This window comes from Ambystoma mexicanum, chromosome 8 (assembly GCF_040938575.1).
Source record: "Ambystoma mexicanum isolate Mex_15411 chromosome 8, UKY_AmexF1_1, whole genome shotgun sequence".
Taxonomy (NCBI): domain Eukaryota; kingdom Metazoa; phylum Chordata; class Amphibia; order Caudata; family Ambystomatidae; genus Ambystoma; species Ambystoma mexicanum.
In genome coordinates this window covers 1,152,366,178-1,152,654,535 of record NC_090929.1, presented here as the reverse complement: position 1 = coordinate 1,152,654,535, position 288,358 = coordinate 1,152,366,178, and positions in this window count along the sequence as shown.

Sequence of the window (288,358 nt, the reverse complement as noted above, 5' to 3'; positions counted from 1 at the left end):
GCCAACGGTACAGCCCCTGGAAGTACCACTTGAACTGGTGGTGATGGTGGCAAAGGGGTTGCCGCGATTCCAGGTAGCAGAACTTGCCCTGCATGAGTTTGAAGCACCTGTCTTGCCAGTTTGTCGGTTCATTCTCGGGCAACAATGAGATCCCTTCTTAAGGAATTTGTCTCTTGTCTGGAGGCATGCACTTCAGCCCGTAGTTCCCCCAGCAATTGGGCCAACTGGTCAGTCTCTGAGGTATTCATAACGCCCAGGCAGAGATTTGAAGAGGCTTCGCGTTCTGTTACGCTCACCTGGTCACCGTGGGGACGCTGGGGCACCGTTGGCGACCTCCCAGGAGTAGACTCCCTTGAATCGCTTCTCTCCCCCAACTGCAGCGGTATCGAGGGCCCGGGGTGCTGGTACTGTTCCTGAGACAAGATGAGAAGCGGTGAGAATAACGTGGTGGTGCCGTGATTCCCCTCAACCCTTTTGTGCCAAAAGGTAGTGCGCAAGAGTTTGCCCATGCAAGCTCACCTGTATTGATGTAAGGATGGGCTCCCTGTCCTGCTTTCCTTCAGCAGGGGCACTGTGGGTGGACCTAGTTGCGTCACTGGTCCTGAGTGTGGAGGTGCAGACTGGCTGCGACCATTCCGTCTTGAAGGAATGTTTATTGCTATGATTATTGTCCGTATCCTTTGTGATAATTTCCCCAATGATTATTGTCCGTAACCATATATTGTCCTTTCTCTCCCTAGTGATGAAGATGGCCCATGAGCACGTGAGGATGAAAAAGTCTGTCTCGGAGAACCTACTGGTATTAAGTAGACTGTTCCAGAAACTGAGCCAAGTTTGTGAGTTGCGCTGCTTAACGTGTTATAGTCTATATGATTGCTCACCCAGTGTTTTCTTGTTCCCTTTGCAGATGCAGCTGGTCGGTGTTAGCTGATGAACGGTTTCCAGACTCCTGCAGGCTGCCGGAGATGAAGATCCGTGAGGATGCTGCGCCGGAAGATGGCCCCGTGTTGATGGGAGTTCGGGACAGGTAAGGATGCTAGGCGGCTCCCGCAGACAACTCGAGAAGACTGGTAAATTGGGTGCGGCTGCTGCAGAGTCGGAAGCGGTAGCATTGCTTCTTCAAGCGATGGTGAGGCTGACTCAGGTAAGATGCGCGCAGAGACTCAAGAGTCAGAAGCAGGTAACAGGAGTTCCAGCGATGGCGTGGTCGTCTCAAGGTAAGCTGCGCGTGGCGGCTGCGGAGGGAAGCGGATGGCAGTGCTTCTATCGATGGCGTGGCTTCAAGGTAAGATGCACGCAGCGGCTGCAGATGGGAAGCAGATGGCAGTGCTTCTAGCGATGGTGTGGCTGATTCCAGGTAAGATGCTGGAGGGTCCGGAAACTGAAGATGCACGTGCTGAACCAGGTAAGAGTCTTCTGGACGACGGTAAGCATTACATTGCTCTAGCATACTAACGCGAAGCGCCAGCATGCAGGTGGGGCCGGCTTATATAGCCTGGCCCCAGCCACTTCCCTTAGGCCCCGCCTTGTGGCCCCACCTTGCCACTCCTCCTGCATTCTGTACGTCCCTTCCATGAATTGGTAGGGCCCTGCCCGGCCTAGATGCACATGCTCTCTGTATTCTGTGTGCAGAGCACACTTTGTAATGAGTTTGGTGCCATAGGCGCCAGGACTGTGATCTGGCCCAGGTGCCCAGTTGCCCCACATGCACTGCCGTATTTGTGTTGCTTAACTGCTAACTGCTAATTGCATTTTCGTCCAGTTTCCTCACTGGCATTGCCCTATTCCGGCTGTTCAACTGTGGTCTGGCCCAGTTGCTTCACTTGTATTACCCTATTTTGCTTACTACTGTTGCTCAATTGTGATCTACCCAGGGTGCCTAGTTGCCTCACAGTTACTACCGTATTTGTGCTGCTTACTTGCTACCCTGCCTAAGTGCCTCTACGTGCACCACCATACTCCTGCTGCTCAATTGGGTAAGATGTTAAGCCTAACAAATCTGCCCTGCACAATGGCTGCCACCATACACGCTGGTACTAGAAGCCAAGTATGCCTCACTAAGCTCCCTCTAGCTCCTATCCTAGATCCTAGCCCACCTAAACTGACAAATACAGCTACGAATAATGACCTCCAACTTACACACAACAGTGCCTCAGGGATAGTAACCCATGCTTCTATACCATGTGACACGTCTTACAGAAACCTTAGACTCTGTGCCAGATTAACAAAATTACATGAACCACTGAGAAGATCCTACCTCCGACTAACCTGAAATCAAACTATCTGCATATTATGAAACCTAGTCATACCAATTTGTCACCCCCACCTTCTATTTCTAATATAAATGCCTTCCAAACTAATAATTTTAAGCATAAGCCAACTGATAATAATACAGCCAAACCTGTCCAGGTCAAAGCTACAATTGATGCCCCCTTAAAGGAGCACTTCTCAATGCGAGATCGCTCTTCGCCCACGCCCTCGACATTGCTGATCTAATCACAGAAGGCAATCTGGATTTCCTTGCAATTACTGAGACATGGCTTCATAAAGCGGCAGGACCGTCACTTATGTTAGCCGTTCCAGATGGCTACACAATAGCCAGACAAGACTGAGATGGCGCTCGAGGAGGCGGTATTGCCATCATCTCTAAAATGTGCCTCTCCCTCAGACTAGCCCCTACCCAACTGTCACAATCTTGTGAAATTCTATATGCGAAATTCCAGAATAACAATTCACAATCACTCACCATTCATTTAATATACAGACCGCATGGTCCGCTTGGTACCTTCGAGGAGGATCTGCACAACATACTCACCAATAACCTTATACCCTCCTCTCAACAACTCCTATTAGGGGACTTTAACATAAGCTTTAATGACCTAACGGATAAAAACGCCACAGATATAGCTAACACAATCAATGCACTAGGTTTGTCTCAAAAAGTTAATAAACCCACCCACTTAAAGGGGAGAACATTGGAGTGGATAGTGGATTATAATTGCACAGCTACTATCTCATTCATCATGCCTCTATCCTGGACAGACCATTCACTAGTGTCCTTTCACTTATCCACCACCACACCTACTCCCACGGCCCCTCTACTAGCGCAACCATGTCTGACCAGAAACAAAAAAAGCATCACAGTAGATAAAGTAATCCCTGCGATCCTTCCCACTCTAAATCTTTTTTTTTGTTCAGCTGAGCGTGGGAGAGTGGTCACCGGTAGCCCTTGAGGGAACTGCAGGCCTTGGTTGCCCTGCCTGGCCCATCAGGCCTCAGTGAGTTGATTGTGCTTTTTTTAAACTGAATATTGCATCCGCGCTCTGAGCGCGTTGTTTGTGCCTGCTCTCCCCTCCCACTTCCTGGTCCTCCTCTCGCTCCCGCCTCCCTGCCCGCCCACCCCCCCCTCTGATTGGCTGTGTGGCTTCCTCCCTCCTGGGCTAATCGACGCCCGCTCCCCCTGCTCGATTCTTTGTTTAGCTGAGCGTGGGAGAGCGGTCGCCGGTAGCCCTTGAGGGAACTGCAGGCCTTGGTTGCCCTGCCTGGCCCATCAGGCCTCAGTGAGTTGATTGTGCTTTTTTTAACTGAATATTGCATCCGCGCTCTGAGCGCGTTGTTTGTGCCTGCTCTCCCCTCCCACTTCCTGGTCCTCCTCTCGCTCCCGCCTCCCTGCCCGCCCGCCCCCCCCTCTGATTGGCTGTGTGGCTTCCTCCCTCCTGGGCTACTCGACGCCCGCTTCCCCTGCTCGCTTCTTTGTTCAGCTGAGCGTGGGAGAGTGGTCGTCGGTAGCCCTTGAGGGAACTGCAGGCCTTGGTTGCCCTGCCTGGCCCATCGGGCCTCAGTGAGTTGATTGTGCTTTTTTTTTAACTGAATATTGCATCCGCGCTCTGAGCGCGTTGTTTGTGCCTGCTCTCCCCTCCCACTTCCTGGTCCTCCTCTCGCTCCCACCTCCCTGCCCGCCCACACCCCCTCCTCCCCTTCCTCTCCTCCCTCTTCCTATAACCACCCCCCTCCTGGGCAGCCCTCTGCCCGGCAGCCCCCTGTGGCTAAGGGCCCCAAGGCCAAGGGCGACTCCTACAGTTGCGGCTCCCTGTGTGTCTGCAGGTGTCCGCAGGGGACGCTTGGCGCCAGTACTTGCTTTCTCCATCCTCGCCCGGCCACCCCACCTACACCTGGCCACTGCATTCGCATGTTGTCCTCACCTCATTGTGTCACAGTTGTGGTAAACTAGGGTTTTTTCTCCCCTCGCAGGACTCTCAAACTTAGGTGGCCTCACCACTGTGTACCTAATTCGCATACTGTTGTCTGTTCTGAAATGTGGTAAACTAGGGTTTTTCTCCCCTCGCAGGACTCTCAAACTTAGGTGGCCTCACCACTGTGTACCTAATTCGCATACTGTTGTCTGTTCTGAAATGTGGTAAACTAGGGTTTTTCTCCCCTCGCAGAACTCTCAAACTTAGGTGGCCTCACCACTATGTACCTAATTCGCATACTGTTGTCTGTTCTGAAATGTGGTAAACTAGGGTTTTTCTCCCCTCGCAGGTCTCTCAAACTTAGGTGGCCTCACCACTGTGTACCTAATTCGCATACTGTTGTCTGTTCTGAAATGTAGTAAACTAGGGTTTTTCTCCCCTCGCAGGACTCTCAAACTTAGGTTGGCCTCACCACTGTGTACCTAATTCGCATACCGTTGTTTGTTCTGAAATGTGGTAACCTGTGCTTGCCGCTCTCTTCCTGTCTGCGTGCTCTTGCATCATCTGTCTTCCCCCCCACCCCCTCCTACTCCATGGTGCTCTCTATCTCGCCTATCTTCTCTAACTGCTTCTCTATTGACTATCCTGCTCTCCTTACTAAATCTGGTAGGAAAAAGTTTAAAAAGGACATCCTGGTCTCCAACCCAGGCCTCCCCATCGCTGACACCTACACTAGTGCCTGCTCTAAGGAAACTCTCACTGACATCCTCTTTTTCGTGCCTTCGCCTGACCTATGGACCCTTCATATGGTCTTCGTGCTCTCTCCTTTTTCCTCTTCTCCCATTAATGGTGGCACTCATTGGGATGTCCTCTTGGCCTCCTTCCACTCCTCTAAGGCCATCATTAATGTCTACGCTAATGGGACCGTCTTGGTCCAAGGCCCTCAGGCCAAACTTCAACACTTTGACCGACGCGTCCCACGCCTCATCAACTTCCTTTCCTCTCCTGCTGTCCCCCCTCCTCTGTCCTCGTCTACCTTGCCTCTACCCTCCCTCCCTGCCCCCTCTCGTGCTCCTTCTTCACCTCCTTCTTCTACACCTCCGCAGGGCGTACCTCTTATCTGTACCCCTCCCTGGAAGTCCTTCAAGGATGGCAACCGTCTCCACATTGCCACTCTTAACTCTCGCTCTGCCATCAAGCATTCCTCTGATATCTGTCGCCTTCTTGAGGAACTGGACCTTGACGTCCTCGGTCTCACTGAGACATGGTTCACAGCCAGCTCTGTCACTAGCTTTGACACACTCCTACCTGACGGTTACATGATCCTCTCCGTGCCCAGGCCTAACCGTGCAGAGGGGGGTGTTGCCTTATCTTCCCTGAGTGGATTCCTACCACTTTCACTCCTACGCAGACCTACTCCTCTTTTGAATGTCTTGTCTGCCGACACTCTCTCTCTCCTAGCCATTCCCTTACCGTGGCTACTATCTATCGGCCACCTGGTCAAATTTCCTCCTTCCTCTCTGAGTGGGCTAACCTCTCCTCCTCACTCCTGTCCGCTACCACTCAACTCCTCTTTCTTGGTGACTTCAACATCCACCTGGATGCCTCCTGTTCCCCCACTGGACTCTTTCGTGACCTCTGCGACTCTCTCTCACTCTCTATTCTCCCGTCTGGACCTACTCATTCTGCAGGGCACACTCTTGATGCTCTGATCTCTTCTGACCTTCCCCTCTCCGTCCCTCTCTCCACTCCTCTCTCCTGGAGTGATCACTTTCTCCTATCCTCCCATCTCACCCTCCCTACCCCTCAGGCTAAGCCACCCTCATCATCGCCACCCACCTTCTCGACCATCCGACCCATGAAGCGCGTGTCAGTTGAGGCTTTCGCTGCCACCTTCTCGCCCCCTCCCCCCCCTTCGGCTGACTCCCACCCTGACACAGCCCTCTCCATGCTCCACTCGGCTATATCTGATACTCTTGATATCCTTGCCCCTGTCATGAGAATCCGCCTGAAGCCCAAAGCCAAATGTAACTCCTGGTATGACTCGGATCTCGTCACCCTAAAACGCAGGTGCAGGGTGGCAGAGAGAAAATGGCATGCTTCATGTTCATCCTCTGACAAACTGGCCTGCCGCCTGCTCCAAAGGCAATACCGTCTCTCCGTTCTCACCAAGAAGAGAGCCCTTATTCAAGCCCGCATCTCTGCGGCATCTAACAACTCGGCTGAACTCTTGAAAATCTGCAAGAAGCTTGCCAACCCTGCTGCAGTCTCTACCTCTCCTGTCCCCTCCCAGGCCCTCTGCACGGCATTGGCCTCTCACTTCATCTCTAAAACTCAGGACATCCTGTCCTCACTCTCCTCTTATCACCTCCCTCCCTCTTTTCCCGGCTCTTCCGCTGGCCCTTCTGCAGCCACCCCTCCTCCCTCCTTCTCTGCCTTTCCCCTTTTTTCTGCTGACGAGGTTTCAAGACAAGTCCGATCTATGAAAGTCTTGTCTAAACAGGTTCACCCATGTTCCTCCAAAACCATCAAGGACCACATCGACTCCCTGGCTCCTGCCCTGGCTGACTTTTGCAACCACTCCTTCGCCTCTGAAGTCTTCCCATCCCCCCTCAAGCACTCCCTTGTGCACCCCCTTCTTAAGAAACCCTCTTCCGACCCCTCCTGCCCGGCTAACTATCGCCCAATCTCCATCACTCCCTTCCTGGGCAAGCTCCTGGAGAAACTGGCCATCTCCCAGCTTAACCTCCATGCTGAATCTGTTGGTAGTCTTCATGACCATCAATCTGGCTTCAGAGCGGCCAGAAGCACGGAAACTGCTCTCCTGAACATCTGTGAGGACCTGCTCTTGAACCTCGACTCCAACACCCCTTGTGTTCTCATTCTGCTCGATCTCTCGGCTGACTTTGACACTGTCAACCATGCCATCTTGCTCAACCGTCTCCGTGAGAACCTGGGTATCACTGGTCAGGCTCTGGCGTGGCTGACTTCTTTCCTTTCCAATCGACCCTCCCAGGTCCAACTTGGGTCCTTCCTCTCTGACGTCTTCTTCTCCACCTGGGGTGTTCCCCAGGGATCTAATCTCTCTCCCTGGCTTTTCAACCAGTATCTGGCACTCCTTGCCCACTGCATCGCCGCCCTCTGCCCCAACTTTCAGTGCTATGCGGACGATACCCAGCTCATTTTCAGGCTACCCTCAGCCTCCTCCTCTCCTTCCCTCATCTCTGACTGTCTGTCTGCTATCCAGGAATGGTGTGCCGCCAATGACCTCTGCCTTAATGCCAGTAAGACTGAGATTCTACTCATCGGCACACCCACTCCCTCCTTCCCTGCAGCGCTCTGGCCGGCCTCTCTTGGCCCTCTTCCTGCTCCTACCTGCAAGGCAAAAAACCTCGGGGTCATCTTCGACTCCACACTCTCCTTCTCTCCTCACATATCTGACGTCTCTAAGAAGTCACACTACCAGCTGCACCTCCTCAGAGGTATTCTTCCCTTCCTCTCCTTCCCCCAGAAGCTCACTGTCTTCCGAGCCTTGGTTCTCTCGAAGCTGGACTACTGTAACAGCCTCTATCTTAATCTGCCTGCCTCCACTCTCCGCCCTCTGCAACTCATCCAGAACAGAACTGCGAGACTTGTCCTTGGCCTCAAGCCCAGGGACTGTATCTCTCCAGGACTGAAATCTCTACATTGGCTCCCAGTGGCTGCGAGGATTAAGTTCAAAACCCTCTTTATTGTCCACAAGGCCTTCTGGGGCCTAAATACCTTCAACTCTCTCTTCCTAAATATCTTCCTTCCCGAGCCCTTCGCTCATCCGTCTCCAACTCCCTCAGGGTCAGCCGCTTCTCAAAGCAACGAGCTGGGGGTAGATCTCTCTCCGCGGCAGGGGCCTCCCTCTGGAACAGCCTTCCTGCCTCCCTGAAATTTGAGGAGAACCATCTCCGGTTCCGGAAGCACCTCAAAACCTTCCTCTTTGCTTTTGCTTTCTCTGTCCCTCTCCCCTGCTAAATTCTTCATTGAAATTGCACTGAATCTGCAACTGGCCCACTCTCACCGACCTCGGTCCTGGGCCCAGCCACTCTCCACTTGCACTGCCTCCCTGGCAACCCCTGCACTGCGGGACTGTCTCTGTATCCCTACAGCCCCCCCTTCCCAGCACTTGTCTGCACTTACCTTGCACTTGCCACCAGCTGGCCCTATTTATTTATTTAATATTTTTTTATTCTACTTACTTGTACTGCACTTCCCCCCTCCCCTTCCCCTTGTACTTTTCCCTTCACCTACCCCTGCACTTACACGGTCTGAATGATACCTGGCCTAGTAGGATCGTTGTCTGTCTTCCCCTTGTTCCCCCCTCCCGGCCTCGTCGCACCTTGAAACACCTGTGTGTAGGCGCGTTACAAATGCCATATCATATCATTACAAATACAAATGCCATATCATAAATGCATTGCCAGAAAATCTTGATCCCAGTATCCTAGTCCATGAATTCAACAATATCATACTCGCTACTCTGGATAAAATTGCCCCTCTTAAACTGAGACCCAGCAAACCCAAAGCCCACTTAGATAAATGGTTCACACCACAACTCAGAGTCTTACGCCTCTTGAAAAGAAAAAGTGAAACCAATTGGAGACTTTGCCCTTCCAATGATAACAAAGCTAAATTAACCTCGCTTTCCTCGCATTATAAGAATGAAGTCTGCCGGGCAAAACGTAACTCTTATGATGAGCGCATTGCCAAATGCAAATCTAGCATGAAGGAACTCTTCTACATATTAAAAGAACTAGAGTCACCGACAACTATACCCGATATCTGTACTAAGGATAAGTCTTGGTGCGCAGACATCCAACATGCACTAGCTAACAAAATTAACATGCTCCAAAATAAAATTCTGAAAAAAAAGAAACGTTGAATCTACAGCATTCGCCCAAAAACCCTCTGCCTAGTGATCCACCGACGGCACACAACAATATTTTCCACTTCACCAAAATGTCTACCCTGAAAGTAGAAAAAATCATCCTTTCACTGAAGCCTTCCAATTGCAAAGGCGTCTTCTGCCCAGCACAACTAATAAAGTATGCTGCCAGAGAACTATCTCTGTTCATCGCCAAACTGATTAATGCCTCCTTTGCTTCAGGCACCATCCCTGCCAACTTAAAACAGTCTTGGGTGCTCCCTCTCCTCAAGAAACAGACCTTAGATCCTCTCATTTTCACTAACTACTGGCCCATCACCACGGTACCATTTTTACTTAAATTATTGGACAAAGCTGCTTACAACCAAATTCAAAAACACCTAGAATTGCGTAAACCCCTAGGAGACAGACAACCTGGTTTCCGCCCACTACACGGAACAGAAACAGCCTTAATTGATTTAAAATCCCAAATTGACGAGCTGAGAGACAAAGGGAAAACAGTACTTCTGCTCCTACTTGGTCTCTCAGCTGCATTTTATCTAGTGGACCACAAGGTCCTCTGTAGACACCTTGATTCTGCCGCTCACTTCTCCTCTGAGGCTATCAGATGGATTCAATCTTTCCTGAGCGAGAGAACCATGAGAGTATTCTCTCCATCGGCAGCCGCAGACCCTACCCCCATCCTGTGCGGTGTTCTGCAAGGTTCTTGTGTCTCTCCAACTCTATACAACATCTTCACCAAGCCCCTGTTTGATGATCTGGACCATCTGGGTATCATCTGCACCAACTACACAGATGATACACAGATTCTCCTCCCACTTTCTGGGGATCATAGCAAGGACACAGAGTTGGTGAATAGGGTATATCTTATCATCCAGGCATGGCTGGCCACTCATGGCCTATGTTTGAACGATGATAAGACTGAGTTGATAATCATGGGCACACATGCCAAAATCAAAAAACTAGGCCAGGAATTTTCTTCATTCAATATCAACGGGAATACCATCAATATCTCCAAGGAAGTAAAAACCCTTGGTTTCTACCTGGATTCCACACTATCCTTTGATAAACAGGTAAAGTCCCTGACCTCCACCATGGCTTACACTTGCAAGCTGATAAGAGCGGGCAAGCCTTTTCCTCTAATGACAGTTGCTTGATCCTGGCCAGAGCCTTAGTACTCTCTAGAATTAACTATTGTAATGCCCTATACAGTGGTGCTAATAAACCATCCGGAGGCTTCAAACATTACAAAACAACACCTTGAGAGCAGCACTTGGAATAAACAAAAGAACTCATATCTCCTCCATTAGACGCCAACATACATGGCTGTCTACTGGCAACAAAATACAGCTAAAGACACTATCACTGACCCACAAAGCTCCAAATAATGCTGCCCCTAGCTTCCTTATAGATAAACTTCATAGAGGAATCTCTCTCAGACCAACTAGAGCAGGCAATGTTAACTGCTTGGCTATACCCAGATACAGGCTACCCACAATTGGTGGTAATAGCTTCCCAGTGAAGGCTGCTAAATTATGGAACCTACTGCCACAAGACCTGAGAGCTGACCAACCTTACCTACATTTTAGAAAAAATGCTATCAAACATCTTATCTCTTCTACCCTTTAGGCTGCTTCCATAGCGGTATCAACCCATTCCTACTTGCCCAATACTCTCATCAACTCTGTGTCATTACTGTTGAGCTCACGTGTAAGCTAATCTATTCCGGAGAGTCAGTGTTATACTTAGTGTAACACTCTGTAACCTGTATATTTGTACATTGTATATTGTTGTTACCACATAAGCCTTAATATAGTATATTTTATAGTTTATTTATATTTTGTATATTGTGTAACCATGTAAGCCTTCATTTTCTTATTGCTGTGCCCTGTTACCTATGGGTCTGGTGCATATAAAAAGTGAATAAACAAACAAACAAACATTGGGACCCTGCAGGTGGTGAAGTAATTGGCCCTTGACCAGTGGCCATGACAGAAAGCATTACGAGGGGTCTCTTTGGACCCAGATGTATTTTTGTATGGAGTGATTGTTTTATTATCATGGTTACCCAGATTGATATGTACACTATTAAGGATACCTGATGAGTTTTTGTTCAGACCAGAAATCCCTATGGACGATGAAGAAGGGCAGATTGGAGTTAAAAGCAGCAGTGGTCAGAGAGGAAAGGATGGTTCTTCATGGGACAGATGATGAGGGAAGAGGATGGAGAACAGTGTTAGCCCTCAGTGAAGGATATAGGCTGATTGATTTGACAGATGAGGAGTAGTTTAAGGATGAATTAGTATTATTCATAAGTCTCAATTATTGGATACAAGTAGAAAATAGAGAAATATCAGAGAGAATGGGATTGGTAAAAAAGAAACCATTATTTTTCCAGGAAGATTTAGAGAAGGTGCCAAAGATTTTATGAACCACAAGTCCATATGACGTGGGTCTATTAAAAGGAGTAGGAACAGTTCAAATCAAGCTTAAACTAGGAGCACCTTTGCCACGTGCAAAGCAATACCCCATGTCCAGAGAGGCGGATGAAGGTATATTCAAGACTATTTCCACTTTAATGAAGCAAGGAATATTGGTACCATCAGATTCTCCATGTAACACGACTGTGTACCCAGTGAGAAAATCGATGGGGAATCGTAGCGATTTATACAGCACCTTCGCTCTGTAAACAATATAGTCGAAGCTGAGTTTCCTGTAGTTCCAAATCCGACAGCAATATTATGCAACACCCCAAGGCCAAATAGTTAACGGTTATAGATTTACAGAATGCATTATTTTCAATTCCCCTCCATGAAAACTCACAGGATTTGACTTCTTTTTCGTACAGAAATATTTCCACCTGCAACATAGTAATTTGCCCCGGGGTACAGTGATTCCCCTTCAATCTTCTATAGGGTCCTTTCAGATGGACCTAGACAATGTTCATCTCAAAAGTGCAATAGTTCAATATGTGGGTGACATATTGGTGTACAGTGAGACAGAAGAAAGATGTAGAGAAGATTCAATTAGGCTTATGGCTATCCTCTCAGAGAAAGGATATAAAGTGGACAAAGAGACGCTACAATACTGTCAGGAAGAGGTCTTGTATATAGGACAGTTGATTTCTCGAGGAAAGTGACACCTGAAAAAGCTGAAGCAGTTATGAAGACCTCAGATCCTAAAACAGTGAGACAAATGCAATTATTTTTATTTTCACATACATAATTTATTTATTATTTTATTTAATGTGTTAGAGTTTACAAATAAACTTTTTTCACATTATATAAATACAAAATAAACACAATCATAGTTTCATCAAAAATAATATCAGAATTAAAAAGGTAAGATATAAAATAACACAAATTGCATAGATATACAATATTTAAACAATTAACCAATTAAACAGTCCCGCAGCTAGTCAATAGCAGTTATAGAAATATATAGCGGTCTCATCCTAGCCACTCCACAATATATTTATACATCGCTCTAATTAATTCATCATCGCAGGGAGACATTTATTCACAATTCCCCTAGGGCTCTCAAACTCCCTGCTATTCTATAATAAAAAAAAAAGGAATACTATTCTGATTCTATATGGTTATTCCCACAATCCTCTCTATCTTCTGCCAAACATTATACATTGAAATATGCAATTTCATGTTCCTTGTATTAACACACTGTAACCAGAATACCATGTCTCTTATCGAGTCTGGATTATGTACGCACCTACCAAACGATCTAAGATATATCTCGGTCAAATTAGGGCATTAGCAGTTTCTATGGCCTCTCTGTTGTTACATATCCAACACCAATGATCAGCCCATGGTATGTGGCTTACAGTCCCAGTAACTGGCAATACAGGCAAATGATCCAATCTCAAATCATGAAGAATTTTACTAATTTTCCCATTCAAATGCAGAAGTCATGACAGCAGTCCTTACACAGAAAACTATATTAGGACATGGACACAAACCATTAGCCTATTATAGTGGGATTTTAGATCCAGTTATGAAAGGGCATTATCTTTGTGAGCAGTCTTTAGCTGCTGCTGCATTCACAATTGAAAATGTTTCAATTATAACAATGGGGTGTTCAGTAACATTATTTGTAGAGCATGCATTATTTGCGACTTCAGAGAAACCCAAAAGTATATTGACCACGCAAAGAGCATCAGGATATGAGGTAATAATCTTGAATCCTGTGATTCATATTGTTAAATGTAAGACAGTGAATCCAGAAAAGTTCATAGCTGAACCAGTAGGGGAGGATGATTATGTACATGATTGTACAACGTATACTGAAAACTATAAGGACATTCCCCAAGCTAGACAGAATGCCCTTGGGAGGGGAATGTTGTTTTTTATGGTTCTTCAAAAATGTATGAACCCACCAGCAAAAGGCATACTGGATCAGCGGTAGTAAAGCTAAACTGAGAGGGTGAAATTGAAGTAGTGACAAGCACGAAATTGCCTTTGCATTGCTCAGCACGGGCTGCATAATTAATGGCACTTATTGCAGCGCTGCACAGATTCAAAGATGAGGAAGTGATGGTATACTCTGACTGCGCCTATGTGACATCAACTTTACATGCAGGTCTGTCGCACTGGAAAAGGAGGGGCTTCCTCCGCACAGACGGCACTCCAATGCAACATGCAGCTCTATTGGGTAAACGTATTGAAGTACTAGCACTCCCATTGACTCTAGCACTCGCAAAAGTGCAGCGCATTCTAAAAGGACCGTTTAATTCCTCGCTGAAACAAAGCCACAGATTTGGAAGTCAAAAAGGCAGCCTATTTGCCAAACATTTCTAATTTTGAAATATAAAGTGTTAAACAAATGACAGAATGATGCATGGTGTTAAAGGAGGGCTTTAACATGCTGTCTATTGTCCAGTTAATTGAGATACAAGGGCGAGCACCACAAGAAGAGAAGGATTGATGGAAGAAACAGGGGTGTTCTTTATACCCCACTGAGGCAATTTGGAGGCAATATAGCACTGGAAAGCCAGTTATGCCTCTAGCATACTTTAGGGTAGCACTGGAGCAACTCCACTACCCCACGCATGTGACTCAAGAGAGTCTAGCTGCTACAATAGCAGAAGAGTGGTTTTTGCCAAATCGGTTAGAGCATGTGGCACAGTTTATTATAAACTGCATTGTGTGCTGAAAATTTACTGCGGGGCACACTTTGCGGACGGTGAGAGGAGCAATTCCTAGACCTAGTGGTCCATTTCAGCATCTACATATAGATTAAGTAGATATGCTGCAGACATGCAGCAGTTAAAGATTGAATGCTGGTCGTGGGACATCCTTTTTCTAGATGGATCAAGGCAGGTCCATGCACACACCCTGATGCCACGTGCACTCCCAATTTCCTTGTGTGTGATGTGTTCCCAAGATGGGGTGTGTGTGAGGTTTTGCGGTCAAACAATGGACCACATTTTGTAAATGAGCTGTTTGAACAAATAGTTCTTCTATTAAGCATTACGCATAGGTTTTCTTCTGCGTATCACCCACAGGCGAATGGTGTCTGTGAGAGATTAAATGGATTATTGGAGGAAAGGATTGCAAAAATAAAAATAACTTTGAAGAAGGGATGGCTACATTGCCTACCCCTTGCCTTATATTCCCTAAGAAACCAGCCCGGCTAAGATCACCATCAAACTCCTCATGGGTTGGTGACTGGACGCCACATGAGAACCCCTCTTACTCCTTCAACTAGGTTAAAAACTGATGGCCATAGTGTAGCGAAGACATTAGGTGACGAGATACATGATTACCTAACAACAATGACAGCAAGTTTGTCTTTCATGTCTCAACAGGTCAAGAATCGCAGGGATGGGGTCAAAGAGAAGTGACAAAGATGATCAATACATTGAAACAGAGGATTTGTTAAAACAATCAATTCTATACCCAGGAGACCAGGTGCTGGTAAAAGGTTTGTACGCACTTGGAGTACTCCCCGCTTTGAAGGTCCACACGAGGTGGAAGAAATCACCCCCACAGCAGCCAAGTTAAAAGGACAAGGAGCCTGGCTTCATTTGCAGGACATCAAGCCATATAAAGGTGAAACCCCGATCCCTCTTGTAACTATTGACTATGAAGCAAGAGAAGAAGTTCTGCGTATGCAGGTTCATTCTATGGCCAAGAGAAAAGACAAAGAAAGTGAAGAACACAGCAGCACCTTAAGCTAAAGGCCAATATCTTTTAACATTTGACAAGGAGTACAGACTTGCATATATTCTGGAACTTATTTAGAGAGGCTAAAGGAACAATGCAGTGAATTACCAGAGCAGAAAGAAGAAGAGACCACTTGATAATGATATGGTAAGTCATTTATAATGTGCCTGTGCACAAGTGTTTCTAGGTGCGAGAAGACAATGAAGGGGAAGACAAAGAGAACAAAACAAACAATTTTACTAGGCCTTGTGTCATTCAGATTGTGCAAGTGCAAGGGGAAGGAAGGGGAGAAGTGCCGGGGGAATGACTGGAGAGTGCAATAAGCAAACTCAAGTAAGTGCTGGAGGGTGGCCGGCCCTAAGCAAGTGTGAGGAAGCAGGGACTGTGGGGTTGCAGATACAGTGCCAAGTGCACAGTAAACCTGGGGGCAGTACATGGGGCTACTGGTCGTGAAGGAGCCTGATCCCTATAAGGTTCAGAGGGTGGCCAGTTAGCGCAGTACAACAAGAACATCAGCAGTAGAGAGAGAGAAAAAGTAGAGGTGAAAAGGAAGGTCTTGAGTTGCTTCCGGAACCTGAGGTGGTCCTGCTCGGATTTGAGAGAGGCAGGGAGACTGTTCCAGAGGGAGGCACCAGCTGAGCAGAAATCTACCCCTAACTCTCTGGCTGGAGAAGCAGCTGACCCTCAGCGAGTTGGAAGTGGATGAGCTGAGGCCTCGAGAAGGTAAGTGCTTAGGAAGAGAGAGTTGATTGTATTGTGATCCCACCCTAGGAAAGCCTTGTGGACAATGCAGAGGGTCTTGAACTTGATCCTTGCAGCCACCGGGAGCCAGTGAAGAGATGTCAGGGCTGGAGAGATACGATTCCTGGGCTTGAGGTTAAGGACAAGTCTTGCAGTCCTGTTCTGGATTTGTTGCAGGGGCCAAGAGCAGAGGCAGGAAGATTTAGAAAGAGGCTGTTGCTGTAGTCCAGCTTAGAGTGAACCAGGGCTCTGGAGACAGTGAGCTTCTGGGGGAGAGTATGAAAAGGAATAATACCTCTGAGGAGGTGCAGCTGCTAGTGGAACTTCTTAGAGACGTCTGTGATGTGAGGGGAGAAGGAGAGGGCGGAGTCGAAGATGACACCAAGGTTTTTTCCTCGCAGGAAGGTGCAGGTAGAGGGCCCAAGGATGGCAGCCAGAGTGAAAGGGGGAAAGCGGGAGCAGGGGTAGCAATGAGAAGGCTCTCAGTCTTACTGGCATTAAGGCAGAGATCGTTGGAGGCACACCATTCCTGAATCGCATATAGACAGTCAGGAAGATAAGCGAGAAAGCAGAGGAGGCAGAGGGGAGCCTGAAGCAGAGCTGAGTGTCATCTGCATAATACTGAAAGTTATGAGAGAATGTAGAGATGAGGTGGGCCAGTGGTACCAAGTAAAGGTAGAAGGGTGAGAGGTTAGAGCCTTGGGTAACACCACAAGAGGAGAGAGACGATGAACAAAATGGCCGCTGTGTGCTGCGAGTGAGTGGAGGGCGCCGCACGCCAACGGCGGACCCATCCCGCGTGAGAACAACGTGTCGGCATGAGGAGGAGCGTTGCTGTGAGCCTGGGTGCGGACGGAGGAGTGTGGGAACCCCCGCTGTAGCCGCATCCTCTCCGCAAGCAGGTGAAACCCAGCGGGTGCCTCCCTGATTCCCACCTTCAAGAGATCCCCAAGGCGGGCGATCTCACTCCCCCCCTGAGAGCCAGAGACCGGGAGCAAGGTGTCCCTGGTGGCAGCCATGGTGCACCCGCCGCCGCCGGGGCACAGACACTCCAGCGGACATTGTCGCCGAGGCGCCGCGAGGGATCGCGAACCATCAAGGCTTGCCCCAGGGACGAAGACACAGCAACATCAAGACGCCCGGAGCCGCAGTAGAGCTGCGGGTGCGCCGCTCTGCGTAGAGCACCTGCCGGGCTCACTGAGAGGCACCGACATGGCGGTAAGGAGGAGGGGGACAGGGAATCGAGGCCGGAGCCATTGTGTGATACTCCTACACGGCCCCCCCCATGCAACACTACTACTCCTGGGCCCCCCATTGCACAAACTCAAGACGCCTCGAGCCATATGGACAATAATCCAGCGGCGTGGGCTACTGGAGAGGCCTAACTGAGATTGGGCCTCCCCCAATTCCCCCTGCAGATGACGCTGCTCCGGGGCTGGTGGCCGCACTCACATGCATTGGCGCCACTACCAAGCAACCCTCATGAACTGCCTAACATAACTGCAGTGGGCCACCGGCAAGGCTACAAGCACTGGGGCAACTCCTCGCTCCAAAAGGGAGCCACTGGTGCAGAAAGCGGAGACAAGCCACAGCAAAATAGTTCACCAGCAGCAATGTGCTCGACCACGCAGCAAAATCGGCTCATGCATGACAATGGCCCTCATTAAAACCCAGGCGTTAAGGGGTTAACAGCGCCGTAAAAGGTGGCGGCGCCGTTAAACCCTTAACGCCTGATTACGAGGTCCCTTTGCGGGTGGCACTTTAACGCCTGCTTTTAGCAGGCGTTAAAAAACCAACACGCAAAATGACCTTGGTGCTAATTACGGTGCCGCAATTATGTACATATCCAAGCAATGCTCTGGAGCCAAACCCTGGCACTTATGGCAATGTACTCCCCGCCAACTCTCCTTAACAATCTCCTAACGGAGATTACCCCCATCCTAGCAGCGAACCCCGCAGACACATGGGTAATAGGAGGGGAATTCAATTAAGTTATGGACAATATCCTTGATTGCACGCACCTGAGGGCCAGAAATCCTGCCACCACCACCCAACTGGCCTCTTTTGTGTCTGAAATGGGCCTGAGGGACAAGTGGCAAGAACTACATGGTGAGGTTCATCAATATTTGTTCCATTCTGGAGCTCACGCTTCAATGTCCAGAATAGATTACTTCTTCTTACCACATCAAAATATTCACAAAGTGTGCAACGCATCCTTCCTCCCACGAGGAATCTCTGACCACTCCCCATTGCTTCTTGAACTTGAAACAGAGAGACCACGACCACCCCCCAAGTGGCGGCTGAACTCTTACTACCTGGGGTTCCCAGACCTTCAAGAGAGAATAGAGGCAGCCACCTCCAACTACTTCGAATTAAATGAAGGCTCGGTTGACCATCGCAACACACTCTGGGAGGCATACAAGCAAGTCCTGCGTGGTGAAATTATCTCCTGGACATCTGCAAAAAAGAAGGCTCAACGCGAAGGGATCATCAAAGCTGAAAATGAAGTTGTGTCCAGGGAATCAGATCACATTGCCAGCGACACCCCTGAGATGAACAGAGCCCTCATACTGGCCCAGAAGAAGCTGTACAATCTATCTCTGGACTGTGCCAAAAAGACACACAACGCCATAAAGGCTCGTTTGTACGAGATGGGGGAAAAAGCAGACCCCAGGTCCCAGTGGGTTCCCACTTGACATTTGGAAAAGACTAAACCACCTAGATATACCCACTCATTTGCTCAACATGTTTGAATATTCCCTACACAAGGGCAAGCTCCCATCAGATCTCTGCAAGGCCACCATCATAGTGATTCCCAAAAAGGGCAAACCCCCAGATGAATACACCTCCGATCGGCCCATATCCCTAATCAACAGTGAAGCCAAAATACCAGCTAAAATACTAGCTTCATGCTTCAAAGCTCCACGCGAATGAACATTCGCAGGCTACATCTGGCGCTGGAGAGAGCTCCTCCCCTGCAACAATCACTGGCACTATTAGCCACAGATTTCGAAAAAGCCTTCGACTCAGTGTATTGGGAGGCGTTATGGGCAATAATGCGTAAGATGAAATTCGGGGAACCATTCATAAAATGGGTGCAACTCCTCTATAATAAGCCATTAGCGGAGGTAAGAGTGAACGGGTGGCCCTCACGCAACATCCAACTGGGAAAAGGCACCAGACAAGGTTGCCCACTCTTGGCAATGCTGTTTGCACTGATAATAGAACCATTAGCGGTACTCCTGCGGGGCCCGTCCACGTGGACTGGCTTCAGATGGAGCTCGGACTGGGAAGATAAGCTATCCCTCTACGCAGATGACCTACTGGTGTATCTGGGCGATCCAACAACCTCCTGCCCTGTAGTCACTCAAATTTTGATTAACTACGGAGCCTTCAGTGGCCTGAAAGTGAACTGGGCCAAATCCGTACTGTTCTCGGTGAAAGGCATTGACTGCATACCGGCATCTGGTTCCCCATATCAAGTTGTGACTACACAGTTCCGGTACCTGGGCATTCTAATTACAAATGGGCTGGATAGCTATGTAACACAAAACCTACGTCCACTAACCAAAAGATACGCGCAAGATGCAGCCCACTGGCAAGCATTGCCACTGACATTGTTAGGCAGGGCGGCGCTCTTCAAGATGCTGGCCCTTCCCCGGTTCTTGTACATCCTTCAAAATGCCCCTCTCCATGTTCCCATTGAAGAATTCCATAAAATAGACGGAATAACACGTAAGCTCCTGTGGGGTGGGAAACACCCGAGGATAGCTCTCAAAACCCTTCAATGCTCAGTCTGGGAGGGGGGAATAGGGCTCCTGAACATCCTAATCTATTACTGGGCGACCCAGATGGCGACAGTCAATGACATTCTGCATGGGGACCCGACCATACCCCATATAAAAGCCGAATTAGCTGCACGACACGTCATGGCCCCGATTGAAAGTCTCTACTGTAAACAATCTCGTCCTCCTTAATGCACCATAGTAGCGCACACAGCCCTGGTGTGGAAGGAAGTACATAAACACTTAGGATGGGACAATAAAATTACCCCAGTCCAGTCCATCTGGAATAATGCCCACCTCACGGGCCTCAGTAATCTCCCGAAATGGCCGAACTGGGTAACAGCTGGCATACAAACCATTCAGCAAGTATTTGTGAACGACCAGATGATACAATTCGCTGAGCTCGTGTCATCACATGATCTCCCAGTCACCGAGCACTATCACTATGGCCAATTACAACATGCACTCACAGTGCATAGGGATCAGTTGGCAGATATGCCGAAATGTACGCCCTTGGAAAGAAATATAGTTATGGACAGTGTGAGGAACAAGGTCACGCCAACCATGTACAACGCCATCTCCTCATTTGCCACAAAATAGCTGCTGAATCTGAAAATGAAATGGGAAAGAGACGTGGGCCCAATACTACCCAAAGAATGGATATCGACTCTGATGTATCCTAGAGACTCTGCAATATCGGCGAGGATTAGGCTCGTCCAACTGAAGATACTGCATAGGGTATATTATCCCCGAGTAGCTTTGTATAATTGGGGTAAATCGACCGAACCCAAATGCCTACGCTGCAAACAAGAGGAAGGAACCTTCTATCACATCCTATGGCAGTGTGCACGTATACAACACTTCTAGCATAAATGTAGCGAGCGACTTTCAAAAGTCATGTGTCGCCCGATCCCAACAGACCCCAAGCTCCTTCTTTTGGGTATTGATGTTGACGTGGATATGTCCGGCTTCGAAAAGTTACTTCTATCGACAGCCACAGGGGTTGCCAAAAGAAATATTGCACAACTATGGGGTTCTGAAAGCACCCTGAAATATGATCAATGGATATCAGATGTAGACGCTATCATTTTCATGGAACGCCAAGTCTACCAAGCAAGAGGCTGTCGGCAAAGCAGACAAAATCTGGGGGAAATGGGAACAGGCATTACAGCTCACAAAACGGCCTGAACAAACTACCTAACCAATTCCAATCATTCACCATTGACAACAACACCATCCATGTGACCAAATCAGTCAAAACTCGTGGGGTATACCTAGATTCCAATCTTAGCCTCACTAAACAAATCAATGCCACAGCCTCCTCAGTTGACAACACAGCCAAACTTATAACCGCTTGCAGACCATTCCTGACACCTGACAGCTGCGTTATCCTAGCCAGAGCACTTATCTTATCGAAACTCGACTATTGCAACATATTATACAACCTTACTAGTCTGCGCAACCTCAACAAACTCCAAGTTCTCCAAAACAACGCTCTTAGAACCCCCAACCACATCACAGTCGCAAGATAGAATTTAAAATGGCTCCCTGTGAAGAACAGAATCATCTAAAAAACACTATCCCTCACCCACAAGTGCCTAGCCAACTTTGCTCCAAAATACCTAAATTGAAAATTCACTAAATACCACTTAGACAGACCCACCAGGTCAGCGCAAATCAACCAACTCATCATACCATGATATAAACTTGAAAAACAGAGGGGGGGGGTGAGCTTTCCGGTCCTAGCCGTCAAGATTTGGAATGCTCTGCCTTCTGACCTTAGAACTGTGACAACCTACTGGGCTTTTTGAAATAAACTAAAGACCTGGCTAGTCTCCCAAGAATAATCCATCACCTCATAGACAGCTCCTGGCCCTAGCCTCGTGATCACCTCCCGAGGACTACTTGCTCTTTACAGATTTCTGACCTAGACAAACCACCAACCTTTGTTATCATCCATGTTTACTATAATTGTTTACCAACTGAAGTACCATACCCAATTCAGTGTATTTCACATGTACTGCTATATGATTATTCCATGTACATACCCAAGTGCAACTTGAAAACTTGCGCCCAGATATCTCATCCATTTTTACTATAATTGTATCCTAATTGATGTACCATATCCTATGTAATGTATTTCACCTGTATTTCTATATGTTTATTCTATGTACATACCCAAGTGTAACTTGTAAACTTGTGCCCAGATACCTTTTGGTGGGGAGCACTATATAAATAAAACAAACAAACAAAGAGTCCAGGTCACCTGAGGGGAGTGACAAACATATGGGTCCCAAAGAAACGACAGTATGAAGAGATGATAAGGAGAATGGAGAGAAGAATGTGGTTGAGGACTCGACCAGAGGGGAGAATCTAGAGGAGCAGTTGGACGCATTTTCCCTAACTCCTGCCCCCTCACTGCTGTCATATTGGAACAGTAGGAGAAGAGCTTTTGTGGAGGGATTGGATCATGTTGCGGACCAGCTTTGTTCCCAAAATGTGCTTGATGCTTCAGGTTCTCTATACTTCCCTTGATCCGATTCTATATCTGTAAAGTGATACCAAAAATCTTGTATGGCCTTAAGATAGACCTGCGCGCATAGTTTGTAGATTGGGTGAGGATAGAGGGGCACATTTGGAAGAGAGTTTTGTGTCTGCCACCGTCCCTCCCGATGGCGAGTCTGCGTTATGAGTTGGTTTTAACATCCTTAGCAGCACATTTGGATAGCAGACTCATTGTTTATTATAGACTAATATTAGTACGGGAAAGGAACTCTATGTAAGAAGATCTAGCTTTACATCTACAGTTGGGGGCACTCACTGTACTGACCCAGTTGCGAGACATTGTAAATAAGATATTATTTGATAACAATAGGCCCTTGGAGAATGTTAAAGTAAACCTGGTGGCCGTTAAGAAAGCAATAGTGGACCGCGACTGGGCGAGAACTGTGGACATAATGCGTTCTTCAATTATTGGGCCATCCCACTCGTTTAAGGATAAGCCCAGAGGTTCTTTACCGGCTTACCTCTCATGAATTCCTAACTCTAGGTGGAGGATAACATTCCTAAGATTTAGGATGAGTGTTATAACTACCGGAGAGTTAAGGGGCCTCATTACACGGACGGCGGTAACCATGGCGCTAATAGCGCCATGGTTACCGCCGCCGGTATTTTACCGAGTCCGCCATGTTGAATGGCGGAATTACCGCCCTATTCCAAGGTGTGTGGGGGCGATAATTCCCCATTCACCATGGCACTTCCCCAGTCCCATTTTTGCCCCCATAGGGCTCAATGGGAATGGGGAAGGTGGTAATTACGGTACTGCAAATTGCGGTACCGTAATTACCTCCAAGGTCCCTTTGCGGGTCCCATCCTTAATGGCTGGTAAAACCAGCCGTTAAGGTAGGGTCCCACAAAGGGACCTCTTAGTAAGGCGGTAAGGGTTTACCGGCACTGGTACCCTTACCGGTACCGGTAAACCCTTACCGCCATCCGTGTAATGAGGCCCAAGGAGTATTACAGCAAGATCTAGAGGGGAGAGGTCATCCGATGGGTGTAATCTTTGTAGCTCTCAGCAGATGCAAACTTTGAGACACATTCTAAAAGAATGTAGTGCAATCCACAACCTGCATGTAAAACATTTTTTCTCGCTTTGTGCTTTCTGCAGAGATGCTCACATCCCTCCCATTCTGGGATAGAATGGCTTTGGGTCACGAATTAAGGGTGGTATTGGAGGTACTCTGATTTTTTTTAAATGTTTTAGGTTTTATCAAATTGTAAAGTCAGATGTACTTATTTGTGATGAATGTAGCTATTTTCATTGTATGGTTTTGAATATTGTGTTTTCTCAATGCTTATGTTGTTTAATTCTTTTTATGTAGTTGTGAAAAGACTATTTGACTACAACACAATAAAAACATTTTTTTTTCAAAAGAGCTCTGTATGGGGCCTCATGTGTTGTTCCTATTCCACATCAAGTGTAGGAGAGATGATATGCACTCAGACAGCTGTATCAAATGTACCCTTGCACCGAAAGTATGGGAGGATGCCATGTGGAAGGATGTCAGCACGCACCATTGAACATCATGGAGCACTGAGTGAAACCTGATGAGGGCAGAGTGATGTCATGAAGCAAATATACAAAGTCATACTGAAACGATATGAAAATACTTAAGAGAGACAATGTAACTGAAGTGACAAGAGAAACATGTATGAAATGATAAAGTAATCATGAATGCAAAAAAGTAACTTGCTGACCAATACCTGTAAATATGCAGTAACGCAAGGTAGAAAAGACATATAGAAGCTTGCTATAGAGAAATATATAACGTGGCTAAGATGGCCATAATTGGAAAATGGATGCCGGCCTGTGTTAAGATTTGTTTTAGCTACCTTAGAAACAGATCAGGGTTGAAGAGTCAGGAGACACTGGAAGAACAGCTTTGTGTGCAAAACAAAGAGGAGTCTATGTTGGCTTGGGATCAAGGTTGCTATTTTTAAAGAATAACTGCAAAGCACGAAGGGTGATCAGCTTTTTGTGGAAAATGAGAGTCCTTGTTTGAGCTGAATAATTAGGTGGATACTGGGAATTGTGTTGCAATCCTTCTGCTACTAGGTAAATATGATCAATCTCTTAAGGAACAAATTGGGACTTTAACATCCAAATCCAAACAAAAAACTGGGCACAGACAGGCTTTGTCTGTGACCTTCATGTCAAAGTTCTCTCTTGTCTATGTGATTGAAGCCATTTTCAAATGTATTTAAAAAAAAAAAGAAATCAGTCAAGAAATGCAGGAAAGTGTCCTATTTCCAAACCAGACAGTCTCACCTCAAGATGGCATGGTTACTGATTAGTGCTCCATAATCATCACATATGTTACAGACACTATATGTGAACATCTGCCAGTAGTAAGGAAATGCACTGAATAGGGTTTATTTTAGTTGGCCCAAGGGGTTGTTATGAAAATGTCCTTGACAGTTCATCTAAGAGGCCAGAGGCAAGAGGCCAGACCAGTGCAATGGGTTCACATCTTTACTCAGCAAAGAATCCGCAAGTCAAATGCATGTTTGGTGCTATTCACATGTTTTCAATCTTATGCTTGTTGAAGTGATACAAGCCTTCACAGTGGTCCAAGTTGTCTGGAGAAGGCCTCACGGTCCACATAATAGGAGAAATAAGGTGGTGGGCAAAATATTTAGCTCTCATAAACGTTTTTGATTCTTTAATAACCCAGAAAAAAGCAATGCTTATTTATCTGTTCATAGCACTCAATAATCAAGCACAGTTAAATGTATGTCAAACATATGTTACCAAGCTGTAATCTGTGCAGAGACCTTATGTGAATTATACCATTCCCCACAGTCCCCACAGTGCAGTTATACCTTCAGGTATTCAATTACATGAATAAACGATTATCTACAATATCCTGAATGCCCAAGGAGTGGTCTAAGACAATATTAAACCCCTTGCTACAGATTAAAAACATTTAGATTCAGTTTACTCTGCAGTATAGAAATTGGCAGAGTGGACCAGCATAGGGTTAGGGAAAAGAAGCTGTGATAAATGAGAGGAAACAGTACTTCCCAAAGGGAGGGCATCCAACCAAAATAGGATGCCTGGGATGAGTGCAAGGGATTAACCTACAATCTTGGCAGAAAACTGGGTTACAGTTAGTACACATAATGCTGTCATGGCTGTTTCAAAACTCATTCATCTCTTGCCACGGTTATATCATGCCTGGAACCAGAAAAAGGTTAAGAAATTCTACTCAACATTGAATGCCCTTTAAAATATTTGCTTGTTTCTCAAAATAATTGATGACACCATAACAGTGAAGGTATTAAAGGAAAATCATTTGGGGCCAAGTGGTCAAAACTAAAAAAAAGTCACTACTACATGAAGAGTTTGAATTTGAAGACTTAACTAGTGAAGATCCACTACTGTGAGAAGTAGCAGAGCAAAAAATATAGAAAAGAAATGGATTGCACCATAACTGTGCCGTGTGCTGCTACTCAATTGTAAAACAGTATACATCTTTCAGTAGTGCTTACCAGCTCTTGTAAATGGCACACAACTTCATCTGGACCATTTACATAAGTAGCAATGTGAAAGAGGTCTTTTTTTCAAAATGGAAGAATGATACAACTCATCTTAGAAACCACCTCCACCAGGACTACCATGTCTGTGGAACAGAATTTGGTAGTCCAATTGGAAAATCCAGACATCATCAACCTGGTTTCAGAAAAACACTTTTAAGATATATTCAATGTGTCTAGGTGGACTTTTGTGCCAACCTGTCTATCTATACGAAGATGTTAATACATTCTACTGACAAACCCCAATACTTGAGTGTATACAGTCTAATGTATCCTTTTGAAGTAAAATAGCAAACCTGAGTTTGGGTGCAAGACACCAACTAACTTCTTAAAGAGTGATAGAAAATTTCTGTAACACTTACCTTGGGACTCTGCGGGAGCTTAATGCCTTTTCGGCTATAGGACCTGTTATCTGGGCTCTTATTCTGTGGAAACAACAATTATAACAATAGAACTACTGTAATTCCCATTCGCAAACAAAAACTGTGGGGCAGTGTACCTTAGAATAAACCCTCCCTTCTCACCTGTGATATGTTTTGTGGAGCACTCCATCCTGTATTCTACAGGCGCGTGTTGGGTTGATATCTTTTGATCTGAGGGGCTGTGATGTCGCCAGATTCTTTACTGAAAGATGTCCTGTCCTCTTCTAGAGGTATCTTGGGTAAGTCTTATGGTGAAAATATAATTATGTACAGTTCATCAGATTCTGAGTTGTCCCTACGTTGGAGAGATCTCTCTTACTAAAATTCTACTTTATTTTTGCAGGTTCTTGGTTCCCAGAAAAAGGGCAGATGCTGCGGTATGGCTGCAACTATACTCGGTTTGAGGAATCGTTAAATAACGTAGGTTTGTCTAAACGGAGTAATAGCTGCCTTCAGTGACAAGCGCAGTAATAATTAAGCAAAGAAAATCATTGCTGAGACTTCAGGTAAGCACATATGTAACTTCTTCTTTCTTTTCACAAGTTCATTCATTCACTAAATATCTTTGTTTTGCAGGTCTTTGGAAAAAACTGTTGATGAAAATACCTTCGGACGATGCAGAGGCTGCTGAGGAAAACTTTTGAATGAAGGCACTGTGACCGCGAACAAAGGCTGCTGAGAGAAGAAATGCTGTGGCTGCAACGGAACTTCTGACAGAAGATGCAGAGACTACGAACATAACAGCGGACTGAGGAAAAGCTTTGGAAAAACTTCAGTTCCGTAAGTCTTTACAATTATACTGGTATTCTGTTGATTTGCTGTGGAAATTAATATCTTTTAACTCGTTTTTCTATTGACAGGTTCTGTCAGGGGATTGCTGGTAGCGTTACCCGCTGTCAGCAGAGAAGACGCGAAGCGAGCTGTCCAGCGGAAGCGGGGCTTAAGTAGCTCCCTCTGCAACAGGTGTAGCATGCACTGCGAGTTAACTATGGATTTAGCGACAGCCATGTTGAGTGTAGGGAAAACCAATGTAAGTGCAATGAGCCTATGGCTGCAATGCTAAGAGTGAGGCAAATTCCTTTTGCGCCAGGCTTGAAGCCACTGTTGACCAATGATTGATATGAAGTTCCTTGCTTCCCTAGTGTTTCTGATTGGGATCTATATTCCTTTGATGGGATCATGACAGGTTCCACATTACTTCAACATTCACATGGACCTATCATAAACACTATGACTTCTGCCAAGTTCATCTCACAGACTGAATGTGGATAGAGGTGTCCAATCAAAGACTCTGAGAAAGGCAATCCAGAATCAGGAAGATTCTGTTTCTGAGGAGATGGTGCCTTCGTCAATAAGCTTGACATGTCTACACTGTCGTCACAACACCACCAGAGACACATCAACCAGACAGCTTTAGCAGAATTTGAGTACAGCTACAACACTGTCCCATAAAGACTTTCTACGCTGCAAAAGTATTCTGGTTCATGAGCTCTGCTGTAATTTGTTAAATTAAATACAACAGTAAAGTAACTTTTTAAATATCATCATTTGGCTATTTTGTTTGTGAAATGCAAATCTGTAGTGATTGCCAAGACTAGTATACGTGTGTTATGTCTAGTTCTGGAGAATAAGAACATAGTTGGGTGAGTGTTATTGTCTTTGTTAAAAGGGGCATATGCAATGCCATCTTACCCTCCTTGGCTATCTCAAATGTTTGCCCAAAACATTACGTGAATGTCCCGAAAACAAGTCGAGAATTGTTGTGATTCCAAAATGTGTGCCAATTATTTTTGGTTGAACGTGTCTACTTCATGTCTCTGTTCGAACCTGACTGAACCTATGAGTCAAAACCCTGAGCCTAAAACACTGGAGGCACATTATTGAAACTTTCGAAATAATTAAGCCAACGATCCCTCTTGTGTCTGTACCTGCCCACAACAGGGGGGCAGGCACAGCGATGTATGTTGTATCCACATTGTACACATCACAAAGAGTTTCATCAAATGTTTTTTTCATACCCCAAGAACAATTTATAAGTATATGTGAAAACATGTTGTCATTCAAAACGTTTGTTTATTTTATGAAATATTTCCATTTAAAGTATCTAGGTCTCATATGACTTATTATTTTTAAAACAAACTTCTTGGTGTCAAAAGTAGGAAAACCACCTCCTTTTCAGAAAGAAAATCATAAAACCTTCTTGTTTAAGAGTGCATTTTACCTTGTATCTTGGTCTTTATGTAGACTAGTATATTTTTCGACACAAACATTATTTTTAAGAGGCCTGACTTTGATTAGTCTATTCAAACTTCTGGCTGGTCCCTTTGAGCTATCTTAAACCTTATGCACTTGTCTAATGACAGACATTTTACTTATAATCTAGCACTTAGTGCCTCCTATTGGTTGTGTGCGTATCCCGCACCCCTTTCCCTTGTGCTTATTGATTCTGTGCTTTGGCTATTCCCTCTCACTTTATTGATATGAATAGCTTCAAAGTCTGTGATAGTCTCCCATCCCTAACCGATTTGCTTTGGAGATGCTACAGAGTTACTTTGCATGTAGTTTGCACCTTAAAAACCCCAGTAAAGTAAATTTAAATTAATAACCTGTCCATTATTATAAAACTAGCTCATATCACCAGGAATCGGAAAGAAATCTCCTGTTACCATAATAGTAAAGTGATCAACTGCTGTGTGACCACCAAGATATTGGGCCTCATTACACGGATGGCGGAGAACCATGGCGCTATTAGCGCCATGGTTCATGCCGGTAAAATACCGGCACCGCCTTGGCGGAAAGGGGAATTACCGCCCCATTCCAAGGTTGGCGGGGCGGTAATTCCCCCTTCCACCATGGCCCTTCCCCATTCCCATTTTTGCCCCACAGGGCTCAATGGGAATGGGGAAGGTGCTAATTACGGTACCGCAAATTACGGTACCGTAATTAGCTCCCTGGGTCCCTTTGCGTGGTTTGGTTTTTAACGCCTGCAAAAAGCAGGCGTTAAATCCCCCAACCCGCAAAGGGACCTCGTAGTAAGGCGGTAAGGATTTACCGGTACCGGTATTTTACCGGTACCGGTAAATCTTTACCACCATCCGTGTAATGAGGCCCATTGTTTTGCCACTTGAGAGCCCAGCTTTCGGTTGGGCCTTCATGTGTCATATATAAGTTTCGTCAAATCCAACTTGCCATTACTTTGAAAATGCTGTAACATTTGACATTTGTGGGGATAGTTTATAGTCACATCGGGGGCTCATATTTTGTTGTTATGCTGGAAGTCTGATCTCTGCTGCTGTGCTTCAAAAATCATACCTTGCCTTTTTTATTGGAAATAAGAAACAGCAGGGACATTGAAGTAATGACAGTTCCCTGAACTGAAACCTTTTAGATTTCTGTCCAGGCAAGCATGGCAATCCTGATTCACGCCTCTCAAAGTAAGTCTGTAAAACTGTAGAATCTTCGATTTTGTAGCATCAACTGGAAGGCAGTTTAACTTTTGTTAGTTTGAAAAAGATGTTTTGTGATGAACAGTATTGATTTGCCTGAGGTTTCCTGATAACTGTTGCTGTTAAAAGCGGTCATGGTTGTTCCATTAAATGAATGCATGTACCTGATATTGAATGTTTTATGAAAAACGAATTATAAGGGGTTCTGTAGCATCATGAGAAACAAGTCAAGAGCATTGTTCTTTGCTATATCACATACCCCTTCCAGAAATACATGCACACAGAAAAATACACACACAAACACACACGCACACAACACCAAATGTTTTGGGGGGCCTAGGGAAGTAAGTAGAAGGGATTTGCCATCTGTGTTTTCTTGGACACTGCTTAAACATGCCCACCTTCACCATGCATTGAGTACATTCCAGAAATGCCCCTTGGCGCAGCTCAAACCTCTTCTCCAGCTACTTCTCCTTTTGCCGCTGCACCCCAAAGAATATAGTTGTGTCCGATGATAAGTTCGGACCAGTTGTGCACATAACTCCTCCACCTTTTCTTTCTCATGCCTTCTTGGGCATCTTATCTATCCCTTGCCTCATCCCAACTATCTAACCAACTTTGCTCCTCCCTACCACTACTGAACATTCTAGCATACTCTTCCTTTGCCTCTCTGATAGGCAAACGTGCTTCGACGCCAGAAACTATGGCAGGAGGCACTACACAAATTCAAGATAACATACACACACATGGGCATGACTTTGTCACAATGGAGTTCGACCCCCTCTCAAAGTGTGGTAGGTGGCCTACCAGGACCTTAGCAAACGCCTGTCCTATCCCAGAAATGGTATGAGGGAGTTGAGAGGGTCCCCAGTCCCTGACACCACGATGTGTTACACTGCAACCAAATATATTGGTACCACTGCTCAGAACGCAAAACCTTCTGGCCAGGTCGCTTGTTCCAGAAGTGTCCCAGCAGGAGAGATGAAGACCCAAAGCAAAGCCACTAAGACTGGAGAACCACCACAGAATGCCTGATACCGAATATTCTAGCAGTGAGATTCCTAAGTTCCAACCGAGTGGCAAGCAGCGGGGCACCAGCAACAGGAAACGGGACATGTTTAAAGAGTGCTTGAAGCCAGCAAGAGGAAAATGAGCGGTTTCCCAAACATGTGCCGGAACAAACACCACAGACAATGGGGGGGGGGGGATTTTGCTTAATGGACTATTTGAAAACTATGACATGAAATTCCAGTCCTCTGAGCAAAGCAGCACCAGAGATTGGCCCAATAGCACAGGTGAGCGGGGGACCAATGGGAGCCTGGAAACTGAAGAGAGCAGGATAGGCAGGGGCGTAAAAGCCCAGTGAGGCCATAGCTGAATGAAAGTTTTTTCGGGTGAGGTCGGGGGGGCGGGGGGGATTGGTGACCAAGAGACCAGGTGGTGGAGAATGGGCGGCAGAGAGGAGTGTTGAGAGCATTGAGGAGACTGTGGCAGTGTTGAGTGAGAGTGAAGGTAATGTATTGTGTGTGCGTATGTGAAAGTGGTACACAATTGGATAGTATGGTGTGTAGTGGGTGTGACAGAGTATATGGGAGAGAGAGAAGAGAGTGAGTGAAAGGGGGAAAGAGGGAGAGAGTTAGACAGTATAAAGGTGTTTGAGTGGAAGCTGAGTAGATGGCAGAGCGAGCGAGAGAGAGAGAGAGAGAGAGAGAGAGAGGGAGGCTGGTGAGATACTGTAGATAAAAGTGGTTAGCTAGGAGGTTGGAGAGTAGGGGGAGGGAGGTGGCAGGTGGAGAGGGGAGCATAGAGTGAGCGAGAGGAGAGGGTGTGAGAAAATTCAGACACAGAGGGAGAGAGGTAAGGAATAGTAGAGGGGAAGAGAGCGATAGAGAGAGAGATAGAGTGAGATGAGGGGAGCGGTGTAGAAGTAGGTGAATGGGGAGATGGGGGCTTGTCAGATCAAGGGGGGTAGATAAATAGTGAACAAGGTGTATTAAGAAGAAGACAGAGGGAAGGGAGGATAGGAGAAAGGTAGGAGAGCACAAGGGAAGAGATTGGATACTGCTCTCAGAGGATTGAGAAGTTTGATAATCCTTAGGATGGCCCAGATTGAGTTAAATAGGAAAGACTTCAGTTAGAACCAGACCATAGGTGTTCCCTGGAATTAGTTAACTTCGGACATATTGGTAGGATTACAGATGCCTGGGCTAGGGGGGAGTTCTAAGGAGGCTGAGGAATCTATAGTGATGACCTTAGCCGGGCCGATCCAGTTCAAAGATCTTTAATGGGGCGTGGCTAAGCGACCATGAAGTGGGGACGCTTCTATGTTAGCTCCCGTTTATCCAAAACTATCATGGCCTGTAGACATGATCCGAGCGGGTGTTGCTCCCTGGTAGTGCTCTCACATACGTGGGAAGGTTGCTGGAGCAACTGTATGCAAGCACAACGTTGGAGGAGAGAGCATTGGTGAGATTGGACTTGCAAAATATTTGACCCGGTCGACTGCTGTGAGGAGGGTAAAAAAAACATGGCGGACGCGAGATAATAGCCTGAGTATGCAGAGGAGCACAACGGTGCAGCAAGACGTCAGGATGACAAGCAAGATCCCAGTAGCCGGCGGGATCCTGCCCTTGGTCCGTGGCATGTACCAGAGCGAGTGGCTGCGCCATGCTGTGGGAGGCAGAGGAGACTGAGAGCCTGGAGCAGACCGAACAGAGCACCGGTGACGGCTGGTAGCCTACTAGCGGGGGAATGGTAGCAGAAAGTGAATGATCACAAGAGAAAAGGACAAAATAAAGAGGAAAAGGAAGAGGGGGAAGAGCCTGCCAGGCTCTGGGCCAGACAAGAAGTGAGTTGGCCACGGGATAACACCCAGCCCCTCCTGCAATACACTGTATGCTGGGCTAAGCAAACGTGAAGGTAGCCGACCACGGGGTGCTGCCATGGGCAGAAGAAAGCAGAAGCCGGTCCCCTGCCTTAAGACGCTGCAAACAGTAATGGACACATGGAAAAGAGGCCGACTGGAAGGTATTACCGCTGGCAGGCGGGAGCAGAAGCTGACCCCAGTGTATGGCAGACAAATAAATAAGCACACACTGTGGAAACAACCCAATGAAGTGTATTGCACATGGTAGTGCAAGCCAACATCCGTACAGACAAGCGCAGGAGCAGGGCCTCAGCATAAGATGTACGTCTAGACAAGTAAACATACTCCAACAAGGAATAAATAAAGGCAAATTGGAGCAGATCAGGTGACAGCACAATACGGGACATGAGGCTCCAAGTAGCAATAGAGAGCTGCATATGTGAGCCGCCCACACCTACAAAAGAAAAGGCCCAGCTAGTAGCATAAGCCTGAAGCAATGTGTGAGGGCACACAGATATACAACTGAGACACGTGATGACGTGGTAACATAAGCAGGTGACACCTAAACACAGCAATACCAAAGGGGCTCATGGTACAGTAGCTAGCCTGAAACAGGCACGAGAGGACTCTGAAGGGGGAGACTGGAACTGAAATATGCCCCAGAAAGCACGTATACACGTGAGTCCACTGGCAAGTGCCAACCGGCCGGGTGCAGGCCACGTCCTGCAGCAATAGGAGTACAACACAAGTGTGTGCAAGTGAATAACCTCTGCATAACACACAGCGCTGCCATCACAGCAAATATCGATAGCTTCACCTATAGGTGGAGTACCTTGGAGCCATCTGATGTACAGTGTGGTTGCCCGGTATAAGAAACAGCCTCCATCTGACATAAGCCGGAGACCAGCGGAACAACCTAGAAGAAAGTGCAGAATGAAAGGCGGTCAGAAGAACCGGCACCTAGTGAACCATCCATGGTGTCCAAGTCTCAAAAGAACAAATCTAAGCAGCCCATAGACTAAACGCACAAATGTTGCAGGTAACAACACGCCAGTAACCCCGTCCCCACAAGGAGAGCAGATGCAAGCGAAGGGAAACCAGCAGGTCTTGAATGCCATTGCGGCTTTGAAGATTGCGCTAGAATCCAAAATGGATGCTATCAGTTTAGACATGAACCTCCTAAGGCAAGATGTTCGGTCACTCGTAGAACGCACAGGCACTCTGGAAAAGGAAGTCTCACTGAATACAGCTAGCCTAAAGGACACCTCAAAAGAAGTTTGAATATTACAGCAGCAATTGAGGAATCTTAAAGACAGAGTTGAAGATGCGAAAGGGCGGGCCAGACACAATAATGTAAAAATCATCGGACTCCCAGAAGGGGAAGAAGGGGTGAACCCCATTAACTTTATAGAAAATATGTTGCAACAAGAAATCTGGTACAAGGTGCAAAGACAGGGGATGCACTTCACGCTGGCCAAAAGAAGGTTGCAGGCCTCAAACCTTAAGTATATGTTGCTATATCCAGCGAGGCTGAAAGTCATAAGTAAAGGTAGAGCCATCTTCTTTGACACCACTCAGGATGACCATAGTTGGATGAACACAGAAAACTTGCCAACCGTAGTGGTCAATCAGACGACAGAAGAGGGAGATATGCATTGAAGAGCCCATGACGGATCTGCAAGATGGGGCTGGATGTGTCCGGCTGATTACAAGGGGGTGAAACCTTTTTCCGAATGATCCAGGCACTAACATCTCTGTGAATTGCAGGAGTCAGCAGTGATGTCTCCATTTGGAAGGCACTGCTGGGAAGCGTCCTTCACCTTAGAGTGAATTTGTTTACGGATACTAGCAGTTAAGTATCTGCCTGCTGCACCCCAAGCACCAGGACAAGCAACTGGGGAGGGGCGAGAAGCAGGGATGCCTGAGCACAAGGTACTGAGCTGGGCAATTATTGGGCGAGGGAGTTGGGTAGTCGGGTAGTTAGGGCGGAGTTAGCCTATGAATCCACACTAGTAATATCAACATGTGCTTCGGACTGTTGAGATATATGAGAATGCTTTTTTGGGATGGGGCACTTAGAATAGCCTCATGGAACGTCAGAGGGCTAAACAGTTATATTAAATGAAATTGGATAATGACATTTCTACGATGCCAAGAAATTGACATAGCACTTTTGCAGGAAATGCACCTCACAGGGGAGAGACAGGCTGGTCTAGCTGGAGAATGTAATGGTACGACCAGGGGCTCGCCATACTTAGCATTTGCAAGAGGGGTCTTGATATGGGTGGCACCGTCTGTGCCATTCAAAGTCCTTAAGATTTTTAAAGACGTGGAGGGCAGGATGATTATAGTACAGGGACTGGTGGAACAATGAGAGTTTTGTATCATCAATAAATATACACCGACACACAATACTGTGGCTTACTTCTGTTTGTTATACCACCATATCGGCACATACAGGGATGGTACATTAGTATGGGAAGGAGACTTTAATTGCACACTGAATCCGGAACTTGACAGATCAGATGATAAATCAGTACATACCGGCCCCTTAGCCAAAGCCTTGAATGCATTTCTGCGAGTATTCAAATTGACTGACATATGGAGAGCCCTACACCCACATGACCGGGGATGCTCCCACTAGACCGCCCACTACAACGCCCCCAAAGATCTATATACCAGACTGGCCTACGTCTTCACTGGAGTAGAGACACTAGGTGCATTTAAAATGGAAGATTAAAGAACACAAGTGCTATCAGACCATGCTCCCTTAGTGGTCACATGGCAGAACTCCTCTCCTAGAGCTTGCATCCCAACCTGGAAGCTCAGAAGTGAATCCCTCAGAGATGCAGCGTTCAGGGGATATTTAAGGGAGGGGTGAGCGACTACTTCAAAAACAACACAGTGAGTGTAAACTCAGCGAGTACACTGTGGGAAGCCTTCAAAGTAGTGATTAGAGGGACAGTGAAGGGAATGCAAGCCACAATATAAAGGGATTTAAGTAGGGCTGAAACTAAGTTAGAGGCGATAGATTGCTCAGGTGATACGACCGGAGAGTGGGCCCGAGAAGCTGCCCATTTGCAGCAGGAATGTTTAGAACACTGGGGAAGATTAGGCAAGCTGAGCTATATGAAATACGTAGAAAGGCAACACGTGGAGGGGGGTAAGCTGGGACGATTACTGGCCTGGCTGTACAAAAGTGAGTCTAAGTGGTATATGATACAGGCAATTACGGGGAGAAACTGGGAGGTTTGTGGGACACAAGAAGGCATAAATAAATGCTTTTACGAGTAGTACAAGGAGTTATACGTGGAGAAATCCGCAGCACAATTGTCAGAAATAGACGAGGCCCTGGCACATATAGATCTTCCCAAGCTAGACGCAGAGGCAGTGCATATGTTGGAGGCTCCCATAACTATTGAGGAGCTAGAATCCACTATAAGAGGGCTGCCGACCGGTAAGGCCCCGGGGGGCAGATGCATTGCCTAGTGGATTTGGCAAGGAATTCATAGCAGATGTGGCGCCCTTGTTGCTAGCAATGCTGAACGGAGTGCTGGATACGGGCATACTACCAAAGTCATTGAGGGAGTCCATTATCATTCCATTATTGAAGCCCAACAAGCCTGACACCGACTGTAGTTCTTACAGACCCCTGTCATTGCTTATTCAAGATGGGAAAATACTTACAGCCCTGATGACCAATAGGCTTAAGCCGGCAATATCCAAACCTATACACCCGGACCAGTCGGGATATGTTCCAAACAGTAATATCACGTGTAACCTGAGGAGGTTACATCATGTCATCGATCATACGCAAGTCAATACACACCAATACGCTGTGTCCTCGCTTGATGCAGTCAAGGCATTTCACTCTTAGATGGCCATGGCTGCTAGCAGTGCTGAAGAGTTTTTGCATGGGGCCTACATCATACAATGGGTACGGTTGCTATATAGCAGCCCAATAGCCAGAGTCAAGACAGGCGCATGCATATCAGACCAATGGCAGTTAGAGAAAAGCACCAGACAGGGTTGCCCAGGGTCTCCTATGCTATTTATACTGGCTCTAGAGCCCTTAGCGGTGTATCTCAGGAAGGAATTTCAAGATTCGGGCATAATTATACAGGGTAGTGGTAACTTAAGTAGTGGTAACTTAATTTCCCTATGTGCCGATGATATGCTTCTATACTTGCAGCACCCAGAAACCAAATTGCAGTATATTTTAGATGTATTTGAGCACTATGCAGATCTATCTGGCATTACGATCAATATACAGAAATCATGCTTGTTTCCTTTAGCAGGGTACAGGGGAAAAACCTTTGAACGTGCTGCCTCTGTTATCGATTAAATGGGAGGTCACCACATTCAGATTCCTGGGTGTGTATTTCTTTCATGACCCCAAGATTTACAGAACACACTAAAGCAGTAGATACAATTGCGAAGTCTGGGCCAGATTGCTGCTCTCACTGATGCGGAGGGCTGTGCTGTTAAAGATGGTGGTGCTCCTGAGGCTCCTTCACTTTTTCACCAATGTCCCATACAACATACCTAAAGTTTTTAGTAGACTGGTCACTATATGTCATAGCTTTCTATGGCACAAGTCAAGATGCTGGATGGCACTGACGAAGTTGCAGAGGCTGCATGACCAAGGAGGGATAAAAGTGCCTAACTTTGAAGCATATTTTGAGGCGTGCCAACTGCAACTCGTTACAAACTGGCTGTCCGATGAGCTGACCCAGTACACTTGCTGCTGCAGCCATTATGCACTCCATTCTTTTTGAAGGAGGTGATATGGACTGCGGGTCCCGAAACCTTTGTTGCTGCTGACGCTGGGCAGGACGATATGGCAGAGGGCTTGTCACTTTCTGGAGAAAGAATCACCCTACTCCCCCAGATCCCACTGGTGATACTAAAAGGGGAGGATCCACAACTGAGACTAAATGTAAGGAAGTATTGGGAACCCATGAGGGTAGTGACAGTGGGTGACCTATTACGAGAGGGCAGACCACTGGACGTTAGTGCACTCAGCTCAGAAACCGTGATGCATGAGGGACAACACATTGTACACACTGCACTACTCAATATACTGAAGCAGAAATGGCTGGGTACAGATAGGCCACTACAGGAAGATGATATAATAGAGACACTTAATGATATTCTAGAGGGGGACACGTAGTGTCGAGAATATACAAGCTATTAATATCACAGCAGGACAATATGCTTGAGCAGACCAGGCATAGCTGGGAAACAGACCTGCAAGAGCTGTTGACAGATGCAGCATGGGGTAGAGCGTTACCTTATCATACTAAAGTGTCCAGAAATGCTAAGCTCCAGTTGATTCAGTTGTATGTAACCAATAGGGTGTATCTGACCCCGGAAAAGATTGCTAAATTTAGCAAGGCAGCGGAACAGACTTGCCCAAAACGCGGATTGTTTAACATGGACCTAAGACACATTTTCTGGGCTTATGCGAAGATCAGACAGTACTGGGAAGAGATAGCCCAACCCCTAGACAAAGCAGGCATAACGTTAGACACAGGTTCTCCCAAGGCCTGCATGCTTGGTATTTTTGTGTGTCCAAAGCAGGCAAGACATGTAAGTAAGTTGGAAGATCTAGCATACATCCTGGTGAAACGCAGACTAGCAATGAGGTGGAAAGCCCACAAGGGTCCTGAAGTGCGCCTCTGGTTGAGTGACCTCCAAAAATGGTCGATGGCAGAGACCTCAGTGTGGCAAGAGGCGGCCTGCCGTAGCCAAGGGGAACAAAACGTAGACTTACGTCCTGGAAACATATTGTGCAGAAATTGTTGGCCTCGGCGCACATAGATATTCGGAAAGTAATAAATGCCCCATCACAAGTGATGGACTGAAGTCAATGTATAAACTTAGAACAGTTGGATGTAATGTTGCTGAACAATGTATGTGGAATAGGCTGGGGAGAGCGCGGGGGCGTTGGGGGTGTTTGGAGTATACAGACATAACCGACTACACATTGACATGCAAGTACACAATGTCTGTAAGTTACACTGTTGTTAAAAATGTTTTACATTTAAAAAAACAGATCTTTAATGTTTTTGTCATGATTGGTATGAGTAAAGCAGGTGTGTTCTAGGGGAATCAAACTAGGAATAATAAGGATTTCATTGAAAAAGGGGTTAGAAGAGTCAACTAAGGTGCCTCAAAGGTGCCTCAGCTAAGGTGCCTGATCACAGTGGCAGAGTAAAGACATTCCTTATTATAATGAGGCCTGGTTGTGGGCAGTTGGTGTTTGTACATCCAAAGTGAGGACAACTATTTATTTATTCATTGTTCACTTGTTAGGCGCGTATACAGTAAGTCAATTCTGTTTCAAAGCGCCCACAGGGCAACCGGGAGGGAGCATGGGATTGAAACATTAAATACAGTAGAGGGGAAAAAGAAAGGACAAACCTACTATGCCTTGTGAGTATTCAGAACGTGCAAATGCAGCAAGGAGGGTGGAGTGGTGTAGGTGCTGGGGTGTCCATCCTTGTGGGTGAGGAACAGATAAAGTGTATGGTGTGGTAAGTGCTACACGGCCTGGAGCCGCATTGGGTGGAATGTGTGAGCCTCCACGGCGGAGGCAGAGGGTGTGCCGAGGCAAGTGCTGAAGATAGACAGAAGCTGGGCATTTGGGTTTGGGAGGTTGAGGGCCCGAGGATGCATACGGGCCCTGGACACCAATCACAGCAACTGTGAGGTAAGCAGAGGAGGGAAGAAGGGAAGGAGGAGGTGAAGAGGAAAGTCTTGAGGAGCTTCTGGAATTTGGGAAAGTCCTGCTCAGGATGCAGAGGAAGGGGGGCTGTTCATTAGGAGGGAGCCAGCTGAGGAAAGCGATCAACCTCCTGCCCTCTGTTTGGAAAAACGCTTTACACACAAAGAGTTGGTGCCAGAGGAACGTAGAGATCTGGAGGGAGAGTATTTAATAAGTGAGAGTTGAAGATAGTGTGGTCCCCATCCCCAGACAGAGGGATTTGAATTTAATCTGTGCATCAACCTGGAGCCAGTGAAGATTTATTAGGGCAAGAGAGATGCAGTCCCTGGGCTTACAGCCAGACTAGCATGTATCCCATTGGGAACTGTACAAGTACCTTCAAGATGCAAATGTATCATCAGGCATTAAATTCCCAAGGCATAGGCAGAATGGCAGTACATATCTGGAAAATGTAAAAAACAGCACCAATGTTCAGTACGTAGATATCCTATAACTACAGTATGAGATAGAAAGAAAGCGTTCTACATGTTAAACACTATATAAGCGTAGCATTGCTGGGCATTCCATTTCCAACTAGTACAATATGTGAAAAGATTAGACAAAACAGTAAATGAACCGTAGCTTGCACCTACATGACGCCAAGTATCTGAGTACATACCTGAACAGAAAGAGAACAGTAGAGACTGGACAGCACTGTCCATGTCAGAAGATTAAGTGAGGGACCAGAATATGGCACACTTTTATTTTTACAGTGAATCAATAATAGGCAAAATGTTTATTGACTACAAACATGATTGAAAAAAAAGGCGCATAAAGTGTACTGTACTTGAATAACTTTATAATAACACAACAAATAAAGTGCAAAAATACCAATGAATCCCAGAGCTAAATTAGATCATGTTTAAAATATAATAGGCAATATAGCGCTATGGAAATGTGCAATCATATCTATTGAAACAAGCTTAGAGAGAATATTTGTGGTTTGTCTTCTGTTTCTGTCCCATTTTTCGTGGCAGACTGAGTTAAAACAATACATTTCAGATTTTTTGTATAGAAGAGATATGACTGCGCATTTTTATAGCGCTATATGAGATCCCTGTCTGCAAACCAACATGCTAAGAAAGGAGAAAAAGCACCAGTGGTTTTTATATCCTTGGTAGCTTTTCTTTGAGCTCAATTGTGCATACTTCCCAGGTTCCCCTAAAGTTCCCTGGTGTCCCCCTGACCTAATCTGCTTTATGCTGCTCCTTGTGGCACACTATACAAGGTCACAAACATTTGTTTCCTCAGTTCATAGTCAATTAGAATTAACCTCCCTACCGATTGGCAGTCTCACAGGTATTCCAACTCCAATGCTCAGGTTTATATAGCCAACAATATACAACACACACACTTTGCACTTGCGATTGACAAAGCCAACCACATTACAAGTGCCACCAAACTTGCAATTTTTTCCAGCACCCACAAATGGGCAATTACCGGGTCATTACAGCCCTGCCGGACCTGGTAATTGGCCATTTGTGGGCGCTGGAAAAAAATGCTCCCCATTCCCATTCGTCAGATGCACCGGCACCGTTTGTAGCGGTGCCGGTGCATCCGGCATGCTGTGCTCGCGGGTGCCACTCTGCCCGCCAGGTCCGACATAGCAGGCAGAAAGGCACCCGTGAGCACAACTCATAGTTTGCCGGTCCAGGAACTACAGTACCGGCATGCTTACTGGTACTGTAGTTCCCGGACCGGCAAACTTATAATGAGGCCCTATGTCACTTTGTTTCTACAACAAATTAGCATCACAGACTACCCGACAATTCCTCTCACCTCCTTCCTCCTAGCAACAATTTGTTCTGACCCCACAGACACTGACTACAACACCTCTTTGAGCAGCTAGTGGTCCTCACAGGTACGAAAGCCGCGTTTCTGCCAACACTAGACAGGAACTCACACAGACACACATTACTTCAACAAAGCTGGACTGTTTGGTGATAAAGACAGCCGTTCAGGCTATGACACCGTGCCAAGATGAACCTCTCATAAACACATGCTATAAAGTATTTGGGAGGGCTCTAGATTTCCAGTCAGGTCAGGTCCGTCCCCTCACCAACCATCAGATATACATACAGCCAAAGCTCAGGAATTCGGTGACACACAAGAAGATGAACATGTAATGTACAGAGGTGCACTATATGAATACAATGTAACAGCACTGAAATTGGATTCAACAACTGTGGCAACACTGTCACAGTGAGATGGCCCATGATCCATTTAGGACCATCACTTAATTTACTGGACACAATCAGACATAGGCCCCTCTCCACCCAAAGCCCCTCCAACCATGCGTCTACTCTGAGCATTTTAGAGCATTAACAGTACCTTGAGGTATTACAGGAATTTAATGGCACCGCAAGCCATGCTAATCTAATGTAAACCTTCTACCATTCCTCCTTTTTTCTCTGACCTACAGTTTTCACTCTCCTCCTTCACACCTGATGCCTTTTTCCACTAACAATGCCTTCTCCAGGTACCAATCCCTATTATGACTCATTCTCTTCGCTCTTTCCACTGCTAACTTTCAACCCTAAGTCTTGGCATCCACAACCATGTGTCACCCAATTGATATGGTATGTCTGCACAGCGTCTGCTGCTGTGCAAAGGGTGGAGTACCCACTCGCAAAAGGACCTGCAACTCTACCTCTCTACCCTGAACTCTCTCAAGTCCTCTCTTCATAGAACAAAATGGGAATTCTACCCCATCCTCATTGACCCTCACTCCAACCATCCACACGGCTACAGGGCACCCTAAACTCACTCCTCCTAAACCTATGACTATCAAATCTGGTTTCAGAGTTAAGCACCTAGATGAATACCATGCTGCAAATATTAAAAAAAATAGAGCCTCTCTCCTGACCTTCCACACACTCCCTCCTCCTGTATTCTACAATCTGCCTACTCTACCACTATTCTCTGTCTTTATCTCCCACTTTAGTCACACTAATACTGAAGAAGTCCTATCTCTGATGTTGAAGACTAACCCCTCTTGTGCCCCATCAGACCCTCTTGCTCCACAGCTAGTCAAGCCTATTGCCTCTTTAGTGGCCCCTCATCTTGATGGACTCTTCAACCTGTCCTTTAACCCTGCTTGCTTTCCCTCTATTTTTAAAACGGCCACGGTCACCCCTCTCCTAAAAAAGCAAGGGACTGACCAAACCTACCGGCTAATTTTCACCCTGTGTCTCTACTTCCACACTACTCTAAAGTGCTTGAAATGGTTATGTTCAACTGTCTTACCAACTTATTAGACATGCACAATCTTTGATACCCCCGAAAGCAGGTTTCCGCTCCTGGTACTCCATGGAAACTGCTCTCATCACTGTCTTCTGCTTCATTGTCTCTGCTAAGCACCCATACCTATCCTCTATCCTAATTCTTCTTGACCTGTCTGCTGCTCTCAACTCACTCCTGTAATTGTTGGTGTTCCACAAGGCTCTGTCTTGGATCCTCCCATTTTTACACTCTACACATCTGCTCTTGGGGCACTCGTTTTCTCCCTTGGGTTCTCGTACCAACTCTTTGTGGGCAGCATCCACATATTCTTCTCTTTTCAATAACTCTCTGATCTCTCTATTAAAATGTCCAACTGTCTCTCTGCCATCAAATATTGGATGGCTTTGCACTCTCTGATGTTAAACTCTACCAAGACAGAGGTGCTCTTCTTCCCTGCCAAATACCCTTTCTCATCTCTTCCCCTGCCTTTCCAGTTCCCACATGGCACTCTTCCCTATTCTTCTTCAGCTAGAAATCTCAGTGTCATCTATGACCCTTCTCACACCTTCTCTGCTTTCATCTCCAAAACTGCAGTGGTGGCTCTCCTCAAGCTCCTAATATTAGTAAATTCAGGCACCTCCTTCCTTTTAACACTGCCAAGCATCTCTTAACCACTCTTGACTTCTCTAAACTGGACTCCTGTGCCAGCATCCTATTTGGTTTCCCCAAATATGCTCTCTGGCCTCTTGACAAGATCATAAACTTCGCTACCAGGACTCTCTTTGACAACCTCACTCCACGTCTACTTCCTTGTACCATCACCAGGCTTGATGGTTGACAATGCAAAACAGGACCAGGTTTAAATTTCTTCTCCTGGTTCACAAATCTATTGGTAAGGCACCAATGTATCCTCTATCCAACTCTACAAGCCTTCTTGTAATTTCTGCTCTGCCTCCTCGAGTACCCTTCGGCACCTCACCTCACAAGCACCTCCATGTGCTTCCTCTCGCTTCTGCTCTTTCTCTCTTCTTGCTCCACTTGCATGGAATTCTATTCCCCCAGACATCCGAGAAAAAGTCGATATGGTTATGTTCAAAACCCGCTTAACCGACATCTCATCTGCCTTCTAGTTAACATGTTCCCCTAACCTCTAACCTGCCTCAGTCCCTCACTTTCTCTGCCTCCATTCTAGCACTTCAGCTATCATGGTCACATTGCTAACACAGTTGGCCATACACCCAACCTACACTTAACAATGTATAATCTTGGTTGTCCTTAATCTATTTATGTCCACCCATATATTGTCCACAACCTGGTCGGAATGTCATACGAACTTACCCCATTGTAAGTAGCTCACTGCTTCCCATCAAATCTGATTTCTTATCTATTGTACATTCTTTTGTGATCAAAGAACATTGGTCCTCCCTGTACATAAATACATGAATAAATAAATAAATAAATAAATAAATAAATATATCAGTATGCAAATCAAAAATCGAGTATCATAATGTTCCATATGTTCACTATCCACCTGTGAATAACTCTACGTATAATCAGATCAAACCTTAAACACTGAGAGTTGGGAGCCAAAAAAATGTATATTCTCTATTCTGCTGACACATACCCTAAAACACAAACCATTTTATCATGTATCCAAGGGTCTTTCTTTAGTAATGGCATGTTCTTCTTTGTTTTGAATTGTATTGATAAGGTAAGCTATTTAGTGCAGTGCAATGATTTACCACACATGAATGAAGGCTCACTTCCCATTCAGCAAATTCAAGTGATAAGAAGGAGAACAAAATTGGGTTGAATATTGTGCAAACAGTAAACAGCATAGCCCCTTGTTAAATATGGACTATTGCCCCCATTCACTTGGCCTACAATTTATTAATCTGCCACTAAATCTACCATTTCCCTGAGTGTCCTTCTATGATGTACATAGTGAGTTATTATACCCGCCTGCTGCAATAAAAATGTTTAAGGCCTTATTAAGAGCTTGACAGTAATGGTAAAATCTTTTAAAAAGTGGATGTTTTACCAGTGTAAGGAAATATAAATAGGCCTATTTCGCTCTGTGATTTTCATTGGGTAAAGCCTGGGAAATAAGCTCACTATTATACCCTTTTATATGGGATGTTTGGCTAAGGCAATGCCAGACCAAGTGCTATTCCAAGGACACTACTTTTTCACATCAGTTATATTGGATTGCCAAATTAATAAGCAGATCCGACTCGACACTATGGGGGTCATTATGAGGTTGGAGGTAAAAAACAGTTCTTACCGGCATGGAGCAAATACCCTGTCCGCTTAGGAAAGAGCCCGCTAACAGAGGGCTATTATGAGTTTGTGTGCACGAGCGTAGCGGCATGCCGGTATCGACAGTACCGGCATGCCGCTAAAGTCCCAAAAATGCTTCTTAGCGGCATCATGGAAAGCGCAGACAGCACTACCTCCGCTGTCCTCCCCTAAATAACGTGACCGGCATCAATGGATACGGCATTAGCGGGCACCGTTAATATCATTGCCCGCTAATACGCAGGACCGGAAGTAGTGTCATTGCGCCAGAACGGGAACGAGCACGGCGGCCATCTTGAAAAACACAATCCATTGCCATCCTCACTACACAGGACCTGGAGCCTATTTCCAACTGCAGAAAAATAACCATCACCAACAGCATCATGCCTAAGGCTGTCAAAAAAAGCGCATCCCGGCAGCGCAAAGAACGCTTCACAGAGGACGAGCTGACAATGTTCACAGAGACACTGGCAGATAATGCTGAGGTTGTGTTTGCCAGCAACCTCAAGAGAGAGGCACAGGCCCTGGGCTATAGAAGTGCATAGTGTCCATGTGCTCCCACACCCAATGCTCTCTGTCCCACTTTCATGTCACCCTCTACACCCATGTGTCTTAGAAATATTGTCCAATCACAGACTGGAGCACAGCACATCCTTCCTGTGCATCGGCACCGTGATGATGTGTGCCCACATCTTCTTCATCCCCTTCATCATCACCTGGTGGTTGCAGTTCAAAGTCAAGGGGCAGGGGCACGTTCCGTCGGATACACATGTTGTGCAGCATGCCACATGCCATGATGATCTTGGCCACCTTCTCATGCCTGTAGAGGAGTGCCCCACCCGACTGGCTAAGGCAATGAAAACGTGCCTTCAACAGGCCAAAGGTCTGCTCGATGACCACATGGGTACGGGTATGGAAACGATTGTAGTCCTCCTCGTGCCTGTTCTGCGGGTTTCGGACAGGCGCGAGGAGCTCCGGCTTCAAGGGATAGCCACTATCACCTGCATTGGAGCAAAATAAAGTGTTAGTCGATTCATGATGGACAGCTGTACTTATCACACATGCCTGCAGATATCTGTTGGTCACATGCACATGTCCCTGGTTGTATGCACACATTTTTCCTTCCCTCAATGGGTGCTGTGCCATGGTCTTATGGTGTGGATTGCGTCTTCAAGATGATACACAGTGTACACTGCCTTGATGTTGTTCATGCATTGTGGATGCATACCGCTGTGCTTGTGATATATATATATATATATATATATATATATATATATATATATATATATATATATATGATGTGTAGTGTTCTGTATGATTTTCTAACTGGCAGTGTTGGCAGGAGTCTCTGCATTATTTGGCATTCAGCGCTGATCATTCCCATGGTGACATGCTGCACCACTGTGGTGCTGGCCCTGTGACAGGACGTGGATTCCCTTGGTGGTTTTGTTTTGTGCACTCTCATGGATGCTTGTCCTGTGTAGTGATTTGCTGCAGACATTTACATTGTGAATACTCACAGCATGTTGCAGGATTGTGTTACGGAGGGTGAGGTCCAATGATGGGTGGTGCACGTGTTGTGGGATGTGGGATGATTTAAAATTTGGCATGTTGTGATAGGTGTGCAGCTTACTTCATTGCTATGGGAATTGGTTGTCATGTTCAGTTTGGCATGCTTTGGGGCACAGTGTTTTGGGATGTGGACATAGTGCTGTCACCACAACAATGACACCATGGTGGTGTGTGCATCTCTCCCCCCATTTCACTGCCATGTGCCTGTCATGCAAATTACCAAGCAGCCAGGCACGTCGTCCTGCATGTCGCTCCATGAAGCGTGGTAGCGTGGAGTTGCGCAGGACCATTGAGTCATCAGTTCATCCGGTAAATCGGGCACAACAATGTGTGATGATCTTGCTGGAGTCACATACCATCTGTACATTGATTGAGTGATATAGCTTACGATTGCGGTACACCACCTCTGTTGCATGCAGGACCACCAATTCCACATGGGTGCAGTTAAGTGCACCAATACAATTTGGCATGCCTGCCAGTGCATGGAAGCCAACTTTAGTGTCAAAAATCTCCTGGGAAGTCTGTGGTAGGGATATTTAGACCCTTGTTTGCTTCAGGAGGGCATCCAGCACTTGGTTCAGTATGCAGGAAAATAAGGGTTGTGATATGCCATGCATGTGCCCCACTGTGTGCTGGTAGGTGCCTGTGGCCAGGAAGTGGAGCACAGACACTACCTTCAGTAGAGGTGGGATGGTGGTGCGTATTTCAATGAGGCTGACAATGTCGTTGTGTATCATGTCCACAATGGTGGTGATGGTGTCCTGGTCCAGATGGTACAGGGTGTGGATCTGCTCAGGAGTTAGGTTGAATGGACTGGCTCTGATGCAAGAGATTGGGGGCTGCCTGCGTGGTACCACTGACTGCACTGGTGGAGCTTGCTGGGCCTGTCTCACCCTCCTTCTCCTCCTGCGTCTCCTCTGTGGTGCCTGTTGTTGTTGCTGGTGTAGCAATGCAAGCATGTCCTCCAGACCAGCATTGCTACTACAAGTGGAATCATTTTGGTGTGGTGAGGGGTGTGGTGTGTGGGTGTGCTCCTTTTGTGCTGGCCCAGACTCCATTGCCGCCACCTGTGCTGATTGTGTGCACCTGTGGCAGTTGGGAACACTGGAGATTGCTGTTTGTGGGTGGTTCGCAATGCCGGTATTGCTGGCATCCCTGTACGCCTCATTACCGCCTTCATGATACTGGTATTTTCATGTCCGTCTGAGTTGTTATGTCCTCCTGTTAGCGCCATCCCGCTATTGCCGGGCCCAAGGGCAGCGTGCCCAAGCGCATGCCGGTACAGGGCAGCACGCTATCAGCAATGGCGCTAATTATGGCTTGGTGAGTCGGAATAGCCCGTAGCGGTATGCGGTGCCAGTAATCCCTTACCGGCATCGTTTTTCCATTACCTCCAACCTCGTAATGACCCCCAATATATGAAAGATTTACTAGGCCACACTAAAAATAGACCAGCAGACAGGCTTTCATAAACATGTACCTTTATGCTCGTTTGAAAATTCCATCACACAATGAGACATCTACATACACAAGATATGAGAAAACATTAGTAAAACATCATTCTTGATGTGCCTTTTTTAATAATAAGAGCACACACAGTTTCTACAGCTATGCCCTGAAGCATATTATAATCTTTGAACAGACTGGAGCAAAAACACACAGAGTGCTCATTGGATACATGTAAAACACAGGGAAGAAAACATAATAAAGTACAGTTTTCACCATCTGTCAGTGCAATGCTTTTATATTTGCAGTTATAGGCAATAGCCCGCGTAGCAACCCCCACCCCGGGAACTAATTCCTCTTTTTATCATGAACTACAGAACACGTCCCTTTTGGACTTCCTGGTCCTAGTCACAACGGGGCGTGTACTCCATAATACTCCCAACATGGTCGTCCAGCGTGAAACCCCTTTCTCGCTCCACGCGCTGGACGTAACGTATTCTATTAATAGACCACGCCTTCCGCGGCTCCGCGCGTCTCAATGCTATTGCAAAGTAGCGATCTGACGTGTGTCCCGTAGCTCGCGGTATTGTTTCCTTGTACCTGTCTATCTACCCGTTCCTTGCCCCTTCCTTTCCTCCTATTTCCTGGACTCGGGTGCTAGTTGCACCTTTCCTAGTTCCCCGGATTCCTGGATCCGCGTCCCGGAAACTGAACGCACTCTGGAGTCGGAAGAGACTCGGGCAGCCTTGTTCAAAACCAGGTCCGTCCGCAAGAAAGCAGCGACCAAGGACTCCAGCAAAGAACGGCCCAAGGTGAGAAGGGGGGAACTCCTTGACAGTTTGAGACGCCACCCGACCGAACTCGATAGCGACATGGAAGCCGCCGTTCAGGACCTGATGCGTCGCATGCAAGAACTATCAACCGAGGTCCAAAATCTAAAGGCGGAAAACGCCGCACTCAAACAATTGGTCCTATCCCGAGATTCGGCCACAAAAGAAAGGGTCTTGTTGGGCGGCATTGTTGACAAATATGATGGGTCGGCAAAAACCCTTCGTGGATTCCTGGATTCATGTTTGGCCCACTTTACATTTAAGCCTTATTACTTTTCGACTCACAGGGCTAAGGTGGGTTTCATAATTTCCCACCTTTCCGGGAATGCCTTAACCTGGGCTACACCCCTCGTTAACTCCGGCGATGCCCTCCTAGATGACTATAATGGGTTCATACAGGCCCTTAAAAACATGTTTGATCGCCCTGAGCAGGTCTATAGTGCCCAGGAACGTCTGTTAGACTTTCAGCAGGGTTCCCAGGATATGCTCACTTATGTGACCCGATTCAAACAATTGGCCAAGGAAGCTGATTGGTCCTCTGAGGCGAGTTTCACCCTGTTCAGGAGAGGACTGAATGATGAGATTAAGGATGAGTTGGCCAGAGTGGCTCGACCAAACTCATTCCAGGCACTAATGGACCTTGCCATGCAAATAGACTTCCGTATCCAGGAAGGAAAGGCTGAAAAGAAGAAATCCAGGGGAAATCCTTCCAAGGTGTCCTTTGAGAGCACCGTCAGAACGGACACAAACCCAGACTCAGTCACAGAACCAGAAACCATGTAGATAGGAGCCTTCCATGGACCCATATCCCCGCAAGAAAGGATGAGAAGGATTCACACGGGGTTGTGTATGTATTGTGCTTCGGACAAACATTTGGTTAGGGAATGTCCTCTAGCCCCCCCTCGGCGTTCGGGAAATGCCAGCTCCCGATCCTAGATGGAGCAGAGCTTCGGGAGAGAGATGTTTGCTCCACATCAATTCCATCCTTGAACTCTCCTGGACAAAACAAATTGGTCATACTACAGGCATTTCTATCACCCTCCAAGAGCAAGACCTATCCAATTTTGGCCTTGGTAGACTGCGGAGCTATGGGGATCTTCATTGATCATGATTGGGTTGCTAGTCACCAGATTCCGTATGAGACACGAAGTACCTTGCAGCCTGTGGAAGCCATCGACGGAAGACCCCTCACTTCAGGGCCCATAAGCCTGCAGATCAAGGAAATCCAGCTCTCAATAAATCACCATCAAGAGCTGATTAGGTTCGACATCATTAAGTCAGCCCACTACCCCATGGTATTGGGTATGCCCTGGTTACAAAAACACAATCCGTATATCAACTGGACAGCAGATTCACTATTTCTAGGCTCAGAGTTTTGTATGTCTCACTGTCTATGCCTGGAACCTTCATTAACACCCCCTAAGGAACTGCATAAAGACCAAGAAACACCACTTATGGTTTCCAATATCATACAAGTCCCTGAGGCCTACCAAGGTTACGCTGATGTGTTTTCGACTGCCATAGTCCAGGCCTTACCCCCACACAGGCCTGAAGACTGCGCAATAGAAACGGAACCCTCAGCAGTGATTCCCTTCGGCAGGATGTTCATCCTTTCTGAACCCGAGAAAAAGGCCCTCAAAGAATACCTGGATACCAACCTTGAAAATGGCACCATAAGACCTTCAAAATCTCCAGCAGGTGCTTCGTTATTCTTTGTTCCCAAAAAGGATACCCAGGAACTCAGACCCTGCCTCGATTATCGTGGCCTAAATCAATGCACCCTCAAAGACCGATACCCACTACCCTTGTTTTCGGATATCCTGGAAGCCGTAAGAGGCGTGGTAATATTCACCAAGTTCAATCCCCGGGGTGCCTATCATTTGATCCGTATCCGGGAAGGAGACGAGTGGAAAACCGCCTTTAGAACACCCTTTGGCCATTACGAACACCTGGTCATGCCCTTTGGACTAGCTAATGCCCCGGCAGTCTTCCAACGTTTTATGGATAGGGTGTTCTCTGACATGTTGTTCCTCTTCGTCATTGTATATCTGGATGACATATTGATCTTTTCCAAGGACCCTCAAAAGCATGAAGAACACGTAAAGGCAGTACTACAAAGACTCCGTGAACGCCAACTCTTAGCCATGTAAGAGATATTCAATTCAACACTACAGCTAAATCAATGCCTAGTCTGGGATACTGAATGGAAACCCTTATTGATATATCTTTATGTCCAGTTCATGCGTTCTGGATGACTACCCCTATATAACACCCCTCTCTTGGAATCCCCCTGACCCCACTGAGCCAAGAAGTAGTTCTGTTTTGCAAGTTTAAAAGGTTTATTGGAGAATTTAAACAATATATATATATATATATATATATATATATATATATATATATATATATATATATATATATCACACTTTATGATAAATTAATACTTGGATATCACACTTAATCTGAGCAGTAATCAATAATGGATAGTCCGGCACTAGCACACTTCTTTATAATCAATGATGAGTGGTTATAGGATGGATAAGATAGCAACAATACTTTTATGGTTTCAAATGGATGCAAGGTGGAATGAAATTGCAGTACAGAAATACTCAATATGATTTCAACAAAACAATGTAATCACTTTTCTCTGGCAATCCACTCCCCCCTTTATGCAATGCAAGGAAATGGAAGGAAAGCACACAGTTCTCAGAAATGCAATCAAATGTAATTCAGTTCACCCCAGCAAGCTTAGACTACAGAAGTTTGAAACACAGGCCCAAAATGCTTTTATATGTGCTGGCAATGAAGTGAAAAATATGCTAAAATGCTTTTATATGTGCTGGCAATGAAGTGAAAAATATGCTAAAATGCTTTTAATTCCCTCTAGAGGTTCAGGGTGAGTGGTATCTAGTTAAGATTAGTCCAGGCTCACTCTAGCAATGATTCAGGGATGGTTCTTAAGAGGCAAACGAATTTTTAGCAAGGAAAGCAAGGAAGCTGCTGTTTTCACACGTGGAGAAATTTGCAAATCGCGGCAAATTCGCGAGTGCTTTTTTAGCGATTGCGGCAAAAGTATAGGGAATAGGAATGCGGTTCTAGGTTCGTTGAAAAGCCAAGATTCCCAGCTTTCAGAGGAAAGTTACTGCAAGTCTCTAAGACAAACGGTCACGGAGATATGAGCGATATGGTAAAGGTCGTTTTTCAGATTTGAAATTTTAAAAGTTCAAAGTGACAAGTTACAGCTAGCAACTAGAAATGACAGGTGACAGCTTTGCAAATGACAGGCGACAGTTAGGAGACAGTTCTGGTTAGATTAAAATAGATTGAATTATATTATTTTAACTAAGAGATTGGTTCTGCACAGTTCTGCTAGGTACTCACAATATATTTAGAAATAGAATGGGCCTCGCCACGGATCTGGTCAGGTTTTCTTCACTCGCCACGGACGGTCTCTGCGCACAGCGTCTGGGTCAGCTCTCTGGTTCTGCGAACAGCGGTCTGGGTCAGCTCTGCTCTGCCTCTGGTTCTGGATACTGCTCTGCTTTCTCTGGGTACAGCACTGCTTCTGGATCTTTCTGCACAGCTTTCTCTGGACCCAGTGCTGATCTGCACGGCTCCTGGATGCGGCTCCTAGGTTTGCTGGATGCTGAGGCCCACTGAGAAGAGTTCTCAGTTTGTGGGTTTAGGCCCTTGCTTTGAGTTCTGAATCAAGTTCTTTGGAGTTTTAAAGTCTAAGTGTTGAATCTGGTATCTTCTGGATGTTGTGTGGTCCGGCAGAGCGCGTTGCAGCAAATGGAATTGAATGTCCCTATCTGTCCTGACTGTCTGCTTTTATGTGTTTTGAAAGTGGGTGTGTGTGCAGCATCACTAGCCAGCCCCTCTCTCAACTGCCCATTGGCCCAATTCTCCCCTCTCCCATGATTGGGGAAGGAACTGTGAGTCAGAGTGATGCTGTAGGTTTTATGGGTCAGAGGATCCTGCCCTGGTCAGTTTGCCCACAAAATCTATATTTGATCAAAATGCACACTTCCTAGATACACAGTGGTTTGAAATTACATGCACCCATCATGCATTTACTGATGGTAGCCCCTGTTTAAACTCTGCTCTTCCTGGGGGCTTGCATTCAGAAATGGCAATATTTTGTCCTTTTTAGTGGTTTTGCACCATCGGATTTTTCTCCAGATTTGTACACATGTACACGGCCTGTCCATACATACTCCAGTAAATTAACATGTCTCTAGCTTAAACACAGAGTCTGTAGTATACATAAATAGCAGGGTTTTGCCCCAGAACATCACACAAATTGGAGTTTGGGCTTGAATTGAAGGTACATTTTTTTAAATTAAGGCTCTCAAAGTTATACATTTCTGTCATTTGATTACAAAGAGTTATCAGTGTTTCTGTAAAATATATATTTTGCTTTCAATTCAGTTCTCAGAGTGTTGGAGTCCGCCTCCAAGACTTGGGTGGGTCAGTCACATGTGTCTTCTGGCAGGCAGGCCTTTGTTGACAGGAAACAGTCAAAATCAACATATCCTATTCAATTGCAAGAGCCTATTGTGTGGTCTCCAGGAGGCTCCCAGCCAGTCTGCCTTCTATCAATCAAGAGGTCATGTGAGATTCTAACTCCTGGTGTGAATCTCTGGAGGTGAGAGGGTTTCCCAGGCTTCAGGCCTCTGGGAACAGCAGGTGGCTAATTTTTAATTAAAATGCAGCCTTTGAAGTCAGCTGAGTCAAATCCCTTTGTCAGCAACTGCACTCAGTTCTCCTGTCAGAGTTTAGACTGCTAGCGCCGCCTTGAGGATTTTGTTGGTACTGCGTGCAATTTTGGGATCTTTCTTGGATTAATGCATTCCAAACAGGAATGGTTCTTACATGGTAGTAAATAATCCTTGCTTAACATTGTTTTGATGGGGCTCCTTACAGTAAGATGGTTATGTGGAACCCCACAAAAGGGTTGAATCTTTAAAGTGGTCCAATGAGTCACGATTTCAGCAACTTTTTGACATCAGTAACAGTGGATTTTGTTAACAAAGATCTTTCTTTACACTGGTGGGTGGCAAGTTAGGTAACCATTTTGGTGTGCGCACAAACTGTGTGGTTCTCCTGGATTCTGGCGCACTTGTGGGCTTTTTGGCCATCTTGGATTTTCTAAGCCCACAGCACCAAATGTTGCAGCATGATAGCTCAAACGTGGGTCAGGGCACCCAACAGGTCCCCCCACGTGACTGCCCTTTGAATTTGAGTCGATGGGGAGTCGGGTGCACAAGGGTTTTGACCCACGCACTGGTCTGTCCGCATAATCTTCTTCCAATTCTGCAAATGGCACAGTTCAGCATCTTTTCCTCCATCCAGTACTGATCGATCGGTTCTCCTCGCCGGTCCTGATGGGAATATTGGGCGGTACCCTGGGCCCCCCGCGTCTCCGCTCCCGGTCTCCGGATCGTCCTCCTTGGCCAGTCTCGAGGTTTTCTTTCTCCTAGGACGACAAAGGAAGAGCGGCAATACCTATTCATAGACATTTTTCCCCCACCATTGATATAGTGGGGTGGCATATTAATTTATAGTCAAAACATATGGACATGCACATTTCTTTTTGCATTCAAAAACGAAAACACCCACATTGAGAAACTCAGAATTTGATAGGCGATATGTAGGATATTTTAAGTTAGAACTGAATTAATCTGAGACAGTACCCTCTAGGATTCCAGAGGATTCCTCCAGTTGTTGCAGAGTGTGCCTGGGATGGCAACACTTCAACTGGTTTATGTGGACCCACTTGTCTTCCCCCTCTGCCAAACCGCCTTTGGGGATGCGGATCTTGTAGGCCACAGGGGAGATTTTGTCTATAATCTCAAAGGGTCCCTTCCATGTAGGCAAAAATTTTCGCTGTTTGGCCTGGTTCCTTTGGAAATTGTATAGATAGACCCGGTCCCCCACCTGATATTCCTTCCTGGAAGTTTTCAGGTCATAGTGGGTCTTCATGCTATCAGCTGATCTTTCTAGATTCCGCTGAGCATAAGCAAAAGCATGTTGAAGGTGTTTCCTTAAATTCTCCACATACTCATGAGTTGTGGAGGCATTTATCCGTGTCTGCTCTTGGGTCCTGTAGAGCAAATGCTGAGGAAGCACCATCTTGCGCCCAGTCATCAACTCAAATGGTGACATTTTGGTTGCAGATGAAGGGGTAGATCTGATGGCCATTAGGACCAGAGGTAATCGGATATCCCAACTTGGCCCAGAATCTGCCACAAACTTCTTTAATATGCTCACAATGGTTCGGTTATATCTCTCTACTGCCCCAGAAGAAGCTGGCCGGTAAGCAATATGCAACTTCCTTTTGACCCCCAGTATCTCCCACATCTTTGTCATTACTTCACTGGTGAAGTGGCTACCCCTGTCTGACTCAATCCTTTGAGGTAGACCGAAACGGGAAAAGATGTGGTTAATCATCAGGGCAGCTGCAGTTTCTGCCTTGCAGTTTGGGGCTGGGAGACATTCCACCCACTTGGTAAACAAGCATGTCACAGTCAACATGTACTTATTCCCCCTAGCAGAGCAAATCACGGGGCCTACAAAGTCGAATTGCAAATCTGACCATGGCAGTGTCATCCCCCTCTTTTGGAGAGGCGCCCGGTGTGTGAGGGATGTTGGCTGAAATTGTACACACACAAGACAACCCTTCAAATATTGGTTGAAGTGCTGGCCCATGTGTGGCCAGTAGGCAACCTCTCTTAAGATCTCCAGTGTTGTGTGAAACCCCCTATGACCGGCGGTGGCCGCATCATGGGCGTGACTTAACATCAGGCTTCGGAATGAGGTAGGAACCACCCACTGATCGTGGCCAGCTTTGGATTTCCTTACCAGCAAACCGTCTTGGATCCGGAACATTTTTGGACATTTCATCAACACCCTTAGGTCCTCTTTCCCAATGTAATCGGTATCCGTCAGGGGAAAGTTCTCAGGGTCCTCAAGGTGCTGGTAAAATTTACCAATTATTGGATCCCCCTTCTGAGCTGTAATCAAATCAGCATCAGGGGTCTCCTTGCTCCATTGGGCAGTTGAAAGATCATTGTGAGCATTTGTCTGGGACCTAGTGATAGCAGTGACCTGGATTTCCCCCAACAGGGACTCAATCTCAATTAGATCCCCATGGATGGCCCCGGTTTTGGCCAGCTGATCAGCTAAGTCATTTCCAGTTTTGTCTGGTCCCTCTACTTTGGAATGACCCTTGATCTTTTTCTAATAGATGGTCATCTCATTCGAGGTGACCAGATCATCAATGTTTTGGATCAACTTCCCATGTTTCAAGGGTTTGTTGTTAGCACATAACATGCCTCTGGCTTTCCAATTAACCAGGTGCTCCACGAACCCGTTCCGTACATAATCCGAATCTGTGATTATGACCAGTTCGTGGAGTTGATGCTGGACAGCACTGAGGATGGCCTGATGCACAGCCATCAATTCTGCCACCTGACTACTTCGGGGACCAATTTTGTATCCAGCGGAGGGTTCTGGGGACTCATTCACCCATGCATTCCCTACGCCGGCCACCAGTTCTTTCTCCCCGTCGTTGTCAACATGGTAAGAGCATCCATCCACATACACAGTGGGCATTCCCTCACACTTGTCTTCTACAAAGACTTTGTGGGGGGAATTAAGGTATGCCTCCATGTTGTCCTTTATTTTTAGACTTTCGTCCTCGAGACAGTTTTCTCTGGCACAATCATGCAAGTCAGCCAGACCTTGCGCGAGGGGACTCTTCTTGTTTTGGCCATATCTGACCTCCACAGGAAAGCCTTGCATTGACAGAATCCAGGAAGTAATTCGGGAATTACTCACATTCCGGCCCGGATTCTATCACTTTGGAGATATTACAGAGGCTGGTGTGGAGTCTCCACTATGATGTGTTCCCCCTGGATAAACGGGCGGTAATTCTTCAATGCCCACACCGTTGCCAGGAGTGCCTTCACACAATCGTTGAATTTTTCCTCCACAGAGGATAAAGTTTCGCTCGCATAGGAGATTACTTTATTGACCTTGTCATGCTTTTGGTATAATACTGCAGTCAAGCACGTATTAGAGAAACCCGTCTCCAGGAAGAACTCCTTGTTTCTGACAGGGTAAGCTAGGCAAGGCGCTTTTGAGAGGCTTCTTTTGAGTTGTTTTACTGCCTCGGCTTGTTCTGGACCCCATTCCCACTTGACCCCCCCTTCAGGAGATGAATCAGGGGTCTGGTGATCTCTGCGTAGCCCTCAATGAACTTTCTGCTGTAATTAGTCAGTCCAAGGAGGCTCCTTAGTTCCCGCAGAGTTGTGGGGTCTTTCAGTTTCTGAAGTGCTTCCACTTTCTTTTCCTGGGGACAGAGACCCTGAGGAGTAATCTCATGCCCCAAGAAATTAACACGGGTTCTGCACCACTGTGCTTTTTGAAAGGAAAGTTTTGCTCCGGCGGCCCTCAACTGTGTCAGAACATAACGGATCTCCGCTATGTGTTCCTCCACAGATGAACTTTTGATGAGGACATCATCTACATAAGCCAGGTTACCCCTCACACCCAGGTCGGGCATGGCCTTATGTAGGAAAATATTGAACTCATTACCGGAGTTAAGGTATCCGAAGGGAGTCCGGGTCCATGTATACTGCTGGCCCCCAAAGGTAAAAGCCAGCTTGTATTGGTCCTCCCTACTGACCGGCACGGTCCAGTATCCATTGGTCAGGTCTATTGCCGTGAATACCTGTGACCCCTGGATCTGGGCCAGCCCTTGGTCAATGTAGGGCTGAGGCCATCGGGAAGTATGGACCCGTTTGTTGAGCTCCCTGAGGTCGGCGCAGAGTCTCCACTGGCCGTTTGGCTTCAATATTCCCAGCACCGGATTATTGAAGGTGCTGTGGACTGGACGGATTATTCCCCGGGACTTAGGTTCTTAATTATTTCAGTAAGGGACTCCATTGATGCGAGAGGCAAGCGATATTGCTTCACAAACACAGGAGTCATGCCAGGGTCCGTGGGGATTGTTGTTGTGTGGATGTCAGTGCGACCACAGTCATATGAGTCTACCGCAAAGAAATCTTGGAAATCCAAGAAAACTTGTTTCAACTTTTCCTTTTGTTCCAGAGTCACACAGGCATCAGCTAGGTTGACTCTCTCTTCCACCATCTGCCTGAAGCCTGGAAAGACTTCTGGTTTGGCTATCTCCGCGGCCTCCTCCAGCTGGGTGGAGAAGTCCCTGGTCAGAGTGCTGATTTGGACTTGAGGCTTCAGGTGGGAAAGGCAGCCCTCATGGACCTGGAAAATCACCTCATCTCTCCTGAAGTCACAAGTCACATCTTCCTTACCATAGGGGCAGGAAGTGTACACCAGGAAGTTCCCCCCATGCCGGGTACAAATCCTGTCTGGTGTTGTATGGTCATCACTGTCACTGTCAACGCAGTCCTTGGGGATTGGCCCTAACAGTTCATTACCTAAATCAATGGAAAAATGTCGGTCATCAACCGCCATTCCAATAATGGTGCCTGCGGCTCGAGTTATACTCTTTAAGTCACTGTTATCCACCTCTATTAGAATGGTGTCATGTTCTATGTTGACTACTGGTGTTGGGTTTACCCCTAACCCTTGCTGTTGGAGAGAAGCATTTAGATGTATATAAGCATCAGGGTTTTTCAAATGTTGTCCTCTTTTAGCTTTCACTTCCAGGGAGAATTGTCGGGTCCTTTCTGGGATGGTGACTTCCTCTTTGATCTGAATTTCAACTGCATAAGGTAGCAATTGAGCTGACCTAAATGCTTTTTCTGGATCATCAAAGCCCATGGGATTATCCGCTAATCGGGACCAAGCTTTGAAGTTTATTAGGTCCAAACTAATGGCAAAGCGATTGAGAATGTCACTGCCTAAGTAAAAGGCGGCAGGGACGTCTCGCACGACCCAACAATTGTGGACTATGCTCTTGTTGCCAATGGAGATTTTGAGCATACACCTGCTTGGCAGGAGATGTTTGGAATTAGGTGCTTCCAGGTCCATTTCCCATTTGTCTATCAGTTTGAAGGTGGGAATGGCTGGATCTTTTGGGAGTTGGCGAAACATGGCTTCGCTGATGAAGCTCTTACCGTTGTTCACACACACTCGAGCGAGAACAGAGTCCTTCCCATCATTTAACTGAACAGGGATGAACAACTGCTCTCCAATTTGCTGAATCTCAGCCAGGCTCTGAGCTGATTTCACATCTTTCTGGACTATAGGAGTGGGAGTTTCTGATTGTGGATTATTAAAGAATTTCAGGGTGTTTCCTTCCAGTGTGGAATACCACCTTAAACTGGAAGGAAGGTTGATTTTCAGAAATAGAGAGGACCCCCCATCACCAGTCTGTTGTCCTACTGCTATTACTGTCACGTCTGGAATTTGGTTGTTCTGGAAGTGAAATTCTACTTGGTCAGATTTTTGTTCAACCATGTGGCAGGTGCCGTTTAAACTAACATGGTTGACACTCTGTTTTAATTTTATTGGTCGGCTAGTCTGGGTCCAGAGGACCTTGTTTACGCAATCTATTAAGGATGACAACCTCCTCAGGAGGTCATTCCCCAGTAAACAAGGGGTGCCCTCTGGAGTCACAACTATGACCGGGTGTTTCAACTTGTGTCGCCCAATTTTAATGTCCAAATCTGCCGTCCCCTCGACGGGAATTTCCTTCCCGTCAAAGTTCTGGAGTTGTCCAGGAAGTGAGGTGAGAGGAATTTGGTAATTCCCTCCCCTTCCTGCATTCAGTTCATCAAAGGCCCTTCTGGACAGAAGGGTAGCTTGAGATCCCGTGTCCACCAGCGCTGAAATCATACCCTGCCCCTGTACTTGTACCGGGGCATAATATCTTCCCTCCTTCTCCTCAAGGGGGCACAGATAATGCACATTTCTGGACAACTGGTGGGCTAACTTTCTGGTTTTGGACATTGCTAGCGAAGAGATTTGGGCAGAATTCTGTGGAGAGCCTTGGGAATCTGAAAGAAAAAGTTGGCAACTGGAGATCAGAGCCATTGTGGGTTCCCCTGGCTCCGGTTCCGGGCCGCCCCCCCCTTTTTGGAGGCAGTCACCAGGATGGTTTTGAACCAGGGGATTTTCTTGCTGTTGGTTCTGGGATGAGATGGTGGGCGGCGGTAGCTCAGTCTCCACATCTCCCCAGTCTGGATTTGCATCCCTAGGGACCCCTTTTTCTTTGGGAGGAGTTCCCCCCTCTCTGAAGGAGAAGATCCTTTTCCCAGGATCCTCTGAGGATCCCTCTCCCTCAAATTGGAAGATCTGTACCTCCTCCTCAAACTGAGTCTGTTTGGGTCTTTTGTTTCTCCTACCCCCCCTCTGCTCCTTAGGAGGCAGACTTTCAGGGGCAAGAGATTTTGTTTCCGGTTCCTGGGTTTCCAGGGGCTGTTTACAAGTGAGGAAGGAAGCTTCCTTCCAGGCTTTACACCCCCCTTCCCTTTGTGCCTCCTCCCTGGGAACCGGTGAGTTATCGGGGTGCTGCCCCCGTCATTGTTCTGGAGCACCAGGTCCAGAGTTGGGTGCGTTCTGCGCTGGCATGCCGATCTGAGGGTTCTGCTGAGCCCTCAGTATGTGACCCAGATCCCGCGCCATGTTTTGAACCTGGCGCTCTAACTGGGAAACCCGCTCAGGCTGATACGGGGCCCTGTTTTCTCCCCTGGGCTGATCCCGGGAAGGGTAGCTATCCCTTCTTTGGTAGTACCCCTGGTTGGGAAGATTTGGATACCCCTCCACCCTTGGCCTCCCCTCTCCCGGATTCGGTTGTCTGGGCTCTGGGAATTGGGGAAAGAAGGGTGGAGGATTTTGGGGCTGGAAGTTGGGTGGATACCTGGGGAAGAAGTTCTGCCCAGGGTTTGGTGAGTTTCTGCCCTCCTGTGAGGAGTTGGGAGGGAAGTTCTCTGGGTTAGGTGCTTGGCTGGATCCCCCCCTTGGGCTGGAGGAGTCCACACATAACCCAGGATGGGTCTGTTTCCCTTGTAACAGGGGCTTACATAATCAGGAGAGCGAGGGACCCCATTTGTGGGGCTGCCTCCCTGGCTCCCTGTCTGTGACTGGCCCGAGGGCCTTCTGGGCCTAGCATTATTAGGTGCAGGTAGGTTTTTAGGCCCCCCCATCTCCAAATCTAAAACGGGGGTGACCTTTACCTCTGCCACCTTGGCAGCAGCAGGGGTGTTGTTGGCTTTGGGGTTTTTGGGCGCATTATTTTTATTTTCTATTGGCTTCTGCACCTCAAAGATCCGGGTCGCCTGTTCAATGACCCAGTCTAAAGATCTTTTCTCGTGAAAATCCCTCACGAGCTGGGTCATTATGTATTTGAGCAAGGCATGGAAAAACGTATTAATAAATTCTCTGCTATCCGTGCGCACCCTTCTTGTGGTCTGCGCAAAAGCACGCTTTAACTCCTGCACAAACTCTTGTGGGGCCTGATCCTCCCCACATTGTAAATTGTAGGCTGCCTTGTGAGACTCTTGAGGATTTCTATGAGTAGAAAAATGTTTCAAGATGGCCGCCTTATAGGTGGACCATCTTAAATGATTTTGGTCCTCCAGCCCCGCAAAGAAACTGGAGTATTCCGGGGAGAAGGTCCACTTTACATATTGAATACAGCTTTGGCTGTCCTTCAAATGGAAAGTCTCCATCATTTGCTCAAACAACTCTAAGTGCTCCCAAACAGAATACTTGGCGTTCTTATGATAAGGCGTGATGACGCTCCTGATTGCCTTAATCTGCTTTAAGGGGTCCTTAAGCAAGGCCCTTTTTGTCTTATTGGCCCTTTTGTTCCGGGTAACCCTGGTCCATTCATCTTCTGACTCAGAGGCACTGCTCCCAGAGGTTCCCGTCTGTTCTTCCAGGTTTTCCCGGATTCTGCGAGCCTGGGAATGGCTGGCAGAATGTGGCGACCTGGTCTCCTGTGTCCTGTACCGCTCAGAGGAGTCTTCAGATCCCTCCTTGCTGCCAGGATTTGATGGGTACCCCCCCCCACTGACCTAACTGGGCAGAGGTTTTCAGGATGCCCTTAATGGGCCTACTCACCTGGGGTTCCCCATTAAATTGCACTGTGCTTGGGTGCCCATACCCGGATGCCCGCCACTCCATTCCTGGGCGGTACTGGCCTATGAGCCCCATGCTTCTGGCTGGATAGTAATCTGCCATCCCTGTGGCCCTGTGCTCATGTGCGCCAGGGGACATGGGGGTGGCAGAGTCCAGGGACTGAGAGAGATAAAGGCCTCTGGTACGAGGGCTCCTGGGGTTATGCTCAGGAGTTTCTCTTTCCCAGCGAACCTCATCTCTATCCGCCCCTGCTCCCTGTTGCAATGCAAGAGCCTGCGCCTTCAGTTCCTCAGTTAAGGCCTTACTAGACTCTATCAGTCTCTCCTGCATCGCTACCTGTTGTTGGAGTCTATCATTGTGCTGGCAGAGAGCCTCATTCTCTCTCTGTGCCTCCTAATTGGTCCTGGAGCACTGGGCCAGTTTTTGCTGCAGGAGGGTTACCTCCTGAGCTGTGTCCCTATTGGCCTGCTCCTTTCTTGCCAGAGCATCCTCTACCTTCCTGGTGTGCTCTAACAAGTTCTGGTGTTCTTTTTGGAGGTCACCCAGTCCCTGGAGGGCCAGGTGATTTTCTTCCATTTTCCTTTTTAAGTGGCAGACTTCCTGGCCTAAGGTATCCCTTTCCTGACTAAGAGCCTGCATCTGTGCCACCAGGTCGTCCCTTTGCCTTTGGAAGGCACCAGTTTTCTGGCGCTCCTGGTCAAACTCTGCCTGGGTATCCAGGTCTTTCAAAATCAGTTTATTGCTCTCTGCCTTCTCCCTATCTAGGTGGCCTTGCAGGGTGACTACCTGCTCAGCACATGCCCTATTGAAGTCTAACTGTTGCTCCAGCTTTTTCTGGCTCTGCAGTAGGGAGTCCAAACCTTCTTGGTACTCCTTCTGCAAGGCCAGAAATCTGGTATCCTGGTCCGCCTTTTCCTGTTGCAGCACATCCATATCCTCCTTTATTTTAGTGATGTACCGTCTGCTGTCATTTTCTGACTCCTGGCTCCTGAGCAGCCTCTGCTCAGAAGAGTCCAGATCAGATTGGGCCTTCTGTAATGCCAGCAGTTGCCTACTCGCCAGATCTTGGCCTTCAGCACATTTGTCCCGCATGGCTCCCATATGTAAATATAAATATGCCGCTACCCTGGCAATCTTGTGGTGCTCATCCTTGGCCTTCGGGGCCAAATATAGTTCACTCAGGGCCACATGTAGGGGACCCTGATCTCCCCATATATCTGACCCTGTTTCAGTGACCTGTTTGGCGATTGCCTGCAACCAAACCGTTTGGTCCTGATGAGTCCACTCACCTCTCACAAATAACTTATGTAAGAAGTGCTCTCTGGCTATTTTCATATCTACCAAGGTCGTCATTCTAGAGATTGGTCTCTGTCCTGACTTACAGAAGTTTGTATTTTCTTTTTGCAAAACAGACCTTTTCCTTAGAGCGTTCCTTTGAGGAGTGCTTTACAGCGTTACACAGCGTGATGATCCGACCGGATATGTGTATCTGGTCAGCTGGCACACTGTATTAATCTGCACAAGTGATAGATCTAATCCGGAATCCCCGGCTACGAGCCCCCAATTTGTAAGAGATATTCAATTCAACACTACAGCTAAGTCAATGCCTAGTCTGGGATACTGAATGGAAACCCTTATTGATATATCTTTATGTCCAGTTCATGCGTTCTGGATGACTACCCCTATATAACACCCCTCTCTTGGAATCCCCCTGACCCCACTGAGCCAAGAAGTAGTTCTGTTTTGCAAGTTTAAAAGGTTTATTGGAGAATTTAAACTATATATATATATATATATATATATATATATATATATATATATATATATATATATATATATATATATATATATATATATATATCACACTTTATGATAAATTAATACTTGGATATCACACTTAATCTGAGCAGTAATCAATAATGGATAGTCCGGCACTAGCACACTTCTTTATAATCAATGATGAGTGGTTATAGGATGGATAAGATAGCAACAATACTTTTATGGTTTCAAATGGATGCAAGGTGGAATGAAATTGCAGTACAGAAATACTCAATATGATTTCAACAAAACAATGTAATCACTTTTCTCTGGCAATCCACTCCCCCCTTTATGCAATGCAAGGAAATGGAAGGAAAGCACACAGTTCTCAGAAATGCAATCAAATGTAATTCAGTTCACCCCAGCAAGCTTAGACTACAGAAGTTTGAAACACAGGCCCAAAATGCTTTTATATGTGCTGGCAATGAAGTGAAAAATATGCTAAAATGCTTTTATATGTGCTGGCAATGAAGTGAAAAATATGCTAAAATGCTTTTAATTCCCTCTAGAGGTTCAGGGTGAGTGGTATCTAGTTAAGATTAGTCCAGGCTCACTCTAGCAATGATTCAGGGATGGTTCTTAAGAGGCAAACGAATTTTTAGCAAGGAAAGCAAGGAAGCTGCTGTTTTCACACGTGGAGAAATTTGCAAATCGCGGCAAATTCGCGAGTGCGTTTTTCGCGATTGCGGCAAAAGTATAGGGAATGGGAATGCGGTTCTAGGTTCGTTGAAAAGCCAAGATTCCCAGCTTTCAGAGGAAAGTTACTGCAAGTCTCTAAGACAAACGGTCACGGAGATATGAGCGATATGGTAAAGGTCGTTTTTCAGATTTGAAATTTTAAAAGTTCAAAGTGACAAGTTACAGCTAGCAACTAGAAATGACAGGTGACAGCTTTGCAAATGACAGGCGACAGTTAGGAGACAGTTCTGGTTAGATTAAAATAGATTGAATTATATTATTTTAACTAAGAGATTGGTTCTGCACAGTTCTGCTAGGTACTCACAATATATTTAGAAATAGAATGGGCCTCGCCACGGATCTGGTCAGGTTTTCTTCACTCGCCACGGACGGTCTCTGCGCACAGCGTCTGGGTCAGCTCTCTGGTTCTGCGAACAGCGGTCTGGGTCAGCTCTGCTCTGCCTCTGGTTCTGGATACTGCTCTGCTTTCTCTGGGTACAGCACTGCTTCTGGATCTTTCTGCACAGCTTTCTCTGGACCCAGCGCTGATCTGCACGGCTCCTGGATGCGGCTCCTAGGTTTGCTGGATGCTGAGGCCCACTGAGAAGAGTTCTCAGTTTGTGGGTTTAGGCCCTTGCTTTGAGTTCTGAATCAAGTTCTTTGGAGTTTTAAAGTCTAAGTGTTGAATCTGGTATCTTCTGGATGTTGTGTGGTCCGGCAGAGCGCGTTGCAGCAAATGGAATTGAATGTCCCTATCTGTCCTGACTGTCTGCTTTTATGTGTTTTGAAAGTGGGTGTGTGTGCAGCATCACTAGCCAGCCCCTCTCTCAACTGCCCATTGGCCCAATTCTCCCCTCTCCCATGATTGGGGAAGGAACTGTGAGTCAGAGTGATGCTGTTGGTTTTATGGGTCAGAGGATCCTCCCCTGATCAGTTTGCCCACAAAATCTATATTTGATCAAAATGCACACTTCCTAGATACACAGTGGTTTGAAATTACATGCACCCATCATGCATTTACTGATGGTAGCCCCTGTTCAAACTCTGCTCTTCCTGGGGGCTTGCATTCAGAAATGGCAATATTTTGTCCTTTTTAGTGGTTTTGCACCATCGGATTTTTCTCCAGATGTGTACACATGTACACGGCCTGTCCATACATACTCCAGTAAATTAACATGTCTCTAGCTTAAACACAGAGTCTGTAGTATACATAAATAGCAGGGTTTTGCCCCAGAACATCACACAAATTGGAGTTTGGGCTTGAATTGAAGGTACATTTTTTAAATTAAGGCTCTCAAAGTTATACATTTCTGTCATTTGATTACAAAGAGTTATCAGTGTCTCTGTAAAATATATATTTTGCTTTCAATTCAGTTCTCAGAGTGTTGGAGTCCGCCTCCAAGACTTGGGTGGGTCAGTCACATGTGTCTTCTGGCAGGCAGGCCTTTGTTGACAGGAAACAGTCAAAATCAACATATCCTATTCAATTGCAAGAGCCTATTGTGTGGTCTCCAGGAGGCTCCCAGCCAGTCTGCCTTCTATCAATCAAGAGGTCATGTGAGATTCTAACTCCTGGTGTGAATCTCTGGAGGTGAGAGGGTTTCCCAGGCTTCAGGCCTCTGGGAACAGCAGGTGGCTAATTTTTAATTAAAATGCAGCCTTTGAAGTCAGCTGAGTCAAATCCCTTTGTCAGCAACTGCACTCAGCTCTCCTGTCAGAGTTTAGACCGCTAGCGCCGCCTTGAGGATTTTGTTGGTACTGCGTGCAATTTTGGGATCTTTCTTGGATTAATGCATTCCAAACAGGAATGGTTCTTACATGGTAGTAAATAATCCTTGCTTAACATTGTTTTGATGGGGCTCCTTACAGTAAGATGGTTATGTGGAACCCCACAAAAGGGTTGAATCTTTAAAGTGGTCCAATGAGTCACGATTTCAGCAACTTTTTGACATCAGTAACAGTGGATTTTGTTAACAAAGATCTTTCTTTACACTGGTGGGTGGCAAGTTAGGTAACCATTTTGGTGTGCGCACAAACTGCGTGGTTCTCCTGGATTCTGGCGCACTTGTGGGCTTTTTGGCCATCTTGGATTTTCTAAGCCCACAGCACCAAATGTTGCAGCATGATAGCTCAAACGTGGGTCAGGGCACCCAACAGGTCCCCCCACGTGACTGCCCTTTGAATTTGAGTCGATGGGGAGTCGGGTGCACAAGGGTTTTGACCCACGCACTGGTCTGTCCGCATAATCTTCTTCCAATTCTGCAAATGGCACAGTTCAGCATCTTTTCCTCCATCCAGTACTGATCGATCGGTTCTCCTCGCCGGTCCTGATGGGAATATTGGGCGGTACCCTGGGCCCCCCGCGTCTCCGCTCCCGGTCTCCGGATCGTCCTCCTTGGCCAGTCTCGAGGTTTTCTTTCTCCTAGGACGACAAAGGAAGAGCGGCAATACCTATTCATAGACATTTTTCCCCCACCATTGATATAGTGGGGTGGCATATTAATTTATAGTCAAAACATATGGACATGCACATTTCTTTTTGCATTCAAAAACGAAAACACCCACATTGAGAAACTCAGAATTTGATAGGCGATATGTAGGATATTTTAAGTTAGAACTGAATTAATCTGAGACAGTACCCTCTAGGATTCCAGAGGATTCCTCCAGTTGTTGCAGAGTGTGCCTGGGATGGCAACACTTCAACTGGTTTATGTGGACCCACTTGTCTTCCCCCTCTGCCAAACCGCCTTTGGGGATGCGGATCTTGTAGGCCACAGGGGAGATTTTGTCTATAATCTCAAAGGGTCCCTTCCATGTAGGCAAAAATTTTCGCTGTTTGGCCTGGTTCCTTTGGAAATTGTATAGATAGACCCGAACCCCCACCTGATATTCCTTCCTGGAAGTTTTCAGGTCATAGTGGGTCTTCATGCTATCAGCTGATCTTTCTAGATTCCGTTGAGCATAAGCAAAAGCATGTTGAAGGTGTTTCCTTAAATTCTCCACATACTCATGAGTTGTGGAGGCATTTATCAGTGTCTGCTCTTGGGTCCTGTAGAGCAAATGCTGAGAAAGCACCATCTTGCGCCCAGTCATCAACTCAAATGGTGACATTTTGGTTGCAGATGAAGGGGTAGATCTGATGGCCATTAGGACCAGAGGTAATCGGATATCCCAACTTGGCCCAGAATCTGCCACAAACTTCTTTAATATGCTCACAATGGTTCGGTTATATCTCTCTACTGCCCCAGAAGAAGCTGGCCGGTAAGCAATATGCAACTTCCTTTTGACCCCCAGTATCTCCCACATCTTTGTCATTACTTCACTGGTGAAGTGGCTACCCCTGTCTGACTCAATCCTTTGAGGTAGACCGAAACGGGAAAAGATGTGGTTAATCATCAGGGCAGCTGCAGTTTCTGCCTTGCAGTTTGGGGCTGGGAGACATTCCACCCACTTGGTAAACAAGCATGTCACAGTCAACATGTACTTATTCCCCCTAGCAGAGCGAATCACGGGGCCTACAAAGTCGATTTGCAAATCTGACCATGGCAGTGTCATCCCCCTCTTTTGGAGAGGCGCCCGGTGTGTGAGGGATGTTGGCTGAAATTGTACACACACAAGACAACCCTTCAAATATTGGTTGAGGTGCTGGCCCATGTGTGGCCAGTAGGCAACCTCTCTTAAGATCTCCAGTGTTGTGTGAAACCCCCTATGACCGGCGGTGGCCGCATCATGGGCGTGACTTAACATCAGGTTTCGGAATGAGGTAGGAACCACCCACTGATCGTGGCCAGCTTTGGATTTCCTTACCAGCAAACCGTCTTGGATCCGGAACATTTTTGGACATTTCATCAACACCCTTAGGTCCTCTTTCCCAATGTAATCGGTATCCGTCAGGGGAAAGTTCTCAGGGCCCTCAAGGTGCTGGTAAAATTTACCAATTATTGGATCCCCCTTCTGAGCTGTAATCAAATCAGCATCAGGGGTCTCCTTGCTCCATTGGGCAGTTGAAAGATCATTGTGAGCATTTGTCTGGGACCTAGTGATAGCAGTGACCTGGATTTCCCCCAACAGGGACTCAATCTCAATTAGATCCCCATGGATGGCCCCGGTTTTGGCCAGCTGATCAGCTAAGTCATTTCCAGTTTTGTCTGGTCCCTCTACTTTGGAATGACCCTTGATCTTTTTCTAATAGATGGTCATCTCATTCGAGGTGACCAGATCATCAATGTTTTGGATCAACTTCCCGTGTTTCAAGGGTTTGTTGTTAGCACATAACATGCCTCTGGCTTTCCAATTAACCAGGTGCTCCACGAACCCGTTCCGTACATAATCCGAATCTGTGATTATGACCAGTTCGTGGAGTTGATGCTGGACAGCACTGAGGATGGCCTGATGCACAGCCATCAATTCTGCCACCTGACTACTTCGGGGACCAATTTTGTATCCAGCGGAGGGTTCTGGGGACTCATTCACCCATGCATTCCCTACGCCGGCCACCAGTTCTTTCTCCCCGTCATTGTCAACATGGTAAGAGCATCCATCCACATACACAGTGGGCATTCCCTCACACTTGTCTTCTTCAAAGACTTTGTGGGGGGAATTAAGGTATGCCTCCATGTTGTCCTTTATTTTTAGACTTTCGTCCTCGAGACAGTTTTCTCTGGCACAATCATGCAAGTCAGCCAGACCTTGCGCGAGGGGACTCTTCTTGTCTTGGCCATATCTGACCTCCACAGGAAAGCCTTGCATTGACAGAATCCAGGAAGTAATTCGGGAATTACTCACATTTCCGGCCCGGATTCTATCACTTTGGAGATATTGCAGAGGCTGGTGTGGGGTCTCCACTATGATGTGTTCCCCCTGGATAAACGGGCGGTAATTCTTCAATGCCCACACCGTTGCCAGGAGTGCCTTCACACAATCGTTGAATTTTTCCTCCACAGAGGATAAAGTTTTGCTCGCATAGGAGATTACTTTATTGACCTTGTCATGCTTTTGGTATAATACTGCTGTCAAGCACGTATTAGAGAAACCCGTCTCCAGGAAGAACTCCTTGTTTCTGACAGGGTAAGCTAGGCAAGGCGCTTTCGAGAGGCTTCTTTTGAGTTGTTTTACTGCCTCGGCTTGTTCTGGACCCCATTCCCACTTGACCCCCCCTTCAGGAGATGAATCAGGGGTCTGGTGATCTCTGCGTAGCCCTCAATGAACTTTCTGCTGTAATTAGTCAGTCCAAGGAGGCTCCTTAGTTCCCGCAGAGTTGTGGGGTCTTTCAGTTTCTGAAGTGCTTCCACTTTCTTTTCCTGGGGACAGAGACCCTGAGGAGTAATCTCATGCCCCAAGAAATTAACACGGGTTCTGCACCACTGTGCTTTTTGAAAGGAAAGTTTTGCTCCGGCGGCCCTCAACTGTGTCAGAACATAACGGATCTCCACTATGTGTTCCTCCACAGATGAACTTTTGATGAGGACATCATCTACATAAGCCAGGTTACCCCTCGCACCCAGGTCGGGCATGGCCTTATGTAGGAAAATATTGAACTCATTACCGGAGTTAAGGTATCCGAAGGGAGTCCGGGTCCATGTATACTGCTGGCCCCCAAAGGTAAAAGCCAGCTTGTATTGGTCCTCCCTACTGACCGGCACGGTCCAGTATCCATTGGTCAGGTCTATTGCCGTGAATACCTGTGACCCCTGGATCTGGGCCAGCCCTTGGTCAATGTAGGGCAGAGGCCATCGGGAAGTATGGACTCGTTTGTTGAGCTCCCTGAGGTCGGCGCAGAGTCTCCACTGGCCGTTTGGCTTCAATATTCCCAGCACCGGATTATTGAAGGTGCTGTGGACTGGACGGATTATTCCCCGGGACTTAGGTTCTTAATTATTTCAGTAAGGGACTCCATTGATGCGAGAGGCAAGCGATATTGCTTCACAAACACAGGAGTCATGCCAGGGTCCGTGGGGATTGTTGTTGTGTGGATGTCAGTGCCACCACAGTCATATGAGTCTACCGCAAAGAGATCTTGGAAATCCAAGAAAACTTGTTTCAACTTTTCCTTTTGTTCCAGAGTCACACAGGCATCAGCTAGGTTGACTCTCTCTTCCACCATCTGCCTGAAGCCTGGAAAGACTTCTGGTTTGGCTATCTCCGCGGCCTCCTCCAGCTGGGTGGAGAAGTCCCTGGTCAGAGTGCTGATTTGGACTGGAGGCTTCAGGTGGGAAAGGCAGCCCTCATGGAACTGGAAAATCACCTCATCCCTCCTGAAGTCACAAGTCACATCTTCCTTACCATAGGGGCAGGAAGTGTACACCAGGAAGTTCCCCCCATGCCCGGTACAAATCCTGTCTGGTGTTGTATTGTCATCACTGTCACTGTCAACGCAGTCCTTGGGGATTGGCCCTAACAGTTCATTACCTAAATCAATGGAAAAATGTCGGTCATCAACCGCCATTCCAATAATGGTGCCTGCGGCTAGAGTAATACTCTTTAAGTCGCTGTTATCCACCTCTATTAGAATGGTGTCATGTTCTATGTTGACTACTGGTGTTGGGTTTACCCCGAACCCTTGCTGTTGGAGAGAAGCATTTAGATGTATGTAAGCATCAGGGTTTTTCAAATGTTGTCCTCTTTTAGCTTTCACTTCCAGGGAGAATTGTCGGGTCCTTTCTGGGATGGTGACTTCCTCTTTGATCTGAATTTCAACTGCATAAGGTAGCAATTGAGCTGACCTAAATGCTTTTTCTGGATCATCAAAGCCCATGGGATTATCCGCTAATCGGGACCAAGCTTTGAAGTTTATTAGGTCCAAACTAATGGCAAAGCGATTGAGAATGTCACTGCCTAAGTAAAAGGCGGCAGGGACGTCTCGCACGACCCAACAATTGTGGACTATGCTCTTGTTGCCAATGGAGATTTTGAGCATACACCTGCTTGGCAGGAGATGTTTGGAATTAGGTGCTTCCAGGTCCATTTCCCATTTGTCTATCAGTTTGAAGGTGGGAATGGCTGGATCTTTTGGGAGTTGGCGAAACATGGCTTCGCTGATGAAGCTCTTACCGTTGTTCACACACACTCGAGCGAGAACAGAGTCCTTCCCATCATTTAACTGAACAGGGATGAACAACTGCTCTCCAATTTGCTGAATCTCAGCCAGGCTCTGAGCTGATTTCACATCTTTCTGGACTATAGGAGTGGGAGTTTCTGATTGCGGATTAGTAAAGAATTTCAGGGTGTTTCCTTCCAGTGTGGAATACCACCTTAAACTGGAAGGAAGGTTGATTTTCAGAAATAGAGAGGACCCCCCCATCACCAGTCTGTTGTCCTACTGCTATTACTGTCACATCTGGAATTTGGTTGTTCTGGAAGTGAAATTCTACTTGGTCAGATTTTTGTTCAACCATGTGGCAGGTGCCGTTTAAACTAACATGGTTGACACTCTGTTTTAATTTTATTGGTCGGCTAGTCTGGGTCCAGAGGACCTTGTTTACGCAATCTATTAAGGATGACAACCTCCTCAGGAGGTCATTCCCCAGTAAACAAGGGGTGCCCTCTGGAGTCACAACTATGACCGGGTGTTTCAACTTGTGTCGCCCAATTTTAATGTCCAAATCTGCCGTCCCCTCGACGGGAATTTCCTTCCCGTCAAAGTTCTGGAGTTGTCCAGGAAGTGAGGTGAGAGGAATTTGGTAATTCCCTCCCCTTCCTGCATTCAGTTCATCAAAGGCCCTTCTGGACAGAAGGGTAGCTTGAGATCCCGTGTCCACCAGCGCTGAAATCGTACCCTGCCCCTGTACTTGTACCGGGGCATAATATCTTCCCTCCTTCTCCTCAAGGGGGCACAGATAATGCACATTTCTGGACAACTGGTGGGCTAACTTTCTGGTTTTGGACATTGCTAGCGAAGAGATTTGGGCAGAATTCTGTGGAGAGCCTTGGGAATCTGAAAGAAAAAGTTGGCAACTGGAGATCAGAGCCATTGTGGGTTCCCCTGGCTCCGGTTCCGGGCCGCCCCCTCCTTTTTGGAGGCAGTCACCAGGATGGGTTTGAACCAGGGGATTTTCTTGCTGTTGGTTCTGGGATGAGATGGTGGGCGGCGGTAGCTCAGTCTCCACATCTCCCCAGTCTGGATTTGTATCCCTAGGGACCCATTTTTCTTTGGGAGGAGTTCCCCCCTCTCTGAAGGAGAAGATCCTTTTCCCAGGATCCTCTGAGGATCCCTCTCCCTCAAATTGGAAGATCTGTACCTCCTCCTCAAACTGAGTCTGTTTGGGTCTTTTGTTTCTCCTACCCCCCCCCTCTGCTCCTTAGGAGGCAGACTTTCAGGGGCAAGAGATTTTGTTTCCGGTTCCTGGGTTTCCAGGGGCTGTTTACAAGTGAGGAAGGAAGCTTCCTCCCAGGCTTTACACCCCCCTTCCCTTTGTGCCTCCTCCCTGGGAACCGGTGAGTTATCGGGGTGCTGCCCCCGTCATTGTTCTGGAGCACCAGGTTCAGAGTTGGGTGCGTTCTGACCTGGCATGCCGATCTGAGGGTTCTGCTGAGCCCTCAGTATGTGACCCAGATCCCGCGCCATGTTTTGAACCTGGCGCTCTAACTGGGAAACCCGCTCAGGCTGATACGGGGCCCTGTTTTCTCCCCTGGGCTGATCCCGGGAAGGGTAGCTATCCCTTCTTTGGTAGTACCCCTGGTTGGGAAGATTTGGATACCCCTCCACCCTTGGCCTCCCCTCTCCTGGATTCGGTTGTCTGGGCTCTGGGAATTGGGGAAAGAAGGGTGGAGGATTTTGGGGCTGGAAGTTGGGTGGATACCTGGGGAAGAAGTTCTGCCCAGGGTTTGGTGAGTTTCTGCCCTCCTGTGAGGAGTTGGGAGGGAAGTTCTCTGGGTTAGGTGCTTGGCTGGATCCCCCCTTGGGCTGGAGGAGTCCACACATAACCCAGGATGGGTCTGTTTCCCTTGTAACAGGGGCTTACATAATCAGGAGAGCGAGGGACCCCATTTGTGGGGCTGCCTCCCTGGCTCCCTGTCTGTGACTGGCCCGAGGGCCTTCTGGGCCTAGCATTATTAGGTGCAGGTAGGTTTTTAGGCCCCCCCATCTCCAAATCTAAAACGGGGGTGACCTTTACCTCTGCCACCTTGGCAGCAGCAGGGGTGTTGTTGGCTTTGGGGTTTTTGGGCGCATTATTTTTATTTTCTATTGGCTTCTGCACCTCATAGATCCGGGTCGCCTGTTCAATGACCCAGTCTAAAGATCTTTTCTCGTGAAAATCCCTCACGAGCTGGGTCATTATGTATTTGGGCAAGGCATGGAAAAACGTATTAATAAATTCTCTGCTATCCGTGCGCACCCTTCTTGTGGTCTGTGCAAAAGCACGCTTTAACTCCTGCACAAACTCTTGTGGGGCCTGATCCTCCCCACATTGTAAATTGTAGGCTGCCTTGCGAGCCTCTTGAGGATTTCTATGAGTAGAAAAATGTTTCAAGATGGCCGCCTTATAGGTGGACCATCTTAAATGATTTTGGTCCTCCAGCCCCGCAAAGAAACTGGAGCATTCCGGGGAGAAGGTCCACTTTACATATTGAATACAGCTTTGGCTGTCCTTCAAATGGAAAGTCTCCATCATTTGCTCAAACAACGCTAAGTGCTCCCAAACAGAATACTTGGCGTTCTTATGATAAGGCGTGATGACGCTCCTGATTGCCTTAATCTGCTTTAAGGGGTCCTTAAGCAAGGCCCTTTTTGTCTTATTGGCCCTTTTGGTCCGGGTAACCCTGGTCCATTCATCTTCTGACTCAGAGGCACTGCTCCCAGAGGTTCCCGTCTGTTCTTCCAGGTTTTCCCGGATTCTGCGTGCCTGGGAATGGCTGGCAGAATGTGGGGACCTGGTCTCCTGTGTCCTGTACCGCTCAGAGGAGTCTTCAGATCCCTCCTTGCTGCCAGGATTTGATGGGTACCCCCCCCCACTGACCTAACTGGGCAGAGGTTTTCAGGATGCCCTTAATGGGCCTTCTCTCCTGGGGTTCCCCATTAAATTGCACTGTGCTTGGGTGCCCATACCCGGATGCCCGCCCCTCCATTCCTTGGTGGTACTGGCCTATGAGCCCCATGCTTCTGGCTGGATAGTAATCTGCCATCCCTGTGGCCCTGTGCTCATGTGCGCCAGGGGACATGGGGGTGGCAGAGTCCAGGGACTGAGAGAGATAAAGGCCTCTGGTACGAGGGCTCCTGGGGTTATGCTCAGGAGTTTCTCTTTCCCAGCGAACCTCATCTCTATCCGCCCCTGCTCCCTGTTGCAATGCAAGAGCCTGCGCCTTCAGTTCCTCAGTTAAGGCCTTACTAGACTCTATCAGTCTCTCCTGCATCGCTACCTGTTTTTGGAGTCTATCATTGTGCTGGCAGAGAGCCTCATTCTCTCTCTGTGCCTCCTAATTGGTCCTGGAGCACTGGGCCAGTTTTTGCTGCAGGAGGGTTACCTCCTGAGCTGTGTCCCTATTGGCCTGCTCCTTTCTTGCCAGAGCATCCTCTACCTTCCTGGTGTGCTCTAACAAGTTCTGGTGTTCTTTTTGGAGGTCACCCAGTCCCTGGAGGGCCAGGTGATTTTCTTCCATTTTCCTTTTCAAGTGGCAGACTTCCTGGCCTAAGGTATCCCTTTCCTGACTAAGAGCCTGCATCTGTGCCACCAGGTCGTCCCTTTGCCTTTGGAAGGCACCAGTTTTCTGGCGCTCCTGGTCAAACTCTGCCTGGGTATCCAGGTCTTTCAAAATCAGTTTATTGCTCTCTGCCTTCTCCCTATCTAGGTGGCCTTGCAGGGTGACTACCTGCTCAGCACATGCCCTATTGAAGTCTAACTGTTGCTCCAGCTTTTTCTGGCTCTGCAGTAGGGAGTCCAAACCTTCTTGGTACTCCTTCTGCAAGGCCAGAAATCTGGTATCCTGGTCCGCCTTTTCCTGTTGCAGCACATCCATATCCTCCTTTATTTTAGTGATGTACCGTCTGCTGTCATTTTCTGACTCCTGGCTCCTGAGCAGCCTCTGCTCAGAAGAGTCCAGATCAGATTGGGCCTTCTGTAATGCCAGCAGTTGCCTACTCGCCAGATCTTGGCCTTCAGCACATTTGTCCCGCATGGCTCCCATATGTAAATATAAATATGCTGCTACCCTGGCAATCTTGTGGTGCTCATCCTTGGCCTTCGGGGCCAAATATAGTTCACTCAGGGCCACATGTAGGGGACCCTGATCTCCCCATATATCTGACCCTGTTTCAGTGACCTGTTTGGCGATTGCCTGCAACCAAACCGTTTGGTCCTGATGAGTCCACTCACCTCTCACAAATAACTTATGTAAGAAGTGCTCTCTGGCTATTTTCATATCTACCAAGGTCGTCATTCTAGAGATTGGTCTCTGTCCTGACTTACAGAAGTTTGTATTTTCTTTTTGCAAAACAGACCTTTTCCTTAGAGCGTTCCTTTGAGGAGTGCTTTACAGCGTTACACAGCGTGATGATCCGACCGGATATGTGTATCTGGTCAGCTGGCACACTGTATTAATCTGCACAAGTGATAGATCTAATCCTGAATCCCCGGCTACGAGCCCCCAATTTGTAAGAGATATTCAATTCAACACTACAGCTAAGTCAATGCCTAGTCTGGGATACTGAATGGAAACCCTTATTGATATATCTTTATGTCCAGTTCATGCGTTCTGGATGACTACCCCTATATAACACCCCTCTCTTGGAATCCCCCTGACCCCACTGAGCCAAGAAGTAGTTCTGTTTTGCAAGTTTAAAAGGTTTATTGGAGAATTTAAACAATATATATATATATATATATATATATATATATATATATATATATATATATATATATATCACACTTTATGATAAATTAATACTTGGATATCACACTTAATCTGAGCAGTAATCAATAATGGATAGTCCGGCACTAGCACACTTCTTTATAATCAATGATGAGTGGTTATAGGATGGATAAGATAGCAACAATACTTTTATGGTTTCAAATGGATGCAAGGTGGAATGAAATTGCAGTACAGAAATACTCAATATGATTTCAACAAAACAATGTAATCACTTTTCTCTGGCAATCCACTCCCCCCTTTATGCAATGCAAGGAAATGGAAGGAAAGCACACAGTTCTCAGAAATGCAATCAAATGTAATTCAGTTCACCCCAGCAAGCTTAGACTACAGAAGTTTGAAACACAGGCCCAAAATGCTTTTATATGTGCTGGCAATGAAGTGAAAAATATGCTAAAATGCTTTTATATGTGCTGGCAATGAAGTGAAAAATATGCTAAAATGCTTTTAATTCCCTCTAGAGGTTCAGGGTGAGTGGTATCTAGTTAAGATTAGTCCAGGCTCACTCTAGCAATGATTCAGGGATGGTTCTTAAGAGGCAAACGAATTTTTAGCAAGGAAAGCAAGGAAGCTGCTGTTTTCACACGTGGAGAAATTTGCAAATCGCGGCAAATTCGCGAGTGCGTTTTTCGCGATTGCGGCAAAAGTATAGGGAATAGGAATGCGGTTCTAGGTTCGTTGAAAAGCCAAGATTCCCAGCTTTCAGAGGAAAGTTACTGCAAGTCTCTAAGACAAACGGTCACGGAGATATGAGCGATATGGTAAAGGTCGTTTTTCAGATTTGAAATTTTAAAAGTTCAAAGTGACAAGTTACAGCTAGCAACTAGAAATGACAGGTGACAGCTTTGCAAATGACAGGCGACAGTTAGGAGACAGTTCTGGTTAGATTAAAATAGATTGAATTATATTATTTTAACTAAGAGATTGGTTCTGCACAGTTCTGCTAGGTACTCACAATATATTTAGAAATAGAATGGGCCTCGCCACGGATCTGGTCAGGTTTTCTTCACTCGCCACGGACGGTCTCTGCGCACAGCGTCTGGGTCAGCTCTCTGGTTCTGCGAACAGCGGTCTGGGTCAGCTCTGCTCTGCCTCTGGTTCTGGATACTGCTCTGCTTTCTCTGGGTACAGCACTGCTTCTGGATCTTTCTGCACAGCTTTCTCTGGACCCGGCGCTGATCTGCACGGCTCCTGGATGCGGCTCCTAGGTTTGCTGGATGCTGAGGCCCACTGAGAAGAGTTCTCAGTTTGTGGGTTTAGGCCCTTGCTTTGAGTTCTGAATCAAGTTCTTTGGAGTTTTAAAGTCTAAGTGTTGAATCTGGTATCTTCTGGATGTTGTGTGGTCCGGCAGAGCGCGTTGCAGCAAATGGAATTGAATGTCCCTATCTGTCCTGACTGTCTGCTTTTATGTGTTTTGAAAGTGGGTGTGTGTGCAGCATCACTAGCCAGCCCCTCTCTCAACTGCCCATTGGCCCAATTCTCCCCTCTCCCATGATTGGGGAAGGAACTGTGAGTCAGAGTGATGCTGTAGGTTTTATGGGTCAGAGGATCCTCCCCTGATCAGTTTGCCCACAAAATCTATATTTGATCAAAATGCACACTTCCTAGATACACAGTGGTTTGAAATTACATGCACCCATCATGCATTTACTGATGGTAGCCCCTGTTCAAACTCTGCTCTTCCTGGGGGCTTGCATTCAGAAATGGCAATATTTTGTCCTTTTTAGTGGTTTTGCACCATCGGATTTTTCTCCAGATTTGTACACATGTACACGGCCTGTCCATACATACTCCAGTAAATTAACATGTCTCTAGCTTAAACACAGAGTCTGTAGTATACATAAATAGCAGGGTTTTGCCCCAGAACATCACACAAATTGGAGTTTGGGCTTGAATTGAAGGTACATTTTTTAAATTAAGGCTCTCAAAGTTATACATTTCTGTCATTTGATTACAAAGAGTTATCAGTGTCTCTGTAAAATATATATTTTGCTTTCAATTCAGTTCTCAGAGTGTTGGAGTCCGCCTCCAAGACTTGGGTGGGTCAGTCACATGTGTCTTCTGGCAAGCAGGCCTTTGTTGACAGGAAACAGTCAAAATCAACATATCCTATTCAATTGCAAGAGCCTATTGTGTGGTCTCCAGGAGGCTCCCAGCCAGTCTGCCTTCTATCAATCAAGAGGTCATGTGAGATTCTAACTCCTGGTGTGAATCTCTGGAGGTGAGAGGGTTTCCCAGGCTTCAGGCCTCTGGGAACAGCAGGTGGCTAATTTTTAATTAAAATGCAGCCTTTGAAGTCAGCTGAGTCAAATCCCTTTGTCAGCAACTGCACTCAGTTCTCCTGTCAGAGTTTAGACCGCTAGCGCCGCCTTGAGGATTTTGTTGGTACTGCGTGCAATTTTGGGATCTTTCTTGGATTAATGCATTCCAAACAGGAATGGTTCTTACATGGTAGTAAATTATCCTTGCTTAACATTGTTTTGATGGGGCTCCTTACAGTAAGATGGTTATGTGGAACCCCACAAAAGGGTTCAATCTTTAAAGTGGTCCAATGAGTCACGATTTCAGCAACTTTTTGACATCAGTAACAGTGGATTTTGTTAACAAAGATCTTTCTTTACACTGGTGGGTGGCAAGTTAGGTAACCATTTTGGTGTGCGCACAAACTGCGTGGTTCTCCTGGATTCTGGCGCACTTGTGGGCTTTTTGGCAATCTTGGATTTTCTAAGCCCACAGCACCAAATGTTGCAGCATGATAGCTCAAACGTGGGTCAGGGCACCCAACAGGTCCCCCCACGTGACTGCCCTTTGAATTTGAGTCGATGGGGAGTCGGGTGCACAAGGGTTTTGACCCACGCACTGGTCTGTCCGCATAATCTTCTTCCAATTCTGCAAATGGCACAGTTCAGCATCTTTTCCTCCATCCAGTACTGATCGATCGGTTCTCCTCGCCGGTCCTGATGGGAATATTGGGCGGTACCCTGGGCCCCCCGCGTCTCCGCTCCCGGTCTCCGGATCGTCCTCCTTGGCCAGTCTCGAGGTTTTCTTTCTCCTAGGACGACAAAGGAAGAGCGGCAATACCTATTCATAGACATTTTTCCCCCACCATTGATATAGTGGGGTGGCATATTAATTTATAGTCAAAACATATGGACATGCACATTTCTTTTTGCATTCAAAAACGAAAACACCCACATTGAGAAACTCAGAATTTGATAGGCGATATGTAGGATATTTTAAGTTAGAACTGAATTAATCTGAGACAGTACCCTCTAGGATTCCAGAGGATTCCTCCAGTTGTTGCAGAGTGTGCCTGGGATGGCAACACTTCAACTGGTTTATGTGGACCCACTTGTCTTCCCCCTCTGCCAAACCGCCTTTGGGGATGCGGATCTTGTAGGCCACAGGGGAGATTTTGTCTATAATCTCAAAGGGTCCCTTCCATGTAGGCAAAAATTTTCGCTGTTTGGCCTGGTTCCTTTGGAAATTGTATAGATAGACCCGAACCCCCACCTGATATTCCTTCCTGGAAGTTTTCAGGTCATAGTGGGTCTTCATGCTATCAGCTGATCTTTCTAGATTCCGTTGAGCATAAGCAAAAGCATGTTGAAGGTGTTTCCTTAAATTCTCCACATACTCATGAGTTGTGGAGGCATTTATCAGTGTCTGCTCTTGGGTCCTGTAGAGCAAATGCTGAGAAAGCACCATCTTGCGCCCAGTCATCAACTCAAATGGTGACATTTTGGTTGCAGATGAAGGGGTAGATCTGATGGCCATTAGGACCAGAGGTAATCGGATATCCCAACTTGGCCCAGAATCTGCCACAAACTTCTTTAATATGCTCACAATGGTTCGGTTATATCTCTCTACTGCCCCAGAAGAAGCTGGCCGGTAAGCAATATGCAACTTCCTTTTGACCCCCAGTATCTCCCACATCTTTGTCATTACTTCACTGGTGAAGTGGCTACCCCTGTCTGACTCAATCCTTTGAGGTAGACCGAAACGGGAAAAGATGTGGTTAATCATCAGGGCAGCTGCAGTTTCTGCCTTGCAGTTTGGGGCTGGGAGACATTCCACCCACTTGGTAAACAAGCATGTCACAGTCAACATGTACTTATTCCCCCTAGCAGAGCGAATCACGGGGCCTACAAAGTCGATTTGCAAATCTGACCATGGCAGTGTCATCCCCCTCTTTTGGAGAGGCGCCCGGTGTGTGAGGGATGTTGGCTGAAATTGTACACACACAAGACAACCCTTCAAATATTGGTTGAGGTGCTGGCCCATGTGTGGCCAGTAGGCAACCTCTCTTAAGATCTCCAGTGTTGTGTGAAACCCCCTATGACCGGCGGTGGCCGCATCATGGCCGTGACTTAACATCAGGCTTCGGAATGAGGTAGGAACCACCCACTGATCGTGGCCAGCTTTGGATTTCCTTACCAGCAAACCGTCTTGGATCCGGAACATTTTTGGACATTTCATCAACACCCTTAGGTCCTCTTTCCCAATGTAATCGGTATCCGTCAGGGGAAAGTTCTCAGGGCCCTCAAGGTGCTGGTAAAATTTACCAATTATTGGATCCCCCTTCTGAGCTGTAATCAAATCAGCATCAGGGGTCTCCTTGCTCCATTGGGCAGTTGAAAGATCATTGTGAGCATTTGTCTGGGACCTAGTGATAGCAGTGACCTGGATTTCCCCCAACAGGGACTCAATCTCAATTAGATCCCCATGGATGGCCCCGGTTTTGGCCAGCTGATCAGCTAAGTCATTTCCAGTTTTGTCTGGTCCCTCTACTTTGGAATGACCCTTGATCTTTTTCTAATAGATGGTCATCTCATTCGAGGTGACCAGATCATCAATGTTTTGGATCAACTTCCCATGTTTCAAGGGTTTGTTGTTAGCACATAACATGCCTCTGGCTTTCCAATTAACCAGGTGCTCCACGAACCCGTTCCGTACATAATCCGAATCTGTGATTATGACCAGTTCGTGGAGTTGATGCTGGACAGCACTGAGGATGGCCTGATGCACAGCCATCAATTCTGCCACCTGACTACTTCGGGGACCAATTTTGTATCCAGCGGAGGGTTCTGGGGACTCATTCACCCATGCATTCCCTACGCCGGCCACCAGTTCTTTCTCCCCGTCGTTGTCAACATGGTAAGAGCATCCATCCACATACACAGTGGGCATTCCCTCACACTTGTCTTCTTCAAAGACTTTGTGGGGGGAATTAAGGTATGCCTCCATGTTGTCCTTTATTTTTAGACTTTCGTCCTCGAGACAGTTTTCTCTGGCACAATCATGCAAGTCAGCCAGACCTTGCGCGAGGGGACTCTTCTTGTCTTGGCCATATCTGACCTCCACAGGAAAGCCTTGCATTGACAGAATCCAGGAAGTAATTCGGGAATTACTCACATTTCCGGCCCGGATTCTATCACTTTGGAGATATTGCAGAGGCTGGTGTGGGGTCTCCACTATGATGTGTTCCCCCTGGATAAACGGGCGGTAATTCTTCAATGCCCACACCGTTGCCAGGAGTGCCTTCACACAATCGTTGAATTTTTCCTCCACAGAGGATAAAGTTTTGCTCGCATAGGAGATTACTTTATTGACCTTGTCATGCTTTTGGTATAATACTGCTGTCAAGCACGTATTAGAGAAACCCGTCTCCAGGAAGAACTCCTTGTTTCTGACAGGGTAAGCTAGGCAAGGCGCTTTCGAGAGGCTTCTTTTGAGTTGTTTTACTGCCTCGGCTTGTTCTGGACCCCATTCCCACTTGACCCCCCCTTCAGGAGATGAATCAGGGGTCTGGTGATCTCTGCGTAGCCCTCAATGAACTTTCTGCTGTAATTAGTCAGTCCAAGGAGGCTCCTTAGTTCCCGCAGAGTTGTGGGGTCTTTCAGTTTCTGAAGTGCTTCCACTTTCTTTTCCTGGGGACAGAGACCCTGAGGAGTAATCTCATGCCCCAAGAAATTAACACGGGTTCTGCACCACTGTGCTTTTTGAAAGGAAAGTTTTGCTCCGGCGGCCCTCAACTGTGTCAGAACATAACAGATCTCCACTATGTGTTCCTCCACAGATGAACTTTTGATGAGGACATCATCTACATAAGCCAGGTTACCCCTCGCACCCAGGTCGGGCATGGCCTTATGTAGGAAAATATTGAACTCATTACCGGAGTTAAGGTATCCGAAGGGAGTCCGGGTCCATGTATACTGCTGGCCCCCAAAGGTAAAAGCCAGCTTGTATTGGTCCTCCCTACTGACCGGCACGGTCCAGTATCCATTGGTCAGGTCTATTGCCGTGAATACCTGTGACCCCTGGATCTGGGCCAGCCCTTGGTCAATGTAGGGCAGAGGCCATCGGGAAGTATGGACTCGTTTGTTGAGCTCCCTGAGGTCGGCGCAGAGTCTCCACTGGCCGTTTGGCTTCAATATTCCCAGCACCGGATTATTGAAGGTGCTGTGGACTGGACGGATTATTCCCCGGGACTTAGGTTCTTAATTATTTCAGTAAGGGAATCCATTGATGCGAGAGGCAAGCGATATTGCTTCACAAACACAGGAGTCATGCCAGGGTCCGTGGGTATTGTTGTTGTGTGGATGTCAGTGCGACCACAGTCATATGAGTCTACCGCAAAGAGATCTTGGAAATCCAAGAAAACTTGTTTCAACTTTTCCTTTTGTTCCAGAGTCACACAGGCATCAGCTAGGTTGACTCTCTCTTCCACCATCTGCCTGAAGCCTGGAAAGACTTCTGGTTTGGCTATCTCCGCGGCCTCCTCCAGCTGGGTGGAGAAGTCCCTGGTCAGAGTGCTGATTTGGACTGGAGGCTTCAGGTGGGAAAGGCAGCCCTCATGGAACTGGAAAATCACCTCATCCCTCCTGAAGTCACAAGTCACATCTTCCTTACCATAGGGGCAGGAAGTGTACACCAGGAAGTTCCCCCCATGCCCGGTACAAATCCTGTCTGGTGTTGTATTGTCATCACTGTCACTGTCAACGCAGTCCTTGGGGATTGGCCCTAACAGTTCATTACCTAAATCAATGGAAAAATGTCGGTCATCAACCGCCATTCCAATAATGGTGCCTGCGGCTAGAGTAATACTCTTTAAGTCGCTGTTATCCACCTCTATTAGAATGGTGTCATGTTCTATGTTGACTACTGGTGTTGGGTTTACCCCTAACCCTTGCTGTTGGAGAGAAGCATTTAGATGTATGTAAGCATCAGGGTTTTTCAAATGTTGTCCTCTTTTAGCTTTCACTTCCAGGGAGAATTGTCGGGTCCTTTCTGGGATGGTGACTTCCTCTTTGATCTGAATTTCAACTGCATAAGGTAGCAATTGAGCTGACCTAAATGCTTTTTCTGGATCATCAAAGCCCATGGGATTATCCGCTAATCGGGACCAAGCTTTGAAGTTTATTAGGTCCAAACTAATGGCAAAGCGATTGAGAATGTCACTGCCTAAGTAAAAGGCGGCAGGGACGTCTCGCACGACCCAACAATTGTGGACTATGCTCTTGTTGCCAATGGAGATTTTGAGCATACACCTGCTTGGCAGGAGATGTTTGGAATTAGGTGCTTCCAGGTCCATTTCCCATTTGTCTATCAGTTTGAAGGTGGGAATGGCTGGATCTTTTGGGAGTTGGCGAAACATGGCTTCGCTGATGAAGCTCTTACCGTTGTTCACACACACTCGAGCGAGAACAGAGTCCTTCCCATCATTTAACTGAACAGGGATGAACAACTGCTCTCCAATTTACTGAATCTCAGCCAGGCTCTGAGCTGATTTCACATCTTTCTGGACTATAGGAGTGGGAGTTTCTGATTGCGGATTAGTAAAGAATTTCAGGGTGTTTCCTTCCAGTGTGGAATACCACCTTAAACTGGAAGGAAGGTTGATTTTCAGAAATAGAGAGGACCCCCCCATCACCAGTCTGTTGTCCTACTGCTATTACTGTCACGTCTGGAATTTGGTTGTTCTGGAAGTGAAATTCTACTTGGTCAGATTTTTGTTCAACCATGTGGCAGGTGCCGTTTAAACTAACATGGTTGACACTCTGTTTTAATTTTATTGGTCGGCTAGTCTGGGTCCAGAGGACCTTGTTTACGCAATCTATTAAGGATGACAACCTCCTCAGGAGGTCATTCCCCAGTAAACAAGGGGTGCCCTCTGGAGTCACAACTATGACCGGGTGTTTCAACTTGTGTCGCCCAATTTTAATGTCCAAATCTGCCGTCCCCTCGACGGGAATTTCCTTCCCGTCAAAGTTCTGGAGTTGTCCAGGAAGTGAGGTGAGAGGAATTTGGTAATTCCCTCCCCTTCCTGCATTCAGTTCATCAAAGGCCCTCCTGGACAGAAGGGTAGCTTGAGATCCCGTGTCCACCAGCGCTGAAATCGTACCCTGCCCCTGTACTTGTACCGGGGCATAATATCTTCCCTCCTTCTCCTCAAGGGGGCACAGATAATGCACATTTCTGGACAACTGGTGGGCTAACTTTCTGGTTTTGGACATTGCTAGCGAAGAGATTTGGGCAGAATTCTGTGGAGAGCCTTGGGAATCTGAAAGAAAAAGTTGGCAACTGGAGATCAGAGCCATTGTGGGTTCCCCTGGCTCCGGTTCCGGGCCGCTCCCTCCTTTTTGGAGGCAGTCACCAGGATGGGTTTGAACCAGAGGATTTTCTTGCTGTTGGTTCTGGGATGAGATGGTGGGCGGCGGTAGCTCAGTCTCCACATCTCCCCAGTCTGGATTTGTATCCCTAGGGACCCATTTTTCTTTGGGAGGAGTTCCCCCCTCTCTGAAGGAGAAGATCCTTTTCCCAGGATCCTCTGAGGATCCCTCTCCCTCAAATTGGAAGATCTGTACCTCCTCCTCAAACTGAGTCTGTTTGGGTCTTTTGTTTCTCCTACCCCCCCCTCTGCTCCTTAGGAGGCAGACTTTCAGGGGCAAGAGATTTTGTTTCCGGTTCCTGGGTTTCCAGGGGCTGTTTACAAGTGAGGAAGGAAGCTTCCTCCCAGGCTTTACACCCCCCTTCCCTTTGTGCCACCTCCCTGGGAACCGGTGAGTTATCGGGGTGCTGCCCCCGTCATTGTTCTGGAGCACCAGGTCCAGAGTTGGGTGCGTTCTGCGCTGGCTTGCCGATCTGAGGGTTCTGCTGAGCCCTCAGTATGTGACCCAGATCCCGCGCCATGTTTTGAACCTGGCGCTCTAACTGGGAAACCCGCTCAGGCTGATACGGGGCCCTGTTTTCTCCCCTGGGCTGATCCCGGGAAGGGTAGCTATCCCTTCTTTGGTAGTACCCCTGGTTGGGAAGATTTGGATACCCCTCCACCCTTGGCCTCCCCTCTCCTGGATTCGGTTGTCTGGGCTCTGGGAATTGGGGAAAGAAGGGTGGAGGATTTTGGGGCTGGAAGTTGGGTGGATACCTGGGGAAGAAGTTCTGCCCAGGGTTTGGTGAGTTTCTGCCCTCCTGTGAGGAGTTGGGAGGGAAGTTCTCTGGGTTAGGTGCTTGGCTGGATCCCCCCTTGGGCTGGAGGAGTCCACACATAACCCAGGATGGGTCTGTTTCCCTTGTAACAGGGGCTTACATAATCAGGAGAGCGAGGGACCCCATTTGTGGGGCTGCCTCCCTGGCTCCCTGTCTGTGACTGGCCCGAGGGCCTTCTGGGCCTAGCATTATTAGGTGCAGGTAGGTTTTTAGGCCCCCCCATCTCCAAATCTAAAACGGGGGTGACCTTTACCTCTGCCACCTTGGCAGCAGCAGGGGTGTTGTTGGCTTTGGGGTTTTTGGGCGCATTATTTTTATTTTCTATTGGCTTCTGCACCTCATAGATCCGGGTCGCCTGTTCAATGACCCAGTCTAAAGATCTTTTCTCGTGAAAATCCCTCACGAGCTGGGTCATTATGTATTTGGGCAAGGCATGGAAAAACGTATTAATAAATTCTCTGCTATCCGTGCGCACCCTTCTTGTGGTCTGTGCAAAAGCACGCTTTAACTCCTCCACAAACTCTTGTGGGGCCTGATCCTCCCCACATTGTAAATTGTAGGCTGCCTTGCGAGCCTCTTGAGGATTTCTATGAGTAGAAAAATGTTTCAAGATGGCCGCCTTATAGGTGGACCATCTTAAATGATTTTGGTCCTCCAGCCCCGCAAAGAAACTGGAGCATTCCGGGGAGAAGGTCCACTTTACATATTGAATACAGCATTGGCTGTCCTTCAAATGGAAAGTCTCCATCATTTGCTCAAACAACGCTAAGTGCTCCCAAACAGAATACTTGGCGTTCTTATGATAAGGCGTGATGACGCTCCTGATTGCCTTAATCTGCTTTAAGGGGTCCTTAAGCAAGGCCCTTTTTGTCTTATTGGCCCTTTTGGTCCGGGTAACCCTGGTCCATTCATCTTCTGACTCAGAGGCACTGCTCCCAGAGGTTCCCGTCTGTTCTTCCAGGTTTTCCCGGATTCTGCGTGCCTGGGAATGGCTGGCAGAATGTGGGGACCTGGTCTCCTGTGTCCTGTACCGCTCAGAGGAGTCTTCAGATCCCTCCTTGCTGCCAGGATTTGATGGGTACCCCCCCACTGACCTAACTGGGCAGAGGTTTTCAGGATGCCCTTAATGGGCCTTCTCTCCTGGGGTTCCCCATTAAATTGCACTGTGCTTGGGTGCCCATACCCGGATGCCCGCCCCTCCATTCCTGGGTGGTACTGGCCTATGAGCCCCATGCTTCTGGCTGGATAGTAATCTGCCATCCCTGTGGCCCTGTGCTCATGTGCGCCAGGGGACATGGGGGTGGCAGAGTCCAGGGACTGAGAGAGATAAAGGCCTCTGGTACGAGGGCTCCTGGGGTTATGCTCAGGAGTTTCTCTTTCCCAGCGAACCTCATCTCTATCCGCCCCTGCTCCCTGTTGCAATGCAAGAGCCTGCGCCTTCAGTTCCTCAGTTAAGGCCTTACTAGACTCTATCAGTCTCTCCTGCATCGCTACCTGTTGTTGGAGTCTATCATTGTGCTGGCAGAGAGCCTCATTCTCTCTCTGTGCCTCCTGATTGGTCCTGGAGCACTGGGCCAGTTTTTGCTGCAGGAGGGTTACCACCTGAGCTGTGTCCCTATTGGCCTGCTCCTTTCTTGCCAGAGCATCCTCTACCTTCCTGGTGTGCTCTAACAAGTTCTGGTGTTCTTTTTGGAGGTCACCCAGTCCCTGGAGGGCCAGGTGATTTTCTTCCATTTTCCTTTTTAAGTGGCAGACTTCCTGGCCTAAGGTATCCCTTTCCTGACTAAGAGCCTGCATCTGTGCCGCCAGGTCGTCCCTTTGCCTTTGGAAGGCACCAGTTTTCTGGCGCTCCTGGTTCAACTCTGCCTGGGTATCCAGGTCTTTCAAAATCAGTTTATTGCTCTCTGCCTTCTCCCTATCTAGGTGGCTTTGCAGGGTGACTACCTGCTCAGCACATGCCCTATTGAAGTCTAACTGTTGCTCCAGCTTTTTCTGGCTCTGCAGTAGGGAGTCCAAACCTTCTTGGTACTCCTTCTGCAAGGCCAGAAATCTGGTATCCTGGTCCGCCTTTTCCTGTTGCAGCACATCCATATCCTCCTTTATTTTAGTGATGTACCGTCTGCTGTCATTTTCTGACTCCTGGCTCCTGAGCAGCCTCTGCTCAGAAGAGTCCAGATCAGATTGGGCCTTCTGTAATGCCAGCAGTTACCTACTCGCCAGATCTTGGCCTTCAGCACATTTGTCCCGCATGGCTCCCATATGTAAATATAAATATGCTGCTACCCTGGCAATCTTGTGGTGCTCATCCTTGGCCTTCGGGGCCAAATATAGTTCACTCAGGGCCACATGTAGGGGACCCTGATCTCCCCATATATCTGACCCTGTTTCAGTGACCTGTTTCGCGATTGCCTGCAACCAAACCGTTTGGTCCTGATGAGTCCACTCACCTCTCACAAATAACTTATGTAAGAAGTGCTCTCTGGCTATTTTCATATCTACCAAGGTCGTCATTCTAGAGATTGGTCTCTGTCCTGACTTACAGAAGTTTGTATTTTCTTTTTGCAAAACAGACCTTTTCCTTAGAGCGTTCCTTTGAGGAGTGCTTTACAGCGTTACACAGCGTGATGATCCGACCGGATATGTGTATCTGGTCAGCTGGCACACTGTATTAATCTGCACAAGTGATAGATCTAATCCGGAATCCCCGGCTACGAGCCCCCAATTTGTAAGAGATATTCAATTCAACACTACAGCTAAGTCAATGCCTAGTCTGGGATACTGAATGGAAACCCTTATTGATATATCTTTATGTCCAGTTCATGCGTTCTGGATGACTACCCCTGTATAACACCACTCTCTTGGAATCCCCCTGACCCCACTGAGCCAAGAAGTAGTTCTGTTTTGCAAGTTTAAAAGGTTTATTGGAGAATTTAAACAATATATATATATATATATATATATATATATATATCACACTTTATGATAAATTAATACTTGGATATCACACTTAATCTGAGCAGTAATCAATAATGGATAGTCCGGCACTAGCACACTTCTTTATAATCAATGATGAGTGGTTATAGGATGGATAAGATAGCAACAATACTTTTATGGTTTCAAATGGATGCAAGGTGGAATGAAATTGCAGTACAGAAATACTCAATATGATTTCAACAAAACAATGTAATCACTTTTCTCTGGCAATCCACTCCCCCCTTTATGCAATGCAAGGAAATGGAAGGAAAGCACACAGTTCTCAGAAATGCAATCAAATGTAATTCAGTTCACCCCAGCAAGCTTAGACTACAGAAGTTTGAAACACAGGCCCAAAATGCTTTTATATGTGCTGGCAATGAAGTGAAAAATATGCTAAAATGCTTTTATATGTGCTGGCAATGAAGTGAAAAATATGCTAAAATGCTTTTAATTCCCTCTAGAGGTTCAGGGTGAGTGGTATCTAGTTAAGATTAGTCCAGGCTCACTCTAGCAATGATTCAGGGATGGTTCTTAAGAGGCAAACGAATTTTTAGCAAGGAAAGCAAGGAAGCTGCTGTTTTCACACGTGGAGAAATTTGCAAATCGCGGCAAATTCGCGAGTGCGTTTTTCGCGATTGCGGCAAAAGTATAGGGAATAGGAATGCAGTTCTAGGTTCGTTGAAAAGCCAAGATTCCCAGCTTTCAGAGGAAAGTTACTGCAAGTCTCTAAGACAAACGGTCACGGAGATATGAGCGATATGGTAAAGGTCGTTTTTCAGGTTTGAAATTTTAAAAGTTCAAAGTGACAAGTTACAGCTAGCAACTAGAAATGACAGGTGACAGCTTTGCAAATGACAGGCGACAGTTAGGAGACAGTTCTGGTTAGATTAAAATAGATTGAATTATATTATTTTAACTAAGAGATTGGTTTTGCACAGTTCTGCTAGGTACTCACAATATATTTAGAAATAGAATGGGCCTCGCCACGGATCTGGTCAGGTTTCTGGTTCTGCGAACAGCGGTCTGGGTCAGCTCTGCTCTGCCTCTGGTTCTGGATACTGCTCTGCTTTCTCTGGGTACAGCACTGCTTCTGGATCTTTCTGCACAGCTTTCTCTGGACCCAGCGCTGATCTGCACTGCTCCTGGATGCGGCTCCTAGGTTTGCTGGATGCTGAGGCCCACTGAGAAGAGTTCTCAGTTTGTGGGTTTAGGCCCTTGCTTTGAGTTCTGAATCAAGTTCTTTGGAGTTTTAAAGTCTAAGTGTTGAATCTGGTATCTTCTGGATGTTGTGTGGTCCGGCAGAGCGCGTTGCAGCAAATGGAATTGAATGTCCCTATCTGTCCTGACTGTCTGCTTTTATGTGTTTTGAAAGTGGGTGTGTGTGCAGCATCGCTAGCCAGCCCCTCTCTCAACTGCCCATTGGCCCAATTCTCCCCTCTCCCATGATCGGGGAAGGAACTGTGAGTCAGAGTGATGCTGTAGGTTTTATGGGTCAGAGGATCCTCCCCTGGTCAGTTTGCCCACAAAATCTATATTTGATCAAAATGCACACTTCCTAGATACACAGTGGTTTGAAATTACATGCACCCATCATGCATTTACTGATGGTAGCCCCTGTTCAAACTCTGCTCTTCCTGGGGGCTTGCATTCAGAAATGGCAATATTTTGTCCTTTTTAGTGGTTTTGCACCATCGGATTTTTCTCCAGATTTGTACACATGTACACGGCCTGTCCATACATACTCCAGTAAATTAACATGTCTCTAGCTTAAACACAGAGTCTGTAGTATACATAAATAGCAGGGTTTGCCCCAGAACATCACACAAATTGGAGTTTGGGCTTGAATTGAAGGTACATTTTTTAAATTAAGGCTCTCAAAGTTATACATTTCTGTCATTTCATTACAAAGAGTTATCAGTGTTTCTGTAAAATATATATTTTGCTTTCATTTCAGTTCTCAGAGTGTTGGAGTCCGCCTCCAAGACTTGGGTGGGTCAGTCACATCTGTCTTCTGGCAGGCAGGCCTTTGTTGACAGGAAACAGTCAAAATCAACATATCCTATTCAATTGCAAGAGCCTATTGTGTGGTCTCCAGGAGGCTCCCAGCCAGTCTGCCTTCTATCAATCAAGAGGTCATGTGAGATTCTAACTCCTGGTGTGAATCTCTGGAGGTGAGAGGGTTTCCCAGGCTTCAGGCCTCTGGGAACAGCAGGTGGCTAATTTTTAATTAAAATGCAGCCTTTGAAGTCAGCTGAGTCAAATCCCTTTGTCAGCAACTGCACTCAGTTCTCCTGTCAGAGTTTAGACCGCTAGCGCCGCCTTGAGGATTTTGTTGGTACTGCGTGCAATTTTGGGATCTTTCTTGGATTAATGCATTCCAAACAGGAATGGTTCTTACATGGTAGTAAATAATCCTTGCTTAACATTGTTTTGATGGGGCTCCTTACAGTAAGATGGTTATGTGGAACCCCACAAAAGGGTTGAATCTTTAAAGTGGTCCAATGAGTCACGATTTCAGCAACTTTTTGACATCAGTAACAGTGGATTTTGTTAACAAAGATCTTTCTTTACACTGGTGGGTGGCAAGTTAGGTAACCATTTTGGTGTGCGCACAAACTGCGTGGTTCTCCTGGATTCTGGCGCACTTGTGGGCTTTTTGGCCATCTTGGATTTTCTAAGCCCACAGCACCAAATGTTGCAGCATGATAGCTCAAACGTGGGTCAGGGCACCCAACAGGTCCCCCCACGTGACTGCCCGTTGAATTTGAGTCGATGGGGAGTCGGGTGCACAAGGGTTTTGACCCACGCACTGGTCTGTCCGCATAATCTTCTTCCAATTCTGCAAATGGCACAGTTCAGCATCTTTTCCTCCATCCAGTACTGATCGATCGGTTCTCCTCGCCGGTCCTGATGGGAATATTGGGCGGTACCCTGGGCCCCCCGCGTCTCCGCTCCCGGTCTCCGGATCGTCCTCCTTGGCCAGTCTCGAGGTTTTCTTTCTCCTAGGACGACAAAGGAAGAGCGGCAATACCTATTCATAGACATTTTTCCCCCACCATTGATATAGTGGGGTGGCATATTAATTTATAGTCAAAACATATGGACATGCACATTTCTTTTTGCATTCAAAAACGAAAACACCCACATTGAGAAACTCAGAATTTGATAGGCGATATGTAGGATATTTTAAGTTAGAACTGAATTAATCTGAGACAGTACCCTCTAGGATTCCAGAGGATTCCTCCAGTTGTTGCAGAGTGTGCCTGGGATGGCAACACTTCAACTGGTTTATGTGGACCCACTTGTCTTCCCCCTCTGCCAAACCGCCTTTGGGGATACGGATCTTGTAGGCCACAGGGGAGATTTTGTCTATAATCTCAAAGGGTCCCTTCCATGTAGGCAAACATTTTCGCTGTTTGGCCTGGTTCCTTTGGAAATTGTATAGATAGACCCGGTCCCCCACCTGATATTCCTTCCTGGAAGTTTTCAGGTCATAGTGGGTCTTCATGCTATCAGCTGATCTTTCTAGATTCCGCTGAGCATAAGCAAAAGCATGTTGAAGGTGTTTCCTTAAATTCTCCACATACTCATGAGTTGTGGAGGCATTTATAAGTGTCTGTTCTTGGGTCCTGTAGAGCAAATGCTGAGGAAGCACCATCTTGCGCCCAGTCATCAACTCAAATGGTGACATTTTGGTTGCAGATGAAGGGGTAGATCTGATGGCCATTAGGACCAGAGGTAATCGGATATCCCAACTTGGCCCAGAATCTGCCACAAACTTCTTTAATATGCTCACAATGGTTCGGTTATATCTCTCTACTGCCCCAGAAGAAGCTGGCCGGTAAGCAATATGCAACTTCCTTTTGACCCCCAGTATCTCCCACATCTTTGTCATTACTTCACTGGTGAAGTGGCTACCCCTGTCTGACTCAATCCTTTGAGGTAGACCGAAACGGGAAAAGATGTGGTTAATCATCAGGGCAGCTGCAGTTTCTGCCTTGCAGTTTGGGGCTGGGAGACATTCCACCCACTTGGTAAACAAGCATGTCACAGTCAACATGTACTTATTCCCCCTAGCAGAGCGAATCACGGGGCCTACAAAGTCGATTTGCAAATCTGACCATGGCAGTGTCATCCCCCTCTTTTGGAGAGGCGCCCGGTGTGTGAGGGATGTTGGCTGAAATTGTACACACACAAGACAACCCTTCAAATATTGGTTGAGATGCTGGCCCATGTGTGGCCAGTAGGCAACCTCTCTTAAGATCTCCAGTGTTGTGTGAAACCCCCTATCACCGGCGGTGGCCGCATCATGGGCGTGACTTAACATCAGGCTTCGGAATGAGGTAGGAACCACCCACTGATCGTGGCCAGCTTTGGATTTCCTTACCAGCAAACCGTCTTGGATCCGGAACATTTTTGGACATTTCATCAACACCCTTAGGTCCTCTTTCCCAATGTAATCGGTATCCGTCAGGGGAAAGTTCTCAGGGTCCTCAAGGTGCTGGTAAAATTTACCAATTATTGGATCCCCCTTCTGAGCTGTAATGAAATCAGCATCACGGGTCTCCTTGCTCCATTGGGCAGTTGAAAGATCATTGTGAGCATTTGTCTGGGACCTAGTGATAGCAGTGGCCTGGATTTCCCCCAACAGGGACTCAATCTCAATTAGATCCCCATGGATGGCCCTGGTTTTGGCCAGCTGATCAGCTAAGTCATTTCCAGTTTTGTCTGGTCCCTCTACTTTGGAATGACCCTTGATCTTTTTCTAATAGATGGTCATCTCATTCGAGGTGACCAGATCATCAATGTTTTGGATCAACTTCCCATGTTTCAAGGGTTTGTTGTTAGCACATAACATGCCTCTGGCTTTCCAATTAACCAGGTGCTCCACGAACCCGTTCCGTACATAATCCGAATCTGTGATTATGACCAGTTCGTGGAGTTGATGCTGGACAGCACTGAGGATGGCCTGATGCACAGCCATCAATTCTGCCACCTGACTACTTCGGGGACCAATTTTGTATCCAGCGGAGGGTTCTGGGGACTCATTCACCCATGCATTCCCTACGCCGGCCACCAGTTCTTTCTCCCCGTCGTTGTCAACATGGTAAGAGCATCCATCCACATACACAGTGGGCATTCCCTCACACTTGTCTTCTTCAAAGACTTTGTGGGGGGAATTAAGGTATGCCTCCATGTTGTCATTTATTTTTAGACTTTCGTCCTCGAGACAGTTTTCTCTGGCACAATCATGCAAGTCAGCCATATCTGACCTCCACAGGAAAGCCTTGCATTGACAGAATCCAGGAAGTAATTCGGGAATTACTCACATTTCCGGCCCGGATTCTATCACTTTGGAGATATTGCAGAGGCTGGTGTGGAGTCTCCACTATGATGTGTTCCCCCTGGATAAACGGGCGGTAATTCTTCAATGCCCACACCATTGCCAGGAGTGCCTTCACACAATCGTTGAATTTTTCCTCCACAGAGGATAAAGTTTTGCTCGCATAGGAGATTACTTTATTGACCTTGTCATGCTTTTGGTATAATACTGCCGTCAAGCACGTATTAGAGAAACCCGTCTCCAGGAAGAGCTCCTTGTTTCTGACAGGGTAAGCTAGGCAAGGCGATTTTGAGAGGCTTCTTTTGAGTTGTTTTACTGCCTCGGCTTGTTCTGGACCCCATTCCCACTTGACCCCCCCTTCAGGAGATGAATCAGGGGTCTGGTGATCTCTGCGTAGCCCTCAATGAACTTTCTGCTGTAATTAGTCAGTCCAAGGAGGCTCCTTAGTTCCCGCAGAGTTGTGGGGTCTTTCAGTTTCTGAAGTGCTTCCACTTTCTTTTCCTGGGGACAGAGACCCTGAGGAGTAATCTCATGCCCCAAGAAATTAACACGGGTTCTGCACCACTGTGCTTTTTGAAAGGAAAGTTTTGCTCCGGCGGCCCTCAACTGTGTCAGAACATAACGGATCTCCGCTATGTGTTCCTCCACAGATGAACTTTTGATGAGGACATCATCTACATAAGCCAGGTTACCCCTCGCACCCAGGTCGGGCATGGCCTTATGTAGGAAAATATTGAACTCATTACCGGAGTTAAGGTATCCGAAGGGAGTCCGGGTCCATGTATACTGCTGGCCCCCAAAGGTAAAAGCCAGCTTGTATTGGTCCTCCCTACTGACCGGCACGGTCCAGTATCCATTGGTCAGGTCTATTGCCGTGAATACCTGTGACCCCTGGATCTGGGCCAGCCCTTGGTCAATGTAGGGCAGAGGCCATCGGGAAGTATGGACCCGTTTGTTGAGCTCCCTGAGGTCGGCGCAGAGTCTCCACTGGCCGTTTGGCTTCAATATTCCCAGCACCGGATTATTGAAGGTGCTGTGGACTGGACTGATTATTCCCCGGGACTTAGGTTCTTAATTATTTCAGTAAGGGACTCCATTGATGCGAGCGGCAAGCGATATTGCTTCACAAACACAGGAGTCATGCCAGGGTCCGTGGGGATTGTTGTTGTGTGGATGTCAGTGCGACCACAGTCATATGAGTCTACCGCGAAGAGATCTTGGAAATCCAAGAAAACTTGTTTCAACTTTTCCTTTTGTTCCAGAGTCACACAGGCATCAGCTAGGTTGACTCTCTCTTCCACCATCTGCCTGAAGCCTGGAAAGACTTCTGGTTTGGCTATCTCCGCGGCCTCCTCCAGCTGGGTGGAGAAGTCCCTGGTCAGAGTGCTGATTTGGACTGGAGGCTTCAGGTGGGAAAGGCAGCCCTCATGGACCTGGAAAATCACCTCATCCCTCCTGAAGTCACAAGTCACATCTTCCTTACCATAGGGGCAGGAAGTGTACACCAGGAAGTTCCCCCCATGCCGGGTACAAATCCTGTCTGGTGTTGTATTGTCATCACTGTCACTGTCAGCGCAGTCCTTGGGGATTGGCCCTAACAGTTCATTACCTAAATCAATGGAAAAATGTCGGTCATCAACCGCCATTCCAATAATGGTGCCTGCGGCTAGAGTAATACTCTTTAAGTCGCTGTTATACACCTCTATTAGAATGGTGTCATGTTCTATGTTGACTACTGGTGTTGGGTTTACCCCTAACCCTTGCTGTTGGAGAGAAGCATTTAGATGTATGTAAGCATCAGGGTTTTTCAAATGTTGTCCTCTTTTAGCTTTCACTTCCAGGGAGAATTGTCGGGTCCTTTCTGGGATGGTGACTTCCTCTTTGATCTGAATTTCAACTGCATAAGGTAGCAATTGAGCTGACCTAAATGCTTTTTCTGGATCATCAAAGCCCATGGGATTATCCACTAATCGGGACCAAGCTTTGAAGTTTATTAGGTCCAAACTAATGGCAAAGCGATTGAGAATGTCACTGCCTAAGTAAAAGGCGGCAGGGACGTCTCGCACGACCCAACAATTGTGGACTATGCCCTTGTTGCCAATGGAGATTTTGAGCATACACCTGCTTGGCAGGAGATGTTTGGAATTAGGTGCTTCCAGGTCCATTTCCCATTTGTCTATCAGTTTGAAGGTGGGAATGGCTGGATCTTTTGGGAGTTGGCGAAACATGGCTTCGCTGATGAAGCTCTTACCGTTGTTCACACACACTCGAGCGAGAACAGAGTCCTTCCCATCATTTAACTGAACAGGGATGAACAACTGCTCTCCAATTTGCTGAATTTCAGCCAGGCTCTGAGCTGATTTCACATCTTTCTGGACTATAGGAGTGGGAGTTTCTGATTGTGGATTAGTAAAGAATTTCAGGGTGTTTCCTTCCAGTGTGGAATACCACCTTAAACTGGAAGGAAGGTTGATTTTCAGAAATAGAGAGGACCCCCCATCACCAGTCTGTTGTCCTACTGCTATTACTTTCACGTCTGGAATTTGGTTGTTCTGGAAGTGAAATTCTACTTGGTCAGATTTTTGTTCAACCATGTGGCAGGTGCCGTTTAAACTAACATGGTTGACACTCTGTTTTAATTTTATTGGTCGGCTAGTCTGGGTCCAGAGGACCTTGTTTACGCAATCTATTAAGGATGACAACCTCCTCAGGAGGTCATTCCCCAGTAAACAAGGGGTGCCCTCTGGAGTCACTACTATGACCGGGTGTTTCAACTTGTGTCGCCCAATTTTAATGTCCAAATCTGCCGTCCCCTCGACGGGAATTTCCTTCCCGTCAAAGTTCTGGAGTTGTCCAGGAAGTGAGGTGAGAGGAATTTGGTAATTCCCTCCCCTTCCTGCATTCAGTTCATCAAAGGCCCTTCTGGACAGAAGGGTAGCTTGAGATCCCGTGTCCACCAGCGCTGAAATCGTACCCTGCCCCTGTACTTGTACCGGGGCATAATATCTTCCCTCCTTCTCCTCAAGGGGGCACAGATAATGCACATTTCTGGACAACTGGTGGGCTAACTTTCTGGTTTTGGACATTGCTAGCGAAGAGATTTGGGCAGAATTCTGTGGAGAGCCTTGGGAATCTGAAAGAAAAAGTTGGCAACTGGAGATCAGAGCCATTGTGGGTTCCCCTGGCTCCGGTTCCGGGCCGCCCCCCCCTTTTTGGAGGCAGTCACCAGGATGGTTTTGAACCAGGGGATTTTCTTGCTGTTGGTTCTGGGATGAGATGGTGGGCGGCGGTAGCTCAGTCTCCACATCTCCCCAGTCTGGATTTGCATCCCTAGGGACCCCTTTTTCTTTGGGAGGAGGTCCCCCCTCTCTGAAGGAGAAGATCCTTTTCCCAGGATCCTCTGAGGATCCCTCTCACGCAAATTGGAAGATCTGTACCTCCTCCTCAAACTGAGTCTGTTTGGGTCTTTTGTTTCTCCTACCCCCCCCCTCTGCTCCTTAGGAGGCAGACTTTCAGGGGCAAGAGATTTTGTTTCCGGTTCCTGGGTTTCCAGGGGCTGTTTACAAGTGAGGAAGGAAGCTTCCTCCCAGGCTTTACACCCCCCTTCCCTTTGTGCCTCCTCCCTGGGAACCGGTGAGTTATCGGGGTGCTGCCCCCGTCATTGTTCTGGAGCACCAGGTCCAGAGTTGGGTGCGTTCTGCGCTGGCATGCCGATCTGAGGGTTCTGCTGAGCCCTCAGTATGTGACCCAGATCCCGCGCCATGTTTTGAACCTGGCGCTCTAACTGGGAAACCCGCTCAGGCTGATACGGGGCCCTGTTTTCTCCCCTGGGCTGATCCCGGGAAGGGTAGCTATCCCTTCTTTGGTAGTACCCCTGGTTGGGAAGATTTGGATACCCCTCCACCCTTGGCCTCCCGTCTCCCGGATTCGGTTGTCTGGGCTCTGGGAATTGGGGAAAGAAGGGTGGAGGATTTTGGGGCTGGAAGTTGGGTGGATACCTGGGGAAGAAGTTCTGCCCAGGGTTTGGTGAGTTTCTGCCCTCCTGTGAGGAGTTGGGAGGGAAGTTCTCTGGGTTAGGTGCTTGGCTGGATCCCCCCTTGGGCTGGAGGAGTCCACACATAACCCAGGATGGGTCTGTTTCCCTTGTAACAGGGGCTTACATAATCAGGAGAGCGAGGGACCCCATTTGTGGGGCTGCCTCCCTGGCTCCCTGTCTGTGACTGGCCCGAGGGCCTTCTGGGCCTAGCATTATTAGGTGCAGGTAGGTTTTTAGGCCCCCCCATCTCCAAATCTAAAACGGGGGTGACCTTTACCTCTGCCACCTTGGCAGCAGCAGGGGTGTTGTTGGCTTTGGGGTTTTTAGGCGCATTATTTTTATTTTCTATTGGCTTCTGCACCTCATAGATCTGGGTCGCCTGTTCAATGACCCAGTCTAAAGATCTTTTCTCGTGAAAATCCCTCACGAGCTGGGTCATTATGTATTTGGGCAAGGCATGGAAAAACGTATTAATAAATTCTCTGCTATCCGTGCGCACCCTTCTTGTGGTCTGTGCAAAAGCACGCTTAAACTCCTGCACAAACTCTTGTGGGGCCTGATCATCCCCACATTGTAAATTGTAGGCTGCCTTGCGACCCTCTTGAGGATTTCTATGAGTAGAAAAATGTTTCAAGATGGCCGCCTTATAGGTGGACCATCTTAAATGATTTTGGTCCACCAGCCCCGCAAAGAAACTGGAGTATTCCGGGGAGAAGGTCCACTTTACATATTGAATACAGCTTTGGCTGTCCTTCAAATGGAAAGTCTCCATCATTTGCTCAAACAACTCTAAGTGCTCCCAAACAGAATACTTGGCGTTTTTATGATAAGGCGTGATGACGCTCCTGATTGCCTTAATCTGCTTTAAGGGGTCCTTAAGCAAGGCCCTTTTTGTCTTATTGGCCCTTTTGGTCCGGGTAACCCTGGTCCATTCATCTTCTGACTCAGAGGCACTGCTCCCAGAGGTTCCCGTCTGTTCTTCCAGGTTTTCCCGGATTCTGCGAGCCTGGGAATGGCTGGCAGAATGTGGGGACCTGGTCTCCTGTGTCCTGTACCGCTCAGAGGAGTCTTCAGATCCCTCCTTGCTGCCAGGATTTGATGGGTACCCCCCCCACTGACCTAACTGGGCAGAGGTTTTCAGGATGCCCTTAATGGGCCTACTCTCCTGGGGTTCCCCATTAAATTGCACTGTGCTTGGGTGCCCATACCCGGATGCCCGCCCCTCCATTCCTGGGTGGTACTGGCCTATGAGCCCCATGCTTCTGGCTGGATAGTAATCTGCCATCCCTGTGGCCCTGTGCTCATGTGCGCCAGGGGACATGGGGGTGGCAGAGTCCAGGGACTGAGAGAGATAAAGGCCTCTGGTACGAGGGCTCCTGGGGTTATGCTCAGTAGTTTCTCTTTCCCAGCGAACCTCATCTCTATCCGCCCCTGCTCCCTGTTGCAATGCAAGAGCCTGCACCTTCAGTTCCTCAGTTAAGGCCTTACTAGACTCTATCAGTCTCTCCTGCATCGCTACCTGTTGTTGGAGTCTATCATTGTGCTGGCAGAGAGCCTCATTCTCTCTCTGTGCCTCCTGATTGGTCCTGGAGCACTGGGCCAGTTTTTGCTGCAGGAGGGTTACCTCCTGAGCTGTGTCCCTATTGGCCTGCTCCTTTCTTGCCAGAGCATCCTCTACCTTCCTGGTGTGCTCTAACAAGTTCTGGTGTTCTTTTTGGAGGTCACCCAGTCCCTGGAGGGCCAGGTGATTTTCTTCCATTTTCCTTTTTAAGTGGCAGACTTCCTGGCCTAAGGTATCCCTTTCCTGACTAAGAGCCTGCATCTGTGCCGCCAGGTCGTCCCTTTGCCTTTGGAAGGCACCAGTTTTCTGGCGCTCCTGGTCAAACTCTGCCTGGGTATCCAGGTCTTTCAAAATCAGTTTATTGCTCTCTGCCTTCTCCCTATCTAGGTGGCTTTGCAGGGTGACTACCTGCTCAGCACATGCCCTATTGAAGTCTAACTGTTGCTCCAGCTTTTTCTGGCTCTGCAGTAGGGAGTCCAAACCTTCTTGGTACTCCTTCTGCAAGGCCAGAAATCTGGTATCCTGGTCCGCCTTTTCCTGTTGCAGCACATCCATATCCTCCTTTATTTTAGTGATGTACCGTCTGCTGTCATTTTCTGACTCCTGGCTCCTGAGCAGCCTCTGCTCAGAAGAGTCCAGATCAGATTGGACCTTCTGTAATGCCAGCAGTTGCCTACTCGCCAGATCTTGGCCTTCAGCACATTTGTCCCGCATGGCTCCCATATGTAAATATAAATATGCCGCTACCCTGGCAATCTTGTGGTGCTCATCCTTGGCCTTCGGGACCAAATATAGTTCACTCAGGGCCACATGTAGGGGACCCTGATCTCCCCATATATCTGACCCTGTTTCAGTGACCTGTTTCGCGATTGCCTGCAACCAAACCGTTTGGTCCTGATGAGTCCACTCACCTCTCACAAATAACTTATGTAAGAAGTGCTCTCTGGCTATTTTCATATCTACCAAGGTCGTCATTCTAGAGATTGGTCTCTATCCTGACTTACAGAAGTTTGTATTTTCTTTTTGCAAAACAGACCTTTTCCTTAGAGCGTTCCTTTGAGGAGTGCTTTACAGCGTTACACAGCGTGATGATCCGACCGGATATGTGTATCTGGTCAGCTGGCACACTGTATTAATCTGCACAAGTGATAGATCTAATCCGGAATCCCCGGCTACGAGCCCCCAATTTGTAAGAGATATTCAATTCAACACTACAGCTAAGTCAATGCCTAGTCTGGGATACTGAATGGAAACCCTTATTGATATATCTTTATGTCCAGTTCATGCGTTCTGGATGACTACCCCTATATAACACCCCTCTCTTGGAATCCCCCTGACCCCACTGAGCCAAGAAGTAGTTCTGTTTTGCAAGTTTAAAAGGTTTATTGGAGAATTTAAACTATATATATATATATATATATATATATATATATATATATATATCACACTTTATGATAAATTAATACTTGGATATCACACTTAATCTGAGCAGTAATCAATAATGGATAGTCCGGCACTAGCACACTTCTTTATAATCAATGATGAGTGGTTATAGGATGGATAAGATAGCAACAATACTTTTATGGTTTCAAATGGATGCAAGGTGGAATGAAATTGCAGTACAGAAATACTCAATATGATTTCAACAAAACAATGTAATCACTTTTCTCTGGCAATCCACTCCCCCCTTTATGCAATGCAAGGAAATGGAAGGAAAGCACACAGTTCTCAGAAATGCAATCAAATGTAATTCAGTTCACCCCAGCAAGCTTAGACTACAGAAGTTTGAAACACAGGCCCAAAATGCTTTTATATGTGCTGGCAATGAAGTGAAAAATATGCTAAAATGCTTTTATATGTGCTGGCAATGAAGTGAAAAATATGCTAAAATGCTTTTAATTCCCTCTAGAGGTTCAGGGTGAGTGGTATCTAGTTAAGATTAGTCCAGGCGCACTCTAGCAATGATTCAGGGATGGTTCTTAAGAGGCAAACGAATTTTTAGCAAGGAAAGCAAGGAAGCTGCTGTTTTCACACGTGGAGAAATTTGCAAATCGCGGCAAATTCACGAGTGCGTTTTTCGCGATTGCGGCAAAAGTATAGGGAATAGGAATGCGGTTCTAGGTTCGTTGAAAAGCCAAGATTCCCAGCTTTCAGAGGAAAGTTACTGCAAGTCTCTAAGACAAACGGTCACGGAGATATGAGCGATATGGTAAAGGTCGTTTTTCAGATTTGAAATTTTAAAAGTTCAAAGTGACAAGTTACAGCTAGCAACTAGAAATGACAGGTGACAGCTTTGCAAATGACAGGCGACAGTTAGGAGACAGTTCTGGTTAGATTAAAATAGATTGAATTATATTATTTTAACTAAGAGATTGGTTCTGCACAGTTCTGCTAGGTACTCACAATATATTTAGAAATAGAATGGGCTTCGCCACGGATCTGGTCAGGTTTTCTTCACTCGCCATGGACGGTCTCTGCGCACAGCGTCTGGGTCAGCTCTCTGGTTCTGCGAACAGCGGTCTGGGTCAGCTCTGCTCTGCCTCTGGTTCTGGATACTGCTCTGCTTTCTCTGGGTACAGCACTGCTTCTGGATCTTTCTGCACAGCTTTCTCTGGACCCAGCGCTGATCTGCACTGCTCCTGGATGCGGCTCCTAGGTTTGCTGGATGCTGAGGCCCACTGAGAAGAGTTCTCAGTTTGTGGGTTTAGGCCCTTGCTTTGAGTTCTGAATCAAGTTCTTTGGAGTTTTAAAGTCTAAGTGTTGAATCTGGTATCTTCTGGATGTTGTGTGGTCCGGCAGAGCGCGTTGCAGCAAATGGAATTGAATGTCCCTATCTGTCCTGACTGTCTGCTTTTATGTGTTTTGAAAGTGGGTGTGTGTGCAGCATCACTAGCCAGCCCCTCTCTCAACTGCCCATTGGCCCAATTCTCCCCTCTCCCATGATCGGGGAAGGAACTGTGAGTCAGAGTGATGCTGTAGGTTTTATGGGTCAGAGGATCCTCCCCTGGTCAGTTTGCCCACAAAATCTATATTTGATCAAAATGCACACTTCCTAGATACACAGTGGTTTGAAATTACATGCACCCATCATGCATTTACTGATGGTAGCCCCTGTTCAAACTCTGCTCTTCCTGGGGGCTTGCATTCAGAAATGGCAATATTTTGTCCTTTTTAGTGGTTTTGCACCATCGGATTTTTCTCCAGATTTGTACACATGTTCACGGCCTGTCCATACATACTCCAGTAAATTAACATGTCTCTAGCTTAAACACAGAGTCTGTAGTATACATAAATAGCAGGGTTTTGCCCCCCCAGAACATCACACAAATTGGAGTTTGGGCTTGAATTGAAGGTACATTTTTTAAATTAAGGCTCTCAAAGTTATACATTTCTGTCATTTGATTACAAAGAGTTATCAGTGTTTCTGTAAAATATATATTTTGCTTTCAATTCAGTTCTCAGAGTGTTGGAGTCCGCCTCCAAGACTTGGGTGGGTCAGTCACATGTGTCTTCTGGCAGGCAGGCCTTTGTTGACAGGAAACAGTCAAAATCAACATATCCTATTCAATTGCAAGAGCCTATTGTGTGGTCTCCAGGAGGCTCCCAGCCAGTCTGCCTTCTATCAATCAAGAGGTCATGTGAGATTCTAACTCCTGGTGTGAATCTCTGGAGGTGAGAGGGTTTCCCAGGCTTCAGTCCTCTGGGAACAGCAGGTGGCTAATTTTTAATTAAAATGCAGCCTTTGAAGTCAGCTGAGTCAAATCCCTTTGTCAGCAACTGCACTCAGTTCTCCTGTCAGAGTTTAGACCGCTAGCGCTGCCTTGAGGATTTTGTTGGTACTGCGTGCAATTTTGGGATCTTTCTTGGATTAATGCATTCCAAACAGGAATGGTTCTTACATGGTAGTAAATAATCCTTGCTTAACATTGTTTTGATGGGGCTCCTTACAGTAAGATGGTTATGTGGAACCCCACAAAAGGGTTGAATCTTTAAAGTGGTCCAATGAGTCACGATTTCAGCAACTTTTTGACATCAGTAACAGTGGATTTTGTTAACAAAGATCTTTCTTTACACTGGTGGGTGGCAAGTTAGGTAACCATTTTGGTGTGCGCACAAACTGCGTGGTTCTCCTGGATTCTGGCGCACTTGTGGGCTTTTTGGCCATCTTGGATTTTCTAAGCCCACAGCACCAAATGTTGCAGCATGATAGCTCAAACGTGGGTCAGGGCACCCAACAGGTCCCCCCACGTGACTGCCCTTTGAATTTGAGTCGATGGGGAGTCGGGTGCACAAGGGTTTTGACCCACGCACTGGTCTGTCCGCATAATCTTCTTCCAATTCTGCAAATGGCACAGTTCAGCATCTTTTCCTCCATCCAGTACTGATCGATCGGTTCTCCTCGCCGGTCCTGATGGGAATATTGGGCGGTACCCTGGGCCCCCCGCGTCTCTGCTCCCGGTCTCCGGATCGTCCTCCTTGGCCAGTCTCGAGGTTTTCTTTCTCCTAGGACGACAAAGGAAGAGCGGCAATACCTATTCATAGACATTTTTCCCCCACCATTGATATAGTGGGGTGGCATATTAATTTATAGTCAAAACATATGGACATGCACATTTCTTTTTGCATTCAAATACGAAAACACCCACATTGAGAAACTCAGAATTTGATAGGCGATATGTAGGATATTTTAAGTTAGAACTGAATTAATCTGAGACAGTACCCTCTAGGATTCCAGAGGATTCCTCCAGTTGTTGCAGAGTGTGCCTGGGATGGCAACACTTCAACTGGTTTATGTGGACCCACTTGTCTTCCCCCTCTGCCAAACCGCCTTTGGGGATGCGGATCTTGTAGGCCACAGGGGAGATTTTGTCTATAATCTCAAAGGGTCCCTTCCATGTAGGCAAAAATTTTCGCTGTTTGGCCTGGTTCCTTTGGAAATTGTATAGATAGACCCGGTCCCCCACCTGATATTCCTTCCTGGAAGTTTTCAGGTCATAGTGGGTCTTCATGCTATCAGCTGATCTTTCTAGATTCCGCTGAGCATAAGCAAAAGCATGTTGAAGGTGTTTCCTTAAATTCTCCACATACTCATTAGTTGTGGAGGCATTTATCAGTGTCTGCTCTTGGGTCCTGTAGAGCAAATGCTGAGGAAGCACCATCTTGCGCCCAGTCATCAACTCAAATGGTGACATTTTGGTTGCAGATGAAGGGGGTAGATCTGATGGCCATTAGGACCAGAGGTAATCGGATATCCCAACTTGGCCCAGAATCTGCCACAAACTTCTTTAATATGCTCACAATGGTTCGGTTATATCTCTCTACTGCCCCAGAAGAAGCTGGCCGGTAAGCAATATGCAACTTCCTTTTGACCCCCAGTATCTCCCACATCTTTGTCATTACTTCACTGGTGAAGTGGCTACCCCTGTCTGACTCAATCCTTTGAGGTAGACCGAAACGGGAAAAGATGTGGTTAATCATCAGGGCAGCTGCAGTTTCTGCCTTGCAGTTTGGGGCTGGGAGACATTCCACCCACTTGGTAAACAAGCATGTCACAGTCAACATGTACTTATTCCCCCTAGCAGAGCGAATCACGGGGCCTACAAAGTCGATTTGCAAATCTGACCATGGCAGTGTCATCCCCCTCTTTTGGAGAGGCGCCCGGTGTGTGAGGGATGTTGGCTGAAATTGTACACACACAAGACAACCCTTCAAATATTGGTTGAGGTCCTGGCCCATGTGTGGCCAGTAGGCAACCTCTCTTAAGATCTCCAGTGTTTTGTGAAACCCCCTATGACCGGCGGTGGCCGCATCATGGGCGTGACTTAACATCAGGCTTCGGAATGAGGTAGGAACCACCCACTGATCGTGGCCAGCTTTGGATTTCCTTACCAGCAAACCGTCTTGGATCCGGAACATTTTTGGACATTTCATCAACACCCTTAGGTCCTCTTTCCCAATGTAATCGGTATCCGTCAGGGGAAAGTTCTCAGGGTCCTCAAGGTGCTGGTAAAATTTACCAATTATTGGATCCCCCTTCTGAGCTGTAATCAAATCAGCATCAGGGGTCTCCTTGCTCCATTGGGCAGTTGAAAGATCATTGTGAGCATTTGTCTGGGACCTAGTGATAGCAGTGACCTGGACTTCCACCAACAGGGAGTCAATCTCAATTAGATCCCCATGGATGGCCCCGGTTTTGGCCAGCTGATCAGCTAAGTCATTTCCAGTTTTGTCTGGTCCCTCTACTTTGGAATGACCCTTGATCTTTTTCTAATAGATGGTCATCTCATTCGAGGTGACCAGATCATCAATGTTTTGGATCAACTTCCCATGTTTCAAGGGTTTGTTGTTAGCACATAACATGCCTCTGGCTTTCCAATTAACCAGGTGCTCCACGAACCCGTTCCGTACATAATCCGAATCTGTGATTATGACCAGTTCGTGGAGTTGATGCTGGACAGCACTGAGGATGGCCTGATGCACAGCCATCAATTCTGCCACCTGACTACTTCGGGGACCAATTTTGTATCCAGCGGAGGGTTCTGGGGACTCATTCACCCATGCATTCCCTACGCCGGCCACCAGTTCTTTCTCCCCGTCGTTGTCAACATGGTAAGAGCATCCATCCACATACACAGTGGGCATTCCCTCACACTTGTCTTCTTCAAAGACTTTGTGGGGGGAATTAAGGTATGCCTCCATGTTGTCCTTTATTTTTAGACTTTCGTCCTCGAGACAGTTTTCTCTGGCACAATCATGCAAGTCAGCCAGACCTTGCGCGAGGGGACTCTTCTTGTTTTGGCCATATCTGACCTCCACAGGAAAGCCTTGCATTGACAGAATCCAGGAAGTAATTCGGGAATTACTCACATTTCCGGCCCGGATTCTATCACTTTGGAGATATTGCAGAGGCTGGTGTGGAGTCTCCACTATGATGTGTTCCCCCTGGATAAACGGGCGGTAATTCTTCAATGCCCACACCGTTGCCAGGAGTGCCTTCACACAATCGTTGAATTTTTCCTCCACAGAGGATAAAGTTTTGCTCGCATAGGAGATTACTTTATTGACCTTGTCATGCTTTTGGTATAATACTGCCGTCAAGCACGTATTAGAGAAACCCGTCTCCAGGAAGAACTCCTTGTTTCTGACAGGGTAAGCTAGGCAAGGCGCTTTTGAGAGGCTTCTTTTGAGTTGTTTTACTGCCTCGGCTTGTTCTGGACCCCATTCCCACTTGACCCCCCCTTCAGGAGATGAATCAGGGGTCTGGTGATCTCTGCGTAGCCCTCAATGAACTTTCTGCTGTAATTAGTCAGTCCAAGGAGGCTCCTTAGTTCCCGCAGAGTTGTGGGGTCTTTCAGTTTCTGAAGTGCTTCCACTTTCTTTTCCTGGGGACAGAGACCCTGAGGAGTAATCTCATGCCCCAAGAAATTAACACGGGTTCTGCACCACTGTGCTTTTTGAAAGGAAAGTTTTGCTCCGGCGGCCCTCAACTGTGTCAGAACATCACGGATCTCCGCTATGTGTTCCTCCACAGATGAACTTTCGATGAGGACATCATCTACATAAGCCAGGTTACCCCTCGCACCCAGGTCGGGCATGGCCTTATGTAGGAAAATATTGAACTCATTACCGGAGTTAAGGTATCCGAAGGGAGTACGGGTCCATGTATACTGCTGGCCCCCAAAGGTAAAAGCCAGCTTGTATTGGTCCTCCCTACTGACCGGCACGGTCCAGTATCCATTGGTCAGGTCTATTGCCGTGAATACCTGTGACCCCTGGATCTGGGCCAGCCCTTGGTCAATGTAGGGCAGAGGCCATCGGGAAGTATGGACCCGTTTGTTGAGCTCCCTGAGGTCGGCGCAGAGTCTCCACTGGCCGTTTGGCTTCAATATTCCCAGCACCGGATTATTGAAGGTGCTGTGGACTGGACGGATTATTCCCCGGGACTTAGGTTCTTAATTATTTCAGTAAGGGACTCCATTGATGCGAGAGGCAAGCGATATTGCTTCACAAACACAGGAGTCATGCCAGGGTCCGTGGGGATTGTTGTTGTGTGGATGTCAGTGCGACCACAGTCATATGAGTCTACCGCGAAGAGATCTTGGAAATCCAAGAAAACTTGTTTCAACTTTTGCTTTTGTTCCAGAGTCACACAGGCATCAGCTAGGTTGACTCTCTCTTCCACCATCTGCCTGAAGCCTGGAAAGACTTCTGGTTTGGCTATCTCCGCGGCCTCCTCCAGCTGGGTGGAGAAGTCCCTGGTCAGAGTGCTGATTTGGACTGGAGGCTTCAGGTGGGAAAGGCAGCCCTCATGGACCTGGAAAATCACCTCATCCCTCCTGAAGTCACAAGTCACATCTTCCTTACCATAGGGGCAGGAAGTGTACACCAGGAAGTTCCCCCCATGCCGGGTACAAATCCTGTCTGGTGTTGTATTGTCATCACTGTCACTGTCAACGCAGTCCTTGGGGATTGGCCCTAACAGTTCATTACCTAAATCAATGGAAAAATGTCGGTCATCAACCGCCATTCCAATAATGGTGCCTGCGGCTAGAGTAATACTCTTTAAGTCGCTGTTATCCACCTCTATTAGAATGGTGTCATGTTCTATGTTGACTACTGGTGTTGGGTTTACCCCTAACCCTTGCTGTTGGAGAGAAGCATTTAGATGTATGTAAGCATCAGGGTTTTTCAAATGTTGTCCTCTTTTAGCTTTCACTTCCAGGGAGAATTGTCGGGTCCTTTCTGGGATGGTGACTTCCTCTTTGATCTGAATTTCAACTGCATAAGGTAGCAATTGAGCTGACCTAAATGCTTTTTCTGGATCATCAAAGCCCATGGGATTATCCGCTAATCGGGACCAAGCTTTGAAGTTTATTAGGTCCAAACTAATGGCAAAGCGATTGAGAATGTCACTGCCTAAGTAAAAGGCGGCAGGGACGTCTCGCACGACCCAACAATTGTGGACTATGCTCTTGTTGCCAATGGAGATTTTGAGCATACACCTGCTTGGCAGGAGATGTTTGGAATTAGGTGCTTCCAGGTCCATTTCCCATTTGTCTATCAGTTTGAAGGTGGGAATGGCTGGATCTTTTGGGAGTTGGCGAAACATGGCTTCGCTGATGAAGCTCTTACCGTTGTTCACACACACTCGAGCGAGAACAGAGTCCTTCCCATCATTTAACTGAACAGGGATGAACAACTGCTCTCCAATTTGCTGAATCTCAGCCAGGCTCTGAGCTGATTTCACATCTTTCTGGACTATAGGAGTGGGAGTTTCTGATTGTGGATTAGTAAAGAATTTCAGGGTGTTTCCTTCCAGTGTGGAATACCACCTTAAACTGGAAGGAAGGTTGATTTTCAGAAATAGAGAGGACCCCCCATCACCAGTCTGTTGTCCTACTGCTATTACTGTCACGTCTGGAATTTGGTTGTTCTGGAAGTGAAATTCTACTTGGTCAGATTTTTGTTCAACCATGTGGCAGGTGCCGTTTAAACTAACATGGTTGACACTCTGTTTTAATTTTATTGGTCGGCTAGTCTGGGTCCAGAGGACCTTGTTTACGCAATCTATTAAAGATGACAACCTCCTCAGGAGGTCATTCCCCAGTAAACAAGGGGTGCCCTCTGGAGTCACAACTATGACCGGGTGTTTCAACTTGTGTCGCCCAATTTTAATGTCCAAATCTGCCATCCCCTCGACGGGAATTTCCTTCCCGTCAAAGTTCTGGAGTTGTCCAGGAAGTGAGGTGAGAGGAATTTGGTAATTCCCTCCCCTTCCTGCATTTAGTTCATCAAAGGCCCTTCTGGACAGAAGGGTAGCTTGAGATCCTGTGTCCACCAGCGCTGAAATCGTACCCTGCCCCTGTACTTGTACCGGGGCATAATATCTTCCCTCCTTCTCCTCAAGGGGGCACAGATAATGCACATTTCTGGACAACTGGTGGGCTAACTTTCTGGTTTTGGACATTGCTAGCGAAGAGATTTGGGCAGAATTCTGTGGAGAGCCTTGGGAATCTGAAAGAAAAAGTTGGCAACTGGAGATCAGAGCCATTGTGGGTTCCCCTGGCTCCGGTTCCGGGCCGCCCCCCCCTTTTTGGAGGCAGTCACCAGGATGGGTTTGAACCAGGGGATTTTCTTGCTGTTGGTTCTGGGATGAGATGGTGGGCAGCGGTAGCTCAGTCTCCACATCTCCCCAGTCTGGATTTGCATCCCTAGGGACCCATTTTTCTTTGGGAGGAGTTCCCCCCTCTCTGAAGGAGAAGATCCTTTTCCCAGGATCCTCTGAGGATCCCTCTCCCTCAAATTGGAAGATCTGTACCTCCTCCTCAAACTGAGTCTGTTTGTTTCATTTATTTATTTATTTATTTATTTATTTAAATTTGTATAGCGCGCAAGCAGCCCAGGGGCATTGAGGCGCTGTTACTTGCATGAGCTTAGTTACAGGCATGGTATCAGTAAGAGGCATAATACAGATAGGAACAAGCAAGGTTATCATTACAGCTTATGCGGTTGGTCAATACAACTTAGGCAGTGGGTAATATGGTTGGTATTATGCAGCTGCGAGGGACCTTATGAGAAGAGGGTGGTTTTCAGTGCTTTGCGGAAGGCTAGGAGGGAGGGCTCACCGCGGATGGTGGGAGGTAGGGCATTCCAGTGAGTGGGTGCGAGATAGGGGAAGCTGGATCCACCTGCTCTGGATCTTTTTACTAATGGCACAGAGAGCATGTTGGTGTAGGGTGATCTTGTTGGTCTTGTAGAGGCGACGGAGTAGATTCTTTGTGAGAGGTAATCGGGGGCAGTGAGATGGATGCATTTGTGTGTCAGTGTGAGCGCTTTGAAAATTATTCTTTCCTTTATTGGGAGCCAGTGGGCTAGTTTTCTGGCTTCCGAGATGTGGTCCCTTTTGGCAATACCTTGGGCTGCTCGGAGAGCACTATTCTGGATGACTTGTAGCCTCTCCAAGTTTTTTTTTGAGGTTCCTAGGAAGAGTATGTTGCAGTAGTCTAGCCTGGAGCCGGTGATGGCTCTGGCTATGTTTGTGCAGTTCTCTTTGGAGAGGAAAGGCCTGACTGCGTTGATCAGTTTAGCATGATATGCGGCTGAGGAGGCAATGGCGTTGACTTGTCTGTCCATGGAGAGGTTAGAGTCTAGATAGACTCCAAGAGTTTTGACTGAGTCTGAAACAGGTATTTTGATGGTGTTGATGGTGAAGTGACTGAATTGGGAGTCAAGTTTTTTTAGCGTTTCGGGGGAACCTACCAGTAGGAGTTCTGTCTTGTCAGAGTTGAGGCATAGTCCATTGTCTGCCATCCAGGCTTGGATGGTGTTGTAGAGGTTGTTAAGGGTCATGGAGTCGGTGTCGTAGTTGCCTGTGAGGGTAAGGAGGATCTGGGTATCGTCCGCGTAGTTAGTGTAGGATATACCCATAGCGTCGAGGATGAGGAAGAGGGGTCGTGTGAAGATGTTGTAGAGTGTGGGGGAGAGGCATGAGCCTTGGGGCACACCAAAGAGTATGGTAGTGGGTGAGGCAGAGGCTAGGTCGGAGAATACTTGCATGGTTCTGTCTTGTAGGAAGGATTTGATCCATGCTGTGGCGTCAGGGGAGAACTTGGCAGTGAAGGAGAGATGATGGCAAAGGACGTCATGATCTACGAGATCGAACGCTGCAGATAAGTCAAGGAGTAGGAGAAGAGCTGATTTGCCCATGTCTCTGGCATCGTCCATTTGGTTTTTCAGGTCAAGTAGGGCGGTTTCAGTCCCATGTCTAGGGCGGAAGCCAGATTGGCGGAGTCCCAGGAGTTTGTTTTCTTCGATGTAGTGCTGAACCTGCAGATCGGCTGCTTTGTCGAGTATTTTGAGGAGGAAAGGGACAGTGGTGATGGGTCTATAATTGTTGGGGGAGGTGGGATCGACAGTAGGTTTTTTTAGGAGGGGGCGGACCCATGCTTCCTTGAGGGAGGTGGGGACTTTCCCTGTTGCGAAGGAGGCATTAACAAATGCTGTCAGGAAGGGAGCAAGTGCTTCAGTGCAGTCCTTGATGAGAGTGGCTGGGCAGGCATCACCTTTACAGTTGGATGCTTTGATGTTCTTCATTATGTTAATGATGTCCTTTTCCTGTATGGATTTGAAGGAGAAGGGTTGGGGAGGGTCTTGGGCTGGTGGTGGGACAGGGATATGAGTATTGGGCAGGGCTTGTTTGGTAGCTAGTATTTTACAATGGAGGCGGCTCAGTTTTGTTAGCATTGCCGTTTGAATTTCGTCGCACCAGGCTTTGTCTTTGGTGAAGTTCTGGGGGGTGGGAGTAGGAGTCTCTAGCTCCCTAAAAATTGCAAAGATTTCTTTTGTGCTGGATTGCGCTTCCGAAATTCTGGATTCAAAGGATTTGGATTTTGCCCGGGTGATAGCTTTTTTGTACTCCGTGGAGCAGGCTTTAAAGATCAGCTTGTCTTTGTCAGTGTGGGACGTTTGCCACTGAGTAAGTGCTGCCTTTTTCTCGTTTCGGAGTGCGAGCAAGTCTGGGGTGAACCAGGAGTTAGAGTGGGTGGTGGGTTTGTATTTACGGGGTTTTAGTGGGGCAATGGAGTTGATAGCTGCTTTAATGGCAGCATCGTAGGTTGATGCAAGAGTTTCTGGGTCTGTGGAGAAAGGTGGTCTGAAAGCTGGGCCTTGTAGGAAGGGCGGTAGTCTTTCCTTAGTGAGCTGGCGGGAGCTTCTTGTGAGGCAAGGTGGTAGGGGTTGGGGTGGCGGGGTAGAGGAGCTGGTGGTGAGGATGCTAAATGTGATGATATGGTGGTCAGACCATGGGGTGGGTGTGTTTCCAGTGATGATGAGTGAGCAGTTGTGCTGAGCAATCCAGTCGAGTGTTCTGCCCTGAGTGTGCGTAGGGCTAAAGATGGTGTTCTTATAGCCTAGTGTTGTTAGGGCTAAGTCAAAGGATTTGGCTGCTAGGTCCTTTTTATCCTGGGAACCTAAGTTGACGTCCCCAAGGAGAATGGCTTTCGAATGTTTTTTGAGGTTGTCAGATAGGAGATGGATGAGGGCGGCTTGGAAGTCTTCTAATGGGCCAGGAGGGCGATAGACAATATGAGCGGTAATGGTACAGTTGGGGGAGAGGATAATTTTGACTTGGAGGTAGTCATAGTTGCTGTGTAGGGGTTTTTCTACCTTTCTAATACTATAGCAGTCCTTAGCGATGATTGCGACCCCTCCACCTTTAGAGGGGCGATCTTGTCTGGTGATGGAGTAGCCAGAAGGGAGTGCCAGGGAGAGCGCAGGGCCAGAGGCATCGTGCAGCCATGTTTCTGATGTCATGAGCAGGTCAAGGTCATGGGTGGTTATGAGGTCGTGAATGTCTAGAGCGTGGGCGCTGATGGATCTAGCATGGGTTCTGTGACGACTAGGGAGGGGTATGTGGGAGGAGAGGGTGAGGTGATGGGCATGGTCGGTGTGGAGCTGGGGGCTCCAGTGGTGTTGTGGTGGACGGCAGTAGAGGAATTGGATATGATATATTTAGCACTGGGGGGCGCAGTTTTAGACGTGGTGGGCACAGGTGAGATCACATTTGGCACAAAAGCATTCACAATGGGGGTAGAAGAATTGCATATCACACATTTTGCATTGTGGGGCGCAGTTTCAGTGGTGGTGGGCAGAGGTGAGATCACATTTGGCACAATAGCATTCACAATGGGGGTAGAAGAATTGCATATCACACATTTTGCACTGGGGGGCGCAGTTTTGGGAGTGGTGGGCACAGGTGAGATCACATTTGGCACAATAGCATTCACAATGGGGGTAGAAGAATTGCATATCACACATTTTGCACTGGGGGGCGCAGTTTTGGGAGTGGTGGGCACAGGTGAGATCACATTTGGCACAATAGCATTCACAATGGGGGTAGAAGAATTGCATATCACACATTTTGCACTGGGGGGCGCAGTTTCAGTGGTGGTGGGCACGGATGGGGAGAAATTGCGGGTAGAGGTGGAACAATTAGGGGTGGGGTGGAGTGTATCATTTGCTACTGTATAGGGGGTAATTGAGAAGGCTTTAGGCTTTGTGGTTAACCGCCTGGGTATGGCCATGTAAGTGGGTGGGTTGGGTTGCGAGATACGGGAGCATAGCCGCGCATTGCGGATGTTAGTGGGAAGGGGATTGGAGCTATTGGTGGGCTCTATAGTGCGTGCACGTAGTCTGGAGCTCCTGGTGGCCAAGTCTTGGTGTAGGAGGAGGCAGTGGGCAAACTCCTTACCTCTGTGATGTTGCATAGTATCGTGGCAAATGGCAGCCGAGCAGCGAAGAGCTGCAAAGAGGAGTGCAGGCCTTGTCCTCTGGCCTTCTCCTCGCGGCTTCGCCTGGCGGTGAGCCCCGTCTCCCTTTATGGTGGGGGGGTGGAGCCGGCAGGGCGGGAAGCCGTATCAGGCTGCGGGCTGCGGGCGGGAAGCGGCGTCGTTTCGGCGGGAGATTCAAAAGATGCTTTATCAAAAGCATTGTCGGCGGTGATCATGCCTTCCATGGCGGAGGCCTTCGCAATGTGCGCGAGACGCGCTGGATCAGCTGGAGCTCCGTAAAGCAGATGAAATTCAGCAGCCAGCTGATCGAGCACAGCTGATGGAGGCACTCGCAGCGGAGCTGCAAAGAGGAGTGCAGGCCTTGTCCTCTGGCCTTCTCCTCGCGGCTTCGGGTTTGGGTCTTTTGTTTCTCCTACCCCCCCCTCTGCTCCTTAGGAGGCAGACTTTCAGGGGCAAGAGATTTTGTTTCCGGTTCCTGGGTTTCCAGGGGCTGTTTACAAGTGAGGAAGGAAGCTTCCTCCCAGGCTTTACACCCCCCTTCCCTTTGTGCCTCCTCCCTGGGAACCGGTGAGTTATCGGGGTGCTGCCCCCGTCATTGTTCTGGAGCACCAGGTCCAGAGTTGGGTGCGTTCTGCGCTGGCATGCCGATCTGAGGGTTCTGCTGAGCCCTCAGTATGTGACCCAGATCCCGCGCCATGTTTTGAACCTGGCGCTCTAACTGGGAAACCCGCTCAGGCTGATACGGGGCCCTGTTTTCTCCCCTGGGCTGATCCCGGGAAGGGTAGCTATCCCTTCTTTGGTAGTACCCCTGGTTGGGAAGATTTGGATACCCCTCCACCCTTGGCCTCCCCTCTCCCGGATTCGGTTGCCTGGGCTCTGGGAATTGGGGAAAGAAGGGTGGAGGATTTTGGGGCTGGAAGTTGGGTGGATACCTGGGGAAGAAGTTCTGCCCAGGGTTTGGTGAGTTTCTGCCCTCCTGTGAGGAGTTGGGAGGGAAGTTCTCTGGGTTAGGTGCTTGGCTGGATCCCCCCCTTGGGCTGGAGGAGTCCACACATAACCCAGGATGGGTCTGTTTCCCTTGTAACAGGGGCTTACATAATCAGGAGAGCGAGGGACCCCATTTGTGGGGCTGCCTCCCTGGCTCCCTGTCTGTGACTGGCCCGAGGGCCTTCTGGGCCTAGCATTATTAGGTGCAGGTAGGTTTTTAGGCCCCTCCATCTCCAAATCTAAAACGGGGGTGACCTTTACCTCTGCCACCTTGGCAGCAGCAGGGGTGTTGTTGGCTTTGGGGTTTTTGGGCGCATTATTTTTATTTTCTATTGGCTTCTGCACCTCATAGATCCGGGTCGCCTGTTCAATGACCCAGTCTAAAGATCTTTTCTCCTGAAAATCCCTCACGAGCTGGGTCATTATGTATTTGGGCAAGGCATGGAAAAACGTATTAATAAATTCTCTGCTATCCGTGCGCACCCTTCTTGTGGTCTGTGCAAAAGCACGCTTTAACTCCTGCACAAACTCTTGTGGGGCCTGATCCTCCCCACATTGTAAATTGTAGGCTGCCTTGTGAGCCTCTTGAGGATTTCTATGAGTAGAAAAATGTTTCAAGATGGCCGCCTTATAGGTGGACCATCTTAAATGATTTTGGTCCTCCAGCCCCGCAAAGAAACTGGAGTATTCCGGGGAGAAGGTCCACTTTACATATTGAATACAGCTTTGGCTGTCCTTCAAATGGAAAGTCTCCATCATTTGCTCAAACAACTCTAAGTGCTCCCAAACAGAATACTTGGCATTCTTATGATAAGGCGTGATGACGCTCCTGATTGCCTTAATCTGCTTTAAGGGGTCCTTAAGCAAGGCCCTTTTTGTCTTATTGGCCCTTTTGGTCCGGGTAACCCTGGTCCATTCATCTTCTGACTCAGAGGCACTGCTCCCAGAGGTTCCCGTCTGTTCTTCCAGGTTTTCCCGGATTCTGCGAGCCTGGGAATGGCTGGCAGAATGTGGGGACCTGGTCTCCTGTGTCCTGTACCGCTCAGAGGAGTCTTCAGATCCCTCCTTGCTGCCAGGATTTGATGGGTACCCCCCCACTGACCTAACTGGGCAGAGGTTTTCAGGATGCCCTTAATGGGCCTACTCTCCTGGGGTTCCCCATTAAATTGCACTGTGCTTGGGTGCCCATACCCGGATGCCCGCCCCTCCATTCCTGGGTGGTACTGGCCTATGAGCCCCATGCTTCTGGCTGGATAGTAATCTGCCATCCCTGTGGCCCTGTGCTCATGTGCGCCAGGGGACATGGGGGTGGCAGAGTCCAGGGACTGAGAGAGATAAAGGCCTCTGGTACGAGGGCTCCTGGGGTTATGCTCAGGAGTTTCTCTTTCCCAGCGAACCTCATCTCTATCCGCCCCTGCTCCCTGTTGCAATGCAAGAGCCTGCACCTTCAGTTCCTCAGTTAAGGCCTTACTAGACTCTATCAGTCTCTCCTGCATCGCTACCTGTTGTTGGAGTCTATCATTGTGCTGGCAGAGAGCCTCATTCTCTCTCTGTGCCTCCTGATTGGTCCTGGAGCACTGGGCCAGTTTTTGCTGCAGGAGGGTTACCTCCTGAGCTGTGTCCCTATTGGCCTGCTCCTTTCTTGCCAGAGCATCCTCTACCTTCCTGGTGTGCTCTAACAAGTTCTGGTGTTCTTTTTGGAGGTCACCCAGTCCCTGGAGGGCCAGGTGATTTTCTTCCATTTTCCTTTTTAAGTGGCAGACTTCCTGGCCTAAGGTATCCCTTTCCTGACTAAGAGCCTGCATCTGTGCCGCCAGGTCGTCCCTTTGCCTTTGGAAGGCACCAGTTTTCTGGCGCTCCTGGTCAAACTCTGCCTGGGTATCCAGGTCTTTCAAAATCAGTTTATTGCTCTCTGCCTTCTCCCTATCTAGGTGGCTTTGCAGGGTGACTACCTGCTCAGCACATGCCCTGTTGAAGTCTAACTGTTGCTCCAGCTTTTTCTGGCTCTGCAGTAGGGAGTCCAAACCTTCTTGGTACTCCTTCTGCAAGGCCAGAAATCTGGTATCCTGGTCCGCCTTTTCCTGTTGCAGCACATCCATATCCTCCTTTATTTTAGTGATGTACCGTCTGCTGTCATTTTCTGACTCCTGGCTCCTGAGCAGCCTCTGCTCAGAAGAGTCCAGATCAGATTGGGCCTTCTGTAATGCCAGCAGTTGCCTACTCGCCAGATCTTGGCCTTCAGCACATTTGTCCCGCATGGCTCCCATATGTAAATATAAATATGCCGCTACCCTGGCAATCTTGTGGTGCTCATCCTTGGCCTTCGGGGCCAAATATAGTTCACTCAGGGCCACATGTAGGGGACCCTGATCTCCCCATATATCTGACCCTGTTTCAGTGACCTGTTTCGCGATTGCCTGCAACTAAACCGTTTGGTCCTGATGAGTCCACTCACCTTTCACAAATAACTTATGTAAGAAGTGCTCTCTGGCTATTTTCATATCTACCAAGGTCGTCATTCTAGAGATTGGTCTCTGTCCTGACTTACAGAAGTTTGTATTTTCTTTTTGCAAAACAGACCTTTTCCTTAGAGCGTTCCTTTGAGGAGTGCTTTACAGCGTAACACAGCGTGATGATCCGACCGGATATGTGTATCTGGTCAGCTGGCACACTGTATTAATCTGCACAAGTGATAGATCTAATCCGGAATCCCCGGCTACGAGCCCCCAATTTGTAAGAGATATTCAATTCAACACTACAGCTAAGTCAATGCCTAGTCTGGGATACTGAATGGAAACCCTTATTGATATATCTTTATGTCCAGTTCATGCGTTCTGGATGACTACCCCTATATAACACCCCTCTCTTGGAATCCCCCTGACCCCACTGAGCCAAGAAGTAGTTCTGTTTTGCAAGTTTAAAAGGATTATTGGAGAATTTAAACAATATATATATATATATATATATATATATATATATATATATATCACACTTTATGATAAATTAATACTTGGATATCACACTTAATCTGAGCAGTAATCAATAATGGATAGTCCGGCACTAGCACACTTCTTTATAATCAATGATGAGTGGTTATAGGATGGATAAGATAGCAACAATACTTTTATGGTTTCAAATGGATGCAAGGTGGAATGAAATTGCAGTACAGAAATACTCAATATGATTTCAACAAAACAATGTAATCACTTTTCTCTGGCAATCCACTCCCCCCTTTATGCAATGCAAGGAAAGGGAAGGAAAGCACACAGTTCTCAGAAATGCAATCAAATGTAATTCAGTTCACCCCAGCAAGCTTAGACTACAGAAGTTTGAAACACAGGCCCAAAATGCTTTTATATGTGCTGGCAATGAAGTGAAAAATATGCTAAAATGCTTTTATATGTGCTGGCAATGAAGTGAAAAATATGCTAAAATGCTTTTAATTCCCTCTAGAGGTTCAGGGTGAGTGGTATCTAGTTAAGATTAGTCCAGGCTCACTCTAGCAATGATTCAGGGATGGTTCTTAAGAGGCAAACGAATTTTTAGCAAGGAAAGCAAGGAAGCTGCTGTTTTCACACGTGGAGAAATTTGCAAATCGCGGCAAATTCACGAGTGCGTTTTTCGCGATTGCGGCAAAAGTATAGGGAATAGGAATGCGGTTCTAGGTTCGTTAAAAAGCTAAGATTCCCAGCTTTCAGAGGAAAGTTACTGCAAGTCTCTAAGACAATTGGTCACGGAAATATGAGCGATATGGTAAAGGTCGTTTTTCAGATTTGAAATTTTAAAAGTTCAAAGTGACAAGTTACAGCTAGCAACTAGAAATGACAGGTGACAGCTTTGCAAATGACAGGCGACAGTTAGGAGACAGTTCTGGTTAGATTAAAATAGATTGAATTATATTATTTTAACTAAGAGATTGGTTCTGCACAGTTCTGCTAGGTACTCACAATATATTTAGAAATAGAATGGGCCTCGCCACGGATCTGGTCAGGTTTTCTTCACTCGCCACGGACGGTCTCTGCGCACAGCGTCTGGGTCAGCTCTCTGGTTCTGCGAACAGTGGTCTGGGTCAGCTCTGCTCTGCCTCTGGTTCTGGATACTGCTCTGCTTTCTCTGGGTACAGCACTGCTTCTGGATCTTTCTGCACAGCTTTCTCTGGACCCAGCGCTGATCTGCACGGCTCCTGGATGCGGCTCCTAGGTTTGCTGGATGCTGAGGCCCACTGAGAAGAGTTCTCAGTTTGTGGGTTTAGGCCCTTGCTTTGAGTTCTGAATCAAGTTCTCTGGAGTTTTAAAGTCTAAGTGTTGAATCTGGTATCTTCTGGATGTTGTGTGGTCCGGCAGAGCGCGTTGCAGCAAATGGAATTGAATGTCCCTATCTGTCCTGACTGTCTGCTTTTATGTGTTTTGAAAGTGGGTGTGTGTGCAGCATCACTAGCCAGCCCCTCTCTCAACTGCCCATTGGCCCAATTCTCCCCTCTCCCATGATTGGGGAAGGAACTGTGAGTCAGAGTGATGCTGTAGGTTTTATGGGTCAGAGGATCCTCCCCTGGTCAGTTTGCCCACAAAATCTATATTTGATCAAAATGCACACTTCCTAGATACACAGTGGTTTGAAATTACATGCACCCATCATGCATTTACTGATGGTAGCCCCTGTTCAAACTCTGCTCTTCCTGGGGGCTTGCATTCAGAAATGGCAATATTTTGTCCTTTTTAGTGGTTTTGCACCATCGGATTTTTCTCCAGATTTGTACACATGTACACGGCCTGTCCATACATACTCCAGTAAATTAACATGTCTCTAGCTTAAACACAGAGTCTGTAGTATACATAAATAGCAGGGTTTTGCCCCAGAACATCACACAAATTGGAGTTTGGGCTTGAATTGAAGGTACATTTTTTAAATTAAGGCTCTCAAAGTTATACATTTCTGTCATTTGATTACAAAGAGTTATCAGTGTTTCTGTAAAATATATATTTTGCTTTCAATTCAGTTCTCAGAGTGTTGGAGTCCGCCTCCAAGACTTGGGTGGGTCAGTCACATGTGTCTTCTGGCAGGCAGGCCTTTGTTGACAGGAAACAGTCAAAATCAACATATCCTATTCAATTGCAAGAGCCTATTGTGTGGTCTCCAGGAGGCTCCCAGCCAGTCTGCCTTCTATCAATCAAGAGGTCATGTGAGATTCTAACTCCTGGTGTGAATCTCTGGAGGTGAGAGGGTTTCCCAGGCTTCAGGCCTCTGGGAAAAGCAGGTGGCTAATTTTTAATTAAAATGCAGCCTTTGAAGTCAGCTGAGTCAAATCCCTTTGTCAGCAACTGCACTCAGTTCTCCTGTCAGAGTTTAGACCGCTAGCGCCGCCTTGAGGATTTTGTTGGTACTGCGTGCAATTTTGGGATCTTTCTTGGATTAATGCATTTCAAACAGGAATGGTTCTTACATGGTAGTAAATAATCCTTGCTTAACATTGTTTTGATGGGGCTCCTTACAGTAAGATGGTTATGTGGAACCCCACAAAAGGGTTGAATCTTTAAAGTGGTCCAATGAGTCACGATTTCAGCAACTTTTTGACATCAGTAACAGTGGATTTTGTTAACAAAGATCTTTCTTTACACTGGTGGGTGGCAAGTTAGGTAACCATTTTGGTGTGCGCACAAACTGCGTGGTTCTCCTGGATTCTGGCGCACTTGTGGGCTTTTTGGCCATCTTGGATTTTCTAAGCCCACAGCACCAAATGTTGCAGCATGATAGCTCAAACGTGGGTCAGGACACCCAACAGCCAAACCCAAAAAATGCTTGTTTCACGTTACCTCTGTTCACTACCTAGGTTTTATCCTTAGCCCAGAGGGAATTGGTATGGACCCTTCAAAGGTAAAGGCTATTCTGGCATGGCCTGCTCCTACGTCCGTGAAACAAGTTCAATCCTTCCTGGGGCTTGCCAATTTCTACCGAAAGTTCATATCCACCTTTTCCGAGATTGTTCAACCGATTGTTGTTCTCTTAAAGAAGGACACCCCTTTTATCTGGTCCACACAGCAAGACACAGCGTTCCAGCGTTTGAAGACCGAGTTTACACAAGCTCCTATCTTAGCGAAACCCGACATAGGCCGACCATTTCTAGTGGAAACGGATGCCTCTAATTATGCCATAGGAGCAGTGTTGAAACAGAAATTAGAAGATAAGCTGGAACACCCCATTGCTTATCTTTCACGAACCCTGACTCCGAGTGAAACACACTACTGGAAAATGAATTGTTAGCCATCCGCCAAGCCTTCACTGAATGGCGGCATCTACTTCTGGGAGCTCGACATCCAGTCCAAGTCCGTACGGACCATCGGAATCTTCAGATTCTACAGTCATTGGAATGTAGAAATAGTCGTCAGGCGCGTTGGGCCTACTTTTTTGCCCAGTACCAGTTCCACATCACTCATGTTTCCGGATCACATAACCTGATTGCTGACGCCTTGTCTCGAGGTCCTGACTACGTAACCACTGAAGATAAGGCCTATCCTAAGATGTTTTCCCCCTCGATCTTCGTAGCTCAAGCAGTCAACCTCCTGGAAGAAATCCGAGCGCAAACCCAATCCTCTGAGTTATGGAAGGATATGTCAAGGAAAAATCTATGGAATCTAAGAGCCAAGGAAGGATATTTATTCAAGGACAATGCACTGCTCATTCCTACACAGAAATTACAACAGAAAATAATAAACCTCTATCATGACACACTTCACTCCGGGCATGGTGGCATCACCAATACCGTCCGTCTTATACAGAGACAGTTCTGGTGGCCTAAGATGAAAACTGACATACAGCAGTACGTCCAAGCTTGCGTTGTCTGTGCTCAAAATAAGCATGATAACAAGAGACCGGCGGGTCTTCTACTGCAACCAACACTGCCAACTAGGCCATGGGAATTCATCGCTACAGACTTCATTGTGGAACTACCACCATCTCGAGGATACACTACTATCATGGTTACCATAGACTTATTCTCTCATATGGCTCATTTTACGCGCCTCAGTAAACTACCATCCTCCTCCGAACTAGCTGGAATCTTTCTGGAACACATATTCCGCCTGCATGGACTTCCTTCCAAGATCATATCTGATAGAGGACCTCAGTACGTCTCACAATTCTGGAAACATCTCTATTGAATTCTGGGAATTCAACGTAACCTCTCTTCAGGGTATCACCCCCAAACCAACAGAGCCACAGAACGTGCGAATCAGACCCTGGAACAGTATCTTCGATGTTTCGCCACCAAGGTCCAGGATGACTGGTCACTCCTGATACCCATTGCTGAATTCGCCTACAACAACTCTGAATATTCAGCGCTCAGAACAGTCCTTTTTATTGTAGTCAAGGGTTCCATCCATCGGTTTTTGCTGAATTCGCCTACAAGAACTCTGAATATTCAGCGCTCAAAACCAGTCCTTTTTATTTTAGTCAATGGTTCCATCCATCGGTTTTACCCTCTGTTCTTCCTCATTCTACACCGGTACCTACTGTTGACTCCTGGATCGAAACCCTCGTCAACATACACCAGGAGGCCAAGGAATACTTAGAGAAGGCCAGAACGCAGACCAAGAGATATGCGGATTCCAAAAGAAGACCAGGCCACTCTTATGCAGTCGGTGACCAAGTATGGTTGTCATCAAAATTACTACCCCGACATCTACGACCAAACAAATTGGCCCCCCGGTACTATGGTCCATTTCCCATCAAGGAAATGATTAACCCCGTCTCATACCGGATCAAACTACCAGACTCCTGGAAAAAAATTCATCCAGTTTTTCACACCTCCTTATTGAAACCCTACATTCCATCCTCCCGGAAATCCTGTAGACTTCCTCCTCTGCTGGTCGACAACCAACTGGTATATGAGGTATCCCGGATTTGCGATTCTTGGTATAAATGGGGCCAGCTTCAATACCTGGTTGAATGGAAAGGATACCCTCCTAGTGAAAGAACCTGGGAACCTATTTTTAATATCAAGGCCCCTCGGTTGCTCAGAAGATTTCACCTCGTACACCCAGGCAAACCTGGAGGAAAGGGTCCTTGGAGGAGGCATGCTGTCATGAACTACAGAACACGTCCCTTTTGGACTTCCTGGTCCTTGTCACAACGGGGCGTGTACTCCATAATACTCCCAACATGGTCGTCCAGGGTGAAACCCCTTTCTCGCTCCACACACTGGACGTAACGTATTCTATTAATAGACCACGCCTTCCGCGGCTCTGCGCGTCTCAATGCTATTGCAAAGTAGCGATCCGATGTGTGTCCCGTAGCTCACGGTATTGTTTCCTTGTACCTGTCTATCTACCTGTTCCTTGCCCCTTCCTTTCCTCCTATTTCCTGGACTCGTGTGCTAGGTGCACCTTTCCTAGTTCCCCGGAATCCTGGATCCGCGGCCCGGAAGCTGAACGCACTCTGGAGTCGGAAGAGACTCGGGCAGCCTTGTTCAAAACCAGGTCCGTCCGCAAGAAGGCAGCGACCAAGGACTCCAGCAAAGAACGGACCCAGGTGAGAAGGGGGGAACTCCCTGACACTTTTCTTCAAACAAAACCATTTATATACAACAACACTTGGCAGACGTGCATTCGTTTTATATGTAACATCGGAAGTAAAACGGACAAGTGCTCCTGCAGAATACCCCTTTTTTCTTGAATCTACCTTTTCGCAAGAGAGAACACAGCTGCTCTTCGGTAACTAAGAACATAGCTGTTTGTGTCCCCTTGTATTTTTTTATCCCAATTTGGCACTTCCCAGAACAGGCCAGAATTATCCTAATTAATTGTTTCATTAATTGTTCTTGTTTTGAACTGATGCCACTAGTCCCGTGAGATGGGGATTCAGCCTGCATGAGATATGTCTTCTATAAAGCAGGCGGTTTTGCTCCCACTATCGGCTGCTTGCCAGAGCTCAGCAAAGTTCTGGCCCAACCCTTCCTTTCTGCACTGTCCAGCTCTGCAGAACTCGATCAGCTCTCTCCCTTTTTCGTTTTTTTCCCTCTATGTTCTGCTCACTCTCACTTCTGTCATGGCCAACCCCTTTCTCCCTTCCTTCTCTGGCTTATAAGCTTTTGTTTCTGCACCCCCCCTTGCCTATATCTTCCAACAGAAACTTTACTGCTTTTTTCCTCATTCCTGCATAAACCATGATGTCATGAATAATGTTTCGAGACAAATACCACCCATCTCTAGCCCACACCCGGTAACTTTACAGTTCTTCTTCCTCAATGACCCTTGTACAGCACTTTTTCTCCAACCCGGATGAATGTGCTGCATAGCTTCCTGGCATTCTCTATGTTTTTTCCTGTTCAACCAAAGACGCTGCCTTTGCAAGAATACATTCTGTCTCATTGCGCTCTGAACCTCACTGCAGTTTAGATTTCAATTCTCGTATGTATTTTCTAGGCCAACATTGAGCTGTGAATGCCCCTGCACCCCCAGATTGCAATTGGGCTTTAGCCTAATCAACCCCAGTCTAATTATTAATAAAATAGTCACAAGTATTAGTTTTGTTAAGGTATCCCTTCTTTAGTTCACACTCAGTGCCTCACATCAGCACTAAGTCACACGTAACACGTGCTGCAACATTAGCACAATTTCTACAGTGACAGACACGACCTCCGATAGCGCATGGTTGAAATCTGTGTACTAAGTATCCCTACATCATTCTGCCAAATTTCAAGTTTCATTACAGAAACTCTTTTTTGCCAGCTTTTGTGTGGAGGTAAATTGTTTCTGCACAAAAGCAATATTGAATACTGAACTCCATTGAATCCTATGGGACTCCAAAATGGAGAATAACAGAAAGGTCAGCATTAATTATATTTGTTTTTATTTTATTGTTTAAAGCGCAGACCTACCTTGAGGACAGCAGAATGCTGTACAGAGTGTGGGTGTCCAGTATTTGGGTTGGCATCTTTTAACAGTAGCTCAGTACTGTGAGTTCACATCTGTGCATCGGTTTGTGCATCCATTGGAAGTAGTCTTTGGTCAGGTGTTGTTGAAAGAGCTATATTTTGAGAGATTTGCAAAATTGGAGAATTGTGGGGGCATTCAGAGCCAACATCGGGATCAAGTTCCAGAGGGTGGGTGCATGTCAAGAGAAGGATTGTTTGCTGGTCTTCTCTTAGAGACAAGTTGTGAATCAAGCCAGTTGGTCGATGTGCTGCGTGAGGAGCATGTGCCACCAGATATGTGAAGCTTAGCAGACAGGTACTGTGGTGTGCTACTCGTGACTGCTTTGTAGATGATACATGAAGTCTTGAACGGAATCATGCAATCCAATCTGTGTACTTGATATTTACCGCATGCGGTAACAGTAGATGTGTTTGGCAGTATTACCATAGGTAGTACCACCAAACTCATATTCAGACCCCTACTGTAGGTTTATTGCAAAAGTGGGATTCCTGGATACAGATTACATTCGAGCATATTGGGCCTCAGTGTGTCAAAACAGAATCTCACCCTTCAACAAAAATTCTCTTCCCATGGCTCCGGCCTGAGGAACCTCATTACAAGTTGGGCGGTGCAGTAAAAATCGGCAATAATGTGGCGGAAATTCCCTCACCACCGCATTACTGCATCGCCCAACTACGAGTTTGTTGGAGAGGTGGAAGATTCACCTCCAGCTCAGAGCTGGATGTAAATACACCACCTTTTCTTAAATATGCCACCTTTTCTGCTGAAATAAATGACCAAATCGGCACAATTACCACCAGTGAAATTAACAGTGGAGGTAATACTGACGAAATCCCCATGGAGTCCTATGCACTCTAATTAATGGGTACTAACAACGCCTACCACCACTTGTAATCTAGCAGTAATGTGTGTGGGCATGCACGTATGCACCTGCCGGTTTGTATGCGATTTTGTGGGCAGTGTGCTGATTTAAGCACATGTTGCTACTTTTTCCTGAATATGTGTCAAATGGCTGATTTTGCGATTTAAAAAAAAAAATAGAAAAATCTCTATGGGGTGCAACGTCTGCAAAGTGTTTTGTCTCTTTCTGATCCTAAAGTTAAACCCTGGCCAAAGGGAAGGTTATTTAATCCATGCAAAGCATCAATCAAATATGGCCTTAATGAGGAGGTAATAGCTGCAGTGCATCACCGACTTACTCTGTAACGGCCTGCTAAGCCCCTTTGCTAGGTCTAGGAATAGCTTGGCCGTAGCGGCCATTAACGCCATTAGCACCACAGCATAATGGCAATGGGACCTTTTCTCATCAGAACATAAATACAATAAAGAGGATCTCCAAACATATGGGAAAGGGAGCTTAGAGATGAGTCCTTTTTCAGTATCACTGGCAGCAATCAGATCATGGTGGGGAAACCAGTGGTGAACTAGGAGGAAGCAAGTAGAGGGTTATTTTGACTTTAAAAAACATCTCCAGGGTCATAGGAAGAAGAATGCCCTTGAGCAGGTGGGATAAGAGGGGAGTATGGTGTATCACCATCAACTAACTTGGAAAACGGAGTCATGGAGTCATTATCAGTGGATCCCACTTTCATTTTAAGCAACCTGGTTGGCTGCATATGACAAGCTGGGTTCTCTTTGGACATAACTGTGTTTGATCCCAACCTACCAACCTGCATGCCCTGCTCTGTGAATGTGATGTGCAGCTAATCTGGAGGCTCTCAACATCCATTGGCGCGATCCCTGACTGAAAGTGTGCCACGCTGCTTGCCAACACAGGGGGTGGTATCAGTAGTTCGCGTCCTGTGGCCGTGTGCATGGCCTTTACTTGCACCAGCCTGATGGCCATGGTAAACATCTCGTGCTAGGTGTCTGTTATGTGTCCACTAGGCATAGGCCCTTAATGTAGATGGGCTTTAATGGTTCTATAAAAAAGAACAGCTTGCTGGTCTGACAGAAGCGTTGCTTTAATAATTCAGCTTGAACTGGCCTACTCGAACTTCCTAACGTGCTACTGTACATGCATTATGCAGTGCCCATTTTGTGTAATGTGCTTTGAGGTTCTCTTCGGGATAACGCACATTATCAAGGTCGTGCTGTTGCTATGGAAAGAAATATCGCTCTCCATCACTGTGGGCAACCATTTTGCTCATCGGGCCTATTTGGCATTTTACTGTATAGAGAAAAGATACTGTGCATTAAAGCTATAACGCATAGTACTGAAGTCGTGATCCATCTTATGTTTAAGGCAAACATGTGTAAGTATTCGCTTTGTTTATTAGAGTGGGCTTGCAGCAGCTAGGCACGGCGAAGTCTCCTTTATGGAATAGGCCAATGGTAAATGTTAGAGTTACTGCAACAGCGGCAAAGCTGAGATTTGTGATCAATGCACACGACCCCAAAGGTAATTCTCTGTACACAATTGAGGAATAAATCAATTCTAGACTTCCCACACTGGTCATTCTGTCATGGATGGATGGATGGATAGATGGATGACACCTAGTTGGGAAGGGATGAGTACAGTACTCTGAATAAGCGTTCCAGGTTCTGTGTTCTCCCTGAGGAGAATATATTTATTAGAGGTTGTGAAACATTTAATGGACTAGCGCATATCAGATAAAAAGGTAACATCATGTTTAGCGTGTACAATCACACTGATTTCTTATTCAGAATTATCACCAACTATATATACAAGCATTGACAAAGCCAACAGTTTGGGCTTTTTTGTGAGGATTGGATAGGCATTAGCCAGGCACTACCATAATGGCACCACCTGGCCATAGGATGGTAACAGCTTAAAAAGGATGCCAGTACCAGGGCATATGATAGCAGTGCGTGGCACGTGCCTATCTAATACCGATGTACAAGCCAAAACTGTTGGCTTTGCCAATGCTGTTTTTAACAGGCCCTCAATACGATACACGTAATGCTTATAGGTAGATGCTGGCACACCTGGTTCAGCCATGCTTGTTGCACCAGTAGCGCATTTCCATCTGCAAATAAGTCAATCATTCTCAGAAAACTGTTTAGAAAGAAAACGTGTATTCTAAAGTTTGATGTGACTGCTTGAGAAAGCTAGTGTAAGCAGATCCTAGAAGGATGTGTTTTGGGTGGAGAGAGGGCAGTAGTAGATGGAAATGCCGTAGGGATTAACATGTCTATGGACAGTCAATGGGACAGCAAATAACGAAACAACACCCAAAAGCTGTGTGGCCCTCTTCAGTTCCCATCACCCTCGTAGCTGTAAATCAATGCAATAGTTGTGGCTTATAGGTGGCGCTTTAGCGCGATCTATCAGCCAAAGCTAAAATGGGCCATTTTCCATCAAGATGAGTATTTTTTGTAGTCAGTGGCAATTGTGACAACTTGACTTAGATCCTGCAGAAGTACAAGGATGAGCAAAGGCTCAAGTGTCCACTCAGCCATCACACCACTACAAACCAAGAGTCAACACAGCTATAAAGGTAAAACAGGCACAGTCAAGAGATATACCTCCTTCTCCTGTTGTGGTAACATGGGCTGAGGGAAGGCTATACTCTTAAGAGGGGCATGAATGTGGTTCAGAAGTGACCCAAACAGCAAAGTGTAACAACTCAAAATAAAGGGAATGTCCAATCAAGGTTCTATAAAAAAAATATATACTTTTACTAAACATACGATGCATAGCTGACCTAACCAGTCTCTAGGGCACAAAATAGACCAAGGGGGCGGTTATAGGTCAATAGTACCTTCTTGGCAGTTCAACTATGGCAATAAGAAATAGACAAAAACACGGGGCACACCTGTGATTGAAAGGAGAGTATTAGGGAGTTGTTAGAGTAATTTTTACTAAATTTGGGGTCACTTGAGGTGCGGGGGAAACAGAGCTCCTATTCTTGATTATTTCTAGGACTATTAATCGAGAGTGGATACGCCTGTTTCCCTTCACATAACCGCCATCTTTTTCAATTATATTGGCAAATCGAACCTCCTTTGTTTGTTTGGGTTACTTATGCTATATTGGACAGTCCCCCACATTCCTTAAATTCCTTTTGAAACAGGTCTTGTTGGTTTTTCTGTTTTCCTTTGGTTATTTACCGTATGACTACCTATCTGGACTAGACTCATGTTTAGCATTACATTTTGGGACATACTAAACGACTAGATGGTATCCCAGATATTTCTTTGACAAGAATTCTAACTATAGCTTCTAATATGATGTAATGTGTTGACCGTTTTGTTATATAAACAACTGTATCTAATTTGTATTATATGTAATAGAGTTACACCTTTTTCTATCTTTCTCTAGAAATTTGATTGTGAAATATGTTTTTGCCCCTGAAGAAGAGTTTAGACTCGAAACACGTCGGGCCCAGAAATTCTGTATAATAAATACTATGATTGTTGTCAATATAAGTTTGTGAGCGGTTTATTCACTTTGACTGTTCCACCCATCTATTTTGCTTATTGAAAAAATGCTATGACAATTGCAATACTAAAATACACATGGTATTGTTCTGCTCCACAGATATCAGATAGTGTGCAGGGGACGGGAGTTCCTAAAACTTTAGGAACAACCACTTCTTGTACAGTTCAACTATGGCAAGCCAGGTTGTTCAGTGCTGTTTGTGTGGTTCAAGGCATTTTCAAGTGCAGCCGTTGCAGGGTCCTCGACAGGGAGTGATGCAGAGTAGGGGTCATACATAGATCTTTGCGATTCCAAGGTGATGTGGGGTGCTGAGTGGATCGTGAGGGCCACCAGAGTCAGTTTGACAGTCAGTTCGAAGAAGCTGGTGACATGATACGCTGGTCAGCTGCACAGGATCGATGAAACGCACAAGGCGATGCAGATCGTTAAGGCCACCAGGGTCTGTTTGATGGAACAGTAGGACGGTGAAGATGCTGGTGACTGGATGTGCAGATTCAGCTTGAGGGATTCAATGCAGCATTTGATGATCAGGACTGAAAGATCCACCGGGTACTGTTCGACTGGTGATGACAATCATAAGCCAAGAGGCTGGTAGAAAGAGCATCAGGCTTGCAGTTGCAGATACAACAAAGGAGCTTGTAGTTCAAGCCGAAGCAATGATGTGCAGTGCGGCAGTGAACAGATTTGACCCAACAGTTCAAGTTCAAAAAGCTTGGTGAGTGCCAGCGGCAGCTCCGTAGGGGCCTGCTGGTTTGAAATGTAGTTAAACCTATTTCAATGACAGTTCAGCGAGTTTGATGCAAGGAAGCAGAGAGCTCTGGGCTGTTTTGGCTCACAAAAGTCTCATAGAGAAGTTCAGTCCTTGTTTTCTGGCCCCCAGCAAGGGAGGTTTCTGCATACCTTCAGGGGCCCTTCACTAAATTGGGGTCCTGGCAGCAGTGTGGCTAGCAGAGAGGCATGCCTTGTTCAATCAGCCGGTTCACCCCCAATGTTCCCTGGGGATGTGTAGGACACAGAGCTCACCTTTGCATTGGATGGCCAGCCTTCACCTTACTGTTGGAGGTCTCTGGAAAGCCAACTCTTCCAACATAATTCCAATGAAATCTTCATCCAGGGTTGGAGTCCAAAAGATGATCTGAAGAAGTCCTGGGATACCCTTCTTTTAAAGGAAAAGATCTGCAGGTGATTGGACTAAAGCTAGCCTGCTTTAGGGGTCCAATCCCTGTGCTTTAAAGACGTGTACTTTTCCCTTCTGACATCAAACCCAAAGGGCTTTGCTCTGGAGAAAGGGGAGGGGTCACTAACCCAGCCTCCTTCCCTTCTCACTAGGATCATAGGAATTTATAAAACAAGCATGCTGGTGTGAGGCTGCTTCCTTTGAATGGATGTGCTCCTTTGATGCCCAGGTGCAGGACAGCATCCCGTAGAGTGATTTTCTCTGGTGGAGGACGTTGCCTATCCTCACAAAGAGATCAAAGAAGAGGCCTGGCCATTCCAGTCCCTGTGCTGTCAGTTGGCAGGGCCAGCCTGCCCGGCCAGAATACACATTATCTTCGACAGCTGAGCTGGCTCACAGAAGCTGACACATGTGTAATATCAATTTGGGTGTGGCAGCTATGATCAGGAATAGTGCCATGCAGCATGCCTTAACTTAGGCATAGCTTTTATTTAGAATTTACTCTGCCATCATCAAGGGCTGCTTAATATCATCATAGTTTTAGTACAGAGTTGCATAATTTAAATACAGCCTTTGTTCTGCAGAGTCTTGTCTGTCACTTCAGCTGTCAGATTAGCAACTGTGACACCTGAATCCGGCCTGTGCCACCGATAGTGCAGGCGTTGCATATCAGGAGACTGATGCAGGAGGGCACAGATACACACTAGGATTTTGAAAGGAGAATCTATTTAGTAGATTATCTTTTCGAAATGGAATTACCTGCATCAATTTATTAATCAATCAAAATTTAAAAAATCCAGGGCGTTCATACCCAGATGGCAATTCCTCACATGCTCCTCAGCCAAAAAGGTTGATACTCACCCTCCTAAGGACTGGCTCACCCTCCAGGTGAAAGTACCTACTGAGGCCATCTGCATTAAAGTGCTGCACCCCAAGCTTGGGTTGCATAACCATGTCCAATCTCTTTAGGGCTATGGCCCAACGCAGCAACTTGGGGTTCTCTACCTGGATGGCCATAATCCCTCAGAGTGGTCTGTGGTCAGTCTGGACAGTGTAGTGAGACCCAAAGATGTAGGGTGTAAGCTTACACACTGCCCAAACTACCACAAAGTCCTCCTTTTCAATGGTGGCCGAGTTGCGCTCTCGCTTGGTCAAGCGCCTATTCAGGTAAGCACAAAGTTGTTCTACCCCCTCAGAGGTAAGCTCTGCCAGTAACACACCAATTCAGAATTCACAGGTGTCTGTATTATGAATTCATGACCACAATCCAGGATCTTGCGACTCTTTGCCCAAGCCATTCTTCAAGCTCTGAAAGTATGTCTGATAGGCAGGCATCCAGTTCCACCACAGCTTGGGCTTTGACTTGGAGAGATTGATTCTTTTTTTTATTTTTATTTTTATTTTTTATTTTTATTGTAACTTTTAGTTTTTTTTTTTAACCATTTTTATTTTTCAATGGAGACATAATCAATTACAACATATGATCGTTACACTTTGTTGTCATAATGCATAGACCAACTTTCCATTCAGGGTTAACGTCACCCGTTGCTGCGTAAATTGTCTCCAATTTCTTCATCTGTAATTCATCATACCTCCCTCCTCCCCACTTTCCCTTTATAACTTTTGTAACAGTTTTGAAAAGGTAAAAATATTTTGACTTTCAACAAATGTGCAAGAGTATAACTTTTGATATTATGAGTCCACATTATAATTTCGTTGTCTGTTACTATACAATAGGTATCTCCCAATTATATCGTTTCATTCTTAACTTCCTTCCTCCCTCCCTTCCTCGCTACAGCTTTTGGAAGGCGGGCTAAGTGGACAGGCGTCTCTGCAGTGTCTAATTCTTTCATACATAAGTTCTTGGGTGTAGATGTTACACAGTTAATTCCCTCTTCCCCTTTATTTTTCCCTCCTTGTTCTCATTTTTCATCGTGCTGATTCTCTATCTCTTTCTCTGTTCTGATGTTAAGTGATCGATATATTTCTGAGGGTTCGTGGTTTATAGAAGTGGGCTTCCCTGTCTCCAACAAAGTCTCTGAAGGGGGACCATATGGATAGGTATCTCTGATATGTTTCTGTTCTTATGGCAGTTACCTTCTCCATTGCCATTACTCCCCACAGTTTAATCCACCACCATGGTGTCGTCGGCCCCTCTAGTGTTTTCCACCTTTGCGCTAATGTTATTCGTGCTGTTGATAGTAAATGTGTTATTAGCGTGGATATATGCCCCGATGCTGCGTATATTCCCTTTGCCTCTACTCCCAGCAGGGCCACCTTAGGTGATATTAGGTGATAGTGGTAAGTCTCTGCCAGTAATGTCTTTGATGTGTCCCAGTATCTCCTTCCAGTAGGTAATTCCTTTGGGGCATGTCCACCACATGTGGAATAGATCTCCTCTCCCTCCAAATTGTCTCCAACAGTTTGGGGGATATTCTGGGTTTATTTTGTGTAGTCTGTGGGGGGACATGCACCATCTGTAGCATTTTCTGTTACATTTCCAAAAGTGGTATTGCAACTGATCCAAGTATGTAAACAGCAAGGTAAATACCATGAGGATCAAAGAGAAAAACAAAAAGAAAAGAAAAAGCAAACAGAAAATCAATTCTCATTTAAAGATGAGTTAGTCATTTTCTTTGCAAGTAACCTCCTACTCTCAGTCCAGTTGGACTGGGCTTTCTAAGATTGTATCCATATAAGCAACTACTGTGTTGTTCCCAGATATGGCATACGTCCACCATTCTTACATGTTGTTGTTCAAGTGGGCGAATTCTCCCAGAATCTGGGATCTCACTTCTGCAGTTTCAACACATTCAATTACCAAATGTTTCATTGATTACATTTTCTGGTGGCAATATCGACATACTTTGTCTTTAGTGACTTTGTCACGTCTTAACCACATAATTTCCATGGTTTTTAAGGCGTTTACTCTTAGTCGTAAAAACTGGTCTGTATGATATCTTGAAGGGCATTTCACCATGTATTTGGGTTGAACATTCAGGCAATTTTCTCCAGCAGCAACATTTAATGATGATTTAAGTTGTTTTCTTTTTTCTAAGTTGTTGATCCAGAACCATTTTTCCAGCTTTTTTTCGGCTGTTTGTGGCCGCATGATCAACATCTCTTTGTTTATGTCTGCTGCTTCCAACACTGTGTCCAATTTTAATTTCCAAACTTTTTCTAAGCTTGGCTGAATAGTCTCCTCGTTACTTGCAAACACTCTGTATGCAGGAGTGGGACTGGTCAAGAGCATTTTCCTCATTGTCGCCAAGGCCTTCCACGTGACCCAACAATACATTGAATTCAAGGTTAGTCCGTGTCATAACGCTATCATCAATGTATATCGTGGTAGTCTTAGCACTTTGCGCCAGAATTTCCCTTCCAATACTGGCCAGATTCCTGCATCAAGATTCCATCCCGCCTCTGAACTAAAAGTTATAGCAGGAATGACATTTTGTTGGTAAAACGTCAAGATTGGACGCATTGAGAATTTCCCATATTCATTGTGCAGTTTAGCTCCTTGATCTGCAAAGGTAGCCATTCTATCACAGAGATTTTGTTGCCACGGTTTTTCGCAAAATGATGAGTTGAATACCACCCCCAGGTATCTTATCGATGTAGTCACACCGATCTATTCTCCCGCAACATACCACTTGAAAGATTTGTTTTTTTGTCTGTTCTGTTAACCTAAGTTCATTATTTTAGTTTTTGCAGGGTTCATTTCAAGATCGTTTCCAACTAAGTAATCATTTAACTTATTTAGTAATCGCTGAAGCCCTATTTGGGTACGATCTAGTAGGACTAGGTCATCGGCGTATGTAATGCAGTTTATGGGTTGGTTATTTATTTTTGGAGGGAAACATCTCACCTCGCTCAGTGCTGCAGGAATATCAGATATGAACAGCTTGAACAATAAGGCGGCCAACGGGCAAACCTGCCTTAAGCCTTTGGGTGTTTTTATCTCTTGAGATGGTGTGCCATTTTTTTCGATGCAAATTTGAATTGATGTGTCTCTGTGTAAGACTTTCACCGGGGCCAAGAGATCTTGGGGACACGTCCATCTTGCAAGCTTTGTCCACAACAGTTCGCGATTGATGCTATCAAAAGCTTGTCTCATGTCGATGAAAGCTAGGTAGAGTTTTGTTTTTCTTTTTATAGCCTCCAATTTGAGCAGATTTAGTATGAGAAGGTTTACCTCTGTCCCCACTCCCTTGGTAAACCCTGTTTGACGACTGTCGCTCATTCCTATTTTATCTGCCCACTGTGAACGTTTTTGCTGCAGGAATGATGAAAAGATCTTCCCCATAGAGTCCAGAAAAGCAATTGGGCGGTAGTTCGAGGGATCTTCCCGATTACCCTTTTTATAAATTGGAACAACCACAGCTTTACACCATGATTCAGGAACAGTCTTTAGTGAACCAATTTTTTTGAATGGGGCCTCCATGAACAGCGCCCAACTTTCCTTGTTCTTCTTTAACATCAAGTTGGTTACACCATCAGGTCCTGGGGCCCATGAATTTTTTAGATGTTCTATCATTACGCATATGTCTGTGGCCGACTCTTGGACGTTCCATAATTCAGCACAATTTATCATGCACAGTTTTCGATTTCTCGTAGACCTTAGTAAAGTGCTTTTCCCAATCCGCCGCTGAGATCTGATTTGCAATCATTGGCTCGCGTTTAGTGTGCTCTTTGTTCAAAATCGTTCATATCTGTCTTGAGTCCTGTTTCATTATTAGGTTCAATATTAAGTTCTACCCTTTCTTGGTCACGGATTATATCATTTGATTTTTGCCAATTTCAAAATTGTTGTCGACGCTTCTTTATTGCTTTTGTGGCTTCCTCGCCGGGTAATTTCTCTTTATTTCTCGCAGATCTTTGCGAAGAGTACGCTTTGCAGTTTGAATCGCTTGGCTAAAAGGATATTTGTGACCGACTACTTTTGAATTTGAAATGTGTGTCATAAATTGCACCAACAAGGGTGCGTAGTCGACCTCTGAGTTTTGTCGATTCGAGATCAGTTTTGATCTTAGGTCGTGAATTTGTTTGTTACCAATTCATAGTCTGTTTCCTGCCGAATTTGCCTCTAAGGTTGTTTCATAGGCCTCGGTGTTGACTGTTTTTTTCATGATCCATGAAAGTTTTAGAATGTCGTGATCGCTGTTACCCTCAGGTTTAACAATAAAATCAACTATTTTGTGTTTCAAGTTGTTGGACGCCCAAATATAGTCCAATATTTTATGACTGTTCCCTCAATGCCATGTAAACTTGGGGGGACAATCGCTTCTGAAATTGCCATTAAGCATTGTACAGTTGCGACTGTGCAAAGCTGCTTTCCAATGTTGTCCTCGCCACATAAGGTTCTCCCAAGTCATGAGTATTGGCATCTTCCGTGAACTAAGTACAATTTAAGTTTCCACAGACAATTGTCTGTAGGTCGTTATAGGAGACTTGACAGTCGTCTATGATCTTGATCACTGAGTCGATACATTTTTTTGCTCCAATCATTGCTGAGTTCCAATAGCAGTTTATTAGCAATAATCGTGAGCAATTTTCATGATCAACTTCTCTAGACTCTAGGATTAATCCTTGGGTGAACAAGTTTGGATTAAATGAATCTAAGACCGCCCACCAATTATTTAACTTTATCATTGTCAGTAATCCAGAAAATGGGCGGCCCAATTCGTTTTTACCTGCCGGATTCAAGTACATTGCATATCCATCTTTAATGGGTGTCTCCCTCAACCAGGTTTCTTGTAGGCAGATAGCAACATTTTTTCCAAATTTACTGACCATTCGTTAAATAGGTGTTGGAAACCTCTCATATTCCAGGAGATTAATCCACATAAGTCTTCTTGGTCCTTCCTTCATTGCTAAGTATTAAAATGGGTTACTAGATCGGTAATCATGGTTCTTCTGTCAGTTCTAAGCCTTTGCTCACTCAAGTCCGAGGACCGACAGGACATCATCTTCCTTAGGTCTTCTCATTTTTTGTTCATTCATTGTTAAGTCTTCTTTTGAGTCAGGACAATTGGGTTCCTTTTTATTATTACTTGGGGGATTGAGTGTTAACTCGAAGCCATAGAAAAGTAATTCATCCTTTGCCTCAAGTAGTGTTTTCCTTACTGATGAAGCTTTTATATGCAGTAGCACTTGGTCAGTTAGTCTCTCAGTTGCGTATTCTACAATTTGTATATCATCAGATTCTATTGTCCGTAAGGCTGGGATGCATTTGCGTAATTTCAGAATGTTACTGTGGTTTAGGTTAACTTCTGTCTCATCAGACTGGATGTTCTGAAGTAGCAGTTTCCAATTGTTTTTCCTGCTGCTTTCCTTTGCCTTCACTTGTTCTTTGTTACTGGCGCTCAGTAGTTTATTTTTCTGATATGAGTTTGTTTTGGGTTTAGTTTAGATCTCATTAGTTGAGGTGACACCCTGATCGATTCGTTTATGTCTCTATTGCTGTTTTGACCAGGCTTCACTTGCTTTGTTGTTAGTACACACCTTTTTTCTTTAGAATTTTCTTGTTTATTACTTGTTTCCACAGATTGATTAGTTAAACCGTTTGAGGCGTTCTCACTCAATTCACTTTCCTCAAACAAGTAAGTAGAGAGATCACATAAGTCGATTGAGACTGAGGAGGAGTTTGCTTCTTCGTCAACTGACTCGCCACGCTGTTGTTTTCGAACTGTAGATGCTTTAGTTGTTCGTAGCTCTTCTTTAGAGTCAATTTGTTTATCCTTTGCTGGATTTGCTGTTTTTTTCAATACAGGCCGAGTAAATGGTCCAAGTTTTGTAGGAGTTGTGAGATTGCGTATGAATTTTCTAGAGTTTGAGCATAGTCTTTTTGCAGGGTTCTTCTGTCATTTTTTTACAAGACTGACGTTCTTTTGAGGAGCTCCTACTTAATCACTCTTCTCCTTTAGCTCTATTGACTTTACTTTTTTACTTGAAAAGATTCCAAAAGTGACAGTATATTTCCAGAGGACGGTATCAGAATATTTGGCTGTGTTTTTTTTTTCTGTTTTACATGGACTCGTCGTTGTTGCTTGAATGTTTAACTTCTGTGCATTTGAAGCCTGAGCTTTGCATGATTTTGTCTCGCTCTCTTTGACCGCCTTCAATAGGTCGTCCTCAACCGAAATTTGGGGGAGCTCTACTGCCATCTCATTCACCGTGAGATCTTGCCCTAATAAAGTTTGTGGTTGGTGAACAAGACTTGCATCTGTGAATTTAGAGGTGGACATGGAAGGTGTTGTTTTTTCAATATGAGAGGGCCTTGTGATTTTCTGATCCCTCCTTGGCAAATAGGCGTGTTTTCTGTGGTCATGGTGTCTCAGACTTTTGAGAGCTTCTAAAAGTCCTTCGGTTAATTCATCTTTAGTAGATTGATCTTTTGCTGCGAGATCACTTAAACGGTATTGCCAGTCTGTGGGTAAGTCGGCCTCCCGTTCCAGTTTGGATTGTAGGAATCCATTAGATGATTTTATTAGTTGTAATTTATTTGTCATGTTTTGTAAGATCGTTGCTTGATCTTTTATAGAGTCGTTCAGGGACTCATACAACTTTACAAAAGGGATTAATGCCAGGGAGGTGGCTGCAAGTACATTGTTATGGATTTGTATGAACGCAGCAGTATATATATTTGACTTTTTTCCAGAATCGATTGATTTTTCAAGAGTATTTGGTTGCATATTTTCCCCAGTTGTACTTTTTCGCAGAGTGGGAAGATAATTTCTGAACTTTTGTGAACTTCGTGTAGATTTATAAGTAGTTTTGGCTTCGCCAGAGATGGGAATGGCTGGTGTAAACAACTGAATCTCGGTTCCCCTTGGCAGTGGTTGAGGCATTGTTTTGTCAGCAATACAATTGCTCGAGGCTTTCCGCACTGTGGGAAGTTCTACTCGGTTGTCGAGCTGCTTCAGAGAATTGGAAAAATGTGCACTTCATTTTTCCTTTACCATCAAGTAGACCTCTTTTAGTCTCTCAGTCAATCTCGCTTGTCTGGCTTCTCAGTTGTTTTTTGCAGCTCCATTATTGTTCTCGTAGTTGTTAAGCATGTGCGAGTTTGAGATGTTCTCGACAAAGTCACGTTTCATCTTTCGTCCTGAACATGATTTTTCAACAGATGACATTGGGATCATGTAAACATCAAGGTTTTGCCCTCGATTCGTCTCCTTTAAGGGACAGCTGGTAACTATTTTGTAATTTTGGGGCATGCAGCACGCTACTTTTACGTTGGTTGTTTCAGGTAGGGCTTGCCACTGCAAGATGTTTTCGTTAATTTCAATGATTTCTGGGTCTGGCTCAAAGCCTTCATTTACTAATACACGGTGTGGTGTTTCCACGCTGTTCCCGGAACTGTGTTGCATAACATCCTCAAGTTGTTCACAAGTTCACTTGTTATGTTCTTCTACTTGTTTTATAGAAGTTGACATTTCCATCAATTCACTGTCTGTTACATCGAATGGTGTGAAAAATATTGCAGAAGTACCTTCATTGCCGCTAATTGTCAATGTTTGATTGGAGTCAGCGGCTGGATCAGGCTCTGCGGCTAATGCCTCAAGAGTTAGTAAGTTGTTTGGTTCGATTTCAGAGAATCGACTATTAATCTTGCCTAATATGGTCTGTTGGGAGGAGCTTAATGCAGGAGTTTCAGACACTAGCTCCTCCAACATGTGAGAGTCTCCAGTATCATGTATAGTTACAGTGGTCGGACTCGTATTGCAGTTATTCACAGGCATCATCGGAACAGCAGGCAAGTCTCTTACCTTCGACGTTCCGTTGTGTGATTTCAGCGCTGACCAGGGATTTAGCAAACGATAATGTTGAAGGGTCATTTGCCGCATTAAGGGTCCGGTCTCTGGATTACTGGATCATTAGCTGTTGAAAGAGTCATCCCCTTGTGACTCACGTGACCTGTGGCGGACTGGGGCAGACTGGATAACTCAGAGTGTAACTCTGTGCGGCACTCCGCACATCCACACACCTTATAAAGATGGAGTTATGTTTTTCTTAAAGGCACAGCACAGCACCTTGAAACGTTGGCAGTCAGTGTCAACAGTGTTCAACAGATATCCTGAAAAGGAGGTTGCAGCTTGCTCGGCAAAACAATCTCGTCCATCGCTGCAGCTCCTCTAAACTCACTGGGGCAGACTGGGTAACTCAGAGCGTAACTCCGCGCGGCCCCTCCACGCGTTCACACACCTTATAAAGGTGCTGTTACATTTTTCTTGAAGGCACAGCACAGCACCTTGAAACTGTGGCAGTCAGTGTCAATAGTGTTCAACAGATATCCTGAAAAGGAGGTTGCAGCTTGCTCGGCAAAACAATCTTGTCCGTCGCTGCAGCTCCTCTAAACTTACTGGGGCAGACTGGGTAACTCGGAGCGTAGATTGATTCTTACCGCCACCACCTACTCGGTGTCCCAGGTAAATCACAGTCCCCTGTGCTATCTTGCACTTATAGGCCTTGATAGTCAGGCCAGCTTTCTGCATGGTTTGAAGCACCTAATTCAGATGGGTCTTTACAGGTCTGGCTGTATACTGCAAAGTCGCCTAGATAGGCCATGATTAAATCTTCCAGTCGAGATACTACCTGGTTTACCATCCTCTGAAAGGTGGCAGGGGAGTTTTTTAATCCAAAGGGCATAACAGTGAACTGTTAATGCCCTTCTGTGGTGGAGATTGCTGACCTCTCCTTGGCAGGATCAGTTAGGCATACCTGTCAGTACCCAATTCTGAGGTCCAAGGCACTCATAAACTTGTCAGTGCCTAAGCGGTCAATGAGCTTCTTGGCAGTAGGGATGAAGTGTGCATCCATCTTGGTGATGGAATTGAGCCCTCTTTATTCCACACAAAAGCAGACTTCTGTTTTTCCTCTACTGGACTTTTTAGTGACCAGTTCCACTGGGAACCTAGGGGCTGTGGGAGGGCCCAATAACTCCAAAGACCAAATTCTTGGAAACTTCCTTCTTGATGGTATCCTTGAGCTTGTCCGACATCCAGTGAATCCTACTCTTCACTGGATTACTGTCTCCAGTGCCAATATCATGGGTGCACCAATTGATCTTTCCTGGAGTCAGGAAGAACAGACTTGCAAACTGGCTCAGCAGTTGCTGATAATCTCACAATTGCTGCTCAGCAAGGTCTGGGGAGATTGGAACTCCCTCTAGAGACCCATCACTGGACTTGGTGTGCAATAAGTCTTGGAGAGGATCTGTCTTCTCCTCAGACTCATCATCAGTGACCAGAGCATCGCTAAGTCATCTCAGTTGTAGTGGGGCTTCAGCCGGTACACGTGAAAGACACAATTCATCTGCCTCAGGGCCTTGGTATCAATGAGGTAGTTGGCCTCACTGATTTTCTCTAGCACCACAAATGACCTATTCCACTTGTTGTGGAGGGCACTCGGCTTGACTGGTTACATGATCCATACCATCTGACTCGGAGTGTACTTGGTCATAGAAGTCTTCTGGTCATACCAGTGCTTCATGAGCTCCTGGCTAGCCTTCAGGTTCTGGGTGCTCTGTTGTCTGTACTTGACCATCTGGGATTTGAGACCAAGGACATAGTCCACAATGTCGCGGGAAAGGGCTTGGCGGTTGCCCTCGCAGATGCAGCAGTCCCTTAACAGTGTACCCAAAGAGGAGCTTGAAGGGACTGGATCCAACACCACTCTGGGGGACCTCCTGGTAGGAAAACAGTCGGCATGGCAGGATAATATCCCACTTTCTCCACAGAGTCTCTTCCAAGCCACCTTTAATGCATGCCCTTTAGGGTCTTGTTAAACCACTCAACAAGCTCTTTGCTTTGTGGGTGAAAGGCAGTGGAGAACTTGTAGGTTACGCTGCATTCTTCCCACATGGCCTTCCTATGTGATTATATAAAGTTGTATGCCCTGTCTGAAATTACTTCTTTGGGCAATCCCACTTGAGAGAATATGCCGATGAGTGCCTTTGCTACCACAGGGGCTTTGATACTCCTCAAGGATGCAGCCTCAGGATAACAGCTGGAATGATCCACCAATACCAAGATGTATCAGGTTCCTGAGGAGGTGTGGGGATCCACAGGACCAATAATGTCCATACCTATCCTCTCAGAAGGTCTCTGCCCACTTTTATGGATGTTTGGAAAGTGTTGCAGGATGGACAAATTCCTCGATTTGTACTCCCATCTGGTACCATAAAATATGGGCAGATAGCCATCAGCTGTCTTGGTCATTTCGAAATGACCTGCGAATGGAATGTCATGAGGCAAGTGCAGCAGGAACCCCCTGTGGCATTGGAGGACCACCAACTGCCAGCTGGCCCCTTACTTAGAATTCTTTGGCTCGCTGAACTATAGACCATTCTCCTAGTATACCCTGAACATCCCAGGGGCTTCCCCCTGGGCCTATCTCTCTGCCTGGTCATGCAGATCTGCTTGTGTGGGGCAGTTGCGCTGGGCTTGGCAAAAGTCCTCCTCCAGCTAAGGACAAGTCCTTAGTTCTGGCAGTCCTATGAGGTCTGGAACTACAATGTCCTCCACCACAGCCTGTGCTTCTGTGCCTGTAGGCAGCCCTGGGGGTCACTAAACCTGGTGCTTCCATAGCAGCCACCTCACTGGCCACCAGGCTCACTCCATCAGTTGCAGCTCTCTCTGCGGGCTCTGAATCTGAACTGAGCAGTACCAGTATTGACAGTCTGTTGCTGTCATCAAATAGAAGTAACCCATGGCCATGAGGGTAGCTACACATGCTGCTTCCATGGCTCTGGACCCTGTGTTTGCAGCAATGACTTTGGCATCAGGCTGGTCATTCCCTAACAGACAGTTCACCAGAATGGCATCTTTGATGGTGACATGGAGTTCAGAGGTTTCCCCTCTGCAGCTGAACTCTACGATAGTCAGTGGCCATCGGGTAAAACTATCAAACTCTCTAACTGGGGATGTCCAGTAAGGATCTGGTCCTCTCATACCCACCATCATTAGATGGTGGTGATACTCGTAGCAGTATCATAGAGTGAGTGGACTTTGTTCTCAGTTATGAGCCCGTGGTGCAAGAAGATCTCTATGTTAGCAGAGACTGGGGCCACTGTTGGGCACCCAGTACCTATTCCGCTCAGAAACACCAGGGTACATTCAACCAGCCCCTGACCAAGGGGAAATTCATTGTCTATGATACCCACAAATCTAAACTCCTCTTCTTTTCCTCCTTGATTGTGGGACTAACCACAGCCGGCTTGGGTTTACCTTTGCAGGCAGTATCTCCCTTTCTTTGTCATCGGTCTCCACACGTAAGGCGGCCCTGAAGGGTTGTGAATGTGGGTGCCCCAGTACTAAATTTGTCCTCAAATGTGTGTGCCCTTTCTTAGTAGGAGGAGGTGGGCCTCTGTCCATACTCTCCTTTGGTTTACTTTTATCACCTACCTTGTCATCTGACTTGGCTGCTGGTGATAGAGCCTTTTTCTGAATGTGAGTACTCACATACTGATTGGCTACCTTTGCAAGCGATCTAGAGTCTGCGATAGTCTTGTCCACTAAATGCTGGTATAACTCCATCTCACATTATTTAAGGATGCTCTCACATGCAATCAGATTAAACATCCCCTCAAATGTATCAACTTTGTTACCTGTAACCCACCCACTGAGATATTTTAGAGACTGATCCATAAATGCCTCAAAGGTTCGAGTTCCACTTTTTTGAGGAAGTGCTCCTAGGTCTTGCAGAACTTCCTGGGGACAATGTCCTTTATCTTGGTATAGATGGACCTTTCCTCAGGAGCTAACTGGATGACAATATCAGTTTCAACCGTCGGTAGACTGCTCATAAGGCTTGCATCCCACAACTCCTTCTCCACCTCCTGGAGATGGAATAATAACTCGAGTTTTTCAAACCAATTGAAAATGTATCTCCCCTTGATTGGGCCAAGTCTTCGGTGAGGTGGTGCCTAGGCTTTCGTTAGGAGTCACCCTGGAGGTACTGCCCTCAACTCTGGAATTCCTGCGTTCCGCAGATTCTCCAGCTCAAAATGGTGGCATTCCGGCATTACTCGATCCCTCTGTTTCTGTTCAACTAGAGCTGCTGCATGCTTCTTTTCTTTCCTTTCATCCCTCAGTTTCAGATCTGCTAGAGCAGCCTCTGCCATTTGTTTCTGCCCTTCATCCCTCTTCTTCTGTTATTCCACGGCCAAACCTCTGCCTCCTAGAAGTAATTCTCTTTTGCTTAGGCCCCATCCCGCTCAACTGGCTCAAGACCTGTTGGAGACCTTGGATTTCAAAGAAGCTTAGGATTTTGCGGAGGCTTGGGTTCGGTGGGACTTCCGGGAAGTCGCACTACCCACTCTGAGGGCAGAATGTTGGGAGGCATCATCACTGTCGCCTTCCTCATTCTCTTCCACGCCCCCCCCCCAAAGGGAGAGGTAACTGAGGTGGTGGTTCAGTACGTCTACTGGCCTCCTGGGTACTCTTTGCCCTCATAGCTTCCTTAAAAGCTTAGAAGCTTTTCAAAAGCTCAGTTTTCCGAACTCACGCAGCTCACATACTGACAAGGTGGATGCAGAGCTAATGTCAAGTTCCATGGTAGTAATAAAAAAATACCTGGCATTGAATCTAACATTAACTGCACAGTTTCACAGTTTTATTGTGGCTGACTAGACTGTAGGCACAGTATGGTTCAAATCCCAACCACTGCCACCAGTGCGACAAATTGACGTCTGTCCTGCAGGAGGATTACAAGGATGAGAAGAGGCTCAAGCGCCAACTCTGCCCTCACACTTCTACAAACCAAGAGCCAATACAGTCATAAAGGTAAAACAGGCCCAGTCAAGAGATATACCTTCATCTGCTTTTGTGGTAACGTGGGCTGAGGGAAGGCTATACTCTAAAGAGGGGTATAAAATATATATATATATATATATATACTTTAAGTAAATGCAACTAAATAGAAAATCTGTATAAAAATCCACTGTAGAGAACTCTAAAACGAAGAAAAGTAAAAAGAGAAAGAAAAAGCGCCAGTTTCAAAATAAACATGGAAACTACGGCCTGCGAACAGCATTTGAAAAAAAACACATGTAGGAAAATGTGCAATGTTTGCATCCCCCTAAAATCAAAATATAATTGACAAGGCCGAGATAAAGATTACCAGGTACAAGCCAGTATTCTGCAACTTTTCTTAAAATGGAGAACTGCTCTATCCGAAGTAAAACGCATTGCATTGAAGACAGAAAAGGGAATTAAAGCTGCATTTATTTATTTTATTTATTAGACATTTGTATGGCGCCTATACACAAGTGTTTCCAGGTGCCGCACGTCAACTTGAGCGGGTGGGGGCATGGGAAAGAAGTAGAATAACAAACAACAACAACCTGTTATATTGGTCTATTTACAATCCTACTGTGCAAGTGCAAGACAAGCTGGTAAGTGCAGGGGGAGGGGTGCCCAAAGGGAGGAAGGGTGGGCAAGTGCTGGGGGGCCAGTGTGGCAAGTGCCAGGAGAAATAGAGGAGGGTATGTTAGCATGGGAGGGAGAGGGCGAAGGAATTAGAGAAAAGGAAACTCTTGAGAAGATTACAGAATTTAAGAAGATCTGGCTCAAGTCAGAGGGGGCAGGGAGGCATTCCAGAGGGGGGTACCAGCTGAGGGAGGGATCTACTTCCCACTCTCTGCTTGGAGAAACATTTGACCTGCAGAGAGTTGGAGCCAGAGGACAGAAGGATTCTAGCAGAGTGGTATTTAGGGAGGGAAAGATGGATGTAGAGAGGTCCCAGGCCCGAGACAGCTTTGTGGATGATACAAACGGTCTTGGATTTGATCCTTGCGGTCACCAGGAGCCAGTGGAGAGATTCTAGGGATGGAGAGATGAGGTCCCTGGGCTTGAGGCCAAGGATAGTTCTTGTAGTACTATTCTGGATTAGTTGAAGGTGGGCGACGGAGGAAAGAGGCAGATTGAGGAAGAGGCTGTTGCAGTAGACCAGCCTAGAGAGAACCAGGGCTCTGGAGACATTGAGATTCTGGGGGAAGTTGAGGAATGGAAGAATGCCCCTGAGGAGGTGGAGCTGAAAGTTGAACTTCTTAGCAAGGTCTGTGATGTGTGTGAGAGAGAGAGAGAGAGAGAGAGAGAGAGAGAGAGAGAGAGAGAGAGAGAGAGAGAGAGAGAGAGAGGAGTCAAAGATGATCCCAAGGTTTTTGCCTCACAAGTGGATAAGGGGAGGGGACCCAAGGAGGCTGGCCAGAGTGCAGGGGGAAACAAGGAGCAGGTGTCCCAATGAGAAGGATCTCTGTCTTACTGGCATTAAGGCAGAGATCATTGGCAGAGCACCATGCTTGAATAGCAGTCAGGCTGTCAGGTGTGAGGGAGGAGGGGAGGAGGAAGAGGATGGCAGCTTGAAGGAGAGCTGTGTGTCATCTGCATAACAATGGACATGGGGGGGTGGAGATCAGGTGGGCCTGAGGGGCGAGGTAGATGTTGAAGTGCCATGGCGATAGGATAGAGCCCTGATGGACGCCACATGTACAGAGAGAGGTGGAGGATAGAAAAGGACCAATTTGCACTTGGGAGGGTCTGTTTGAAAGGAATGAGGTCAGCCACGCCAGTGCCCTGTCCGTGATGCCAAGGGTATCATGGAGACGGTTTATAAGGATGGAGTGGTTGACTGTGTCAAATGCAGAAGAAAGATCGAGGAGGATCAGAACAGAGGGAGTGTTTGGCTCCAAGTTAGAGAGAAGGTCTTCACTGGTGTTCAGGAGAGCAGTTTCCATGCCTCTGGCTGTCCTGAAACTAGACTGGTGGTGATGGAGGCAGCCAGCCATTTTGCTCTGGAGGGTCAATTGGGGGATGACCAGCTTCTCCATGAATTTGCACAAAAAAGATATGATAGAGATAGGCCGATAGTTAGCCGGGTAACAAGGGTCAGCTGATGGCTTTTTTAGGAGACCATGCACATGAGAGTGCTTTAGGGGTTGTGGGAAGGAGAAAGTGGCAAAGGCGTGGTTGCAGAGGTCAGCCAAGGCTGGGGCAGGAGAGGCGATGTTGTCCTTCATGGTTCTGGAGGAGCGGGGGGCACCTGTTTAGAAAAGACTTTCATAGAGTGGACCACTCTAGAGATCTTGTCTGGTGCAATGGGAGAGAAGGAGGAGAGTATGGTGGGGTATAGGGGGACCAAGGGAGGCAAGAGAAGGGGGGTAGGGATGGGAACAGATGACAGAGAGGACTGAAAGTCCAGAGTTTTGGAGGAGAAGTGGGACGTCATTGCAGTGCAGAGGGCCTGGGAGGGAGGAAGGGAGGAGAAGACTGCAATAGGATTGGCAAGTTCCTTGCAGATTTTTAAAAGCTCAACTGTGTTATTGGTGGCTCCAGAGATTCAGCCTTGGACATAAGCCCTCTTCTTGGAGCAGATGGTGAGACAATATTGCCTTTGGAGTAGGCGGCAGGCCAGTTTTGTCAGAGGATCAGTTAGATAGGGTTTTTACACGAATACGCGAGAATCCGAACAGGAGCTTCACCGAGATGTGCTGACCAAGCCGATGCAGCAGCCCACTATGGACAGCAATTGAGCCTGCTTCAAAATTGGCGGGGCTCCCAACCATATCGCTGGAACCACCAAGAGAGGTAAATAGAGATAAAATTAATGTCCAGGACACTACAAAAGATCTGTCTTGAAGGTGGGTTATGGTTTACCGCCATATCGGGCGGATAGCAGATTGACTCGCAGGATAAGAAATTGAGCCTGAAGAAGATGATTTGAAAGATATATATAATCGAAACCGGTCGACCTCAGAACTCATGGATGTCTCTAAAATGTATAGGAGACACATGTCATGAACAACTCAGTTTTAATGCCTATGATCGACATGATGCAATAATGGCTTTATATTTAGTAGATCAAATTTTATGAGAAGTGTTCCGCTACTAAGCCAAAAAGGTGTCTCCTGACAAAAAGAGGGCGATATAGATACAGCCGAGACATCAGGAATAGAATGAATGTGTTATAGTCTTGTTCTTGTTTTGCATTTTATGGTTGCTTCATGTAAGCACACAGATGGGTGGGAACAGCACACATTACGGAGGGTGAATAAAGTAACTGAAATCCCCCATTTTATGCTCTCCCAAGCACACTCATTTTTTAGGCCTCTTGCAGGCATTCTTTCTTCTTTTGGGAAAGCATTATAACACTTTGGCCCTCATTACGACCCTTGCGGAAATCAACCGACCGGACCGCCACAGCGTAAATAGCGTTTCCGCCATTGCACGAAGGAGCAAATTGCGGCCCATTCCGACCCATCGGGCACGAGCACCACGGCATGGCGGAAGTGCAAAGTCCGCGATGGCGGAAATGACCCCAAAACGGCCCACACCGCCGCCGTACGGCGCCCTAGGTGCAATACCGCCACCCATCACAGCGGGCACCGCAGAGTGCGCCTACCGGAAAGTACGGTGACCGGAAATATACGGAAACGGAAGTTAAAACATGGGCCCGGAACGGGAAACATCCCGCCGTGCACCCATAAAACCACTAAAACCACACAACCACTAAAATCACTACCCTGAGACACACCCCAACCCGTCATCCACCCTAGCGAAACCAAGACAAATGGGAAAAGTAGCGAAGAAAGCGTGCGACCGCAAGCGGCAGGTCCACTTCTCCCGTGAGGAACTCACCGTGCTAACAGAGACCCTCCAGGAGAATGCCGCCGCCGTCTTCTCCACGCAAATGACCAGGACGGCACTTGCCAACAAGAAGGCCATATGGGCTCTGGTGGCACAGCGGGTAAGCGCGGTGGGGACCGCACCCCGCAACCCACAGCAATGCAGAAAGCGGTGGGACGACCTGCGGATACGCGTCCGCAGCATACTCTCTGCCAACCGCAACATTGCCACAGCCACCGGGGGAGGTCCTGAATCACCCATCAAGTTGACCCCCTGGGAAGAAATCTGTGCCTCCACCATCGGAATGGAGAGCATAGAGGGAGTCGGAGGGATGGAGAAAGGAGTGCAGACATCAGAAGAATCAGGTAGGTGGCCCAGATAAAACAATGCTAAATCCACAATGTCCAATCATGTGAAGTACCATGTGTCCACATAGTGCAACAGAAACACATGTCCAGGAGAACGTCCACACACATCGCCCTGATAGTGCACCTTAAAACCACAATAAATACATAAATAATTAAAAACCCCTAAAACACCCACCACACGTCCAGCAGGCACACCCTAACTGCAGGCTGCCAAACAACTGCACCCTCACCCCACACACAAATAAAAGCACCTCCAAGGCACCGACCCAAATCACCCTCATGTACCACCCCAATGCATGTGATACAATGCCATTCCAATACCCACAGACCCATTAATAACCCTCGCCCTCCTTTACTCCACCACAGGCTCCGATCCAAACGACGAGCATCAGGACACCCCTACCAGCACACCTGCAAAGAGGGCCAAGACCAACGGCCAAAGACCCTCCACCTCAGCTGCACGCATCAAGACACGGCAGCAGCACAAATCAGGTGGCAGCACAGAGGGGGGAACATCAACAGGCACCCCAGCAGCCAGCATGCCCACAACACCACCACCACAGGTCCCCCCAACGGATGCCACAGAAGGCACTGCCTCTGGTGGCAGCAGCACCATAGGTGACACCCCATTGATGGCAGCATGCTCCGACACAGAAGACGGGGATGTCGAAGTCAGATCCATCCATGACCTGTCCCATTCCCCCTGTCTGTCCCATCCCGTACAACATGAGGATACCACGCAGGGGCACCCACAAGACGACGACTGGCCATCCCCCCCAAGCCCTGTGGCAAGGCAACATGAGGTCAACAGCCCCTCTGTGACACCCCCGCAAATGGCCATGGCCCAGCAGAGGCAACAGTCCCTCGACCAGTTAATCGTGCAACAGCAGCAACTGGCCACGCTCCTCAAGGACCATGCCGATGAATGTGGGGGCACTAAGGCAGACATAGAAACATCAACTGAGACACTCAGGGCACAAATGGAGAGTAGCACCGAGAGCCTGAGAGTCCAAATGGAGAGTAGCACCGAGAGCCTGAGAGTCCAAATGGAGAGTAGCACCGAGAGCCTGAGAGTCTAAATGGAGAGAAGCACCGAGAGCCTGAGGGGGGAACTGCATGCGACGTCCAAAGACGTATGTGCCGAACTTGCCGCAGTGCGCCGTGTGCTCACTGAGCTCTCACAAACCCTTAGGAACATGCATGGACGTGAGCAGGCAGAGACGTCATCCGTTGCAAGTTCCGTCCAGGGCAGCCCCCAACGTAGATCTGGGAGGAACCTGCGCTCCACAGGCAGGGGTGCCCCTGATACCCGCAGAGGGGGCTTGCAATAGCGACAGCCCACTGACAATGAGCTTCTTTGGACACTGGTGTTCGGGGGGGAGGTAGGAGGGTGGAGGGGGTGTGTTGGGCTCACTTGGGTGGCGGGTCGATAGGGTGTTCTACATGATATCACATATGCCATAAACAGTGCACGATCAACCAATGAGATGTGTGGACAATGATCTTTGTGTACTAGGCCATCATAGGCGTACAGTCCATATTGTGCATGTACCAGACACACACAGTGCCACGAGTCCCGTGTCCATGTATCAGCCACCAGGCGTGAGTGCTAGAAGCATGCATCAATGAGATGCTGACGAATGTCACGGCCCTCCGGTGCCTCGCAGACTCCTTGAGGTGCTGCCACATCCCCACCCTCATCATGACCATCATCAGGTGCTTGCAGTTCAGCGTCAGGGGGCATGGGCACATTTCTACGTACGCACATGTTGTGGAGCATGACACATGCCATGACCATCTTTGCAACCTTCTCATGGCGGTACAGGAGTGCCCCGCCAGACCTGCTGAGGCAGCGGAAACGAGTCTTCAGTAGGCCGAATGCCTGTTCAATGACTACACGGGTACGTGAGTGGGCATGGTTGTAGTCCTCCTCATGCTGGTCCCGTGGGTTCCGGACTGGTGTGAGGAGCCATCTCTTCAGTGGATACCCAGCATCACCTGTATGTGGACGAGAAACGTATGATGTGGAATGCCATTGCTACGTACGCACCCCCCCCCCTTCCTGGCAGTTCATTGCCGCATCACATACCCCACATCATCATGCATGAAATGAGACTCACCGAGTAGCCAGGATCTGTTCCCTGCGTGTCGCTCCATGTAGCTTGGTATAGTAGAGTTCCTCAAGACCATAGAATCATGGGTTGATCCAGGGAATCTGGCACAACAATGTGTAATGATCCTGTTGGAGTCACACACCATTTGTACATTCAGGGAATGAAATTGTTTTCGGTTGCGGTACTGGGCCTCCATGGCATGTGGAACGACCAATTCCACATGGGTGCAGTCGATGGCACCAATGCAACCCGGTATGCCGGCAAGTGCATGGAATCCCACTTTTGTGTTGGTAATTTCCTGCTCCGAGCGTGGTAGAGAGATGTAGTCGTCTGCGTGCTGCAGGAGGGCATCGAGCACTTGCAATAGTGTCCGTGAGAACAGTGGCTGTGAAATGCCATGCAACTGTCCGACTGTGTGCTGGTAGGTGCCTGTGGCCAGGAAGTGTAGTACAGACACCACCTTCAGTAGGGGTGGGATGGCGGTTGGGCTATCTATCATGCTGACAAGGTCAGCCTGTGTCATGTCCACGATGGCGGCTATGGTGTCCCGGTCCAAACGGTAGAGGGTGTGGATCTGCTCATCAGTGAGGTTGAACGGATGTGCTCGGAGGCGTGGGATTGCGGGCTGCCTGCGTGGTGGTAGTGGCTGTGCTGGCGGCCCTTGCTGGCCCTGCCTTGCCCTCCTCCTCCTCCTGCGTCTCCTCCGTGCGGCCAGTTGTAGTTGGTGTTCATCTTCTTCTTGGCGTTGGAGCACTTGCAGTGCTATCAGGTCCCCCAGGGCCAACATCGCGAGTCCTGCCGGTAGCATTTCGGAGTGGGTGTGGTTGTGGGAGGAGACTGGGTGTGCAATTTATGTGTTTTCAGGCTGTTTGGCCTCCACCTGTGGTGATTCATTCCACCTGTGCAAGCTGCTCTCCCCTTTGGCCGAGCACGTCCCGCACACAACGCTGCAATGTGACGCATGGCATCTTGCTCTTGCATTCATGTATTTGTACCCGATGGCCGTGTAACATTTGTTGATATGTACATTCGGCTATGGTCCCATTGTTTCACATGCATTCTTTGCAGTCGCGAACAGACTTGTGATGGGTCAGTGGGACGTAGTACTCGAGTAACGGTGGGCCCTCATGCATCACTGTACCGAGTTGCAACGACGGGCGGGGCGTCCCATTCGTGGGTGAAGGCAGTTGCCATTTTCACACACAGCCGCACTCGATGGATTAATTAGTGATTTCAAACGGCCACAGATGCCTCTTCGACGTGATGTTGCAAATGAGGAATTCGAAGGCCGGCGCTTTCGGTTTTCAGCTAGCGCCGGGGAGATGCCCACAGGTCTGACTGCAAATATAACGTTCTTTTGTTCGATGTCCTTGAGACAGGGGCCATGGCGAGGAAGCAATGATTGATATGAATAGTTTTGGATGCGCAATAGTGACGTGGGCGATGAGGCCGGACGTTCCCAAATACATGTAACTTCACAACACTGGAATTACGGGCTGGGGCACTGTGGATTTTGCAGGCTGCATAACGCACAGACTCAATGGAAAGTTCGAATGTTTTGTGAGTAAATATTCAGGCGTTTTTATAACAGGATGAGGGAATGATGAATGGATGCATGGGCAGGTGATTTGATACAGGGTTTGCCATGTACAGGGCTTCTTGGAATCTATCCGCCTCCCCTGCGCTATGTGATGCAGGGCTGCCATAGTGGGACCATCGTCTATCTGGCCTTGTTGAGCCCTCCCTGTCTCGACGCGCCTTCAGACACTTGTGTCCATGCACGTTAACATTCCCATCTGATGGAATCTGTTCTGACAGACGCATGCACAGGTACACTCGTTTGTGATGGTGTTTACACCTCGATATAGATAGTTATGAGTCGCAAGTGGTTTCGGGGTGGTGATGATCCTTTCGAGTGGGCTAGCATGCATATGACTGTGGATTTAGTGTGATCATTGAAGTGAGTTGTTCGAATGTAGTTCTGATGGCCATTCTGTTCTTTTTCTTTTCTTTTGGTTGACAGGTATCTCCTCCCCTTTTGCCACTGCCATCTGTATGCCACTCCTGCAGATGGCGTTTACTCCCGACACCTGCTGCTTCGTGTTAATCAGTGGAGCAGCATTACGATCTTATGGGACGATCGCCAATGGGCCACATGCCCTTACGCAGTACTAGTGGCTCCGAGCAACATTTCGGCCTTTCAGCTGGACTAGTGCCTCCCCATTGGGACGGCCCTGCGGGTCTGTGCGCTTCTATGTTGCCTTTTCGTACGTGAATGTGGCTCTGTGTACCATGATGGAACAGGGCGTCACACAAGTAGTAGCTGGTCATTCCTTGCGGATGCAGCCCACAATGGTGATATGTGTTTTGGAGTTCATGGACTAATGGCTGTATGGGCTTGGTGATTTAGTTGTGCATTAAATTTCCATTCTGATATGGGCCGTGTAGCGTTCTTCTTTGCGAGTGATGTGGCATATTCCTATTTGGGGAGCGATGTATTGTGAGGAGATCTGCATTGGGTTCCAGCTTCGGAGTTTAGTCGCGTGGTACTGTGCTGGGCGCGTTTGCCTATGGAGCCCAGTGAGGTCAGGGATGGGGGCTGCAAATGTGACTGTTTGCATGTTGTCATGCTCAGGGGCGGGGGAATGGGTTTTGTGTAACAGATGCCGGTCAGCCAGGTGGACTGGTGGCATGTTGTGATTTTCGGAATATTGCTGGTCACAGGTGCCTGTGTTTGCGTGCGTTTCGGGGGGGGGGACTGTGGTCATGTCCATTGGAATGGCTTCTGTATTCGTGCCATCTGTGCCCTGCAGCTCCCATTGGCCCCTCTTGTGTTTCTTTTGTTCGTTGGCATGCATGGGTGACTTGTACATTTCACTGGTTGCATTGTGACTTCATTGCACCTACGGGGAGTTGTACTTTGTGGGCAGGGAGCGGTGTACAGGCACTCAGTGGGGCCGTTTACGGTTGATTCGCGATGCCGTACTTCTCACCATGGCGGATTGGTGCTTTCCGCCATGCTTGATGGCGTTAGGTACATGTCCGCTAGGGTCGGAATTCGCGTACCCTTGCGCCATGGTGGTATTTACGGTTTGGCATGGCGCGCGCGCGCGTACTTGGTGCAGTTAGCGTTGGCGTTCACTACGGTGTCGCTAATGGCTTCGTACTTTGCGGTGACGGGTCATAGTCGCACCGAGCGGTATTCGATGGCGGTATTGCATTTCCGCCATCGTTTTTCGGATTCTGCCAGGGTCGTAATGAGGGCCTTTGGCAATACTGATCAATAACCCATTGTAGGGTTAGGGCTAGTTTTCCCTCCTTAACTATCCTCTTTTAGATAGGCGGCACTCCATTCTCAAACTTGGGACAGAACATGCTGCAGGGACAGGGTGTTCTTCTGGCCGGGGTCAGAGTAGGTAACATGTAACAATGTGGAAGTCCGGATACCAAAGGTAAGTTCATGGTACTTTATTGTCCTTGTCCTGTACTCCATCAGTAACACGGGGATGATAGGGGACACAGATGACTCAACATCATTAGGGAAACACTGGGCTCACCCCCACACCATCTTCTCAGCTCTCAGCTTTCTCTCTCACTAACCGTCACCCAGTAGAACACTCAGAGACAAACATTCCACCAGCTGATGACATCACACACACTGCTATTCTCCAAGCCACATTACAACACCTCTCCCTCCGTAGGGAAACACAAGAAAATTACTAAGGTAACGCGACCAGCACCAAACCCAAATCATTCAAACACAAACACGGTACCAGGAATCCCACTCACAGTGGCCATCTATGCCCAGAACCCCTGGCAACCCAAACAAATAAGGAACCACACGCAAAGGAACCATTCACAGGCCAAACCGGACCACATAGAAAATACCAACGGCACACTAACTCCATGACAACAACATGCCAACCTTCGACAATAACTCCCCATATCCCTCGACTCTCACCATCGAGGACCAAAAACAACAAACAGAGCACTTACACCTGTTCTGAGCTGCCCCTCAGAACCTAGGGCTGCCACCCCTAGCCATACTATTGTTAGATAACACTAACACAACTACCTAACCAAACTTACCCTCCTACGCACAAAACACCTTCCACTCCGGTCTGCCCCCGGAGTATCAGAGCTGCCCCTCTCAGCACAAAACAACCGCCCCCAGTGGAGCAACAACAAATGCCCAACAGAAACCGAGGGACCCACATCACAACTCTGACAGCAGTACCACCAAAAAATCACACTCCAATCTTGTCCCACTACCACAAAACAAAGCCATTGGCCAATTTCTCCATCTTACACTACACCACCACTACACATGAGTAAGAAAACCAGATTTACCAAATCAGGAATCAGGAGGGAACATCACAAATTCAGATGCAACATAGCAACCTACCCCAGTCCAAACCAGGTACTATGTAAACATTGGCAAAACCGAAAAACCCTTAACCATAGCGACCTACGCCAGCCCTTAGACCAAGTGCTACGGAACAACTACAAAATCAAATACATACTCAGGCATAGCGACCAAACTCGGAACCTAAACCAAACGCTATGAACACAACAGCAAAACACTGCCCTGAAAACAACACCCATAGTGACCTACCCTGATAACAAACCAGGCACTATGACCACAACAACACCAGATCAGACACACCATATCGACCTACCCCGGCACCAAGCCAGAAACTATGGAACAACACTAAAATACTGTCTTGAGACTCCACAAAATGAGACCTGCCCCGGCACTAGACCAGGCACTACGTAACAGGACAACACTATTGGAACAGGCACACCAAACACACCCTAAACACACACGCACAGAGCAATACACTCGACTAACACACCAATACACATATGACCCACCCCAGCATCCAAACCAGGCACTATGGAAACAGACAAAACCTACACTCAAACTCTCAGACCACTGCAATACACTTCCTCACAGACAGACATAGCGACCTTCCTGGTCTAGTGACCTACCCTGGCATCAGACCAGGCACTAGGAAATCCCATGCAGTAATAAACACGCGACCCTACACATGCACCACTCATTGTATCCTCACCCATACACAATAACCAGCATACACAACAATGAGAACGATAATATTACATAGTGCATGGAAAAACAATATAGATGCAGATGAATCAGAAATGTCATGGAGGTACTGGAAAGAGTTAACGCGCCGATTGAACTGCAACAGCACACTGCACAAAAATAAACGTTCCACGCTGCAAGAAACGTATGTCCCAGAACACAGTTCACGAATGGCACCTCGCCATGAACAGGTGCAGTGCTGGACACCTGCCTCCAATTGCTGGACACCCTCCTCCATCCCTTCCCCCCACACCAAGGGGAGGGGCAGAAAACCCTACATTTACATATCTGAGAAGGGCACTAACCCACGGAAGGCCACAACAAAACACCTCCCAGGCACAAGACAACGGCCTTTAATAACATACCCCTAACATTACTCACGGGAACCTAAGATGGGGACGCCACGTACCTATCCCCATAACATGGGCTACAACATAACCACACATACGGCCCAAACACTAACCTGGCTTGAATGTCCCATAGTCACGCCACACAGCAAGCACGTTCCAACTGGATTTGCGCGGACACGTTCCAAACTCATGACAGGTTCCAAAACACAATTTGCCCAGCATGGGGCAAAATTACTCCGATCGTATAAGGACAGCTAACTGGTTTGAGTGGATCCCGATCCAAGCCATCTCAATCCCAGTAATACGTTCTCTCTCAGATGTGTAGTACACTGCCCATGACCCGCTGTGAACAAGGCTTGGGATGCAGGAAGTAACGATCCCCGCCACGTGACCATGATCATGCTTCTCAATACAACCTCAAGCAGAATCCATTTGTAAACATCCGGACGGTTGAGAACTGGGCGACACGCAGGACGACATGCAGGAAGACAACGTACCCTGCGCATGTGACATGCTGGAGACGCCTCTGCTAGTTGTGACGTCCCATCAATATCAGCCAGTGCAGTTAAATTTTCATTTTCAGGCACCGTCACAGACAGGCGCATTGCATTACCAGCACGGACCCACAAGAGCCTGAACTCACCCCACAGCAGACGCACCGCGGGAGTCAAGGAGGGCACTCCCCGATGGGCACGAACCACTCCGCCAGCTGCACCAGGGAAGGGACCACCTTCCCATCCCCGCCCTGTTGACACAGGGCATCTCACCAACTGGACATAGCATCTCCTCCCTCATCGCCGGAACAGCGCCAAGCTGATGGCCTGCCCAGGCACATCAACGACTGCCTTGCCTCACCAACAGTAACCGCGCCGGATACCTTGGCGCACATCCGTAGCACATAGCCGCTCCAACTTCTGCAGGCCAGAGGAGCGCCAGCCAGTTAGGCGGCCTTACAGCACAGCCACTATCAAAAATCGGCCCTCTTTACTCCAACTGGCCACAAAGACCCAACGCTTCCCTTCTGCTGCGATGTGAAGAGTTACTAGGCACAGTCCTCACCTGGGGCAACGAACCTCAAGCGACGGGCCAACTGCATACAGACCCACATGGGTGTGGGGGAAGTTTCCTCGGGGGCGGTGTTCCAGATGTGCTGCACCCCCCCAGCAGCTTCGATGGTGAAGGCAATCCACCTACCATCCCATCCTCGTCGCCAGTGTAACAATGTGGAAGTCCGGATACCAAAGGTAAGTTCATGGTGCTTTATTGTCCTTGTCCTGTACTCCATCAGTAATACGGGGATGGTAGGGGACACAGATGACACGACTTCATTAGGGGAACACCGGGCTCACCCCCACACCCATTTTCTCAGCTCTCTGCTTTCTCTCTTACTAACCGTCACCCAGTAGAACACTCAGAGACAAACATTCCACCAGCTGATGACATCACACACACTGCTACTCTCCAAGCCACATTACAACATAACACAATATTAGTATTGCCAACAAAAGAAATTGCTAACAATAACCACAGTCTCTGGTTCTGTCTTGTGTGATATTGCGATTGAATGTGACAGGAAGGTCTTTATAGCCGTAGAGATTTACTCAAATAATGGCAGTCTCCCCTGGAGTGTTTTTTGAGCTAGATGTCTGCCACTTCTGCGCTGCAGCTTTGCACTTGCGTTTCAGAGCTAACAAGTTGAATTAATAATACCAAGAGTTGCATTGGGAGGCTGGCTTCATGCAGATCCTCATGATAGGGGCAAGGATGTCCATGATGTTAGAGATAGAGAGTTGAAGGTTAGCTAGAACAGAGTCAGAAGGAGAGTTCAAAGAAGGGGACAGATGTGGAATGAAGGAAGAGGCAAATGCAGAAACTGACACACGCTTCATCGGTCGAATGATGGAGAAGGAGACTGGCAGTGCGGGCAGAGGCATCATGAGGGAGTGGGGAGGACAAGGTGGGAAGAAAGGAGAGAGTGGGCAGACCAGGAGAGAGGCGCAGTAAGAGGGTTGGAGAGTGGGATGTATATTGAGATGGGAGGAAAAGAGAGTCACAGAGGTCGCAAAAGAGTACAGTAGCCACATCCGGAGGGTCGAGATGGATGCCAAAGTCACCAAGGAAGTTTGGGGGAGGAGGCAAGAAGAGAGGAGGACAGGTCCGACCATTCTGAGAGGAAAAGGGAGGTTGGTCCAGCGGACCTGTAGATAGTAGCAAGAGTAAGAGAGAAGGTAGGCGAGGCAGATCGCCTTCAGACTAGGCTAGATGAGTAGGTTTGAGTGGGGGTGATGGAGGCAGAAATCCACTCAGCAAAGATCAGAGCAACTCTGCTACCAGGCCGGGAGGGTATTTGGTATTGGACAGGACCTTGTAGCCCTCAAGGAGAAGAGTGTCAAAAGCAGTGACAGGGCTGGCCTAGAGCCATGTGTTTGTGAGAGCAAGGACATTAAGGTCAAGGCCTTCAAGGAGGAGACAGATGTCAGAGGAGTGTTTGATAGCAGAGCAAGAGTTGATGGTAGCTAAGTGAAGCTGGTTGCCCCCTTTAAATGTTTTGTGGTGGGGAAAGAGGGGTGAGGTGCCATCACTGCAGGGGTGAGGGAGGATGAGGGATGGAAGGGTGTCAAGAGAAGGGGGTTGAAGAGAGATGGAAGATACCTATCAAGAAGGAGGAGGTGGGGCTGGGAAGCCTGGGCCATGATAGTGGCATTGTGATAGACATTAATGGTACATTTGGAAGATGCAAAATGAGCCAAGAGAACCTCCCATGTGGTGCCGCAGTAATGGGCAAGGAGGAGAAAGTGGAGAGGACAGAAACCATATGGAGAGTCCATACGTCAGAGGAAGAAACAGCAAAGAGAATGTCGGTGATAGTCTGTCTGGAGGAAGCATTGTTGTAGGTGTCTGCAATGGGCAGACCGGGTTGGAACTGAGGAGTGTTGTTTTAAATGTCTTCTTTCCAGACTTTGTCAGAGAGGGAGGATAGGTGATGGAGAAGCAATTAGAATAGATAGGAGAGATGAAGAGCACAATGGGGGCAGAGGCAAGAGGGGGTCAGGGGACTGCAAGGGTGGAGGGTAAGGGGCACTATGCAACAGTCGAATCTCACCCGGCGGCCAAGCAGACAAAATCAATGATCACACTAGAAATGCCCAGTTACAGATATCATTCATATATTGGAAAGCACACCTAAATTCCAATCTTTCAGAAAGCACTAAATAGAAGTACAAGATGGAAGGTGCACATTTGGAAAAGCACACCTACATTTGAATTCGCCACAAAGCACTGAAGAGCAGTAAAAGTTGGAGGATGCACAGTTGGAAAAGCACACCTAAATTCAAATTTGCCAGAAAGCACTAAAAAGCATTACAAAATGGAAGATGCACAGTTGGAAAAGCACACCTAAATTTAAATTTGCCAGAAAGCACTAAAAAGCAGTACAAAAAGCAAGATGCACAGTTGGAAAAGCACACTTAAATTCGAATTTGCTAGAAAGCACTAAAGAGCAGTACAAGATGGAAGATGCACAGCTGATAAAGCACACCTAAATTCGAATTTGCCAGAAAGCACTAAAAAGCAGTACAAAATAGAAGATGCACAGTTCGAAAAGTACACCTAAATTTGAATTTGCCAGAAAGCACTAAAAAGCAGCACAAAAAGGAAGATGCAAAGTTGGAGAAGCACAATTAAATTCGAATTTGCCAGAAAGCACTAAAGAGCAGTACAAGATGGAAGATGCACAGTTGGACAAGCACACCTAAATTCGAATTTGCCACAAAGCACTGAAGAGCAGTACAAGATGGAGAATGCACAGTTGGAAAAGCACACCTAAATTCGAATTTGCCAGAAAGCACTAAAAAGCAGTACAAAATGGAAGATGCACAGTTGGAAAAGCACACCTAAATTTGAATTTGCCAGAAAGCACTAAAAAGCAGCACAAAATGGAAGATGCACAGTTGGAGAAAGACACCTAAATTCGAATTTGCCAGAAAGCACTAAAAAGCAGTACAAAATGGAAGATGTACAGTTGGAAAAGCAGAGCTAAATTCGAATTAGCAACAAAGCACTAAATAGAAGTACAAGATGGAAGATGCACAGTTGGAAAAGCACACCTAAATTCAAATTTGCCACAAAGCACTGAAGAGCAGTACAAGATAGAGAATGCACAGTTGGAAAAGCACATGTAATTCGATTTTGCCAGAAAGAATTATCTTATTTTTTTTAAGCAGGGCATTAGGAAAACAGCAGAGAGCATACAGTAAGTGGCAGTGGAGCAATTTTGCTGAAAATGTTGGGGGGACATGACAACTGAAGGAAAGGGATGGGGTGAAGGAAGGGGTGGATGGTGGCTCTGAGGGATCAGTTCCCCCAAATTGTCAGTAAAAATGTGGTTGAATGGTAGATTTGACCGAATTTGGTCACCACCATTAGTCCGAAGCTGAAGATACTGAACGTGAAAAGCAGGTGTTCCGGGGATGTCACCCGTTTCTTCCACATTGGAGGCAGGGAACCCAAAAAAGAAGAAAGAAAATGGGACCCTGCGGTGTCAGATCCGACCCGCATTAGAGAACGGGAACTGATACCACAGGGAACAGGAGAGGCGTCAGACAGAGGAAACGTAAGCTGAGGGAGGGCTTGTGGGTATACTAGCAGTTTGGGGGACGTGGGTTTGGTTTTTTGTACCGAGATAAAAAGTCTTTGTGGCGCAAATGACTACAGTCAATTCCACCGATAATCTTTTTACCTCGGTCAAACAACCCAAATCCCTGAGGGATAACACTAAACTATTACACCACAAGAGTCCATTGCCGACGCCCTGCTATAACTTTCATAGGACTGGTGGTGTATCTTTGAAATTCAATTGGGTCCCCACACATCTTCAGTCAGGTCTGCTATGCACCCAATGGCACAACATAACATTCACAAACTTCATTCCACCCAGACCATACAAACAATGCATTATTTATCATTCATTCAGACAGGAAAGTCAACACACATATGCTTCACAATCACTCACACACAAATGCACCCAGCACCTCCATTGACATACACTGTGTGCACACATTTATATATACATACACAATATCACATGGAAACAGTGGTGCAAAGTCCATTGTGCAGACCAGGCTTTATCACCCCCTGATCCCTGAAATGTTGGGCTACGTTGACTTGCCCTAGCTGAACTATAAAGCCATGGCAGAAAGGAACAGATTCACTGGAACGTCAGCAATTCCTTTGATTTTTCCATTCATTCAAAGGCAGAAGCCATCAGTTAATGCAGTGCAGTAGGTGACCAAGTATACTTGGTTTAGATTTTTAAATGCCATATATCTCCAAATTTCGGTTCTGCACAGAACCTTATATGTCTACGTGCTGATAGTTTTTTTCTAAAAGATTCTGACTGATTAATATGAAGGTATATTTTTCTGCATTCTATGACACCAAGCAGTGGAGTACTGAGCGGGAGAGGCAAGGGGGTGGAGGGGGGGTCAAAGAGGTCGCCCAACGGGAAAGGCTTTAAAACCCAAGGAGATTTGTTAGGCTCACATTAATCTGCATGAAGCTGTTGTGACTTTGAATGCTCAACATATTTCTATGACAATGCATATAGTGTATGGTTAGTTTACTATGAAAGGCTAGTCTATTATGTAATGTGATTTGCTTCCAAGGCATTGTTGTAAATAATTATTTAAGCACATGAAATGTAAAGCAAAACCTTAATAAATATCTATATCAACTAAATCTGGAGAGATGTGCGCAGTTGCTTAAATTGGCCACATCCCAGTTTCACCATTTAACCAACGTGTGTGATCCTGGGCAAATCATTTAATCACATTGTGCCTGATTAGTAGCTCCGTAAGTGATTCTGATTCACTTCAAAGCATATGCTAATATATCAGGCTATTATAATAAAGAAAGCCTGATGACCGTAGAGTTGCTCCATATATAACAATAGTGCAATTCAGGTATTTTCCACCACAAAGTTATTTGTCACTTGACTTACTTATGGCAACTTATTCTAAAGTCACTTCCATGGTCCCTCCAAGTATCATGCAAGGATGATGCTCCTTGCAATGTCCTTTTTTGTGAAGTCACTTCTGTTAGTGAATCCATATGCTACTTAGGAGGTATGTATGTATTGTTCCCCAAAGGACCATCAAGCTGTATTACGAAACATACAGAGACATTAAAGGTGTATCTTCAGAAAAAGCTTTAATTAGCAAATGAAATGTTATAGTGTTGTTCCGCTTTAAAGTGATTATTGCGACATGCAGAATAAAAATACTTTTAAATGCTACATTTCTGACCCAGCAGCAGCTATAGTTCTGAACTGCCATGTTGTATTCTGTTCAACTCACAACCTCCAGCAACCAGATTGGAAAACAGTCACCATGCTTTCTCAAGGAAATAGAACTTTGCAGCTGATCAATAAAGATAATCACTGACCTGGTCATAGGAAGGCAGACCTTGCTATACATTTTAAGTGTCTCATGTATGGCCTGCATCTTTGTGTATGTTTGTATTTTGTATTTGTATTTATTTGTTTATATAGCTCTTTCATCCAAAGCGCTTTACATTATAACAACAGAATACATAGAACATTATAACAGTAGAAGCAATAAACAATCATGAATCGGACCAATAAAAACAGTAGGCAGAGCAATTCATCTGTGGGGGAATAGGGAAGGGGTAAGGAAGGGAAGGAGGAGGGAAGGCGAAGAGGTATAAGGGCGAAAATGAGGGTGGATAAGGGGAAGGGGGAGGACAGTGAGGATCATAGGAAAGATTCAAGGGAAGGCGAGAGAAAGAGGTGGGGTAGGATTCATGGTGGAGAATGGAGAAGGAGAGATTTCAGGGAAGTGCGGAAGGAGGAAAAGGTAGATATAGAGTGGATTGAGAGAGGTAGGAGTTCTAGTGGAGGGGGGCTAGGAGCTGAAAGGAGCGGAAGCGGGAGGAGGCACATGGGGGAGGAGGGACGGTGAGAAGGAAGTGATCAGCTGAACAAGGGGAGCGAGAAGGAGTATAGAAAGGGAGAAGAGATAAGGGTAAGCCAGATTGTGGAGGGATTTAAAGACTAGGCAGAGGAAATTACATTTTAGTTGTGAGTGAAAGGGAAGCCATCCAAGAAAGGAAAGTGAAGAAGAAATGGAGTCATGCGGGGCAAGGAGACAGAGGGTAGGGACAGCTGAGTGGTAGATAGATTTGAGGGGAGCAAGATGAGAAACAGGTAGTCCAAAGAGTAGAGAGGAGCAATAGAAGAGGCAAGAGAGGATGAGGGAGGAGATTAAATGTTTAGTAGCATGGAAGGTGAGAGAAGAGCAGACTTTGCGAATATTGAAGAGGTGGTAGCGACAGGCGCGAGAGGTAAGAGAAATATGGTGGGACAAGGAGAGGGAGGAGTCAAAGTGTATGCCTAGATTGTGAGCGTGGATAGAGATAGGAAGATTAGAGGGGGGAAAGTGAATGAAAGGTGCAGGAGAGGGAGGGGTAAGAGTATTGGAGGGAAAGAATAATACTTCAGTCTTATCAGTATTGAGAGAAAGGAAGTGGGATGACATCCAGTTTTTAATGGCAGTGAGACAGGACGAGAGTTTAAGGTGGAGGTCAGAGGAGAAGGAAGAGAAAGAAAGCAAGAGTTGGGTGTCATCAGCATAGAAATGGTAAGAAATACCAAATGAGGAGATAACAGGGGCAAGGAGAGAGGTGTAGAGAGAGAATAGCAAAGAGCCGAGAACCGAGCCTTAGGGAACGCCGTACTCCAAGGGGAGGGTAGGCGAGGTGTGGCCGCCCCAGGAGACAGCGAAAGAGTGGGAGGAGAGGTAAGATGAGAGCCAGTTAAGAACAGAGCCTTTGAAACCAAAGGAAGAAAGAGTGTTGAGAAGTAGAGGGTGATCAACAGTGTTGAAGGCAGCAGAGAGGTCAAGGAGAATAAGGACAGAGGATTGCTTAGAGTATCGAGTGGTGAGGAGGGAGTTAAGGATAAAAGTGAGGGCAGTTTCAGGAGAGTGTTTAGGTCGGAAACCAGAATGAGAGGGGGGTAGGAGAGAAAGATTAGCGACAAAGGCTGAGAGCTGGGAATAGGCAAGGCATTCAAGTAGTTTAGAGAGGAAAGGGAGAAGAGAGATTGGGCGAAAGTTAGAGGTGAGAAGGGGATCAGCAGAAGGTTTCTTCAGAATAGTTATGATGGTGGCATGCTTGAATGCGGAGGGGAAGGTAGCTGAGGAAAGGCAGGTGTTGAAAAAGGAAGTTAAGTAAGGATTAAGAAGAGGGTAGATCATGGGGATAAGAAGGGAGGAGAGAGGATCAGTAGGGGCAGACGTAGGATGTGCGTTGGACAGGAGGAGGGACACGTCAGAAGGGGAGATGGGCGAGAATTCAGACGTGCAGGTTGGAGGGGAAATGGGAGGTGGTAGGGGGAAGTAGGAAGAGCAGTTAATTTTTTGATGAAGAGAAAGAATCTTGGAGGAGAAGAAGTTTGCAAAGTCAGAGGGAGAAAGGGTAGAAGAGGCTGAAGGGTAAGGGGTCGGAGGGGAGAGAAGACGGGAGAGGGTTTGGAAAATTCAGCGAGGTTGAGAGGCTTGGGAGTGGAGAAGGTTAGAGTAGTATGAACGTTTAGCAGCAGTAAGGCATGAGCCATAAAGAGAATGGTAGGAAAAATATGAGGTTTGGTTGGATAGTGAGGGAAATTTGAGCCAGAGACGCTCAAGACATCGAAGGAGACGACGCATAGAGAGAAGTTGAGGAGAGAGCCATGGTCGAGAGGGTTTACGAGTAGGACGGAAAGAGGAGAGGGGGTAGAGTAGATCATGAGTGGAGGAGACAGAAGAGGAAAGAGTGGATAGTGCTTCACTGGCCGAAAGGGAAGAGAAATCAGGGAGTGGGGGGAGAGAGGAAGAGCAAGTTTCGAGAAAGAGAGAGGGATTAAAGTCACAAAGGTCAAGTCGAGAAAAGATGGTAGGGGAGGGTTTAGGAGAGAATGAATGGGAAAGAGGAGTAAGGGAGAAGGAGAGCAGAGCATGGTCAGAGAGATAGATAGGTAGTGTGGAGACGGGGGAAGAGGGGTAGGTTGAGTTGAAGATAAGGTCAAAAGTGGAGCCAGATGAGTGAGTGGGAGAGGAAGGGAGAGGGGAAAGGAGATAGGAATCAAGAATAGAGAAAAGGGGGGAGGATTGAGGGGGAGTAGGGAGGTGAAGATTGAAGTCGCCAAGTACAGTTAGAGGGGAGGGGGAGGGAGAGATAAGTGAGAGGAGGTGATCAAGGTCATCGTAGAAGGAGGAAAGGGGTCCAGGAGGCCTGTAGATGATTAGAAAGGAGATAGGGTGAGGGTAGGAAAAGGATTTGTATAGGTATTCGAAGGAAGGGAAAGGAGGAAGAGACAGTGAGGAGGTAGAGGAAAGGTATTTAGGGTGGGAGTGGAGGCCAATGCCACCGCCACAACCGGAAGATCGAGAGATATGAGAGAAGGATGAAGAGGAGGTGGTGAGGGAAGCAGGGACAGTAGAGTTGTGAAGGGGGATCCAGGTTTCGGTTAGACAAAGGAAATTAAGGTTGAGACGAAAGAACATGTCCAGGACAACAGCGGTCTTATTGCAGATGGATCTGGCGTTCCAGAGAGCAATGTTTATGAGGCTAGAGGGATGAGTAATGGGGGGTAGATAAGGTTAGGACAGAGAGGGGGGGAAGGTGTGGGGAAGGAGGAGTGGGGAAGGGGGTTGAGGAGGGGAGTGAACATGAGGAAGAGAGAGATGGAGAGTAGGAGAGGAAGGGGATAGTGGGGAGGAGGGCAGAAGGGGGGAGAGTGGTGGGGATGGAGAGAGAGGAATTTGGCAATACGCATAACAGAGGGGAGGGGAGTGGTATGAAGAAGATGGAGTAAGAGGGGAAAGATGTAAAGAGGAAGGAGTTGGGCGGAAAGAAGTAGGGAGTCAAAGGGGAGTTAAGTCAATCAGGACCAGTGAGTGAGTCTAGGATCAGAGGTTTTAGGAGGAGAGGGAGGTGGGTAATACGGTGAATAGAGGTGGAAGGATAAAAGTCAGGAGGGACCAGGTAGGAGTAATCAAATACCAATCGGAGATGTTCAAAATACAGGAGTAATTGTACTAATGATCCAAGGTGACAGTAGTGATGGGCAGAATGTGGTGGGTTAGGGTCCTGGAGGAGGGAAGGAAGCAGTTAGGAGGGTATGATGGGCAGAAATGCAGAAGTCCGAAGACAGTGGGGGAGAGGTTTGATTACCCCCAATCGTCAGGAATAAGCAAAGATGCCCCGCAGGGCTGCTGCAGCCCCTCGGCAATGGAGAAGTCAGGCAGGAGGAAGACCTTAATGCCGGCCGGAGGGCCCATAGAGGAACGTCCTGTAGAACTGCTGCAGCCACTCAGCGATGGTGAGATCAGGCAGGAGGAGGAGGCAGGGGGAAGTCCTGAATGCCGGCAGGAGGGCCCAAAGAGGAATGTCCTGCAGAGCTGCTGCAACCACCCAGTGATGGTGAAGTGGGAGGAGGCAGGAGGAGGAGGCAGGAGGTTAGATATGTTGGCTTACTATCTTAAAAATACAAAGGAATTCAGCTGGACCAGTGGGTCTCTCTTATCCAATCTAATATTTCAATCTACTAGGCATCTCCTGAAGGAAGGAATATGACACATGGGGAAAACAGAATGTGTTATCTAAGATCCACCAGGTCTTGAAAACGACTTCAAGGGGAGGCAGGGTTGAAGTTATAAACCCCCAGGAACTTAAAGGAATAGTGCGCTCAAAACATGTTTAATTGTCCCGAGCGTTTGGGCATGTGGTTTTAAGCAAACTGTGATTGATCGTAAAGACATTTCCTGTGCACCTTACCTTAGTTTTCCTCACTTTTACACATGTAAAATCAACGAGTGGGCATGGCCATCTTGTGCTAATCTTAACCATTGCCGCATCGCCCTAAGTTCAACTGCGGTTGCAGAGCTAAATCAAATCACACGCCCCTGATGCTGACATCACTATTCTTAGCAATATTCTCCACCTATCCTCATGACGTTAGGGGGCAGCATAGCCAAACGTGCCCAGTCATCACCTATGTCATGAAGTCAGTTGACCCAGAACCCAGAATACCAGCACACACATCATCTCACTTCTCAGCGCGTCCCAAATCAGAATAGAAAACACTATTTTTAAAGGAAACATCAATACTCTGCAATTTACAATGTGCTTTTATTTTGCTAAAAATGCTCTGAGAACATCCAGTGATTTCAATTTACCAGCAATTATTAAAGGTCCTTGGGTTATAGTATCAAAACTTTATCATGAGGCACACAGTGTTCATTTCGGGAGAAGATACGCATTCAGCGCACCTTTAATCGCAAGGCTTCGGCATCAGCTTCTTGCTAGACCACCGTAAACGATGACAGGTTGATCCTTGTCACTGGTACTGCCAAAGGGCATATCGGTCTTGGTAACTGAAATCCAGAAATCCATCTGTTTAGGCGTGTCTGCCACTGCTGGCTGAAAAAACCCGGTATCTATATTTCAGTATCCATTTACCCTTTAATTCTGCACCAGGTGAAACCTAATAACGAACACAAACCACAAACAATGGAAACACACAGATAATATTGGGTAAAGTTGGAGTCTATGATGCGCTTGAGAGGTTATCACTGTGGAGCATGTTTAGCTCCCAATGGGATGCGGAAGCTGACGGAAAAATTCGAACAACGCATAGACGGCATTGCAACGGAATATTAGCAATGAACTTGGGGTTGGTGGAACCTGGAGGAACCCAGGAATGGACTCCATGCTCACTTTGCTCAGAGAGGCACAGCTCCACCTCACTGATGAGGCGTAATAAGGCTGAAACGTGTATGGGGTTGCTGTAGGTACTCTAGCTCAGAAGGGAATTGCCATAGCTTTTCGGTGCTGGACTGCCCATGTATGCTGGACAATGCCTGATATGCAAACGGATATTTCCCATCTGTAAAAGGTACAGTGAGCTAAAAGCAATGGCTGCAGACTATCAAAGTGGGAAAAAAACCCACAGAACCGGTTGTCATGCCATGTTCTTTCTAGAGAGGGACGCCTGCTACGTTTTTTAAAAATGTAACGGAACTGGCAACATCAAATTTCGACAAACAAACCAAGTCCATTTGGAAAATGTTCTGCACCCGGCTCACCCAATAATACAACGTTGATAGCACAGCACACACTGATATGCCATGGGACGAAGTTTTAGATATCATTAGCCTGCATACAGGTTGTGTTTGTGTGTCGTCACAATATGCCCCAACCAACAACCCATAACAATGTAAGCAAGCAATACCGGTCAGAAAATGAAACCTTTACTCATTTGTCTATAAACTCGTCTTCAGTCAAACTTACATTATATTTGGTATTTCCAGTCTCTTTGCGTAACTCAGAGTGTCCGCTCAGAACAACGGTTTTTATAGAATGAAAATAATTGTTCCAATGTCAAGTTTTAAAATAGTAAACCTTATCATTTTTGTGGGTTTTCGACACCTTCCGTCCTTTAATCCATAGGGAATCCTCCCTTTCTTCGAAGGTCGAACAACAATTGAACCTTGTTTTGAGCATGTATGCCTGGTAACTTTCGTTTTTGTGAAGGAAAGCCACAAATCAAAAACATGCTATACAAGACGCGTCGGTGTGAACTCCCCACAAGCAACATCAAACGAAGTGGCCTTCACTCATGGGAGTGTTCAGCCCGGCCTACCAACGTGGCATTTGAAATATGTTCGAAAAATAAACTAATTGTTTGCTGCCATCCACCAATGCCATGCTATCATGAATACTTGTTTACCCATCAATAGTCCTAGTGATTTAGATATTTTTGAACAACAGTTACAGTTAGGGTAGGTAAAACAGATAATTAGGAAACCATTTTCAAATAGACCTAATTACATCTTTCTACTAGGCACAAAAATCCATCTCTCTGTACAAATGCAGCTCTTCCATCCACAGCGTCTAACTCTGCCAGCCCACACCAGCTCCTCCCCATTGCCACGTCTGCGCGAGCCCTGTTCTCGTGGAGGAATGTGCACTGAGGATAACTTGAGACACTGAAAAGCCATAAATCCAAGTGCCCATTCATCTCCACTGAAATTCCTGTGTACTCGCAACCTCCACCCCGCCAGTGCTCAGCCCACCAGCTCAGACCCCGCAGTTCCTTTCATGCTGATATCCATCTGACCCAAAACACAGAGTTACAATGTATGGCAACCTACTACAGGCACTTTTTTTAAAAAAAAGTTGACAAAGAGGATACATTTGAAAAGACAATTTGGACACTATGGCCACCTATGTCGAGCTTTACAGACACCAACCAAACGCAGACATGTATGTTATCGTTCAAGATATAAATTAATGAATCATAAACCGAATTAAATCGGCATAATAGGATACTTCTTAATACTTTTAATAGCTTTGAAATTCGAGTTTATGTACAATGTACAAATATTGGGGAGCATATCCCAAAAGTTATAGTGAGCACATTAAGAACACCACTGCAAATCATTTATACCGGGAAGCCAACTGTTCAAAAAGTTCCACTTTAGGTGGACAGGGCTTATTTGCAATGTTTTGTGACAATGTATGTGTCCTAGGAACAATATCAGGATCGATTCCATGAGTATGCATGGCCAACACAGTCAAAGTGAGATCTTTCACAAAATCGAATTCCATTTCCTGGTATATTGGCTTGGCCACCCATTTTTTGCTTCGTTTTGAAAAGGCCAAGGTGTAACGAAGCATCCCAAGGTTTCCTGCATTTCTCGATTGTTCTCTCCCCAAGTTCTCGTTATGCGATAATATGATGGCTATGAATGTTCTAGCTTGCATACCGTCTATGCCAAAATGCAACCTTTTGGGTCTGTAGTTTAGGCACATATTGTGGAACACCTCCAAATCTCCAGTATGACAGAATTCTGTGAGTCCTTTTAGGTCTCTTGAAAGAGTTTTATCAAACACGATCTTCTCAAGAGTTTTGTGTGGTGGTGAAGATGGAACCAACCACTTCTTCTTGCGTTCCTGCTCCTCCGATAAAGGTTCATGTGCACATTTGTGAAAATGTTGGTTTTCTGTCCATGAGTGAACGTTGGAACAGTGGTGCATCAATGAGCGCCATTTTTCAAGTAGAATTTCCACAGACCCATCACAAGTTTTGGAGCTCCACCAAAGATGGTTACTGAAAGACTGAGACCACTGTAAAACATTTTCTGAACCCTTTTTTTTGCCAGCAGCTGTAATTTTTTTATTAACTGATTTGGCAATGTGCCATACATCCAATTGATGCAGAATGTTTGGACACTGCTCTTGCATGGTCTTGGCTACTGAAACATGTCGTTCAGTGGCTATGAGGTCTATTTGCATTCCCCTTGATTAAAGATGTTCGAGCGATTTTATGAAACCATGTTTCTCCATGGCCACAGAGGATTTACATTGGGACACCTGCACAATCTCCAACCTCACCATTTTTTTAGTTTCCATGTCTTGAAAGTGGTATGTGCAGTACTTTTCTGAAAAATCAGGGCTATCACACTGGCCGTTGCCAGCTAGCCTGAACCGTTTGCCAGAAAATGTGCTTTCAATTGACATTTGTTCAATTTTCCGGGCTTGACTAATAGCGGGGAATAAGAATTCTCTTTGATATTTGTAGTACTGTGTTTTAGCAAGGAACTGACAGAAACTCGACATCTTACTAAAAGGAGAGCCACTGAAAAGTAAAGCTGCTGAACATAGTAGATTTCCGGCTGACACTTTGCCCAGCATCGGTTGAGGGGACCATGATAATGTTTCATGGAGGTGAAAACAGCTGGCTTGGATTTTCAGGTTAGTGCCTTGTAATAGAGGAGAGACATGCACCAATGGTTGCCCGCATATATTCCCCCTCAATGTGTGCACACATTTCAGAATCAGTATAATCTCTACAAGGCAGCTGTCGAATGCAATGTATTTCTGCTTTATTAGCCAATCGTCCTGCATGATTGTGGTTTGTGAGTCAACTGTGGTGGACAAATCGCCCAAACTAGACAAACTGTAGTTGAGATCTTTGGCAAGTTCTTTGGTCAGTTGCGTTGAAACCTCAGTCTCTGTTAGTTCAGCTTGTGTTATTTGCACATGAATTGGAGAAACCATCAACGTCGAATGATTATTGGGTGGACCTTTTTTTGCAGGTGTAGATTGTGTCAAGTGGTCAGTGAGGAATTCCAAAACATCTTCAGTATATTCAGTTTCATCTTGTCGAGTTCTCACATTGTAGCAATGGTCCTAGAACATTTTGCTGGCTTTGCCAGTTACATTCCATTCAGTTCGCATTCAATTGAGTTTCAGGCCATTGGACATAAACATCTCGAGTCTGCTTATTGACTTGACAGGACCACGCAGCGCCTCAAATATTAGTTGCTCCATGGTGAAATCTGTTTGGCAAGCAGCATCTTTGGTTTCATTTGTTGTCTCTGTCTTTATACTTTTTTTCCTTCTGGGCCTCTAGGAGATGGATTGTAAAAACATGTTCGAAGTATAGCACACATACAGTAGATAGCAATTTAAATACAAAAACATGTTATGAAGAAAACACCAGCCCAAAATATGTCTAGAAAACTAAATTATTTGTTAGTTACCCTTGTTTTCTTGATATTCTGTGAAACCGTGGTCTTATTTGTAACAACCGCACCAGCAAGTTGATCCACCACCTCTGATCCATGTGCCTCCACTTCTAATTCCGCACCTTGTGTACATTCCTTGAATAGAATATTTATTAAAAAAAAGAAAAGTCAATCGTGATGTAAGTTAAAATCTTTCATCGCACACATCGCTAACACACATACCCTCGCAAACAGTGTACGCCATTTAGTCAAAATATACATTTCAAATTTCACCCCGATTGGTGGCAAGTGTACTTGAACAGAGATCACCATGCAAAATATACTGATTGTAATGTTGTCCTCAAAGATTTTGCAATGTATTCTGCATTAGGGAGGAAGTGTAACGTTACAACTGAAATAAGAAAAGTTTGAAACACTAGATGTTTTTATGAATGTCACTGTCTAATAGTATCCTTTTTAGGATTTATTTTTTCATTCAAGGGAACTGTAAGTACGCATACCTCATACTCTGGACCAGCTGCAAAGGATGATGTTATTGTAGTCGAAGTACCAGCATCCGCCTGTAACACAGTACCTGTTTTAGTACAGATGAAAACAGCGAAACGGAATAGAGACAATGGGAAGCAGACAATGGTACATATAAAGAGAAACCCATAAATGACACCTAGTGTAAACAACCGAAAGAATACATAAACAATTTCATATTATTTGAAATTCCAAGCATAATACATTCTCGTGATTGAAAAGTAAAATAAAATTATCTTTTAGGCGCTTGAAGTTGTTGTTGACTCCTAAAAATTAAATGGATGCAGAATCTTGCTCCTTCATTTTCAGTGCATTGTCATGAAGTGGTAAAAGGGAAAATTAGATTTGCATGACATATGTGGGAAAATTCAACTGTTGAGAATATAAACTTCTGCAAGTCTGTAGGGCTCACCATTGCTATACTGGACGTGTCGGTGGTTTCGTCACTTGCGAGGGTCGTGCTTCCGTCAGTATGCTTTCCTAAAAAAATGGACAAGCAACCAATTAAGAAAACATTATGCTTCTTGGGAAGGGCATTATGGCATTGTTTTCCATGGTCATAATTACTTCATTTGAGGCTCCATAAACCAAGACAGATGTATAATAAAATGTGGTTTAGTTAAAATGTAATACAATCTGGTACATATGCAAACATTAGTAAGACACATTTACACCAAAAGCACCAATCCGTTCATGGAGTTACCTGTTCAATACCCCACCGCCTACAACTAATTCATCATCCGGGAATCACCTGAGGCAGCGTGTGCATCAATAGAGTTGGAATTGCATCTGGAAGCAATTTACAAAACATTCAGGCTCAACGCTTTTTTGTGTACTTCGATTGGTCGTACATATCATCTGTAAAGTGCAGGCTTCAGGTGCGGAATCAATTGGCCCTCAAGTCTCCCAAGACAGCCTGGGCTCTATTTTCAATCTAGTCCAGTGCAAAACCACAATATCGAACCCATCTTCTTATGAAATCACTATCCTTCGGGAATGTATGCAGGATTGTGCCCCGACTTTTGACATGGCTCCGAGAACAGCAACCCTATACCATACAACCAGACATTCTTGAAAAAGCTATAAGATCTGTATAAAAAAAGTATAAATAATTCCCAAAAATGGTACTGAATGCATGATATTGATGGAATTGTATCACAGTTTTCTTTGCAATGTTTGTCTTGGTCAAAGAAGCAAAACCTGTGTAGTGTAGTCGAATATTCACTGAGCTAACTATCATACAGAATTGATTGATGTGACACAAATTGTAACGTGTTGTTCATCCATTGAATGTACTTTCATGCATCAGAAGAAAACATACTTATAGACATGGTCCGAGAAAGATGTGATTCTATTACTATTGACACTGATGAAACATTACACTACTGAGTACATTAGATCGAAATAGATAGTTTGTGATCAGAAAGAGAGGAATATAGTGAAGTTAATAGGTGACCTGCCCTTACTTTGACTAACAAACAACTAGATTCAGCAAGCAGGGGAGTTAGTAGCAGGGGAACAGGTGGCACGATCAAGAGTTGACTTCCAGTGCTCACAGATGTTCACAGGTAGCACGATCAAGAGTTGACTTCCAGTCCTCCCAGATGTTCTCCAGATCGAATATCAAGGTATTTATAAAGGATTAGAAAAGTGGGTGTGTATGTGAGTGTGTGACATGTTTCTGGCAGGGTCTGCTTTGTGGGAGCCTGGAGAAACAGGATTTGGGCAGGGCATGTGTACAATGGCCCCTGTGCGGAAGATACCTTTGAAGTGTAAATGGTGTTTGGCACCATGGCCGTTCCCACCCTGCCAGCCCCATTCGGAGGGCAAGGCCAAAGTTGCGAACTGCCTTGATAGTGGAGGGGAGATGGATGGGCATGAGGCATGCATAAAAGGCCTGGAACACTTATGTGGATTGCAGGGGCAGGGTCTCCTTCAGGGGAGCCTGGAGACACAGGTTCTGGGGAGGCCATGTGTACAATGGCCCCTGTGTGGAAGACACCTTTGAAGTGAACATGGTGTTTGGCACCTTGGCCGTTCCCAACCTGCCAGCCCCCTTGGGAGGGCACAGACAAAGGTGCAAACTGCCATTGATAGTGGAGGGGGGATGGATGGGCTTGAGGTGTGCATAAAAGGCCCGGAACACTGCTGAAAGGAGACACACTTATGTGGATTGCAGGAGCGGGGTCTGCAAGAGGGGAGCCTGGAGACACAAGGTCTGGGGAGGCCATGTGTACAATGGCCCCTGCGTGGAAGATAACTTTGAAGTGTACATGGTGTTTGGCACCTTGGCCGTTTATAAATGAGGGGGGATGGATTGTTGCAGAGGAGGTGAGCATAAAAGGGCACCAACCATTGTTGCATGTCACTCATAGACAAGTGAGCGTTTCCGTGATTCACAGAAAAATGTAAACTACTATTCATAAACGATCATTTGTATTTTATTTTGTTGCTGATGTTGATGGCACAAATGTACTATAAATTGTACACTTCGGGTTGCAGCACAGTGTTGGAAAATCCCCTGTACTGTCCGCTGTCACTGGGGAATTTGGCGCAAATGGCTCCAACGGCATAGGTGAGTATTACTCGTCAAACGTGGTATCCAAGCCTCCCATGAAGCCACCATGTAAAGGAACCATAGGCCACCAACCTGTACCACCTGTGGAAGAGAAACATACATACTGTATTTAAATGAACCTGATAAGTGTACAAACCTTACTTGAAAATGCATCCTGTATCCTATGGCATAGTTGCCCGTACAAATGTTACTTCATGGATCAATTAACTTGGGCTTTAAAGTGTAGACACATTGTAAAAGTGAACCCCCATGCAATCCATAACGTTTGGGGCACAGAGAAATATTGTTTCTTAGTTGAAATTGAATGACACATAAGATGACCACTATGATTTCCCCAAAGCGCGAGAGATGTATTGAATTACCAGACTACATTAATTTGGCAGTGATAGATCAAGTTACAACAATATAGGAGACAAACAAGAAATGTTAGTTGCCTCAGTGATCAAAGTGACATCAAATCTAGAATACACTTACTCCTTACTTGGATTGCGTGGGCAAACTGTTGCGTGTAGTTCGTGCATAAGCACCAACATAATCCTCAACACAGACTTTGTGAGGCGGGCTGCCCTTATGTCATGCAGCTCGGTAATGCATAGTGAAGGTGTGTCTTCTTCCAATATGTAGGCCAGGCATCCAGAGTTTTCTCTGCAGCAGCAGTTCTCCTCCTCGGTAGGTACGCCAGGTGGAAACGTCTTCCATGTGACTAGGTTCTGGCTCAGGAGCCAGTGATTCGTCTACCCAACTGTTGTCTGATGCCCCATCATTTCTGCATCTTTCTCTATCAACTAATTCCACCTCGGAATACTCCGGCTCGTACTGGTAGGGCTGTATTGTTACCATTATGCGACAAAATTAAAATAGATAGTAATGCTAGAACAAGTTTCTGTTCGCAAAACCTCCAAGCAATGAAGATAGCTGAACAGAGTAGAAACGAATCACAGGCTATACAATAAAAGCAATGAAACGATTGCAAAAGCAACTCTAATGTTGTGTGATGAGAAGCAGTATGTTTATACTTATTGAGGAAAGAGACGTCCTGCCATTTCCATGGAGACACATCATTAGCTGATGCACAGAGAACGTTGACACGAGGCGTGCATTCACATTGTGAAATGGACCGTACGCATCGAGTGATATCAGCTTCAGGGGCGGGTGGTATGATTTAGTTACTGCCAGGGCAGTTGAATTTAGGGCGATGTGGCAACGGATAAGATTAGCACAAAATGGCCGTGCCCTACTTGTTGATTTCACATGTGTAAAAGTGAGGAAAACTAAGGTACGGTACATAGGAAATGTCTTTACGATTGATCACAGTTTTCTTAAAACCACATGCCCGAACGCTCGGGATAATAACATTTTTGAGCGCACTATTCCCTTAAACTATAAAATACTTTACAAAAACCAGGCCTCTGAAGTCATAAATACCTCCAGCTTTGGACTAACAGCAAAGGCACCATATGCTTTGTTATTGACAGACCCAACTGCAGATACCATATTATATTTTGTATTATAAAAGTCAAAATACATTGGATTCCTATTTCTGGCTGATGAGATCTTCCAATTGCAAAGTCGTAGAGAGCTAATTTTATCTAAACTTTTCAGCTTGAAAATGTCTTTCAGATTAACCCAAAATGATTTTTCGGGTGGGATTTCTGTTATGTATATCATGTGAATTTGTATTTTGATGCTCAAAATAGCACACACCACTGATTTATATGTTTTAGCATCCAGATTGGCAAGCCCGTAACGTTGAGATGGAAAAATAATTTGTATAGAAAAGTGTAAGTAAGTTATAAGGCAATATATGTAAGTCATTAACCATTTGTCATTCTAAGATATAGTTGCATCATTTAATTTGTGCTAGAGAGTTAAGTCTGGGGAATCTATTAAAATGAGCAAATATCTGGAATTTATTATTTCAGAATGTTACAATGTTCAATGCAAGAAATCCCTAAGATGACATCACATCAAATGGGAGTGAAAGTGGATTTAGAAGTTACTCCCACCAGAATAAACAATTCATTAATCTGCCTAGTGACCATGGAGGGCTAGGTCTAGTGTGATGTCACTTTTGGAACACTGTCTAATCACATACATTGACCAATTAGACTGGATACATTATACACACCCGAAGAGGGGGTGGTTTCTGTTCTATAAAAAGTCAAACACACACCCTGAAAGATAGAGAGGCTCACTCACTCACTTACTAATGGTGAAGAAGGAGAAAAGGCAGAACTCATAACAACAGGAAGGAGAAGGAATAGATTGCTCTCCTTTTGGACCCATTTTGGATTAATACTAGCGCACTGCAAGTGAGGCCTATTAGGAGTTAAAGCCCCGGGACTTCTTCAGTGAAAAAGACACTGTTGTCTTACAGGTTGTGGAAGAAAGCAAATCCCATCTTTATAACTGATGCGCACCTGTTCCTAGAGGGGGAGAAGTGAACCAGTCCTTAAGAGGGTGCCTTCTTTCTATGAGACAGCAAAACAAATTCATATGGGAGTAAGATCTAAAGGGGAAGTTATCTTGAGGGAGGAATACTATAAAGGAAATTAGATGAAACCCTGGCCCCTGTTAGTTGCCAGTACTGAGATGTGGAAATATATCAATTGATTGTGCATCCTCGGCAGTTAGGAAACATTTCGGAAGTGTATGTGCTTCTGGAAAAATACACATTTAATAGAGTAGGTCTGATGGTGTGCACACAGTGAGATCCTCTCACTCCTTCTCTGTGCAAATACTTCTAGTGCAGAAGAATTATCGGGGAGTCAACCGGACATCTTATTGTGTGCATACCTACAAAACCAATATAGTTGAAGTAATTACTGGGTATACCATCAAGCAGAATACTTTTATTAATGCTAAGTTGTTCAAGACAAAAGGTAGAGGTTAATTATTCGCTTCCCATTTTTCTATTTTTTCTCATTAAAAGTGGGAAAGGGATGCTTTTCACTGTAATTAAATAGAAACATCACTGACGGGAATCTAGCCTACATATTTGTTGAAATACATTTTCCTTTCCACAGGCCATTTACATACTGGAAGGTCCAGCAGTTTGTTGCAGCAGAGTTTTTAGAATGCTGCTGAAATTCTGACATGCCTATTGAATAAGGGGGGGTGGTATCTATTTTGAATAAATAGGTTGCTTTGAACTAATTTGCTTTTCCACAAATGAAAGATTGCCGTGAAGTAGCAGGCAAGTCGAGACTGCAATCAGTAGTATGCGGCGTGTGCGAAGGAGACTGGTAGCCTCAAACAAAGCAAGGTGGGTGTGGTGAGCAGCTCGCTTTGAGTAAAAGGGTGTGGCTGTGCGCATTCAGAAAGGTGAGGAAGGACCGTAAGGCACTGATTAAATCTGTTCCTGATCCAAACCATGATCGATTTGTAGAGAAGCAAAATTTGGGCAAAGTAAATGAAAGGCCCAAAAATACACTGCCACCTATGGAGCGAGCGCGCTACTCAGTTGTTCTTGGACAAGTTTTTTCTCACCACGTTCAACTAAATCCTTCAGTCTAGTAGTCCAGGGAACCAGTTTGGGAACGTAGCTTACATTGCCATGGTTGCAGCCAGCAGAAGATACTATCTGCGAAATCTCTGAAGCCCGTTCTATCAGAAATCGAGCATAGACTAAGCATATCACCTCCCAGGTTCAGGATGAGTTTGGAGAGGAAACCAGGTGCGGGTGAGACAGTGATTAACAGACTGAGCATGTCCTGGGTTTGTTGAATACTCTGGACTCCAGAGGCATACATGCATCAAGTGTGCTTGAGCAAGAGGTGAGGCAGGATGGCTCTGCCAGGGAGGAGCATTCCTCGCTTCCATTCCAAGGGGATATGTCCCCATGTAAAGATCCAACTGACTCTAGTTTAAGTTTGTTGGCTACCTTAAACATTGTTTTCCAGTCATTTATACGACTTTATGATACCGTGGTTTATGAAGTCAGGGCTAATTGAACATTCCTGATTGAAATTCGTTCAATGCTGTTGGCTTCAAATATCACTCTCTCCGGGGTCTCTAAGGATCCGACATCAGTAGTTCGGGCCAAAGATGCAGAACGGACTAGAAACCCAGGGTCCCCCAAAGATAACGTTGGTTCAGATGTTTCTTGCAGTGTATGTCAGATCACTGTATCCTCCTCAGGCTTCGATACAGTTGCACCCCAAGCTGGTTCAGCGAAGGGTCCAACGAAAAAGTCAGAAAACATGAAAGGCCCTATTCGGCAGAAGAATAAAGGGTCTAGGAAATTCTTAAGAGCAAGGTGTCAGGTTACTAAAAGTCAACCTGCAGTTAAAATGACAACCAAGAGGGCAGGAGTGTCCCTAAACAGTAATATGGACAGTGTAAGAGGTTATATAGACAATGCAGCAACAGGCACCTTGACCAATTCACTGGTGCCGAATATCAGCAAGCGGGAAGAAAATCTCAACCCAAAGGGAAATAAGGAAATGGATTGTCAGAAAGTGGCTAGAAAGAAACTTAAGAAAAAAGGTGGACATTTTCTTATCTGGCGAGCCTGAGGCAAAGTCTAATCTCAGTAATAGCAGTAGCAAGAGACATTCAGGCACAATATATGTTTGGTCCATGCCTCATGCGTGTGCAGCAATTCCTAAAACAGTCAGCGACTTTTCCCATAAGAAGAATACTTCTTTTAAAGATCGGGAGCGTTTACCATAGAAAGAGAGGGGCCATGCTCCAGGTCGTCCTGCGGCCTTTGAATTAAGGAGACAGGAGAAAGGCCACAAGACTCCTGTGTTAACCCCTCTGAAACTTTTACTCTTTGAACCAGTTTTTGAAGAGGAATATAACGTCACTCTAAATAGGGCAAGAATACTGTCTAAAATCTCCTCAATACCAAATTTGTCTTCCATCTCAACCTTGGATATAAAATGCATCTAACTGTTTGATAGAGCCCATTTGGGTAGATGCGCTGTTCATTTTGCTTCTAAGCTGATTGAAAATGTAGTATACAAACATAAAGAGGACATTTTGTAGGGGTTTTGAAAGTTACTATATCAATAATGGGGACACGCTTTATGATTGTTATCAGCAAATTCTAACATGACTTGCCCCTTGAACATGATTGGCGGTGGCTTACCCACAGAACCCAACCAGACGCAGGGTGAGAATGGACTGCTAATATCCTAGCGGCCATCCCATCCTCTCAGCCAGGCTTCTAATGTAGTAATCTTATGCTGGAATACCCGTGGATATAACTCCTTTATGCATGGTGAACATTCAAAACAGTTTTTAAAGTATGACATTATCTTATTCCAAGAAACCTGGCTGTCTGACCATCCTCAAATTGATCACTGTATGATAGATAAGAAATTGGCCGGGAAAGGTCCATGTGGTTGACCAAGAGGAGGCCTGTTAACAGCTGTAACCATTAGTCAAAGTCACTCACTAAAGAATTGGAAGTGTAAATCTGAAGCTCTGTTGGCTACGGAACTAATTGACAAATCGGGCCCAATCACATTGCATATGATGATCGTGAATACTAGTTTTAACTCAATCTATTCCCCAATTGATGAAGTGATTAATGAATTAGAGAATCTGCTGATAATGTGGCAAAATGCCTATCACAAGACCCCAATTGTTGTAGGGGCCCACTTTAACTGTTAGTGCATTGTGACTGAAGTGGAAGTCGATTTGTGTGAGGAAGGGAACTCTACATCAGTTGTTTTACCCTTGAGATCTGGAAAGAGGGGGCACACGAGAGACTGTGGTCCTCATTTTATTCCAGATGGGGGTTTGTGCAATCTAATCTATTATTTGATGGCAAATGGGTAAAAACTCCCTCCTTGGTAAAATATAGGGGCTGAATCTATTATTGATTATCTGTTTTTGCGTAACGTAAAGTGAGATAATATATGTTCTTTTGAAGTTGTGAAGATGCCTCGCAGCGATCACTCGATGCTCCAGCTCACACCTAATGTGGGATTGTTTTCAGCAATGGACATGAGTGGCCCTATTAATTTACTTATAACAAAGTCTAACAACAGGGTGTGGAAAACTGGGAACGTTTCAAAAGCTAATTGCAGATTGAATAACTGGTGCGGTCCTCTCCCTGATGATTGTAAGAATGAACTTGCATGTCCCACTGACTTTATTCATATGGTATCTAAGCTAGGAATGCCTGTCCCTGTCCGATCTATACTTTCCATGGCCCTGTTTGTCCATCAATGACAATAAAAGGAGACAAGGCATGCAATATGAGAATTTAAGTTAACTATGCCAAATGTGGAGGATTTTGTGAATGGTAAAAACTATTAAGTTGGCATATAGTAGGTGGCTCAAAACCCACAGACTTCAACTCCATATCAGGGAAAATCAAAAAATGTTTAAGAAACTTGTTGATAAAGACACCTGATTCATCTGCAAAATGTTAAACTGTGCAGACGGTCCGCACGGGGCCTGGATCGAATATTTGTTTAAGAAATTCAATCCACCTGCTGGAGAAACGAATATACAGGGGAAAGATTCCTGGGGGTGAATCACCTGGAGGTTTGACTTTGACAGGACTGGCATCACCTGGGCAATTGACAAACTGAAGATTCTAGAGCAAGTGGACCAGATGGGGTGTCAAATCAGTTCTATAAAGAAAACTCCACCATATGGATGGATATCTTATTCAGACTGTTTTCCCGGATTGCTGATGGTGTTGATTGCCCTAGCCTGTGGCAAAAAGCAATCTTAGTGCCTATTTTCAAAAGTAGTGATAGAACAAACCCTGCCAATTATTGGCCAATCATTTTAATACACTCCTCAGCTAAAATATTCGTCAAACTTGTCCTAACAAACTGGACTGACGAAAAGAGGTTACTGAGCCCTTTACAATCAGACTTTAGGTAGGGTGTGTGGATTTTGATGAGTGTGATGGCTCTGTCTACCTGCACTTCCGATATAGGTGGGATCTTTGGAAAATCCCTATGTGTAGCAGTATTGGATTTAACACCAGCTTTGATAATATCAACATTATTATTTTATGGGTAAAACTGGAGAAGTGGGGAATAAACCAGGGCCTTCTGAGAATGATCCAGCTGCTCTATAGAAGTAATTATGTCAAAGTGAGAATTAACACTCAGGGAGACCTGTCTAACTCTATTCTTGTCACAAAAGGAGCATGCCAGGGTGTGTACTGAGCCCACCCTTTTTAAGTTATATTTAGCTGATCTGTGGAAAGATTGTTTATCCTGCAATTGCTATGTCGTGAGATGGAGTGACCTCAGAGTTAATATCATTGCCTACACTAATGATCACAGAGACCTAAAAAGACTAAAATGATACAAAGATAATCATAATTTATTTATTTCCATGGACAAGCTTAGAACATACTCGCAAAAATTCCCATAAAAAACGCATGGACTTATATTTCAAATTTCATTTGAATGCTGTGCCAACATTAGAAGCTTTAGGTTCAAAATGTGCCCCGCCAAGCAAACTGTGTGGTTGTCGCACGTGTGGGCTCGCTCCCATTGAATCCCTCTCCAATTTGGTATTAAAGTGCCCTTTCTTTATGAACCACAGAATGTGTCTGTTGAGAGGGGTCATCCATTCGACATCTCGGGTTCTCACTCACAGCCTATGGGAAAGGTTGATCTTAACTTCTAACCAGGCATTGATAATAGCTCTGTCTAAACTCTTAGAAGAGATATTTGTGGAAATGGATAACAGAATGTCACAGGGGGAGGCAACCTAGAGAGTGATTTATGTCTAACTGGGCTTTTCTTATATTTTGGAGCAGGGTTGATCGTAGGGACCAACGAGAGACTACAGGGTCGAAGTGTGACCTGCAATGAATTCCTCTGGTCTGTTGAAATTTATATCTTAGCCTGTATCTGTTACGCTCACCTGGTATCCATGGGGGTGCCACACTATACTGGATGGAGGTCTAAGCGCTATCCAGGACTTCTCTGTGCTTGGTTATGTGCCAGATGTTGGGTATCGCCTACAACAGGAGAATGGAGGGTTAAGATACTGGTCCTGTGATGGGTGGACTCCCACCTCTCTCTGGTCCAAATCCCCTCCCTTGGGGTTATTGCTCACCTTAGGTTTTTGTGCGTTGAACTCTCCGTCCTGTGTCTCTGTGCAGGGGCGCGTGGTTGGTGTGGGCGTTCCGTGGACCTAGTTGATTCACTGGTCCATGTGCCCTAATGTCGGGTCTAGAATGGCTGTGACTACGACTGCTTGCTGTCTTCCAGGTGAGTTATAATGTATTTTCCAGTACTCGCTGCTTGCCCAGGTAAGAATTGTTATTAATGCTGTCCTTGTTTCTTTACTTTTGCAGGTTGCAACGAACTCCGGAGATGGGCGAGGTAAGCGAAGCGCATGATGGATTCAAGGCCGGTTACTTCACAGGTAAGTGTTCTTGCTTGCTAATGCTGTTATTGTTCTTCCAGGTTATTAATGGAATCTGGATCTAGGACTTCAGAATCGGGCCACTGGAGAAGCAGATGAGCAGGAGCTGGACACTGTGAGCGTTACGCTGCAGTTGTGCAGAATAACTCGAAGCGTGTTCTGCTGTTTGGCTGTAGTTTAAATAGCCCAGGTAAAGTAGTTCCAGGCCAAGTAGTTCCAGGCCCAGCCACACTTAAAATACTAGACCGCATGGCTTGCTTCTAAAGAACTGAGCTGTGTAATAGGCATCCATGTTGGATTAAGATCCAAAACTGGTATTGCTTTATTATTGATAATGAGCCTGGCGCCAAAGGCAACAGGACTGACTCCATGTATGTTTCTGATGGAGTTTTAAGGCCCTTGGGGCCAGTGTGAAGGGCTTTAGCCACACTGCTGCCAGGGGGCTGTTATACCTGAGGGGATCAGGGGCATGGATCGTGACAGTATCTGAATTTGATTTTATAAAAGTGTGTCTAGAGTATAAAGGCACAACACTTTTTTACTGTACAACCTCATAAAGGTTTATTGTAAACTTGAAAAACACATTTAATTTAAAAAAAAAATGAAAGATTCATCCTGGACTTTCATGCATTTTCAATCCATGGTGCATGTACACTCCGGGTAAATCAAATGTATACTTAAAGTGGTGTGTGTGTTACAAAAGTCTCTATTTCTGTAACTTGTGCATTGAAAACTGAGATGAATAGGATGTTGATTATTTGTTATCATTGGCATCAGAATTTTATGGATGCATAACTTGTTTACCTTTAAACTGATTCATTTATTTCTATTTTGGTAATAAATAGACCTTATGTGCAATCCTGTGTGTTTTTTGTCCTGAAAGGGAAGGAGACTTTTGGAATCAATACTGTTACATTGGGGGCTCTAAATTCCTGAACAGACCTTTATCAAATAAAGCGAAGATGGTGGCGGAACGAGCAGTCATTCTTTGGCGGCAGATACAACAATGGAACATGTGGTTGGAGCTGAGGCAATGACATGCTCAGCTAGCATGTGTTCAAGGTGAAAAGGTTTGAACAAGCAGTTCATGTTCAAAAAGCATGGTGAGTGCCAAAGGCAGCTGCGGAGTGTCCTGTCAGTTGGAAATGCAGTGAACCTGGCTCAATGACAGTTTGACTGGTTTGATGGAAGGAAACAGACAGCTCTGGGCTGTTTTGAATCGCTGGATGCTATGAGTTCCATTCTGGAACCTCTGGTACATGTTCTCTGGCTCCCAGAGAGTGAGGCGTGTGCACACCTTCAGGTGTCTTGAACCAAGTTGAGATCCTGGCAGCAGTGTGGCTGGAAGAGAGGCAGATCTTTTTCCAGCAGCAGGTTCACCCCCAATATGCCGTGGGATGGGTAGGGAACAGAGCTAGCCTCTGCCTTGGATTCTCAGTCTTCACCTCACTGGTGGAGGGCTCTGGAAAGTCAACTCTCCCAACAGAGGTCTAATGAAATCTTCTTCTAGGGTTGGAGTCCAAAATATGATCTGAAGGGTGAGAAACCCCCTTCTTTAAAAAGTAAAAGCCCATAGTTGATTGGACTAAAGCTAAGTCTGCTTTAGACATCCAATCCCTGCGCTTGAAAGAAGTGGACTTTGCCCTCCTGACATTACACCCAAAAGGCTTTTCTCTAGAGGAAGGGGAGGAAGGGGAGGGGACTGGAAGGAAAGAGAAAGGCAGAGAGAAACAAGATGGTTGATGTCTTCCTCCACTGAATAGAGCTCTTCTGTCTACACTAACGCTTCCCCGTTACCTTCTCACTAGATTCAAAGGCCTTTAGAAATGCAGCACCCTGGTGTGAGGCTACTCCCTTCAAATGGGTTTGCTCCGTTTATGCCTGGGCCGAGGACAGCTTCCTGTAAATTGACTGTCTCTGGTTGAGGACGTTACCTACCCTCACAAAGAGATCAACAAAGCAGCCTGCCCATTCAGGTCCATTTCCTCTCAGTTGGCAGGGCCATCCTGCATGGCCAGAATACACATTACCTTCCACAGCTGAGCTGGCTCACGGAAGCTGGCACATGTGATATCAATTTGGATGTGGCTGCAATCATCTAGAGTAGTCCCATGCACCATGCCTAGACGAGCATTGCGTATATTAAGAGTTTACTCTGCCACCATCCTGGGGTATGTATGATAGATTTGGTACAGGGGCGCATATCTTAAATGCAGCCCTTGTGCTGCAGAGACTTGGCTGTCACTGCAGCTGTCAAATGGGCAACTGTGACCTCTGAAAGTGCACTGTGCCACTGATAGAGCAGGTGCAGCAGATCAGCAGATCGGGAGACTGATGCAGTAGGGCACGGATACGCATTATGCTTTTGGCATGGAGTTTATGAAAGGTGAATCTAATCAGCAGATTGCCGTTTCAGAGATGGAATTAATAGCATTATTTTATGATTCCATGAAAGTCAAAAAAACAAGGGCTTTCATACCCTTGCCAGATAGCAATTTCTCACAGAGATAGAGAGAAGGGAAAAAGAAATAGGTATAAGACAATGGGTCTAATAATGAGTTTGCCAGTAATTTGGCAGTACATCTTTGGCATTGCCACCAAAATCAATTACTGTTCCTGCAACTTGGTCCCATGGAATTAACATGGAAACACAAGTGCTGGCACAGTGGTTTTAGTCTCCTTTTGGGGAAGCCATAGGATTCTATGGGCATTTTTTTTAATAACTAAAAGCAGTAATTTCACTGTGGTATTATAAACATTTTTGACAGTAAGGATGATGATTTAACTCCAGATTTTTGTAGAAGGTACATCTTCCACTTTACCACCAAAACCTGTAGTACAGAGGTGCGTAATAACGTGGTAAAGTGGTGTTGAAGGAATTGCTACCAATATACTGCCATTTTCACCCACACCACCATACTTGCTATGAGGATCAATGTGTTGCAGAGAGATGTTATGAATATTACTCCACATATATGGGTATAAATGTTAGGAAAGCACAGCATGAAGTATGAGATTATTATGGCGCCGTTTTTTTCCAAAAACAAAGTTGCAGCAACGAAGAACTACCCCATGCACACAATTTAATTTCAGTCTTTTAACACACATTTTCAATGCAGAATCAAGAAATCACTCCTTTAATAACAACTATTCTACTTTAATGTTGAAAGTCCATATTCATTCTGCTGTCCCAAATGTTGTGCTTTTTAAAGGGGAAGTTCCCTCAGAAATTGTATTGGCCCAATTGATCTGGCATGTATTTTTGAGTATATATTGATCGATCGTAAAAACAATTCCAATGCATCTTACCTTTGTTTTTCTCACATTTACACATGTGATCGATTGCCCTAGGTTCAAGTGCCCTCGCGACAGTAATTCAGATTGCCCGCCACTCAAGCTGAAATCACTAGTCAAAACTATATGCTCCACCTATTCTCATGACGTTCGTGGACAGTGTAGACCAACATACCTTGTAATCACCTATGTCATAACATTACCTAACGCAAAACCAGGAAGATCCACACACAGCGTGAACGTTCTCTTTCTTTTCACAAAAAGGAGAAAACAATTTATACTTTGAAGAAAATAGTAATAGTCGGGAATGTAACAAGTAGTTATATTTTTAACATAATGCTCAAAATAGATTACATGCACGAAAACATTGAGGACGTTTGCAAATAGAAGTGATAGCTAGAAAACATTGCATGCTTCAAATGTTTTCTATAACTGTCATCTCCCATCAAATATTGCCAATTGTCTTGATTGATAGATTAATCCCTGTATTTGCATTGTGTAGTCAAAGTTACGTGTGGTTAAATCTAATGCACTTATGTTCCATCTCTGATGTTTGATCGATGCACATGGTGTTCCGTTAGTGGGAAGAAAGGACTGGTTTCACTTTGATATGCAACATTTTTCGATCCGCACGTATTCATATCATAAACAAAGGCATGTTGCTCCATATTACTGCCACCGCAAAAGGACAAACTGGTGCCTGACTATCGTCCCAGAATATTGATATTGCAGATGCGTTGTTGATGATTATTGTCCAATTCTAGTTGAAAAACCCATCCACGGGAAGATTGTATATATGACAAACACACATTCCCAGGACGTAGCTAGGTAAATGTGGAAATGCAAAAATATATTTCGGTACCCATTTAAAAAAGAAATATACACAGCACATAAATATGTTAATTAACCATTTACAGTAAAATGTAGACATACAATGTCTAGTCTTTGCATCAAATTGAATATTAATCCGGCACATAGTTAATCATCCAGCATACAGCACAATTGCCAACTTTAGTCACATACATATTATGTAAAACTTTGCTTACATAATTTGCTGATTTTCCAATGTCTCTATATGAAGATGAGCAACCATCTCGAAGGACATATCTCAGTAATAGAAACTTAACTTTCTTATGATTGGTCTCAGTATAGTTAACCCTATCAATTATTTTGTGGATATAATGACAGATTGGGTCCTTCAAATTGTTAGTAAGGGGGTTTAAAGGACAAATAACCAAGAGACTCTTTATTGTGTGTTCTCAGGCCTGCCAAAGGAAGGTTTCGTTTTCGGGAACAAATGCCACAAAAACATACATTATTATTTTCTACTTTCAATTGCAAGCTGTGAACTGAAACTAATGAAATATTTCAACTATTCTACATAACAAAATATTGAATTCCATTTTAATGATCTCAAAGCACCTTGCCCCACCCCGCTTTGGGCTACTTCAACACATGCAGCAAGGAGAGGTGCAAACACAGACACCACACATTGCTGTGTGCTCATGGCCAACACAAATCATGTGCCCTGGACATGTAAGTATTCTTTTTTATAGACGCCCAGAAGGGAGGCCATCCTGCAACAGTGGGGTCAGGGTGCAGATGTGTCTGTGCATACTGTTCAGATTGGGCTAGGTGATGATTGCATCACTGTCGAAAGAGTTTTACAAACACGTGCCATTCTTTCTTCAATGTAAAGTCAAGCAACCCCATTGCAACAAAACCTAAAAGTACTGGACACATCCAAGCAATCTCCTCACTTTTAAAAAAACAGAACTCGAATACACACCATGAAAACACGCTTTTCTACATCGAACCCAATACAACAACTTCTGAAATTCTGTCCATCGGTTAAATCTTTTCACCATTGGGACTCTACCACCTTTTGCACGATTACTCAATGCACCTACTTCTCAACACCTGATAAGTTTCTATTGCTGTTAGCTAACTAGCCATTCGCTACCCATCTTCAGTGCGGATCAAAAACGCACAAACTCATTTTACAAATCATCTCAGACATAGAGAGATGGTTGCAGCACAAAATGCAGATGCATGGATATTGATGGATACACAGCAATGGTTTAATCTGTAGAGACGTCATGAGCGGAGCAGGGCAAAGGGGCGATTGACCACCTTGCTGACTGCACTGTTGCTCCCAGGGCCAGAGGTGCAAAGTGCATACAAAAAAACAAAAAAAGAGAAAATCCTTAAAATTCCAGCCTGCCTAGAGTGATCTGAGTTTTGAAATACTTGCTGGCTTCTCTGTAGATCTAGTCAAGCAATCATCTTGATTTCAGCAATGTTGCTGGCGCACTTCGTGGCCTCCACATGTGGACCTCCATAGTGAGAAAGAAATGAGCATAGGACAATGGTGCATGTTCATATTGTAAATCAGCATTTACATGACCCTTGATGTCAATGTGGACTAACACCGTGGCCTATAAACCTTCGGTCTATTGCAATCCGCAACCACTTTACATGAATCCTACTTGCCAAGGAAGTTAGACTCAATTTCATATAAGAGATTTTCCTTGTTTTGTTTCTGTATGACTGCTTCTCCTCTGTTCTTTTTGAGATTATTGAACACTTGTGAGTTCATAAAAAAAGAGTTTAATAGCACCCTGAATAATAACCATGAATATTGCAAGTGTGGTAGTTTGTGGTACTCACTTTTGGGCACAGTTGGATAACAAGCACAGAAGGATGTAACAGTCAGGTATTACTTATTAGTAGAATAATGCCATTATTGGTTATATTGTATGCACCTAGCATTCAATAATGTCCCTTTTAAGCATTTCCTGTGAAAGCCCATTAGAATGTGGGCATCTGAGATGCCATCATTTTCACCCCTTTCCATGGCCCGTTCATAAAACTTTAAGGTGCTGATTCATGGAATTTGTGCGCCAAAAAATGGGGATTTGTGCACCATTCTGCCTGCAAATCCCCATTTGTTAAACAGGGATTTGCGGGCAGAATGGCGCACAAATCTCTGTTTTTCGGCACACAAATTCCATAAATCAGCCACTAAGTGTTTTGAAGGAAAGCGCCTGCGCTTCCTTGAAAACAGAAATACATATTATAGATCACTTTTACTCCCTCTCCATCACCATATCCCAGTATGACATCCCTTGCAGTTCCCTCTGCTTCCATGAATTGAAATATGCAGCAAACCTTATAAGAATGTGCAGAATATCAGCACAATAAATGCCAAATCAACTCAGCGTCTTTCGATGTGTTTTACATGTGCAGACCCCAAAGCCACAATTACCATTAAGAACCCAACCACAACTTCTTGTAGTGTCTTGCAGATGATGAATGGCAAATAAATGTGGTCTAACATGTACATGTGAACCAGGACAATGGAAGGGGGTGATTTACAAAGGAATCAGGGCAAAGAAAAGGGGTTGTGTGCCAGGTAAGGGAAGGGGATTGAGTAAGGAGTAAAGGGATGGCACAAAAGGGTAATAGAGGTATGAAAGTTAACTGAAAGGAAGCATCGGATGAAGGGGCATCAATGATGTGGTGCAAAGGAAGAACACCAGAGGGTGATATGTTTGGAAAATAGGGTGAATGAGACAAAGGTATAAATCATGAAAGGTGGGTCATTAAATTGAGTGACTGTTGCAAAAGATCTATGCCTGACTTGCAAGCCAATACAACTCCTTGTGGAACTGGCTTGACTCCTTTCTTGTTCTAATAAGGCGATGTATACTTGCATTTAGAACATATGTTTCAATTAATACTCATTTTAATGACTTTTCTTAACGCAATGCAACAGAGAAGTAATGGTCTTCAAACTTTAGAATTAAATGCATCTTTGTTCCATGCCCGAATACATCGGCCCTCATTATGAGGTTGCCAGAAGACCGCCGGTGCTTCTGGCAGCCACCGGCAACCTTGGCTTACCATTTCCACTGCCCGATATCCCAGTAATACTGGGATATTACCGGCTGCAGAGGAATGGTAAGTTCCCATTGCCGTGGAGTCCAATAGTCCAATAGGACACCACGTGAATGAGAGTAGTAATCGGTGTAAAGTGACACCGCCTATGTTGTAGGCAGCTAAACCTGTGGGGGAAGTGACAACAGCTGACAGTTTGTTGTTTGTCAATTGTTGAAGGAATTTGCTGATGATTTTGATTGCGGATGTTTTGCCAGAACCAGCTTCACCACTGATGTACAGTAGTATAGGTTTGTAATTTTGGCAGGTGCATTCTTTGTTTTCATATTGTACACCATGTGAAATTTCTTTTGTTACTTCTTGAAAAATGCTATGTAGCTCATTGTTTAGTTTTGATTGTAGTATAGTTAAGTCTTCTTTATCTTCATACTAACACATGGTGTTTTCTACTTCCGTCATAGCTAATTATGCCTCATTTGTTATTAGTGGCTGTCCCAGTGGTTCTTGGCTTCCTGTTACAGAAGGTTGACTACTGTCAGGAGTGTCCTTATCTAGTTGGGCCTGGAGTTCTTCTTTGTGTTGCTGTTCATTGTACAACATTTTGTAGTGTGTTCATTTGCTTTGAAAGCATCTTCGTAGGAGTCATAGTTATCTAGTATTTCTTCTTCTTTTCTCCATGGTTTAAAGAGTTGTAGCAGGGACAATTAATATAGTTCTTTATGTTGAGGAGTCTTTAATGACAATTTGATATGATTAATTAAATTTGGTTTGGTGAGTTTTACTAAGCTGCCTTCACAATTTGACACTCTGTATCTACCTTTTTTTTCATCGGGTTTTATATTATTTTTGTATGTGAAGTTTTGGGCTATGTGGTATAGACACATGGTTTCCAAAGTGGTACTTCTGTTTGGGTAGTATGTGTCCAGCAAATTGTTTTTTAAAATGTCTTGGCTGTTGGGATCATGTTTGGTTTTGTTTCTATGTCATCGCATGATTTCAGAACTCTTCTTCTAGATTTAGCAGGACCAAGACTTAGTCATACTATATTTTCAGATTTTCCATACAAAGCAGTACCGGTTAAACGATCTGCTGCTTCATAGGAGCCACATTCTCTATGGGAGAGCATTTTTATGCCCAAGCTGTATAATTTCCGAGACAGTGTTTTGTCTGATGACAGGTCATTCCAGAGGTCTTGGAGCTCTGTTTTTCTGCTTTGGTTAAGTATGCTGTAACATATCGTGCAACTGCAGTGGAATTGTCTGCAATGTACTGCACATCTATGTTTGCATTCCATAAGTGGGCAATGATTGCATTGTAATCATTGATATATTTTTCTTCACCGTTCTTTTTATGTAATATGTATTTTTAGGTGATTTACCTTTAACACTATGTCTAACTGAAGACATGAAGTTGTTTACTTGACTTGTTTTTGTAATTGGTCTAGGGAAACCAAAGCGGCATTTGGTGTAGTATTTCCCTTTGTTTTTGTATTTGCGACGACAATATTTGCCACATTTGTGTCTTTGCAATTGTAAAATTTGTGCATGAAGATCACTATTTGTTGCTTCCGATGGAATTTCACAAGTGACATATTTTTCGATAAACTGTGGCATCATTGTCTTGACCAAATTTAGGAGAATCTTTAATCCATAAAAGCATGTGGATGTGTGGTGCTCCTCTGGCTTGGTATTCGTTTCTCCAAAAGAAGTGTTGCACTTCTCCGAGGGGAGGAACAGCTTTATTACAAATAAAGTGTAGCATAGCAATGAAGCGATGGTGCAAATATCTTGAAACATTAACAGGATCTAGAGAACAAAGTTCTCCAGGTGTTAGTATATCTATGATAGTTTTGTTTTTGTTTGATATGCATAGGAAATCATGTAAATCTTCCCATGCATATTCTGCATAACTTAATGTAACAAACCAAGTGGGTGGGCCAAGGTTTCTTATCATACAACGTACATCTCCATGACGTCGGAAACCAGTACTCTTTAGTACCACGCATGTTTGCTAATAGATTTGTAATACTTGATTGTAAAACCTCATCTTTTTGTTGCACTTTTTGTAATAATTGTGCAGCTCACATATTTTGAAAGTGGGTTCCTGATTTTAATGTGGGTGCAACTCCGTAACATAGAGTTGCTAGTTCACTTTCAAAGAGTGGGTGGAATATGTATTCCACATTTGATCTAAATCTGGGATCTTCAGAATACATCCGTAACAAGCGGTATTCTGATGCTGTTATTTGAATAGGTCTATCATCGTACCTTCCTCCTTTGCCAGTAGGAAAGAGTAGAGGAAAAGCACGTGCTTCTATACTTTTTTCCCATATGCTGATTGGTGATCCTTTTGTTTGTCGCATTTGGTACGTTTCTAGTGCATCTTCTACGGTGTCATTAGAGTGCAATGGATGAATTGTATAATGGTCTAAAGTATTGGATACTGTAGCAGGATCTAGAAGCTCAAATTGACCAGCTTCTGGTGACTCTTGATTATTTCAGTGGTTTCCTTCAAGTTTTCTTCAATATTATTTTCTTTGTAGTATTCATTATTGTCTTTTAGATATTGCAAGGCTTGTCTAACTTTATGTAAATCTACTAGTTGTTGCCAATTTTTGTTTTTTGTAGGTACACCATTCACTAAGATAATTAAAGATTGCTCCATTGGATGCTGCACTCCCAGAGTGTGCACATTTTGTTTTAGATCTAATGGTAAATACACTACTTTTCCACAAATGCCTTTCACCAATTAAGAGGGTGGTAATTTTGCTGTTTTTGGTTGAAAGTGTATTATTGATTGAAAGGGGTGCACTGTTTAAATTATGATGCTCTCATATAAATTGAGTTGTTGTAGGGGTTTTGGTAGGGGGAATAATTCCAAATTATCTGTGATAGCACATGAAGGAGTTTGGTTGTTGTCAAGTTTTGTAGTGCAGTAACTGCAAAGTATTAAGGGGTCAGTTATTTCGTATTTGTTTTCTGCTATAAGGTAGAGAGCTAATCCAAACCATTTAGAATCTTCATTGTCTTCTATTTTGTATGTAAGGTCTACAGTTTTTGTGTTACTTTTATAAAAAGTTCTGCGGCAACATACACACACATGGTTTGGTACTTCAGCAGATGTACTTTTAAATTTCAATATTTCTTTTTTGTATGTGTGTAGTAGAAGGTTGCCATGCATAGAATTGTTGCTAATTTGTTTTAAAGCTATTTCATTCTGTAAGTGGCTTTCACTTCCAAAATATTTTTTCTGGATATAGTCGATTTCTTCAAGTAGGTCTTTTGCTGTACCATGTAGGAGAATGTTATTTAAATTGACTAGTGCTAAAGCAGGACTTTTAGCATAGTACAGTTTATAGACTAGATTTCTCATAGTTGAATGATGTGTTCATATCATTTTGATATGATGGAAGGTGGTTTTGCAAGTAGGTCCTGAAATGCAGGCCAATGAATGTCCTTGTAGTCCTGTGTACTTGCGCACTGGACAGGTATCCATATTTTGCAGTAGTTTAATTTTGATTTTGTCTTTGTCTTTCACATACTGATTGAGGAATTGGCGTAAAGACTTGAAAGATTTTTTGGGAATGTTACACATTGACGTGCATGGCCATTTGTATACTAGACGTTCTGATTCAGTTGAATGGAGAGGTAATTCTAAGTTTTCTGGGGATATTTTTGTAAGCAGTATTTCTTGTTCCATTATGGTATTATTAACTTTTTCATAACCTCGTCCACTGCTATGTATGGCAATTGTATTTGTTTGTTTTTGTTTGTATGCTTCTTCATTAAAATATGGTTCTGTGCTTGTAGTGTGACGCCACTCACCTCCACAGATATTTAAGAAGTTATTTTTGTTGACATTTCGTTTATTGAGAAGTCTTTTTTGTAATTTAGTCATTAGTTTTGTTAGTGGTTTCATTTTGTTTAACACAAAAATAAATAACTTTCTTTTGAGAAGTATTGCACTGTCTTTCAAAGCTTCTAAGATGAATTTCCTATGGTAGGTTTTAAGGGTTGTGCAAGATTTCTCTCCTGTTTTTATAAGATTTTGAAGGACTCTGTGGAAGAACATTTTTGCTAAAATACTTTTTTTGGTATGCTTACTTGGCACTATATCAAGATTTATAGGAGCAGTTTTATCAGTAGTGGTAGCTGAATTCTTGTTAATTGTTTTCTGTTTCGTTTTACATTTTGATAGAGGAGGCAACGTTTCGGTACTTGAAGCTTGTTTTGTTTCGCTAAATGACTGTATTAGCTGTTTTGTTTGAACTTTTTTTACAAATTCTGCTAGAGATGGATGCTTATTTTGGACGCTTCTATTTTCATTTGCTGTACTTCTACGTTGCTTTCTACGGACTTGATTTTTGGTAGGCATTCTTTAGGGTCTGTTGAAAAAAATACAGAAGGTATGGGTTGGGGTGTTCTGCAATATATGTGTGCTGTGTGCATGAGTGTCTGAGTATGTTGATAAAAATGTATGTGATGGTGTGTGATTGTGCATTGGACAACTACAGCTAGTTGGGATGGGTATTCTTGAATTTATGTGCTACTAAACTGGGGTTCAGATGACAGTAGAAAGTAAGCTAATGGTGAGCAGAAGCACAAATAGTAAATCTAATGGTATACAATTAAAACAGTTGTTTGTTCTTTAATATTAAAATTCTAGGGGCTAAGTTATGTCATTTGTGCGCCGCAAAATGGGAATTTGAGCACCATTCTGCCTGTAAATCTCTGTTTAACAAATGGGGATTTGTGGACAGAATGGTGCACAATCTCTGTTTTTAGGCGCATAAATAGCACTACAGTGTGTTTGAGTAATAGTACAAATATTATGGTGGTATTTAACTTACTTTTTTTGAGGAATGAGCAGGTTTCTTCTTAGTTGTTGTTTGTACTTTATATTCTGCTGCTGCTTTTCACGAGAGTGGTCTTCACTGCAATTGTAAAGGAAACAAATTAGTAATTGTGTTTGTATATAGCACTGATGTTAATTTAGACATTGATTTTTATGTTTTTGTACAAGTATTGTTGTTTGATATTTGAACATAATGTGTGCATGCAATTTTGTTTGACTATGTGCCCTCTTCATATTTTACTTTAAATATGTTATTTCAACATGCTTTGCAAATGTGTGTGTAAAAATAAATTTAATAGCAGATAGGTTTGGAAGTGACAGTTGATTATAGCAGATGGGAAAAATTACAGTAAGTTCATTTTATAGGTTATACAAGCTAAAAGTCAGTTAATCTGTTTATATGAATGTATAAGAATTGTACATGTACCATACAGAAAATATGCATACCTGTACTTTGTGTTCATGCATATGGATATGCATGAAGCTGCAAGTAGAAATCTTGGAGACTTGTACAGTATTTCTTGTAGAAGGTGCTTTCCAATGATATGACACTTGTACTCAGAGTGATTAACAGTACATTTAAAGTGCTGATCTATGATGATGGAGTTAGATGTAGAGGTCTTGGATGTGATTGGTGGATGGTCGTGTGACTGCTTAGCTATATCCAATGAGGGAATGGCACAGAGAGTGAAATGGAAATGGTAGAAGGACTGTCCATGTTACGATATGTCCGCGGACATGGCGGTAGTCCGTGGACATCGCGTGTTACATCCAGGGATTTTGGGGTGGGGAGGCACGCAAATGAGAATGAGCAGAGCAAGGGATTGGTCAGTAAAGTTTAGTGGGTGTGTTGTGCCAGGAGAGAGTTTGTCAGATACTCTTTTTCCTGAGAGAAGAACAGATAGCTATGGCTGTGTATTTCAGAAAACTGATTGTTTGGATTTTCGGAGACTCGTGGATACATTGGTTGAAGGTGCATGCAGAAAGCTGTGGAGTAGCTGTAGATCTTGGATTCCCACATGTGGAAGTGCACTGGCATGGAGTACGTGGACTTGCTACCTCTCTGTGCTACTTTGGAGACAGAGCATCATCCAGACATAATTGTAATTCATTGTGGAGGGAACAGTTTAGGACATGTGTCTGGAATTTCTTTGCAATTTGCAATGAAAGAAGGGCTTGCGAAGGTCATGGACATGTTTCCAAATTCTCAAGTAATTTTTTCTCGGATTGCACAGAGACAAATGTGGCTGCGTTCTTCTTCATTTGGTCCACAAATGGAGAAAGCAAGGCGCAATGTCAATAAGGCTGTTTGTGCCTTTCTAAGAGATGTTGGCATGTCCCCTTTTCACAATGAAAATATTATGTTTCGTAGCACATACATTTTTCGCAGAGATGGAGTCCATCTTACTTTGCTGGCAATCAGATTTTTCTGAGAAATGTACAAAATGCATTGCGACCTTTTTGGGAATTACAGCATCCATTTTGTAGTAGGTGTTGAACATTTCAAGTTTTTCAAACATAAACACAACCAAAAGGCTCTTTTCGGAGCCACCACTTCCTCCCAGACAAAACTGCAATGGTTATGATAGGGCAGCACCCCAAAATTTTAGATGTTCGCTAACTGTCCGCGGACTTCTAAAAAATATACAAGGCCCTGCTCCATTTATTTTCCACTTCTATTTTTAAACTGTGAAAGGAGGCTCTGAAAAGAGCCTTTTTTTATTTTTGTTTTTTTTATATTTTTTGTTTTGTTTTTTACACACGACACACTAGGAGAGGAGGGAAAAGGAGGGTAAGGGGGGATACCAACCACAGGGATAAGAAAGGGCGGGTGGAGAGAGGAAGATGTAGGGTGGGCCTTACTTAGTTAGTGAGCAGGTCTTCTCGTGCTCTGAGACCAGAGTCTCAAAAGCACTTTGAAGTCGCTCCCCCCTGCAGAGTACTGAGTCACAGTACATACACACAACTGTGACCCTCGAAAGGCAAGGGTCATCAGCTTTGCGAATGGCCTGTGAGGCAGCTGGAGGAATATGCTGTCCTACAGGAGTGTTCCTTGTGGTGACAGGATCGGAAACGGAGGCTGTAGTAGAGGAAGTCAACCTACTACGCTCTTCGCAAGGTACACCTTGCGAATGGCCCCAGCGTGGAACGACCTTAGGTGTCGCTTCATAGTAGTCGTACCAAAGCTGTACGAACCAAGCCTCCCGGTGACTTGGTTTGCACATGCCTTAGGTCCGTTACCATGAATGGTAAATAACTGCCACACCCAAGACTCACGGCGAGTGCTGGTAGTAGTGACTTCCACTACCTCATTCTCGTCATCCTCTTCATCCTCACTCCTGTTCCCCTCTTCAGGCCCTTGGGGAGGTGGTGGTGGTGGAGGGGCTGGGGTTGGTGCTGAGGCAGCACCAGGTGACAGTAGTGAAGCCATGGATGCCATCAGGTTTCAGAAATAAATCTGGAAAATTGGCAGCAGAAATGCACTGTGTTCTGTAAAATAGCCAGAAACACAATGAGGATGAGCTCTGGGGTGTGGTCTTTTATAGGGGTGCTTGTGCGTGGTTCGCAGACACCCACGCTGTCCGAGGACAGATCAAACACTAAGAAAAGGATCAAAAAGTCCCCAAAAGTATGTAGAAAGTCTGGATTACTGTCTGGGACTTGTGCTATGGTGATTTATTATTGAAAAATATTGTGGATTGCCTGAAAAGGTCATTTTAAATTGTTCGGGGACAAGAACAGTGTCCGCAGTCAGAACACACGCTCAGCCTGGTCGCGGTCACATGATAGCTTCGCGAACATGTCCGCGAAGGGAACGGGTGTCCGCAGGACACCAAATGCACGGGAACTGTTTTGCGCATGCGCGTTGGTGTTCTACAGACACTGTTCTGGTTCTGAAACTAAAAGTGCGACACAAGCGAAATGAACAGTTACGAACAGGCGTTTGTTCTTAGAACAGTTTCAATCCACTTGCAAACAATACGGACAGGACTAGCGTCCTCAGGACGCCCCCATTTTGTTTATTCACGAACATGTCAGGACACCGCCTGTGTTCTTAGAACAGTTTCAACTCGCCTGCGAACAATACGGACAGCGTCCTCAGGACACCCCCATTTTGATTATTTACAAACATTTCAGGATATTGCCTGTGTTCTTAGAACAGTTTCAACTCGCCTACGAACAATACGGACAGACATGGTGCCCTGAGGACACCCCTGTCCTGAGGACACCCCCATTTTGTTTATTTATGAACATCCCGGAAAACACTTGATGTGTTCTTAAAACAGTTTCAACCTGCCTACGAACAGCACAGACAGCACAGACAGGTCTAGCATCCTCAGGACACCCCCATTTTGTTTATTTACGAACTTTTCAGGACACCGCGTGTGTTAGTTTGATTACGGACATCCCGGACACCGAATGTGTCAGTTTAGACTTGTTTGCGAACATTACAGACAGGCATAATGTTCTTAGAACATCTCCATCTTGGTAAATTGCGGATATCCCGGACATCTTGTGTGTTCTTAGAACAGTTTCAACTTGCTAGCGAACAGTATGGACAGGTATAGTCTTCTTAGGACACCTCCTTTTTCGTTTCTTCATGGACATTCTGGACACCCGCGCTGCCCGCGGACACCTCAACTGTTGTTTAAAAAAAAAACAAGAAATGAATTAGGACACAATATAATAATTTTACTTTATTATATGTGGATGTTAAATTTATGACAGAGAAGGTGAAGCAGAAACTGAGACAAACACAGGCAAATTTGGGGTTTCAAGAGGATTAATATGAGGTGAAGAAGGGATGGAAGTCTCATCAAAACGTTTTTGTTCATGGAGAGGGGTGGGGATAATTGACTGGGATATGGTGAGGGGGGACAGGTACATGTGGGACAATGGTATGTAGTTTTTTGTTTCAAGTGATCCTCCACAAAGATTTTTAAATTGTTGAAATTTTCCATGAGTAGGTCCATTTTTTCTTCCATGTACTGGAGAGTCTTATACAATATTTCTTTTTGTTTACTATTTTCAACGTTTGTATGGTCTGTACAAAAAAAATGCATATGTTAAATGTATATAAAATAATATTTATTAATTGGTTTATATAGAAAAGTGTCTACCATTAGCTTCACTATCTTCAGACATTTCCTCACGTGGGAAATGCTCCTCTAGCCACTCCAGAGTACTAGACATTTGTGTGAGAAAAAAAAATAATATAACTTTTTTTGTATCTAATACAGACATTTTAGAAATATATGAGTAAAATGAAGTACACTTACGAGCTTCTGGTAAGGTGTGTTCTTACTGGTCTGTACATCTGCTGTTGCTCTTAGTTGTGGAGTTTCTGTGAGGTAATCATGTTGGAAGCCTATCTTTCTTCTTTTGGTATATTCCATTTTAGAACATATTTGAATGGTTGATGTGTTATATATATGGGTTACACTTCTTATTTATTACTACATATAATGTGTATGTGTGCTGGTTTGTGAATGTGTGCAGTGTTCATATGTTATGATATAACAATTAAAGATACCCCCCAGACTTTTTGGTTAGTGCTGCTGTTGTCCGCGCCTGTCCGCGGACATAGGAAGAGTTTGCGTACATCAAATTCAGTAGGGGGGGTTCAGTATGTTCCATGTTACATGTACATAAAGTCAGAGATATTATTGTTAAGCTGTGCTACTAAAAACCTATGAAATTCAGTAAAAAAACTTAGTTAAAGGGACGTTATGGTTAAGTTGTGCTACTAAAAACCTATGAAATTCAGTAAAAAACTTTGTTGAAGGGACGTTTTGGTTAAGTTGCGCTACTAAAAACCTATGAAATTCAGAAAAAAAACTTTGTTAAAGGGACGTTATGGTTCCAAGTAAAACCGAAAACCCCCTGAAATTCGCCAGTTATGGTAAGTTAAACAACCATAACTCGCGCCACCACTGTGCACTGCTAAGACTAACACCCAGGACATCAATCAAAGATGACATCACAAATGTCATTGATGACATCACTGATGACATCACATGTCTGGCTCCCCCTTTATTCCTTTACTAACATATCTAGGGCACATGGTTTTCTTCAGTAGAAGGCAGGAAATAACAATTGAAAAGGTACTATATTAGTAGAGTTATCCCTCAAGTTTTTTTTTTTACAGTAATTCTCTTAGGGTCCAGTCATATCATATGAAACACATACATAATGGAAGACATAGGTTTGAAAGACAGCAATTGCTTCTGTGCATTGAGATAATAATTAGGATTATCAGCACTTTTGATATTTCTTTTTTTATTACTATACTTTCCCTGTATATATTCATATTTGTACACATTTTACTCACACTACTTTCTTTAGGGTGCAGTCACATCATGTGATACATAGGGTAAGTTGCACCTTTGAAACAGAATAATCATTTCGCTACAAAAAGATAATTAGTTAGGTTATGAACACTTTCTGCTACTGCTATTGTTTGTTTGCTTATTTCACTTTCCATGTATATACTCATATTTGTATGTGTTGTTATTTATTTGTGTTTTGTCTGTAGTAAGTAGGTTTTATTAGCTACTTATTACATGTGTAACAGTATGCAAAACTGTAATAAGAAAGTAGTTATCATTTCAGTATTGAATATCGCAAAATTATGTATATTACACTTCCATCATGTATGTTGCACACAATGCGTATGTTTCTACATGAGTATGTTAGTATACTTGATTGAATTTATAATGGAATGTATTTATAACAATGTATTGATTAATGCACTTAGTAGCTCATAATATTTATGCAAATGATCCTTGACACTTTTTTGTGAACATTATAATAAGAATGCATTGCACAGACTTTTTATGAAAAGTAAACGCACATGTGATGTCATCAATGATGTCATCAATGACATTTGTGATGTCATCTTTGATGTCATGGGTGTTAGTCTTAGCAGTACACAGTGGTGGCGCGAGTTATGGTTGTTTAACTTACCATAACTGGCGAATTTCAGGGGGTTTTCGGTTTTACTTGGAACCATAAGGTCCTTTTAACAAAGTTTTTTTACTGAATATATATATATATATCAATATATATATATATATATATATATATATATATATATATATATATTCAGTGAAAAAACTTTGTTAAAGGGACGTTATGGTTCCAAGTAAAACCGAAAAACCCTTGAAATTGGCCAGTTATGGTAAGCTAAGCAACCATAACTCGCGCCACCACCGTGCACTGCTAAGACTAACACCCAGGACATCAAAGATGACATCACAAATGTCATTGATGACATCACTGATGACATCACATGTCTGGCTCACTATCTTTTCTTTTGCTGACATATCTAGGCCACATGGTTTTCTTCAGTAACAGTCAGAAACTAAGAATTTTATTTTATTTGTAGACATATCCTTCTAGTAGGTTCTTACAGTAATTCCCTTAGAGTACAGTCACATCATATGAAACATATACATATGGGAAATCACAAGCTTGAAAGACAGCAATCCTTTTTGTGCATAAAGATAATCACTAGACTTATGAGCACTTTCTGATAGTTCTGTTGTTTTTTTTTATGGCTGTACTTTCCCTGTATATGGTCATATTTGTATACATTGTACTCACACTACTTTCCTTAGGGTCCAATCACATCAAGTGATACATATACATAGGGTAAATAGCAGCTTTGAAACAGAGGAATCATTTATTTGCATGAAACTAATCAGTTAAGTTATGAATTGTTTCTGCTACTACTTGTGCTTTTTTGCTAACTTCCCTTTCCCTGTATATACCCATATTGGTATGTGTTCTTGTGTCTTTGTGTTTTGTCTATAGTAATGCAATTATGTAATACATGGGTTTTATTAGCTACTTATTACATATTTCACAGTACACAAAAATCTATTAAGAAAACAATTATCATTTCATTATTCAACATATTAACATTACGAATATCATACCTTCATCTTGTACGCTGCACACAATGTTATGTTTCTGTATGAGTAGCTTAGTATACTAGATAGAACCCCATAATATGATGCTATTTATATCAATGCATCGTTCAATGCACTTATTAGGGTATATTTCTTGCAATGATTCTTGACACTTTTTTCGCAACATAATAAGAATCCCTTCTACACATATTTCATGAGAAGTACATACACATGTGATGTCATCAGTGATGTCATCAATGACATTTGTGATGTCATCTTTGATGTCCTGGGTGTAAGTCTTAGCAGTGCACGGTGGTGGCGCGAGTTATGGTTGCTTAGCTTACCATAACTGACGAATTTCAAGGGTTTTTCGGTTTTACTTGGAACCATAACGTCCCTTTAACAAAGTTTTTTCACTGAATTTCATAGGTTTTTAGTAGCGCAACTTAACCATAACGTCCCTTTAACAAAGTTTTTTTCACTGAATTTCATAGGTTTTTAGTAGCGCAACTTAACCATAACGTCCCTTTAACAAAGTTTTTTCACTGAATTTCATAGTTTTTTAGTAGCACAACTTAACAATAATGACTTTGACTTTATATACATGTCATATGGAACTGACTAGATCTCTTCTTATGAACTTGATGTCCGCGAACTTATTTAATGTTCGCCGACATGTTCGGAGAACAGTACCACTACCTAAAAACTGTGGGGGGGGGGGGGTGGGGGGGTATGTTTGATTGTTATATCATAATATAGGAACATTTAACAAATTCAAAAAGCAGCACACAAACACATTATATATAGTAATACATAAGAAATGTAACCCATATATGTAACACACTAACCATTCATTTAAATACAATATGTTCTGAAATGGAATATACCACAAGAAGATAAATTGGCTTCCAACATAATTACCTCACAGACACAACAGAACTGAGAACAAGACCAGACCCACTGAATACATAGGACTTATCTTACCAGAAATAGTAAGTGTACTTCATTTTACTAATATATTTATAAACTTTCTGTATTAGATTAAAAAATGTATTATCTTTTTTTTTTTTCTCACAGAAATGTCTAGTACTCTGGAATGGCTAGAGGACAATTTCCCACATGAAGAAATGTCACAAGATAGTGAAACTAATGGTAAACACTTTATAATATAAACCATTTATTTATTATTTTTTTTATATACATTTAACATATATATTATTTTTTGTACAGAGCATACCAGAATAGAAAAAACTTCAGAAAACCCTGTTATGGATAACAGTCCTCACAATATAGAAGAAAAAATGGATGTATTGTTGGCTAATTTTAATAATTTAAAAACTTTTGTAGAAAATCATTTCAAACCAAAAACCTCGTACCATTGCCCCATACGTACTTGTCCCTCCTCGCCATATCCCAGTCAATTATCCCCAAACCCTCTCCATAATCCAAAACGTTTTGATGAGATTTCCATCCCTTCTTCACCTAATACCAATCATGTTGAAACCCCAAATTCTCCTGTTTTTGTTTCTGTTTCTGCCTCACCTTCTCTGTCATAAATTATTAATATATGTTAAATAAAGTTTAATTTTTATATTGTATTGTGAATAGTTTCCGTTTTTTTTTTGTTAAAACAATAAAAGTGTCCGCGGACAGTGCAAGTGTTCTGAAATGTTTGTACATAAACGAAGATGGAGGTGTCCTGAAGAACACCACACCTGTTCGTACTGTTCGCTAGCAAGTTGAAACTGTTCTAAGAACACACGTGGTGTCCTGAAATGTTCGTAAAGAAACAAAAATTAAAGTGTCCTAAAGAACACTATACCTGTCCGGTACTGTTCGCTAGCAAGTTCAAACTGTTCTAAGAACGCTATTGGTGTCCTGAAATGTTCGTACGTAAACGAAAATGGAGGTGTCCTGAAGAACACTATACCTGTTCGTAGTGTTCGCTACCCAATTGAAACTGTTCTAAGAACACAATTGGTGTCCTGAAATGTTTGTACATAAACTAAATTACACGTGTCCTGAAGAACACTATATCTGTCCTTACTGTTCGCTACCAAGTTTAAACTGTTCTAAGAACACACGCGGTGGCCTGAAATGTTCGTTTCACGTGTGATGCACTTTTAATTACTTCAGAACCTGAACAGTGTCTGTAGGACATCAATGCGCATGCGCTAACCAATCTCCGTGCACTTGGTGTCCTGCAGACAGGCGCTTCCTTCGCGGACTAGTTCGCAAACGGATCATATGACCGCGCCCACGCTCATCGTGTGTCCTGAAATGCGGACACTGTTCGTGTCCCCGAACAATTTAAAAGTACATTTTCAGTTAATCCATAATATTTTTCAATAAAATCTCACCATGGCACAAGTCCCACATAGCAATCTTGAGTTTCTATATACCTTTTGAAACTTTCCGATCCTTTTCTTGTGTTCGATCTGTCCGCGGACAGTGCGCATGTCCGCGGACCACGCACAAGCACCCCTATAAAAGACCACGCCCAAGAGCTTATTCCCATTGTGTTTCTGGCTATTCTTCAGAACACAGTGATTTTTGCTGCCACCTGCAGACTACACCATCATCGAGATGGCATCCTTGGCTGCTGAACTGCCACTTGGTGCTGCACCTGCTTCAGCACCACCCCCACCCCCTCCACCACCACCACCTCCCCAAGGGCCTCAAGAGGGGAACAGGAGTGATGATGCGGAGGAGGAAGAAGAGGATGATGAGAATGAGGTAGAGGAAATCCCTACTACCCGCACTAGGCGTGAGTCTTGGGTGTGGCGGTTATTTACCATTCATGGGAATGGTCCTAAGGCTCGTGCGAACCGTGTTACCTGCAATGAGTGCAAAATGATACTCAGTCGCGGGAAGCACGGTAAGTACAGCTTTGGGACCACTACTATGAAGCGACACCTGAGGTCATTTCACTCTGGGGCTATTCGCAGGGTTGTACCTTGCGAAGAACGTAGCAGGTTGATTTCCTCTACTTCATCCTCTGTTTCTGATCCTGTCACCACAAGGACCACCTCTGTGGGACAGCGTCTTTCTCAAGCTGCCTCACAGGCCATACAGAATGCTGATGACCCTTACCTTTCGAGGGTCACAGTTGTATGTATGTACTGTGACACAGTACTCTGCAGGGGGGAGGGACTTCGGAGTGCTTTTGAGACTATCGTCTCAGAGCACGAGAAGACCTGCTCACTACCCAAATAAAACCCACTCTACATCTTCCTCTCTCAGCTCGCCCTTTCTTATCCCTGTGGTTGGTGTCCCCCCCTTTACCCTCCTTTACCCTCCTCTCCTAGTGTGTCGTGTCTGAAAAACCAAAAAAAATACAAAATTACAAAAATCAAAAAAAAATAAGGCTCTTTTCAGAGCCGCCTTTCCCAGTTAAAAAATAGAAGTGAAAATAAATGAAGCAGGGCTCTTTGTATTTTTTAGAAGTCCGCGGACAGTTCGCGAACATTAAAAAAATTGGGTTGCTACTCCATCACAAACATTGTAATTTTCTCTGGAAAGAAGTGGTGGCTCTGAAAAGGGACTTTGGGTGGTGTTTGTAAGTCAAAAATTGTAAATGCTTAACATCTACTTCAAAATCGTTGTTGTAATTCCAATGCATTTTGTACATTTCTCAGAAAATCTGATTGCCAGCATAAGTAAGATGGACTCCATCTCTGCGAAAAATGTATGTACTACAAAACATAATATTTTCATTGTGAAAAGAAGACATGCCAAAATCTTTTAGAAAGCCACAAACAGCCTTATTAACATTGCGCCTTGCTTTTTCCATTTGTGGACCAAATGAAGAAGAACGAAGCCACATTTGTCTCTGCGCAATCCGTGAAAATATCACTTGAGAATTAGGAAACATGTCCATAACCTTCCTAAGTCCTTCTTTCATAGCAAGTTGCAAAAAAATTCCAGTCACATGTCCTAAACTGTTCCCTCCACAATGAATTACAATTATGTCTGGGTGTTGCTCTATCTCCAAAGTAGCACAGAGAGGTAGCAAGTCCAACCACTTCATTCCACGTACTCCATGCCAGTGTACTTCCACATGTGGGAATCCAAGATCTACAGCTACTCCACAGCTTTCTGCATGCACCTTCAACCAATGTATCCACGAATCTCCTAAAATCCAAACTTTCTGTTTTCTGAAACACACAGCCATAGCTATCTTTTGTTCTCTCAGCAAAAAGAGTATCTGAGAAAATCTCTCCTGGCACAACACACCCACCAAACTTTCCTGACCAATCCCTTTCAGTGCTTATTCTCATTTGCATGACTTCTGAACCCAAAAATCCCCGGATGTAACTCCCGATGTCCGCAAACTACCGCCAGGTCCGCGGACATATCGTAACATGAACAGCCCTTCTACCATTTCCACTACACTCTCTCTGCCATTCCCTCATTGGATGTACCTCAAAAATCATATGACCATGCACCAATCACATTCAAGACCTCTACATCTAACTGCATCATCATAGATCAGCACTGAAAATGTACTCTGAATCTCTCTGAGTACAAGTGTCATATCATTGGCAAGCAGCATCTACCAGAAATAATGTACAAGTCTTCAAGATTTCTACTTGCAGCTCCATGCATATCCATATGCATGAACACAAACTTCAGGTGTGCATATTTTCTGTATAGTAGATGAACACATTTTCAAACCGACTTTTACCTTGTAAAATCTGTAAAATGAATTTACTGTACTTTTTTCAATTTCCTAAAATCAACTATCACTTATAAACCTTTATACTTTTTACTTTCTTTATACACACACACTCAAATCATGTTAAACTAACATTTTTCAAATGAAATATATAGACTACATACATTCAAACAAAATTGCATGCAAACACAATCTATGTTTAAACCTTTATAAAAATACTTATACAATTTCATATTTTTTGTTTTTATTTATTTATTTACTTAATTACTTTAAATTAGACATGACATTGAGGCGCTATTACCTAGAACAGTTTACTTACAGAAGTAGTGGTATTCACTAATATATTATAAATTTCACAAGACATAGTAAAGATATTTTTTTTTGCTACAGTTAGTCATTCAATACAATTTGTTCATTAAGAACATATCATATGTACTGAACTGATGCAATGTATCTTATGTAAATAAATTAGTTTAATGGTTTTACAGAAGGCACTGAGGAATTCAATTAAAAAAATCAATATCTAAATTAAAAACAGTGCTATATACAAACAAAGTTACTAATTTGAAGCTTTTACAATTGCAGTGAAGACCAGTTTCCCGAAAAGAAGCAGCCGAATTCGAAGAAGAAAGAAAAACTAAGAAGTTACCTGTTAATTTAAAAAAAAGTAAGTAAAATATCACCGTAATATTTGTATTATTAATCAAATATACTATAACATTAATACGAGCTATTTCGGTTTCTAAAAATAGAGATTTTGTACCATTGTGTCCAAAAATGTCCATGTCTTAAACAGCGATTTACAGCCAGAATGGCCCACAAATTTATATTTTTGGACACACAAATTACCCAAGTGAACCACTACAATTTTCATATTATAGAACAAACAACTGTTTTAATTGTATACATTAGATTTACTATTTGTACTTTTCCACACCACTAGCTTACTTTTTTTTGTCATCTGAACCCCAGTTTAGTAACAAATAAATTCAAGAATACCTATCCCTACTAGTTTTAGTTCCCAATGCACAATCACACACCATTACATACATCTTTATCATCTTACTCCAACACTCATACACACAGCACACATACATTCCAGAACACCCCAACCCATATCTTCTTTATTTTTTTCAACAGACCCTAAACAATGCCTACCAAAAGTCAAGTTCGTAGAAAGCAACGCAAAAGTAGAGCAAATGAAAATAAAGGTGTCCAACATAAGCATCCATCTCTAGCAGAATTTGTAAAAAAAGTTGAAACAAAACAGCTAATACAATCATTTAGTGAAACACAAGAAGTTTCAAGTACAACAACTTCGCTTCCTCTATCAAAATGTAAAACAAACCAAAAAACAATTAACAGAAAATCAGCTATCAGTACCGATAAAACTACTTCTTCAAATTTTAATATAGTGCAAAGTAAGCATACCAAGAAAAGTATTTTAGCCAAAATATACCGTCACAAAGTCCTTCAAAATCTTATAAAAACAGGAGAGAAATCAGGTTCAAAGCTTAAAACCTATCGTAGGAAATTAATCTTAGAAGCATTGATGGACAGTGCAATTCTTCTGAAAAGAAATGTATTTATTTTACTGTTAAACAAAATGAAACCACTAACAAAACTAATAACTAAATTACAAAAAAGACTTCTCAATAAGCGAAATATCAACAGAAAGAACTTCTTAAGTATCAGCGGAGGTGAATGGAATCACACTACAAGCACAGAAGGATATTTTAATGAAGAAGCGTACAAACAAAAGCAAACTAATACAATTGCCATACATAGCAATGGTCGAGGTTATGAAAAAGTGAATAATACCATAATGGAACAAGAAGTACTTCTTACAAAAATATGCCCTGAAAACTTAGAATTACCCCTCCGTTCAACTGAATCAGAACGTCTAGTGTACAAATGGCCATGCACGTCAATGTGTAACATTCCCAAACAATGTTTCAAATCTTCACGCCAATTCCTCAATAAATATGTAAAAAGCAAAGACAAAATCAAAATTAAATTACTCCAAAATATAGATACCTGTCCAGTGCGCAAGTACACAGGACTACAAGGACATTCACTGGCCTGCATTACAGGACCTACTTGTAAAACCACTTTCCATGATATCAAAAGGATATCAAGACATCATTCAACTATAAGAAATCTAGTCTATAAACTGTACTATGCTAAAAGTCCTGCTTTAGCACTAGCAAAGTTAAATAACATCCTTCTACATGGTACAGCAAAAGACCTACTTGAAGAAATTCACTATATCCAGAAAAAATATTTTGGAAGTGAAAGCCATTTACAGAATGAAATAGCTTTAAACCAATTAAGCAACAATTCTACACATGGCAACCTTTTGCTAGACACATACAAAAAAGAAATACTAAAATTTAAAAGTACATCAGCTGAAGTACCAAACCATGTATGTGTATGTTGCCGTATAATTTTTTATAAAAGTAACACAAACACTGTGGACCTATCATACAAAATAGAAGACAATGAAGATTCTAAATGGTTTGAATTAGCTCTGTACCTTGTAGCAGAAAACAAATATGAAATAACTGAGCCCTTAATACTTTGCAGTTATTGCACTACAAAACTTGACAACAACCAAACTCCTTCACGTTCTATCACAAATAATTTGGAATTATACCCAGTACCAAAACCTCTACAACAACTTAATTTATATGAGAGCATCATAATTCAAACAGTACACCCATTTCAAGCAATAATACGCCTTCAACCAAAAACAGCAAAATTACCTCCCTCTGAATTGGTAAAAGGCATTCGTGGAAAAGTAGTTTATTTACCATTAAATCTAAAAGAAAATGTGCATACTCTAGGAGTGCAACGTCCAATGCAGCAATCTTTAATTATATTAGTAAATGGAGTACCTACAAAAGACAAAAAAATATGGCAACAGCTGGTAGATTTATATAAAGTTAGACAAGTCTTCCAATATCTTAAAGAGAATAATGAATATTACAAAGAAATTAATATTGAAGAAAACTTGAAAGATACAACTGAAATAATTCAAGAAACACAAGAAGCTGGTCAATTTGAGCTACTAGATCCTGCTACAAAATCAAATACTTTAGACCATTATACAATTCATCCTTTGCACTGTAATGACAGCGTACAAGATGTACTGGAAACTTACCAAATGCGTCAAACAAAAGGATCGCCAATCAGTATATGGGAAAAAAGTATAGAAGCACGTGCTTTTCCTCTACTCTTTCCTACTGGCAAAGGAGGAAGGTATGATGATAGACCTATTCAAATATCAGCTTCAGAATACCGCTCATTACGGATGTATTCTGAAGATCCCAGATTTAGACAAAATGTGGAATACATATTCCACCTACTCTTTGAAAGTGAACTAGCAACTTTATGTTACGGAGTTGCACACATATTAAAATCAGGATCACACTTTCAAAATATGACAGCTACACAATTATTAGAGAAAGTGCAACAAAAGGATGCGGTTTTACAATCAAATATTACAAATCTATTAGCAAATATGCGTGGTACTAAAGAGTACTGGTTTCGACGTCATGGAGATGTACGTTGTATGATCAGAAACCTTGGCCCACCCACTTGGTTTGTTACATTAAGTTGTGCAGAATATGCATGGGAAGATTTACATGATTTCCTACGCATATCAAATAAAAACAAAACAAACATAGATATTCTAACACCTGGAGAACTTTGTTCTTTGGATCCTGTTAATGTTTCAAGATATTTTCACCATCGCTTCATTGCTATGCTACATTTTATTTGTAATAAAACTGTTCCTCCCCTTGGAGAAGTGCAACACTTCTTTTGGAGAAAAGAATACCAAGCCAGAGGAGCACCACATATCCACATGCTTTTATGGATTAAAGATGCTCCTAAATTTGGTCAAGACAGTGATGACACTGTTTTACAGTTTATTGAAAAATATGTCACTTGTGAAATTCCATCAGAAGCCACAAATAGTGCTCTTCGTGCACAAATTTTACAATTTCAAAGACACAAATGTGGAAAATATTGTCATCGCAAATACAAAAACAAAGGCAAATACTACACCAAATGCCGATTTGGTTTCCCTAGACCAGTTACAAATACAGGTCAAGTAAACAACCTCATGTCTTCAGTTAGACATAGTGTTAAAGGTAAGTCACCTAAAAATACATATTACATAAAAAGAAAAGACGAAGAAAAATATATCAATGATTATAATGCAATCATTGCCCACTTATGGAATGCAAACATAGATGTGCAGTACATTGCAGACAATTCTACTGCAGTTGCACGATATGTCACAGCATACTTAACTAAAGCAGAAAAGACAGAGCTCCAAGACCTCTGGAATGACCTGTCATCAGATAAAACAGTATCTCAGAAATTATACAGCTTGGGCATAAAAATGCTTACCCATAGAGAATGTGGATCTTATGAAGCAGCTGATCGTTTAACTGGTACTTCATTGTATGGTAAATCTGAAAATATAGTATGGCTAAGTCCTGGTCCAGCTAAATCTAGAAAAAAAGTTCTAAAATCATATGAAGATATAGAAACAATAGCCAAACATGATCCCAACAGCCAAGACATTTTAAAAAACAATTTATTGGACACATACTACCCAAACAGAAGTAATACTTTGGAAAACATGTGTCTATACCAATTAGCCCAAAACTACACATACAAAAATAATATGAAACCGGATGAAAAAAAAGGTAAATATAGAGTGACAAACTGTGAAGGCAGCTTAGTTAAACTCTCTAAATCAAATTTAATTAATCATATCAAATTGTCATTGAAGACTCCTCAACATAAAGAAGTATATTACATGTCCCTGCTACAACTATTCAAACCATGGAGAAAAGAAGAACAATTACTAGATAACTATGACTCATATGAGGATGCTTTCAAAGCAAATGAAAGCACTATAACTGATGTAAACTTTACACAGTACAAAACAATGTTGCACAATGAACAGCAACATGAAGAAGAACTCCAAGCCCAACTAGATAAGGATACTCCTGACAGTAGTCAACCTTCTGTAACAGGAAGCCAAGAACCACTGGGAGAACCACTAATAACAAATGAGGCAGAATTAGCTATGATAGAAGTAGAAAACACCATGTGTCAGTATGAAGATAAGGAAGACTTAACTATACTACAATCAAAACTAAACAATGAGCAAAGTAGCATTTTTCAAGAAGTAACAAAAGAAATTGCACATGGTGTAAAACATGAAAATAAAGAATGTTCCTGCCATAATTATAAACCTATACTACTGTACGTCAGTGGTGAAGCTGGTTCTGGCAAAACATTCCTAATCAAAATCATTAGTAAGTTCCTTCAACAATTGACAAACAACAAACTGTCAGCTGTTGTCACTGCCCCCACAGGTTTAGCTGCCTACAACATAGGTGGTGTTACATTACACCGATTACTACTATTACCAGTAGAACACCAGAACAAATTAGACTGTTACAAACTTTCTGCAGAAGCTGCAATGGAATTACGCAGAGTATTGAAACAAATGAAAATGCTACTAATAGATGAAGTGAGCATGGTCTCCAACCTGATGTTAGCTTTGATTCACCTCAGATTACAAGAAGTACTCAAAACAGTCTATGAAGTGCTCTTTGCAGGAAAACACATTATTGTTTTTGGAGATCTGCTTCAATTAACACCAGTAAAAGGTGAACCTATTTTTAAAACATTAGGGCACAAACTCTGCCGTAAAACTGTTGGCAGCATTGGAAATGTCAACCTTTGGCAACATTTCCAATACAGAGAATTAACAGAAAACATGCGCCAATCTGCAGATCTAACTTATGCCAACATTTTAAAAAGTTTGAGAGTTGGTATACTTTCTAAAAAGCAGAAGCAACATTGAAAACCCAGCACATTAATGCACTTTATGGCGATAATGCATGTGCTACAGATGTTATGGAACAATTAGCCCACAAAAATGTCAATTGTATGGCCTTAATGCCAACTCTTGTAAGCTGTCTCAAATTCAATGAAATAATGTTAAGTAAAGAAATGCAACCAATAATGGAAATTAGCGCCACAGACAAACTAGATGTACATGGTATGACACTACCCATGTGTGACCAAGCCACAACAAGACTAAATAATTTAGAAAAATCAATCTCAAACACAGCAGGCTTAGAAAAGATGTTAAAATTATTCTTAAATTGCAGAGTAATGCTTAAACGTAACCTTGACGTGGACCAAGGACTAGTTAATGGAGCACTGGGTACAGTTCTTGGCTTTCAAACATACCCACGTGACAACAAAATTCAGTTTGTCAATATACTCTTTGACAAACTTTCAGAAGTAAAACGGATAGGACGCTCAACAGCTAGATTCCTTCTCTTCAAAGATATGTATGTACGCAGAGAACAATTTTCTCTAACTCTTGCATACGCAGTCATGATTCATAAATCACAAGGTCTTACCCTAGACAAAGCAATGATAGATATTGGTAACACAGTCTTTAAAGAAGGCATGAGCTACGTAGCACTATCACGCTTACGTACACTTGACGGTCTATTTCTAATCAACTTTGATGCAAGTAAAGTAAACGCTGATATTCCTTGCATTTTAGAATATAATAGACTTCGCTCACTATACACTCCCCATCTAAACACATATTCTGTTCCACAAAAACTAAAACGTTGTAAAAGAAAACTAAATCAAACAGAAATGCAACAGGACGTCACTGCAAATCCTCCAAAGAGAGTAAAAGAAACTAATACTTCATCAAGTACCACAAACAAAAAAGAATCAATTAGAGAAAGTAAACCAGGTACTTCTTTAAAGAAGGAAGACAAACTCCAAAAAAAGCTGTTAGATAAAGAACTACCTGGACCATTTAAATTCTCAAATATAGTTGGTGTAAGTTGCTATGCAAATGTAGCAATGAATATTCTATTTCAATTACCATCAATTGTTGACAACATTTACTTACACAGTACAGACCCATTGTGTTTGCAAATGTTAGTACTTCACAGAAATGCAGCAAACAATCCTGACAACACATATAGTGTTTTTGAAATAAGACGACAATTGGACTACTGTGCTGGAATGGTGAAATTCACTATAAACTCACAGGAAGATCCACAAGAATTTCTAATGTACTTACTACAAGTACTGGAAAACAAAAACATACCTATAAATGAAATCTTTCAGATTTCATACATGTGGAAACATACATGCACTCTCTGCAACAATGTGACACAAGAAGAAATCCCCAATGAACGCTTCATATATATATCAATGCCAAATTGTGAATCCATTCCATTTCAGCAACTTGTACAAAATGCAAACCATGGTAGATTATGCTCTACCTGCAATTCAGATAATCGCTCCACGTTAGTAATACAAACACATAGTAAATACGTAATACTAATGCTTCTATGTTACAATGCAGATGGTACCAAAAACAACTGCAAGCTGACTGGATTCACACATGGTCAAATATCACTTGGTAAGAAAACCTTCACAACAATAGGTATAATCTACCACGCAGGAGCCACAACCAATTCAGGGCACTACACTGCATATATAAAAAAGAAATGTGGATGGTTTGAATGTAATGATAGTACCATTACTCTAAAGCAGAGATTACCAGCAAATCTTACAAACACTTATTTGATGTTCTTAAAACCAAAATTTGATAAATAAACTGTATTTAAACCTTTAAGTAAATTTGTGGTAAAACAATATAAACTGTTAGAATACTCCAAAAGCTATCTAACTGCTCAAAGGTTCTACAACAACTAATCAGATAAATGAATACCACTAAATTAGACCAAAAAATACACAGTTAGAATACGCCAATTGGTATCTAACTGTCCCAAAATTATAAATTTGTGTTAAAATAATATAAACTGTTAGAATACTCCAAAAGCTATCTAACAGCTCAAAGATTCTACAACAACTAATCAGATAAATGAATACCACTAAATTAGGCCAAAAAATACACAGTTAGAATACGCCAATTGGTATCTAACTGTCCCAAAATTTAACAATATCCAAATAGATAAATCAAAACCACTAAAATATATTAAAAAAATAGACAGTTAGAATACGCCAATTGGTATCTAACTGCTCCAAAATTTTATAATATCAAAACAAATGAAGAATCTGTTACTGCTCCAAATAAAATACAACAAAGCAAAGTATAAAGCATTAGCCAGAAACAACAAGTGAACACTGAAAACAAAAAAACAAATAAACTGTAGCATAACAGAAAAAGGTTTTTTTTTTAATCCAACATGGATTTTTTTTTCTCCCACAGACCCAATGATTTTAGCAACAAATACAGAAACTGAGCAAATTGCACAGTACTCTGATTTGTACTCTCCTAAATATGAGGGTCGAAAAAAATAAAAGTATATTGCTTATACAATGTAATAAGTCCTTACAAAATACTAATACTAACATGCTATTTTCTTTTATCACAGAAATGAATAAGAAAAACATGGACTCCCATTACTAGACCAAACAGTAAGTATACAATAATAAGAACAACCATAGCAGCATATCACATCGATAGTATCTAATACCTTTGTTCCTTATACATTTGTTTTTCACCCAAAGTTATAAGCAAATATGAATGTGATATGCTGCGGTGGTTGTTGCCAGGGCATAGAGTCTTGGGTGCATGGCCAAATGGCCATGCACCCAAGACTCTATGACCTGGCAACAACCACCGCAGCATATCACATCCATAGAGTCAAACATTTCAACTATGATCTATGGGAAACGTTTAATGTCCGCGAACAATGTGAGTGTTCTTAGAACACTTTGAACTTGCCAGCGAACAATACGGACACCGTTTTCAGGACACCCCCTACGAACATTTCAGAACAACGCAATAGTTCTTAGAACACTTTCAACTTAACAACGAACAATACGGACAGCGTCCTAAGGACACCCCCTACGAACATTCCAGGACACCGGGAGTGTTCTCAAAAACATCTTCAGAACACCCCAATTTTGTTTATTTGCGAACATTTCAGGACACCGCGGGTGTTCTTAGAACACATTCAACTTGACAGAGAACAATACGGACAGCGCCCTCAGGACGCCCCCTACAAACACTCCCTGGACACCGCGAGTGTTCTTAGAAGCGTCTTCAGAACACCACCATCTTGTTTATTTGCGAACATTTCAGGACACCGCGAGTGTTCTTAGGACACATTCAACTTGACAGAGAACAATACGGACAGCGTCCTCAGGACACCCCCTACGAACATTCCAGGACACCGGGAGTGTTCTTAGAAGCTTCTTCAGAACACCACCATCTTGTTTATTTGCGAACATTTCAGGACACCGCGAGTGTTCTCAGGACACATTCAACTTGACAGAGAACAATACGGACAGCGTCCTCAGGACACCCCCTACGAACACTCCCCGGACACCGCGGGTGTTCTTAGAAGCATCTTCAGAACACCCCCGTTTTGTTTATTTGCGAACATTTCAGGACACCGCGAGTGTTCTTAGGACACATTCAACTTGACAGAGAACAATACGGACAGCGTCCTCAGGACACCCCCTACGAACACTCCCCGGACACCGCAAGTGTTCTTAGAAGCGTCTTCAGAACACCCCCATTTTGTTTATTTGCGAACATTTCAGGACACCGCGAGTGTTCTTAGGACACATTCAACTTGACAGAGAACAATACGGACAGCGTCCTCAGGACACCCCCTACGAACACTCCCCGGACACCGCGAGTGTTCTTAGAAGCATCTTCAGAACACCACCATCTTGTTTATTTGCGAACATTTCAGGACACCGCGAGTGTTCTTAGGACACATTCAACTTGACAGAGAACAATACGGACAGCGTCCTCAGGACACCCCCTACGAACACTCCCCGGACACCGGGAGTGTTCTTAGAAGCGTCTTCAGAACACCCCCATTTTGTTTATTTGCGAACATTTCAGGACACCGCGAGTGTTCTTAGTACACATTCAACTTGACAGAGAACAATACGGACAGCGTCCTCAGGACACCCCCTACGAACACTCCCCGGACACCGCAAGTGTTCTTAGAAGCGTCTCCAGAATACCCCCATTTTGTTTATTTGTGAACATTTCAGGACACCGCGGGTGTTCTTAGAACACATTCAACTTGACAGAGAACAATACGGACAGCATCCTCAGGACACCCCCTACGAACATTTCAGAACAACGCAATAGTTCTTAGAACACTTTCAACTTAACAATGAACAATACGGACAGCGTCCTAAGGACACCCCCTACGAACATTCCAGGACACCGGGAGTGTTCTCAAAAACGTCTTCAGAACACCCCCATTTTGTTTATTTGCGAACATTTCAGGACACCGCGGGTGTTCTTAGAACACATTCAACTTGACAGAGAACAATACGGACAGCGTCCTCAGGACACCCCCTACAAACACTCCCCGGACACCGCGAGTGTTCTTAGAAGCGTCTTCAGAACACCACCATCTTGTTTATTTGCAAACATTTCAGGACACCTCGAGTGTTCTTAGAACACATTCAACTTGACAGAGAACAATACGGACAGCGTCCTCAGGACACCCCCTATGAACACTCCCCGGACACCACGAGTGTTCTTAGAAGCGTCTTCAGAACACCCCCATTTTGTTTATTTGCGAACATTTCAGGACACCGCGAGTGTTCTTAGGACACATTCAACTTGACAGAGAACAATACGGACAGCGTCCGCAGGACACCCCCTACGAACACTCCCCGGACACCGCAAGTGTTCTTAGAAGCGTCTTCAGAACACCCCCATTTTGTTTATTTGCGAACATTTCAGGACACCGCGAGTGTTCTTAGGACACATTCAACTTGACAGAGAACAATACGGACAGCGTCCTCAGGACACCCCCTACGAACACTCCCCGGACACCGCGAGTGTTCTTAGAAGCATCTTCAGAACACCACCATCTTGTTTATTTGCGAACATTTCAGGACACCGCGAGTGTTCTTAGGACACATTCAACTTGACAGAGAACAATACGGACAGCGTCCTCAGGACACCCCCTACGAACACTCCCCGGACACCGCGAGTGTTCTTAGAAGCGTCTTCAGAACACCCCCATTTTGTTTATTTGCGAACATTTCAGGACACCGCAAGTGTTCTTAGGACACATTCAACTTGACAGAGAACAATACGGACAGCGTCCTCAGGACACCCCCTACGAACACTCCCCGGACACCGCAAGTGTTCTTAGAAGCGTCTTCAGAATACCCCCATTTTGTTTATTTGCGAACATTTCAGGACACCGCGGGTGTTCTTAGAACACATTCAACTTGACAGAGAACAATACGGACAGCGTCCTCAGGACACCCCCTACGAACATTTCAGGACACCGGGAGTGTTCTCAAAAACGTCTTCAGAACACCCCCATTTTGTTTATTTGCGAACATTTCAGGACACCGCGGGTGTTCTTAGAACACATTCAACTTGACAGAGAACAATACGGACAGCGTCCTCAGGACACCCCCTACGAACACTCCCCGGACACCGCGAGTGTTCTTAGAAGCGTCTTCAGAACACCACCATCTTGTTTATTTGCAAACATTTCAGGACACGCGAGTGTTCTTAGAACAGTTTCACTTTGCTTGCGAACAAAACGGACACATATTGAGTCCTTAGAACACCCCCTAGTCAGTTTATTTAGAACATTTCAGAACACCCGTGATGTCAGCAAACAAATCGAATACAGAAAGAACGTCTAACACATAAAAAACACAACTTTCATCCTATCTCATACACTCCCACCCTCCCCAAACACTCCTACACACCAACACACTCTACAAAATACACATTTTGAACAAAGTATCACCGCGCTGTCCGCGGACGTCCGCGAATCCAAGATGGCGGGCGCTACCGAAAAATCTGACGCGCTTCACGCTCCACGCCGTCCAATCAGCGAACACGTTGCATGTCCGCGAACATCAAGCAAGACGATTGGCCAATCAGGACACTGTCCGCGGAGCGAACAGGGAAGTGTGTCCGCGAGCCGAACACAGATATCACAAATTTTTTTTGACCTACTTTTTGGTCATTTAAAAAAAAACTACTGGACGGATTTTCACCAAATTTGCAAAAGCACGCTTTCGGGACCAAGCCGCTGCTCCTGGTCCAAATTTGGTGGCAATCCGTCCAGCGGTTTGGGCTGTAGGCGCGAGCAATTTTTTTTTCCCATTCAATCTTTGGGAAAAAAATAAGTTTTGGGACCCCCCCTATAACTTTGCCCCCCCCCGGATGAATCCTCACCAAAACAAATTCAGAGTGACCCAAATACTTTTTTTGCAAAGTTTGGTGAGGATCCGTCCAGGGAGAGCGAAGTTATAAACCACCCAAAAAGTGCTCTTCCTCTGGAAACAGCAACTTAACCATAACTACATGGCCACTACCGTGGCCATGTAATAATATCTGTATATATAGATATATATATATATATATAATTCGAATTTTAATCATAAAAGACTTTGCCATGATTTTGCTAAAATGTCACATACTTAAATAATCACGCTACATGGCACAGAAACCACCCTCATCGACTTGAAAACACAGGTTGATGAGCTAAAAGACGCAGGGAAAACAGCGCTCCTACTACTGCTAGACCTCTCTGCCGCATTCGACCTTGTGGACCACAAGGTCTTATGAGGCCACCTGGACTCTGCGGCCCACTTCTACAAAGAGGCCATTAGTTGGATAGAATCTTTCCTGAGTGACAGAACCATGAGCGCCTTCTCCCCCTCAGCAGCTGCTGATCCTATTCCTATCATGTGCGGTGTCCCCCAGGGCTCTCGTGTCTCCCTTACATTGTACAACGTATTCAATACCCCCTGTTCGACGATCTGGACCTTCTGGGTATCACCTACACTAACTATGCAGATGATACGTAGATTCTCCTCCCTTCTGGAATTACAACAAGGATTTGGCCTTGATGAATAGGGTGTATCTCATCATCCAGGCATGGATGGCGACCCACGGTCTATGCCTGAATGATGACAAGACCGAGCGTATCATCCTGGGCACCCACACCAACCTTAAGAAACTAGGCCAGTAGTACTCTTCCTTCATAATTGATGGGAACCTGATCAAGGTGGCAAGGAGGTGAAGACCCTTGGCTTCTACCTCGACCTCACCCTTTCCTTCAACAAACAAGTGAAATCAATGGCCTCAGCCTCCACCTGTAAACTCATTAGGACCGGCAAACCCTTTCTGTCGAGTGGCAACTGCATGATCCTGGCCAGAGCCCTAATACTTTCAAGCAAGATTATTGCAATGCCCTCTACATCGGCTCCAATAAATCAATCATTCAGAGGATACAAATCCTCCAAAACGCCATAAGAGCTGCACTTGGTGTGACCAACAGATCACATATCTCAGCGAATATGCGCCAAAATAACTGGCTTTCGACCCACAATAAAACCCTACTAAAAACAGCATCCCTCACCCATAAAGCAATAAACAATGCTGCGCCTAGCTACCTCATGGAGGTATCCCTAAAAAATATCCCCACCAAAAATATTGCCGTACATATGGCCATTTGTCTCGCCATAGGCAATATATTTTGGGGGGATAATTTGTGGGAGCAGGATTTGCGGGGGTGTCCCCCACACATTTTACAATAATGCAGGGGTTACGGGGGTGTCCGCCGCAGGGTCCATGGGTCAATATTGCTGCAAATATTTGGTGATATTTTTGTATCGCGATATTTTTGTGGGGATATTAACACATGGAACCCCTCATGCATAGACTCCTTAGGAGAACATCCACCAGACCTACGAGACTTAGTAACGACAACTGCCTCACTATCCCCAGATTCAAGTGGCCAAGGTTGGTGGCAGCAGCTATCCCATGAAAGCAGCCCAACTTTGGAATTCTCTACCACACCCTCTTAGAGAAGATCAACCATACCTGGACTTTAGACGCAACTACATTCATTTGCTCAAATCCACTGACCGGTATCCTGGACCGCTGAGCTACCTACACCTCTGTACTATATCTGTCTTTTAGATATTGCAAGGCTTGTCTAACTTTATGTAAATCTACCAGTTGTTGCCAATTTTTTTGGTCTTTTGTAGGTACACCATTCACTAAGATAATTAAAGATTGCTCCATTGGATGTTGCACTCCCAGAGTGTGCACATTTTGTTTTAGATCTAACGGTAAATACACTACTTTTCCACAAATGCCTTTCACCAATTAAGAGGGTGGTAATTTTGCTGTTTTTGGTTGAAAGCGTATTATTGATTGAAAGGGGTGCACTGTTTAAATTATGATGCCCTCATATAAATTGAGTTGTTGTAGGGGTTTTGGTAGGGGGAATAATTCCAAATTATCTGTGATAGCACGTGAAGGAGTTTGGTTGTTGTCAAGTTTTGTAGTGCAGTAACTGCAAAGTATTAAGGGGTCAGTTATTTCGTATTTGTTTTCTGCTATAAGGTAGAGAGCTAATCCAAACCATTTGGAATCTTCATTGTCTTCTATTTTGTATGTAAGGTCTACAGTTTTTGTGTTACTTTTATAAAAAGTTCTGCGGCAACATACACACACATGGTTTGGTACTTCAGCAGATGTACTTTTAAATTTCAATATTTCTTTTTTGTATGTGTGTAGTAGAAGGCTGCCTTGCATAGAATTGTTGCTAATTTGTTTTAAAGCTATTTCATTCTGTAAGTGGCTTTCACTTCCAAAATATTTTTTCTGGATATAGTCGATTTCTTCAAGTAGGTCTTTTGATGTACCATGTAGGAGAATGTTATTTAAATTGGCTAGTGCTAAAGCAGGACTTTTAGCATAGTACAGTTTATAGACTAGATTTCTCATAGTTGAATGATGTGTTCATATCATTTTGATATGATGGAAGGTGGTTTTGCAAGTAGGTCCTGAAATGCAGGCCAATGAATGTCCTCGTAGTCCTGTGTACTTGCGCACTGGACAGGTATCCATATTTTGCAGTAGTTTAATTTTGATTTTGTCTTTGTCTTTCACATACTGATTGAAGAATTGGCGTAAAGACTTGAAAGATTTTTTGGGAATGTTACACATTGACGTGCATGGCCATTTGTATACTAGACATTCTGATTCAGTTGAATGGAGAGGTAATTCTAGGTTTTCTGGGGATATTTTTGTAAGCAGTATTTCTTGTTCCATTATGGTATTATTAACTTTTTCATAACCTCCTCCACTGCTATGTATGGCAATTGTATTTGTTTGCTTTTGTTTGTATGTTTCTTCATTAAAATATGGTTCTGTGCTTTTAGTGTGACGCCACTCACCTCCACAGATATTTAAGAAGTTGTTTCTCTTGACATTTCGTTTATTGAGAAGTCTTTTTGTAATTTAGTCATTAGTTTTGGTAGTGGTTTCATTTTGTTTAACACTAAAATAAATAACTTTCTTTTGAGAAGTATTGCACTGTCTTTCAAAGCTTCTAAGATGAATTTCCTATGGTAGATTTTAAGGGTTGTGCAAGATTTCTCTCCTGTTTTTATAAGATTTTGAAGGACTCTGTGGCAGAACATTTTTGCTAAAATACTTTTTTTGGTATGCTTACTTGGCACTATATCAAGATTTATAGGAGCAGTTTTATCAGTAGTGGTAGCTGAATTCTTGTTAATTGTTTTCTGTTTCGTTTTACATTTTGATAGAGGAGGCAACGTTTCTGTACTTGAAGCTTGTTTTGTTTCGCTAAATGACTGTATTAGCTGTTTTGTTTGAACTTTTTTACAAATTCTGCTAGAGATGGATGCTTATTTTGGACGCTTCTATTTTCATTTGCTCTACTTCTGCGTTGCTTTCTACGGACTTGATTTTTGGTAGGCATTCTTTAGAGTCTGTTGAAAAAAATACAGAAGGTATGGGTTGGGATGTTCTGCAATGTATGTGTGCTGTGTGCATGAGTGTCTGAGTATGTTGATAAAAATGTACGTGATGGTGTGTGATTGTGCATTGGACAACTATAGCTAGTTGGGATGGGTATTCTTGAATTTATGTGCTACTAAACTGGGGTTCAGATGACAGTAGAAAGTAAGCTAATGGTGAGCAGAAGCACAAATAGTTAATCTAATGGTATACAATTAAAACAGTTGTTTGTTCTATAATATTAAAATTCTCGGGGCTAAGTTATGTCATTTGTGCGCCGAAAAATGGGAATTTGAGCACCATTCTGCCTGTAAATCTCTGTTTAACAAATGGGGATTTGTGGACAGAATGGTGCACAATCTCTGTTTTTAGGCGCATAAATAGCACTACAGTGTGTTTGAGTAATAGTACAAATATTATGATGGTATTTAACTTACTTTTTTTGATGAATGAGCAGGTTTCTTCTTAGTTGTTGTTTGTACTTTATATTCTGCTGCTGCTTTTCACGAGAGTGGTCTTCACTGCAATTGGAAACAAATTAGTAATTGTGTTTGTATATAGCACTGATGTTAATTTAGACATTGATTTGTATGTTTTTGTACAAGTATTGTTGTTTGATATTTGAACATAATGTGTGCATGCAATTTTGTTTGACTATGTGCCCTCTTTATATTTTACTTTAAATATGTTATTTCAACATGCTTTGCAAATGTGTGTGTAAAAATAAATTTAATAGCAGATAGGTTTGGAAGTGACAGTTGATTATAGCAGATGGGAAAAATGACAGTAAGTTCATTTTATAGGTTATACAAGCTAAAAGTCAGTTAATCTGTTTATATGAATGTATAAGAATTGTACATGTACCATACAGAAAATATGCATACCTGTAGTTTGTGTTCATGCATATGGATATGCATGAAGCTGCAAGTAGAAATCTTGTAGACTTGTACAGTATTTCTTGTAGAAGGTGCTTTCCAATGATATGACACTTGTACTCAGATTGATTAACAGTACATTTAAAGTGCTGATCTATGATGATGGAGTTAGATGTAGAGGTCTTGGATGTGATTGGTGGATGGTCGTGTGACTGCTTAGCTATATCCAATGAGGGAATGGCACAGAGAGTGAAATGGAAATGGTAGAAGGACTGTCCATGTTACGATATGTCCGCGGACATGGCGGTAGTCCGTGGACATCGCGTGTTCCATTCAGGGATTTTGGGGTGGGGAGGCATGCAAATGAGAATGAGCAGAGCAAGGGATTGGTCAGTAAAGTTTAGTGGGTGTGTTGTGCCAGGAGAGAGTTTGTCAGATACTCGTTTTCCTGAGAGAAGAACAGATAGCTATGGCTGTGTATTTCAGAAAACAGATTGTTTGGATTTTGGGAGACTCGTGGATACATTGGTTGAAGGTGCATGCAGAAAGCTGTGGAGTAGCTGTAGATCTTGCATTCCCACATGTGGAAGTGCACTGGCATGGAGTACGTGGACTTGCTACCTCTCTGTGCTACTTTGGAGACAGAGCATCATCCAGACATAATTGTAATTCATTGTGGAGGGAACAGTTTAGAACATGTGTCTGGAATTTCTTTGCAATTTGCAATGAAAGAAGGACTTGCGAAGGTCATGGACATGTTTCCAAATTCTCAAGTAATATTTTCTCGGATTGCACAGAGACAAATGTGGCTGCGTTCTTCTTCATTTGGTCCACAAATGGAGAAAGCAAGGCGCAATGTCAATAAGGCTGTTTGTGACTTTCTAAGAGATGTTGGCATGTCCTCTTTTCACAATGAAAATATTATGTTTCGTAGCACATACATTTTTTGCAGGGATGGAGTCCATCTTACTTTGCTGGCAATCAGATTTTTCTGAGAAATGTACAAAATGCATTGCGACCTTATTGGGAATTACAGCATCCATTTTGTAGTAGGTGTTGAACATTTCAAGTTTTTCAAACACAAACACAACCAAAAGGCTCTTTTCGGAGCCACCACTTCCTCCCAGACAAAACTGCAATGGTTATGATAGGGCAGCACCCCAAAATTTTAGATGTTCGCTAACTGTCCGCGGACTTCTAAAAAATACACAAGGCCCTGCTCCATTTATTTTCCACTTCTATTTTTAAACTGTGAAAGGAGGCTCTGAAAAGAGCCTTTTTTTATTTTTGTTTTTTTATATTTTTTGTTTTTTACACACGACACACTAGGAGAGGAGGGAAAAGGAGGGTAAGGGGGGATACCAACCACAGGGATAAGAAAGGGGGGGTGGAGAGAGGAAGATGTAGGGTGGGCCTTACTTAGGTAGTGAGCAGGTCTTCTCGTGCTCTGAGACCACAGTCTCAAAAGCACTTTGAAGTCTCTCCCCCCTGCAGAGTACTGAGTCACAGTACATACACACAACTGTGACCCTCGAAAGGCAAGGGTCATCAGCTTTGCGAATGGCCTGTGAGGCAGCTGGAGGAATATGCTGTCCTACAGGAGTGTTCCTTGTGGTGACAGGATCGGAAACGGAGGATGTAGTAGAGGAAGTCAACCTACTACGCTCTTCGCAAGGTACAACCATGCGAATGGCCCCAGGGTGGAACGACCTTAGGTGTCGCTTCATAGTAGTCGTACCAAAGCTGTACGAACCAAGCCTCCCGCGACTGAGCACCATCTTGCACTCTTTGCAGGTGACTTGGTTTGCACATGCCTTAGGTCCGTTACCATGAATGGTAAATAACTGCCACACCCAAGACTCACGGCGAGTGCTGGTAGTAGTGACTTCCACTACCTCATTCTCGTCATCCTCTTCATCCTCACTCCTGTTCCCCTCTCCAGGCCCTTGGGGAGGTGGTGGTGGTGGAGGGGCTGGGGTTGGTGCTGAGGCAGCACCAGGTGACAGTAGTGAAGCCATGGATGCCATCAGGTTTCAGAAATAAATCTGGAAAATTGGCAACAGAAATGCACTGTGTTCTGTAAGATAGCCAGAAACACAATGAGGATGAGCTCTGGGGTGTGGTCTTTTATAGGGGTGCTTGTGCGTGGTTCGCAGACACCCACGCTGTCCGAGGACAGATCAAACACTAAGAAAAGGATCAAAAAGTCCCCAAAAGTATGTAGAAAGTCTGGATTACTGTCTGGAACTTGTGCTATGGTGATTTATTATTGAAAAATATTGTGGATTGCCTGAAAAGGTAATTTTAAATTGTTCGGGGACAAGAACAGTGTCCGCAGTCAGAACACATGCTCAGCCTGGGCGCGGTCACATGATAGCTTCGCGAACATGTCCGCGAAGGGAACGGGTTTCCGCAGGACACCAAATGCACGGGAACTGTTTGCGCTTGCGCGTTGGTGTTCTACAGACACTGTTCTGGTTCTGAAACTAAAAGTGCGACACAAGCGAAACGAACAGTTACGAACAGGCGTTTGTTCTTAGAACAGTTTCAATCCACTTGCAAACAATACGGACAGGCCTAGCGTCCTCAGGACACCCCCATTTTGTTTATTCACGAACATGTCAGGACACCGCGTGTGTTCTTAGAACAGTTTCAACTCGCCTGCGAACAATACGGACAGAGTCCTCAGGACACCCCCATTTTGATTATTTACAAACATTACGGGATATTGCCTGTGTTCTTAGAACAGTTTCAACTCGCCTACGAACAATACGGACAGACATGGTGTCCTGAGGACACCCCCATTTTGTTTATTTACGAACATCCCGGAACACTTGATGTGTTCTTAAAACAGTTTCAACCTGCCTATGAACAGCAGGGACAGGTCTAGCATCCTCAGGACACCCCCATTTTGTTTATTTACAAACTTTACAGGACACCGCGTGTGTTAGTTTGATTACGGACATCCCGGACACCGAATGTGTTCTTAGAACAGTTTGGACTTGTTTGCGAAAATTACAGACAGGCATAATGTTCTTAGAACATCTCCATCTTGGTAAATTGCGGATATCCCAGACATTTTGTGTGTTCTTAGAACAGTTTCAACTTGCTAGCGAACAGTATGGACAGGTATAGTGTTCTTAGGACACCTCCATTTTCGTTTCTTCATGGACATTCTGGACATCCGCGCTGCCCGTGGACACCTCAACTGTTGTTTAAAAAAAAAACAAGAAATGAATTAGGACACAATATAATAATTTTACTTTATTATATATGGATGTTAAATTTATGACAGAGAAGGTGAAGCAGAAACTGAGACAAGCACAGGCGAATTTGGGGTTTCAAGAGGATTAATATGAGGAGAAGAAGGGATCAAAGTCTCATCAAAACGTTTTTGTTCATGGAGAGGGTTTGGGGATAATTGACTGGGATATGGTGAGGGGGGACAGGTACATGTGGGACAATGGTATGTAGTTTTTTGTGTCAAGTGATCCTCCACAAAGATTTTTAAATTGTTGAAATTTTCCATGAGTAGGTCAATTTTTTCTTCCATGTGCTGGAGAGTCTTATACAATATTTCTTTTTGTTTACTATTTTCAACATTTGTATGGTCTGTACAAAAGAAATGCATATGTTAAATGTATATAAAATAATATTTATTAATTGGTTTATATAGAAAAGTGTCTACCATTAGCTTCACTATCTTCAGACATTTCCTCACGTGGGAAATGCTCCTCTAGCCACTCCAGAGTACTAGACATTTGTGTGAGAAAAAAAAATAATATAACTTTTTTGTATCTAATACAGACATTTTAGAAATATATGAGTAAAATGAAGTACACTTACGAGCTTCTGGTAAGGTGTGTTCTTACTGGTCTGTACATCTGCTGTTGCTCTTAGTTGTGGAGTTTCTGTGAGGTAATCATGTTGGAAGCCTATCTTTCTTCTTTTGGTATATTCCATTTTAGAACATATTTGAATGGTTGATGTGTTATATATATATGGGTTACACTTCTTATTTATTACTACATATAATGTGTATGTGTGCTGGTTTGTGAATTTGTGCAGTGTTCATATGTTATGATATAACAATTAAAGATACCCCCCAGACTTTTTGGTTAGTGCTGCTGTTGTCCGCGCCTGTCCGCGGACATAGAAAGAGTTTGCGTACATCAAATTCAGTAGGGGGGGTTCAGTATGTTCCATGTTACATGTACATAAAGTCAGAGATATTATTGTTAAACTGTGCTACTAAAAACCTATGAAATTCAGTAAAAAAACTTTGTGAAAGGGACGTTATGGTTAAGTTGTGCTACTAAAAACCTATGAAATTCAGTAAAAAACTTTGTTGAAGGGACGTTTTGGTTAAGTTGCGCTACTAAAAACCTATGAAATTCAGAAAAAAAACTTTGTTAAAGGGATGTTATGGTTCCAAGTAAACCCGAAAAACCCCTGAAATTCGCCAGTTATGGTAAGTTAAACAACCATAACTCGCGCCACCACTGTGCACTGCTAAGACTAACACCCAGGACATCAATCAAAGATGACATCACAAATGTCATTGATGACATCACTGATGACATCACATGTCTGGCTCCCCCTTTATTCCTTTACTGACATATCTAGGGCACATGGTTTTCTTCAGTAGAAGGCAGGAAATAACAATTGAAAAGGTACTATATTAGTAGAGTTATCCCTCAAGTTTTTTTTTTTACAGTAATTCTCTTAGGGTCCAGTCATATCATATGAAACATATACATAATGGAAGACATAGGCTTGAAAGACAGCAATTGTTTCTGTGCATTAAGATAATAATTAGGATTATCAGCACTTTTGATATTTCTTTTTTATTACTATACTTTCCCTGTATATATTCATATTTGTACACATTTTACTCACACTACTTTCTTTAGGGTGCAGTCACATCATGTGATACATAGGGTAAGTTGCACCTTTGAAACAGAATAATCATTTCTCTACAAAAAGATAATTAGTTAGGTTAGGAACACTTTCTGCTACTGCTATTGTTTGTTTGCTTATTTCACTTTCCATGTATATACTCATATTTGTATGTGTTGTTATTTATTTGTGTTTTGTCTGTAGTAAGTAGGTTTTATTAGCTACTTATTACATGTGTAACAGTATGCAAAACTGTAATAATAAAGTAGTTATCATTTCAGTATTGAATATCGCAAAATTATGTATATTACACTTCCATCATGTATGTTGCACACAATGCGTATGTTTCTACATGAGTATGTTAGTATACTTGATTGAATTTATAATGGGATGTATTTATATCAATGTATTGATTAATGCACTTAGTAGCTCATAATATTTATGCAAATGATCCTTGACACTTTTTTGTGAACATTATAATAAGAATGCATTGCACAGACTTTTTATGAAAAGTAAACGCACATGTGATGTCATCAGTGATGTCATCAATGACATTTGTGATGTCATCTTTGATGTCATGGGTGTTAGTCTTAGCAATACACAGTGGTGGCGTGAGTTATGGTTGTTTAACTTACCATAACTGGCGCATTTCAGGGGGTTTTCGGTTTTACTTGGGACCATTACGGCCCTTTAACAAAGTTTTTTTACTGAATTTCATAGGTTTTTAGTAGCGCAACTTAACCATAACGTCCTTTTAACAAAGTTTTTTTACTGAATATATATATATCAATATATACAGATATATATATATATATATATATATATATATATATATATATATATATATATATCTGTACATATAGATATATATATATATAATTCGAATTTTAATCATAAAAGACTTTGCCATGATTTTGCTAAAATGTCACATACTTAAATAATCACGCTACATGGCACAGAAACCGCCCTCATCGACTTGAAAACACAGGTTGATGAGCTAAAAGACGCAGGGAAAACAGCGCTCCTACTACTGCTAGACCTCTCTGCCGCATTCGACCTTGTGGACCACAAGGTCTCATGAGGCCACCTGGACTCTGCGCCCCACTTCTACAAAGAGGCCATTAGTTGGATAGAATCTTTCCTGAGTGACAGAACCATGAGCGCCTTCTCCCCACCAGCAGCTGCTGATCCTATTCCTATCACGTGCGGTGTCCCCCAGGGCTCTCGTGTCTCCCTTACATTGTACAACGTATTCAATACCCCCTGTTCGACGATCTGGACCTTCTGGGTATCACCTACACTAACTATGCAGATGATACGTAGATTCTCCTCCCTTCTGGAATTACAACAAGGATTTGGCCTTGATGAATAGGGTGTATCTCATCATCCAGGCATGGATGGCGACCCACGGTCTATGCCTGAATGATGACAAGACCGAGCTTATCATCCTGGGCACCCACACCAACCTTAAGAAACTAGGCCAGTAGTACTCTTCCTTCATAATTGATGGGAACCTGATCAAGGTGGCAAGGAGGTGAAGACCCTTGGCTTCTACCTCGACCTCACCCTTTCCTTCGACAAACAAGTGAAATCAATGGCCTCGGCCTCCACCTGTAAACTCATTACGACCGGCAAACCCTTTCTGTCGAGTGGCAACTGCATGATCCTGTCCAGAGCCCTAATACTTCCAAGCAAGATTATTGCAATGCCCTCTACATCGGCTCCAATAAATCAATCATTCAGAGGATACAAATCCTCCAAAACGCCATAAGAGCTGCACTTGGTGTGACCAACAGATCACATATCTCAGCGAATATGCGCCAAAATAACTGGCTTTCGACCCACAATAAAACCCTACTAAAAACATCATCCCTCACCCATAAAGCAATAAACAATGTTGCGCCTAGCTACCTCATGGAGGTATCCCTAAAAAATATCCCCACCAAAAATATTGCCGTACATATGGCCATTTGTCTTGCCATAGGCAATATTTTTGGGGGGGGATAATTTGTGGGAGCAGGAGTTGCGGGGGGGTCCCCCACACATTTTACAATAATGCAGGGGTTACGGGGGTGTCCGCCGCAGGGTCCATGGGTCAATATTGCTGCAAATATTTGGTGATATTTTTGTATTGCGATATTTTTGCAGGGATATTAACACATGGAACCCCTCATGCATAGACTCCTTAGGAGAACATCCACCAGACCTACGAGACTTAGTAACGCCAACTGCCTCACTATCCCCAGATTCAAGTTGGCCAAGGTTGGTGGCAGCAGCTATCCCATGAAAGCAGCCCAACTTTGGAATTTTCTACCACACCATCTTAGAGAAGATCAACCATACCTGGACTTTAGACGCAACTACATTCATTTGCTCAAATCCACTGACCGGTATCCTGGACCGCTGAGCTACCTAGACCTCTGTACTATATCTGTATATTCCCTCAAAGTATTTCTTCACATAGGCCTGATGTATATATGTTTTATTCCTGCTTATAACCTGTATATTTGTTTTTGTTCCTGATGTATATATGTAGCACACCAGCTCATAACCTGTATATATGTTTTATTCCTGCTTATAACTTGTAACTCTGTAACCTAAGGCTTGCATTTTCTTCCACCTCTGCGCCCTGATACCTCCGGGTCTGGTGCGCATTATAAATAAATAAACAAATAAAAAACACATATTCTCATTTATTCTTGCAATATCAATCAAGGAGGGGAGCATATAAATAATAATAATATAAAGAAAAGGTCAAGTAAAACAGATGTATTAATGCATAGCTACTAGGATTACATCACAAACAATAAATGAAAATAAATTCTTCAACATTTTCATTTCAAGTGTTATACAATTACATTTTTTGAGTGATCAATACAGTTTCAAAATGATTGAAACTTGCTTTGGATAAAATTGTAAAGACTGCAACACATCATTTGAATCTTAAAGTCAACCTTTCAACAAGTTAAAATTTTGGACCACAAACCACTTTTGCAATGTTCTGCGGCATAGACTGGGTGCTAGGAACATAATCTGGTGCTATTCCATGTGTATGCATGGCCAGCACAGTCAAGCTTTTGAGCTCTGCCAAAGATGGTTGCTGATAGACTATGACCAAATAAAAGAAAATCTGAACACTTTTTTTACCAGAAGCTATTATATTTTTAGATATTGATTTTGCGACGTGCCATATATCAAATAGATGCTTTATGTGTGGGAGCAGCTCTCACATGGCCTTTGCTATTCCATCATGCCTGTCAGTGGCTATCAGTTCTATTTTCATTCCTCTTGATTGCAGAAGTTCAATAAATTTAATGAAACCATATTTCTCCATGGCAACAAAAGATGCACATTCAGACACTTGCACAACGACTGAACTCACTAGTCTTTTCCTTTTCATGTCTTGGAAGGGGTAAGTACAGTATTTAGCACAAAAAAAGGACTGTTGCACTGTCCATCACCAGCAAGCCTCAGCCTTTTGCCTGCTAGAGCATTGTCCATTGCTATCTGTTTGAGATTCCACGCCTGGCTAATAGTGGGGAACAAACCATTTCTCTGATATTTGTAGTATGCGGTTTTAGCAAGGAACTCAAGTCCCACTAATTTATAGAAACTTGAAATTTTACTGAACGTTGACACACTAAACAATAAAGCAGATGAAGAAAGTACATTTTCAGCAGGCACTTTTCCAAGGATAGGGTGAGCGGACCAGGAAAATAGGTTCTGTTGGTGGACACAGCTACCCTTCTTCTTCAGGTTGGTGCCTACATGAGTAAACTTCACCAATGGCTCCCCAAAAATCCTCCAATGTAAATTATGATTGCAATTAATCTTTAATCATTTGTATAATCTCTAGCAGGCAGCAGTCGAATATAAGGTATTTTGGTTTCCTTAATAGCCAATCATCCTGCAGTACAGTGGTTTGTGATTCGATGGTAATTGACAAGTCCTCCACACTAGGAAGTGTGAGTCCAGATCATGAACACATTTGTTGATCAATTTAGAAGATGCTTCAGTTATTTCAAGTTGTGATATTTGCGGATTTTCAGAATGTATTGGGGAAACAGGGAATATTGTTTCTTACTTTGATTGACCTTTTTTCCGCCGAGGGTGTGGATTGTGTGAGTGGGTCTGCAAGTAATTCTGAAACATCTTCTGCGTTGGCTGTCTCTTTTGGGGAACGTTGTGTGCTGTAACAATGATCCATGGTTACTTTCCTCGGGTCACTGGTGACATCCAGTTCAAATTTCCGGCCACTGGACATCTGCATCCCGACTCTGAATCTTGAGACGAGCCTGCTAAGCCTCAAAATATAGTTTCTCCCAAGTGACTCGGGATTGGCAAGCAACATCATTAGTTTGTGGGGTGGGGTGGTCTGAGTCTTTCTGCTCCTCGTCTTCCTGGGCCTCTGATCAATTAAAAAAATATACTTTATTTATACCAGAGTTACAGAATATATGAATTTCAACCTAAAAATGTAATATCAATTAAATACATTCTAAACAACCCTTTAAAAAAATGAAAGTCCGTTGGTTATTTACCCTTGTTTTGTTACTGTGCCTTGATACAGTCAATCTTGATTTGCTGATTACACCACTCAGCTGAAAAAGTGCATTTTGAAAATGCAGAAACCAAGCATTTTATTCTTCTATTTTAAGATACATATATACAATTACAAATAGAACCCAATTTCCGTATGAAAAACCATTATCACAGAATAAAAATTACATGAAAAGAAAAATACATGATAACTGATCTTTTACAATCGCATATGTATACCTCTGGTCCATGTGCCTCTTCAATCTCAACCACTTCTGTAGTACACTCCTTGTGCATACAAATTCAACAAAAAATGTTTAATAGTTAAACAATTTAATGTCAAAATATTTCATCTCAGAAAGTACATCTTGAGATTTTTGTTTTTATGATTGTCGACTTTAGAGTAGAGCTGGTTATTTGCCCACTTTACACCACAACGGTCCGGAAGACTCTATCACTTTACCCAAAGTGTTTAATGGGTCAAGAAGGAGGAGGCTTCGGCGTACTTAAAAGAGCACTGTCTCTTAACAGAGAACCATCTTTGAGGATGTGGCACACGGCCGATCTAGTGATTTTGGTCAGTGTCCACCAGACAGTAGATGTATTGATTACAAATCCCATGTTAGTCAAGAAAAAAATATTTGATAAGGATTGGACAGACACTATGGATGCTATAGGAAAGCTTAAAACGTTGAGCAAATTGGGCCAGGATGAAAGAAAGAGAGCAACTCTGCCCGGATGCTTGGTGAAATATCCTTGCAGTAAGTTGAGAAGAACATTTCTGAGATTTCGTTTGAATTTGCTTCCTACAAGACAAGTAAAGGCGCTTGGGAAAGAAATATCAACACTGGATTTCACCTGCAGACTATGCTAACACTTGTGTGAATCTCTATTCCACATTACACTACTTACCCGACTCTGAACTCACTCTGTTCAAAACACCTGGGATTGATGAGACAAGCACCCTGACAGCTGATGACTGGTGGACGATCCTGATCAGAGGCTATAAGATAGCATTGACATTGGCCCTACTTGCGTTTTTAAAGGAAGCATTTCTTATCATGGATTCAGAGCTATGAACTATATGTGACATCCAAACTAACCTAAACAGCACTGGTCTCTAAGCTTTTGTCTGGACATTGGTGGCCATTTTATAAGTTTGCCTGGGATAACACCTGAGTTTGACGAACTTGTGTTTTTGTTTGAGTTACTATAAAGAGGGAGCACCAAAGGTATAGTCTTTCTTCTTCTTTCTCTTTTTCCTTTTTCTTAACTCTTTGTGGGTTGGAAACATGATCCTATAGGTTATCCTTCATTTCCTTTTCCCTGTATGTATGTATGTATGTATGTATGTATTTATTTCAGATTTTATTAACTCATTTTCTACTTGTTAAATAGCTAAAAGGTTTCAATTGTTAACCAAATGCTAGTAAAATAAAAAAAATAAAAGAAGTGTCAACTTTACAACATCATTTATACATAGAAGACAGAGATGGCAAATGCTGAAAGAAATTTTTTTGTGAAAACTTTTATAAATCTTGCATTCTTAATAAGATAAGTCAAACACTGTGTCTATGCAATGTTTAAAAAAAGATATGTGAAATTGTACATGGTGAGCTTCCAAGATGTTGCAGGGAATTGGTGTGAGGCATTCTGCAAAACAAAGTGAATAAATTGTTGCCACCAAAATATGTTACTTTATAAAGTTTTTGTACCTATTGAGCTTTAGTTCAGCAGCAACAGTTTATTAGCACATACATAAAACATTCAGTGAGTGAAAGATTCCTTGTCATTCTTTTACAATCTAAGTGTTTGTGTTGGATTGCTGTCATTGTTGCATGTGTGTGAGTGACTGACACAACAAGGTTGTTCACTTAACACTTTCCGATTTGTCAAAATTATTAATAATTATAAATACATTATCACTAAATTATTATTAGTCAACAATTATTAATATTATTCAATACATGCACACATCTCATACTTCATCCTCCTGACTGGTTGCAATAAATGAATAGTACTTTGTTGAAGTTCCTTCATCCCCCTGTATCAAAATAATTATTGTCATAATAGTGATGTAACAGAAATATAGTAAGACTATGTTATGAATATTGTGTTATTATCCTGCATGCCAGTTGATATCAATAGCTAATATTATAAATAAATATGATCAATATGTTTAAACTTGAACTTGACCGTATAGGTGTATTCTGTAGTCGCATCTGAATGAATAGTATACAAAAAATTACTTGAAAGGGGTGTGAGGTTGATGTTGATTCCGGAATAGTTGTCGAGGTTGAATCTCTGTCCTTTTTTCAATGTATATATTCATAACAGAGTTCAATACAAAACATATATTAGTATAAACATTTAGACAATTTGATACCCTCTAAAATAATTTTACATGCATGTCGGTTGGCCTCACTGTTGGGATATTTGACGTCTCTGTTGTTTCTTCCGTAGTAACGGTCTGTACTTCCATCAGTGTGGTCTATATAAAGACAGGCATGGTAACCAACACATTTACCAAAAAAGCCAGTTTCCAGATCATGCTATTAAAGTTTTTAGAAAGGCTCATATTGCACTGATTTATTTGTGTATCCCCAAAGTAGGGATTTATTTAAGAAGAAAGTGTAACATTTAAAAACTACTGAACATTGTGTCGCAATGGAAATTTGTGCGATAAAATATTAATACCAATATTGCAAAAAACCTCCAAACCTTCATCCTGTTACCGTTTGACACACTATTTCAAAAGATTGTGTGATCATGTACATAAAATTAAACAGAGGGGTAGAGAGATAATGCAACCTATAATGTGATGCAGTAGGTCAAACAACAAGTTAAAACTAATAAACTTTATTCAGAGAATAGAAAATTGAAAAAATATCAATAAACCAAAGAGACAGTTTATAGATAACAAATGTTAGACAAGACACAACAATATATTGTACAATTTATATACTAGAAAAGTGACTCTGGGCCTTTCAAGGTTCTGTAACTCTTCTGAATAGAGGCTGTTGTGGTTATGGGGACATATATCATTTATAATCTCCAAAAGTGTGTTGATAACTCTATGTAGTTGGATGTTAGAACAATGTAAACACCAAGGACTCCTGTGTAAATTTGGTATTATAGTCATTTTTTAGGGGTGTATGAAGTGGTTAGAGAATACTAGTATAACAGGGTTCAAGGTGCAGGGGAGAAGACTGTAGCCTTGGCATCTCGGCTACAAATTGATATGTACCAAACAGAAGAAGTTCCCAAGTAGGAAACTCCATCCCCTGCACACTTTCTATGACTTACTATGATAGCCAAAGACTTTGGAGAACACAAAGCACAAGAAGGTCAAAATACCTTCCAGGCTTGTTAACATTCACATGCAATTTTTTATACACTTGAAGTATGTCAAAGTAAAAATCATTCGAAACAGCAGTAATTCCAGTGACCATTAAGTAGTGTATAAAATATCACAATTTATTGTGCAGATAGCCTAAAGCATTTCGAGTGTGACTCTGTCACGAACCGAGGAAGCTGGCGGTTGTGGCCCCGTTGGCGTATGAGCCGCCATTGAGATTGCCGCCACGTTCCCTTCCACCGTACTGTGACGGTCTAGTTTTTTTGGAATACGCCGTCGCAAGCCTATTTCTTTGCGTTCAACCCGGAAGCCGACGCGTTGCAACCCTTCGCGGTTAGGCTTTCGGGTTAACACGCTGTTTTCCTCTAGCTCTCGCTTCCCTTCCCCCTTCCTGCTTTCCGCCTTGCTATTGCTGGACTAGCGCTCCTCTCTCTTCTTCTGTCTACTCCCCCATCTTTCTCCGCATTTATTTACTGTATGCCTCCAACGTACCTTCCACCGCCCAGTGCACGTCCGCTGGAACGACCAAGGAACTCCTCCACCGGAACCCTCAAATTCCTGCGGTTCTCCTCTACCATCCATCAAGACAGGGGTTTTTTATGCCGTAAGGCTTTTTCCCCGGACCGGTCTGCTGCGGAAGGAGTGCCCCTCCTGGGCCTCCTAATAACGGGTTCAGGGTGGCTTCCTCTCGCGGCCGGCCTTATCTGCACAGCAAAGAAAAAACATTGTGGCGGAAGAGGTTCGGAGCAAAACCGGAATTCGAACCAGGTGAGGAGGAGGATTGGGAGCGGGGGGATCAGGAATTGGAACCATTACAGCCCGAGCCTGATAGTTTGCAACGCCCAAGTGTAGCAATGGCCACTCCCGAACAGATCCAAGAACTCATTAATGCGGTTCAGGCGATGAATGTTGAACTGCAGAATGTTAAAGCTGACAACACTGCCTTAAGACAGATGATCGCTACCCGAGAGACTCGTGAGATAGACTTATCCCCCATGATCTTGTCTTCAGGCAAATATGACGGGAACCCCAAGAAGTTAAAAGAATTCATGGAAGCATGCTCCATTTATTTTGCATTCCGCCCCCAGACCTTTTCTTCAGATCATACCAAAGTCGGATTTATGGTATCCAACATGACTGGAAATGCCCTAGCCTAGGCAACACCGCAAGTCTTAAACAACGATCCCGTCACCCATGATTATGGGGCTTTCTTGAATCGGCTTAGACAAACCTTTGAGCAGACCGAGATCACGCATGTAGCAGCAGAAGAACTCCTAGACGTTCAACAAGGCTCTAGTGATCTACTTACGTACATTTCAACTTTCAAGAGACTTGCTACTGAAGCAGGTTGGCCAGAACGGGCTCAATATACCATATTTCGTCGTGGTCTCAAGGAGGAGATCAAGGACGAACTAGCCCGCATAGCCCGACCTACCACCCTGTCGGATCTGATGTCTCTTGTGCTCCAGATTGATTACCGGCTGAATGAACGAAGGGTAGAACGAAGAAAGCATAAGCCTCCCGTGCCCCACACTCCTGGTGCCTCCTCCCTGCCTACGTTGCCATCCCGAAGTCAAAGGGAAGAACCAATGCAGATAGGGGCGGCTCGAGCGCCCTTAACTTCAGATGAGAGAAGAAGACGAAGAGAGTCGGGCCTCTGTATGTATTGTGGTTCAAATACTCACCTGCTTCGTAGCTGTCCGGATGTACCCCCTAGGAAAATGGGAAACGACCTACCTCGGAACTAATGGGGCGAGTCTCCGAGGTCTAACCCCAAGTCCCTATGTCACGGTAACCATCTCTTCACCCCCAGACACCATGGACTCGCGTCTCATGGTAGTGGCCATCCGACTGGAAACTCCCACCTCAGTACTTCATACCATGGCCCTTTTGGATAGCGGTGCCGCAGGCATATTTATGGACACCCAGTGGGCACACCAACAAGGACTCACCCTACAGAAACGTGAAGACATACAAAAAGTGGAAAGTGTAGACGGATCACCCTTGTCTTCAGTCCCATAACCCACTCTACTGAACTTCTCAAGGTACTTATACTTCAACACACGGAACAATTGCAGTTCGATCTCATTCGGGCCGCCCATTTCCCCATCATCCTGGGTATCCCCAGGTTTAGGAAACACAATCCAGCCATCGATTGGACCCGGAACACCATGGCCTTTGAGTCGGAATACTGTAGACAAAGTTGTTTGTCGCGTATTCCAAAAGAGACGGTGCAGATTCTGACTTCCGAACGCAAAGAAGTATGTGACATTTGTAGTATACCCCCTGAGTTGGCTGATTTCCGGGAAGTCTTTAGTAATAATCCAGTTTTGGAATTACCCCCACATCGTCCGGAGGATTGTGCCATAGAGTTGGTGCCAGATGCATTGGTGCCCTTCGGGCGCAAGTTTTCTTTATCCATCACAGAAAAGAAGGTCCTACGCACCTACCTGGATTCTCATCTTACCAATGGGCTCATCCAGCCTTCAAAATCCCCAGCCGGAGCCCCTCTTTTTTTCATACCGAAACGTGATTCAGCTGAGCTACGGCCTTGTATAGATTATAGGGGCCTTAATAGGGTCACCGTTCGTGATCGCTATCCTATGCCCTTAATTTCCGACATTTTGGAGGCCGTTCAAGGAGCCACCATCTTTTCGAAATTAGATCTACGGAGTGCCTACCATCTTCTACGCATAAGAACAGGGGATGAATGGAAGACCGCTTTCAGAACCCCCTTTGGTTTATTTGAGTACAAGGTCATGCCTTTCGGGTTGGTCAACGCCCCAGCAATATTTCAACGGTTTATGGACCGCCTGTTTTCCGATCTGTTGTATGTGAACACTATAGTTTACCTCAATGACATCTTGGTATTTTCGCCTTCTCCCCAAAAACATGCCCAGCATTTGAAGATGGTCCTTCTACGTCTTCAATCTCAACACCTCCTGGTCAAACCCGAGAAGTGTGTATTCAAGACCTCCTCTGTCCCTTACTTAGGTTACATCCTCTCCCAAGCAGGCATATCGATGGATCCCAGGAAGGTGACGGCCATCTTGGAATGGCCCGCTCCATCCTCCCAGAAGGATGTACAAAGGTTTCTGGATCTGGCAAATTTTTACAGGAAGTTTATCAGACAATTTTCCCAAGTTGTTCTGCCAATCACAGCTCTACTCAAGAAAGAGGCCAGAAACTTTGTCTGGACTGACCAAGCCAACCTAGCTTTCCAGAGTTTGAAGAAGATGTTCTGTACTGCTCCTGTCTTGCTTCAGCCAGACCAGACTCAACCTTTTATAGTGGAAGCTGATGCCTCTGCAAGTGCTTTGGGAGCCGTACTCTTACAATCTAAGGATGGAGAAGAACACCCTGTGGCCTATCTCTCTAAGACCCTGTCAGCAAGCCAAAGAAATTACTCAGTAATAGAAAAGGAATTGTTGGCCCTTAAGACAGCGTGTGAAGAATGGAGACATCTGTTACAAGGAAGTGCCCATCGGGTTATACTGCGCACTGACCATAAGAACTTACAGGTGCTCAGGAACATGGAATGTGTCAATTCCAGACAGGCACGCTGGGCCCATTTTTTTAGCCAATATGACTTCTCCATCACATATATTCCTGGCACCCAAAACAGTCTAGCAGATGCCCTGTCCAGACGAGACTCACCTGCAGCTCAGTTGGTTCCACCGTTAGAGTACATGTTTCCCCGTAACCGGTTGGTGGGAATCATTACCTCCTTCCTCCAGGATGTCAAATCGGTTACCACCCCGGAGCTGGAAAATAGGGTGCCTCTCAACCTGCGGAGACTTGCTAGATGGTCTGAGGGTCTTTTATTCATTGACCGAAGGTTATGCATCCCTTCCAAGCCTTTCCAACAAAAGATCCTGAAATGGGGTCATGACCATGCTATTTCTGGGCATAGAGGCATACGAGGTACCATTGACTTGATATCCCGTTCTTTCTTTTGGCCCTCTCTCACTCAAGACGTTAAGAAGTATTGCCGCACCTGTCTGGTTTGTGCCAAGAGTAAATATTCCACTCACAAACCTTACGGCTTGCTAGTGCAATCAGAGGCGCCTGTTCGTCCCTGGTCTCAGGTTTCAACAGACTTCATAGTCGACTTACCTTCGTCCCAGGGTTTCTCTTGTTTGATGGTTACGGTGGATTCTTTCTCGAAACTGGCTCACTTCACTCCGCTTCCAGGAGTCCCATCTGCATCAGTGATGGCAGAGGTGTTTCTCAAGGAGATATTTAGGTTACACGGGCTGCCAGACAAGATAACATCCGATCGGGGGAGCCAGATTACTTCCCGTTTCTGGGGGGCCTTATGTCAGCGATTAGGTATTGAACGGGCCCTCTCCTCTGGTTTCCACCCTCAAACGAATGGCCAAACCGAAAGACTCAATGCCGCTCTGGAACAATATCTTAGGTGTTATACTAATAGCTTGCAGGATAACTGGGTTGCCTTATTATCGACAGCAGAATTCGCATATAATAATGCCATACATACTGCCACGGGCCTTAGCCCTTTTTTCTGCACTTACGGAATACATCCTTGTGGCATACTTCCTGTTCATAATCCCCCTTCCACCATTCCAACTATAGAATCCATTTTGGCTGACATAGCCTTAGCCCACAAGGTGGCTCAGCAGAACTTACTTTTATCTCGAAGGAGATACAAGGGACAGGCTGATCGTTCTCGTACCCCCTGTCCCGATTGGAAGGAAGGGGATAGGGTATGGCTATCTACTAAGTTCCTACCTCGGTGGCTCCACCCATCCAAATTATCTCCTAGGTATTTGGGACCTTTCAAGATTTCTAGGAGGGTTAACCCCGTGTCATATAAATTGCTGCTTCCCAAAAGTATGCATCGCATACACCCAGTTTTTCATTCCTCCCTCCTTCGTCCGGTAGATCCGGACACCCCTTCTATTAAAAAGAAAGGGATACCGGATTTAGTGCCATCCTCCCCAGAAGAGTATGAGGTATCGGCCATAATAGATTCCAGATACAGAAAGGGCCGGCTGGAGTATCTGGTGTCCTGGAAAGGTTATCCTCGTTCTGAGGATTCCTGGGAGCCTGTCTCCCACATTCATGCTCCTATACTCACCCGACGCTTCCATAGACTCCATCCGGGTAAACCTGGTGGTATAGGTTTGGGAGGGGGGTATACTGTCACAAACCGAGGAAGCTGGCGGTTGTGGCCCCGTTGGCGTATGAGCCGCCATTGAGATTGCCGCCACGTTCCCATCCACCGTACTGTGACGGTCTAGTTTTTTCGGAATACGCCGTCGCAAGCCTATTTCTTTGCATTCAACCCGGAAGCCGACGCGTTGCAACCCTTCGCGTTTAGGCTTTCGGGTTAACACGCTGTTTTCCTCTAGCTCTCGCTTCCCTTCCCCCTTCCTGCTTTCCGCCTTGCTATTGCTGGACTAGCGCTCCTCTCTCTTCTTCTGTCTACTCCCCCATCTTTCTCCGCATTTATTTACTGTATGCCTCCAACGTACCTTCCACCGCCCAGTGCACGTCTGCTGGAACGACCAAGGAACTCCTCCACCGGAACCCTCAAATTCCTGCGGTTCTCCTCTACCATCCATCAAGACAGGGGTTTTTTATGCCGTAAGGCTTTTTCCCCGGACCGGTCTGCTGCGGAAGGAGTGCCCCTCCTGGACCTCCTAATAACGGGTTCAGGGTGGCTTCCTCTCGCGGCCGGCCTTATCTGCACAGCAAAGAAAAAACATTGTGGCGGAAAAGGTTCGGAGCAAAACCGGAATTCGAACCAGGTGAGGAGGAGGATTGGGAGCGGGGGGATCAGGAATTGGAACCATTACAGCCCGAGCCTGATAGACTCTTCATCAGGGGCAGGTATGTTCAATATAATTCTACAAAGAAAGTCAAAAAATAAATTTCATGAATCCTTTGTACATCATACATATTCAGTTTGTACAAATAATGGAGATAACATTTAGCATTTTACATCAGATAACATTTATAGGCTCCATATTTCTTCCCAAATCTTGAAAAAATGTTAAATAAAAACTAGAACATGACCCTTCTATACAGGATGCTAACAAATAATTAGAATCAAAACCAATTGTTTGTCTAGCCTCGTAAATTCATCTGTAGACCAAATGTCTATAAAGAATTAGTATTCCTGGTATCTCTGTTGTGCACTTTTAGATAATTGTTGTCTGTCTAATGTGACAAAGGGAATTCACTATCCTATTTAGAGGGATGTTAATACACAGAAATAGAAATGGTCTGTGCAGACAATATTTTAGGGGAATTTAGATGAAAACCTGGTGTAGTTTAGTCAAACCTTCTAAACAAGTAATGTCAAATTTAAATTTTGATCACCTTAAAAATGTCTTTACAAGGAACCGTAGCTATGGCGGTGTGTCTGCTTCACAATGAGAAGTTGTACTGAGGTTCTATAGTGAAAAGGTGGTGGGCTATCAATAAAACACCAATCATTAGTCTAAAACTCAGAAAGGGAGAGGAGGGGTGAGGATATTCAGCAAAAGAAACATGGCTGACCTTGAATTAATTTAGATGATGGACCGTGGACGGCTGTAATGTAATGGCTGGCTTGGAGTCCTTAGAACCAATCAAATCGGGCGAACATGAAAGAGCAGAAAACCTACTTTAGTCTATAAAATAGTTGGAAATAGTATACTTTGTTGGAGATAGTCAAAATGCGCTCTTACCGGTGAAGGCGCCAATATGTGTCGGCATGAAAGTTCCAACTGTCTGGTCGCAACAAATGGTCCTGTTGGATGGAGTAATAATGTACATGCCATTGGTCTGAATATCAACCAACAATCTAGTTTAAGAAGAAAATGGAATTGCTGAGTATAAAGTAATAAGCAAAAAGAGATAAAGTCCTGAACTAGTTTCGGTAGACTTACTTGAGGAAGATCAGTGGTCGAAGTGGGCGGGAGCAGTCGGGAGCGGTGCTCCTCTACTTCTTTTAAATCGGTTTTACCGTTCCTATACTTTTATTTTAAAAAGAAACCGTTCCGGAACGGTTTCGTTTTAAAATAAAGGTGTAGGAACACGTTGAAACTTGCACTTTCAGTGCACTGCACTGGATGTTCCCTTAAACATCAGGTGCATGTGTTTTAGGGTTTGTATTGTGCATGGGTGGGGGGCACATCAATGGGATTTGTGGGGAGCGGTGCAAGCCAGTAGGGAACATAGTTCCACTACTTCTTTTCGTGCACTTCGACCACTGAAGAAGATGGTCACGGGAAGTACAGAATGGCTCCAACAGAGAAGGATTCCAGTAGCAGCTGGAATATCACAACATAGCGGCAGCCATTTTTTTATGTCTTGAGGTTAATGACATCATCTCACACATGCGTGTGTGACGTCATTACCATTTTAATAATAAAAGCAGTCATAAGCCTTGTTTGTATTAATCGGGTGTGTGTTATAAAGAAATGCGTAACAAAAAGATGTAATCTAGTTTATACTAATGAAAAGATTCCTGAGAATTCATTTTGTGTCATCCGGCTTTACCTGCACGTTCCGTCTTGTTGTGATGTCATCACGCGGAAATGCATGTGATGTCAGAAGTAAATAAACCCCATCAGATCGTAGTGAAGTATGATGGGAAAACGAGCTAAAATTAGACCAAAAAGTCCTTCTTGTGAAAGTCTACCACTAAGATCAAGAGAACCTGCTTGTGTGTTTGTCATAATGAAGTTGACAAGAGAAAACGCATCATCTTGGGATCACATGTGTTTTCATAATAGCGACAGATGACCATAAAAGTTATACTGTCAAGAGAGGTAAATCCTCATTTAGTTCAGATTCGTTTTGCTGTCATAGTCATAAAGTGTTAGTATGGTGATAAAGCACCTCTCTTCTAAGTGTGAATGAGAAGTCTATTGTTTATAAGTGGACACGGTATAACTGAATACCAAATTTAAGGGCTGATGCAAATGTAGGTTCCTAACGGGTTGTATTTATGACCGGCGACGAAAAAAGGGTTCACCTAATAAATAAAGACAATGGGCCTGATTCATGGAACATTTTCCTATGGGATTGCGCCATTATAAAACACTTCCATGAATCAGGCCCTATGTCTATAACAGTCCAATCTGTATATGCAGTCAAATTCTCACCTCCATAAGTTCAGAAAACTGCCTCGTCTTTGAGTTCACAGTATATTTGCATGTTCTCAGAAAACACAATTCATATCATTGTTCTGTCTGTCTAGCTTGTGGAGTGTTTGCAATTTTATGAGGTAGCATGTGGGGGATAGCTTGATGATAAAACATTCAATTTCTATCGACTGGTCTGACTCATGAGTAGAAACCTCTAAATCTGTCCTTGTACATTTAGATGTTTAAAGAACGGGCCCCAGATAACATTCTTCATTGATACCAAGGGGTGTCATGGCATCTACTTTGTGTATCCCCATTAGTGTTTGTTGGGCCAGTTTTTTAGCCAAGTCTCCCCTTCCCCCCCCAGGGAGAGGGTGTACAACTTCTAGGATGATGACTCTCATTTGAGATATGTTATGTTGATTGTCCTTAAAGTGCCTATAGACTGGTGATTTGGTGTTTCCTGTCCTGATACTTGACTTGTGTTCAGTCCATCCGTCCTTCGGTCTTCGTGCTGTTTTGCCCACATAGTATTTGCCACACGGGCAACGGAGTGCATATATGATATTTTTCATCTCACAGGTTGCATCATGTCGGAGAGGGATCTTCTTTCCAGTGTTAGGATGTCGGATATGATCACCCTTTATGATTCTCAAACCGTGCTGACAATTCAGTCAGGCGAATGTGCCACAATTCTGTTTACTGAGTGTACTCTGAGGTGGTCGTTTGGGTTTCTCTGCTTTGATCAGTTTATCTCTGAAGTTGTTGCCTCTTTTATAGGCCAGCATGGGTGGCTCTAGAAATAGTGAATTGAAATTAGGGTCGGATTTGATGAGGTCCCAGTTTTTGGGGATGATTAGTTTTATCTGGTAACTCTGACTGGTGTATTTAAGTGGATTTACCACCAGAATACTAATATAACCTTTAATGAGGTACAGAGTCTGTGGAGGATCAAGAAGAGAAGAGGACTACAGGACAATATTGAGTAAGGGGAGAGTGAAGTAGGGATAGGACGAGATGAACAAAACGAACACAATGGCAGGCTATGATTGCATTGAAGTAGAAGGAATGTGATGTTATACGTAAGGATGCAGTTGAGGTAATATGCAGCAGATTACATGGACTGCTGATAACAAAGATCTCCATGAAGATCTTTTGTGGTAATCAGTATAATCCGTTGGGTAAGGTTTTCAGTTCTTTGCCAAGAGTTGCTGGAATTAGTGTAGGTATTGTTTGATGGTCCCTTGGTGTGCAGGAAGCAGAATTGTCAGCCAGCCTTATTTGCGCGTAACCCACACACCCCAGGAAACTATTCTGGGAGTCACAGCGGAGCCGTCAGTATTGACAGGATCATGGACAGGGACGTCATTTGGGGGTTGCCAGGAGTCGCAATTGCGACCCCTGCGGTCTCCCTTGCTACCCCTATTCTTTTTTTTATGGAACTACCGGGCTGTGGCTAGCGTCATATGGCTCTTTGTTTATGGAGAGGCTGGCTTTCTTGTTCAGGCCTCTTAAAAAAACAGGGTTTTCACAAGTGTAGTCCTTTCTTAGGCACCTCAAATTCACAATGCAGACACAAACTATATGTATTTTGCTTTTCGCAAATTGCAGTTATAGCATGTTTTTTTCTGCCGTTGTCTCTCTTACGATAATTACAACACATTCTATCTCGGTGTCCTCGCTCACTTGACAAAATCCTTGTGCCTAAAAGCTTGTCTACAGTGTAGAAATGTTTTACCATAGCACATCAAGTGGCCCTTGATTTCATTGTACCACAATGACAGCTTTGTTGTAATCTGTCTATCTTTTCTATCTCCCTGGCATGCTGTTCAGGATGTTTGTTTGCATGTCCGATGTAACCAGTGCCCAGAGTCCGGGATGCCGTGCAAGTGCGCTGCTTTCCCTGCGCTACTCTAATTTCTTTAATACAAAGTTATCAACACTCCCAATGGTATGTATTTTTCCAAGCTCTGAAGCCTGAAAAGTTGATCCATGCAGGCTTGACATGTGGCCAACTTTGCACCAGACCTGCAGATGAACTGGCCTGCTGTTTAATCTTATTTACCAGTTTATTGGTATCCACTACACAATGTAATTTGCTTTCTGACTTTGAGAACATCAGACATGCTCATTTTACTATACCCGGTAAAATAGCTATAGCTGGTAAGATAGCTCAGTGGGTTGAGTGCTCACTGCTGCGATGTGCGTGTGTGAGATCTGGAGGTTGCAGGTTCAAATCCCAGCAAAGTCAACTCATCCTTCTGAGGTCTATAAATGGGTACCAACACAGGTTGGGTGATTATTTTATGTATATTTGTTATATATAAATTAAGCATAATTTCTTCATAATAACAAATCATTATCATTTGGCCGTGGACGTCTGCTTGAATTCACAGTAATTTGGTAATATGGGCCTATACACACTGATATTAATGATACATATGGTGATTCGTTCTTGTATGAAATGTATATCATATTACAGTGATATTTGAATCATATTTATCGTAGTATACTTAGGAACAATGACACGTCCTGTTTTGTCAAGGGGTGAAAGATTGGGTTCCATCACTTGCTGTGATGTCACTTCGGGTCGGGGTCAAATGACATCACTTCCTTCAGAGGTCAAGGGTCATGCAATGTCACTTTCGCTACCCCTGGCATTTTGGTGAAATGATGTCCCTGGTCAAGGGTTGACTATGCGCACAGGTGAATGTGGGGAGACACAAAGGGAGAATGGGAAAAGGGAAAAAGGAAGTGAAATCACCCATAGAGAGACAAACGTGCATGGCATCTGCATGAGGATGAATTCAGTATTGTGAAATGTGGTTTTCGTAATATCCATCAATTGTGTTTTGTGATGCTTACATGTTATGTTATGTTATGTTATGTTATGTTATGTTATGTTATGTTATGTTATGTTATGTTATGTTATGTTATGTTATGTGATTGCTTATTATGCACCGGTAGCCCGCAAGCATCAGGGCGCGGGAACCAAGAAAAGTAAAAAACACAACGTTCTCCTCATTGAATTAGATTGAGATCCTGGGGAGGAAGACTCTAATTACTCATTGAAACAAAGAGATTTTAAGCTGTTTCCTAAAACTCTGATAGTTTACTTCTAACCGTAAGCTCATCGGCAGCTTGTTCCAGAGGTCTACTGCTTTAATCGGGAAGGATTTACCTTGCCTAGATAGGCTCTTGGCCATGGGAAAATTCAGGGTGCCCCTGTCGGCTGATCTTAGGCATCTTCCAGGTGAGTAAAAAGAAAAGTGTTTTTAAAATAGCTGTGCAATTCTTGTGCTTCCTTGCAATTAAATGTTATTTGTATGTCTGGGTCAGATTTTGAACTTTGTACAGTTACAAAAGAATAATAAAAACCACTACCTGGTGATCTCATCTCACTGTCTGCTTCTCATGTCTTCTGTAGGAAACTCAGCTTGTATATGGTTAATTATGTGCATCCTAAGTAAAGCAGTCTGCGTGCCAGCTGATCAGAAGCAGGAAGGCCTTCCACTGAGGAGACCATCTGAACATATCTTTCTCAGTGAAATAATTATAGGGACTAAGCTGCAGTTAGGGGCATTGATTATGTGCAGGAGGAGGCGGTATCGCCTTTGTGTCAGGCATTCAAAAGAGCCACAGGAATAATCACTGTATCGGGCGCAGCTTAATTGCTCATATTTTTATGAGAGAGGGAGGCCTACAGGTCATTCCATATTTGCTGTATGGCAATATCACGTAAAAACGGAAGATCTCCATATTCAGCACCCGCCCATGGCCAAAAAAGTGCTCTATAAATTACTTTGGGTTGGCCGAATGAGAAAGTAAAAGGTTTTGTTACCTTTAGCCAATGAGACCTTTTTATGTCATCTCTGACCTCACTTTGCTTCAGTGTTCACACATTAATGATTATTTTGTCACTGAGCAGAGTTTGCAGCTTCTTTTCAATCCCGGGCATTTAGGCCTTCCACTTGACATCATTGCCCTGCTTATCCTTGAATCATCCTTGAATCATCTCTCCCTTTCTCAAGCACCACTACTTTCCTTGTTGATAGTTGGGAGCGTTTCAGGGCTTCCATATGTATTGGTTCAATCTGCCTTTGATGTTGGATTCTAAATGATCTCCCCCTCATCCTTCAATGACAGATTTACAATGCTCTTTGTCTGTTTCTCCTGAAATGTCTTATTCATACCGAGCTGCTCCTCGACCAGCTATTTGATGAAGGCAGCTATGTTTCCTCGTGCCTGCTGTCAGCCACTTTGGAGGCCTTTCTGTACCCTATATACGTCTACATCCTTTCCAGACCAGGCACACCTCTAAGGGATTCTAAGTTGCTGTGTTTGCCAATCCTTTCCGGGTGGCGCTCTGATTGGCTCTGTTGAAGCTCATGCTCAATAGTGATGATATGGTGTACCTCATAAGCCTCCTTAGCGGCATTCTCTGCAGGATCAGGAAAAGGCCATGGGAGGGCTAAAGGACACACGTCTTTTTTGTTCATGGTCTCTGGTGCTCTTGCTCTTTCTGCTAAGACAATGTTCCAGCAGTTCTTGAACTTCATTTGTCCTTCCTCGTCAATTGCCTGTCTAGGGTTTGGCCATTCAGGAACAAGGCTTAGACGTACATTGATTTTCAATATATTTGCCGGAGTTGGTGTGGGGAGTTTGGTGCTTGTGTGGCATGTGGTAGTTCTTGGACTCCAACGTCCTTCTTCCTCTCTCTCATCCTCCAATCACATTCATCTCCTTGTGCTCTTTGTCTGAACTTCTAAAGGACGGCGGTAAGCAATTGGCGGCTTTGGGACTTCGCTGGGAGATTTGTCAGCACTTTTAAATCCTAATGACAGAGGATGCGTCAAGTGGGAATGAGGGTAACATCTTGTAGGCCCACATTTGCTTTCATGCTGGATCTTCTGAATATGCAGGGTCATTCTCTTATTTCCTCTTGTGAATGACTTCGTTGCCTTCTAGAGTAACAAGACTTTTCTTGTCTTTAATGAATGCACCGGATCATTCTATGAATTGTAATGCAAGGGTGAGTAAGCGCGACACTCATCAGCTGGGCTTGTGATTTAGTAATGAATCTAAGTGGAGACCGAGGCAGTCCACAGCTGTTTCCGTACTTCAGACCAAATAGAGATTGATTTCATAAGTGAATGGGCAGGCCATGGTGGGGAAAAGGGAGAATGGAACAGCTGCGGGATCCTGCATCCTCCATTACCTCTACTATATACCCAATGAAATGCCCACTTGATACAAGGACACAGTATTTCCCTCCCTGGTGAATCCTGCTCCTTTCCTGGTCTGCAGAAAAGAAATACAGTGCAGTGATGTGGTCTTTGGCTTAGCCTCGTTCAGCTCAGCGAGGCAAACCCCCTGCCATTCACACATTTACTCCCACGTACAACCCCCTTATTTCTCCCACTTCGATCCTCTGGACTTCTTTGGTCCTTTTCTCTGGTTTTCTTTTAATGTTTCCAGGACCTTTAATAGTCAACACCAGGTCCTCGAACCATGACCACACGACAATATATTTCTGCCTTATTGCCATGCATATTCTGTATGGGTGAAGTACACCCAACAAGAGATATCACATTATCGGAAGTTTGAAGTTATAGAATTAAAATGACTTTTTCTTGTTTTCTCTAGAAAAATGCAAAAACTTCAGGAAAATGGCAAACATATGCAGTACTTATTCTCTGGTCACCCTTTGTATACGTCAATTCACTTTGCGATTGTGAAATATATCATGAATAAAATGAGCAACCTTGGTTTGCTCATAGAATTACAATGTGGCATATTTATTAAAGGGGAGAGGGAAACACGTGCAATGTACTGGCTAGATTTCACATATGTACAGAAAGTTACAACTACTACTAGTGCATTTCTCAACAAACGAAGTAAAATCTCTTGATATATCCACTTACTTTAAAGGTTAAAACATGTACACATGAAACACTGCGCAGGCATTCAGCCATTCTTGCATACATCAAAAGGCAGGAATAGAGGTAGTCCAAAAGCAAAGCAGGCATTGAATGCTTTTTCCTTCTTGAAGGAAAATGGCAGTGCCACCTAGAGGAAGAACTGATGTAGTACTTGGCCCACAAGAATTGAAATGCTCTGATGCTATAGTCTTATAAGAAAGTCTTTCTATTGCATAGTTATTCCAACATGTTTTTGGGAAGTAAACAAAAGCAAAGACATGCTATTCATCATTTTAAAGAAGACCAGTTAGCAGGGATTGAAATTGAAGGGCACTAAACAATATGTGTGTACTCGTGGTCAATTATACCACCTGTGGACCTATTTCCATCTATTTGAAAGGATTGTTTTTATTTCCATGTACAGCCTTAAACACTAAACGTATAAGAGAATGGCAACACTGCTCGCAGGGGCTTATGATGAGTTTGGCACTAATGGAAAAAAGGGTTGGTAATGGAATTACGACCACTTTTACTGTTCCACCAAATTACAGGTCACAGAAATCATCGGTAATCCTACTGGTGGTAATTCCATGGGCAGAATTAGTACCATAGGCATTAGTGCCACTAAACCAGTGGTAATTCCATCACTGCAAATTGCATCAGCATAATTAGCCCCAAAAGAGACAGTGGTAAATCCATTGTAGGTTCTATGGGATTTTTTCGATTTTTATAGGCCGCCTAACAAAAAAGACAGATTATTTTCAGCCGATTTTAGGTGGCCTACAAAAATTGGAAAAAGGACATTCTTCAGCCCAAATTCCGCCCCATCCCATCTTGTGGGTTTTCTTTGAAATTGGGGGGTTTCACAGCCCCAAAATCTCCTCCCTCAGCCCCCTCCACCTCCCGCCCCACCCAAGACTCCCCCTAAACTCAAACACACACAAACACAACAAAAACATGAACACACAATAAATAACACACAAACACTTACCCGTCCTCCCCCGCCGGCGCTTCCGGGTCCTGGCCTGCCTGTCATGCCCTGCACGCAGTCGTGTGCGGCAGGGGGGGTGACAGTCTGATTTAGAGAGACAGCTCTGTGTGCTCACAGAGTGGTCTTTCTAAATAGGTAGTTTTGTCAATCATTTTTTTTACTTTTTTTGACTTAAGACCCCATTGTTTTGCAAGCTGAAATCTGATATAATGCGAAAAACAGACAGGAATTCCTCTTAAATCACAGTGCAGTTATTTCTACCAAAACAGGTGCAGGCAAAAGCATCCAGTTGATGAAAATGAATGCACAGTTTCCAAAAATTACTACCAAAAGGGTATTTACAACCCACACCTTCTTTAAATATACTCCAAGCAACATGCAGCCACAAGGAAACATGAACTGGTGCATCCACAACATGCTACTGTTCACTGAGCTCCAGCTGCATGCAAGGCCCCAACAGGGAAGGCGGATGAGATGTGTCTTGTGGAGATGGTCTATACCTCATGTCCATCCTTCCCCCAGGTCACTGACTGACAAACATTTATTCACACTGTATCACCTGACCCGCCACACCATCGCAGATCTGCTGAGCTTGATTGAGACAGACCTTCAGAGCGGCATCACCATAAGAACTGCCATCTCACCATTGCTGAAGCTGGTTTCTGTCCTCCACTTCTGTGCCATGCGCACATTCAGACACAATGTTAGGATGCTGCATGGCATGTCCCGGCCAACTTTCTCCAAAAGTGCTGGAGCAAGTGTTGGATACACTCATGAGGCATGTCCATTAGCACATCTTCCTACCCACCACCCACGGCTAGTTGCATGCTGCAAAGGCAACGTTCTATGCCATCACTACCCGGTACTGGAATGCACACATGGGCTTTAGTGAAACACTATAATTCTGTGACCATTCAGATGACATGTAATGCAGATCTCACCATCAGCCACTGCTATGCCCGATTTCTGGATTAAACACATGATGCCAGCCAGCATCTGAACTTCTCAAGGAAAGGTTCAGGTGCCTCAACCACATGGTAAGGCACTCATGTGCAGCCCAATAAAAGTAGGAAAAAATGGTCATCATATGCGCAAGTCAGGGATGTGAATTCTAATTTTTGCCATAAAGCACAGCAGCTTCAAGCGCAGTGCAGAGAATTGAAACAACAAATCCTTGATCTTAAATCTCAAGAAAAACAGCAATGTATCAGGTTCACCAGGTTCACTGAAGGTGAATTTGGTCACAGCCTTAACCAGGGAAATTTACCAGCATCTGTCCACATGGCCAGGCCTGGTTATGATCCAATGTTAGGGTCTGAATCACCTGCAACTGCTCACACACATTCTCACCCACAAGAGAACAGGAATGAGTGACGAAATGGCACATACCGGAATGCACCATGTAGTCCTTTAAAAATGATGAAATCAATCAAGACCTTGATTAAACCGTTCAAAAATGGAGGAGATTGTTGCATAGACGATCATTTGGAGGTGGTGCACGATATATTAAAGACCCTTTTAGGGAATAATATGGACAGTATTTTCACCTCACTCTAGATGTGGCTTCTGCTAGTATTATCCACATGCAGTTCAAATGCAACAACCAAGTGAAGGTGCAGAGGGTCTTAGGGGTGATCTTGCACGTAGTGCCAAGTGAGTAGTAAGTCGTCTCTGCCATGATGAAAACACAGATACCCATGAATCACCTTTGAATAAAAATACTGAATTGCTTGGCAGTTTGAAAACAAGAAAACAAACAAATGAAAGTGAGACAGGAAATGATAAGACACACAAAAAGGGAGTGTAGTTTAACTTGGAGTTGAACCAGACCGTTCAGGTGTGTGAAGATGAAAAGCAAAAAGGTGAAAATTAACAAGAAAAGCCCAAAGAACAGAGAGATGGGACCTCATTACACGGATGGCGGTAAGGGTTTACCGGTACCGGTAAATCCTTACCGCCTTACTACGAGGTCCCTTTGCGGGTTGGGGAATTTAACACCTGCTTTTTGCAGGTGTTAAAAACCAACCCGCAAAGGGACCAGTGGAGCTAATTACGGTACCGCAATTTGCGGTACCGTAATTAGCGCCTTCCCCATTCCCATAGAGCCCTATGGGGCAAAAATGGGAATGGGGAAGGGCAATGGTGGAAGGGGGAATTACCGCCCCGCCAACCTTGGAATAGGGCGGTAATTCCCCTTTCCACCAAGGCGGTGCCCGTATTTTACCGGCATGAACCATGGCGCTAATAGCGCCATGGTTCACCGCCATCCGTGTAATGAGGCGCATAGATTTAAAAAGAATATGCAGTGTGAAAATGAAATACACAATGAAGAGTCAAGATCAACAGACAGTTTATCCTTACAGGATAATCAAAATACTGTTGATACCTCCACAGAAAAAGCAATTCCCAAAAAGGCAGGTGCAGGTCAGTCATCTGAGGAGTATTTTGAACCACAGATATCCAAGAGACACAAATGGCAGGCCCGTACAAAATGCAGATAAGTCTCACACACCAGAAACTGACATGCTGTCATGTGACACTTGTGAAAATATACAGCAAATAGGTTCCAAGTGGTGGTAAGCAGAGAGGACCCAGACAATGGGGAAGGCACAATGAGAAATTGGGGTGTGAACACTGGTGGTCCCAAATCAGAGAGGCAGACAGTGGCTACACTTCAAATGGGTACTGAGCCCAGAAAAATAGACAAATAAATTAAAAAGGAAATGGAAAAAAGGAGAGTAAAATGTCAACTTAATCCATGTTATATTCAGATGGTCCTGAAGAGGTGTCCTCTCTGCTTTATAATGTATTTATGTGTATAATCTGCATTTATATGCTTTATTTTTTTTTTTATTACTTGTATATAATCAGAAAACAGATTTTTACAAGAACTGATTCCATTCGAAGTGAATCCGCTTTGCGTTGCGGACGATAGGATAGTAGAATGAACCACCGTCTCAGATTTCTGTAGGTGAAGAGTCAACGGCCGTGCTGGTTTATATCTTTTCAATTGCAAATTCCAAAAGTTTGGCAGCTGCCGTATGCCATCGGGTCTTTTTCGCCGTTGATAATACGGTTCCACCAGATGTCTTCGTTACCCGCAAAGGATGTGGCTGTCAGAGAGCTAAAGTAGACAGTTCTGGGTTGGTGCAGGGCAGGGCAGCACATCAAAAGATGTCTTATCGATTCGGTCTGTTCAGGGATTTGGCAAAGTCTGCAAGTATTTTCTTTTGATCTCGTTCTGATAGCTAGAATTTCTTGCGTCGGTAGCACATTCAGACGGGCTTTCAAAAAGATTCTCATAAGAGATTTATTGGGGTATCTTTTGCAGTAGGCCATTGGTTCTTTTAGCTTATTCGTATTCATTTTTGATTTCAGATATCCAAATGAAAAGGGGAAAATGAATGGATTGATGTACTTGATTCTTAATTTGTATTTTTCTCTTTGCTTCAGAAATGAACTGATTATCCCGTCAGCGCTCTGGAAGTTGGAGTGTACCGGATCTCCGGAAGCTGCCACTACAGTGGAGTCCCCTAGAAAAGATCCCCTGGACTGAAAAAGGGGGTGATGATAGCAACCCAATAAGGAAGTCCCATTTGCAGATGATGGAAGTTTACTTCACCAAAGACCATTTCCTTGACAAGAGTCTGACTGAATATTCTGACTGAACTCTCGCTTTGGTTTGAAGAATTTTTAAACATCATATTTTATTTTTATTATTTGACTTTTCAGGATTAGACTGATACCACTGGTACAACTATATGGACTCATGGTTGTTTTGAAATTAATGTTCCATTCCTTTTTAATGTTTTATTTATTTTAAAAAATCAAAAAAGATACACAAATTTCTAAAAAACAAATAAGCGATATAAAAAGAAGAAATCAAATAGGAGATCACTAATCAAAAAAAGGAAGGATAGAAGTGATCAGAAGAGAAACACAAATATCTCTCTATATATATATAAATGTGGAAAGATAGAAAAAATCCCAAAAATAAAAAATATGTATATACAAAGTTTCTTTTTTTATATATGTGAACATTACCAATTGCATGTTGTTTAATTGCACAGCTTTATTTGATTGAGTTACCTGTTAAAGTCAAGGTACAATCGATTTTTCTGTGTGGTCAAGATCACATAGGTGTATTGAAGCCGGGATTACTGCATGTGTGTTTTTTTCTGCAGTAATGTTGGTTATGTCCCAGTGGGAAAAAAGGAGGGAAATGTAGGGAGAGGTGACTCTGAATTTCAATGGTGACTCCACATTTCAGCTAGGGCTCCACATTTCAATAAGAATAAAAGATTGATTCCTGTAGTGAGTAAGAGTGTGAGACTCAGGTGTGAGACTCAGGCTGAATCTAGTAGGTGTCAGTATTGGGAATGCGTAGAACACATGCCAGAAAAATGAAGGTTTTGAATTTGGCCTTGCATAATAGGATATTATCACTTTGCACCACTACACCACAGTTGTGGCCTGAGTTGCACTGAAAATAAAACATGTGAGTAACATATGCTAACCACTAATACCCCCTATTAATATTCAGAGCAAGTCAGTTCATGACTTTATATAAACCTTGTGCAGATTGATAAACCCAATGTGCAAGGCATTTGGTCTGTGCAAGACTAGCTTGGAAATGCAATAAATAAAACAAGCAGAAAGAATTAAGGCTGTGCTGTGTTTGAATGAAGACATGACAAGTCAGAATTGTAGAATGTGAAATTTGCTTTGCTCAAAACTAGTTTATTATTTAAAAGACTTTCAGAGCCGGAAACAGCACTGAGATGTAGCTATTTGCATCCTTTGCCATCATTCTAAGCAATCAGGATGAACACGGTCAGAACTTTCGAGAGGGTTGGCTGAGTTTCAAGGTAGGTGGTACTGACTGACATGTTACATCACAGAAAAAAGCTGTCACTCTTACATTTCATATAGGTAAACCTTATATACATTTTAATTTATGGCAGACATGTGCTCTGCCAAGTTAACGTAATACTGGTTATGCCATCTGCTGAATCCCAACACAAACGGTCCAAGGAATTAGCCACTCTCCTGCATGGCATCTCGCATTGCCAAGGAAAGACCCAATTGCTTTTGGGCAATGAGTTCCATCCACTGCTGCCCTGTGTGAGCCTCTCCAACATAGCATCCAGGATGTGTTGGCAAACTGGGCTGGGTGGTTCATGGGGGTGCCTACTGCCAGATCCAGAAAAGCATGTCCACCTTCAGCATCATCATCCTCAGCGTCACCATTGTGCCAATGAAGTGCACGGTGACAGCATAAGGAGAAAGGACTGGCAAGTGGAGGTTAGAGGCTACTGAGTTGAAGGTGCCTCTGCACCCGGCCCTGATTTCCACAATAGTCGGAGTTGTATCTGTGGACCCAAAGGTGGCTGCTGTGGTACTGTAACAGAGCAAGGCTCTCCATGTTTCCTTGTGTTTTTGACCATGACTACTTGGCATCCTGAGTGCTACTTCACAGAACAGTCCAGCATTTCATGGGGCCATAGTGGCAATTGCAGAAGCAGAAGTGGTAGTCCTGCAAGGGCCTTCCATGGCCTCCAGGCTGTCTTATGTGCCAGTTGGGAGACATGGAACAAGGCATGATTACCTTTGTATTAATGTTGTTGGTGTGTTGTGATGCATTTAACATTCGGCTACATGAAAGACATGGTGGGTAGGTCCTGAAATTCCCAAATGGGGCCGACGGAGTGGCCAGCAGTGTAACAGGTGACTGGGTTGATGAATGTTTCCGATTTCAATGTGTATGGAATGTGTCGCTTGGCTGGCCTGTGGCAGTAAGGACTGTCGGTTTATGCAAGCTCATGTGTGCCCATGTACACCTGGGCACATGTTTTTGAACTGAGCTGTCCCCTCACTTGTGAGGTGCACTTGTAACTGTCATAGTGTGATGACAACATTTTGGGGATCACACTGTACATACAAAGGGCTTGCTGCTAATGCTCTATTGGACATATTCTCTGTGGGGCCAGGCCACCTGAAATACGTTGTGGGTACATGGGTGGGATGGTTGGTGATGTACTTTGTGATTCACTGTCACTCCAGGATACTTGGTGTTCACTATCTCTGATGAATGACCTATATGAAGGGCCTGCCTACTTCTCTATGGTAGGCCATGTTTGGGGGAATCACCTGCCTTGTCTCCGGACCTACAGTTCAATAGTGTTGGATGTGTTATTTGTTCTTGTGCATTCCCTGCCCCAGGTTCTGCAGGGTGACTGCAAGTGTGTAGGATGACATTCTGTTGGGATTGGTGAGTAATGGGCATATGAGCCAATCATGTACTCAATGAGGTCTTCCTGGCCGCCTGCAATGACCTCTGCCGCTCCTACACACTCCAGGCCCACAGTGTGAAGTATGCTACTCACAGTCTCCTCAGAAGGAGTAAGTTTCAGATATCAATACTCTGTTAACCGCTGTATTCCTAAAGCGCTTGGCTACTAGGATGCAGATCCTGGCTTCCAGGTCATTCCACCTTTTCCTGAGGTCCTGGCAGTCCTGTCGCACTGTCCCCATGCCTGCCACCTTGTCTGGTATCTCACTTCATATGGCATTTTCCCTCTGGTGAGTGATCTTGCAGTTTTGTGCCGCATATAGCTCATTTACATGGGTCACCACTTCAGCAAGCACAGTGAGCTCATCCTCAGAGAATTTTGCTTTTCGATGCCACATTTCAGGATCCTTTTGATTTGAGTCCTGACATCTTTTTCCTGTGTCACAGGTTTGGATGAGACTTCCAAAATGATGATTTTAAGTGTGTTGTATTTTTCAGGATGGCTGCTGTGCAGCTTCCCGTTTGTTTTCTGACGCTATTTCTGCCCGGTGGAATTACCGTTTGGAATTCTGCTCATTTTCCGGTGGTAACACTAACTCTGCCAAAAAGTGGAAGATACTTTTTGGCTGTAATTACAAATAGCAGATTTAAGGCTCCTGGCAATGGTTTGGCACGCACACGTGGCCTTGTAATTTGGCACGTATACAGGTGTGCCTCATGGCAGTAACAGTAATTTGGCACAGCTGAATTAGCACAATTTTTAACGCTGTGCCTCTAATGACACCCACAGAGTGCGTCTGCCCACACATTTGGGTATTTTCTATGCAATTTACAGTATTCTGGAAAAGCAGGATGATGGGTAAGGATAGAAAACCTTATGGAAATATTATAGTGATTAATTCTGGAATTAAGGACTCTCTCCGTTGCAAAACAAGAGCAGCAAAGTGTTCCAAGAAACCCTGTCCTACAAATTGCAGAAATTAGAGAGTTCAAATACTGTAAAATATGATGGGGTGTATACTACAATGGTAGGTCTAGCAGCTCCTTATCAGAGAAATATTACTGAAAAAAGTCCTTGATAAAAAAAAACAGAAAAAAAACGATTCTCCTAATTGTTCAGCTTATGACAGCTCCTACCACGTGTGTCTTTGGCCCAAACTGTGACGTAAACAGTGGGACAGGCATCCACAGCAGTAGGGACCAGATCCTTAGTGATTCCTCGCAGATCTTTCTGCCAAGCTCCAGTTCAGCTATCGGCCTTAACCGTCTCGACCATCACGCATAGCAGAGCCGCCAGCAATGGACTTTGAGCGGTAGGCAGCAAGTACACAGGAACAGCAAGCACAAAGCAAGTTCCACCAGGCTCAGGCCAACAAACAGTTGTGCATCTGTTTGGTTCTGCTGCCAAGTTGGAGCGGGAAATTCAGTCCTGTGCATTCCTATTTTTCTCTCATCAAAAACATGTCGTACTTTCTAGGACATTTCAATGAAAAAAGGGCACTTTTGGCAAGTTATCTTATTAATGCAATGAGGGCAAAGTGGGGGTGCAGCCCGCACAATAGTTCTTATGGTGTGGATCATTTGTAAATAGCTGTTTTATCAATATTTCACTCTGTTCCTTGGGTCAATATTGTCACTTGAAATAACTGGACTACAAACACCAGCGTGGATGGCAAACTGGAGTGTCCCAAACTACAGTCAGCGTTGGAACACATGAGGGCTTTGCATTGTATGTTGTCACTAGTAAATGAGTCTTTATTTGCGCCTTGAAACACTTGTGTATAGGCGCGTTATGAATGCCAAATCATATCCTATCTTGGTTCACCTGCATCATTGCCTAGACCCCATGTTGATGTATTATATTCCGCACATGGCTCTCACATGTGCAGAACACCAGCATACAATGCTCTAGTCTGCTCTGGATGCTTTCTTTGGGGTAGAGGACTGAGGATGGGAGGATGACACCAGCATACAATGCTCTGGTCTGCTCTGGATGCTTTCTTTGGGGTAGAGGACTGAGGATGGGAGGACGACACCAGCATTCACTGCTCTGGTCTGCTCTGGATGCTTTCTTTGGGGTAGAGGACTGAGGATGGGAGGAGGACACCAGCATACAATGCTCTAGTCTGCTCTGGATGCTTTCTTTGGGGTAGAGGACTGAGGATGGGAGGAGGACACCAGCATACAATGCTCTAGTCTGCTCTGGATGCTTTCTTTGGGGTAGAGGACTGAGGATGGGAGGACGACACCAGCATACAATGCTCTGGTCTGCTCTGGATGCTTTCTTTGGGGTAGAGGACTGAGGATGGGAGGACGACACCAGCATACAATGCTCTGGTCTGCTCTGGATGCTTTCTTTGGGGTAGAGGACTGAGGATGGGAGGATGACACCAGCATACAATGCTCTGGTCTGCTCTGGATGCTTTCTTTGGGGTAGAGGACTGAGGATGGGAGGACGACACCAGCATTCACTGCTCTGGTCTGCTCTGGATGCTTTCTTTGGGGTAGAGGACTGAGGATGGGAGGAGGACACCAGCATACAATGCTCTGGTCTGCTCTGGATGCTTTCTTTGGGGTAGAGGACTGAGGATGGGAGGAGGACACCAGCATACAATGCTCTGGTCTGCTCTGGATGCTTTCTTTGGGGTAGAGGACTGAGGATGGGAGGACGACACCAGCATACAATGCTCTGGTCTGCTCTGGATGCTTTCTTTGGGGTAGAGGACTGAGGATGGGAGGACGACACCAGCATACAATGCTCTGGTCTGCTCTGGATGCTTTCTTTGGGGTAGAGGACTGAGGATGGGAGGACGACACCAGCATACAATGCTCTGGTCTGCTCTGGATGCTTTCTTTGGGGTAGAGGACTGAGGATGGGAGGACGACACCAGCATACAATGCTCTGGTCTGCTCTGGATGCTTTCTTTGGGGTAGAGGACTGAGGATGGGAGGACGACACCAGCATACAATGCTCTGGTCTGCTCTGGATGCTTTCTTTGGGGTAGAGGACTGAGGATGGGAGGACGACACCAGCATACAATGCTCTGGTCTGCTCTGGATGCTTTCTTTGGGGTAGAGGACTGAGGATGGGAGGACGACACCAGCATACAATGCTCTGGTCTGCTCTGGATGCTTTCTTTGGGGTAGAGGACTGAGGATGGGAGGACGACACCAGCATACAATGCTCTGGTCTGCTCTGGATGCTTTCTTTGGGGTAGAGGACTGAGGATGGGAGGACGACACCAGCATACAATGCTCTGGTCTGCTCTGGATGCTTTCTTTGGGGTAGAGGACTGAGGATGGGAGGAGGACACCAGCATACAATGCTCTGGTCTGCTCTGGATGCTTTCTTTGGGGTAGAGGACTGAGGATGGGAGGAGGACACCAGCATACAATGCTCTGGTCTGCTCTGGATGCTTTCTTTGGGGTAGAGGACTGAGGATGGGAGGACGACACCAGCATACAATGCTCTGGTCTGCTCTGGATGCTTTCTTTGGGGTAGAGGACTGAGGATGGGAGGACGACACCAGCATACAATGCTCTGGTCTGCTCTGGATGCTTTCTTTGGGGTAGAGGACTGAGGATGGGAGGACGACACCAGCATACAATGCTCTGGTCTGCTCTGGATGCTTTCTTTGGGGTAGAGGACTGAGGATGGGAGGACGACACCAGCATACAATGCTCTGGTCTGCTCTGGATGCTTTCTTTGGGGTAGAGGACTGAGGATGGGAGGACGACACCAGCATACAATGCTCTGGTCTGCTCTGGATGCTTTCTTTGGGGTAGAGGACTGAGGATGGGAGGACGACACCAGCATACAATGCTCTGGTCTGCTCTGGATGCTTTCTTTGGGGTAGAGGACTGAGGATGGGAGGACGACACCAGCATACAATGCTCTGGTCTGCTCTGGATGCTTTCTTTGGGGTAGAGGACTGAGGATGGGAGGACGACACCAGCATACAATGCTCTGGTCTGCTCTGGATGCTTTCTTTGGGGTAGAGGACTGAGGATGGGAGGACGACACCAGCATACAATGCTCTGGTCTGCTCTGGATGCTTTCTTTGTGGTAGAGGACTGAGGATGGGAGGACGACACCAGCATACAATGCTCTGGTCTGCTCTGGATGCTTTCTTTGGGGTAGAGGACTGAGGATGGGAGGACGACACCAGCATACAATGCTCTGGTCTGCTCTGGATGCTTTCTTTGGGGTAGAGGACTGAGGATGGGAGGACGACACCAGCATACAATGCTCTGGTCTGCTCTGGATGCTTTCTTTGGGGTAGAGGACTGAGGATGGGAGGACGACACCAGCATACAATGCTCTGGTCTGCTCTGGATGCTTTCTTTGGGGTAGAGGACTGAGGATGGGAGGACGACACCAGCATACAATGCTCTGGTCTGCTCTGGATGCTTTCTTTGGGGTAGAGGACTGAGGATGGGAGGACGACACCAGCATACAATGCTCTGGTCTGCTCTGGATGCTTTCTTTGGGGTAGAGGACTGAGGATGGGAGGACGACACCAGCATACAATGCTCTGGTCTGCTCTGGATGCTTTCTTTGGGGTAGAGGACTGAGGATGGGAGGACGACACCAGCATACAATGCTCTGGTCTGCTCTGGATGCTTTCTTTGGGGTAGAGGACTGAGGATGGGAGGACGACACCAGCATACAATGCTCTGGTCTGCTCTGGATGCTTTCTTTGGGGTAGAGGACTGAGGATGGGAGGACGACACCAGCATACAATGCTCTGGTCTGCTCTGGATGCTTTCTTTGGGGTAGAGGACTGAGGATGGGAGGACGACACCAGCATACAATGCTCTAGTCTGCTCTGGATGCTTTCTTTGGGGTAGAGGACTGAGGATGGGAGGACGACACCAGCATACAATGCTCTAGTCTGCTCTGGATGCTTTCTTTGGGGTAGAGGACTGAGGATGGGAGGACGACACCAGCATACAATGCTCTAGTCTGCTCTGGATGCTTTCTTTGGGGTAGAGGACTGAGGATGGGAGGACGACACCAGCATACAATGCTCTAGTCTGCTCTGGATGCTTTCTTTGGGGTAGAGGACTGAGGATGGGAGGACGACACCAGCATACAATGCTCTAGTCTGCTCTGGATGCTTTCTTTGGGGTAGAGGACTGAGGATGGGAGGACGACACCAGCATACAATGCTCTAGTCTGCTCTGGATGCTTTCTTTGGGGTAGAGGACTGAGGATGGGAGGACGACACCAGCATACAATGCTCTAGTCTGCTCTGGATGCTTTCTTTGGGGTAGAGGACTGAGGATGGGAGGACGACACCAGCATACAATGCTCTAGGCTGCTCTGGATGCTTTCTTTGGGGTAGAGGACTGAGGATGGGAGGATGACACCAGCATACAATGCTCTAGTCTGTTCTGGATGCTTTCTTTGGGGTAGAGGACTGAGGATGGGAGGACGACACCAGCATACAATGTTCTAGTCTGCTCTGGATGCTTTCTTTGGGGTAGAGGACTGAGGCAGGGAGGATAGAGGGACTTGCAGTGGATGAGCACAGCGAGGACACTACAAACTCTTGTGGAAAATCTGCACACCTCATATCCCCTGCCTCCTGAGATCCAGAAGAATGCACATGAAGTACTTCTTTTGTTTACGATATGTGTATGTGTGTTGGAGGCTCAAGAGAAAGGTTATATTTTGAGAAATCACCTTTGAAAGGACCATTGCCATGGTGTATCTCACTTTTGCCGAATGGTAACTTTACCGAAGGGATTTTGTACCTCTTCTTTTCACCACAGATGGTAAGTATGGGTAAGGTATATAAAGGGGCGGGAGGGGTTCAGGGTAGAAGGAGGATTGTGGAGGTCGACCCCCAGTTTTTGTGATAAAAAAGAGATACAATCGGCAAAATAATCGTCAAAGTTGCCATTTGCAAAAAAAGCCTAATAGATCCTATTCCACAAGATCTCTCGTGCAGCCAATCAAAAGAAGTGAGCTCTGCCACCAAAAAATAGATTTCCCAGGGAACACCAATAATGAAAAATATTGTTTTTGTTGTGGTTCCCTCTAGTCCAAGGCAAGATATCAGGTTTGATCTATTCCTAAAAAGTCTTCCCTGAAAATTGATAGGAAAGAAGAAACCTATTTCTTTCAAGATCTCCGGTGCAGCCAATCTCAAACACAGAAGGCTGTCAGTGACCAATGATTACTTAGCGTGTGGAAAACTAGAACACTGGAGTTATCTGCGCGTAAAACGCAGATTTGCGTGCCATTCTGCACGAAAATCCCTGTTTGAGGTATGGGGATTTTCGGGCAGAATGGCGCGCAAATCTGCGCTTTGCGCACAGATATTCCATGAATCAGTAGCTTAGTCATGCTTTCCTGCGTCACCAACAGAGCAGTACACCCTAAGCAGTGCATCAGCCATACTGCACTGAAGCACACAAATATGAGATTAGCGCCTCTTCAAACTGCAACTCTTGTGACACGTAGCCATGTGTGTTACCTTCAGACCCAGGAAACTGATTTTTACGGATTCTGTTTTTCTTTTATCAGAAGACACAAGGAATTATCGAAATTTTGGTAAAAATCCCAAAAACAGTTGCCATTTTTTTTCCTCTCTTCAGTCCTGCATATTTAGTGGGGTTTGCCCAGTAAATGGTTTTACCCACTTTTGCTGGATTACATTTTGCCGAATTTGTTTTGCTGCGTTTTGCCACTTAGTTTTACGGCAAATGTGTAAATGGGGGGTTTGGGTTTGGTATTTAGGAAGGGGGATGAGGCGAGGGATAAAGGGGATGCGTGGGGTCTCCCCTAATTTCTGTTAAAAAGTGGTATAATTCGGCAAAATGCAGTTCGGCAAAAATTCATAGTAAATTGCCCTTGTGGAGGTTCAGAAAACCTACTGTTTGTTTAGTTGCACTGCAAGGCAAAGGAGTTCACAATGTTTCATCAGAATGATAGCAAAAATTTGCTGAAAAGCCTTTGTTCTTGAGTGTGTAAACACCCTGGAATTAAAAGGTTAAGCAAAAGGAAACCTTACAGATCAGCGATGTCTTAAGTCAGGGATACTCATTAAATAGCCCACAGAGCATTTGCTGAAGTCCCTCTGGCCCCACCTATGCTCTGTCTCCGCTGCAAAGCCAGGGCCTGCAGCGATGATGCTTATGAGAAAGACCCTAATTGATGAGTTTAGAGCTTCTCTGCTGGACCTTGGAAGTGTTATTCATTTTACCGTCAACTTCGACTTAAGGGACAAGGCAGAGGTCCGTCTACCACAGTCACGAGTGGTAATTGGCGGTAGCTAACAAGAATCAAAAATATAAATGCATATCCCTTGGGAGAGGAAGATAAACGAGACAGATAATGAAAAGAATAAGCATTGGCAAAGCCATATGGCTTTTCTTTTTAAATTAATATTTTATTAGTGTTGGCACCTACATAGCACTCCTTAATTCTAGAGGCACAGCACTATATGTGCCGTAGCCGCCATCACATGCAAACACAGCCTGCAATTCCCCATGTGTACCATCCAATGCTAGTTAGTGTCTCACGAGTGACATTTAGTCACCAAATGGAACATGCAGCCGCACATGTCTAGTTGGCACCATATGTCTTGCACAGTCTCAAATGTCACACTAAGACCAGTTAATGTTAGAAGCTTGGTACAGCCATCACATGTTCGGTACACGCCCACACTTCTCCCTTTCTTGCAATCACCTGCAAGCGCAGCCTCAAATGCCTCAGAAATTCCAGTGAATGCCTCATTCACGCGGTTTAATACATTGTTTTCTTACATGGTGCTCCATGCCAGATCCCTGCTGCTTCTATGCACAGTAAAAACGGGTGTTATTGTTACCCCATTTTATGGTACTACATTTATAAACGTCGAAAGGAGGAAAGGCTATAAAGTGCTATTTACTCCATTTTATGGTAATCAATGTAGTAGCCTTGAAAGAATGAAGGACTAAGTTGGCCCTGCAGTAGGATTTGAACTCGCAAAGGGTTAGCTGGCCCCATGTGCGAGGTAAGCACTTCACTTCTGAGATTCCCTCCCAGGCAGCAGAGATAGGTGAGGGACTCAACATACGTGCACGTGTTAACATCATATGGCAACGAAAGCTTGACATTTCGCACTAATGCCACCCACTACATATGCATAGCACTGGCCCAGTGTGCCTTAAAATGCATAGTATTACAATCAGCAAAAACCTTGGTGAAGTTACCCAACCCCTGCAAAAATTGTTTTTTAAAATTAAAATCCCATCACTTTTCTGGTCAGTGTTGCTGGCTCAAACTGCTTTATACTTTAGCACGTCTTTTTTCACAAATGTTTCTTGTTGAAGAACTCTCCCAAATCCCTACAAATCATTTCATGTACTACTACTATTACTTGACTATTTGCTTTAAATGCACTATTCAGCACATGGGGCAATCACATTTCTTTGAGTAGAACTGCCATGTAAATTATTGCATGTTTTATCAGCATCACTCAATGTTAAGTTAGGATTAGCAAATTATCTCTTGGAACATGAACACAGATGGCCTTTTCAAGGGAGATATTTTTGTTTTTTGGAGGGCTTCAAAATTATGGCAATATCCAGTGACCAATGCGGCCCCACACAATGGCCAAACCAAACATTTTGGGCACCTAGAAAATGTTTGTGAGTACCTGTGTCTTTTGAAAGGTGCAAAGAGAGCATTGTGGTGAGGTGGAGTGAGAAGTCGGACCAAGAGGTGGCATTATTAATATCTAGTTTATTAACTAATCAGCAAAAAGTGGCAAGTTTACCAGGTTGCCCCTACCTATTCTAAATAACTCGGGTGCTCATCGTCAGGGCGAGGGTCAAAAGAAAAAGTCTCTGTCCTCTGTCCAAAACCTACTCTAACCCTACCACTAAGTTACAAAATAGTTCAGCATTTATAGAACACAAACATGGCTGCCTTCTCCTGGTAAACTGGTTCAGTCTTTTTCAATTATTTGCTTCAGTTTCTGATTCAACAAAGGGTTCTGGGCCATGAGAATGACTCCCTTCTCCTGACACACCCAATAGTCCTCAAAGGTCTCTTTAGTTATTCCAACAGAGTTTTACAGACTTGTTCCACAATTCAAATGGTCCTTTTTGACCTTTCCCCATTCTGAAAATGTTCTCTAAACATCTCTGGTTGTCTGTTCTTCTCTGCACCAGTGGTAGAAGTGCATCAGAGTGGGCGGGAGCGGTGCTCCTCTACTTCTCTTTTTTAGGGGATTACTGTTCCTATACCTTTATTTTAAAAATAAACTGTTCTGGAATGGTTTAGTTTTAAAATAAAAGTGTTGGAAGAAGTTGAAACTTGCACTTCAGTACACTGCACTGAACATTCCCTTGAACAGCAGGTGTGTTTGTTTGGGGGTTTGTATTGCGTGTCGGAGGGGGCATGGCAATGAGGATTGTAGGGAGCAGGGACAGGCCAGCAGGGAACATAGTTCCACTATTTCTTTGCATACACTTCGACCATTTCGATTTGGTCAACCACCAAATTCTCTGCCAGCATCTCAAAACCGCTGCCCATTTTTCCGATAGGGCCATATCCTGACTCAGATCCTTCCTTGATAATAGATTTATGCGGGTCTTCTCACCTTCAGCTTCTGCTGAACCTTCACCCGTTCTCTGTGGCATTCCTCAAGGATCCTGTGTCTCGCCAACACTATATAATGTGTTTACAAAACCAATCTTCGATATTCTTGCCTATCTGGGTGTCACCTACACTAACTACGCCAATGACACCCAGATACTCATCCCTATCACCGGAGACCATGCAGTAGACACTAAATCCTTGAACAATGTCTATCTGGTTATTCAGGCGTGGATGGCACAACATGAGCTTTGCCTCAATGATGATAAGACCGAGCTCCTCATTTTGGGCTCCCATTATCGTCTTAATAAACTTGATCCCGCATTCAAGTCATTCACCATCAATAGCAATACCATCAAGGTTTTGAATGACACTAAAACGTTATCTACCCTATCACTCTCCAAACAAACCAATGCTGTTAGTTCAGCCTCCACCTACATGTGCAAACGTATTACTGCCTGCTGTCCCTTCCTCTCTACTGCTAATTGCACTATCCTAGCCAGAACACTCATTATGTCTAAGATTGACTATTGTAATGCCCTATATCTAGGGACGAGCCAACAAAACCTAAATAAACTTCAGATCACACAGAACAATGCCATTAGGGCAGCTCTAAACATTCCTAGGAATCAGCGCATTTCAGATACCAGACTTAATTTACGCTGGCTCTCTTTAGCTCAAAGAATCTCCCTGAAAACATTCGCTCTCACCCACAAATGTTTGGCCAAACAGGCCCCCATCTACCTGGCTAGCCGATTTACACCCCTTACCTCTACCCGACCTGAGAGATCTGCACAAGCCCATTGCCTCGCCCTTCCCAGGTTTAAACTTCAGAAAGCAGCGGGACTAGCTTCCCAGTCCTAGCCACCAAACTGTGGAATACTTTTCCCACCCCTCTTAGATCGGAACCCTCCTTCCTATCCTTCAAAAGCAAAACCAAACTGTGGCTCTCTGCCTCAGACACTCCTCCTAATGTCTGATTCTGCACCGTCTTGCTGCCACTGCTCGGCTCACACCTTGCAATCTTGTACATATAACCTGTATTTTCTTGAATTATTACTGTATATTTATTCTTCACCCTCACATTGTATATTTTGTACTGTACATATATTCTGTATTATCTACCTGACTTGTCTTTTCCTGTAATCTGTAATATGTGTCATTGTAACCTCAAGATAAGTGCCCAGATGCCTTTGGGCCAGGTGCGCTATACAAATAAAGAAATACAAATACAAATACAAATATTACTGCTCTGCACTGCTGTTAATGTAATCACTATGATGATGGTGAGTACTCCTGAGGCACTCTTGATTTTTATTAATTTCACTGTCACCACTGTGACGAGGAAGATCACTCTTGTTGCACTCTTGACTTTCTCTACTTTGCCATCTACTGTTGTAATAGGGGAGGCTACACCCGAGTGCTTCTCGGTGGCTTCTTTTTGTGTCACCACTGTGACGAGGGAGATCACTCCAGAGTGTTTCTTTTTTTTGGCTTCTCTTAGTGTGACCACTGGGATAAGGGAGATATCTCCCGTACTTGTCTTTTGTTTCAAAGGGGACACCACTATGATGAGGGTGTGGAACCTTGATGCGATTATATTCTCCTGGTCTCCCACAAAACCTGTTACCTTCTGTCTTGAGGGCGAGCCACACTGGGTCTTCTTGTGGGGTCCAGGCTGCCTCTCTCCACATTGGGACTTCTATGGCTTGGCTGATGTCTTCTTCCTGATGGTATGCTACTTCCCTTGAGTACTTGGCAGTATCGGTGTCGTTTACGGATCAGCCGGTCCACCCTCCTTGGGTCACAACCACTGCCTGGATCTCTTCTTCTTCGGTCCGGGTTGGCGGCTTGCATCCCTGTTACTTGTATGTTTGGGATGGGCCACTCTCCATCCTGACTGTTGTTCTCCCGGCTCTCACTTCTGGCTTCACTGCTTCTCCACATTCAAATCTCCTGGGTTCCTTCTCTCTTTTATTCAGGTACCACTGGTCCCTGCCCAGCGGTAACGCAGAGTCTTTTGTTTGTCTTTGTGGATTGAGCTCTACTCCTCTTTCCCTCTTCTTCATATCAGTATGTTTGGCTGCCAACCAACAAGCACTTTTTGTAGAGTTTTCTTTCTTCCTCTTCTCAGTACTATTAAAAGGTGTTTGTGTGAATGGGGCAGCACCACAGTACAGAATTGAAGGGATGATACCTTAGAAGGGTGACCGGGTGTAGGGATGTCCTTTAGGATGTTATGAGGAGTTCCGTAAAGGAAACAGAGACCTTATCCCCCAGGGGGTAGTCTCTCCCTATGAGGCGCTCCCGCTTATTACCACCCCCAGAGGGAATATTGGGTAGCGGTCTCACCTCCCTAGCCTCATAGAGAAGGCCCACCTCCCCTGGGGAGAAATGACAGAATCCCATGAATCATCACATAGCCTTCCCCTTCTGGAGCTGGCTTCCCCATGTTCAGACAGCGGGAATCTAGAGAGGAAATCTACATTCCCTTGTTCTTTTCCCAACCAATGCGCAACAGAAAAACAAAAAGGTAGGAGATCTAAAAACCAACACATAATGCAGGGATTGGTGTCTTTTTGCAGGCTCAGCCAAGTTAACAGGGAGTGGTCCGTAAACCAGCCTAAACATACAAGCTGTCAAATACACCACAGCCCACTTTATGGACAGTGCCTCAAACTCAATAGTGGCATTGTTTTTATCACGGGGAAAGAACCTTCTACTAATGTACAACACAGGATGTTCCACCCCATCATATTCCTGGGAAAGGACCGCACCAAGACCCAATTTGGACGCATCCATCTGCAGTATAAAGGCCTTGCGGAAATTAGGCACTTTTAATACAGGGTCACTACAGAGTATGTGCTTTAGTGTGTCAAAGCTGTCCTGATCGTGTTTTCCCATTGCAATTTATGTGGCTCCGCATTTTTTAATTTATCCATAAGACATGATGTTATCATAGAATATCTGGGGATAAATCTCTGAAAATATCCTGTGAGGCCCAGAAATGCATGAAGCTCTCTCTTCATTTTAGGGAGAGGTGTGTCTTGAACAGCTCTTACTTTTTCCAACAGTGGTTGCATTAGTCCATTCCTGACAAAGCAACTCAAATATTTCATGGCTGACTGAGCCAGATACCATTTCATGGGATTGGCTGTCAGCCTTAGGGCCTCATGACTTCATATATGTATTTGAGTGGAAAAAGGGCCACAATACATGATCCATCAACTTTTGAAATGTTGCTGGGGACCCATGCAACCCAAACGGAAGAACCTTTAATTGGAACAACCCCCTACAAGTGGAGAAATCCGTTTTTTCCTTGTCAGAGGGATTGAGGGTGACCTGCCAATAGCCCTTTTTCCAGAATTGTGAAGCTAAAAGCTTCAGTTTTGAGTTTGTCAATAAGATTGTCGATCCTATGCATATAATAATTGCCAAACTAGGGAATGGAGTTGAGATGTCTGCATGCAATACAGAATCTCTACGACCAATCAGTTTTGGCAACTAAGACTACTGACGAGGACCATGGACTCTCAGGTGGTTCTATAATGTCTGCCTTCAACATTTGCTCTACTTCCTGAAGGATTGTCTCCTTCTTGGTTTCCAGAATGCAATAGAGTCTTAAATTGATTTGTTTGCCAGGAGGAGTTCAAATGTGATGCACTACAGAGTTATCTCTCCCAGGCTCACTTTTAAAGACGTCAGGAAATTGGTATAGCAAATTCTGATTATATTTTTGTTGCTGCAGTGTTAAATCAGGGGTGACTATATTATCCTCTGACAGTCCCTAAGCTAGAAGAGTAGCCTGTGTTACTGAGGTGGTTTCCATTGGATGCGTTTTCCACTCTTTCAAGAGATTTACGTGATACACCTGGGACTTAACTCTTCGATCAGGTTGGGATACAAGATAGTTATATGGCCCTTTCTTGCCCAAGATTTCATATGGCCCATACCACTTGGAAAGTAGTTTTTGATCTGACGTGGGCAAAAGAACAAGAACTTTCTCACCTATCAAGAAGGAACGGTGGACAGCCTTCTGATTATAGTGAGTCTTTTGGTTTTCTTGGCCTCTTTCCAAATAATCGTTCACTATCTCTCGTACGGTGGTCATATGTTCTTTGAAACGTTGGGTGGTTTGGGAGATGGGAAGAGCTGCTTCCTCTCTTTCCTCCAAGGTCTCTCGGAGCATATCTAATGCGTCCCATCGGTCATGTCCATAAAGTATTTTAAAAGGGTATAAACTCAGGGAGCCCTGGGAGACATTCAGATGGCTCCTCAGCTTTCTCTCTTCATTTGGCCTTCAAGACTCCATTCTCGATTGGTTCTCCTCCTATCTTTCTAATCGCACCTTTTCAGTCTCCTGGGGTGGCTGCTCCTCCCGTATCTTTCCTCTCTACCATGGTGTTCCCCAAGGTTCTGTCCTTGGCCCCTTTCTCTTCTCACTCCATACTTCCTTCCTAGCTCCCACTATCTCCTCCTTTGGTGTCTCACACCATTTCTATGCTGATGATACCCAGCTCTTTCTTTCTCCTCCTTCTCCCCTGACATCCACCATAAGCTCTCGTCTTGCCTCTCTGCTATTAAATCTTGGATGTCTTCTCACTCCCTTTCTCTCAATGCAGATAAAACCGAGCTCCTATTCTTCCCTGCCAACACTTTTCCCACTCCCTCCCCTCCTCCTTTCATTCTCTTTCCCCCTTCCCAACTCCCTTTCTCTCCCCTTGCCCGTAACCTTGGTCTCCACATTGACCCCCACCTCTCACTTTCTCACCGCATTTCTCTCACTGCCAGATCTTGTCGCTTCCACAAATACAACATCCGTAAAATTCATCCTTTCCTAAACTCCTAATCTCCTCCATCATCTTCTCCAGACTCTTCTACTGGTCCACTCTTTTCTTTGGACTCCCCTCCTCTCAACTCTCCCCCCTCAAATCCATCTACCACTCTGCTCTCCGCTCCCTCTGCCTTCTCTCACCTCACGACTCCATCTCCTCTTCTCTTAACTCACTAGGTTAGCTCCCATTTCACTCACAGCTCAAATTTAACTTCCTCTGTCTAGTTTTCAAAGCCCTCTATTGTCTTGCCCCTCCCTACCTATCCTCCCTTCTCACTTTCTACACTCCATCTCGTTCTCTCCGTTCTGCGGATCACTTCCTTCTCTCTCCTCCTCCTCCACCTTGTGCCCCTTCCCTCTTCCGCTCCTTCCAACTTCTCGCTCCTTTCCATTGGAACCACCTACCCATCCCCTTCTGCTCTATTACCTCCTACCCCTCATTTCGCACTTCTCTAAAATCCTATCTCTTCCACCCACCCCCCTAGCATCTTTTTGCTTCCTCTCTCACCACTGAAGCCCCTTCACCTACACCTCCTACCCCCCTGGTCCCTCTCCACTTGCGCTTAACCTCATCAATAATGTAAATTGTTCCTTGTACTGCTTTCTGGTTTGATTCAAGGGCCCTCATTCTGAGGTTGGTGCTAGTCATGGCGCTATTAGCGCCATGACTAGCACCAATACCGGTACCGCTACCGACGTGGTGGAATGGGGACTTACCGGTCCATTCCGCCCTTTACGGGACCGATAAATCCCCATATGAAATGCCATTCCCCATTCCCATTTGGGCTCAATGGGAAGGCAGCAATAACGGTACCGCAAATTGCGGTACCGTTATTGACCCCAGTATCCCTTTGCGTGTCCCGTCCTTAACGCCTGCTAAAACCAGGCATTAAGGGAAGCACCCGCAAAGGGACCTCGGAATAGGGCGCAAAGGGATTACCAGCACCGGTGTCATTACCGGTGCCCGGTATCCCTTTGCGCCCGGGTCGTATTGACCCCCAATGTCATGTGTTGCTTGTTGTACTTGCTTGTTCCTCATGTAAAGTGCTTTGGATTAAAGTGCTATATAAATCAAAATAAATACAAAGAGTGTCCAGGGGATCATTGTGTCCCAATTGCGTCCATCAGCTTCAACCACCTTTTTAAGTATATATTTCAAAGTCTGGTTAAGGCGTATCTCCTTTCCCTCTGCCATCAGCTTTGACATAAATGTACTGCCTTGATCAGCTAAGATCTCATGGGGAAAGCCTACCATGGGCAGAAAGGGAATCAAGTGCTTGAAAATGTGTTGTGCTGTGTTATTCTCAATGCCAAAGGGTACCTCAATACTAGGAATAGGCTGCAAGAGAGCTGGTGTGGAGCGGTCTTCTGGCACAAAGCACAGGTGGCAACACAATGTTTCACGTCCGCATGGGCTCCGACCAATAAAATCTCGGGTTCACCTGCCTTTGTGTTTTAGTAATCCCCAGGTGTCCAGATGTCAAATAGGAATGACCCATCTTTAAAACCATCCACATATAGTGATGAGGGATCACAAGCTGTGTTCTAGTTATGCCCTCAGCTTTTATATCCCCTTGATGCAAGGGTCCATGCTTAATAAAAAAAAGAAGTCCCCCCCTGTATTTTGCCTTCTGCTTCTGCAATGACCTTTGCAAATGCCTCTGATAGAATTGGATCACTGCATTGCGCAAAAGTAGATCGAGGATAATTTCAGCCTCTTCATCTAATGATTTAACTGGGTGAGGGGTTTAAAGCAGCCTCGCCAAAACCCTTTGTAACTCTTTTAGTAAGGTCTTGTTCCTATACTTCAACAGGGATGAGAAATACTGCATTCTCCAGGATTCCTTGAGCGATTTTCTTGCCAGCTTTCACATGATAGTCCTACCTTCCATTATTATGGATAAGTATTTTGATGTCACCTCGATAATCTTTATCTATCACGCCAGCCATGACATCTAGGCTGTACAGATTTAGAAACCAATCTTATGTAAGTGCCCTTTGGCAGGGAAAGAATTAGGCCAGTGGCCATTAGCTGACATTCTCCTAAAGCAATGGTGACGTCCCTACTACTGTGCAAATCAAAACTGATAGACTTGGCAGCAACAACAGTTGGATCAGAGGCTTTAGGAGTAAGCTTGCTGAATTTGAGGGAACCCCAATTTTTATTAGTTGGGCAGGATCCCTCTCGAAATGTGGCAAGGTGGAATGAGGAGTCAGACCAAGAGGTGGCATTATTTATATCCAGATATTAACTAATCATCAAAAAGGGGCTAGCTTTCCCTATCTCAACAAGGTTACCTGTACCTGCTCTAAGATAACTTGGGTGCTCATGATCAGGGTGAGTGTCAAAAGAAAAATTCTCTCTAAACAGCTCTGGTTGTCTCTTCTTCTCTGCACTGCAGTCAATGTAATAAGAAGAACAGGTAGGGCACTTGAGTGTATAGATCACTGCACTGATTAGTAAAGCTTGTGGAGGGGCCATTCACCTGTAATGGGGTTCAAAAGAGACGGTGCCCTTCTGTCCCAAAATGTGTTCAACAAAACAAGAGTAGGACCTAGTCACAATGGCTCTGGGTGAGCAATTGGTTCCATGAGAATTTTGTTTGGATTCAAGGAGTTGACCCAGTCCAATTATGTAGATCACATAGGTTATTTTAAATCAAATTCCAGCTAACAAGTGTTTTGACCCTCCTGAGTCTTTGTCAAGGTTGTAAACAACATTATGTGACATCAAAACATCAATTGCCATTGATATATCACCAACTATTGAATCCCATTAAAGTGGTATAGGTACCTGTAGTGAGGAGCACCATACATTATAGTTGTTTGTAATGATTGTGTTGCACATGCGTCCCAACAACATGGTATGGACACATTATATATTAATGAGTGAAGCAATAGCAACAATAACAGATAATGGTAGCATGTACGAGAATCCAATGTATGTGATACCCGTAAGGAGGGAATACATCATGATAGGTGACAGAAGAGGATTGACTAGGGAGATAAGAGGGAACATCTTTAGTATCCATTAGTACAATGGAATGCAGATCAAGGCATACTGTTCGGTCTTTAGTTGTATTTCATTGGTAAATGTGATTGCAATTACCCGGTGAGATTCTATTGAATCCTGAATGAAGCACAGTACTCTCAAGGGAATGGAATGGGCTGCCTGCTTACTAAAACATGTATACATAACTCCAAACACAGTGCCAGGGAACATCGGACTGGCCGGGCAACGGTCTGGGTCCTGGGGCTGGGCTGTTGAGTGGTGGTAAGACCAGCAACCGAACTGCAGAGCAGTTGTGCTGAATAACGTTCTAAGGTATGCTCCTCTCGCTGCGGCAGAGTTTACAGCAGGTCGCTGCCCCCGACACCTGCACCTGGGCTACAGGACCAGTGCCTGGCAGTCAGGGGACTCGGCCTGGGGAATGTGATTTGTCGACTGCAACGGTGGGTGGAGATGTCAAGCCTGGAAAGGTGAGATGTGAGAGGGACCACCACCTACCCATGGAAGCAGCCACGCAGAGTCATTACGACCCAGGCGGTAAGTTACCGCCTGGGCCGTGACTTTACCACCATGGCGTAAACTGCGTTTACGCCATGGTGGTTGGCGGATTTACCGCCCCATTCCAACCTTGGCGGGGCGGTAAATCCCCATTTTCCCATTTTCCCTTCCCCATTCCCATTTTGCCCCATAGGGCATAATGGGAGTGTGGAAGGCGTTAATTACGCCACCGTAAATTACGGTGGCGTAATTAACATCAAGGTCCCTTAGCGCCATGGATTTTAACACCTCCATGGCGCTAAGGGACCTCGTAATCAGGCGGTAAGGGTCGGCGCTGTTTACGCCGCCGTAAACCCCTTACCGCCTGAGTCGTAATGAGGCCCATAGTGTCGACTCACCTGGTGGTATACGAGCACCTCTGACAGCAAGTTTCGGTCTAGTGGACTGGGCAGAGAAGTGCTGTGGAAGCGATCCAGCGCTTCCAAATTTAGTGGCTACAGAGTGGTGTGTGGAGTGGAGTTTGCCGAGGGGACTCATATCATATCTGCTACTGACACTGGGGAGATCAACGAAATAGCCGCTTAGCAGGATAAGCAGTAGCACAGTGAGGACTGAGCGGTGAGTGAGGGGCTCCTACTGTGGTCTATTCTATCTGGACATCGGGCATGTCTGACGGCAATGTCGGTGCTTGAATGAGACGCCCGCTCCCAGGGCTCAATGAGAGCAATTTCTGTAATGCAGTGACCTACGGTCAGCCCTTCTGTTTTACTTCTGTGCACAACAATGGGCCTGGAAAATCCAAAATGAGACCGGGTCTGAGTCACACTGTGCCTGTAGCCGACCGCCTTTACAACCTTGGTAGAGAAGTGCTGGCTGCCTTACTGACTAGACACAGTATAAAGGGAGAGCACATAATGAGGCTGCAGGCGCCAGTGGTGGGAGAGTTAAAGAGAAGAGCCCTGCACAGGCCTGCTTTTTAGGATCACAATGGTAGTTTAACTTTGAATCTTGGGAGGTGCTGCTCCAAATACTGATGGTGTCCAACCCTCCACGTTGCGCTACAGAACCAGCAGGTTCTGCATCTTCTGCATCCACACGCCTTTACATCCCACTTCGAGCGACGCAGTGGTTCCTGATGATGCTTCTCCATTGCTCTGCAGGCCCTGCCACCATGATCCACACTCGTAGGTCCACTTGCTTACCTGAAGCTCCTCTGTAACATGGGGCCTGATGCTGCTTGCCCACAATGATGATCCTCTAAAGCCTCCTCATCTGCTGACTCTGGCCCTCATCTCCTCTGCTTTTCTTCTGCTACCGTATGGCCCTGACTACTGCCTAGTCTCTTGTTGGTCCTCCTTCCCTCTAGAACGGCCTGCTACATCCTAAGACTTCCTGCTTGGTATTTATACGCCACTTTGGCTTCTAGGACGCCTGGTGAGTCATTTTCATGCCTGTGCAGTCTCTCCTTCTATCCTTTTACCCCCTCTCTAGCATCTCTACGGTTCTCTCCATCTCTCCTATCTACTTGAACTGCTATTCTATCACCTATCCTTCGTCTCTCACAAAGTTTGGAAGAAAAAAGTTCAAAAAAGATCTTCTTTCTTCTAATCCTGGCTTATCTATCACAGACACCTATGTCAACGCTACCTCCAGACAGATTGTCACTGATATCCTCTTTCCAGTCCCCTCTACAGACCTATGGACTCCGCATCGGATTTCCACTCTCTCCCCTTTCTCTTCCTCACCCATTAATGGTGGCACTAGATGAGAAGTACTCTTGGCTTACTTCTCATCCTCTAGGTGCATCATTAATATCTATCACAATGGCACTATCATGGCTCAGGGTCCTCAACCCAATTTCCTCCTCTTTGACCGGAGCCTACCATCTCTCATCAACTTAATTCCCACCCCTGCTATCCCTTCTTCCTCTATCTCAGCACCTCCTTCACTACCTCCATTGGGTGTACTACCACCATGCACCCACCTTTGAAAATCATCAAGGGTGGTGACCAGCTCCACTTAGACACGCTTAATGCTTGCTCTGCTATCAAACATTCTTATTATATCTGCCTCCTTCTTGAAGACTTTGATCTCGACATCCTCACTCTCATCGAGACGTGATTCAATGCCAGCTCAGTCACTGCTGTTGACCCCCCTCCTCCCTGATGGCTACAAGATCATTTCCAAGCCTTGTCCTAACTGATCTAGTTGTGGAGTAGCAGCCCTGATCTTCCCTGAGTGGGTCCCTTCTTCCTTCATACCCACCCAGCCTTACACATCCTTTGAAAGCCTGTTCTGCAAGCATAGCATCTCTCCCTCTTCTTCTCTCACCATTGCCACTATATACAGGCCCCGGGCCCTATCTCTCTTTTCCTATCTGAATGAGATGTTTATCTTCCTCTCTCCTGACTTTGACCCACAAACTCCTCTTCCTGGGTGACTTCAACACCCACCTCAACTCCTCAGTAACGGCCTCCACTCTTTTCCGTGTCCTCTGCACTTCTCTCTCCCTCTCTATGCTCCATCCGGTCCTAGCCACTCTGCTGGACACACTCTTGATGCCTTCATCCATGCAGATCTTCTGCTCTCTGACCCTCTCTCCACACCACTTTCCTGGTCGGACCACTCCCTTCTCTCCTCCTACCTGGGACCTCTCGGCCCCCTGACCGAGCCTCTTGAAGCACTGCCAACCATCTTCACGGTCATCTGGTCGATGAAACGAGTGTCAGTCACTGTATTTGCCTCCACCTTCATCCCCCCAGGCTCTTGCTGACTCACCCACTGACTCTGCTCTCAACACTATTACTAACTGTGAGAAACCTAAAATTGTCTCCCTGACTAGCACCGGGGGTGTGTCATCCAGGTGGCCAGGACACCTCCATCGCTTTTGGATCCAGTTCCTGGGGGTGGACCAGTGAGGGAGGTTCACCTGGATGGGGGGTCCTCGGGGAGTAGAAATGGGACACTGACAGGAGGGGCGCTGTATCACCCTTCTTATACACCTTTTTCCAAACCTACCACGTAGGATGCTCAACAACTTGCAGCAGATGTCAACGGTTCACAGGGCCCTCCTCCGCTGATAACCAAGCTGGGGAGAGACTCTTGTCTCTGTGGTGCCAACCTTGACTTCAGAGACAAGAAAAGCAAAGTGGTTCATCACAGCCGGTGAGTCGAGGGGAGAGCCAATAAGAAACCAAACTGTGTTGAACGAAAGTAGCAAACGGCTAATTGAACTGTGAAAGAGTACAAAGAACTGTTGATACAAGAAGGGGTAAAACCAGCAACAGAGGAGTCAGGCACCACGTGGGTGCTCACTCAGCGTCTATTAGGAAGGTACTCACGACACAAAATTATGAAGATGTCTCAGTAACAAAGGGTCCAGTCCCTGTCAGGAGCACCCTAAGCTACTGCACTGGCCTTTCTACAGGAACCAATGAAAGCATAGAGAAAAAGGGCTTTTGGAGTATGCCCAGATTTGACTTCCAACCAAGCGTGAATTTTTCCGTCCATCAACCAACTGCCAGGCATTTCCCACTATTCCTCACTTGGTACTCCACCGATATTAGAGCCTGCTACTTTTACTGCATGCAAGATGAAGTTCAGCCTATATGCAGTCTCTCACAGCATCACCACCTTCAACCTCATTGTGATCCCCTCATTAAGAGGAATTACTGTTCCAGAAAATCAGACACTTCATGACATCACTTGGCTTAAAGAGTTTTTAATGGAAATGATTCTGGAAGTGATGCCATCAGCTCCACCTCCATAATTGCCTCAGCTTCTACTAACAGAGCCTTTGTCAACTCAAGCCTTACCATCACAGCTCCCCACCTCAGGTTCCTGAATATCACACTTTTAGGTGTTAATTCCACCACTGGTGCCAGCTCCACCACAGTACCACTTCCCAACAGCAAGATTCTGTGTATAGACAAGGGGCATTACAAACATTTCAGGACCCTCAAGTTCTGGGAAATGTGCCAGTGAATAAAAAAGGCCAAAGAGTAATGGCTACTGTCCCCTTTTGATATTGATATTGATATTGACATTTTATTTGCATCACACTCATTCACAAGTGTTTCAGAGCGTGATGAGGCAAGGGAGGGGAAGAAGGGAGAACAAAACAACGAGCTTACTAGGCCCAGTGACATTAAGAACGTGCAAGTGCATGGGTGAGGGAAAGGGGAAAGTGAATGGGAGTGGGGTAGAAGTGGAAAGTGCTGAGCAAAGGAATAAAAAATAAATAATAAATAAATAAATAAATAAAACAAAGCAACAAACAGTGGTAGTGCAGCCAGCAAGTGGCAAGTGCTAGGTTTAAGGCAACAGACAGGGTGTGTCTGATAAGTGCAGAAAAATGGGGGGGCTGTGGGGTTATAGATACAGACCCCAGTGCAAGGGATTGCCAGGAGGCAGTGCGGGTGGGTGGCAGGGTGAGCAGGTACCTGGGTCCGAAAGACAGAGGGTAACCAGGTGCACGATGCCGAGACAGAACAGATCAGCAGGGGATAGAAGGAGCGAAGGCATAAGCAAAGAGGAAGGTCTTGAGGTGCTTCCGGAACCGGAGATGGTTCTCCTCAAGTTTCAAAGTGGCAGGGAGGCTGTTCCAGAGGGAGGCCCCAGCCGAAGACAGATATCTACCCCAGAGAACAAAATTCCACCGACCGGTGGGTTCAGTATGCCTTGGTGGACAAGTAGCAGTATGGGGCAAGTGAACAATTAGAACCAAAAGGGGGTTTCAGCTACATTTAGGGTTGGATACACAAGGGTTATACTAATTAAGAAACTCCTTGGACCAGCCACTGGTTTATTTTGGACAATACATTAATTAGTTCTTTGTATGCGAGAAAAAGCACAAATAGACCATTGGATTTGCCATTATTTGCCCATATATATTTGTTATACAAATGTAAAAATACATGAATTCAGACAGTAAGACAAATGAAACAAATGGTGATCATTGGATTGAAATAAAGTGTGAAGATTTCAAAAGATAGAAACACAAATCAAGTTGAGACGTAAACAGACTAAATGTCAAATTAACCAATTATGACCATTGATACATCTTATGTGCAGAATATGATACAGGTTCACATTTCAAAAATGAGTCAAATGCCTGAGTTTCACGTAACAATGTCCATAGCTGTGACCAAAAAGAAAACTGGCCGAAATTATTGAAGTACAGAAACTAGATTATCTATTGCTAGGGGTTGTTAGTGTGGAAAGGAACAATCAAAAAGAAACTTAGTATGTTAAATAATGAAAGTAGAAGACTGATCCACTATTCAGTCTTTTATGCAAAAAAACTTTTGATCATCTGGATGAGAACTGTTTCTCAAAGCGGAGTGTGCTATACCAATAAAGGGAAAAATAGCAATCAGAATAAAAGTTAGATGGAAAAAGATTGGCTATGTCCCAAACTGTAGACATACAGCCTTTCGTAGAAGCACTTTCAGTCCCCTCACATATGTGGCATTTCAGCAGTAATGTGGATAGAGATCCTCATGTCCGCCTTCATCAGGGCATTGAGTAGAAGACCCTGTAAGTAAAAAACAAAAAAATGGGGTCTATTTGGGCTTTCTGGCATTTGTGCAAAACCAAAAGGCGAATTGGAACAAACAGGGAAAAATTTAAAATGGATGAAGGCAACTAGCACCGTCCCTTCCTCCGTGGTAACCAAAATAAATTAGAAAGCCCCCAGCTCGTTTCTTTGAAAAACGACTGACCCAGTGGGAGTTAGAGATGGAGGAGCAAAGAGCTTGGGAGGGAAGGTGTTTACGGAGGGACAGCTGAAAGTATTTTAGACCTAGGCCCCAGAAAGCCTTGTGGACAATGCAAAGGGTCTTGAATTTAATCCTTGCAGCCACTGCGAGCCAGTGGAGAGATTTCAGAGCTGGAGAGATACGTTCCCAGGGCTTGAGGCCAAGGACAAGTCTTGCAGTCCTGTTCTGGATAAGTTGCAAAGGGCGGAGAGCAGAAGCAGGTAGATTTAGAAAGAGGCTGTTGCAATAATCCAACCTGGAGAGAACCAGGGCTCAAGAGACAGTGAGCTTCTGGGGGCAGGAGAGCAAAGGCAGAATACCTCTGAGGAGGTGCAGTAGGAAGTTTGACTTTTTAGAGACATCAGAGATGTGGGCAGAGAAGGAAAGCGTGGAGTCAAAGATGGCCCGAGGCTCTTTGCCTCCCAGGTGGGAGTAGGACGAGGGCTAAGGGAGGCCGGCCAGCGAGTGACTGGAAAGGGGGGTGAAGGTGTGCCGATGAGGAGGATCTCCATCTTGCTGGCGTTCAGGCAGAGATTGTTGGCGGCACACCAATCCTGAATATCAGATCGGCAATCAGAGATGAGAGAAGGAGAACAGGTGGCTGAGGGAAGCCTGAAAATTAGTTAAATGCCATCAGCATAGCACTGACAAGTTGAGCAGAAAATGACAATTCGGTGGGCGAGAGTTGCCAGGTATTGGTTGAAAAGCCGGGGTGAGAGGTTAGACCCATGGGGAACACTGCAGGTAGAAAGTGAGACATATGAAAGGAAGTACCCAAGTTGGACCTGGGAGGGTCGATCAGAGTGGAAAGAAGTCAGCCAGGCCAGAGCCTGATCGGAGATACCCAGGTAGTCACAGAGGTAGTTGAGCAGGATGGTATGGTTGACCGTGTGGAAGGTAGAAGAGAGATCAAGTAGGATGAGCACAGAGGGTATGTTAGAGTCAAGGATGGAGAGCAGATCTTCACGGATGTTCAGGAGAGCAGTTCCTGTGCTTCTGGCAGCTCTAAAGACAGACTGATGGTCATGGAGACAACCAACAGAATCATAGTGAAGGTTAAGCTGCAAGATGGCCAGCTTTTCCAGGAGTTTCCCCAGAAAAGGAGTCATGGAGATTGGGCAATAGTTAGCCGGGCAAGAAGGGTCAGTTGTGGGTTCATGAGAAGAGGATGCACAAGAGAGTGCTTCAGAGGGGAGGGGAAGGCACCTGAGGTGAAGGAGAGGTTTCAGAAATCAGCCAGGGCAGGAGTGAGGGTGTCAATGTGGTCATTGATGGTTTTGGAAGAACAGAGCAACCTGTGTTGATGAGCCTTTCATAGATCGGACTAGAGACCTCGTCAGGGGAGAAAAGAGGAAAGGACGGGCAAGAGGGGGGTGTGGCTGTAGAAGGGCCAGAGTTCACAGAAGGAGAGGGGAGACGAGGGTGAGGGGAAAGAAAGGGTCAACAGATTATCCTGGGATTTTGAGATGAAGTGAGAGGCAAGGGCCATGCAAAGAGCCTGGGAGGCGACAGGAGAGGTGGAGACTGCAGCAGAGTTGGCCAGCTCCTTGTAGATTTGAAAGAGTTCGGCCAAGTTGTTAGATGCCACAGAGACATGGCTTGGATGTGGGCTCTCTTCTTAGTTTGGACAGAGAGTCAGTATTGCCTTTGGAGCAGGCGGCAGGCCAGTAGGGCAGAGGATGAACAAGAAGTCCTCCATCTCCTCTCAGCCACCCTACACTTATGGTTAAGTGTAGCTAAGTCAGAGTCATATCAAGAATTGCACTTGGCTTTGGGCTTCAAACGGATCCTCATGACAGGGGCAAGAGCATCAAGAGTATTGGAAATAGAAGAGTAGAGCATAGACAGGGCTGTGTCAGGATGCGAGTCAGCCAGAGGTGAAGGGGGGGAGAAGGTGGCGGCAAAAGCCTCAACTGACACGTGCTACATGGGCCGGATGTCCGAGAAGGTAGGTGGCAGTGTTGGGGTAGGCTTGGCCTGGGGTAAGAGAGGGAGAGATGAGAGGAGGGAGTAATCACTCCAGGGGAGAGGAGTGGTCAGAGGAGTGGTCAGAGAGAGGGAGAGGTCAGAGGAGATCAAGACATCAAGTGTGTGCCCTGCAGAGTGAGTCAGGCCAGAGGGGAGGATGGAAAGGGAGAGGGAATCACAGAGGACACAGAACAGTACAGAGGAGGAACAAGGAGAGTCTAGATGGAGATTGAGGTCACCAAGGAGGCGTTGAGTGGTTGACGCCAGGAGGAAGGAGGAGAGGTCCACTCACTCAGAGAGAAATGAGGTGATCTGAGCAGAAGGCCGGTAGATAGTAGCCACGGTAGAAGAGTGACTACGAGAGAGAGAAGGCCTGCAGACAAGGCATTTGAATGAAGAGTATGTCTGCGTAGGAATGATAGAGGGATAGAGGCCTGAATCCACTCAGGAAAGATCAGGGCTACACCCCCACCCCGGGCAGGGTGAATCTGGGTGTGGAGAGGATCTTGTAGCCATCAGGGAGAAGAGTGTCAAGGCTTGTGACAGAACTAGCTGTGAACCATGTCTGGGTAAGACCGAGGACATTGAGTTCAAGTTCTTCTAGTAGGTGGCAGATGTCAGAGGAGTGGCAAGATGAAGAAGGTTGCCAGCCTTTAAGGCCTTCCGAGGAGGGTTACAAATCAGAGGTACGCCCTGCGGAGGTGAAGAAGGAGACTGGTGTGGTGCAGAAGAGGAGGGAAGAGAGGGCAAGGTAGCCAAGGTGGGAGGAGGGGACAGCAGGAGATTAAAGGAAATTGATGAGGCGAGGGAAGCACCTATTAAAGAGGAGGAGTTTGGCCTGAGGGCCTTGTACCATGATGGTGCCATTAGGTAGACATTAATGACGGCTTTAGAGGAGTCAAAGGGAGCCATGAGAACTTCCCAGCGGGTGCCACCATTAATGGGAGAGGAGGAGACAGTTCAGAACACAGCGATCATATGAAGAGTCCATAGATCTGGCCAAGGAATGACAAAGAGGATGTTAGTGAGGGTCTGTCTGGAGGAAGCACTGTAATAAGTGTCAGCGATAGGGAGACCAGGGTTGGAGGCCAAGATATCCTTTTGAACTTCTTCCCACCAGACTTAGTGAGAAGGGAAGGATAGTCAATGGAAAAGCAGTTGGAGAAGATAGGAGAAACAGAAAGCGCCATGAGTGTGACAATTCTATATGACATTCCATTCACCCTGTGGTCCTGCACAAATTCTGTGTTTGCGAACCAACCCATAGACTGAATCAGCAGATGTGACATTGGCCCTCTTTCAAATGCAGAGGTTTCTCTTCCACCTCAACCTCTTCTTCTGTCAAACCTCCTGAAAAAGAAGAGAATGCCCAGAATGTAAAAATTGTGCATTTTAACAACACTCTTCAACTGAGGGTATCGCAGGACATAGAAGACTATTCCTATGATCAAAGTCCTAAAGTAAAAGGCATTTTCTCATTGGCATTATGAATGTCAAACAGGTGTTATTTCACATGCTAGAATGTTAGGATGTTTTAATCTGGCAGCAACTAGTTCCCAGGAATTTTCCACCCAGTCTAAATCAGGCACGCACAATTTTTATTTATTTAATAAAGTTTTTTATGAACCTGGATGCCCCAATTTAACAATATTGAGTGCCTACAGCCTTCCTCCACTTTCGGTACAAGAAACTCGCAGGGTTGCACAGACGTATATTTATGAATAAATAGAAATAATTGAATCAATTTAAATATAGACAAATGATTCATCTATGAAATTCCAACTTGAAGAATGATCAATACACTGATTGCATTACTTTTCTATGCAACATTTACTTAATGAACTTTTGTAAACACACACATCACCATCTGTGCTTTTGGCTTACCCTGAGTGCACATCTACTATGGATTACAAAATGTATGAGGACTCTTGGTCCAGCTTTCATTTGATAAAACGAAATTGCATCAGAATATCCCTGACTAAGGGCCTCATCACGAGTTTGGCGGTAACCCTTAAATCCAGCGGTAGCGCTATTACCGCCGGATTTAAGGGTCCGCCAAATCAGGGCTTCGGCGGATTTCTCCCCAGCTCTGAGCTGGGGGGAAATCCGCCGAAAATTGGCGCTATTACCGCCTGCGGGAAATCCGCCGGCGGTAAGAGCGCGAAAATTCCCCATTGAGCCCAATGGGGAATGGGGAATTCCCGAATGGACTCAGTGGGGAATGGGCAATACCCGTTCCGCCAAACCCATGATTCTGCGCTATTAGCGCCGGGGGGTTTGGCGGTAGGGCTATTAACGACGGCGCTAATAGTGCCGGCGTTACCGCCCAACTCGTGATGAGGCCCTAAGTCTCCCTACTCATTTTTCATTGTAAAAAAAAACCTTCCCTCTTAACTAAATGGACATGTCAGAATCTGAAACAGCGTTCTAGAAAAATTAATTGCAGGCAAGCTACATAACAATTTGCACGTGAATGACTCGCAAACTGAAAACATATCCTTGCTAGATTTAAGTTATGTTTCTATTACATTACTGTATTAAAGTGAACATTGGTCATTTTCAATGGAATGGGCAACTTAAAGATGGGAAATGAATAACAGTTAATAACCCTTTCTCTTTTGTCTTAAATGGATCAACACCAGTAACAGAACTCTGCTTAGGAAAGGAATCCAATTAACTTATGTGTCTAGATATGCACAAAGTGAGGCATCCCTTTGACTCCCGAATACTGCTTCTGTGCTTGATCATTACACAGAGAAGGAGGCAGGGGATTTCCCTGTGTACACACTATAGGATCTATTCTACCAAATGTAGATTTCCAGAAGCACTTACACTTCTGAAATGTTCCCTTACTTCTCAGGATGTACAATAAATGTATACACCCCACCCCTCAGTACTTACAACTGATAGGGTTTCCTCTTTTCCCCTTTAGAGTATATTTTCCCTCAGAATTATATTTCCCCTTGGCATTATACTTACATAGGAATATCTTTAGATGTCTCACAGACAGCTGGGCATCAGTTAGCAAGATGGTATCAGCTTCCCTTTACTGTCTGTGTCCCTTCTTTCTGTTTTGGACATGTCTGTCATCTCTTCCACTGAAGAAGGCCTGGATGTTTACTTCCAAATAGGCCTCCCTTACTGTGTGCTTCTAGTAATCCAAAAATGGATCCAAAGAAAAGCAATCTATTCCCTTTTCCTTTATGTTGTTATCAATTCTCCTTTCTCTCATTCTTTCCCTCCATCAGACAACCAGTCAGTAAGTGAGCAAGTGAGTGAGTGTTCCAAGAATCCAAGGATTTGGACTTTTTGTAGTTTAGAAACCACACCATTCAGAGGTGGGTATAATTTCTTTAATCTAGTTGGTCAATGTATGTGATTGGGAAGTGTTCCAAAAAAGTGACATCAGACTAACCCATCCCCTCTGTGCACATTGTGCATATTCATGAAGAGGGCAGACTGATGGCAGTAACTTCCAAACCCAGTTTCACTCCCATTTGATGTGAAGTCATCTTAGATAATTTGACATGAAACAATTGTAACTTTCTATAACATCATATTCCTCAGATGAAATATATCATGTAGCAAACTGGTTCATCATATTGCTCTCACTCAGGTGAATCCAGTGATGTCAGGGGCGCCACCAAGGGATGGGCAAGGGGGTCACGGCCACCCTTATAAAAATGCTGGCACCCACACTGGCCCATTCAGTTGAGTGTGTTTGTTTTGGTGTGCCACCCCATGATTTCCAATGTGGCCACCCCTATGAAAACTATCTGGAGGTGCCACTGAATGATGCTCTTCTCATCTCACCATGACATATGGTGGGTGTGTTACAGATTGGCTTGTTTTACTCTCTGATACTTTTACACAAAAATTCCATTCCTCACTCAGAATAACAGGCTCACTGATATGAGCATTAAGATATGTAAATCATTGGTACAAACATATCCACATTTTCCAAATTTATATAAGGAAATAAACATACAAAATATTGTCTTACATTCAGCTAATTGAACTTTTAACCCTGAACATTTAAAAAAAATATAAAGTTATAAAGAGAAATATGATTGCATATGTCATTTAAGCAGTGCATTTTCATTCTTTATATGTAATGAGAATGTCATCTCCTGTCCCTGGCAGGTACAGACAAATAGTGTCAGTTCTTTTTGGAGATCGGGCTGGTGCATTTATGACCTAGAGAGGTCTGGTCGTCATAGCAAATGTCCTTTGAAAACCAGTTGCTTAGCTATTTGATTGCCCAGCTCCCCTGCCCCTTGATTGATTCCAGCTACTATCTATCACTTCAGTAAGACCTGCAGTCTCCGAAGGTGTGAGGTGCATCTTCGTATGAAGACCAGACTGATGGTGAGATTAGATTATTTGAGAGGGGACAACTGCAGACATTTCCCAGAGCAATACATTGCATAATTCAGACTTTTCAGCATATACTCCGAAAACAGATGGAAATTGTAAATGGGCGCATGTGTTTTGCTTGCAAGGCCTGTTGCCAGAACAAAAGATCCAGGCAGAGTCATATCAACGTATGGTCAGCTTCAAGGCCAGTATCCACACTTTCCTCCTGGGAAAGCATCCCCCATGACTTGTAGCTTGTTGAGGGATGTGTACAATTTTACCTTCTAGGCCCAAAGTTGATGTTTGAATCAGACATGCAGCCTTCCTATCCTTTCTCCATTGCAATTACCACCTTAAACAGAACAACATTATAACATCTTTGCAATCAAATGCCTATCAACATGTATATCTTTAATATTTCTGTATGTTTCTTTATATAAATCTGATTCTCAGTCCTATAAAGGAAAATACATGAAGTGCAAGGCCCAATTTGGTTTTCCTCTCCTATATAATGCTGTGCTTTTCATCTCCAGGTGAGCAGTTCTCCAATTAATAAAAGATTGCTGGATTCTTCCATGTCATTCCTTTTTGGCCTTGTCATACAACGTTGACCATGTACTCTTGTTCTAGATGGGTTGCTAACATCACACATTTCCTTGCACATGTCATTTTTCAAATATTGTATAAAGGCTGTAGGTCACATGTTTCTTTTTAAATGTAAAGTTTTGCGTTGCATCATTTTCTTTTGCACAGATTTCCTGACATTATTTAAAGAAGGTCATGTCAACACAAGTGCCTTGGCTTGAATACTTGC